Source organism: Puntigrus tetrazona, chromosome 25 (assembly GCF_018831695.1).
Source record: "Puntigrus tetrazona isolate hp1 chromosome 25, ASM1883169v1, whole genome shotgun sequence".
Classification (NCBI taxonomy): Eukaryota; Metazoa; Chordata; class Actinopteri; order Cypriniformes; family Cyprinidae; genus Puntigrus; species Puntigrus tetrazona.
In genome coordinates, this window is record NC_056723.1 from 15,581,889 (window position 1) to 15,870,246 (window position 288,358).

The window sequence follows — 288,358 nt, forward strand, 5'->3', positions numbered from 1 at the left end:
TGAAAGAAATGGTAGAGAGGTAAAATGTTGAAAATTGTTGCTAAATATTTTCATGCTTGTAAGATTTGTTGAACATATCTGGATTACTTACATTATGGCTACTGGCAAAAGTCTTCTCTGTGCATGCCAACATATAACACCACCATGTTTCAGTGCATTACAAAAAATGTTTGTTATGTTTAAGCTAATGATCATTCTGAAATCTCATCATCAGATACGACACACACAATGGTAAGGTGGCTGCATGCACCAGCGATGTGATTGCCGTAAAAGATGACACGAAAAAATAGAAAAAAACATTCAGGAGATAAAACCTGAGGGGGAAGTCACTGAACTTCAGGAGAAACTGAAGAAAATCACTGGAGAAATGAATAAAATTGATGAAACGATGGCACAGAAAAACCAAGAACTTCAGGATTGCATCAGAGAAGCTTCTAGAAAACGTAATCGTCTGGGTTTCTTCACTGCCCTAGTACCATTTGTTGGACCCTTAGTCAATGCGATTTTTAGTTCTAACATTAGCGGTGATCTGGCTGCAAGAATACAGGTGATATCCAATGAGTTGTCTCGACTCTCCAATGAGAAATCAAACCTGAGGAACCAGGAGTGGAAAATGCATGTCAGTTTGACGATTTGCAGCTGAAGCTGGTGAACATGATAATGAAATACGGTGAGATGTTTTCACGTAATAGATCTCCACTCACATACAAATGGTCAGAAGTATAGTTAATGAGCACAACTGATATCTGCTTTGTATTGTTTCTAAAGAGTCGATACCCGACCCTGTCCATCTGAATGATGTCCAAATCTGCCTCAGTCGAATCCAGCAAATTCTGATTCAGATTAGGACTTTCTGGGAAACGTGTGAGTGAAATGCTGGGGGCTCTAAAAAGAGACGTTTGCCAATGAACACTTCGTCGTGGATAGTGACATGAAGGAGTTCTTTCTGACCTCTATCACCGAAGCACAACAGGTAACTTCTTCAGCTACAGCTTTACAGAAGTTCATTTCATCTTGATTGCATTGCGGTTCATTTTTCAACTTGACTCTTTCAGCATTGGAAGGACTTTGGTGAATCCTGCCTGCAGGCCAGGGACATCTTTAGTTTGCAGAAAAAGAATTCGTATTTGTTCCTGGAGATCAGCCCATCTTCACTGTCACCAAATGAATGGCAAAAACGGTATAATGCTGTCATTGAGGAGCTGAACAAAATAAGTCCCGATCCTTTTACTCCCAAAGCCATTACTGGCTAATGTACAAGCTTAAGAAGTCTATACATACCTATACCGTTTCAGCATAACTGCTCTGAATAACACATTTGTTATATCTTATGGGGTTTTAAAAATCTTTATGTGAGCTAAGTCGTTGGGGATTTTCATTTCTCTTATACCATATCTGGTTTTTTTCTGTGATTAAATTGCTTTGGAATTCAAAATTATATATTTTTTTTTTGTTAGCACAAAATATACAACATTTTCTGATACACTGGGTGGAGAGATTCAGTCTACAAAAGAAATGTCAGACTTGCACGACTTGCAATTACAGAACATGAACAACAGAAACATGAGGGCATAAATATACATGACATTTTTTTATGTATATGTCGCTTTCTGTGCACACTGCTGCTTCCAAATGACGTGGACATCTCAAAATGCCTATTTCAATAAAATCTTTATTTTGAGAAAAAAATATGATCTGTGTGTGTCTGTGGACAAACCTAGGCAAACCAATAAACAAGACCAAGGACTCAAAAGTATAGCAGTTTGTTACTTTGCATAGTTTGAAGACATAAATCTCATTAAAATATGAGAATGAGTGAGAATGTGAATTTTAATAATTTAATACAAAAATTAAAAGCTCAACACAAGAAGGCTTTCCACAGAGATAAATACTAATTTAGGCTGTATCAAATTGAGCTTTTACACTATGCTATACATTATGCTATTTATGTTATAATTTCCTTTCAGTCTCGACATCAACTCACAAGTTTCACGATCACGACAGTTGTCGTCACAGCTAATCATTTGGAGATTGAAAATTATTTGATAAGCTATTGAGAACGCTTAAAAACAAAGCAAAACACCTTGTTATTAATGCCTGTTTATTATTTTGCAAGTTACAAGTATACAGCTTTAAGACAGAATTTCCAAAACACAGATGAATCTTTTATAAATCATATATGCAGAATAACTGCATTTGCTTAAAGTACAACACAAGTACTAAATTATTAGCCTTTTGCTAAATGACTACTAAGGAATGGCTATTGATTCTCCCTGTTGTCCGTCGTATTGATGCAGTGGTGGGTTTTAAAAAAATGTCCTGTAAAAAGAGTGACAAATATAATAATTAGATTAATCAGGAATATGTTTTAGAGAGGGTTGGTATTGCACATCCACACAAGCGGGAAAGAAAACAAGGTTGCACACATAGTATGGAAACAAACTTAAATAAATAGGTCGCTGTCTATAAAACCTATATATATATATATATATATATATATATATATATATATATATATATATATATATATATATATATATATATTTAAGAATATGTCACTTTATTGGTTCAGAGAATTTGAAAAAATGCTTGAAAGAATAATTTGTCATCATATTCACTCTCGTATCATTTTAAATCCATAAAACTTTCATTCATCTACAAAACACAAATACTGCTGAACCAATGGCAGTATATTTTAAGAAATCCATACGCAGTCGTGCTACAGACATTTACAGTAACATGCAGTAGCAAAACCAATCAAAGCAGCAATAATCAATGCACATGACATGTAACAGTCCCTTTGAACAACATCAATCAGAACGACTGCACAGCCTTGTCAACAAAGTACTGACTATTGCATAACTGTATCATTAGCCCAGGAACTCCCCAACTCAAAACATCTGGGTGGGTTTCTAGATTGACAAAGAGATTGTCACATGTACATGATGCACACTGCAGAATGGTTTGGATGGCTTTTACCACTGGGCTAAGTGGCGATCAGGTTGAGGGATGGGGGCTCCTCATCTGAAGGACGTAGCCCTGTCTGTACACAGGGGCACTGCCTTGGAAAACCTTTTTGTTTGCAGTGGGTCTGACTGATGCTGCTTTAGGGCTGAAGACATACAGCAGATGACAGGTTCACTACTGAGAGCCATTTACACTACTTCATTGGGCGTTAGGAGACAAGCAGCATAACGCATTGAAAATGAATTGAATTTGGGGGGTACGGGAGCTGTCGTTGTTGTGCGGTCACATATTGTGTGTTATACAATACGTACACTTCATCTTCATATTCCTTCGGTGGAGACACTGCGATGATCAGGTCAATCCAGTCCTGCCAGAGCATGCAGGAAAAACGTCATATGAAGATTTTAATGTTTAATAGGCGCAATGGCTCAATGTTCTCGAAACATTCTGCTGGATCACTGTACATTTGATTACGCTTGCTAAACAAATGAAAATGAACATAATTCTGTAGAATTCGTCCTGTCGAATTCATGGCAATTTCTCTAATTGTGTTACACTGTGCTATTCGTGACACTGTACTCCGAAACGATTCCTTTCTAGGTCAACGCTAATAACAATAATAAGACTCTTGTGCGGCTTTGTTAGTGAAGAGGGTAAAATGCATACTGTTTTATTTATTTATTGTAATGCCGATCATACCCCTCCGCTGTTCCAGGCCTGAGCCAATGAGGTTTGTCCTTCAGCTAAAGTCACATCCGTCAAGATCTTGCCATTCACAGCCATGATCTCATCCCCAGACACAACACCACCTGAGATAACATATACACAAAATAACGGTTACAAACCGTAGCAAAGCAGGTCGTATCTAAAACACTAAATAATACCTCTAACGTATGCAGAAAGCTAAACTATTTTCAGTCTTTCTGGGCTGTTGCTGTGGTTTTGGGGTGAACCAAGCACTAAATCTCTATTATATGTTATTACTCACCATGTTTATCTGCTGCACCTCCCTCATAGATGGATGAGACCACAATTTTTCCCAATGGGGAGTCGATTCCTCCCTCTATGGCCAGATCAAGCTTCCCTTCCTAAAGAATGCGCGTATATATGAATATATAAATATTATTGTCCAATGACATATGTTCTTCACATTTCTGTTCTTCCTAAATTACCTTCTTAATTTTCAAAAGTCTCACATCTCTGCCAGCTATCTGCTCAGCCGTGAACTGTTAAAAGTTTGAGAAAATGTGGTGAAAGAAATTCTCCAGAGGAACGTTTAGCGAATGGAATATATATGCAATACAACATAAAAATGGCAAATGGGTAAAGAGCGAAACTGTTAGTGTGAAGAGTTAGAGTACCATGGAATATGGATCAAAATCATCCACATATTTCTGAAATCCCTGTAAAACAGAAAAGCACAAACAGATAGTGTTGGGTATACTCTGCAAAAAAAGGCAATCTGAGGAGTAAGGACTGAGCTGAAACAAATAAGTGCTCGTTATTTTCAAAGAAAAGACAAATGAACATTATATAATTGTCCTCTAATCCAATCAGTGGCAGCTTTCTTTATAAACTATTCAATGCAAAGTCAGATCTGTGTATAAAAAAAACACACCTTTCTATAAAAAGCATCTGATCATTATAGGTTCATTCAGTTTTTTCCAAAATGTTTATATAAGGCATAAGTGACCAAATTTCTTTGTAAATACAAAACGAAACAATATACTGTATGAAGTCTATAAACAATATAACGTAGCATAATTTTTTCTACACTACTGTACTACATGGTAAACATATTAATACTGAGAAACGTATTTGCTTCGTTGGATCCATTGGTAGCTTTCCAGTTGGTTCTGGATCTGCAGTCATGTTCACGTACAATATAGGCTTTTTCCACATTCACTGCACACTCAAAACCAAAACCACAGGCTTTCATCGAGACAAATAATAAACACAGATTTAACACTCGAAGAACTGAAGTGCATATGAGATTCACTCAAAGGCTGCTTTCAAAGCAAACAAGTTGTATGATTGCAGCAAACAAGTATGATTGCATGAGAAGATATAAAGCGAGACCAGTTCGGAATCATTGAAACATAAAAAAAAAAAAAAAAAAACGAAATATGTACAATATTGCAATCATACACCTATTTCCCTTGAGTATTTAAAGAGAGATATAAAACATAAGAATTGAAGCAGACTTTTACCAGAACAGAACAGAATCAAATCTACACTGTTCGGTTACTAAAGTAATCCATTTTCCCTTTCAATAAAGTTCACTAGACTGCGCCCAGTATTCAGCCATTATCTGCTGTCGGGGCTCTTTTATAATTATCTCTTATTCCTATTCATCTTTGGAACAAGGAGATGATCTTCACACTGATGAACGACTTCACCTCTCACTTTCGGTGGCCTGAAAAGCCGTTTGTTCAATGAACATTCAGTTGAGCTTCAATGTTTCAGATAAAACTGACCCAGTGCGAGTATTGCAATTAAAATGTGTTAGATTGCGGCAAGGACACATTTTTACCAATATTGGGAAATACTGTTAGAAATGTAGTGTAAGCTTCACATGCGCAAGTAAACACTGAGACTTCACTCAAAGGCCAGATTGTTGAGAGAGAGAGAAGAGGATGTAATACTAAGTAATGATGGCGGTTACTTGTTTCTTGCCGGATTTAAAGGATGTGTTGTGCGTGACCATCCGTTTGAGCATCTCTGGGGCTGGAACACAAATAATTACGACGGACTCTTAATAGTAGCACAATAACACGTTTACACACTAAAAGATGCTGACATCTCACTAAACGAGGACATAAACACACGAACAACATCTCAGTCATTTCATGAGCATATTACCGTTTGATTTGAGTAAAACTTGAAAGCGTCGTATCACATATCACATACATAGAACTGGAAAGGTATTCACGGCAACCCGTCAAAATAAAAGTCCGGTTTTATTTGCAGTCATTTTGCCTATTACTATTTTTCAGTAGAGTGTACATATCCCCCACTACTATTACTAGCTTACTAAAATTAAACAGACAGAATTTATTTGAGGAATAATCACGCAACATTTCTTCCATGTTTTAATTTTAGTAGTAATTCGCCTTTGCCAAAAATAGTTAATTTACAATAATTAAAAGATACATGAAATGAATATTCATGCCTTCATTTAAATACACAACATAGAATTTCTAAGGAAAAAAAATCACAAGACTACTTTAATGCAAACTTTAATAAATTAAGTTTTTATGCATTAAAATAGTCGGACGCTGAAAGAATTTTAATGCTAAAACACAGAATTTGGTAACAATAAAAAATACAAATATGGTGATAAAAAATAAAAAAATTAAAACATGTAATTTATGTTAAACCTAATAAATTCATGTAAAAATGTATACGTTTCATGGTTTTAAATAATAAGACATGCTTTTTGATTAATAAACTAATTTCAATGGAACTTGGAAAAAAATAAAATGGAATTTCAGAAATAAATAAAACGGATTTCATAGGGCCCTATATTAATACTACATAAAGGCTGAAGAGACACCTAAAGGCAACAAGGTCTTGTCCTTTCTTGCCCTTCTTGTTACCCCTCTAAAACAACCACATAATTGCCAAGCACTCATTTATTTAATTAACAAGGCACAAGGACAGGGCAAAGCGATTAGCTTCTTTTGTGATGTGATGGAGCAGGACTGGCTTTCTGGAGGAGGAAGGGGACAGCAGGTCTAGGTCTCTCAGGTTGATCAATCAAAGAGATTTTAATGCTGAAAGCGTCATTAAAAAAAATCTCCATTTCACCTCTCGTCCCTTCTGCCCTTCCTAATCAATGCAATCAGTAAAAGCAACATCTATTTTTTCCTCTCGAGTTTGAAAAACTAATTATAATCAGTGAGTCAAACAGCAATCCAAACAATGAGTATCCAATGCATGCATCACCATCATCACACGTACACACACAGGTACTCTTACCATGGTCTGAGAGTGAAGTGTGGGTCTATGTAAGGACTGACTTGGTAGCATGACGGGTTTGGACATGACAGGGTTGATCTGTCTCCGCTGGTTAGGAGGGCTTGGAGCAATTTGCTATGTAGAGGTTAGCAGTAAGGGACACAAACTTAAAGTCAGGGCATGATCTACCTTCAGGAGTGATGCAACCAAACCACACAGCACAAGACTTTCATACCTTTCATACAGCACAAATACTGAATTGCAGCTTTCGTGTGTTCAACAAAAGGTGATTTTAATGCAAAATATCAGTCTTTATCTTTCTAGTAATGATGACTGTTCTGCAAAATGGCTTTTGAAATTCCATTACTTCCCAAGTAAATGCTATGCATATCTATATAACTGTTCTAAGAGTTGGTTGTACAATATGTACAACAGGTAAAAGGTACACATGTATACTTTATTTACCCATAAATGGCGCATATTAGTACCTTAAATGAACATATTAGTACCTGAAGTGCACACATTGGTACTTTATGAAATGGTACCGTGACAGTGCCCTATTTTTGAGAGCTTATAAGACATGGACCAATTAGAAATGCTCTCATTCAATTCAAACTATATTTAATTAGAAATGCACTTCCTGTAAGTTGTGACTCCTAATATAGGTACGGAGAGCACTGGAAAATATTTCCTCTTCAATAATAGGCTAGTTTGCATTAAGCTGACATTACATATGTTACACAAGCATGGCAAGTCTGATTTGTGCTAAAAATGAAGCAGAAGACCCAGAGCGGCATGACTATTTACCTACTGAGGACTCACCAGTGGATTATTAGAGGTGGATATCCTGCTAGCATGAGATGTGTTTCTCATCACCTGTGCCACAAGGATAAAGTATTCAACAGTCTAATAGTCATAGGAATCACTACCACTTCAAAATCATCAAACCAAATGACAGCATGCTTTTTTCCCCAAAAATTATTATCTGTTTCCTGACAAATAACTGGTTAATCTCATCTGCAAAACACCACACTCAAGACATGCATGAATGTATGTACAACATAAGAGGTGGGTAAAAAAAATCAGACAGATTGCAGTGCTACCTTCAGTGACGACAGCAACACTTGTGTGTCATTGAATACATTTTGGAATCGAACTGGATTGAATTGTAATGTTCCTAAAGATTCCCACCCCTATATGATATACATAATCAATTCTCACACTGCCAAACGCATAAGCTATGCTAACCGTCAAGTTGTGGTCAGTTTTCGGGCTGGGCGGGCGTGAAAGATCACTGGGAATGGCGGAGTGGAAGCCTCCTCTCTGGCGGTAACCATTGTCCCCAAACCTGCTTCCCTGTTCGGATAAGCTTGAGGAGCGGGGATAGCTGGGTGACCGTACGTGGTACTTGTCCTCCATGTGCAGGGGTGGAGGTGGTGGTGGAGGGGGAGGCGGTGGTGGTGGAGGGGAGGAGGTGGTGGCGGGGAGGTGGCTGAGATGAGGACAGACCCCTGGAAGAGAATAGCGGGGGAGCAGGAGGTTGTCGGCTACGACCTATTGTGGAGGGGGGTACCCTTGTGGCCGGTGGAGAAGGTGGGCGTTGAGGGCCTGGTCTGGGACTGGGTTGCATTGGGAGCTGTGCTCTTGGAGATGGAGGGCGATGGCTGGATGTGTGGTAAAGACGTGGTGAGGGTGGGAGGAGAGGTAAGGGAGGAGGAGGTTGGTTTGATGTAGGTGGGGTTGGGGCGAGTCTTTTCAAAGGTTGCCTAAGACTCTGGTCTACATCATCTAAGTTGATGTCATCAAGGTCAGTAGTGGCCAAGGTCAAGCCTCCAGGAAACCTCCGATTGGTGGGACCAGTTGACGTAGGGGAACGGGTTGGAGACATCTGAAGGTACATTTTAATCGCTTAGAACTTAAACTGTAGACTGGAATACCAACACACGTCAGGATTTTGGATTGGAACTGGATCGATTTTACCTCTGGGAATCGTTTTCGACAGAGGAGATTTGCTCTAATCTGGTTTGACAGAGCCTCTCCACCCAATGCTGCACTTTCTCAGACTCTTCCAGATCTTCCCTCTCAGTTTCTGACACCTGGTTGAATTAGCAAAGCCACACCCAAACATAAAATTGTTGATATATCAATGAGAACTTGTTGGACTGCCACTGGAAAGGGAACATACAGCCAAAAAAAGGTCAAGTTGCAAGGAGACTGAATCAATTACACACAACTAACAAAGAGCACAACCTGAGTAAAAACCCTACTGTAACCCCACTGAAAAAGTCTGATACCTCTTGTAGAAGTCTGCTGATTTTCATCTGCTTCTCCCGCTCAAGTATCTCTTCCTTCTCCTTTGCAAGTTTCAGCTCAAACTCCATCTCTTTCTTGTTCTTTTTCTCAGCTGGGAGAGTGTCAGTCTTGGACATCTTCTTCTTCTTTTTAGTCTCTTTTCCTTTCTAAATATTCAAAGTCAATCCAACTTACATGCAATCCGTATCTCCAAGATGAATAATATATTCGATAGCTCTAGCAAACCAAACCAGCACAATATGCTTGCACACACAGTGTACCTTTTTGAGTGTAGGCAACTTTCCTTCATAACAGTAGAACCAACCGAACGCTAAGAGAGCAAGAATGATACATTAAGTCCCATGCAAAAACGTAACCATGATGTGGAGTATTCTGCAGATTCATCCATCTAAAAGCTACAAAAGATCCAACCAAACAAAACAAGAAAGAAGTAGTCTACATGCAATGGAAGTGTCTCGAAAAAGGTACGTTTGTCAAAGGAGTCTTCATCTGAATTCTTTACTTACTTCTCCCATCTCTTCTTCATCTGACTCTGCAGCTGATGGAACCAGGAATTGATATACAAGGCACAACAAGAAGGCAAAAGATCAGACAGAGAGAAAGATGACACAAAGAGATGATGCATTCCCAATATAAATGCCCATCTGTTCATGCAGAGGAGAAAGGAGTAACATTAATGCAACGTGCATTATGGGTACCTTTTGGGAAAGGGTAATGTGTTGTTTGTTACTTAAGAGGATAATGTAGTTCTACAGAGGTGCTCAAAGTTCATGCACTGGAGTAGTTTTGTAGGTATTGTCAACTTACTGGAGGTTTTGGGTTTGGGTGAAGGTGCATTACGTGCAGGTGGTGGAGGTGGGGGAAGGGAGGGGGAACGTGATTTGGATTTCTCTTTGGAAGCCCAATCTTCTTCCCACTCTTTGTGGTGCTTTTTTCCGCCGCTTGATTCTGAGACACACAACACATACATTTAAAGGACATCTATCCTGACATGCCTGCTAAACAATTTCTGAGTCAAACGATTTGTAATATTTTTAAAAATGTTTCTTATGTTCATCAAGGCTGTATTTATTTGGTCAAAAATACAGAAAAAAGTAATATTGTGAAATATTTTACGATTTAAAATAATGGGTTTTTAATTTAATAAACTTTTAATATACTTTAAAATATAATTTATTTCTGTGATGCAGAGCTGAATTTCCATCAGTCATTACTCCAGTGTCACACAATGATTTCTGAAGGATCGTGTGAGATTGGAGTAATGATGCTGAAAATTCAGCTTTGCATCACAGGAATAAATAAGATTTTAATGTATATTAAAATAAATCACATTAAATCACATTTCACAATATAAAATTTTTCCTGCACTTTTTTATCAAATAAACACAGCTTTGATGAACATAAGAAACATCTTTAAAAATGTTCTCTTTTGCATTTAACAATAAATTAAAATTGTTGAATTCAATTTTCTCAGTGTCATCCTTATTATACAAATTTTAACACGTTTCCACTGGACAAAAACCAATAGGCTGAGAAACTAGACCTATCTGTCCTTCCATTTCTCACAGCTCTGCTTTCATCAACATCAATTCGCCCACTCTGCCTTCTGAGATCTATTTACTTTGAAGATGTTCTTGCTTGGCAGCATTATACGTTACCTCTCCATCTCTCTGCGATAGCGTTCTTCTTCCTCCGCAGTCTTCTGTGATATCTCCATCTTCCTCCTGCAAAACATAGGAACATAGGAACATTATGAAATGTAAAGATATATTTGATTGGTAATGAAAACTATTATAAGGTGAATATTTATTTTAATTTCACCCACATGAGAACAGTAACCAATACTTATAATATATAATACAATATAATAAAAGGTATATTTTAAGAAAACATGCATCATTGTAGAGTAGGTTTAACAGCTTGTGTATGTTTTTCAGGGCTTTTTTAACCACTGACTGGCGTTCTTTCTCCTGTTGTTCTTTGACGATTTTATTGGTCTCTAATGCCACCCTCTTCTGATGCATTAGCTCTTGTCTTTCAAGCTCACGGCGAGCTTCAACTGCCAGCCGCTCCTCATCCGTCATAAAAAGCTCGCTTCCCTGAAACATACAGTAGACAAATCAATACTTTCATGGAAATACGTGCACAAACGCACCAGCACGATCAATTATATCCTCTACAGATCACATACTTGAAGCAAAACGAGCTTAATTTGTGAGACTCCTACATTATTACCATTTCTAAAGGCAAACACACCAACAAAAATAACAAAGATGTTTCCAATACAATACAAACAACATCTCCGTAATGCATTGCCCTCATCTACAGCTGTCAGTTAAAACAGATTCATATTAAGCAAATGGCTTTCTTTTCCATACAGCCCCTCAAGGAGAGATAAAAGCATTGTGGTGGGTTTTTAAGATGTTCTTGAAGTGAACTTACAGCTCCAGTGAGGACAGTGATGGTTAGACTCCTGCTGCTCTTTAACACCCGCACTGCCTGAAAACACACACATTATCCCACAGTTACCAGTTAACTATGCAGAGAGGTTTACAATTAACTGTCTGACATTTCCAGCAAGATCCTGCTCACTTCTTGATGGCTCAGGTTGGTGAAATCCACCCCATTGACCTCCACAATCTGGTCGCCAACCTACAACCCCACAAACACACGCATTTAAGTGTGTTACTACACTACAAATCAAACAGTAATGGTCTGTTAATGCAGTTCATTCTGGGAATTAAATGAAATGACCTGTAAGCCCACTTCAGATGAGACTGAACCTGGCTTCACATTGCTCACATAGATGCCTGGTTTCTGTGTCGGTCCACTAGATATGCTATAAAAGACATGTTAAGGAAAGCATTCTTAAACGAACCAAAGTAGCGTTTGTAGAAAACAACATTTTTCATATTTTCAATGGAGTTAACCCGTGTGCTGTAGTGCACAACTAATCTCTCTCTTACCTGATTCCCATGCCTTTAGTTCCCACCAAACTAAGAAAAACTTTCTTTTCCTTGATTTCTTTCCTCCAACTGAAGCCAAACCAGCCACGCTGGTCTTTTCTCCTGAGACATAACAATAAAAACAAAATTACTTTTATAGACTAAATCAAATTTTAATAGACTGGCCTAAACAAAAAGGAAACTCTTTTACCCTGATTCAGACACAAACTGATCCACAAACTGCCACTTCAGAGGGTCTTCAGAGGAGCTGATTGGGGCAGATGTATCATTTATCAAATATCATCATCGAAAGAGAGAGCATTAATAAAATCATATCAATACCCATAAAACTAAATTACCTCTTGACAGGAATCATTCCCACGTCTGTGAAGAGAGTGTCACAACAGGAATAATTAAAAAACAGAAGTAAACAATAAATAAATTTATATATTTCGCTAACAGGAAACCCAATAATTAGTTCTCTGAAGGTAGACACAGTTTTCTAATGAACTGCTCAACTGTGAATAAATCACTGCAACTAAGAGCTAAATCAATTGATCAAAGCCCAATGAACTGATTTTGTGCAGCACTGTTGATTAACCAATCAGATTTGATAAACCAGTTTATAGTTTTAGGTGAAGTTTAGGCTTACAGTCAGTGTTTGGTGCCTGTACATCAGTGTCATTCATCTATTATTAAATCTGATTTAGAGAGTACTCATGGCTAAGGTTAAGTTTAGGTGTAGTGATACGGTCAAGACTATATTTCTTGGATTAAAATGTTTCAGGATCAACAAAATATGTCGAATTAGGAACACATCTAAATCATTTTCTGCTGCAATTAATAACTTCAGCTCTGCAAATGACAAGATGAAACTGTAAAATCTTACGGCGGACTTTGAGAGACACAATCTTCTTGGTTTTAATGAGATTGATGACCTCCTCGTGAATGCAGGAGGAGATGGAGTAGCCATTGATACGCACAATCTCATCACCAACCTGAAGAAAACAGCGCATAAAATTAGTAAAATATGTAATTTTGCCTTTTTATTACTACCGGTAACAGTTTAATTATAGCCAGAATAGCCACATTTTGCGCATGGGTTGCATTTGAATTCTTCGACTTTATCTGCAGGACAAACATTAATCGTGAAGATCACAGTAAAGGTTTGAAATCAGATGACAGGAAGAATTTAAGAAGGCTTCCAGAGCCCCCTAGAGGAGAGAAAACGCACTGGTCATTGTTTTTGAGCAGCTCTTGCAAATAACACTACATTTTACATTTTACATTTAGTCATTTTGCAGACGCTTTTATCCAAAGCGACTTACAATTGAGAGTACAACAGCGATTCATTTTTTTAGAGAGACAAACAGACAGTGTAAGTGCTTATAACACCCAGTCACAGGGAGTGTTCAAATTAGTACATGCCAGAAGGAAGGAATAAACAAGGGGGATAAGAAGAGAGACAGAGACAGTGAGAGTGAGAGTATTTTTTTTTTTTTTTTTTTTTTTTTTATGATGAGGTCAGGTATTGCTGAAAGATGTGAGTTTTCAGCAGTTTCTTAAAGATTGACAGAGATCCAGCATTCGGATATGTACGGGAAGATCGTTCCACCAGCCAGGAACAGAGAACGCAGAAAGTTCTGGAGAGTGATTTGAGCCTCTTTGAGATGGTACCATGAGGCGTCGCTCGCTAGCAGATCTCAGACTTCTAGAGGGTGTGTAGATTTGTAATAGTGAGTGGAAGTAGACCGGTGCCGAGTCTGTGGTTGTTCTATATGCAAGCATCAGTGCCTTGAACTTGATGCGAGCTGCAATCGTAGCCAATGTAAGGAGATAAAGAGAGGTGTAACATGGGTTCTCTTGGGCTCATTGAATACCAGCCGTGCCGCTGCATTCTGAATCATTTGTAGAGGTTTTATTGTGTTCGATGGAAGTCCAGCCAGAAGAGCATTGCAGTAGTCCAGTCTAGAAATGACAAGGGCCTGGACAAGTAGCTGTGCGGCTTTCTCTGTTAGAAAGGGCCTGATCTTTCTGATGTTGTGTAGTGCAAACCTGCAGGATCGAGCAGTCTTTGCAATGTGATCTTTGAAGGTAAGTTGGTCATCGAGGATTACACCAAGATTTCTGACTGAGGATGATGGGGTAATTGACGAAGAACCTAGCTGGATGGTGAAGTCATGCTGTGTAGTTGGAGTGGCAGGGAATACAAGCAGCTCAGTCTTTGTCAGGTTGAGCTGTAGATGGTACTCTTGCATCCATGTCGAGATGTCCGCCAGGCAACCCGAGATCCGAGTAGCTACCGTTGGATCGTCTGGATGAAAAGAGAGGTAGAGCTGTGTGTCATCGGCGTAGCAGTGGTAGGAGAAGCCGTGAGCCTGTATGATGGGGCCTAGTGATGTAGTGTAAATGGAGAAGAGGAGGGGACCAAGAACCGATCCCTGAGGAACCCCAGTGACCAGTTGATGTGCTGTGGATACATCTCCTCCCCAGGCCACCCTAAAAAACCTACCAGTGAGATAGGATTCGAACCAACGAAGTGGGATCCCAGAGATGCCCAGTGATGAGAGGGTAGACAGCAGGATCTGATGATTCACAGTGTCAAAAGCAGCGGATAGATCCAGCAGAATGAGAACTGATGATTTGGATTGAGCTCTTGCAGTCCGCAGGGCTTCCGTGACTGAGAGCAGCGCAGTCTCAGTTGAATGGCCGCACCTGAAACCTGATTGGTTATGGTCCAGTTTGTTGTTTTTGCGAAAGAAACAGTGATACCTGGTTGAAAACCACTCTTTCAAGTGTTTTCGCTATGAATGGAAGAAGAGAGACTGGCCTGTAGTTATCAATAAGAGAAGTGTTTAAAGTGGGCTTTTTGAGCAGTGGGGTTACCCGAGCCTGCTTAAATGCTGTGGGAAGGTACCTGTGAGGAGAGATGTGTTGATGATGTGCGTGAGTGCCGGCAAGACAGTGGGGGAGATTGCTTGCAGGAGATGAGAGGGTATGGGGTCTAGCGGACATGTTGTTGGATGGCTGGAGAGGAGAAGTTTGGATACTTCTGTCTCAGTGAGGGAGCAGAAGGAGAAAGTGGAGGAATCGGTGAGTCGATGCGGTTGGTTGAGGGTTGTGCGTTGGGGGCTGAGAACTGGCTGCTGATCGCTTTTGTTTTGTTTGTAAAAATGTGGCAAAATCGTCAGGTGATATTGAGGTGGTGGGAGGTGGTGGAGGGGATAGAGCAGGGAGTTAAATGATCTGAAGAGCTTACGTGTGTCTGAAGTGTTGTTGATCTTGTTTTGGAAATATGATGATTTGGCAGTGCGGATTTCGGCAGAGAAGGAAGAAAGCAAAGTCTGATACCTGCTCAGGTCTGTCAGATCTTTAGATTTGCGCCACTTTCTCTCCGCTGCCCTGAGTTTGACCCGATGCTCACGGAGAACATCAGACAACCAGGGGCTAGAGGTGGCAGTCCGTGCTGGCCTGGAGGAGAGAGGGCAGATGTCGTCTAGACAGGAGGTTAGAGCACTGAACAAGGTATCTGTAGCTGTATTCACATCCAAAGAAGAGAAATGGGTAGGTGAGGGAAGGGAGGAGGACACAGCAGAGGAGAGATGGGAGGGAGAAAGGGAGCGAAGGTTACGTCGGAAAGTAACCGGTATAGGGGTTAGTTGCACAGAGATAGGAAAATGCAGTTGAATCTACTGTCACTAATCTACTGTCACATATTTAATATTAAACAAGGTAGTGTGTACTTTGTGACGACGCTTTCATCAACAGCGAATGTGATGCATGCAACATTATTTGCTGAAACAGATGACACACATGAGTAGATTTTTGTTTACCTGTAGGCCGACATTTCCTGCCTGTCCATCTTTGACTATCTGTGATATGAAGAGGCCGCAGTCGAACTCCAGCCCACCTCGAACGCTCAAACCCAGACCCTCAGGATGTGTGCGATCCAGACGGACTTCCTTCAACTTCCTGCCCACGACAAAATAATTATTTCATTACTTCGTTGACTATAATGACCCAGATGTATGTATATATATATATATATATATATATATATATATATATATATATATATATATATATATATATGTAATACAATATATTTAATTCTTTTTCCTCTTTTCTCTGAGAAAGACCCAACGAGAGGAAACAGAATCCAGTTCGTTGTGGCCCTGTTAGCTCTTTCATTAGACACGGGTGAACAGCGCTCGTCTTTCTGTGCTCACAACGCTGTTTCTTTGCCACGTCTGACTGAGCATGAGAGAAAACAATGACTCTCTTTGGAGATGAGCGCTGTGTTGTCATGCTACCTCCTCTTCTCATTGCTCTGCTATTCATGCACGGAAACATTTCCATACTTCTCAGAAGCATCAAAACCCATTAAGCCCTTATAATCGCCTCATTGCCGTCTGTGCTCCTGGGTTCTTCTCTCACCTGGATCTCTTTGGAGTGAGCTGGTCGTACTGCACCTGGTGCTTCAGAGGAATCAGGGGTCTGATGGCATCGAACAGAGGAAGGCGTTTGGGCTCATTTATCACCAGCTTCAGGTCGCCGACCAGGACAGGAATGTCCATGGATCTATAAAGGCAGAAGACAGTGTTTTAAACAGGAACTGATTGAGCACATGCAAGCAGGGGGCTACATTAAAACAGTTTGTGGATTAAAAGAACTTTTCTTAGACTACACTGATTCGACATGCTTGATACTGAATCTCTGTGATTCAATCACTGTTTTTTATATTCCATGAATATTAAACGTACAGCAATAGTTCATAGAATAAGGTTAGGTTTAATGGGGAAGTGTCTGCATCACCAAGCTGAATTGAAGAAACAATGGCTGTTATCAAACAGGTAAAACTAAATAAAATAAAATAAAATAATTAACAAATAAATAGCTGGATTAACAAACAAAGGAATGAAAAAAAATACATTTAAATAAATAAATAATTTCTTAGGATTTTATATGCTTCAAGAAAAAAACTGGCTTTTCCTTTTGTAATCAAAACTGATCTGATGTTATATTCATCTTATATTTGTCAATTCACACACACACACACACACACATTCTAAAATAAATGGCATCAATGGCTTTTGAAATTATTGTACACATGTGTACAATTTTTGCTGTGATTTTGTAAGACCTTATATTAATTATTTCAAAAAAATACTCAGACGTTACTTGTTGTGGAAAATGACACTTTATACCCACATAAAGTCAGCTTATGAATTTGGAGGCAGTTGCTCTATGAATCATTGATATTTCACTCCTGACTCAGATATCAGGGACAAAGGGACGTGAGAGAATGGCTGCCCTTGAATGCAGCGAGGACAGTGGAAATGATCTGATCCAAGTTACTTTTCCATCGGATTAAGCCTCCTGTTCCAGTGCAGCGGAGCAATGACGTGTAGATTTACACACAAGATCACAAATAAAGAGCGGAGGGAACGCATTCAGCATTTCCTGTTCGACACTGAATACTTTTGAATGTGCCATGCCGTTTTCAATCGATCAACAGATTACCAGGACCACTGATGGAAAATTACATTATTCATCAGCCTCTAAAACCCAGTAAACACTACCGCTACTGAGAGGTTTGAACTACGTTTATATTCTATTCATATATTGCACAAAAATATTCCTTTTAATGAAGAAGTGTGCAATAACTATGAAAAGTTATAGTTTAGTTATTTCCTGGATGTTTTCCTGTTCTACTGGTTTGTAGGTATGTGTTTAAATTGCTATGATGATTTGAAAACCATTAAGCTTTTTGTTTTGGCCTATGCAGATAGATAGATAGATAGATAGATAGATAGATAGATAGATAGATAGATAGATAGATAGATAACAACAATATTAACAATAAAAACTATTATTGTTGTTTGTTAAATATTTTTGGAAAATATGGAATGAATGAACAAACAAAAATGAATGGACGAACAATGCAAACTAATAAAACGGCTTGAAAACAAACAAGCAAATACATTTGATGGACCGAATAAACACACAAAATCAGACGGATTAAACAAAGCGAACAAATAAAACGGCTTGGAAACAAATAAACAAACAAAACAAAAACAAAAGATCAATAAAATGGCTTGAAAACAAAGTGACGAAACAAACAAAGGAATAAATAAATAATATTGACTGAATTGAACTAAAACGAGCGCACGAACGAAACAAACGTGTACTTACTGGTGGTACATGCGGAGAACATCGTACAGATAGTCCTTCTCTGCTTCATTATCAATCAGCAGCTCCACCTGAACAACACAAAACACAAAACCTCTGATCAGAGCACCGTAACGATCAGAAAACCAGTCGCATGCCCACCGTTTACCTGATGACGGCTTATCTGCTGTAGAAATGTTTTGAGGAAGCGTTTTGGCCAGTCAATGATGTAACACATGTCTCTCTCACTGAGCGAGAGACTGAGACAGAAGGTCAAGAGAAGGTGGAGTGAGGAGGAGAGGCTGAGACGGAGGAACCATTGTGTGTCTGTGAGACTCAGATTGGCTGTTGTTTTTAGCTGAATAGGTCAGGCGGATCTTTTCTTGTGTTGTGAGTATCATTAGTTCAGATCTGCTCCGCTGGACCCGTTAATGTCCCTGAGCTCAGATAAAGACGTTTATCATGCTAGCAGTGTCACCTTACAAAAAAGCGTCTGTGTATTATTATCATAAGAATGTTAATGAAGTTCATGTATTGTGAGGTTAGCATGCTAAACTGAAAAACCAAGCTTTCTGACTATAAATAAACGGATCAACAAAACTGAACGATCAAACAAACGTCTGCACGATGAATCGTTTGAATGAACTGAATAAACAATGCTTGGATAAAGAAATGAACACGCAAAAACGAATAAACTAACAAATTGAATAAACTGAAACAAACAAAGAGATGAATAAATAAATGGCTGGATAAACAAGTGAACAAGATAAATAAATGAATCAAATTTAATTCAAATTAAAATGAATGGATGAACGAAGCAAACTTAAAATGACTCGAAAACAAACAGATACATTTAATGGACCGAATGAACACACAAAACCAAACAAACGAACAAATAAAATGGCTTGAAAACAAAAAATGAATAAAACAAAAACAAACTAATTAATACGAAGGCCGGAAAATCCAATAATAAAGTAAATCGGCGAAAAGATAAATAACATGAACAAACGAAAATGAATGAACGAACAACGCAAACAAATAAAATGGCTTTCAAACAAACAAACAAACAAAAATCAACAAATAAATAAATGTAATAGAGAACAGATGGATGAACGAAACAAACAAACAAAAAAGGCCTACAAACAAACAAACAAAGTAAATAAAATGCCCTTTATAAATGAAAGAAATGGTTGAACGGATTAACATACTTTACAACTAAATAACAAGAACAGCGTTTAATTATTCAAATACATTAAACAAGCAAAATGCAAATGCAAGCAAAAAGTTTGTTTTTATTAAAGTAACGCTTTTATTTTTGTATTTGAATTCAACAATAATTACCTATGATGTAAACATTTTACTTATTAAAAAATAACAAATATTCATAATAAACTAAACATTAGGTAACAATGTGGGGAAATAAAAACAGCATTTCCGAATAGCTCCATATCAACTCCAGCGTCAGGCTACATGTAATAAAACAGTGACTGTCAGCTCAAAGGCCATTTAAAGCGTCATAAACATTTTAATAAGCCAAAACGACAGTCCACCTTTGGACTTTAACACCATAAATAAATGCATACGGATGCTGAAAGCAGAAATCAGCTTCATATCCTATTTTAAAGTGATTTAAAAGAGACAAGTGAACAGAAAGGTCATGACAGCACAATGCAGGGGTTAGAGCTAAAATCAAACGCAAACCTTTATCGTTTACAAAGTGGCACAGCTTTCCCACCCCATCTCCGGGCAATAAAAAAACAGGCTGAATAATAAATGGCACAATCATTTCCGCCCGACCACACATCTCTGCCACTTCAGCTAATGCTGTGAAAAACGGTCCATTGTGTAACTCCATGCAGCACACAACAGATGGTGCAACTCTACAGTTACACACACAGGGCTCACACAGTGTCCTAAAATAAGGGTAAGCACCTAAATAGGTACCAGGATTAAAAAAAAACAAATATCAAACATGTAACCGCAGCAAAGTTTTACTTTTAACGTTTAGCGGATAAAAAGTAATCAATACCTATGGTACAACCATTTCATTACACCTGTCACCCGCTCAGCCAATCAGGACGCGTATGTAGCGTGACGTCACGCAGCGTACCTTTCCACCGGTAAATGACACTTTAATAAAGCAAAGGAAAAAAGTATAAATATGTCATTAAGTCGACGTTGTTAAGCTACTAACGCGTTACATACAGCGACAGAAACGTCTAAAAACACCACAGAGCAAAAACTGGCACACGACGCTAGGTGTGGACACATTTTCACTGCAAAACAAACTTAGCCGATCGAATAGCGACGGTTTCTATGGATACGGGAAACCTTTTCGTGTCGAAAGCCGGGCGAATGTTACTTTTTATTGGTATTTTGTATAACCGTTCCTGAGCAGAGAGAGCGAAATAACCTGACTGTTGATAACCAATAACGCAAACAAAACTATTAGCATAGATTACCTTATACAGTAGCAGAAACCCACCTTATGCCGAAATTCCCTCGCCACTTTTCGCTCCATGATGAACGGCGGGTGTTTTCCGGGTGTGTGTGTGTGTGTGTGTGTGTGTCAGTCAGGGAGAGGACGGTGGAGCATCAGCGCCGGTCATAGGTCGAGTCTGTAATACTGCTGTTAGCTTTATTACACGTGCTTCTGGATTCAAGGCGCCACCGATCCTTCACATTGTTTCTTCTGCACTGACTACTTGACATAAGCCTGAACAAGACACAGGCATAACAATATATTGAAACATTTGTATAAAATAATAGTATGTAGTAGTAGTAGTAAAAGCAACTCATGCATGCATTTCAAAAACTACCTATCCATCTCTAAATTATTTAAAATCACAAAATTAAACTCAATTTTCAGTTGACAGCTTTTCTCAGTCGCTTGGTGCATTTCTCAGATCAGAAATGACATTTTCAGGACTGCTTGTTCAGCCTCCACATCATCATACAAGCAGTTTCTCGTTGTTTTGACCATTGCTCGTAATGTCTGTGTGCAATAGTCGTCGGTAAATGCAAAATAATTGATCTTCTTGTCATAAACGTTCTTGTCCTCGTTTCTACACAGTTCTATTAGATGTTTTTGGGCATGCGACTCTTGACTTTCACTAAAAAAGAGTGAAAGCTATAAACCAGTTCTCTGAAATAGTGGGTGCATCTCCTGAATCTCCTGTATATAGCATATAAAATCAAAGGATGACAGTCTTTCAATCTGTACATACAGTAGTGTGTACATTTGTAGTTTTATGGATATATGACATACATAAGTAACTGTCATCCTGCTGTCATACAGCAGTTTACATCAGGCAGCACTAACAGTGTACTATTATAATGATAACATGCTAACATCTTCAAGTCGACAGTATAGCTTGAAATGAAGTGTCCCCAGCTAAACAAGCATGAGACGACGGTGGCAAGGAACCATCTTGGTATAGTTTACATGTAAAGAAAAGAAAAATGTAGTGTACTGTTTAACATGAGCAGTTATGGCTGGACTAGACAAAACAGGACAGCAACTGCTTACAGTTCCTATCAACTCCTCCCAGTAGTGTTTTAATCACACAGTGTGTATTTGTGCGCAATTTTTTACCCTGTGTGTGTTCTACAGCCATGTTTCGAGGGTCTTTGTAATTATCATTATTTATCACCATGACAAAACATTAGGCCCGAGACCACACACGTTATCTGTGTGCTCCTATGTGCCGCCATATTCTTGTGTGTGTGTGTGTGTGGGAGACAGTGCATGTGGGTGTGTACATTAGTGTCCGTGTGTGTGTGTGTGTGTGTGTGAAGTGCTCATTTTCAGGGGAAGCAGTCAGGTTGGCCCCTGCTGGTTCAGCTGTTGGCAGTGTGGTGCTCTTGGGGGGTTCGAGCCCCTGCGCTGACCCAAAGGCTTACAGAGAGGGATTACGGCCTGTAATACTATCTCATCAACCCACCATCAAAACACACGGACGGACAAAACCTTAGAGGGCCACAACAGAATAACTCCTCAGACTGAATTAAGCATATACTGATTTTAAAACACCTTCAGGCACGCGATTTCATTCACTATATTAGAGTTTAGCGTGGGTTGATAAAAGACATTTTTGATGTGAAATCAAAGATACCTAGATTTTTTTCTTTTGCTTTCGAGGGTTAAAACAAATGCTACAAAAATGAGAGATTTGACATTGTATTGTATTTAAAATGAAAATAAAAAAGAAGACATTTTTACATTCGCATCCCATTGTTTCACCGTAATATGTCTGAGTGCATTATTCTGACTAATACTGATGATTTTCGTTTTTGGAATAACCTTGCATTTGTTAAAAGATATGCAATAATACGAAATCGATTTATATAAATTCCCAGATGTCACACAAAACACCAAATCAAATCAAAGCACACTTCATTTGATAACAAGATCAAAACATGCTTCACATTTATTCATGCAAGATGTACTATGATCACTGTCCTCTAGGTGGCAGTATGGGAAAGCAGGTCTTGATGCCCCATTGGCGACAGTCACGCATCAACCCACTCTTACAGTAAGTTATGACACTCATGGATCATAATGCACGCTTACGATGACTGGACGGATTTCTATACGCATGCTCATATTCTACATCAAGCTTTACTCAACCAATTAAATGGATATTTCAAAAATGTAGAACACTCCTACAGTTACCTAGTCATCATTACTGACCAATAACAACATTTTTTAATATGTTTGGAATGGCATGAGGGCGAGTTATTGACAACGTTTCATTTTGATGTGACTCACAGGCTTTTTTTCGGTCGCACTCGTGTTTCAAGCTCACAGGAAGAGTCACGTTGTGAAGGTGTTGAAAGGGAACAGGCAAATGTGTTAGTCTAGCACTTGGGCTAAATGCTCTTGCACCTACAAAAATGTGTGTGTGTGTGTTTGTGTGTGTGTGTGTGTGTGTGTGGTTCAAGCAAGGTGTGTGACACCAAAAACGTGTGGCTGAGCACGATATACCACTAAAGCATCCACAGTGCATTGTGTAAAAACTACAATCTGAATCTTTCTAAAGAAAAGCTAAGCTCTAGAGTAGTGTAAGTGGGGTTTACTACATTGCTGGGGTGTTGTACGCCTAAAGGTTTTGTTGCTTTTTTTTCATCCACCAAATCTGAAGGTTAATTCTCATGCTAAAGTAGCTCAAAAAAGTTATCCGAGTGATTCATCATACTATTTACTTATTTTAAATTAGTACTATTGGATTTCATTACTATAATAATGTATATATTTGAGTGTTATTACATTTTATTATACATACTATTACCCTGTGGGTCCTAAACAGACAAACATATCATCTGCAAACAAAACACAGCATGATTTTAAAACAATTCCTCAGGGTCCTTCAACAAAACAACACACACACACACACAAAAAAAACACACAGTATGATTTTAAAACAATTTTCAAGGTCCTTCAAAAAAACATAACACAACAAAACACAGAATGATTCAGGGACCTTAAAACAAAACAAAACAAAAACCAAAACACAGTATGATTTTAAAACAATTTCCTAAGGGTCCTTCAACAAACAAACAAGCCATATGCCCCAAATAAAACAAAACATTTTAACTCAAAGACAAGATCAAAACATACTTCACGTGTCTAAAAGATTTATCCGTACATTTTATCCTATGCCAGTTTTATTCACATGCCAAATCAGCTCCGCAGTCTATACATAAATATAGCTCTAATATGTTTTCACATGCGGGGTTATATTTAGTTGTTCCGTGAGCTGCAGGTAGTGTGTGAGGGACGCCGGGAGACGCGTGTCCTGGAAACCTGCTGAAGAGAAGTGCGGTACAGTATTCACAGTAACCCGTGGTGGCCTGGATATCGGGTTCCTGTACGTGGCGGTCCAAGCCCACTTCCTCCATCCATCTCGCTGTGGGACAAACTATGAGCTGCCTGCTACCACTGTGCTACTGAACAGCAAAACTCCATGCTTGTGGCGAGCAAATCAAATCTTAGCAAAATCAAATCACTGTAATTTGGGATATTAAAGCAAATCTTTTTATAGACATATCTTTATGTAACAGTTACTCAGCTGCAGTGACTGGGCACCTTAGTGTCTATGTATGTCTCTATTATACTCTGTTTACGTTGTGCAGTACAATATGACATCTTCTTCATTTGCTCATGCCAGGACAATTAAAAATGGATATTCTAGTAGCACCGCAACAAGCGAGATATTTTAAATAAGCCCTTCTTCTTTTATTATTATTATTATTATTTTTATATTTTTTTACCCCATGTCTGGTTTAATCAAAATCTTTTAAAGCCAGCCATACAATTTGCTGACAATAATGTACAATATAAATACGTTTTTTTGTCACCCATGTTGGTATATCTGACAACAACTTCACAAAGAAAGGCCTTTTATTATTTATTATTATTATTTAATGAATAATTCAACATTTTTATAACCAGCCATACATTTGATTGTTTTGTTTTACAAAAAATACATTTTTAATTGTTTGTTTGCTTAACTTATTTTTTTATTATGTACTTTTTACTTGGGGTTAGAGTTATTTAATTTTAGTAAATTATCGTTTATCATCAGAAGAGGTTTTTCTATTTATATATATTTAGCATTTTTGTTATTTTTCAAGCAATCATTTATTTATTTATTTACTTTTTCATTTATTAGTCTGTTCGTTTAAACCTTTAACATATTTGTTGTTGGTTTCTTGTCTTCTAGTTTAGTGTCACCTGTCTTCTGTCACGTGATATTGGGCTTTTGAAGCCGCACATTTTTCATGACCTAACATGATGATGCGGTACGGGCCAAGTCTTTGCAGCATGTTGGATAAATGCGCGTTAAACGAATATCGTGTTACACCTCCTGCGTTATTCCATTGATCTCCGTGATCATCGGCCGTGGTTGGGTCTGAGGGAACAATGGCTGTGTTGATGGGACACGGGCTCCGCAGAGCTCTGGCCGTCCCTCCAGCGGCCGGGGGCTTGCACTAATGGTCGGGCGTACGGGCGGCAGGGCTGCTGGTAAAGGCTTGAGCCCTGCAGCTGTCTGCTGGCACACTCCCACCTCACAGAGAAATGACAGCTTTTGTCAAAGCCTAACGCCTGCTGGGGATGAGAGGGCCTTTAATCGCACACAGACTAAGATGCTGGTCTGAAACATTAAAGGTGACATATCGTGAAAATCTGACTCTTTCTGCGTTCAGTGCGATAATCTGGTCACTGGTGCATCTACCAACATAGAAAACATTGCTCATTTGCATTTAAAGAGACATGCACGAAAGCAGCGCGTTTATGCTACCGCTCAAAATAGACATTTTCAAAAAATATATGAGGGGGACTTTGAGCCGAGACATCACAGATGCATTCTGGGGACAGATTTATAGTGCATCTTGTAAAAATGCGCATAATATTTTGACAAACGAATTCATACTTCCAAAACCATCAGGAAATAGTGGGACATCTATATTAAACACTATTTTCAATGGCTTTTGGGGACACCATTATAAGTGATATAAACGATTATAATTATAAATCTATCAATTATACATATATAAGCTGTGGCTTTTACCTTGTTTCTTGCATATACCGTGAGTAACTTGATTAAGGACGTGCTGAAATTCGAGCAGAATTGCACAGTATAGGATCTAAGTTGCCGTCCGATGTAGAATTTCTCAATTGGTCGAAATGGAAAAATCACACCTCCGTCCCGGGGCCATCAGCGCCTCTTAACAGTCTTAACCTGAGTTCATGTTTCAGTGGGGGTTTGGGGTGTATCTGTTCTTCTTCCAAGAGCTGGATGCTGAGACAGGCCAATTACTGAAGCTAAAAATACGGCCGCATTTGTTTTAGTTAATGGCAAAGTTGCACCCAAGGCCAAACTCCTGCGGCACAGAGCAGATAGAGTTTCGCTGCTGACCGCGCCGGATGCCTGACATACTGGAGTAAGGAGATGGGACGAGGGTCAGAGACGCTGCCCCCTCTGAGGAGCTCAGTTACCTGCGTTTTTAGAGAAAGTCACAAACAGCAAATGCTTTTTTTACAGCGGGATTCACCAGCCATTATTATCAAGTAAATAACGTCGATGGTTTATAACAGCAGAACAGTTGATGTGTGTATATATATATATAAATGGATTAATACGTATTAAAAATGCATATTATATGCATAGAATTTCATTATGATAAAAACATTCAACAAATGTCACTATGACTGTTCAATGAGAATACTGCAAATTAAAAACAATAGCAAAACTACCAATGTAAAAACGCACAAAAGGAAACAATACTGGGATATTATTTGATGGAAGATTCGCAAACAAGTATATATTAGCAACTCCATTGTCATTGTATTTATTGTAATAATGAGAACAAGTTGCTAGTTACATTACCTCAGACTCCAGATTTTCAAATAGTTATATCTCAGCCAAACATTGTCCCGTCACAACAAACCATACGTCAATGGATCCCACCCATTTATTCAGATTTTAAATGATGTATAACTCTCGGTTTTGAAAACCTGACGCTTACCCTGGTCCAGGGTCACATTTATATATTTTAATAATTATTCTGTACGAATGCATTCAAAGCGATTTTTTACTGTTCTTTTAAACTTCCTACTGATCAACAAATACTGAAAAAGTTTCCATCCACAGTTTTCAGCATTGATAATAAGAAATATCATATTAGAATTATTTCTAAAGGATCACGTGACACTGATATCTGGACTAATGAAGCTGAAAATTCAGCTTTTATCACTGACGTAAATGACAGTTTACAATATATTCAAGTTTAAAAATTGTAATATTATTTTATTAGTGATATATTACAATCCAATCAACCAATCAATCACTTACATTATACAATAATACATTTCTATTATATACTTTTTAATATATACTTTAATACACAAACACACTTTATAATATAGACTATATTTAAAAGGTGTACGTTAACAACTTAATTATTTTTGTACTTAATGGAATAAAGAGAACAAGTTGCTAGTTACAGTTTGGCTAGTTACCAGTGTATAATGTGTTAATAAAAGTGTGTGCATACCTTGATTGACTCTGAATGGACTACACACACACACACACACACACACACACGTATTTGAGGAGTGTGCCACCAATACAGCTCCATTACGCCAAACACATTTGCTCCGTGCCTTATTTACTGATCCTCCACGCATTACATCAGCACACGGCACTATCCCGTTTCTCAAAAGTTGAAATATTCATCGCAACATCTGTTTAATTAAAGCCCTGGACATAATCTCCCGTGCCAAAGTTTGTAGATTTAGAGCTCCGCCACAAGTTATGCATTTACGTCCCCTCCTCCTCTTTCTTTTTTTCTTGAATGGGAGTTCTTATCTAACAGTTGTTTTATTATTTATCCTCCCGGCATTAGGCTAACAGTTGCTGCTCCCCGGCCCGTGTCGACACCTGCAGCTGTCACTCCCCACGGCTACCGCGGCCCTCTCGCTGGCACGCTCCACCCCTCCTCCACCGATGGGCCTCTTTGTAGGGCCCCTATCTGAAGAGCCCGAACCCGCTGTGACAGAAGGTCAAACATTCACAGATACTTACACGAGCTGCCCCGAAAGCAGGAATGACAAGCCACTTGTCCAAAACAGAAAAATGTATTCACTTTATTTAAATGAAAACTTTTTTTTTTCTTGCTTTAACACGTACTTTAAACATATAATATAACATGTGACCCTGGAGCACAAAGACCAGTCTTAAGTCACTGGGGTATATTTTTTAGCGATAGCCAAAGATACATTGTGTGGGTCAAAATGGTAGACAAAATCATTATGGTATTAAGTAAATATCATATTCCATTAAGATACTTTGTAAATGCGCTACTGTAAATATATCAAAACTTTAATTTTGATTAGTAATATGCATAAAAATAACTTTAAAGGCTATTTTCTCCCATATATCAATGGATTCCACTCATTTATTCAGTTTTTAGTTGATATATGACTCTCAATTCTCCTTATGAATTTATATTAAAAAGATATTCTCTGGGAATGCATTCAAAAGTGAAATTTTTATGGTAAAAATTCTATTATCACAAATAAATGCTGTTCTAAAGTTAAAACTGCTGTTTTAAACTTTCTTCTGATCAAAACATTTTTATTGTTAAATTATTTAATTATTAGTAATATTTTACCGAATATTTTCATCCAAAAAAATACAGCCTTGATGAGCATTTCTTTAAAAACATACAATCTTCGTGAATCTTTCAAATGGCACATTTGTCTTGTGTTCGTTTATTTATAATAAATGTATCATTAATAATAATTAACATATGTGTAGGTAATACACACAATATAAAATATTACTCTGAACTGTTTTGCCTCACATATATTTCATACAGAATATGTCATTCAGTAATTATATTTTCCTTCATGTTTATACACTGTAAAAAATAGCTTTACATTTGAAAGATTATTGGTCTATTTTTAAAAAAATACCATTTAAATTTTTCTACTTCAAAACTCGACAGTGTACTTTCAGTCATTTTAATTGATCATAAAAAGAAATATATGCTTGATACGCAGTTGTTTGGTTGATAATATTCCGTGTACTTCCGCTATCCGGCTGTATGTGCGTTTACATACAATACAGATACTACAGTGTAAAATATTACTCAGACTTCCATGCTCATTCACAGACATTTTGGCTTCCACAAGCAGTATGAACGGCTGCAGCGCTTTCTGAAGAACATTTGTGGATTAAAGGCTCACTCTCTCTTGGACTGGACTCCAGTACATCCGCAGGTACGGGGCTCTTGTTTCTGCAGCTGCCGCTGGGCCTGAATTCCCTTGTGGAAATCCTTTGCTAGGAAATGTTTGCTTTCGCTGCACTTCTGTGTCTCCATCTGATCTCTGCAGACCCGTCAGCGACGTCTTTAAACGGGGCAGGTCGCAAAATAGAAATATTTTTACTTATTTCTGAAACCTTGAAAGACGAAGTGATGCTTTTGTCGGTCGAACACCTTTGACAGAAATTAACTTCAAACTATTTAACTATTTTAATATTTATCTGTCACCAGTTGGTCATCTCTTGAGATTTATAGTTCTCTTGTAGTTCTGTAGCCAGCACATGAAACCAGATTAGCACATTTAGCAAGCTTAGCTATGTCAAAACAACAACATTAGCTAGTAAGCTGCCCAAAATAATAATGTTGGATGTCAAATAAGCTTTGTTGAGCGGCCTACATGTGTGGCCACTAATAAAGCCTCCCACGTGTCAGTCAGGACACTGTCACTTACCGCGACAATAAAACATCTAGTAAAGTCGACCGTTAGCCTCAACTTGGACCTACAAAGAGACAACAGCAGCTTCTCCCAGATGGTTTTCTACTCATTGAGGTGATTCAGGTTTAACACACGCGTATATAGCCTACACTTGTACAACGCAGTGTGAAGATATACACAAGTTTCATTTACCTTTAAATATAAGGGCTCTGGTGTACAGTTTCACACTGTTCAAGCTGTAGTCTCTTGTAAATGCTAATGCTAATGCAGCAGAATCCAGCACAAACGTTGCCAAAGCAGGGAATTAATTTCATAAGATCACTACAAAGTCTTAACAATCCCATAAAAAAATAGAATCTTTGAAAACAGATTTTTTTTACTTTCAAAATAATTGCTCAAACGTTGTAAACAAAGTCCTTGTGGCCTTGGATTTATAACTACAACTGAAAGTACGTCTTACTCATCAGGCCACATGGGATTTCATGGTCAAATCTGAGGTAAGAACAGACCGCAGAACACATGGAGTCAATCTGTTCACTCCTGCTTTCTGACAAACTGACCTTTGTGCTTTTACAATAGGTAGAAACCGAATTCTTACGGTCTTAGCAATATCTAGAAATGTAAGCCAAATGAGCGTACAGAAGCAATGACATGGTGTCCTGGGGTTCCTGTTGACTGAGTGCTGGATGATGAAATCTGGTTTGGTAAGGCTGTCTTTCTTATATATATATATACATATACAACAAGCAAAAGAAGGTCTATGAGACCAACTCGAAACATTTCACAACATGTGGTGAAACCTTTCCTTAAGTTAAGAAACAGATTGCATGAAATATTTTACGAATAAGGGTTCTTTAGTGGCATCAGTGGTTTAATGAAGAATCATCAACTTTCCAATCCACATAACTTTATAGTGGAAAATGTTCTTTAGATCATTAAAATGTGATTTGCACTACGAAAAAATGGTTCTTTTATAAACTGTTCACTGAAAGGTTCTTTGGGGAACTAATAACTGTTTATCTGTGGCATCACCTTCTTTTGGAACCTTTAGTTTTAAAAAGGTGGTTCTGTTGAAATGGCTGGATTTTGCCCATGAAAATTCCCAGAGCAACAATAAATGTGACCTGATATTTATTGTATTGATATTTACCTGATATTTTTTCCAAAACCCCAAAATGTATTTAACATAGAATTTACTGCAGTTTTCAGCTGAAATGAACATTAGAGGCAGTAAAAACACTACTACTTTAATTCCTGTTGAAACAAGGAAGCAAATCATGATCAAACTGAGATTGTCGAATAATAGATTTATTGTCATGCAGTTTCTTGCACAATACTGGGTTGTTACCTAAAAATTCTCATTATTATAAATGACTCTTCGTGCAGACTGGGGTTGTTCCAGCAGCATTAAAGATTGCTTCTGTTAAACCTAAAAATAAATGCTGCCCGCACTCTTAAAGATAAAGGTGCTTCACAATGCCTTAGAAGAACATTTTTGTCTAAATGGTTCTATAAAGAACCTTTAACATCTGAAGATCCTCTCTGTTTCACAAATTATAAAAAGTTAAGAAAGAGATTCTTCTTTCAAGAACCTTTGACTGGATGGTTCTTCATGGGATCAACAATCTCAGCTAAGGTCAAAACAACAACATTAGCTAGTAATGTTGTAGCTCAGGGTCAGTCTTGGGCTCTTTACATTTTAATATTTATCTGTCAGTTGGTCATCTCTTGAGATTTATATACATTCAAAACGCGATAAGCACCCTGACAATGCTTTTCTTTCTGACTTTACTACTAACATAAAGACATAGACAAGTAATAATTTCCTGTGCCTGAACAGTATCTTCATATTTCTGCTTCTCTGTCTTTGATTCTTAATGGCTCTGTTTTGGAAATCCAGAATAGAGTAAGTAATATTGGAGTTATTTTTAATGCTAATCTGTCATTTAATTCTATTGTTTAGAGTACTGTTGAAGAGCGTTGAGCGCATGAGCTCAAAATCTCAACTGTGGTGAGAACATATTTAAAAACTTTTATACATAATCTTAACTGGGTCCAGGGTATGCAACCATATTACTCTACGTTTAGAATCTTTGCATTGGCTCCTGGTACAAAGTATAAAAACAAACTAAATCAGTTCACGACCCCTTTAAGACTGTATGGCTGACAAGACTTTCTCTTCCTATTGTCCTGGCCAATGGAATTCTCTTCCTCTTGATCATAGGGAAGTTCAGACCCATGACATTTTTAATGTCAATTAGGTTCCCTGTCAAAGATGAGTTTTTACAGCAATCCCTGTTCTAGGTGTATTACCGTAAGGAAAGTCCTCAGTTACTTCCGAGGTCTACCGGGCTCTAAAAACTGTTTTTGTAAATGGTGTTAACATCTAACATATAGTATATAATTACTGTATGTAAATATGCACATGATCTTCTCTTGTGTTCTACGGGAGAAACCAATTCTGATTAAACTAACATGAGAATGAATAAATCACTACAACATGAGAACCGTTTCATTTTTGAGTGCATTCATTCTGCAACATGTCGACTTTGTCAGCCTGATTAGAAACACTGGTGTCTCATAGAGTCAATCTGAAACGGAGCATCGGAGGCAAGGTGGAATCAACTTTGGCATTCACCTGCTGCAGCTGTCGCTAAAGAACCAGGCAGCATTCATCACGCTAACTCATGGCTCGACATCAGTGGAGAGAGAGTAACTGGTAAAGGACCACACGATTGCCACGGCACGCAGATTTCATGTGCGAAGGGAGCAACATGTGCACACAAAAGTCTTTCAGTGCTGCAGAAATCCCTCCGCTCTGCTGCAAGGGCTCGAGTTACCTACACAATTTTCAAGGGGGTTTAACGTCTTCCTGTGGAAATCAATATATTCTCTGTGTTAAAATGATTCGCGTCTATGATAGAAGCAGAGAAAATGTTGAGCCCCATGCCATGCTTGATGCCACCGTTGAAAGGCGGTACTTCAAAGTACTCATCCAAACTCATCCAACCTCTTCTGTCCAGATCTTCCTCATTTAAAAGAAGATCTTGCATATCATACAAAGTGGGGTTCTGTTTTGAGAATTCAGAAGCCATGTGATAGCTTTATGAGGGGAGATGTTATTAAATTAAACGACCAATTAGTATATAACTTAAATTTCATTCAATTTTTACACAATAAAAATAATGATGCTGCATTCCCTCAAAAAAGCTGGAAGCATACTGAGCAAGTCATATAGTTACTAAGTTTAATGGTAGTTATAAATATTTATATAAGAAAATAAAATGAAACAATAGTATTATAATTCCTCTTACATATGAGGTGTCAATGGACCCGTGTGGAATTCAAAGCTAATCTTTAATCAAAAAAAAAGAAATATTAATAAATATAAATATGAATTCATGACCTCAAGTGTCGATCTTTAATCAAAAACAAAAGTTTGTTAAGGCAGGCGTTGAATGTTGAGTTGGCTGCTTTGTTTGGAAGATCAAAAAGTTAAAAGAAATGTTGAATTTTGAAGGTTTTGATTTTTACTGTACTGTAATTTTGTAGATCATTTCAATAGCATTACCCTGATCACCAGGATTTGACTTTTGGGTTATTGCAGAAAATAAGCTATTTGACCAACACGAGTTAAGATTTTTGTTCATCGTGATAATCTTCACTAATAAACATGGCTTTTATGAATTTGAAGCCTATATACAATTGTCAGAAGTATAAAGCTACTTTCAGCTAAGAAGGTTGTTATATAGTTGTATATTTCACCATTGTGTTTACTTTGATCATGAGTTTTTCACTAATTGGCATAAAGCTGTAATTCAAAGTCATTGGCATAAGCGTGTGAAATAAATTCTAGTCAATTTGTGTCATTCTAAAGAATGCAGTGAATTCAAGAGTCAGTTTCATCCCTTTGTCTTTCTGCCTAACTTTCAAAAACCTTCCTTTTTTTGCTTTAATTCAAAGTTTGTAATATTGTGATTCTTTTTGTGTAACTGGTTGATTTGGTTCATTGCATGTAAAAAGAAAAAGGACACTGTTAAAAGAAATTTGTCAAATTTACAGTAAAAAATGGCAGCTAAGCTTGCCAGAATTTGTTCAAAACATTTTAGGTTTTTACGGTTTTAAATTTACAGTTAAATACTGTAATTTTATTAACTGATATCATGTTAATATACGATTAAACTACTGAAATCTGTTTTAAACTTTTTAAATACACTGATAACCACCAAATGCAGGTAGTGATGAGAAAGTCACATGATGAACTAAAGCCCACCACAAGCAGCTTTTAAACAGTAACATATATAGAAGGTGCTCTTTGATATTCATACAATCACTAAACACCAACACGGTAAACTGAAAATACCGAAATATGCAATAAACATTAATTTAACAACATTACATGTAACATACATCCCTAATACATGTAACTGATAAGAAAAAACTAAGAAGAAACATAATTATTTCAAAACAAAAAACATGAAGTTATAATTTTGAAATGCAATGCGGGGAATTCTGGGAATGTCAGTTTACAGGTTTTTCCTGTAAATATTACAGGAATTTACCATTAACCATTGTTTTACTGTTAAAATTACAGTTCACTTCCTGTCTTCCTGTGTGATGCAGCCTATTGAAATTCCAACCCATGAACTGAAGACTACCACATTTCCTATGATATTTAAAGATAAAAAAATCCTTCGGATAAAAAGCTCATAATGTGAGAAAAGACGAAAGTGATGCAATTTCCTGTACCACAGCCGCTCATTATACACAAGCAAAAATCTTATCATGAATGTGCTTTCAAACGACAGGCCAATTAGCCTGTCGAAAACTCTGCTTCTCTGTTTAATGGTCAGTCCGTGACTCATGGCCGACTTCTAAGTCCACGTCAAAAGAAAGTACCGGGGGTGCGTGAGGACTTTTGGTTGTGCAGGGTTAATATGACCCATGGGGGAGCTTGAACCCCCTGCATCCACTCCACACACACTGTACCAGCCTAATCCTCCCAAAGCAAACGGATTAAGTATAATTTGCACCACAGCTGTCCGGCCTGGAAGAAACGAGAAATTGTGCTGCACATGTTCAGCTGCAAGAGCAAATGTCACGGAGCAAGCAAAAAAACAAGATGCCCCATGCAAAAAGCAAAACGAACAGAAAATCCCCCGCAGGGTGTTCGACCCGTCCATCTGAACACGTGTAAGCGGGTGTCATGGTCTTAAAGTCGGGGGTGTTGCTGGCGCATCGTCCCACTTGATGCATTAACTGTGAAGGATTATTGAGGGGCTGTGCGGGTTCGCGATTTCGCGCATAGAAGCTGAGTCGATCCCCCGTGAGACGCATGATTAAACCGCTTTCATAATTACGCCCTTAGTCAAAGACAGCTCATTGCTGGAGCTGCCAGAGGTCGAGGCCGTCTAATGCATGGCTGCTGGCACACACGGCCCACTCGGGCATCATGGGAAATCTGATGCCTGTTTATAAGCAAGAAAACTAAGGCCCGTTCACACCAAGCTAGATAACTGTAAAGATAACGATAAAGAGATAGTTCTAAAAATCGCACCACAGCCGATTGGCTGTCAAAGTTTGCATCGTTCCTGAGCTGGAAAAAACAATACCGTTTATTGGTATATAACAGTAAACGATATTGTTTTTTCCAACTCAGGAACGGGTCTTAAACGAGTAAACGGGTCTTTAGTCTATGTCCAATATCGCATACGTGAAGCGAAAAAGGTCCCACTTTGCATTAGACCCACTGGCATTGGCAAAATCCAACCTCGGCTCTTGGGAAATACGTTCCTCTACCTACATTTCTGCAAAACTTCAAAAACGTAGTTACACATGCATTCGCTGCAGTTTTCAGTTGAAATGAACACTGGAGGGAGTAAACCTCCCACAGCTGCTATCCCTTTTCAAAGTCCACAGTTTTGATTAATAAATCCTAATTATGGTAAAATTACTTGAGGAATATTATGTTTTGAATTCAAACCAATTGTAACATGCTGTGGCGTTTGAAAACCGGTGTATTTGAACGTTAGTGTCACATATCAGCTTCATATGCGTGGGTTTACTAATACAATAAAGAATGTGAGGCTGGCGTCTTGCCGCGTAGAGTTCTGGGAAACTGGTTTGTTTTGACCGTAATGGATCGCGATTGTTTCGATTGTTGAATTCAGGGCAGGATTTAGATTTTCTGTTGTGATTGGGGAAAATCGTCATCGCCATCGTTTGTCACTCGTGCCGCATCGAAAATCGAAAAAGTAACTCCGATCATTGGCATTTGCAGCAGAGGGCGATCCTCTCAAGATGGCGGCGTGACGTCAATTCACATTCTCTTTTGCATTTTGGTGATGAAGAGCTCAGGCGAGTCAATGGATCAACAAAACACCTGAAATCTACAAAAGGAAGTTAAAATAGCACAGCTGAATCAACGAATGCGTTTTTATATGACTGTCAGTAGGTTTAGGGTTGGGTTTGGTGGCCAACACGATAGAGCATTAACTTTTAGTGGCACTTCTTTCAACCACCACAATATGTACCTGAAGCAACATAATATACTTGTACTGTACTGTCGTCAGTGTCACGAAAAGCATACAGTGTGATACGATGTTTTTGAAACAGAAAGAATTGAAGGGAGAGAACACTAGAAGAGTTTTAGTAACATATTGATTGCAATAAAAAAATTAATAAAGAATAAATATCTCTTGTTCTATTCAAATATTATTACGATTTTTGTTACGTCACACAATAGGACAAAATTTTGGTACAGTTCAGTACATAAAAAAAAGAGTTTGTGACCCTTAATTTTATCTGTGTATTTCTTCTTCAAAAATGGTCGTTTCCAAAAAAATAAAGCGTATTGGCTATTTGTATGCCTATATATATATGTCACGTCTCTGGACTGTTTGTTTTTTGTTTTTGTCTCGTGCCACGTGCTATCTGTGCCCTACCTTCCCTTCGTGTTTAGTGTATGATTGTCTTCAGCTGTGTCTCGTTAGTTTAGTCAATTACGTTGTATATTTAAGTCCTGTGTGTTTGTCTTGAGTTTGTCCGATCGTCAGTGTCCTTACCTGAGGTCTATACGTGCCTGCCACAAACGTGACAATATAAAAATAATATAAGATATATTTATTTTTAGTAAGACAGGGAACTATGTTTTTACAGTTTTGTTATTATTACCATTTTTATTTAAATATTTAAATAAATTAAGCAAACAACAAAACTAAAGATTTTTCATAAAGGCGTGCGTTTCCTTCTTTGTGGACGAATGAATGAAAGGCTGTGGTTATTTATTTTGAGAAATACTTTGCGTTTTGATCGTTTTTTTCAATTCATGTTCAGTCAAATGGTTATATTGATAACCTAAATTCTAAAAAAAAGTAAAAAGGTACATTAAATTGTACAGCGAAACAGTGTAGCACAATTTCCTAGAGAGTGCCAGAGCTCTGGACCCCACTGTGTGCTGTCTTTGTTCTTTAGCACCGGGCAGCTGCAGCAGGAGTGCGCTCATCACCCAGACCTGCTGCTGGGTTCGTTCCCTCCTCAGCACGGCTCTAATGCTGAATTTAGCTGCCTGGCATAGGCACAGAGCACTAGAAAGCAAGCAGCCAGCACACTGTGAACATCCAGACCCTCTGAAATTTAACGCCAGGCGAAAAGCATGGAGCCGTAGGTATGGAGCTCGGCGCGGGGCCAAATGCTGGAGCCCTGACAGACCGGAGCCGCTCCACCAGATCGTTTGGGCATAAACTGAGAGTTTGAAAACGCTTACATTGACTGCAGACTCCATATTACAGCTCACTCTAGACATGCATCAGACAGGAAGATTACAGAGCCTGCCAGTGGCATTTACCCTTGAATGCCGGGAATGGCTTTGGTCTCGGTGGGCATTATCAGCTTCTGAGACAGACGTGCCAGCCGACAGCAGGACACAACATCATGCCACGCACAGGCGTGTGTCTGAGGGTTGGTGAACTTTGACCTTTGCTTGATTTAGCACAGGCTTTTAGAATATAAAAACATTTGGGTGGAAGTGAGTGCGTGAATCATTACACCGGTTACTTTCGATGGATTGAATGTCATTAAAGCTCGAGTAAAAACAGCAACTAGATTTCCTTGTAGTAGTTATGTAAAATGGGATTGCAATCATTTTATATTTTTGTTCATGCACTGACATGCATATAGACAATATATAATATCTATTAGATAGGTTCAATACCATCACATTTATGTAATGTGCTTACATAAATTGACATTTGTTCCATATATATATATATATATATATATATATATATATATATATATATATACACATACATACTACATATTTATTTCTTTTATATGTCTATATATATATATAAATATTTATATATATATATATATATATATATATATATATATATATATATATATACCTGTGTGTGTTATGTAAACAAAAACCTTTATTTTGGATGCAATTATTCGCTGTTAATCGTTTGACATAAATAATAATAAATAATAATATATCATGGTTTCCACAAAATATTAAGCCGCACAAGTGTTTTCAACATAATCAGAAATGTTCCTTGAGCATCAAATCAGCATATTACTGTCAAATACTTTTAAAAATGAAAAATTTTGCCCTAAGCACAGGAATAAACAACATTTTCCATTTATATTGACAGAAAACAGTCATTTGAAATTGTAATAATATTTCACAATATCTTTATTGTTTACCGTATGTTTAATCAACTACATGCATAGACATCTAAATTAATCTTAGATCATTTTAAAACTTGTGTTTTTTCAGTGAAGCAAATAATTTCGATTTTAAATAGCTTAAATTATTCAGACCCTTCTGCAAGTAAGGAGTCATTCATAACAAAACGCCCCCTTGTGGTCAGTTCTTTAACTATGACAAAAAAAACTGAGATATATTAACATCAACCCTTGATTTGTCAACTTCTGAACAGCTTCTTATGTACCGACATGTGAAATAAATACATATGCAATATATAAATTAAAAGTAGTCTCTTTAATTAGCTAAAAACTAAATGAATTTTAAGTTCATGTAAATATACTGCACATAAACACCATTTGAATCGAGAATTGTTATTTTAAATTGTAATAATATTTCACACTATTTATGTTTTTACTGTATTTTTGATCAAATAAATAGCAAAAAGGATGTATAGCCCACTCTTTGAGTCTTAATTGCAGAAGTGTGACCCTGGATCACAAATAGCCAAAGATATATCGTAAAATTTTCCACCTTAAATATATTGATACTTAATTTTTGATTAGCAATATGCTTCACCAAGGACTTGATCTGAACAACTTTAAAGGTGATTTTCTCAGTACCTTGCTCCCTCAGACCCTCAGATATTCAGCAAAATATTATCCAATCCTAACAATACATCAACGGTAAGATTATATATTCAACTTTCAGATGCATAAAACTCAATTTAGAAAAACTGACACTTAAGACTGCTCCACGGTCTCCAATGATAATGTTCAAAGGGACTAGAATATTCAGTGAGAGCCAAATTTGATATTGATTTGATAGGATTAGTAGAAGAAGGAGGAGAAAAGGCTGCACGGTGTGAGAAAGCTACTCAAATTTAATATGTCTAATCCCGTCTAAGTCATAGACACAGAGTGCATGGCTGTTGCTTTTCTTTCAGCTTAAAGAGTCTGGTCTCAGAGACACCTCGACATTTCCTCCCAGGCCTCCCACACGTGAATGAAAGCAAAACAAATCAGCCCCCTCGCGTTCATATTCCATTCATAAAGAATAACAAACCAATTAAGATTGATGATCAACTATAAATATCAAACAATTGCTGGCCCCAGATGCACGGGATTATCTGCTTTAAAGTCATTACGTTCACATCCTTCGCCTAATCTCTCAATTCCCTTTGTAATTCCAGCCCAGGATCACTTTTCCATGTTAGACGGCCTGTTTGCCAACAGGATTTATTGATGCTTTTCTTTCGGAGGCTGGAAACGAAGGGCCTCGCCATGAGATAAAAAGCGGCGTGATTTATTCGATTAAAATAATATCGAGAGAACTTCGGAGAACGAACCTCAGGCCCGAACCTCGTCCAAACCGCCTCGGACGAGCAGAAAATCCTCAGACTTTTTCAAAACGTGTGAAACCCGAGCGCTAGTGCTGGGATTAGCACCTTATAGTAGTTTTAATAGCTTTTTGATATCGATTAGATTTGCCTCCAACCGCATTGGTGCGATGGGCGGTCTGGTCCATCTGGTCTGGAGCGTGAAAACGCTAGCCGTCAAACGCTACACTCGTCCTATTAGAGAAGATCTGTCAGATACACACTTAACTATTAAAACGTGAGAAAAAAGTCAACGGGTGCTTGATCATCAAGAACACATACTTTTAGAAGTCGGCTTTACCCTGTTTTACACCTTTTCCCCACATGCTAACAAGCTACATAATGAAGTGTGAATGTGTTGATCGTTGACAATGATGGGTTAATATAGAAGATTAGAAGGCTACTGAGGCTTTTGACAAACTTGTCAAGGTAGTTAGAACAATATACATCTTAAAAGACGCTTTTAGCTGCACTAATCAGCCAACTTGCGTAGATATGCTAATCTGAGTCAGCAAGCTTCAATAAAAAATAAAGAGACAGGACCCAGTTAGCTCACAGAGTTGACAAACATGGAAACGAAATCAGACAAAACCCAAAAAATTAAATTTCAACGACTATTTGCATTGGTGTCAAACATTATGTTTGTTTGTTTGTTTATTTAGATGTAAACAAAATATAGGTTAAACTGTATGTATACCTCGAATTTAAAGGGATAGTTCTGGAATTCTGTCATTAATTACTCTCATGTTGATCCAAACCCAAACCATAAGATCTCCATTCTTCTTCATGACACAAATTATATTTCTGATACATTCTAGGAGCTCTCTGAGCCACCCCACAGACGCCAAGGGTCCTTACACGATCAAGGCTCAGAAACGATGCAAGGACATCATTCAAAACAGTCTGCATGACAGCAGTGGATTAACCGTAATTTTATGAAGCTTTGAGGATACTTTTCGTGCGCAAGAAAAACAAAAATAGCAACTTTATTCAACTACTTATACACTGTGTTCAGTGGATACTCCCCAAAATGGCAGCAGGGTGAAGCGGAGGAGACAAAATGGTTGAACAAACAAGTTATTTTTGTTTTCTTTGCGCACAAAAAGTATTCTCGTAGATTTGTAAAATCACGGTTGAACCACGGATGTCACATGGATTATTTCAGCGATCTCCTTGCTTGTTTCTGGACCTTCATCCTGACAATAACAATGCAGTCAGTTGAAGGGTCTTGGATTTAATAAAAAAAATCCTAATGTGTGTTTCGAAGATGAACGATGCACTTACAGGTTTGGAACAACATGAGGGCGAGTAATTAATTTTTCCATTTCTGGGTGAACTAACTATGATATCATTTTAATTCTCAAAAATTTGAAATCTCAAAATTTGAAATAAAAATTGTTCAATAATTGATTGAAAAACTCCAACATGCGAGCATGAACCTCACGCTAGATATGAGGTTGAAAAAAATAGATATACTTAACAATTACTCTATTCATTCCTCGAAACGCTGATCCATTCATTGCCCCCGTACCGTTAAACAACAGAGGTTCTTCTAAACCGTGAGATGGGCTGAAACGGGAGGTCTGTTGATAAACCAGTGCAATGCTGTCCGTTAATTAACGTGGGCTCTTGAACCCACTCGCTGCTTACGAGCGGTATGCAAACATCTCCACGGCCGGCTCTGATTTCAAAGTCAAGTCCAGAGGACCAGCTGTAGACCATGGGACAATTTCATCAGCTTTTTGAAACAAAAGCTGGGTAGGCCTGTTTGAGCGGCACTGGGCAAGAGAGACAGCGAGAGAAAGAAAAGGAGAGAGAGCGAAATGGGGAAAAAAACAACAGCGATGCCTGAGACATTGCAGATGTCGAGTTGAATCCGCTAGTGGCTGTTGACAGTTTTTTGAGGAAAGACAGCTTGAGGGGTTCAGTGTGTAGTGTGCTTGTACGCACACGTGTTTGTTCGTATATATACTCACATGCACATGCATGCACTCAACACTTGCATGCCGCTAACGCATTGATTTGCGGCTCTTCGACTCTTTAAAGGCTGTGACGCAGTGAAAGATGTTTGCTCGAACGGAGACGTTGCCTCGTTTTTCTCTTCACTTTAACACCTTCGTTTCACGTCAAGAACTAATCAGAGGAAACATTCCTTCGCGATCCTTTAATCCCGTTTCCTGATCAAAACAAGTGTTGTTGATAGTTTCGCTAAGGCCAAATACAACCGCAATTAGCTCTGGCTTTACACCACGCTAACTGAGAGGTGACAGTTTCACCGATTTCAGGCCAGTTGGAACACACAGAAGTCAATTATGTTTGATTCAGGCGTTTTTCGGGAAACGTTAAGTAATAGCATTTGCATGGATTACACTGTTTTCAGATATTTTGCTAGATAAATTGCGAGTTTACATCTTGACTTTTCTCACAATTTCTTACTTCTCAGAAGGGTGAGATAAAAACTGCAATACAAAAAGTTACAATTCTGAGACTAAACGTCAAAAAAAGTAGTTTTTTTACCATCACTTCCTTATTCTTCACTTTCAAACGGATCATCAAATGGAACACTTTGCTTTTTGCTCAATTTTTATCTGCACAGTTGCGGTATGTTGTATACTAGCGCTTTGCAAAGTAATAGGTATTCCATGCATACAGAAATAACAGTACAAATAGCTAATGTTTTGTGATTTCATGACATGAAAGATATCCCAATACTGTTTTATTACTTCACATCAGCAACAAAGTATATACTCTAGTATATAGTAGCCTATTAATAAACACATTACTTAGTCTTCGTTGTCAACAGCCAAGTTATAAAAGTTAGGTAACGACATGCAGTCAAAGGCTAGATATGTTTATTATCCTTCTTATTTAAAATGTTCAAGAACACTTACTGACTTATACATTAAGGATTCCAAATGCACAAATATCATAATAGTCTATAAAGAAGTTGCAAATCTGTATGACTTTAGTATAGAGACCGATTCTCTTTGTTAGCTAGTTGTTTATTAGCATGCCAATTAGTAACATATTGGCTGTTTATTAAAACTAACACACATTTTGGATGATCATATTCTACATCCCTAATCTTACCCAATACCTAAACTTAACCTCCTAACTATCAATAAGCAGAACAATAGTAGTTTATTAAGGTCATAAATAATGGTAAAGTGTGATCAAAGAGTCAGTCGAACTATTTTATTCGTCGTTCATTTTGTCTATTCAGAACAAAACGTTTCTGAATCATGGCCGCCGTAAACACATCTATGACACCGGCCTTCACGTAACAAGAACAAGGATCAGTTTACGAGCTGCTTCTATATTAAGAACACACACACACACACACACGTACGTGCAGGTTATTTTCATGTCCGCCATGACTTCACACAACGTTTTGTGAAGGGATGGTTAATCCTTGAGTGTTTGTCGCTGGAAGAACAGAATGTTAGTATGACTCACTCAGAGACCAAACACAGGCCATTTCTATACAGTCTGCCATGTTCCATTCTCTATTATTATGCCCATTTTTCTATCCTCAGTGAGAATTAAACGAATTAAAGGTACAAAGACACTCCACTACGCGAGTTTAGTAATGGCTGCTTTCTGTAAGCCACCGAAATCCTGTTTTCCTCTCATGTAGTAGTCACGACTCTACTCATACTTCAGGCATAGAGTCATATCTAATGAAAGTGTGGATTACCTCACTCGATTTTGCATGGTGAGCGGAGCAGCACTGGACGGAGTGCATTCTTTCCAGTTTAGTCTTCAGAAGATATTGAGCCCACCATCAAATGGAACATCTATGCCTCAACCTGCTATTATTCGCTTCACGTTGGATTATGTCATTTTTTTCATTGGCTATCCCTTATTCAGGGATACATTTGCTCCATGTAATGAAAAAAAGTGCGAAATTTGCTACAAACATAGTAGAAGTATTTGAATAGGCGCTTAAAAGTGCTAAAACTAATTGAAACAACTAATGAATAACATTTAATTGCCCATTTTGTAATGTAACACAATATTGTGGAAAACATTGTCCTGGATTCACAAAAAAATCAGTCTGACTATTTTTGCCTTGTTTTGGAGTATTTAATAAGGCCTTGTTAATGTTTGACTTTATATAGGTTGATATTAGTTATCTTTCAATGTCACTAATGGGGTAACTTATTTTGAAAAGTAGTGTGTTCCATTACTTTTGTATGTTTGTTTTTTTTGGAAGATGTAAAAGCCATTTTACAATGGAAAATTAATAAACCTAAGGCTATAGGAAAATCTAAATTCACATTTCACAAGTAGCAGCAAAACTTGGGTGAACTGCATTTTGAGCAGAACCCAGGAGAATAGTTCAAGACTACGAACATAAGTATTTATCTACAGTCATTTCTGCTTATGAATTGGATCATCAAAAGTCAGCAGCTTTTAGCCATTGGCGAATACAACGCGATTAAATACATATAGGATATTTATGTTGTTTAACATATTTAACATAAAAAAACTTTCATATGCATTACACAAAGGATAACTGTATTTTTACGTTATATTTATTGATTTATTTTTGTCAGGACAATGAAAGTCAGTTGTTTTAGATCGCATTGGCTTTCATTGTATGGACAAAAACAGTTGAAACACAGCTGTCTGCAGAAGAAATACACTAATAAAGGTTTAAAGCAACATAAATATGAGAACATTTTTCCCTTTTGGGTGAACTATCCCACATTGCTGTTGGCTTATTAATTTTTGTCATATTGTATCACGTTACCATGCATGTTTCATCATGCATTTGAAGCCAGCTATATTGCTATTGCTTTTCTACCAGCTTGCATATTCTACGTGATTCAAACATGTGAAAACATTAGAAAATAACCAAAAAGTATTAAAGTAGTGCTATCAAAATTAATCACAATTTATAAAATAAAAATAAAAATCACAACGGATAAGATTATTTTTTGTTAAAAAGGGAAGATTATTGACAAAGTAATTGCTTTCCACGAGCAACGCAATCAGCGACGTGAAACAGCACCCAATGGCTTTAGACTGTTATTACTATACTATTACATATTAATTACTGTATATCATAATTCAAACAAGTCCGAAAAACAATGAAACGAGCTAAACGAGTGAGAAGCGAGCTAAGAGGTCAGAAGTGGAGACTGTAGCAGATAATTGTGCTCACGCAGAGAACTGTCTGTTTAGACCGGCGATTATTTATGAAAGCCATCCGGCTCCCGGGCCACAGTTGCCACCGGGCTGAAAGGGGATAAAAAGTTGGTCATCAGGTCAAGGGCCAAGGGGAGCATGCAGTGAACAGGTGGGGTGTACATAGGCTTCTGGAACTGACTCAGGACGGTCCACACCTGCCCTGACTGTCAATCAATGGCAGCCCAAAGAAAAGAGACACTGAAGTATACTGTACTCGTACTTGGTGTCCTCTAGAGTTTAGAAAGAACTTCTCTGGAACTTTCTCGACATTTCTGCTGGTAAGTCTGACAGAATGAGAGAACGGATCCTTCTCAGATGTTTTTATGGTTAGCACAGCCTTGTCATGTAATCTCGGAGAAGTATATCTAATAGCTGACATGCAGAAACTTAAAACAAAGTAAGACTTGTGTGATATTGTGTTAAATCTTGGAAGCTGCCAGCATTACAGGCTTGGGAAATGGGAAATTGGAAATGGGCAATCTCTGTGGCTGCAAACTTGATTTTTTTGTTTTTTTTTGGAGATTGCCTTTGAGGAAAAAGCTAGTGGTCAAAGATTATAACATTGTGTTTCGAACAACAACTGCATAAGGGCTAACGAATCTACTAAAAACACCAGAAATGGTTTTGTGAAACTTATTTGAAAAAAAGTTTTGAAAAATAGATTTCCAGTAGGCAAATGTGACCTAAAAGGGCCATTCGGAAATGATTGTTGCGTCAAAAATAAGACATTAGACCAAAAAAAAGTAAAAAGAAACCAATGACGATGTCAAAAGAAACCCTAAAAACGATGTTCAAGTGCCATTTTCACACAAGCGTATCTTAAAAAAACACTTTCAGATCAAATCCCTCTCGGTTCCTTTGGGCTACGAAGAGGTTATCATTTCATTAGTTGAATTTCCTCTCATCTCACTTCCTTCTGCATCCTGTAAATCACTCAAACATCCGTGTATCATCCATCCATCAGTGTGGGACGTCCAGTCCGGGCCACGGTAGCAGTTCCCATTGGTTTCGGACAGCTAATGGCCCTTGTGAAACGGCACCAGCTCTTATAGAGTTGCGCTAGCAGCCGGCCGGACCGTGTGTGCTGGGTGGGCAGCAGGTGCGAGCGTGAAGGACAGCTCAACTGCTGCACACACACACATACTGTACACACAAACACACACGGACTCTCGGTCTAAACCAAACCTTCGAAGAATCTACTTTTACAGCTTCTTGGTGAATTCTGTCGTCTGAGTCACGCGGTTTAAAGCAAAGAACACATCATATGTGTTGTTGTTACACATTTAAAAATATTGAAAGCTAAATCAGATTGGCTGTGGTAACTGACTGTATACTGTTTATTCATTCATACTGTACATGCATACATAATATACATAACAGATCTATATATATATATTACTAATATTTGTATTACATTGATATTTGATATTCCTGTTTTAATGAGTATATACAAATCATGTGCAGTTATTGCAATGATAAATATGAGCATGTACATGTGCATGAATATATATATCACCTAGAAAATAGATAATTGTTAATTAAACATTGCTGTTAATATTACTATTACTATTATATTACTATATATTATTATAACTATTGATATTACTTAAAATATTTATTTTAAATGCAGTTTTAAAATTGAAATATTAGTGGAAAAAGTGAAATATTCATATGCAGTATATTATATTATTTAAAAACTTGCAATATTGTTGTAAAATTGTAATAATAGATCATGTTAATGTAAATACTGTTTAAAATGTTTACATTTTATTATATTTATTATATATATATATATATATATATATATATATATATATATATATATATATATATATATATATATATATATATATATATATATATATATATATATGTATATATATATTTTTATCTTATTAATGTCAATATTATATAAATTTTTGCTAATTATCTACTTTTACAGTAATAAACTATACATGTGCCATGTATGTGTGTGTGCAGTATATAATAACTGAAGGTGTATATATATATATATATAATATGTTACTATATATTATGCTAATTATATATATGTGTGTGTTTATTAAAAGTTGACAAGTTTTAAAACTATTCATGTACACTTGATTCATTTTCTTTAAAAACCTTTTATATGTTGATAAATGAAACATTATTTATGTCTGGAAACAGAAGTTTTGAGGCCTCTCTGAGCATATATATAAGCTACACACCCCTAGAGGGCGCTGTTCCTTATTTGTGTTGGCTGGTTTGAAGTCAGTGTGTGGTTTGGAGGCCATGAGGGACTTTGGGATTCTCCAATTGCAGGCAGGCAGACTGGCTGGCACCCCAAATGTAGCTTCTTCATCCTGGAGACAGCTGTTGTCTCTGTGACGACACTCGCGGCCAATCAGCTTCGGGTCCGATCTGGGGGCGGCGGGCTGAAGAGGAGGCTTATGGGTCTGAACACGATCAACTCACACAATCGGAGGGGGCAGTTGGCCGCGGACAGTAAACACCATTCCACACTGGAGCGCAGCTTCAGCCGACGCAAATATACATCTCCACACTTCCTCCTATGAGAATACACTCTATATTTTATCTATACTCATCTTGTCAGCGGGTGGCCCGGGAAGTTCCTGTCAACTCCTTACACTCTAAAGGCATACTTCGCTATATTTGTCGGTTACTTAGATGGGACTTCACATCGGCTGACTAATAATACCACCGAGGAATGACATTAATACAGAGTTTCCTTTGCGAAAAGGTACATAAGGAATGGCATGCATTTTTATGAATATTTTCAAAATGATGCATGCATGCACTGCACAAAAAAGCTAGTTTATTCTACACAAAGTGGGTAGCCCACTTATGGCAGTGGCCATTTTGAGACCGTATGACCAGACGATGTGTCTTGAGTTTTGGGATTAGTTAGTCATGTTATTCTCAATAACCGATAAAGCATAACGCTAAAACTGCAGCCTATCTGCATTAAATTTGAAACGCTTTTAAAGGGATAGTTCACCCCAAAATGAAAATTCTGTCATTAATTACTTACCCGTGAGACCTTCGTTCATCTTCAGAACACAAATTAAGATATTTCTGATGAAATCAGAGAGTTATCTAGCCTCCACAGACTCCAGCTCCAGAAACGTAGAGATAAAACCGCCCACGTGACAGCAGTGGCTCAACTTCAGTTTGTGGCGCTGCGAGAATCATTCTTTTGAGCAAGGAAAGCTAAAATAAGAGTTCACATAACCGTTCCTCTCCTTCTGAGTTACGTCTTCTGCCGTTTTAGGCAGTATCACAATGCGAAACATACACACGCTTTAATGTATTTGACATAATCAGCCTTTTTACGTTTGGAGAGGACTGTACCAGCATCAGCAAGCATTATGGAAACCATATGCACTATATGACTGCATTCATATATATATATATATATATATATATATATATATATATATATATATATATATATATATATAATAATTTATAATATAAATTGTACATATTCCCAAACTAAATGTAAAATGTGGGAGTATGGACAATGTATATTATGAATTGAAAATAAACTTTTTGTTCCATTTTAAAAAGAGTAGAAAAATGTCTTGGCTTGACTGACATTTAATATGCAATGCATAAAATTGACTCACTGCATAACATGCAATTGATTACGTGAAATTTTTTATCTTTAGCATTACTGTAAGATACAATGCTGGTGTGTTCGACGGTGAAGTGTCAAATATCCTGCGTCAGTGTGCAGAAGTAAATGAACATATTGACACACGCGCCTTTGAAGTCAATTAAACGTATTCAGTAGGATGTAGTGCATGAATGTTTATGTGATTTATGAGGACCCATATATGTATAAAGACATGGGTATTACACTGGTATAACAATATAACCATGTTTTATGAGGATATTTCCTGAACCCTTTATAAAGAGTTATGGGGGTATAAAGTATAAAAGCCATTACGCTTATAGAGTCCTCATGAAACCAATGTGTGTGTGTGTATATTGTCGATTTTTCTATATAGCGCTGTCATAATTTGCCAGTTATATTTTGTTAGTTAAAGACAACTGCGGAGCTTGATCGATGTGTGATCACTCGAGCAGCAGGTGCCTAAACGACGAGGGCAGCTTTCTCCCGCACTCACTGATGCAGTCCACAGACGCTCAGCGCAGTCTGGCCACACAAAAACACCTCGATGGCTGATGATCATCCATGTATATGTTCAATAACAACACAGCATGCAGCAGTTTACTGTAAAACCATCTTTACATATATATAGCATGCGTTTACATACATAATGTCTTTGTTGTAATGATTTATTGGACATCTGTCGTAAGTAAAGGGGGTGTGTGTGTGTGTGTGTGTGACATGGGTATGAATTTGATATTACAAGGCGACTATGTGACTATACGCCTATGGAGGGTGCCCACAATTCACAAAAACAAACGTGTGTGTGTGTGTGTGCGCACGATATATCTCACAAATATTAAGTACATAAAGTTGCCAAAGGATGCTCTCCAACCCAAGGCTGTAAAAATGATGCAAATAATGAGAGAAACTATTAAAGTCCTATACATACAGTTATATACAGTTATTTGGCCATAGTTGTAATTTGAATAAACAAGTGATACTGTGTTCTTGTATATATACATTTGTATATATATTTTGCATATAGTGATCCTATTATTATTATTATTATTATTATTATTATTATTATACCAACAACATCTACAAACAAAATTAAATGAATAATAAAATAATGTATAAAAATAATTAAAAACATACAATTATGTATGGACGCTTATGTGTGTTTGTGTGTATATGTATATGTTACAAATATCAAATATAAAAATTGTATAATAATACCATAATAACTCGAAATCAACAATATATTTGAAAAAACATTATGATATAAAGAAATGGGGGTTTTAACAATAATAACATCATTTTTGACAAAAACATTCACAATTTACAATAACTTTCTTTTTAAATATATATTTTGCTGATCAAGAAATTAGTATTATTATTATTATGCTTAGAAGACTTGTGCTGCTTAATATTTTTATAGAAAAGTCACACGTGTTTCAGGATTCTTTGATACAATGAACGGAACAGCATTTATTGGAAACAAATGCTTTGTAATATTTTGGCAACACTTTACTTTACGGTTACTCCTATTAGTTGCTTATTACTAGAATATTAGCTATTATAAATTAGAAATGTCTTCGCCGTCATTTGTTAAACTAACTAACGGGAATATTCGAACTGCGTAATTAAAAGCCACAGCACATGCATAAACGTTCATGAAGTTTAGTTTGTTGTCCTTGTAGAGCAAACAAGTGAAAAATCCCCAAGTCACAGTATCAGAGGCCGCTTTCACAGACCCTAAAAGTGCGAGATTGGGGTCGTTTCCAGACGGGGGGAGGAGGGCTCAAGCGTGGGAACACATGCTAATGTCAGAATCAGGTGTAGCGGCTGCTTTAATGAGCTGAGCATGGACAGGCCTGCTGCTGTCGGGCCGGAGAAATGGACTGAGCATGTGACAGGAAGGAGAGAGCATGACATCTGTCCCCCCGTACACCTCTGAGGAAGTGACCTGCCACCTCTCACACACCCGCAGGACAAGCTCCTTTTAGTAGAGGTCGTCTTTAACGCACTATTTTGACAGCAGGAGAGGCAATGATGATCTGTGAGGACGGCCGCGGGCTTTTGATCTCCACGAGCTTTGTTCGAAGGCAAGTGGAAATCTGAAGGCTGCTAACCTGCTAGCGGCTATGCTAAAGTGGCATCAAAAAAAGAAAGGTGTGTGAATATAAGACAAAAAAGAAAAACATTCCCAGAACATTATAAGACACGTTTTGTTTTTGGTTAATGAAATACACTGCGCTAAATGTCATACATTACTATACTTTAAAGTTGTTCTGGTCACAACAAACTAATGCAGAAATGTATGCCTTGAGACAAATGTGTTCTAAACTGGCTGAAAATATCAAACATGCTTGATATCCTCCGACTGGATGGAATCAAAGTCTGAAGCTAAAAAGTCTGTGACCATCATACACTAACCGATTTTCTGTGGAATCGGCTTTAGTCCAGTTCAGACTGTAAAATCGGGACAAAAATGGTTTAGTGTAAAGCTACCGTTATGCTGAGCTCGCTTTACTCTGGTACACACAACCTTGTAGCGGATTGCATTAGCAAGCAAAACCTTTAGCTTAGCATGAAACATTCTACTTTCTCACCGAGGTGAACATTTAGTTTCCGATAAAGTTCGATTTGGGATTTGAGAAACCCACACGGCCTAAAATGCTACAAATGTATCCTTTCATCTCGTAGAAACGTATTTGTTGATATTCCAGAGGGCAAATCCCAGATCCATTTGCAGGAGGTTACAGCGTCCTGCTGTATGTGTTTCTGATGATTTGTGCAATTAGCTCACTGTCAGTGTTGACAGGCCTATGACAGACTCTGTCACTATACGCCCCGTACAGGGCTTTACAAGAGCAGAGCGGTACAGGAGCACTTTAGCTGCTCCATCTGGTCCGTCTCCAACATCACAGGGAGCGTTTGCTTAAATTGTTAGTCCATTAAGGCAGCAGAAGAGAGAAATTTGAAACTAATGATGCAGGATGAACAGCACTGCGAAACGCTGGAGGCCACCGGGCAATATTTACAGATAATAAACAGAAATTCATGCATTTGATTAGCTTATTGAGCACGGATTTGCTCCGAGGCAATAATTAATGTCCTTTATAAACATAAAAGTTTTTACAAATCTGTTTTAATGTCATTCTTAGAAATTTACAATTTGTCTTTGTGTTCATCCTGCATTGTATTTATGCTTTATGAATAAAAAAAGTAAAAATGAAGATTGGTGTGACCACACATAAGTACACGTAAGATGCATTGTTAATTTATTAGTATAATATTTGTAGAAAATTGCATGATATTTAAAATGTTACAGAATTACAATAAGCCTTGAAGCATGAATTATATTGTTCTATAATATTTAAAAGATACTGGCAAACAATTTAATGTACAATAATTACATTTTTAATAGGTTTTGTTCTTACTTCAATTTATTTCATCTGATATTTATTTTATTTTTTAGTTAAATGTATTAATATGCATATTATTTTTAGTCTAAATAATATGCAAAAATACTATTTTTAGTAACAGCGGTGGTTTAAAAGTAATTTTTCATGTATTTGCGAAATGAATATAAAGAAAACACAAAGGTCAGCCAAAAGCATAATGAAAATAGTATGAAATTAGTAAAAAAAATAAATACATTTAATTTCGTTACTTAATTTGTACAGTGAATAATTAGTGTGATATTCTTTCTACACCAGTCTAAATCCATCTTTCTCTCTCATGACTGATCTCAGGTCAGTGTAACGGCGTTTGATGCTCAGCACATTTAAGCATGTAATGCATGCATCACACAGAGATGCTAAACAGACTGTAGTGTTGGCTTTGGACCATCTACACCACACTGGATGTGATCTCACCTTAATCGGCATGACAAGATCTGAAGCCCTAAACTAGAACAAAACTCTAGCTTTAATGTATTTCACAGCAGTTTTAAAACTGGCTTTACGGTTACAGTTCACAGTGCTATTCCTAAACATCAAAGAAAATATCAGAGGGTGCGAAGAGAGCATTAACTCAGTCGAAGATTTGTGACGCGATACCTAGATGTACCAGCTATTAAAGACTTTAATTGGAGTTTTAATTTTAGGCAGAGAAAAGTCTTAATAAAATCCACGACAGCTGAAATAATAGCGTCACTGACCGAGATCGGATTCAGATCTAATAGAGTCGACAGATTCTCAGCTTGTTTCTAAGCAAAATGGCTTCTACGGAAAGTGAGGCCTTAAAGGGACCCGAAGATTACAGCTGAGGTCAAAAGATTACAACGTTTAATTATTTTTTGGAAAGTCGGACAAACAGCTCAGGAAAGGTTTTCTTTCTTACAAAACGTTCGAGATGCAATAAATAAAAACAGAATTACATAATTCATCTTTCATACTTTCTTGCAAGTTTAGTACCTGCAGAAATCCCCCAGCTCAGCGTTTCTCCAACTTCCTGGTCCGAGGGTCATTTGTCAGCATTAACATGGATCATGTCAAGAATCAGACATTAGGGTTAGGTCACAGCAGTTGAGTAAATAGTGGCTGGAATCATCACTCCGTATCCATTTCCACACCTAAATCATGGAACGACTAGGTTTACCTAAAGATAAACAGAAAAGCCGAGCAGAAGGGGAATATATGTGCTATAAGCAATCAAAATTTTAAAGCTCTACCAATAGTGATAGTTTGGGGCCGATCTGTTTAGCTGACCAATGGCAGTTAACCAAAAATAGTTTCTTTTTTTGCTATTAAAACAATAATTGCCAGAACCTGAATTAATATTAAATGAGGCATTAGTACCAACAAGTTTCTTTTGTTTTCCTGAACTCAGATCTTTAATGCGAATACACAGTTTTTCTTGATGAAGGCGTTTTCTGTCCTTGGACTAGGAGCTTGTTGATACCAGTGCATTTAGAAGATTAGACTGATTATTAGCTTGATCCGTGTCTGGTTCCTCCCGGACGTCTGACCCTCCAGCCCCGATTCCACCCTCACCGGCTTTCTCAGCTGCTGATATGCCTGTTATGCGAGTATGACTTGACTGTTCTTATTTTGGTACATCACTATCAATCAAACTTCTGGATGGGATGACCAACTCGACCCCGACGCCCTGAGAAACCTGAGGCGAGGAGAACAGGAATCTCCCCGTTTTTTAAAGCCAACCGGACCAATGAGAGTCTTGAAATAAACTGGAACGGACTGGTTGGGAAAGGTTATGCCGAAAATGAACTAGACGCGTCCTGAGGTGTTTCTACACCTGTGTCCGTTTTTGTCCCTGAGGATTAAACTCCTGAAAATAAAGGTTCTTTATTGGCTTTGATGGTTCCACTTGCATTCATGGAACCTTTCAAATGCACAAAAGGTTCTTAAAGGTTCTTGAGATGAAAAAGGTATTCACATGGAGATAAAATTGTTCACTAAAAAGTTATTTGGCGAATCAAAATAAGGTTCTTCTTTGGTATCGCCATTTTTTAATGGAAAGTAACTGCAAGATAAGGGTTAATCCAATGCAGACAATAAATCCAGTGAAGGCTGCGACAAACTAGACGAGACAAACCAGACAGGAATCAAAACACGGATGATAAAATCATTGAAAGCATTTTAATAAAAAATCAACCTCAGGAGCATAAAAGTTCACACTTTTTTTGTAGATTCAGTTTTAATTTCATGGACAATTGCGAGTTTGCCGAAATATTCACAGATGCTTGGGTTTCTGTCCCGCTCTAAGCAAAAGCTGAATCATGTTGCTCGCACATTGGCCCAGATTATCACCATACCAGAATCTCAAGCACAAGCAAGGGCTCCGTCACACCGTAACACACTCATGGGACTATTTATAATGTGTCTTGTGCCACAGAAGGTAGCATTTTTTTCACACTTTCCTTGCAAGTGTTGAAAATGTCCTGCTTAAAATGGAATAGCCAGACGGAGAGTTTAAATGGTGTTTTCATCAGGTTCCACTGCGTTTTCACCTCCCGGTCCTCGCTGTTGATAGCTAAGAGGATCTTTAGCGTTTTTTGTTTGGAGCTAGACTGACTCAGATTGATGTCTTGGAGAAAGTCACTAGTTAATTAGAGAGAAAGCTGTGTAATGTCACGGTTCACGCCGTCCCGAGGGAACGGAGGGAGAGAGGGCTTTAAAGTTGAAGGAAAAACATGGATATGATCATGACTTTGTCACGTTCATGCTTTATAATCCATTTAGACTCCAACTGCTCAAAAAAAGAACATTGAAAGTTCGCATTTAGAATTTTTTTGTCAGTATTTGTCAGATTCATTAATTTGAATATAATTTGATATTTGGATATCCTTTTTGTAAACATTTCATTTGATCCAACTGAGCTTCAACCAAGATCTGAAATAATATGAATATCTCTTTCTGCAAATATGCCTCCGTTCTTTGTTAAAGAGGAATAAAAAGGCGTACAAAAACCTGGAAAAAAATTATAAATGACCCTGCCAAATCCTGGCCAAATCACTAATATTAATACTTGTACTATATTATAGGACCTTGTTTGGCGAAATATTGTAGGTCATTTCTTGTAGGTCATGAGCAATTATCCCATAAAAGTTAGAATATGTTTATAATCTAAAGAGATTTTCATTATTAAAGAAATGTTTCATTTTTCAGTTATTTCGTCCATTGGAAGATTCTTCATGGAATCAACCTTTTTTTACCCTTTTTAAAAGTCTATGATATTTTGGTTGGTGGCAAGGACGCTTCCATGCTATATAGACAAAAACATTGCTTTAAGTGATCTTTTGTGCTCCGCAGAACATCACGCAGGTTTTAAAAAAGACAGAGCCATGCCTTCAAACGCAACCCATCTTTCCTCAATCACGCTAATATCCAAAGGCGTTTTGAAGGAGCACAACAAATGCCCAGCGCAGAAGAAGCCCACCTTAAAGCTCTGGTCCTCAGTCAGGGGCCACGCTCCTGTCTGCAGACTCCTGGTAACTGAAACTACAGCACAGTTGGAAAACACAGCATGATAATTGGAGAATTACAGCTGTTAGTCACACGAAATACACTGCAGTTGTAGGTCGGGGACCTGGAGGTCGAGGCACAGGAAGCTGAAGTGTAATTTAGAGGCGGCCAGTGCCAGTTTCATCCCCTCAACCCCCTCCATCAGCTCCACCTGTTAACTAGAGCCGCGTCAGGCCAAGACTAAACACAATCAACGAATAATTCATAACAATTCATTTTTTTTTTGCTTCGGTGGCTGTCTCTCGTCATTTCTATTGAGATTAATGAGGAAGGCTTGTCTGATGCGCGCTATGAAAGAAACCTTTAACGTGCCGTGATTGCAGCTCTCCGAGCTCCTTAGCCACCGAGAACCCGATCTCGCTCCACATCTGTTTAGAGGATGGCCAGACGCACCCTTGATATCAAAACACATCAGAACGCAGCATGCGTGCCGTATTCTATTCATCTGATGAAAGGAAGATTGTCCTTCCTACAAAGCTCAGAGAATCTGAGGACGACAAAGCTATCGAAGGCTTTCTTTTTTGTTTCGCATCTTTAAAAATGCATTAGAGAAAAATCTGTATGTGTAATATTTGGCTAACACTTAATTTGTTAAGTTAAACACTACAACTAAATATTCCTAAAGCATTTATTAATATTAGTTAATTTCACCACTTCACTCCACTTATATTATTTATTGCACCAACCTGAAGTAACACGTTGCATTTCATTAAATAATGTTAATAAAAAATGTAATGCTTTGTTAGTTAATTTTAGTTGATTAATTAAATTTTTTAATGACTGGAACCTTATTATAAATATTGTCTATCCATAGGCTACATACATATGTGTGTAATTTGTTTATTTTATTGTTTTACTACTATTTTAGATTATTATACATTTATTTTATTGCTAAAATATACAAATTTAATAATAACAGCAACTAAATAATTTTATATTATATAATTATAAGAAATGATTAAATGCATTAATGAATATTTTATTTACTTAATATGAAAATATGAAATACTTTTGCAGCGCTGATAATATGAAATTATAATGTTATTGTGATAATAATAGTTGTCTAAGAGATAAATAGATATAGAGATAATATAGCAAGCATTTCTTTATGGTTAGTTGTATTATAAATATTTATTTTATTATTATTTTACCTCATCATTGTAAAAGATATTATACAAAAAACCTTTGTCTATTAAAATTATATATGAATTATTTTATATTACATTCATTTTATTTTATCTTATTTATTTTATCACAATACTTTCTCTTAACCTCTGGTCCATTTGTCTGTCAATTATTAATAAATAAAGTACATAATATTACTGAATAATATATATATATATAGGATATATATATATATATATATATATATATATATATATATATATATATATATATATGTGTGTGTGTGTGTGTGTGTGTATATATATAGTTAGGTTTTAAATCATTAATAGCACTAAATGAACACATTAAACTGTTCTGCAGTGTTTCTGGTTTGTATGTGTTTTGCAGATGTTCAGTCAGAGTTCAGGCCACCTGTTTGCTTTTCCTGTTTCAGGGTAACCTGTCCAGGAAGGTCATTGTGCTTTCCAGCGAACAACAAAGCACAATAGCGCTCAGGTCAAGGATGAAGACAGGATCTGCAGACTCAGAGCCTGATAGCATCGATATCAACACACCAATCATAAGTCATCTGTGCATTATAACAGCGGCAAAACACACACACGCAGCAAAAACTAACATAAACAGAGCAGCGCTCGGGGAAAATCCCAGCGCTCATATGGAAAGTTCATCTGAAGGCACCTCAGTGAAGAGCCCCTCTAAAGACCCCCTGCAGGGACAGGGCAGGGTGGGGACGGTCCAGTGTGATTAACACCCAGGCGGGAACAACATGCTGGAACACGTCCCTTCCTGGGATCCCTGCCTTTGACCCGAAGCGCTGATCCCGGAGCAGCTTGCGGCCCGTTTGCCGAAGCGCGGGACTCCAGAAGCTGAGCTCCGGTCAGAGAGGAACGGACGGCTGTGACGAGTCGGTGGAAGAAGCTGGAAGCGTCGGTCCCACAGAAACCAACCTGTCGAAGCTACCGAGGGCGCCCTAATTAGGGTCAAAGATTTGTTTGCAGAGGAACGCAATGTGGTGGACTAATTCAGAGCGAACTCATGAGAAAGTCGTGAATCAGGAGCTCCGGGACGACTCGTTTCACAGTTAAATCCACAGACGCTTTAGCTTTTCAATTCAGCTTTTAACTGGTAATAATAATATACTAATAAATGTACTGCAAATAAATGATTCATTTATTTAAATCAAAAACTAAACATAAATATTTAATTTTTTTGTATTTTTTTATTTATAGTCATTTTTTTAGTCATTTATTATACGTTTATTTTTTTAATAGTGCTGTCAAATAATAATCGTGATTAATTGCGTTCAAAATAAAAGTTTTCTGAGAAATATGCTTGTGTGCTGTGTATATTTATTATGTATATATAAATACACAGACATACAGACTATATTTGAAAATATGTATTTACATCTTTATATAATTTTTAAATTGTATATAAATATATTAAATATAGAAATTGAATTTTTAAAAATATATACATGATATATACATGGAAAAATATACGCAGTACGCATGTATTATGGAAACAAACTTCATAAAACACAATTAATAGTTTTATAGCTCTACAAAAAAAAATTAAGAATAATAAATGTAAATGTTCTATTTAATAAAATAATAAGTACAAAATAAAATAATAATAGCAAATAGAAATTTTAAATGTAATATATTTAAATATCTACAGATTAAAAACAAATCATTTAGAAGATCCCAAGAGTCTCTTTTTTTCTACATCCTTGAACTTAACATGCATATGTTTAATTTGTCGCTTGGAAAGGCGTAAATAGTTCTTAAGCTTAATTTTTTTATATTTAAATGTGATCATTCGAATGCCATATGATTTTCTTCTGAAAATGGCAAAAACGGAGAGGAAAAAGTACTGTAATTCTAATGTGTTTAATGAAAATGAAATGGTGTACGGTTTTTGTAGATTGTCAGCTTTCAAAAATTGTGTAACGTATTTATTTGTGCAAGCAGTTTTTGCAATTTTGAGTCAAATTTGCCCCTCCCCCGTAACACTCAAAAGTTGTCACCTCAAGGTCCTATGAGCTAGGTTTTACAGCAGCGATGTTACATTTGAATTCAGTTCAGTTCAACAAATTTGCCAGTGCTCTAAGTTCATCCAAATTTGCCGCTATCTGACGTTTTGGCGTAATTTTAAATCAATTGGCTTTTACATTGTCACCAAGTTTGAACCAATCTTTATCATTCCACCACCTCTCAGTGAATGGGTGCCGTCAGAAAGAGTGTCCAAACAGCTGATAGCCAATCCAAAGTAGCCAAGAACATTATTGCGAGAATCTGAAGAGATGAGCAAATCAAAAGAGAGAAAACTCTGCTAACGATAACGTTTCCCACAGACCTTGGACGTCAGAACATGTCACATCTGGATATTTGGTTGTGATTTTTTTTCAACGGATTACAGCAACACAACTATATCCCAAAGTCCAGACCAACCAATTTACAACCCCGTCTGCCACCCAGACTAAATACACCTGGATGTGGCGCGATTATCCACACTCGCTCACATTCCAGCGTACATGGGGCACAAGCGCTTTACCACGCTCTTTAGGAGCGCCGAGCATACACATATACAGGTTGATATTAAATCTGATACCCGATGGTGTTTATCCTGCCAGACAGGGCAATCCAAAGCTGTAAAACACATTGAGGTTTAACTACACGCCATTGTTATCCAGCATGAGACTGTGAGAAAGGCAAGGTTCAGCCTGTTTAGTCCTGAGCTCGAGGACGGCTTGTGTTTCAGCTTAATTGACTCTCTGTAATGGCCACGATCACAGTAAATCTGGGAAGTAATGAAGCTGACATTAAACTCGCTTCGGGGTTTGGACTTTTGATCTGTAATGCGTATTTTGACAAATTCAAAAAATGACTGATGGAACATTTTGAATACGAAGTTCTTTAATAAATGCAAAAATGTACATTATTCATTTTTAAACACTTCAAATACTTTAGACCACGTATATATATATTGTTATTGTTACGTTCAATAATACTACATTTCAGGTTTCCCGAAACATATGTTGAATACAACAACAGCACATTACATGTTAAACAAAAACGGTCCACAAGACATTCTACACATGGATAGGACCATAGGAATTTTCCCAAGACATACATAGAAATTTATAGCTGTGAGAGATTAAGTAAATTCAGAATGGCACTGAGCTTGCTGCTTCTCTGCCTTTGAGAGCTGACTGTAGGAGCGGACGGGCAGGAGGTGATCGTATGTTAATGGGCCGTGTGAATGCAGCGTGGAGGATGGGATTGGGCATGGCAAGGACCCTTGCAGAACGTCCACTGTCAGCACCTCACAGAGCCTTTCCATGCCACCCCACAAGAGCGCTTAACTCTTTAAGCCACTGAGACGCATTGTGCCAAGCATTGTGGACCAGATCATAGCACCGGTTTCCTTTTAACCTCACACGTTGGGTTTTACACTTTTAAAATAAGTTTTAATGGAACAGAAGTTCAGTGGATATATTGTTCCTCATGCAGAATTTTATTGAAAAGCAATTCAATAAAACATTAGTTAACTAATAATACAATTATTTAATAAAAAATTAAATTAAATAATAACATTTCATTTTAACTAGTGCTGTCAAATGATAGTCAATATTTGCATGTATTTAAATATTGTATATATTTGTAAATGTGTGTGTATATATATATATATATATATATATATATATATATATATATATATATATATATATATATATATATATATATATATATATATATAATTAAATATATACATGCATGTGTGTGTTTATATACATAATAAATATACACTGCACATGCATCTATTATATAAATAAAACTCTTATTTTTAATGCATTTAATCACGATTAATCATTTGACAGCACTAATTATACCTTTTGTTCCAGCATTAAATAAATAATTCTCATTTATGGGTGAACTATTTCTTTAAAGTAGATCCAGCTTTGGGTCTCTGTGTAAACAAATATGAACACAGCCGTATCTCTTCCGCGGCATCAAAGCTTATTTCTTCATGCCCAGCTCTACTGGGACAGGGGTTGGTGGAGGGCCATGACCACAGCCCCTCGACGTCTCTCATCGTTTGGACCCGATCGCCACTTCGTTGACATTCCTCCCTCTCCCGGCTGAACGCCCTCCTATTTTCCGCGCTCGGTGCCAGCGGCGCAGACCCCCCACCCCGAGGCTGGCATGGTGCCCGCATTAAGTGCAGAACAGGCAGGACGGCGCCACCGGCGCTTAAAGAAACATTTAATGTTTCACAAGGCTGTAGGAGTCAGGATTACACTCCGCAGTGCTTTAAAGCCTGCAGTGCGGGAAACAAGCGGAGCGCTGCTTTTTGCCTCGGTACACAAGGGCAAGGTTGAGGAACGGATCCAGATCTGGAGGGCTACACCTGCACCTGGCATGGGCATGAAATGACCAATAAAAACCGTTCCCAGTGCCGCCTGACATTTGATCTAACTGAATGCGGCCCATTGAGTTTACATTTTCAAAACCACTTCAGAAATGGTAATAAAACCTTGTTTGGGAAGGATTGGGGCTTTGAAGGTCTGGATTGGGTCCGAGTGCCCCTTTGAGACAATGATTTGGCATTCAGTGAGAAGCTACAGAATCTTTGGTTAATCTTCAAGACACTAATTTAAACCGTATCCCTTCACGAGACGTGGATTAAAGCGCTCATTTAATTTGTTTGTGATGCTTTTATCAGGTGTTCAAAGGTTCACTGTGCTGCGGTTAAACTCCAACCCTAATTAAACAAAAATGACCCAAAGCAACCAATGTCTTCAGACTCACTAGAACCAGCTCGATTTCACAGCACTTTGTATGTATTTTACGAGGTTGCTAATTCGTACGAATTTGTACGATGTCACTTGTATGCAATTGTTGACAAATCGTGCGTATTTCGCGATTTGTATGAATTTTTACGAATGACCCACTCCTAACCCTGCCCTTATACTTACCGGTCACTGGAGTTTTAGACAAACGGTACATAATCGTTCGAGTGAGGTCGTATGTATTAAACGCATGAAAAAACACACACAGATTGGTCGTGAGACTATGTTGCTAGAATTTGGTTAAAGCTAGAAGTGATACAGCTGCTGCTACTGGGCAAGCACAATCAATACAGCACAATTTTTGTCACGATAAATAAAAAATGACTGTATTTGCATGAAAATACCTATAAAAACAAGACATTAAAGGTGTGCTTTACCCAAATGAAAATTACCCCATGATTTACTACCATACCGTCATCAGTCAGTACATGACTTTCTCTTTTATTCTTTCAGACAAATATGTTAAGAAATGCTTTATAATGGCAGTGAATGGAGGTAAAGATTTCGAAGCCTAAAAAAGCGCATCCATCCGTCACAAAAAAGTGCTCCATACTGCTCTGGGCTGTCAATACAGGCCTTAAGAACTGAATTTGTGTGTTTGTGTTAGGAAAAATGCATTGATTTGCTTCAGAAGGCCTTTATAACCCCCCTAAAGTTGTGCAGAGTACCTTTTCATGATGGATGGATGTACTTACAGTATTTTGGGCTTCACAGCCACACTAAAGCTTAGAAGGTGGCAGGACATTCTTTAACATAACTCAAATCGTATTTGTCTGAAAGAAAAAAGTCACATACAATTAGTGAGAATTTTCTTTTTTGAATATTTCTAGTGCCACCAGACAATCCATCTAGCCGAATGCGGCCCACTGTGTTTACATTTTCAAACTGCTTCAGAAATGATAATAAAACTTCTCTGGGAGCTTTGAAAGTCTGGATTGGATTGGGAAGCCCCTTCGATGAGAAACAATGGAAGCGTTACAGAATCCAAATGGCGCTGTCAGAAGTGCGCTGTAGTTTTGCCGAAGCACTCAAAACCCCCTGAAAAACGACGTCCACTCATTGCATGTTCTACTCAGGACATTAATCACATCATTTCCATTCCCGTTTTGTCTGTGCACTTTTGTTTTGAAAAAGCGAAAAGCTCCTGTTTCACTTCTTGGAACCTTAGTAGTGCCTCCAGAGTTCAGCTCCGCGCTTTAATGGCCAACTCGGTTTCAGACCCTTTTGCTCCGTTTGACCGAGGCCAGTTGGGAGATTTGGCAGAGGGCGCAAGTGCTGATAGGACAAGGTCCATAATGTTGTGCACGCACGCCAAAGTCTTCAGTAATGGCAGCACTGACAAAAAGAGAATTATGAGGGGATGGCGTAGCTGACAGTTTGCCAGAGGGGAACTAGCATTTTGGACATGGAGGATATTAGATCTCAGCATACCAAAGGAACTGAATTCATGCTGCAAATTTATTTAAAGGGACAGTTCATTTATGAATGAAAATTCTGTCTTTGTTTACTTGCGTTCAAGTCGTTCCAAACCCAGGATTTGATTCATTTTTGAAACACAAATTATGATATTTTTAACAAAACTCGAAAGAATATGACCTATGTCATTTGTTAAAACACTAGTTTCCGGTTAATGCTCAATTAACAAAATAAAAGTTTTATATTTGGATATTTGGTAAAACTTTAGAATACGTAACACCTGTTAACTATTAACTAAGACCTTTCCCTCAATAAATTCTTAATTTGCTGCTTATTAATAGTTGATAAGGTAGTTGTTAAGTTTATGTATTGGGTAGGATTAGAGATGTAGAAGAAGGTCATGTAGAATAATGCATTAATATGAGCTTAATTAGCATTGATAGTTGTAATATTCTAGTAATATGCATGCTAATAAGCGAATAATAGGTGTGACCATAAATAGTAAGTAACATTAGTAACTAATACTGCTAACAAATACTCTCCAGAGCTGTGTGGAGTACTTTTTTATGATGAATGGATGCACTTTATTGGACTTAAAAATCACTGCCATTCTAAATCTTAGTTGGCATCATGTAAATGAATGAATGGCCAAAACACAAATATTCAATTTTATTTGAAATCGCTGCCAAGTAAATGCCCCCTTAATTTTGGTTAAAATTTGAGACATGAAGTTGAGTAAATGATGACAGAATTTTCATTTTCAAATTTAACTGCAATGTAAATCTTTAATTTAGGTCTCATTTAAGAGCGTTTATTCTGCAATTTGCACTTTTGTTCCCGTATTATTAATACTTTGTCTTCCAATATTGTCAGGATTCGGGATTATGTCATTCTCTGAATCAACAAACATCATTTCCAAGTGTCATGTATTGTTGAACTGTTTTAACAAAGCGATATGCTTATTTCGTATTTAGCATTTCATATCTGCTGAATACAATGAATTCAAAATATTTTCACACTTTCTGCCGAATCAAATGTAGCAAATATGTAAACGGCCATAAAATCTTGTTGTCACTTTGGAGTTGCAGTTTACAGAATAAAATGCTTGCATGGATACACACTTTACCTTGTGTAGATTTTTAGGCCCTAGGCCCCAAAACCTGAAGACACCCACTGGCTATTGTGAAGTTCACCCTCATGCTTGTGTAACTTAAGATAGCAGTATTACAGGGGTCCCGACACCTCGCATTAGGAGGGGAACTGCATCTCTCTGGCTATAAACACCAAGGTGGACTCATAACTGTCCACACCAAGCACATTCCAGAGCTTTTGTCACAGCCACGCTTCAGATTAGCATTAAATTATTTGAGCAGTAACTAAGTCACATGAACGCTGAGAGACTAATAGCAGGAACTCAGGGAATTAAGACGTAAAAAGTTTATGATTTAGGTGATCGTGAATGGAGAGAAAATTAGCTTTGCAATCTTTATGCACAGTCTGACAAAAATGTATCAGCCGGATGCAATGCGTTTATTATGGATAGTGGAATATTGACAAATTTATTTTATTTTAGATGAGTGCTTTCAAAAGATTAACCGTGATTAATCGGATTCAAAATAAACGTTTTTGTTTACATAATATATAAGTGTGCATATTTATTATGCATGTATAAATACAAACACATGCATGCATATATTTAAGAAAAATATATTTATATAATTTTATAGTGGATATGTGTGTTTTTGAATAATTAATTTTGTTGACGGCACTATTTAAAATATTTACTTATATTGAACTTATGTTTGTATATGATATTATTTACCACCACAAAATGTGATCAATTTTTTATTATTTGAAATTAAATGTCAAGAAGACATACTGGAGCAGTTAGACTCAAAAAACAAAATCAGATGCAACTACAAAAAAAGAACAGAAAAGTAGACTACAAATGTTCAAGAAATGCAAAAGTTGAATGTATTTCACTATTTGAAAAAAAAAAAAAGTTTGAATATCTGAAAGTTTTTTCAATGTGACATTTTGTGTGAATTATTAACACCCCATAGTAATAAATGATTATAATATTGGTAATAATAAATAAATTAATGTATTGCTTAGATTTAAGCATTTAAGTCTGATTTCCTTTCAGAACAAAAGCCCAGAAAAATGTTAAGTTCAAACACTTTGGCGACTGTCTCTTTAAGGACGCACCCAATCTTAACAGGTTGTACCAAATGTTATCGAAGACCTTGATCTCAGGTCTCTCAAACAGTAGGTGACAGGTTTAAGATACTCTCTTCCTTCCATGTGATTAGTGACCGTCAGTAAACAAGCCAGGGGAGGAGAGATATGCCCACCTCACTAATTACTGTAAATTAGAGTAATTAGCAAGAAGCACCTTCTGTTTCACACAATCTCTTCCCAAAGGCATCCATTTAGCATCAGGTTGTTAATACTTAAATTAGCCTTTTAAGGCTAAAGGTGCCAACCATCTTTGAAGAAGATACTTTGCAACTAAAGGATACGTTTGTTGATAGAGAAAGCATTCCTTCGAAATCTATTCTTAAAAAAGAGCAAAAGTTCATTCAAAAATACAGTAAATTCATTCGACACCATTCGTTGCATTCCATTCCACCGACAAACAATTAAGACACTCGAAGGTGTGAATCTTGCTGAGTGAAACTGCCACTGGCAGCAGTACACATTCCTCACATCACCTAAAGCCTACATTTGGGCCACCATGCATCTCAAACCCTTCCACCATTTGCATGTGACAAAAAATGTTGCAAAATGGACCACCAAGACAAAAGCAACAAAGTCATGGAGGTGACAGCAGCTAACTACAACAGAGACGTCACTCTGGGCCATCACCTCCTCATTCTTGGCCTCCAGTAGCTAAATTTGGCAAAAGTCGGTGTGTCTTCAAGCTGGTTTTCACACCTGTCGCCCCGTCGCTGTCCAGGACCCCAAACTCTGAGCTTACGTTTTAATGTCCTGTTGTCGCAGGGCAGAGGCTCTGTGTGTGTTCCCCAGGACTCTCCCCATGGGACGCAAGCTAACACAGGGAGATCAAAGAGAGGACGCTATGAAAATATCGAAGTTCTGTGATCTTGGTCAGACTGTTGAAGGATGGACAGTGGCTCCAGCAGAGGGCCAGAAACATCTTACGAGAGAGTTGAACGAGGGAACGATGATTAAACTCTCCTTTTCCTGCTTTTCACTTACTATAGGTTTTCAGCACAACTGTGTCTTTTAATTAACATAGCATACAATAACATATCTATACGCAATGAGAATGGTATGTTTTTGCTTACTGGTATGTTCGTTTATGTTAGATCTGATTTAAAGAAATGTGTTCGATCAGTGCGCTGCCTTTTCACAACTGCCTGTTTCCTGCCACTCAGAATATCCCATAAAATAGGATATTCTGAAAATGCCTGCCTCACATGGTCCAACGTTCTAATTTTGCCATTTACAGATGTTTTATTCTGATTTCTAATTGAATCTGGGCTTAAATTTGTGTCTAGCGTAATAATGCATTGCATAATGATTACATAGTAAGAATATGTGAAAGTTGGGAAAACAACAAAACGTGAATGTGATGACAAGAATATGTGGTAACACTTTGGAATAGAGAACACTTATTCACTATAAACTACGACTTAATAATAGTTAGTAAGTGCATTTTTAAAAAAGTTTCACTTGTACACAACAACGTTTTCAAAACATGTAACATGCTGTATTACGTATGCCAGGCCAGTCATTGACGCTGACGTGTACTTAGCGTTTGCCTTGGGTATATGATGCATCTCCTCTGTTGGCTGTAATATTGGTGAAGTAAATCCACACTTTGCTGAAAAAAACGTTAGCAGCAGCAATAACAGTACCATAGTTGTGTATGTTTTCCCACGCTTGCCTTTAAAGTGTACACATACTGCATTATGTGTATGATGTCACCATTGTCAAAGATTACCATTTTGTGTGTTTACATGGAAATTACAATGGCGGCATTTTCAAAACCTTCCACCTTGAAACCCATTTTGAAAATGATGCATTTTCAAGTCACCATACTGCCATTTTCATGTAAACGAACAGGCCAGACGGATAAATAGTTTTCAGTTTTTGGATGAAGATGTTGCGTAAACGTCCACTAAGAGCGTTGGACTTTGGCACCATTGAGAGGTGAAAGACCACACAGAAACCACACTCTCTTTCACACGTACCACACTTTGGAATGACCCCATGCCTAACCTGTAATGTATCTATAATGTAAAAATATTCTGGAAAAATTGGAGTGATTATAAGTATATGATGTATATGGAACAACATCCCTCTAGCCTTGTCCACTCGAGTGGTCACGATTGGCGTGGCTGACATAGCTCATTACAGAGAACATCATAACGTTATTTTCTCTTTCCAGTTAAGCGAACCCGAGACTAGACCATTGATGTAATTGATGTATATTGACAATCATGTGATGCACATGACGTTTGTGTCAACCATTTGATCAGGAACAGGGCAACCAAAATAACCCATGAAAGTTCCCAACAGAACTCGTCTCTGGGTGGGCCAAACTGAAGGTGTACCTTGATGACCACTAGTGTTGTTTTTATAGGGCTCCTCTTCAAAGCACATGTTTACAGGGGTGCCAAAAATTGGGCACAGAACACCAGGGATTCTGACACACAGGGGGGGACACACACAGAGACTTATGTAGGGCAGCCATGGACCCCATTCCTAATCCACATTTCTAGCTATTCACATCCCCAAGTATTCAGTTTCATTCCTGTATCTCATAGAGTTGAGTTTCCATTTAAAGTCCTACTGAATTCCCCTTCCCCCACCTTAGTTCAACTCCTCTGCCTGCTGAAAAACAAACATCTACACCATGACACTTCATACACCTTTAATCCATTCATTATCATGTGTCATCCCAGTTGCCAAACTACTTTAGAGTCTAATGGACATAAGAAACAAGTTTTGAGCACTGAATAATTCATATTGCCAAATGGGAATGATTGTTGAAGCATGTTGTACTCTTGTTCAACTGTATGTTGGTTAGAGAATCAATGACTAACTAAAAGCATAATCGCTAACAAATTTCCTAAAGTTTGAAGGGGTCTCAACTTTTAAAAGGCGCGACACATTTTAAGCCTACATGGTAATAGGCAATAGTGAAACTCTTGAGTAGGAAGTTGGCAGCTTAAAGCCCCACAATGCATGTCAATGAAACAGCTATGAGGCCAAGATGACTTTCATATGATACAGGCGTCATCATCACTATTCACAGAATCTCTACTGAAACATGAGCCTGTGTTCGGGGCAGCACTGCCAGAGCTCTACCTTCCCAAACATTCCCCCTTGGCCCGGGCCAACTCTTGCCTTCACAACATTCGGCATGACTCACATTCTACTCAACGTCAGAGAGCTGGAGCCTTCAACCAACTTTACAGCCAAGTGAACAGTGCTGTAGCACTTCTAACACTGAAAACATGGATACCTAACACCTGATTCCTTGGTTATTGAATTTAACTCTTCCATTTGTAGGTACAGTGAGGCATTAACCTAAAGATGCACTTTTGAGTTTACTGAGTTTGAGTTTACAATAGTTTATGACTATTCTGTCATCTAAATGTTATTTTTAATAGTGAGACCTGACAAGGCAAGCATTGGCATTAGAATTGCAAAGGGTTGGGGATTTGAGCAAATCTTTAATACTAGATGTTAAACTCTGGATGCTATAGATTCCAGACATGAATAATACCTCCAATCATGTGGTTTGTTGAGGTGAGATATTCTATTCATTTTCGAAGCATTCAACTGACAAAAAGTCAGTCCAGAATATCATAAGGGGCTTACGTACCGCATAATTTTAGAAACTAGCCATGCTGGTGGTGCGAATGCAACCAGGAAAACCTGAGGGGGAAATTGATTTTCTAGGAACCACCACACTGGCTAGTTCCTAAAATTATAGGTAAAACTCTCAGGTTTCCTGGATGCTGGATTTTTGACACCACATGAACAAGGAAAGGTGGAGATGTAAATGCAGAATTTACGCAACTAAAAGAAAATTTAAATCTGACAAAATCTCATAGGACAACTTGCAGTGTTAAATCATCGAGGCTGAGAAAAGATATTTTTACACGGCTCTTGAAAAATGCCGGATAGCCAACGTTTCGTACACATTCAGCCAATCAGCATACACAAGGTCCTTTAGAACTGTTTTGGACCCTAATCTAAAGTAGAAGCTTATTTAGTTCCCATGAACATTTTCTAGCGAAAGCTCCTATACATACTTGGATCTTGAGGTCGTACAGCAACTTTTTGGACCAAAAACACCTACAACACCCTAAACCAAGTACATCGTAAAAGGGAAAAGATTCTGATGATTCCAAGGGCCCTGTTTATAGAAGGTCCCCAATGCATGACACCCACCAAATCAATATGCTTTTCAGGGGGCCCATAAATTATAACAAGACCACTACTCTAAACTGCCAAAAAAAGTCCTAAAATTGTAGACTTTAGACATACAACAGCTTGTCACTGGGCAAGTTCCATCAAAGGTACATCCTTATACCTTATCTGCCAGAAGGGTGCATGTTGTTATATTAAGGATAGATAAGAGGTGGATAAGATACAGGATAGGTGTCAAGATAACAAGCAAAAGGTTCACTTCTTTCCCAATTAATGACAGTGCATTAATGTGACAGAGACTTTTATATAAAGAGTTAGCTTAGTTGTAACTGATAACGCTGAAAACAAGCAGGCATCTGATGACCTGAGCTCTCCTCACCATTCATCATTTCTTAATTCATGGCACATAACGTGGAGGATTTCATTACACCGAAATGCACTACTCTATATTTGTCTCTTTAATGAGAGTCCAGCATTCCACAGAGCTTTCGGCCTAATCATTGTGTCTAGGACAGCTATGCCTGGACAGCCCCTGACTCGCACCCGTATCATATCCCCATAACGCTCACTGGTCGTCAACAATACGGCATGCATCTGACTCACAGTGCTTTTAACTACACCTTTACCACCGCTACAAACGACAACCACAAGTTGGTTACGCACACTCCCAAACCCCCTTACACAACCGTAAAGGATCCCATAAGAGAGTCTTTCCAACGGGGATGACTTTAGGGACGGTGTCAAATGCCAGCTATGAAAGAACATGCCGACCGAAGGATTAGCTTTCGAGTGTTATGATCCACCATTGTATTTTTCTTTGCCCTTCTTTCCACCCTGTTTAGATGGCAATTAGTGAGCTGCCAGCTCGGGCCGAGTTGTGAGGGTGACGTTAGTGAGTATTGTTTATAGACAGCTGCTGGCCCCGATAAAAGCTAAGGCCCATTGATGTATTCACCAGCTGTGCTTGTAAGCTACAGGCTGCCTCTACTACTCTGTCAAGAGCTGTCCAACCTGAAGGGTGACCCCTCGTATAGCTCGCACTGACAGTTCGTCTGTTCACTTTGAGTACGGAATGGACACAGTGTCAGGGTGAACGTAGGTTGATCAAAAATAGCTTTTTCTCAGTCATTTATGTTAATTAGTGTTGTTTGTTACTTTTAATGTTGATGTTTATTGCATATTTCAGTTTAATGAGTCTAATCATGATGGTGTTTAGTGCTTGTGTGAATGACACTGAACACCTTCTGTATGTTACTGTTTAAAAGCTGCTTGTGATGGGCTTCGGTTCATCATGTCACTTTCTCATAACCACCTGCATTTGTTGCTTATCAGGGTGTTTCAAAGGTACAAAACAGTTTTCGGTATTTTAATAGGTTGGTATATTAACATTATATCGGTTGATGAAATCACAGTATTTAACTGTAAACTTAACTTAAAACTGTTGTTAATTATTTTTTTACGGTTCAATTACATCAACCACAGTTGCCATTTTTTTACCGTAAATATAACTTTTTTTTGTACAGTGTAGGGTACATATAAACAGCTCAAAGTCAGTACCTAAATTATACATATTAATATGTTTTGAAAGGATACCGCTACAGTTACAGGTCTTTACATGTTATGGGTTGTTTCCAAGGAATGCTAGCTAGATACTAGCAGCGCTGATTTTGTTGACAAAATGTCTAATAACAACGTAACAATTTATGATTTTTTTTTCTCACTATATGAATAGATTAAGAAGATGGGACCCGCTGTATATTAAGTGACCTTAAATATATTACATGTATTATATTATTATAAAAATGCTATCCTGTAGTATAATTACCTCTGTAATTCATTTCTAAAGCCACATCTATAATTACGATGCTATCCTGTTTCAATAGCAGCAGAAGTGTTTTGCTATTCAACACGAACAAAATCGGCACGCTGTATCTAACAATTCATTGTGACTTTGTTATTAAATATATTGTATGTAAGGAAACCTAATATAAATCATAAGCGGAAAATTCTTAAATAAAGCCAATAATGCAACAACAAATCTGCATTTCCACACTTCCACATTATGAATGCAGGCCGTAACGAAATAAATCTATAAATACACGTCGCTCTCGAAGTGTTAATGCGTCTTCTCTGTTAAAAACAAGCGCCAAGGCACTGTGATAAATTCCTGAGTCTCCGATGAGTGTGAGTTGCTTCTTATATTTTGAGTCGTGAGATGAGAGACCGGCATTAAAAGCAAAAGGCCACATTCCGATGCTGATGTGGTATGAATTTACACACACACTCCCTGATGTCCAGGATCAACAACCACAAAAATAGCTCCACAAATGAGATGGTAAACTATAAAGGAGCAGACACCCTCATTAATCTGAAATAAAACACTCGGCTGATTTTGTAAGAATGTATTAGAAATATGAGACAATATCCTTTAACAATTTAGACTGTAATTGATAAATGGGGTGGGATTTACATAGCTGGTGTAATGACCCAACTGGGCAGCCCTTCCAGACATCTAAAGAGGAATACTTCGGAAAGGACATCCCGTAATTACTGTGGGAGGATTTGGGAGGGTAGAACGAAGCTAGTTGTATTTTTTGAGCAGGGCTTGGTGCATAACAATATACACTAGCATGTTTGTGCATAAAAGATATATAGGTTTGGAATAATTCTGATCGTTAAGTATTTATAGTTTTAAATCAAGACTCTTATGCTCATCAAGCATGCATTTATTTAATTAGAAATACAATAAAAACAGTAATATTATTGCGATATAAAATAACCGTTTTCTATGTGAATATATGTTAAAATGTAATTTATTTTCTAATACAAAGCTGCATTATTACTCTTCGATGTTGCGTGATCTTCCAGAAATCGTATATGCTGATTTGCCCGCTCAGTTATTAATAAAAGTTATTATTATCATCGAAGGAAATATCTTTAACCATTTTTCAGGATGATGAATAGAAGGTTCATGAATCATTAGCTATTGTAACTTTTGTAATATTATAAATATCTTTACTGCTACTTTTGATAAATGCAATGCATCCTCGCTGAATGAAAATATAATTTTTTAATGATAGTTTATTACTGTTTTCGCAAACAAATGCGTGTATGTATGTATATAGACAGACTGATAAAAATGCAGCGCTTTTATTTCCGCGGTACTGAATGATCAAAACGAGAAAATAATTGAGATCAAAAAGCCTAACATAAGAAGCTTTCAAATAATTCAGCTCCGCAAACATTCATTAAAGGTTGCGTGAATCTTCAGCTCGGGCAGAAAATGATATCCCTTTGGGTTAAACAGCTAAGCCTCTGCTGCGTTTGGGTAACATGAAGGGGGAGATGTCTAGCCAGCGTGAGCCACCCTAGACTATCAATAAGTAAAGACAATACTGCTGCTCTTTAACAAGACCAGACGCTGCAGCTAGAGGCCTGTGCCTTTAAGCCTGCTGAAGTTAGGCAAGACAAACAGCGACTGTGACTGACTCCTGGATGTCATATTCATAAATCTGTTTTTGGGGCTATAATCCCTGTGATTCTGCAACACGGTCAAGCCCACATGTCCAGCAGAAGCCTCTGTCCACTCATTGTCCATTGTGTAATCCATCGGTAATGTAATCTAGCGCTGGGCCTGTCCAAACACAGAGCGAGGGTTGTTGTAAAAATGTCTCGTCAGGGCAGTTCACCGTCTTTACAGCTCGGAGCAGGTGTGGGAGAGCTCGTCCCATCACCAGCATGCATCAGAGCAGCTTTTGTATGCCCACGCAGCTAAATATGTGACGTTTCTATAATAAGCGCTGAGAATACACAGTAAGAGCACACACGAGCAAAACTGTCACAAATGTCACATAAAATATCCATATTACACCTGAAAAGCAAAAGAAAGAAATAATAATAATTAAAAAAATAAAAATAAATAAATAAATATATATATATATATATATATATATATATATATATATATATATATATATATATAATTTCTAAAATAATATATGCATATACCCCAATTATTTCATTTCTGGCATGCATTTTTAAAGAAAAATATTTACAAATAAATGTAGTAACGGTACTTAGTTAGTTAATTACATGAGAAAAAAAATAATAAAGGAAAAAAAATGTGTCACCATTAATTAATATATGAGCATTATGCATTAAGCATTATGGGGTAGAGAATATAAGGAAAATGATCAAATATGAATGAACTGTCATCCAAATAATGTCATGCTAGAAAAACTGAATGGTCCTACAAATAAAATTCCTTCATGGCTTTTTAAGCATTACTTTTATTTAGTAAAGAAACATTAAATTCATCAAAGGAGATAGTAGACATTTATAATCCTAAGACGTCTATTTTGCTGTAACAAATGATAATAAAGTCAAAGAATGATTCAAGATTCAATGATTCCACGTTTTGTTTTTGACTGATATATATATATATATATATATATATATATATATATATATATATATATATATATATATATATATATATATATATATATATATATATATATATATATATATATATATATATATAGTCACAAAAACAAAACGTGGAATCAATCATTGAATCATTGAATATTATATATATATATATATATATATATATATATATATATATATATATATATTATGAGTATTAAGGGCAGTCAAAACAAACAATATTCAAACAATGTTTTCAGATTATTTCAGGTGAGACGGGAAACAAAACCAGGACTTGAATGTTTTTGGACAGCTGCACTAAGAAACTCAGAGACAGAGACAAAACACGGACAAAAGGCAGGTGGCATCCTTGAAGGAGGTCTACAGCAAGCTGCCCAAATGTATGACAGCTCTGCTGCATCGTCCTCTCAGGACACACAACGCAAACGTGCAAGAGCCACAGGCTGTCGCCTACAATGCGGCTCACGCTCACAACCTCGATTCTGAATTCAGACTGAACTTTATCCCGATCCGAGCGTGTGTGTGTGTAATTTGTTACACTTAAGTTCAGCTCAGGTCATCGTGTATGTGTCTGAGAGGTGCAGAGGTCAAGTCAAGAGTGCAGGTCCTGTTGACCCGATGCTGGCCGTACGCTGAGTGTTCCCCTTTCTTCCATCCAGACCCAACAGGCCCCCGGGGATCTCCCAGTCCCTCATGTCAGTCATCCTCACTGAGGAGGGCGCAATGACACGGGCCACTGATGAAACAAGAGACGGGTCCACCGGGGGAGAGGGCAGGAGGACACGGAGAAGACTGGAAAAGGAGCACGTTATCACATATACATGCACGACTCTTTTTGAGACTTCAGTGATTGCGCGAAATATTAAAGAGTGACCCATTATGTATTTCAAGCTAATCGCTTCACATTCAAGTCGGAGAAAACTGCAGTTTGCTCGCTTTAGACGGTTTTGAAGAAAAGAAGAAGAAGAAGAAAGAGGAAACTCTAATGATTGGATAGCCAGCGATTAATGGATAAATGAATAAAGGCTGGTAACTGTTACAGTAACTATGTCGTAATCATCAGTATTGCTGTAAACGAATGAATGACATAATATCATTGGAATCAGAACGATTCTTCATAATGAGCAGATGATTGAAAGAAACATTGACAGCCAATCACAGTCCATCGGATTTTAAAGAGCTTGAGCATTGAAAGCAGCTGGTATATACTTAATAGCAGTTGATTTCACAAACCAGTCAAACCTAATGAAGTGAACATCTGCAGAAACATGAGATGATGCTTTGAATATATTCAGTTTTGAAGAAAATGTGTCATTAAGCGTTATAAATGACTTTTTTTTGGTTACGCTAACTCTACAGTTTGAAAGCTCCATGGAATATTTTTTTGTATTTTGGAAGACACTCATCATTTGAAACTAATACAGTATTTTCTTCTTTTTGTTTTTAGATATTACCAAAACACACAAGGTCAAAGCATGGGTAGTTGGTCATTTGGTTGGTTGTACAAGGGTTTGGGGCGCTTTTGAGCAGCTGAGCTGCAGAGGCTTGGCCAGGCATCGGACACAATCTTAAACCAACTTTGAGAAAAAGAAATTTTTGTACACTTCGTACATAGTATTCTTGTCGCTTCAAAACATTCAGATTGAACCACTGATGGCAGAAGCATTATTCTGACGATGTCTTTCATACTTTTCTAGACCTTGACAGTATATTTCCTTGACAGTCAATGGGACGGTCTCAAGACTCTTGGTTTTCCTCCAAAATATCTTAAATTGTGATCCAAAGACAAACAAAGCTTTTACTGGTTTGTAACGACATGGGAGTAAATGAATAATGACAAAATTTTCATTTTGGTGTGGAGTAACCCTTTAAGTGCAATTATTTCTACTGTCTTTGAAATGTGTTTAAAGTACTAAAACATATATCACATTCCATTGAAAAATATGTATTTAAATATATTTGTAATAACACATTTAGTACATTCCCTTAAAATAAAACCAGTTTAGTCAACACATCAAAATACGCGTAAGCATGCCAAAAGTTTATTGAAACATAATGATTTAGAAAAGTAAAGGCTACATGACTACAAAGGGCGCTTTTAAAAGGCGTACTGAACCAAGCACGCATATTTAAAGAATATTATATTATCCTCAAGAACATTACAATGCAGGCTGCAAGCGCAGCTAAGACCAACAAACGTGTTTAGGCTCTTCAGCAGAGAAACTGCCATGAAATGATAATACTACTGATGGCATAATGATTAGATACAGCCGTTCGAGATGATTTGGTATGATTAGTTTGTTAATATAACAGCAAACGCGAGTTAAAACACGACGTGCCACTTAGGCATCCACCCACTGTAGACCGGATGAACTTGACAGAATGAACGGGAAACGTTTGCAAGTTTCGTCCTCTAACAGCAACCGTCGCCCCTGAATTTTAGCTCGTCGCTATTTCATCACCAGTTCGTTTATTTCTTCAGACGGCGGGAAATGCGACGCGCCGAGCCGCGCGAGGACACGGCGAAACGCGCGAAATCACCGAGACCTGTTCGTTGAAGGCACCGGCGTCCGTTGCCGCGCGAACATGTCGGAACCGAGAGTAAAGCGAATAAAAACGTGCCTTCCCCTCTGTGAAACGCATTTATCTTCCGCTGAGAGTCCGGCGAGGCAAAACTTCCCGACTGTCGTGGAGGAAGGTCTGTGTGGGGTTTCCACTTTGCTTATGGAGGTCTCTTACAGACTGGAAGCGCTGGTAAGAGCTTTACTGTAAAACACCCAAATCATCCCAGCTGATTTATAAAGATTCATATTTATAGGGTTGTATGCCAAACAGCGGTGTTTAGTGGAGTACGTTATGAGTCGTTGTCATCCGTGGTAACCCCCAGCCAGCCTGAGCCAACCAAGATAACCTACATAGAAAATACAGGAGTTTAATACTGTATGCATGCTTTATTAAAACTTCACTGGGTAAGTTAAACGAAGAGAGAGGATGATAAAATGATTCAGCTGAAAAAAGTCCTTTTTTTAAACAAAATATTAATATAACACACAAAATATGAAGTGGGATATTCAAAACCAAAACACTTTGGTTGCATCATACCGGAATGTACAAAAATGTATTACATTTTTTTATTTTATTTTTCAATAACACTGATCTCAACACAGCCAAGGGGGTCTAAAGTTGGTTCTTGTCGCGTGACAACTTTTTGGAAATATTATTAACAATAATAAAGTTTTTTTGCCTCTTTTTTGCCTCTTTTCAGCGTAATTGTAAAAGATTTATTGCTTATTTATAAAGCACATCAAAAAAATAACAAATACTAAACAGAGTGATGTACAATATAACATTATAAGGTAATAATAACAACAGCAATAATAATAAAACCTAGATTAATAATAATATGCCTTTAGAGTAGGCTGATTGATCATGTTTGAAATAAATAGAAACCCAAACAAACCCAAAAAAAAAGTTGTGACCCATTTTCTTCTCTTACAGGAAACCGCGGTTAGCAAAAAAATACTTTTCGACGTGTTCTAAATCAGACGTGTCTTCCGTTGCGTTCCAGGCCGAAACCTTCGAGCGGAGTGATCTGGCTTTACCCAGAGTCTCAGCGTATTTTCATCAGGAATCGGCGAAGGAACTAGAGCGGGCGGAAACCATGCTGCAGTATCTGTCCCAGCGCGGAGGAAAACACTGCAGCAAGAACATCCAGGTAACCCCTTAACCAGCACAGGACCTGGCCAAAGGGCCCTGTATTTTTTCCAGCACCTAGACGTAGAACAAAACAAGGCATCTCTTTCACTTAACCTCAGGTGTGTAATAATCACAAGGCTATTTTTTCTTTTGACTCTCGTCTGTACGGGGCGGCAGCGGCTCTCGAGGGGGATGGAGGGCAGAGAAAACAAGAGCGATGGGGGGAAACCAGCAGAGATCTCCCCTTTAATGCCTGTTAGGGTATACGTTTCCCTTGAGTTCCGGAAAATTGTTGAGATTAATGTGAGGCCGGAAGGACAGTGCATTAATTGTAGTTCCAGATGGATTCCACGGCACTGTCACTTTACACTGCATCTTCTCTTCTGCTTTCTCTTCTTTCTGTTTTTTTTTTTTTTACTTTCCAGTCTTCCCTGATTTTATGACTCGTGTAAAATTGATCCGGACTGGGACCGGCGAGGGTCCATCAGCAGCGATTTTGAACACCTTGTTATCCGTTCATCCTTGCTGGGTGATGTTTGGACGCCCGGGTGCTGTCTTAGTTAATTTTAGCTCTATTCAAATATGACCTACACATGGACTGATCTGGTTGTGATGTTTTTTTAATAAAACTTTGCAGCATAGAATTTATTTACATGATTATTTATTCAAAAATGCATTGGATTTGTTATTTATGCACAATTAGGCTTCATTCATTTGATTAGATGTATAGTAAATGTTGTGAAATATTATTACAACGTACAATAACCGATTCCTATATGAATAGATTGTAAAAATGTAGTTATTTCTGTTAGCAAAGTTGCATTTTCACAATTGTAACTCCGGTGTTTAGTCAAATGATCCTTCAGAAATCATTCTAATTTGCTGATTATGCTGACATTTCTTATCAATATCGATTTTGAAAATTTTTTGTGAAAAATAACAGTTCAAAAGAACAGCTTTCATTTTTTTGTGACATTATACATGTTTTTTACTGTCATTTTGAACAGTTTAATGCATCCTAAAAAGCACTAACCTATTTTTAATTTTTTTTTTGAAACATAGTGCTACAGCTGTTCATTTATATTATGAAGAATAACTCAAATAAAACACTTGAAAGAAGTAGTTTTGCATAATATTTTAGCTAACAAAATAAATGTTGGCCCAAAGAAGTATTAAGCTCACTCACATCCGGAAAATGTTCATTTTATTGATGGTGACACACGCATGACATATATTTATATATATATATATTTTTTTTTTTTTTGGGGTGTCACTGGCCCAAATATGACTTGCAGTGATCAAGTCAAGTCAAGGACCACGGCGCATAACTATGATGAATACATAACCAATTAGACACACAGTTTTGTTTAGAGTTTCGTTTTAATCATGTTTAACTTCAACAGCTCCCAAGGCCAAGCCCCACCAAATGGCACACTTTACACAGACTTCTTGCTTCCCTCACAAGCGTCTGTGAAGTCCAAGCGCTGTTAGACTAGGGTTGTGAAACACCTCGTTCACCAATCAGCATCCAGAACAGAATCAAACTACAATATGTGACATTTGCAGAGGCCGGGCGCTGAAGGTGTGCGTGCTGTCCTTCCTGCTCTGGAGCTCACGCTGGACCAGTGGAAGGAGGAGATGAGCGTCATGCTGGAGCTGAATCAGCTGGCGTGTGAGTACGGAGACCCACACACCGCCAGCGTTATCAAGAGTCGCTTCATTCAGCCCCTCGCCCCGAAGGTCAAACTCGTCGGTGACCTCTTGACCGGCGCTCGCAGAGACGGCACGGGCGGCTTCGGCGAGTACCTCATCGACCGGCTGCAAGACACGCTGACCGCTTAGACTTCCTCTCCGTTAACCGTTTAAGAAGCAGGTTTGCGCCGTAAAAAGTGATTATTCAGAGTAATCAGTTACACAAAGATCACTGAAGGGCCTTTTACAATTACAAAAACGAAATGCAATGCATTTGTGAAATTTACAGGCCTAATAATGTTAATACCTAATATATAGGTATATATTTTTATAGTAAGGTATTTTTTTTTTGTGACTCTTCGGCCCTAAACAAAATACATATTACATATCACATATTGTCTGAAACAGATTACATATTGGTCCAAAAGGGAAAATAAAGTGCATAAATGCACTCAAAATAGTGCCAGGTTTGCATGCAACAAGTCTTTCCAGTTAGATTTTTTAATGTCCTTCCAGTAAAATCAATGTGTTCTTCAGTAAACTTATGCAGTAAGCTGAATAAGAGTTTAAACTCTCTTATTATTATTATTATTATTATTATTATTATTATTATTATTCACTTTGCAGTGCTTCACAGTTATGTATGTAACACTCCATCAACACTATGTGTGAAAAACACATTTCTTTCAAAAAGCCTTCTTTTTAAAAGTAAATCTATACACTTTGTTCATTGAGCGGTATTTCATATTAAAATGGCATTTGTATTTTTGCTAAATTTTTGAATATTTTACCTTAGACTTTTGCTGTATGTTATTCTGCACCGTTTTGAATAAACTTTTTACGAATAAATGTTTTTTTTTCCTTTATATTACAAAAAGATATGGTAGAAAAAATACAGTAAAATGTTTCACACAATCATTTGAACATCTTACAATAGTCTATTATCCAGCTTGCATTCAGGCAAAACATACTAATAGGAGAGACAGGAACTCTCTCTCTCACACACACACACACACACACACACACACACACACACACACACATTCAGTGCTTTTCAAACAGAAAGGTAGTTTTTGACTCTGATCTGACTCTTTAACGCCCCCTATTGCTGGTCTGTTGTGCGTCTAGCAGCTATTGCGAGAAAAGCAAAGTAAAGCTGGCAACATCATAAACAGACCATGAAACAAATTAACTTCACCTTGTAAGTTTTTCTGTAATGAACACATAAATAAGAAAAGCGCGCACTGGAAAAGGCGTTTAATTTGTTGCTCGTGTTTGTTATTTTATGTTTAATAGGCTACATAAGTGCATTAATATATTAGTGTATCAGTGCTCCAGTGTTTCCTTTTTATATAACAACCAAAAATAATTCAGAATAGGTCTAGTTTGTTTTGTTTTGTTTTTTAACAACACTGATAAGCATTCATAACATTCAATATATCTAAGGCTTTACTGCTACTCGCGTATTTCAGTGTATTTAAATGGAAATGCACAATGTTAACAGTTTTTGTATGTTCTGTTCTGTCAGTATATTACTGAATTGTTTGTCAGCTTGTCAAATCCAATAATAGGCTACAAACTTATATATTTATTAAGCAACGAATGAGGGAAGTCTTTCCTCGAATGTTTCCTGGGAAGATTCAGGTAACCGTGAATAATTGTAAGCTAAAATCTGATGACAAATAAACAACTGAAAGGGGTTCCAGCTTAGTAGACACGCCAAACAACGCAGCAATAGCAACTTTTAACATTATTTATAAACGAATTCGTCATTTTAACATTTTTACGGCCCCGTCATAAACTGAAGTGCCAGGCCGCCGAAACCACGCCCTCTTTCTAAACGCGCGTTCATTGGTCAATCCGTCTTCTTCGGGACACGCCCCTTGATCGGCTGGGCTGTATATAAACAGGCCCGGCTCTCTCACCAGCAACAAGTACCTGAGGGGTACGAGCAAAGAAACCTTTCCAGGATCTGCCATTGTTTTCCTCAAAAGGTTGTTTTGCGCAACACGTTATTTCACGACCGGAAGGAATTTGTCTTAATATTCCTAAATCCTCAAACACCCCGGGAAGCGTCCAAGCACATTGGTTTTTGCGCCTTCAAACATAAAGATGGAGTTGTCGGATATCCCCTTCCCCATCCCGTCAGCTGACGACTTCTACGACGACCCTTGCTTCAACACGAACGACATGCACTTCTTCGAAGACCTGGACCCCAGGCTCGTCCACGTCAGCCTGCTCAAGCCCGACGAGCACCACCTCGAGGACGAGCACGTGCGGGCGCCCAGCGGGCACCACCAGGCCGGCAGGTGCCTGCTGTGGGCGTGCAAAGCCTGCAAGAGGAAAACCACCAACGCCGACCGCCGCAAAGCCGCCACGATGAGGGAGAGGAGGAGACTGAGCAAAGTCAACGACGCTTTCGAGACCCTTAAGAGATGCACGTCCACCAACCCCAATCAGAGGCTGCCCAAAGTGGAGATCCTGAGGAACGCCATCAGCTACATCGAGTCTCTGCAGGCGCTGCTCAGGAGCCAAGAGGACAACTACTATCCCGTTCTGGAACATTACAGTGGAGACTCCGATGCCTCCAGCCCGAGATCCAACTGCTCCGATGGCATGGTGAGAATTCATGTTGCATATATATATAATGTGGCTAGAGATATGATTTAATTTAGCCTGTCTGATCGTGTATTCATCAGTAATGGCTTTATGGCTTGCTTTTGACAATTCGTTTACCTACCCGATTATAACTTGGTAGCATGCTATCTTTTGGTGTAATGGTGCGACGCTGAAAATGTTTAAGCTCATTAGCCCTTTTAATGGATTAATAACCATAATTGATTGTTTTCTAGATGGATTTCATGGGTCCCACATGTCAGTCGAGAAGAAGAAACAGTTACGACAGCTCGTACTTCAACGACTCGCCAAACGGTAGGTCGCCAAAAGCGCCGTTGATTGACTCAAAGTTGGGTTTTTGGTAAAATGCACAGCTGAAACTCAAACGCGCCCCGTGTCGTCTGTCCACAGCCGAAGCACGGACCGCTAAGAGCTCGGTGGTGTCCAGTCTGGATTGCCTGTCCAGCATCGTGGAGCGGATCTCCACGGAGACCCCGGCGTGTCCCGCGCTGCCGGTACCGGAGGGGCGCGAAGGGAGCCCGGGCTCTCCGCAGGAGGGGTCAGTCCCCGCGCCGTCCCCGACCGGCTGCCCTCAGCAGCAGCAGCAGGCTCCGGATCCCATCTATCAAGTGCTTTAAAGAGCCGAAACGGAAAGACGATCTGAATCGAAAAAAACATTGAGCAGAATAAGAAACGGAAAAACCGAACTTAACGACAAAAAGAGACTATTTCGATCCACTGCTGGAAATTATAGGAACGAATGATCTTTCTTTTCTTTCTTTCTTTCTTTCTTTCTTTCTTTTCTTTCTTTCTTTCTTTTCTTTTTCTTTGCTGTGGAAAATGAATTCCATTTATGAAAACGGCTCGGCAGATCAGCAGAAGTGAGTTTCTTAACCACGCTTATTTATATTCTTGTATCCACGCGAAAATGTGACCATATTCTCTATTTTCTTCTCTATTTTTTTTTTCTTGTCGCCACCGCCTTTTTATTTCCTAATTATTTGCGAGAGCATCGTAACCCAGATATGAAGAGCAGGACCACTTTTGTACATGTGTAAATAAGATCTGTTTTGTTAAAGCGACGAAAACGAACAAACCTATTATTGTATTTAATGACGCCTGTTTGAAACACTAGCTTGTTGTGTCTTCTTAAACTTTATATTTATACTTCTTAAACGAGTGAATGTCGGATTAATAAAAAAATATAACTATTTATACTCGCATGTCTGGGTGGAGTTTTTTTTATTTTTGTTCTATGGATTAAATTATGACGCAATGGAATATTAATTTAATTTTAGTGGGACAGAAAACGGTGAAAGTGAAGATTGCTGTTAAAATTTCATAACGGCAAAAGCCCTTCAATAGAAAAAGCTCTCACGGCAAATCACCAATTAATATTTTAGAGGTTTTTATTTTGTCTGCTGCCAACGAACTTATAGCTTGATGAAACAAAGTAGTTTTTTTTGTTGTTGTTTTTTTTTCTTTCTCGAAGCTTCTCTAAATGATTTGGTTCTAGTCTAGTGGACCATCTCAGTCAAAATAGCCGTTTAGGAAATGGAGTAAAAAATTCTAATCTATAGACTTTCATTCATGAATAGGTTTACTTTTAGCTAATTATGAATTATGAAAGCTAGAGTAGTGGGCCTACTTTTTCTCAAATAGTCTAATAGATGTATTATTTAACATCGAATGTTTCAGGGATAATCTTTTTTATATTTTTATTTCGTTAATTTTGACATTTTATTTCGCGTGTGCTAAACTTCATACACCATTAATAAACCGTCCCATATTGTAAATGTATATATTTGCGTTATGCTAACGTTTTACTTTTGTATTTCATAAATTCGTGCATAAAGGAGCAGTTATACGGCAAGACTTGGGGCTTCCTGCCATATTTATTAAACAAAAGTGATCGACTGTCGGTTACCACAATTTATTTATTCATAAAATAATAATAATAATAACCATCATTGAAAATATCTATTAAATATTTAATAAAATATACAGATTAATATTTTAAATACATTATGTGAAGTTCAAAATTGCGTTAGAATACTTTTATTAATTCTTGCCTACAAAGAAATAACTAAATAATGTTACTCGAGCTAAGAAATCGGTATTGTTTGCTCTATTATCGAAAGCGGACGAACTTCTGCTTGTGAGTGACAGGTTGCTCGGTATCCTTCCGCCGGTCACTTTAAAGTTCACCAGCGTGACAAGAGTCGAAAATAAAATAAAACTCGCTATAGGCTGTGATAAGACCGCGATTATGTCTCACGAGTTTCTTCACTTACGATGTTTAAATCTGCTAAATACGAAAAGTTGCTGCCAAATTTAGGAAAAACGTTAAGTTAAAAAAAAAAAAAAACGCGAATTTAACGCGCGCAATCAGTCACTTCGACGCGGCTCATTTGATCTTGAGCGCGCGACGCGTTTAACCGCCGTTAAACTTAAAACAAAAACGGTCTTGCATGACAATATCTAAAAACAACTATTTTATTGATGTTTCAATAGGAACAAGTAGCTACTGACAGAGGCTTTAAGTCACACTTTATTTACATGACATAAAAAGGGAGCTAAACAGTCCAAGACGAGGAAGAGTCGGTCGAGTCCGGGTGTAGGTCGTCCGTCTTCGTGGTGGGGGTCTCGGCCTGCACGACGACCCGCTTACTTTCTGCGACGAGCGCCGGCGCCCTTCTTGCTGCTGTGATGGGTTAGGACGACAGGTCAGCAAATTGCGTTTTTATTTAACTCTGCGCGTTTTTACATTTCACGCCACAGCATGCACACACCAGGCTGATCAAAACAAGCCTTGCTTGCTGTCACGGTACCATATCAATGTGCTTTTTTTTTTTGCCAAAGATGAATCCAAAATAACGAAAAAACAAGTTTATCTCTCTGCCAGGATAGACAGCTGCTCAAATCCTATAAGGTTTTTTTTTTTATATTAGTATTGGTCTGCTTAACATTATTGTCTATTTCTACAGTTTCTTTCTTAATAGTTATTCTAATACAAATACATTTTTATTACTTTTATTTTTACTACCTAAACTTTACATTTCTTATTACCGCATGATTCAATCGTAAGTGAAATATACCAAGAATTATTATTAATAAATATACAATTATGAATATTTATTATTGTTAATATTATTACTTCACTTGTAGTAAATAAACCAATTTTTACTGGAGCATGCTTTATAAGAAAATATTATTTCTTTTTATTAAATCTTAAAATTTTAAATTAAACGCCGTATTTATTTCCTTTGACTGTTTTCAGGAAGTGAGTGCAGTGCTGCCTTGTTATCACAGCAAGCCGCCGCATAAGGGCCGTGCACTGCAGGGGGCGCCATGCGTTCAGGAAACGCGCAACTTACAATTTGCCGAGCTCCTCCACTCTCCTGCGGAGCGTAGTAACCTGAAATCAGAGATTCATGAGATACGGATCCAGGTAAGTAAACTTCGTCCTCTCCTCCGGTCTAGTTCACCAATCGTTTTCTCACCTCATACTTCTGCCTCTTCAGCCTCTCCATGTGCTCAAATTTCTCAGCCTCCAGGGTCTTGATCCAGTCGAACAGCTCCTGCGCTTTGTCCCTGAAGGCCACGAGACGTAGGTAAGCAAGGCTGGACGGCCTACACTTCAGCAGTTCGGCGTGTAACTCACCTCAGTTTGTCCTCGTTGAGATGGTCGACGTTGAGCGGCTTGCGTCTATCAGCCAGGATCTTTTTCTTCTTCTCTCTCTCTGTTTGTTTCTTGCCGCCTTTCTTGGCATCGGCCTGAAGGACAACACAATGTCGGGTCTCGGTCGCGGTTGTTTTAATTCATGCTCTTTACTTGATTTCAAGCGTGTGAAGTAAAAGCCGACCTTTTGCAGATGGCTGCTGTAGTTGGAGCCCATACCAGACAGAGCTGACTTCTTCTTGGCGTCTTCGTCTGCCTTCTTCTTGGCATCTTCCTCCTCCTTCCTCCGTCTCTCCTCCTGTAGAAGTGATCGAAGCCAGTGTTTTCAAAGGTTTTTTCATTTTATCAGCTATAGTTTCATCTTAGCCCTCAACCTAAGCTGTTGTTTCCCACCAGTCAGATTTTGGTTGCCAAATAATTTGGAAATTTTACTCATTTACTTATCTAGTTTCTTCATGCATTAGATCGTCGTAAACTGTTGACGTCTGGCAACCCCAAGTACGAAAACGTGTGGAGGTTTTATAAAAATGCCTTTTCTTTTTTTTCGTTGGAGAGAATATAGATTTTGGTCACATTTATTATTTTTAGTCTACACCTTTGTCACAGTCTGTGTGTTTAATGAGTGTTTTTACTGCTTCCTCACCTCACGCCTGGCCTGGCGCTCCTTATCCTTTTCAGCCCGGACCCTCTGCTGCTCTGCCCTCTCAGCTCTGCGCTTCTCCTGTTTGGACACGGAAGACACATTTTTATTTACACCAACTTGCGCCGAAGGAGATCAGGTCAGGCCGTCGTTTTATTTCTAGTCGGACGTTACCATTCTCTCCTTGAGGGCGATCAGTTCCTGCTCCTCCTTCTTCCTTTGCTCGAAGTGAGCATCGATGAGGCCCTGCAGCTCTTGGTTATCCTTGTTGTGGCGCTTCTTCTGAATGTCCTGCGTGGAGACACACGCGAGAAACAGCGTCGTCATCTCATTAACGATTACGTACGAGGCCATTTGCGTTTTACAGATGCATGCACTCTTACATCAAAGTCCACTTTATCACCATCTGGGATCTTGGGTGCTGATGGCCTGCGGTTGGAGAATTAAAATGAGCGTTGCGTCTTTAAAAATACCTTTGCAATAGTTTGCTGTAATGTGCAAAGGCCTACTGGCAACTTACTTGAACTTTGGCTTCTCTTCTGTATTAGGAGCAAGAGGAGACAAGTAAGTGTTATTGTGTTATTAAGAAATCCACACAGTTAAAGATACACCACAATATTCAAACATCGGCATAGCACTGCAACATAATTAGTATTTATGAGAAATGTAATTATTTGATAGATAGAGTTAATAAATGAATATACTCCACTTTATAATAAACATTTCCTCTTTCTTATTGTAAAATTAAATAGTTAAAATGAACTAAATAATGTAAAAAAATATATTAAAATAAAATATAGTGATATTAAAAATTATACAAAACATATTATTCAAAGATTCAAAATTAAATACATTTTATTTAAATGTTTTGATAATTTTTGATGACCATAAAAAGCTTAACAGCTACCGAATACCCCCTCCCCCATCTCTGTTTTGATGTTGGACATTTAAAATAGCAGTTTGTCCTTGAAACGAGTGGTTCGGTTTTCAATACAAGCCATGCAAAGCATACTCAGTCGACAGATCACTGCACGGTTGTTATCGTTTGAAACTCTTTCACCCGTATCATCACTTAGTCTAGTCTAGTCTCATTAGTCTAGTCTGGTTATTGTCCAGATTTGTAGTATGGTTAGCTTGCGTATATTGGATTATAGAAAGTCTTGCTGCCATACGCCACCCTTGACTAGAAGGGACAGTGTTATAGATGTTGTCCACTAGGAGGAGACACAGCCGTCCCTTGAGCGAAATAAAGTAGAATAAATCTGTAATCAACGTACCTTCCCCTTCTATGACAGCAAACATTAAACAAGAACAGAACGGATATTATTAGCAGCTATAATAATAAGGGACCGAATCCACCAATAGCTGTTTTTTTCACAAAAACAACAAAACCAAACACGTTTTTAAAAAGAAATGCCTTATTTATGTTTTATTGGATGGATTTATTGCACATAAATCTATTTGCACATCTATATATCTATACATTTGATGTCTGTAAAACATTTTATATTCCTTATTGTATAATACAATTAGAATCAAATAGAATGTAACAATCAAAGCTCAAAGAGAACAGGATGTTGTATAAATTGTTACTAACAGATGAAATCTGCATTCATGCAATAATTATCATTTTATAACCATTATCATGCATTGCACAATTACTACACTGAATTGATATTGTCTAGACAATATCCCGTCGTGAATGCATACGTCCTTCATTTTCTTAAAATAACAATGACCTTGAACCAATGCAACACCAATATTCATCAGAATTTAAAAACCAAAGCGATTTCACACGAAAATATCGGAAAACCGTACTCACCCTCAAAATGCTCGCTGTGAAAAACAAAGAATAAACGGAAGCCTGATTATGCTCGGGTAGTGTACGTCATGCGAATACAGTCCAAGAAAAGCGCATGCTTAAAAGTTCAGCTGGATTAATATGACAAACTTCATGATACTTACACATCCTCTGTGTCTGACATGGTGATAGTGGACTTTGAGACTGAAAGAAAGTGAAAGGATGAGCGAATCAGAACCTCAAGGCAAGACGGCGAATGAACACATATATTAGCCAATCATAAAACTGTCATGAATCATCTCTTCCCTTTCCCGTTGACCCCTCCATGTTTGAACTAATGGGCTTTTTGCCAAATGAAATAATCAAGACTGTCGGTGATGGCTAAGAATGCAGGGTGCAAATACTTCACTTATGCTGACGTATACAAGAATATGTATTACGTTTTAAGGCACGGACTGAATTGTATTATTAGCTGAACTATGAACGGACTGACACATGATAAATGAGAAGCGCCCTTGCTCGTGCTCACATTTACGTGGACGTTGGTTTTCCTGGAAGATTTGCAGGACATGGAAATGATCATAAACCTTTAGAGCTTAGAAGTTTCTTTAGAACAAAGCGTTGTTTTCGGTTTTATAAGTCATATTTCTTTAAATATTTATTTATAAATATATAAGAATGAATAAAAATACAACAAAATAATGAAAGGGTTGGTAAATTTAAACATCAAAACAATTAACTGTTAACTTCTGAGTAATAGATGTAAGCGATCCCTACAAACATCTCGAGTTAAAAAAAAAAATTACATTGAGAAGACAGCTGCACTTAATAGGCCCTAACATTGTTCAGGATCCAGTTTCCTCGTACCAGCTCAAGTTTTTTTTTTTTTTTATATTTGGACGTAGTAAATTTAGATAATATAGACTGAATAGGTTATGTAATTCACATAATTTAAATGTAAATGTAACTATATATTATACATAGAGAAAGAGAAAATTTAAGGAGTCAATAATTGACCGAGCTTTTGATGCAACTAAATGCATTAGGCTAAACGAACTCCACAAGTTTGTATAAAACCTCATGAGTCACATATTCGTTATCACAAAAGGTCTTAGTATAAACTCGCACACAACTACACAAAATGTTAATTTCCTCACTTGTGCCCTCTTTCACTCTTACCTCAGAAAAGCCGAAAGAAGTGAGCTTCCTGCTGGCAGCGACTGGCTGTAAAGTTCAGCAAACATGCAGGCATGAAAAAGTCTTTCTGTTATAGCGACACTTGATCTATGAAAATCTCCCATTGGTGGAGATTCCGTAGTGGGAAGGGTTAAGAAGGGAAGGTCCAGATCTTGGCCCAGGCACTGAATAAGGAGATGGACGAGGGTTTGAGGAAATGTAACAGAGGTGTAAGTTTGGGAGGAGTGGGCCGAGACGCTGTTGCTATATTTGCTGCGGTACTACGTAAGCACAATGAATACGTTTTCTGAATGGGATGAATGCGAGCGTGATCTGCTTGCCTTTGGTGTTATTTTCAGAATAACGGTGAGATGCTTCAGACAAAGTTTTGGGGTGTTCCCCAGGGCTCGCTACCAAGTCCGCATATGTTGCGTTAGGAACTCCTCTGTGATACGAAACTGTGAAAGCCAGTTACTCCAACTGGTGTGTTTCCTACAGATACGATTTACTTTTTCATCGTAAAGGTCACTAATGTGTCATTTAAGTGCCATTCAATAATTAGTTGTGGCTCAGTAACTCTAAAGTTTATTCTCCATTGTTGATGCACATTCCTTGATGTTCCTATTAGTGATTTTTAGGCTGCCACTAACAATCCATACACAATCTTGAGCATATTTGAAAATGTAAATAACACGTTTACATAAATCAAGGGGTGATGAAAACTTGTACAACGGTTTACATACACCAGATTAGTGAATGCACCAGTTACATTATTAACATGTACCATTATTATGAGTTCTATGCTCTTCTCTTTAATAATGTAAGTACTGTAAATGTCAGCTTCATCATATATGCCTGCAAGATTGATGGTTATACCGTAACACACGAGCTCTCTTTTGTAATCAAATCAGATGTCTTTTTATTCCAACTGTCACTCCTTGTCAGAGGCTTCCATAAATATTTAGTTAGTTTACGGGATTAGGTTTCAACCAAGTTTAATCACACTTAGTGCTCATTTACACAACTATACTCAAACTTCGGATGCAACGCTGGCAATAAAGATGAAATAAGAAAAATCACTTTTAATCACTTTTATTTTGAAGTCCCGTTTGGCACTTCTGAAGAAAAGTTTTAAAAAAACAGTTCACGGTGGACTAGTGTAAAGATCTGGCCTGCAACAGCGCTCTAAAAGAAACTACTGCTGCTTCTTAACTGTAGGGGTGCTGTGCTTATAGATTGCGTAAATGAGGGTGTGCGTCTGGTGTCATGGGGGAAGGGGGCTACTTGGTGATATCTAAGGTGACCTGGATCCCCCCTGCTTCGCTGACGGTTCCCTCTACACCGTCACCACTCTCCGTGCATTCTGAGTAACGGACTCAGGGTTTTATTTTTGGACTGCTATGGAGCCTGTGCCTTCCATTTGAAGGAAGGGGGAATAGTTGAACTCAACATGAGTCTCCCGTTCTGACAGTCCAAGCTGGGACAAGCAGGCAGCCGCGGACACCCTGAACAGCAGACAAACAGGTATAAAACCAGAAAAATGTGCATGAAATTTGATATTTTTTGTGTTCTTGATATTATTAAATTAATGCCTAGTGTGGAAGTGCATGACATGTCTGTACTGCGGGAAAAAGCTTTAGCAGTTTGTTGCAGGATATCTTGACTGGTGGGTGCATAAGGGATTGTAACATAGCAATGTGAAACTAAAATTAATAATACTGATATTGGTTTGCCTGTCACCATGTTTACATCTTTATTAAAATGCAGTTGCTTATATTAAAGGATATGTATAATAAATCATACATGTTTATATTTACAGGGGACCTTGTCTGAAGTGTCTTCAACTGTCTTCTGTTACAGTCATCTCTTGGTAAGTTATCTTTTTTTAAGAACAAGCGTGCATATTACCACAGAGCATGTATCTTTACATGTACAATAATTACTTTTTCACCAGGTGGTTGCTAAGAAGCAATTGTACTGTGCATGATTTTACTGCTCTGCTATTCTTGCCCTTTCCTCTTTTGAACTTGCAACTTGGAAATTTTCCAAACTGCCCAGCCTACCAGGGCCTTAAAAGGACGACCTCCTCTCATATGGTTCTTCATGTCACTCTGGGCATGGGGCTTCTTATACAAACCTTTACAGCTGGCCTACATTTCCACTATTGCAAAAAATATGTTGTACAGACACAAAATAAGTCAATATGTTTAATATTTTCCTTAAAATGTTCTTTAGTCCACGGATTTCATTTATTTTAATTTTGTAGTCAACAGCCCTAAAATAAGATGACAAATTGCTTATGCTATAACTTGTTTTGTGAGAATATATATATCAGATTTTAATAGAATGTTTTTAAACTTGTTTTAAGCAAAAATATAACTAAATTTAATCTTGTATGCTTCTTATATGCAGAGAGAAGTAGATTTATTCTTACAATTATGCTTTCCCCAAAATGCTTATGAACCCACTGATTCATAACCTTTATATATAGTTATTTATGATTTAAATGATTGCATAAATATCATTTATTAATAGTCCAGTCTTAAAGCTAAATATTCTCTTAATGTTTCATAAATAAAAAAGAAGTTTAATAGATATATAAAAAGAGTATGAAAAAATTTAAAGAAGCTCTGTGATATGTTGATTGTCGTCAACAGAAACCACTGAATCTGATTGATAGTAAATGTTCAGTGATTTATTATGTAATTTAATGTAGCTTCTCCACCTATGGCTAAAGCAGTGACTGCTTGGCATTGGTTTACAGTGAGGGTGGAAAGTGGCACCACACTCTGTGACATGGAGCAGGTGACTTGCTCATTTGCTTTCACCCTAAAATTAGGCCAAGGAGCTATCCTAGATGTGTTGTGGAAGTTTACTGCATGGGAACATGTCATTAACTGAGACATTGTATCAAGTGAAAACTGTTCTGATATTTCCATTTTACACTGAGAGTAAGCAGCCAAAAGCCAAATTAAGAATCATACAAAATATCAAATTTATTGAAAATAAAAGCTGCAATTGCCTATAAATGACATTCTCATTTTAACCATTCTTAACACCATTGGGTAGCAAAATGCTCATACCTAAACAAACATGTTTATTTTAGTATTATAAATATGATAAATGGAGTAATTCCAGTGTTTTCATGAAAACAAAAAGTGTAGTCAATTATGCTTTATGCAAAACTATGAATAACAAGAGCTGAGAGGTAGTAAATCGGTGTCATATTTGTAATAAAATATGACAGTAAAACATTGGTTGTGGCTTAAAATGAATAAGAATAAGCTGCAGGAATGTTGAAATATGTTTTTGGATTATTCTACAGTTCATCTATTCAAGTCTATATAAATCAAACAATGTGCCATAGTATAAAAATAGCATAGATAATCAATATAAAAACAGTTAACAAAAGTCATGACTTTGTTCTATTTGACATTCACATTCAGTTTATACTCATACTTTAGAAGTACATTAGAAGAAGTTAAAAGTGGGCATAATATCAGCACAAATACTGCAGGCGATACTGCGGAAGACTAAAAGAGACTAAAACTTTATATTCTGTTGCAATCAGTCAGATTTCTGAGAATGATACATGTGTATATATATATGTGTGTGTGTGTGTGACAAATAGATTGTAGAAAAACATATCAAAGCCATGCCATTAGAACAGTCAAAAATGGAACCATCATAAAAAAAACAACACAAACAATGTCATTCTAATTGTTACTTCCATATGTTTTGAAAAGTTGATAGAAATATTGTACTACATATATGTCAATTAATGTGTTCTTGGTGAATCAGGAAAGAAATTCCTCACAAGTGATCGCTGGAAAAATCACCTGAAAAAAATAGAGAAAACAACAGTATTAATGAGCAAATCTTTTTGCTAATTTATTTTTTGATGCCTATTTTTGGAATGGTTTGCAGCTTTTTATAAGCGAGAACATTCATTGTACACAATAACTGTTATTTCTTCGTTTCAGGGGGCTGAAGATTTAATGGCTGTCAATATTGGCAATGCTGCCCAGGCAGGCCTGCTTTCCCAGCAGTACCCCCCACCTTTGTTTCCCAAACCTGGGAAAGAAAATGTCCGGCTCCAGAAACTACTCAAGAAGACAGCGAAGAAAAAAGCTGCAGCCCAGGCCTCACAACCTTCGGTCCCCTTCCGCTCAAGCCTCTCTCCAGTAAATGAAGCAAGCCCTGACCTGGAGCACAGTGATCACTCAACTCCTCCTAAGACTCCAGAGACACCTTACTACATTGGCACGGTACACCCACGCTTCAATGTCCGACCACTGTATCAGCATGTGTCGTCTCCTTATCCTCATCACAAAGGATTCACTTACGGCAAGACGGCAAGGTTTTCACCACAACCATATGCGGCTCCCCAACACCTATCTCCAGCATTTCCATACACAGCCTCACCAGTACCAGGACTTGACACACATGCAACTGTTCCAGTCACTATTCTACAAACTTCACAAAGAGTTGAGGTTAGCTCAAATATTACTACTCATGTAACCTCTAAATCTCCAGGCCCTCAGCCAGTGACTGTAAATGTTTCTAGAACAGCAAAATCACTGTTTGAAGTTCCTCAAATTACCAATTACACAGCAAGGTCAGTAGGTGTGAGAACACCTCATGCATCACCAACAAGGAGTAAAACACCAACTGCAGAGTTACTGAGAGGCCCAACGCCAACATTTGAGGTTAGAAGGATAGTGACACCAACATCTGAAATAAGAAGAGACAGAACACCAACCAGAGAGATCAGAAGGGTTACAACACCAACAGTTGAAGTCAAGAGGATTACAACCCCAACTTCAGAAATAAAGAAAAGTCAAACTCCAAATTCTGAGGTCAAGAAAGAGACAATTCCATCTTCTGAAATGAAAAAGATCAGTGCTCCTGCTTCAGAGACGAAACAGGGTACAACTCCAACTCTTGATGTAAAGGGGGCTGCAACACTAACAAGAGTAAAGACACCAACATTTGACTTTATCTCAACAAAAACACCTTCAGGGCGTTCCAAGACACCTTCAGATCATGTGTCACGTGTTAGAGCACCTGTGATTGAGATTTCTAGACCAAATCCACTTTTATTTGCTGTGTCTCCTGTGCACATGGAGGGCAGAAGATCCAGAACACCAACCTCAAGTTTGACCGGTCCACATGATGAAATGCATAAAATATCAAATCAAGTGAATAACACCAGTCACTCAGAAATTTTACAAAATGGGGACATAGTTGTCAAATCAACTGAACCCTTACAAGAAAAGCTGGATAAGGCTACTGAAAACCTGTCAAAACTTGAGTCATCAAAACCAAAGACCCAAATACAGGAAAGCCCAAATGAGCAGTCAAAGCCTAAAACCCCAACAACACCCAAGATTGAACCTGCAGAGCCTGTTTTATCCTCAGTTGTGCATCAAAAACATTATCTAGAGTCTCTCCATTTGCAGGTCAAAGACCCAAAACACCAACAGCACCTAAATCCAAACCAACATACTATGGATTGACTCCTCTGAATATGTTGCCCATGGAGGAATAAAGAGTTACACACCAAGTTTTAGCATTTCTACAGCAGCTGCACAACCAAGTGCAGAGGCAACTCATCTTCAATGCAGGAACTAATAGTACCTCAACCTGATGCAAATGTGACCATGATGAATGACAAGACTGAGGTAAAGCCTAAAGAACAAGTTGAAGTTCAGCCACCTCAGGCTGGTGTTGTTAAAGAAGAAACTGCTGTGGTGGCTCCACCTCCAGAGGTTTCAAAGTTAGCATCTGAGCCAGAAGCAAACTCTGTAGGGAACATTCCCAAGTCAACTGTGCCAGAATTAAAAGCAGAAATTCTTGATGTTAAAATTCCAACTATTGTGGTATCTGTCGCTGACACACCACCATCAGAAGCGAAAGCTGAGCCAATAAGTACTGTGACTCCAAGAGTCAGAACTCCAACCTATGGATCTCCCAGACTTTCCCAAATGACACCAACCCCTCCAACTGTGAAGGTAACTCCGAAATTGGAAAGTAAGGCTGCGCCACTATCTGACCAAGATGTGGGAAAGCCAGCCCTTCCAACGGTGTCAGAAAGTAAAGTTAATGCTGAAAAAACCAAAGTAACAGAGAAGCCAACAGAGGCAAAAATGTCTTTGTTAGAGAGAATTAAGAAGCAGAAGCTGGAAGCTGCTTCTTCTGAAAAACCTTCTGAAAAAGAAGAGGTTAAAGAGGTGGTTCAGCCACTGGCTAAACCAAAAGAAGACCAAAAGGACCTTGAAACAAAGGACACTGAACCTGAAAAGGTTAACAAAGTGGAGACAAAGGCTAGTCCCCAACAGGAGATCAGCTCTGCCATGGAAAAGAAGGAGGAGGGTGAGGAAGGCTCCTCCTCAACGGCAGAGCCTGTCTTGAAGGTGATGCAGAAACCAAAAGGCATGAAGTCAAAACTCAGTGGCTGGTCTCGCCTTAAGAAACATATGGTGGTTGAAGCAGAGGAGCCCAAGTTTCCAGAGGCAGATGCGGAGCCTGCATCAAAGAAAGATGTCCCTGCCAGTGCTGATCAAAATGTAAGTGAAATGCAAAATTCTGAGGCCGAAGCAAAGCCTACTGACAGCCAGGACAATAGAGACTCCCCAAGGGCAGTAAAAATGTGGGATGCTGTCCTCTTCCAAATGTTCTCCACCAAAGAGAGTATAATGCAACAAATTGAAGCCAATAAAACCGAGGAGCAAAAGAAGATGGAGGCAGAAGAGAAAACGCCAAAAGAGATTCCCACATTTGCGCATCGTTTGCCAGTTCTTCTGTACAGCCCACGGTTTGATGCCAGACGACTAAGAGAGGCAGCTTGCGACCAGCAACAAAGATTGCAACAGTTTTTGAAATGGGACTCATAGGCGCAAAAAATAAAGAAGAAGAACCAAAAGACTTTAATAGAACAGCTAAAGGCTTCAGTACGTCTTAAAGCACTGACGTCTAACTGGATAACATATAAATAATGGGCAAGAATGTTGTTAGCTTTCATTGCGATGATAGAGTTCTGTTTATTATCCAGTCCAATTCTTTATATGCTTTTATAACTTTACAACAGGTCAATTGGCAAGTAAACAAAAAAAATCATCTGTCAGATGCACGGTAACTTATTTGCAGTAAGTTATTGCCCACTTGTCAACTGGCATCAACCATTTAAGCTAATTAGAATATTGAATAAAGACATTATTTTGAATCTTTTAAATTAAAGAGTTTATTGCTTAAGACTTTCAAAGCTTATCTCAGCCTTTTTTAAGAGCATGTTAAATATTGTTAAATATCATCCCTGAAACCTTCATAAAGTAAATAAATAAAATAATAATTTAGCTGATTTAATAATAGAAAAATATATCACTCCAACCTTCCACAAGAAACAAAACCAGCAAAAATCAAGAGAGTGTTTTGGGGTATGAACATATAATATATATTGCAGGGTTTAGGCATCAAAAATTTTTAGTTAACCTACGATATTTTTTTTTTTTGCATTACAATGAAATATGCCACACCTTTTTCTCAGCAATATTTTCCTACAGACAGTTTTCTATGGTGCTTAATGGGGCGTAAAAAAGGGACAAATTGCTATTGTATGTTTTTTTTATATGTAGGGACAATTGAGAGTGAGTTTTAGGTGGGAGGGCAAGTGGAACCATTTAACTCCGGAAGAAGGAATTAAGAGATAGTATAAGAAAGAGATGTATACAGTAAGTATGCTAAGTTTTGGAAATTTGTTCTAAGCCTTAGTAGTACAGAAAGCAAGGCATGGCGCACTCTGCTCTGCTGCTTTACTTGTTTAGTGTTGACAAAGAGCTTTCATTGATGGAGCCTCAAAAAGGCTTTCCAAACCTTAATATAAATGCTCTCATTGCTTAAATGTGATTAAACGAATAACAGTGAATGCTGATTGTCAACTCCGACTCATGCATGTTCTTATTTCAGGCTTAGTTCATGTTAGGTTTGTAGGCTTGGCCTTTTCTGCATGCTTGTCTTTTGATGCAGAAACCGTCAGACTGAGAATACTCTCTCTTTACTGATGCCGATGTGTATAATGCTTTGCATTCTAAGGTGCACTGTACTAGATTTAATGTTATTTTATATATTTTTTTAATAAAATACCTGTTTTGAGAGAGGATATTTTGTATCACTACTTTCATGGCACTAGCCATTGAATGAAACCATTTGCATTGTGTTAGAAGCTTGCTGTGATTTGTTTGAGCCTATATTATCAATATATTATGTGTATGAAAAATCTGTGAGATTTCAAGATGTGAAGTATTTTCAGGTGTTGTAAGATATAGTCTATTTCGAGTTCTCAAACCTTTTGAGATATTTGAGATAGCATCTTAACTTTTTATATGATATTCAAGAATGTTTTAAATTAGAACAATGACATGATTGATATATTATTTTAGTTAAATAATTGAGTCGCTCTGGGGTTTTTTTTCTTTTCAAAGCTTTCTAAAAGCTTATTTTATGCCCTAATGTTACAACAGACAGTATTTTAAAAGAAATCTTAGCTAGCATGCTACGTAGCTACTAAGGTACTGGCCTGGCAGCTAGTTAATATTAGATTACATTACTTAGCATGCCTCTGTTGGCCTGCAAAAAGGCACTGTTCTCTTTTTTGGGCATTTTTTATTTAAGGAAACAGCATTTTTAACATTTGTTTAAGTTATTTTGTACATTAGCTCATTAAGCAAGCTAATATACATGTGAACTGCTTTGTTAGCTTTAAATGATGTAAAATAGAAGAAAGCGCCTTACTTGTTTTTCCATTCGGGTAGACACTGTAATAATCACCCTCAGTGGAAATCTTCTCGTATTTTCCGTGGCCTGTCACAACAAACTTGTACCGTTTACTTGAAGAGGAGCCCTGAAAGGTATGTAGAAGAAATTGTGAGAGTGACATTATGTGGGTTTATTTGTACAAGATTAATTCATTTTAATATATATATATATATATATATATATATATATATATATATATATTATTTTTTTTTTTATCTGAATATTTACCTTTCCTCCCAGTCCTGACCTCTCTCCTGTAGAACATTCTCCAATAATTTCCCACATGTTCTTCTTTTTTCTGCAGAACATCTCCAGGTTTAACATCCTGAAATGAACATTAGAACGCATTAAGATTGACTCCCAATATCCTTTTATGGAATAGCTGAAGTCATTATTCATCATTGCGTTAAACTCAAGCTCCAGATTAACCTGTTTCTTTAAAGTCATTAAGGTTCTTATCGTGAACCAGATTAAAATTTAACTCATTGCATTTATTGAAATTATTTTTTCGTCCTTTTAGAAACTCAAAGCTTTAATCCCCATTCGTTGCATAAAATTAATCATGTAGCCTTTATTCTGGTTTTCTGATCTAGATGTAATGATCTGAAGGGTTTTTTTATACATGATGATTAATTAACTAGATTTGGGGAACCTAAGTGAACTTGCAGTAGCTCATTCTACCACAAGGCGGAAACATAAATACCTTTTGTTTACTGTATATATTATTTTTTACTGTAACATTAATAAAATATGGCAATGAAATTATTAGTTATTTTTTCCATTCCGCCATATTACAAATACATGTATCTCCCCCCAGCACATTGGTTACTGTCTAAAGATTTTCAATGCTCATTAACAGACTTACAGATGGTGTGGAAGGAGTGTCTGTTCCCGCCTTCAGGACTTCCTTTCACCCATTGGTTAATCAGGTTCGATACACCCACTTTCACGCAGTCTGTCTCCTAAAATATATAACCGTTACAGTTACTGAGTTACAAATAATCTAAAGGATTTTCCTTTTTGTATGTTTTAGTTTTGCCCTCATATGTTTATGGAGTGGTGAAGCACAATTCATAAGGTTATGATTGACTTGGCAAACATTTCCCAAGAATTGATACACAAGAGCTTCACATTGATGGTTGTTCATGTGCGTCAGACTCTGGCAAGCCGATAGCGTGGGTGTGAATGTGAGAGTGTAAAGAGCAGATGTTGTTCCACGCTACATGACTACATGACCTATTTCACGCTGAAACACTAGGGCCACCTCTTGACCTTCAAACTTGCACAATCTGAAACTCATTCAAAGCAATAATAGAAGTGCCCTGACATCACTGTTTTTCTTCATAATATTTAAAGGGCTGATATGAAACAGCTGATTTCTTATTAGTTTGACATTTTCCTGAATGCTTCCTCCACTAGTACTCTCAAGTACAGAACACGGAGCATTTTTATGATTTTATCATGCTTTAAAGGTTTTGCGTCCTTTGTAAGAACGACCAGTACAATCTTAAAGTTTGTTTTTTCCAACCAGGTCTCATAAAAATATGTACTGTGCCTTGCTGCACATTTAACCACAGTTTCAAAGAAAACAATTCCACTGAGTGGCAGTAAAACACAGGTTCAATATGTGAACCCTGGCACATTTTTATTACGTTGACATAGGTAACTATTGCTGTTTTTATTACATTGCTTCAGTTACATATTGCAATGGTTCAAAATTCAAATATCCGTGGACTGTTTCTAAAAGTTAATGCTTTTTCACGTTGACCCTACACCAAATCCAACCCTAAACCTACCCGACAGTGATAACAAATGCAAAACTAATATCAAAAGGAATTTGTTGTGCGAAAATTAAGCTTTATTAATCAAAACTCTGTACATTTGTGTGAAAAGGAATAAAAGGTGTCAGAGTTTTACTGCCTCTAGTGGTCATTTCTTTTGGAAACTGCAGTGATAGGTACGAGTTGGTATGTATTTCGCGTCTCGCTAAAAAAGTGCACCAAGGTATGTTTATGTCATGAGACCAGGTAGGTTTTTATTGGAAACAACGTGAAGGTAAGTGAGTGATCATAAAGTTTTCTTTATAGGTGCAAGTCAGTGAATGAAATGATTTCTGACCTTCAGAGGCGATCCTTTCGGGCTGCTTTGACTCCAGGCCTCTCCTGCTTCAAACAGGTTTTTCTTAGAGGCCACCGGAGCAGAGAAACCGGGCACGTCCACTGTCGCAGACTTAGTCAATTTTGCGTCTTTAGAAGAGATCTGCAAGACATTAATACAGTTAGGCTCAGTGAGTCAGAGCGATAAATTCGAGACAAATGTTGCAAATGTAGCAATAGACTGTCTCGGGAGGAGGTACATAAAGAGATCCCAATCAATCATTCTAAATATAAACCATCTGATCCATTTGTTTAAATGCTGCCAGAGACAGGCCTGATTTCTCTAAATAATGGTTTGATAATAAAATAAGAATTTACTGTCAAACACTTTGACATATATCAATACATAAAAACATAACAGCAAGATATAAGACTGTAAATTGAACCTCAATTGCATGAGTGTATTGTTCCAGTTTGTCATCAATCTTGGGCAGAAGAACAGGTCTCTGGGTCTTCTTGAAACTGTTACTGTTTTCGAAACAGAGTACTTCATTAAAAACGCTATCATAATTATCTATCGTTATAAGCATAATCATAATAAAACTGAGATAAAAGTAAAGCATATTGTGTTTATGAGTATATATAAAAAATGACTAAATCACATCATAAAATGAATCAAATTTGAAAAAATTCAATAAACTGAAAATGTAAAAACAAATGCTAAATAAATAATATAATAGTAATAATACTAAAATTAACAGGTAAAATGCATTGAAATGTGTTTGATAAGTTTGTGAGGCTACATATATCATAACAACACACATAATACATATTTACATATTTAAAAACATGACATACACCAAAAAATTATTTATTTCACATAGTGCCCTGAATGTTTTATGTGTATAGATAGCTCTAATTTTGATCTACCACAATATCTTCACACATCAGGAAAAGTGTACACATCTGGTAAAAGTTAGCAGTCCCATAAATCATTGCTGACAAGGCGACGGATTAACAAAGTATTACAGTGACCTATGCCACCTATGTCAATATTTACTTTTACGCAACAGCCATTTTGCCAACATACTTGTAAGTTTGTGTCAAGAATCTGCCATTTATAGTAAACTCACTGAGGCCAAGAATGTCAAGTAGATTTCTCCATTGAGTCGTTTTACTAATTTTATATTGTGAATGAACTCACCTCTTCTTTAAAGATCGATTCAAGGATTCAGTTCTCTCTGTGATCTGGAATTAAAAGATAGTAAAATTGTAAAAAAAAAAAAGTTACAAGCCGTCTTTGAAAAAAAACGAACCGTCATTATATTGACAAGTCCTCTGTAAAAACCTTTTAAAATATCTACTGTAATTTGTAACAACCAGAGAAATCCATACTGTAGTTCCGTTCGGTCTTTTCTCACTTCCTCAGATGAACATTGTACATGTTAACAAGCTCCTGTTTCAGACTAACAAAAGGATCCCTTGTGTTGCTGTTGGGCCCGCTGGCTTTTTAACCTCTGCTCACTGAGAATGTACTTTCAACTGTCAATCACTTCTGTTTCTTACGTAAATACAAAGACCGGCACGGGAAAACTCAGGGTCCCCAAAACACAGACTCCAAATCTCTACACAATAGTCAATAAGCTAAACCTTACCTTTGTGGTATCGTTTATTTCAGATTTATTATAAGTCTCATGGCGTTAATACAACACGCAATGATTCGTGCGCGTGTGTTTTTGCTAGCATATTGTTGTATGAAGCCATTATCAGAGTCGATTTCATATTTTGCGTAGATAAAATGCTATATCATAGCAGTGGATAAACACAAGGAATAGATACAATAACAGAAACACCTAACTTTATACTAGTATAATAAACTTAATAGCAGACACTGGGGCTTCATTTGTAGTTTTTGCACTCTTGAGGGGAATTGCGCAACTCAAGAAGAAAACACCTCCTGTTGTTTGCAAGTTTAGGATGTGGACATCTGCTTTGTCCTCAACAACTTTCCATAAAGGTTTAAGATGATCAGATAGGCTCACATCAGATCTCATAACGTAGGATTTTAGGAAAAACCTCAGCGCCGTAATGCTGCTTAGTTAGCTGCCAGTTGCGAAGGTGTTTTGGTCGGTTACTCTGTGATTACCCATTCAGTTCATTAATGAATATGTCTATGCAGAAGCTCTAAATATAATTTAAATAAATGTAAATGTAAATAAATATTTACAAGATATACAATAATGAAAGTTTTATATAAAGTTCATATATAAAACCACAGATCCTTTTACACACTGCAAAGCAAGTGCAGCAAATAAACAAATTAAACTCATCAAGCAGTTTTGGTAGTTAAACAACATAAACAAAAACATGCACTAAAAATAAATTAAACCAATTTAAAAGAATATTCCAAGTTGCAAAGTGAGGTTCTAATGACAATTTAATAACCAAGTTATTATCATTATTATTCGTTTGTTTGTTTTTACTAAATTACAGGTCATAATTATTTTACGTTATACTCAAAAACATGTTAATGTTTTGAACCTGGAATATTCCTGTAATCCTTATCTGGAAATACATATGCATGCTGTTACTTGACTCAAAATACGTGTTCAACGTTTAATGCACTCCAAACATGTGGGTATGTTCACAGCACAACAAGCACAAGCAACTTACAAAATAAAATGGAGCTTTTATTCTGTAAAAAAAAAGAACAGAATTATTTAGAAATGCTCATTTGTTGTGATTCATAGTGATCCAATAGAAGAATCATTAAACCTTCAAATAACCTTCTTTTAGCACTTCTCAGAAGAGATTTATTTTCCTTGCACTAAAGGTAACTTGTTGATATTGATGGTTTCATGAAGAAATTTTAATTTTGTACAAAACCTTCCACTGCACAAATGTTATTTATAGTGGAAAGGGTTCATTAGATTTTTAAAATGTTCTTTTAAGAACTGTTCGCTGAAAAGTGGTTTGCAGAACCAAAAATGGTTGTACTATGGGAGCGTAGGTTGAAACACATTTTGGGAGTGTAGTGTAATGGACATTTAATTCATCAAAAGGACCTTTTGGAAAGTTTCCATGGATGTTAAAGGTGATGCTAGTATAAAGAACCTTTATTTTCAAAAGTGTGCCATTAAGGAGCTCAGTTCTAGGAACTAGCCAGCAGTCATTCCTAGAGAATTAATTTCTCCTTCAGGCTGTTTTACTGGTTGCAGGCGTCCACCCGTGACGTCTTTATTTGTGCCGTTTACAAACATCAACAACCGGTGAATTCTAGAAGCTGTGTTCGGAGCTGTGTGCCGTGGGTTTCGTGGAAAACGGAGATGGAATGTAAACACGCAATTGAAAGAGCGTGAAAATCTGACTAAATCGCTTATGACAACTTGAGTTCCTATAGTGCTGTTTTAAACCCTACTCTAAAGTAGAAGCTAAATTAGTTCCTCTGAATGGAGGAGGAACATGCTTCTAGTCCCTGCGGAGCAAACATGCCAATAGTTCTATGAACTAAAAAAAGGTTCCTGAGGTGTGAAAGTAACTATAATTACCCTTATAGTTGGGAACCTTGGAGTACAATAAAAAAAAAAACAAATGCATGGTGATCAGTCAGTACCATGGTGTTTGTCATAGTTCAAGGGCGTTAAATACTGATACCATCACTATACTGCCATAGCAGGTGTTTGTAAGAAGAGGTTCAGAATGTTTATGCAGATATGTATAGTTACCTTGAAAGTTGGACTTATGGGGTTTAGAGGGTTAAATGGATCATCGCCATCTGTAGGTGTGATGTTGAGATTCTTCATTCTCTTCTCAGCTGCTTCCATCCTCCTCCTCTCAATGTCCTCCTTCATCTGTCTCTTGTCCTCCTGTAATTAATACAAAGCAAACTATGTTGAATGCCAATAAATACTGTTCTGCTGGAAGAAACCTAAATAGTTTATATAGATATTTTATAGTTCTATCATGACAACTCTTGGAGGGATTGGAATTGTGATGTACGACAATGTTAATGTGTTTGGTCTTTTGGGACTCGTCAGACAGTTTTTAATACCAGAACAAACCTCTTTCTTGGCAAGTTTCTGCTGTTCCTCTTCCTCTCTCTTCCGATCCTCCTCTTCACGAGCCTTGCGTCGTTCTTCTCTCTTCTTCTTCAGCTCCTCCAGCTCCAGCTCAGCCTCGGCCTGACGCTGCCGTAGGTGCTCCATTTCCTGGCTCTCCTTCTCCTGGTGGCTACGTCTGATCTTCTCAAGCTTCAGCTCGGTCTCCAGACCAGCCTGCATATCCTTCTTAGTCTCAGGGATCTGATCTGCATCTACAGTCCTGCTGGAAAAGAGGGGAGAACAGGAAAACTGGTTTAGTCTCAGGTGGCATGTTGGTCATTTCTATGAAACAATTAGTAATTATTACTATTGGATCAGCAAATATTCTGATTACATTACTTTATTGTTTTTCCACACGGTCTGTTATGTATGTCTCAGCTAAACTAAAATGGCACATATAAATACAAACAAATTGGTTGGTCAGACTTTGTGAAGTGGACAGTTCTTGGCCAGAATAAGCAGTAAAATGGGCCAGAAATGATGGTTTTATTTAAAGGTCTGGCTGTACAAGACTAGATATTAACTAACTCCCTTAACAGCATTTTAAAAAGTTCCTGGCACACATTTTTTTGGCAGCAAAAATATTAGGTCACGTCTATAACACATCTGACATAAGCGTCTAATTTTAACAAGATCGAACTCTGTGCTTATTTAACCCCTAAAGTCAGCTTAAAATGTTAGTCCTTTCTCACACCATTATTAAACAAAATATTAAACAACTATTTTGTCAATATATTATTTTTCCTTTGACTTTATTACAAAAGTTTAATTAATTTTTACTGTATTTTTGATCAAATAAACGATAAATGCAGTCTTGTAGAACAAAAGATATACCTTTGTTGACAAACACACACAAAGTTTACTACTGTATATAAAACATTTAGGTCCTAAAAACCTAAAAAAAGAGTTATAAACTTTTTTGATTCACTTTAAATGTTGACTACTGTATGTATGTGTGTGTGTGTGTGTGTGTGTGTGTACACATATATATATATATATATATATATATATATATATATATATATATATATATATATATATATATACACAACATACATCATACATTTACATAGAACATTGTAATGACTTAATTTTGATTAATTTAGTTTGATTTTCTTTGGGGAAAACGTGACCTAAGCATATCTTCATAAGATTTCCCCACAAACCTACAGATGCAGAAAGTGCATGGAAACAAGTTACCTGGGTGATCTTTTGGTTCTGACCAGATGTGATGTCATTTCCTCTGCAGCTGCCTCTCCATTGCCATTGGGCATTCTGTCTTGCTGTAGGAAGACTTTCGACATGTATGACACCTTCACCTCCTTCCTCTCCTCTTTAATCTGTGAGTGATAGTATTGATTTAGACATAGTAACGCACATGACAGGATGTTCAGTACTTACGATATTGTAATGTACTAATTTTCGTGGCACCTTGTTCTCCATCTGTGGTTTTATTTCCTGTTGTTTATTTCCTGTTCTTTTGCTGTCGTCATGCCATTCCTCTGGTTTCGGGCTGCTCACCCTCTCACTGATCTCCATTCGTCTTTCAGCGCTCCTCCTCATCTCTGGTCTTTTCTCCTCGTCCTCTCTGTCCTGTATTTGCTGATACTGTATGGAAGTGTTGAAGCTTTTGTCGTTTTGCCTAGATCTCTCTCTCACGTCTTTCTCCTCCTGTTGTAACTGTTCTCCACTGCCGTTTTCAGCCATTCTAGACCTTGTTCTCCGTTCCAGCTTCTGGGTCCAGTCACTAAAACCTTCATCCTCATCCACAGCAGTCGGACTGCTAGGTTTGAAGTCCCTTTCATAGCTGAAAAAAACATCACATTATATACTTTAATACATAAGTAAATACAATCTTATATGAGCCATTGCTTAGCAGGTAGAACATGTGCTGTGGTGCTCAAATAAAGATTTGAATCTTGCTTGAAAACTTAAAGGTATAGTTCACCTAAATTAAAATTACCCCATAATTTACTTATAGCCATCGTAGCCAAATAATTGCCGCTATGCACCAGCATTACCAAGCTTGGAAGAGCCAGGATAAATGTAAAAAAAACCTCTGCCTGTGTACATCTGAAAGAAGAAAGTAAAAAAAAAAACTGCCTGTGTACATCTGAAAGACAGCTTGGTAGTGAGTAAATTATGGAGTAATTTAAACTATTCCGTTAATTCACTTAAGAATAAATAAGGTAGCAACATTTTTGCAGGTTTAAATATTCCATCCTCACTTTTGAGATCTATGGAAAATGTACAATATATTTTTATATATGATGCAGACTCCATTACTTTGGAGTGAGACAGGAACGAGAAGCAGAACTATATCATCACATTCATAGGAATCTGGGCAAGTCAGGCATGAACGGCTTCAGCCCACCTGTGCTGGTGGTACTTCGACGAGAGAAACTATGCGCTGAAGTCACCGTGCCAGCCTATTAACACCAGAGCCCGACTTCAAACACGCTCCTTGCAAAACAGATGTGAACAGAGGTGCGTGTCACCATCTGACAGGTGCTGATTTGTTGTTGTTTTCCCTATGTTTGCCAAGGGCAGCCGGAGGATTTTGATGAAATGCCACGAAAGGTTATTGCATAATGGTGACTATTACGTGTGTGTGTATGTATATATACTTTTTGGTAGGTTTACGATTGGTGGGTTGATCGTGTTTGATTTGGCCGAGGAAAATTTCAAATGGTAAAATATCCGTTGACCGTATTGTCATTGTATGTTTGAAATGCAAACGAACTGTATTGTTGTTTAAATTAGATGAACATCACTTGCTTGGAAACTGGAAACTGACTATTGTTACAAGAGTAAATTTGTTTAAGGGATTACTTGTTTAAGAGTTCACAAAAGGTTTAAACACATACACCTGGACTCAAGCTCATGAAGTGATAACAGAGACCGTTTTTACTGACACCAACTGCCCCTCTCATCCTGTTCATTGCAAAGTCTTGAATTAAAATCTATTTCATCTGCCCAGGAGCTGCCGGAAAGGAATGCAAAACACATTCCACGAGATTATTAAGCAGATTTTCGGCAAAGCATGACGACTGAACATCAGCAATCAGTCAATACAATTCAACTGCGCAGTCATAAATCTCAATGCTTATTTACTACACCCAAGCTTATTGTACGAGCCCCGTTTGAAAACTTTTGCACGGCAATCCTTAAAACCTCTTTCCGTGTTGAACCGATCTAAAATGTTTTCGAAATGATTAATGTGTCTCTAAGCCAAGAGCGAGCCTTTAAATCTTCTCTGATCAAGGATAATTACAAAGTGGCCCTAGATGACCTATTTTCCGCTTTAAACAGGTTGACTCAGAAAGCTGTGTTTAACTTCACACATATAAAATATGTGGGATGTGAGGTCCGTAACGTTTCTCTGATTAAAAGCAAGGCGCTGTGGTGTGGGACATGACATTAACCCTGCTCCAAAGGCATGCTTGCTGAAAATTCTTCAGAGATTAGGTAATGTTGAGAGAACAGCTGTGCCACTGTATGTATGCACATGTAGGTTTAGCTGCGAGAAAAGGAGAGAGAAAGAAAACTAAACCAACCTTAAAAGCATAATCCTGACATGTAATAGGGTTAATCACATGATATTAATCATTTGTTTTCATCATGTGTCCAAAAATACATTAAAATTGCAACGTACAATTGTTTGTGTATTTATATATTTTAGCACGTTTTTAAGTTATGATTTAATTTGTAATTTAAAAAATTGCCAAAAAGATCTTTAAAGAAGAAATGAGTTCTTAATATTTATTTTTTTAAATAATAATAAAGCAGTGAAATATTAGTATCTGCAAAACATTTTCTGCCAAACAATGCAGAAACATGCAAAGAAACTATTCAAAACTAAAAACAAGAAACTGTACAATAAAGAGAACTAATGAATTAGTATAAAAAATATCAGATAATATGACATTTTTATAACAAGCAAAAGTTTGTTAAGATTGTAAAATCGTGTTGTAACTCCCAAAAAATGTTACTTTACTTTTTTTCACACTTGCTCATTTCATGTCATTTCCAAGTTTTTCTCATTTGTTGGATAAAAGCGTCCGCTGAAGGACTAAACGTAAATGTACTTGTCTCGAGAATGAAACCAACGTGACAACAAAGTACATTTCGCAGAACTTTGCGCATGTATTGAAACCAGATTTTTCCTTTATCGTGGACACTCTTATATTTGACCTTAAACCTAAACAAACTGTGGTTAGTTGTTTTGCATGTCGATCAAACGGTCTCCTTCTGTCGAAGTGGATGGCCAGAAAAATGAGAACCAGACATGTTGCAAGTCTGTATTTCCATATTTCACATGGAAATCTGCCAGGCAACAAATCATGCCTAACAAAACCCAGGTGAAGTGCGAGGAATAGAATGGCGTTCACACTTACAGGCCGGTCTCAGGTGGGTTTACACTGTCCTGAGGGGAACTGGCGGATCCAGACAGGCTTTGTTGATTGCGGAAGGCCTCCCGGGCTCGGCGTCGCCTTTTCTCTCGATCTCCTCGGCATCTTCGATACTTCGCTGAGCCGTCACTCTGCAGGAAGAGAAGCAAAACAAGTTACACCAGAAGACAGTCGTTTTTCTTTCTTGACCCATGTGAGAGCCGTGGTTGAATGATGAATGAGCCCAGAAGAGTGCTGTTGACTATGATACATGGATCTCTTCAAGAAATCTCTAACAATAGTTTGTTTAGTCCCTTGCTTGAGATTCAGAGCCAGTTGAACATCTGTTCTGGCATTCGACACCACCAATGCTTGACTGACAGAGACCTTGCAAACTCACACTCTAGAAGCTGAAGCATCTCTGGGTTTAGCTTGAAAACACACAGATATGCTCTTCATGCTCTCCATCTGGAAAAAGTAGGCCAAGCAACTAAATTTTTTTCAACTATAATGCTAGGACTTGCTAATTGTTTATGGTAGCACGCATTCATTTTGGTGTATGTTCAACTGAAAATCTTTTATTCACATTACAAACTCGTCTGGCTTTCTCTCTTCTGTAAGCCACACTAGAAGATATTTTGTCCATATTCTGGAAGTCAATGGGCTCCAGTGTTATTTGTTTTTCAAGATATTTTATGCTCTGTAGAAGCAAGACAGGCTTGGAAGGACAAGAGGGTGAGTCATGATTTTTGGGACTTAAGGATTAAAAGTGAACAATGAACAAAGTCAGTGACCCTCAGAAGAATTTCAGGCCAGGTTACAGCTGAGGTCACAGCTTGCTTCAATGACTTTACAGCTACCCATAAAAGTGTGTTGACAGATCAGTACTAATTCATCAACATTAAAAGTTCCAGTTATAAACGAAAAGGGTCTTCAGACTGATGCCATAGGTAAAACCTCCAAAACATTTTTGGAGTTCTTTTTTAATGATGGTGGTGAAACCGCCATGAAGAATCTATGTATAATGTAACCAAAAACATTTTAAATTGATAAAGAAGATAGCAACAGAAGAAACTACAAACTCCACAAAACTCCTTCATATGAACTCCGTTTCAAACGTGATTCTTGATTCAAAATGTATATGAGTTTGTTTCTTCATCAGAACAGATTTGGAGAAATGTTTGCTTCCAACTAAAATATGAGTCCACTATTCTTAATACTGCTTTCTACAGTTAAAAATAAATAAATGAATAAACAAAAAAAAAGTTGTGTTGTCAAAATCATGAGAAATGTGCACAGATCTACTACTGTTTACAGGCAAAAACCATTCTGGATGTAGAACAACTGTTGAATAAAGTTATAATTGTTGTCTTTGAGCAAAAATGATTCGTCGCTATGGAAAATTATTTTACATAACTATTTTACAGATGTCCTTGCTACATTTTTGTGCGTTAATCGCGATAATATGCTTGCTGTTTATGTAGAGTCACAATGTTCTCCAATTTCATCAAAAATATCTTAATTTGTGTTCCTAAGGTGAATCAAGGTGTTTGGAGCGACCTGTGGATGAATAATTACTGACAGATTTTTTGGATGAACCAACCCTTTAACTTGGGTATCTTGGGAATGTTTTCACTATTAAAAACTATGCAATTAAGAATTGTTCTGTTATTTTACAGTGAGCCACTGAAGAAAAGTGCTATCATCTTTGTGATCTAGATGATCATCACAGCTGCAGTTACCAATAGTAATAGTGGTGTTTTTTTACAAACCAGTTTCTACTCATAGCCCAACTACAATTAAAAAAAAAAACATCTGAAACCAGCCATACAACTCCACAAAGGGCTTATGGCAAGATCTGATGTGTCACACACAGTTCCCGTGCCTCTGATTATTATAGGCTGTTAATCGCCCAGACAGGATTACTTCATTTTTTTGGCAGAAGCCACGTGAATGATGTCAATCCTGCCAGTGATGTCATTCAATATCTGATTTATTTACCACTATCAGCCCGATTATGTAGCCTGCTTTCTTTTTCCTTCATGTCTGGAAATACCGTTTTCCAAGAGTTATGGAAGTGAAAACACATTTTCAGTCATGGTGAGCATATTGTCAAACGCAGACTGACAAAATGTTTCTCAGGCCCATTTCTGAATTAAATGGAAACAATAAAGAGAGAGAGAGGGAATGGGGAAAGAAAACAAGAGCCTGGCTTATATTCAGCATGTATCACCTCCTGACAATGTGTTGACTAAACTTCCACAGCCTGGTGCCCTGAGGCTGAAAGGATTTGGAGGGCTTGACGGATTGGGAAATGTTTTTCGCCATTGTTGCCTGCCATAATTTGCCACAGCCAAGTCTGGTCTTGCAGAGCACCGACTGAGCTAGATTGGTCAGTCTCAAATGGGTCACATAGAAGCTGACCTCCGACCTGAGTTTCCCTTTCCAGCTCTTAACCTTAATTATTAAAGTAAAACTGCTCAGTAAATGTCAGTTGTTTGATATATGATCTCCAGACTGTTATTGCTGGTGGAAGGCTAAAATTAATGGCTCACCCAAAAATGCTAATTCTTTTATTATTTACTGTCATCATGTTCCAAACCTATGGCTTGAATTTTTTGCAAAACAGAAATTGAGATATTTTGAATAAATATTTGTAATATATGTCAATATTTTTATGTTCCACAGAAAAAAAAATTGCATACTGGTTTGAAACAACAGGAAGGTGAGTAAATGATGATGATCTTTTTTTTTGTACTACTTTTAAACCCTGTTTACACCAGCAACATTCATAAAGTTGTCATTGTAATGTGACCTACCGACACACTTATGTGTTACACACTTTAAACTCCTCTCACCTGGCCTCGTAAACTGTCCTTGTACACTCCAGAATTGTTTTCACCTGTATAGTGCATATGATATTGGGATGGAGCCAAAGATTTCATTATTTTGGTGAACTGTCCCTTTAAGTCCTGTTTACACTGACAGCGACAAAACAACTAGAAGGCAGAAGCACATGGTAAGTCTTGTGTTAAATGTAGACAATGGACGTTTCAAAAAGAGGTAAAAGTTACTGAAGAAATCGTTTATTACCGAATTCAAACGATCGCGGCGTTTTGGCGCTCGTTTATTTGCCGCTCTTTAACTCGCGCCTCGAGTTTAAATGGCAGAGCGAAGTGAACGATCGTCTCTAACAGTTTACTGCTGGTTGCGAATGAAACCTTGGATGTGAAGAAAGGTTGGTCTGAAGGGTATGTTACAATCTACTGAAATGTATCGACGTTTTACCTGCTGAAAGACGTAAATACAACGTGGAGCATAAACGTAATGAACGTTACTTCAACGAAGTCATTCAGTTTTGTTAATAAGCTCGAAACAAAGAACGCTGCATATACATATACACTACTACCACATCCCAAAATTCACTATTAAATAGTTACATGTACAAAATAGGGTTTGGGTATTTTAGAGGAAATTTCAACCACAGCATTCAGAGGGTTGAAAAACACCTACAGTTTATATGACCAGTGCCAGCTGTAATTGCAAAAACACTCACGTCCATATTAACGTGTTCAGTTTTTCCATCTCAGACTAAAGTGAAGGGTAAAAAAGTAACTGTTGTAGGACCGTTTTCTTAACTTCACTCTTCACCGATCCCCTTTGCAAGAAAGAGCAAATCATTTCTCTTAATTGAAACCATCTAAAAGTTCCTTTTGTTCTCGTTTAAGTCCTTGTTTTGTCTTTGCTTTTGATGGATGCTGTTATTTGCTCCTCTCTCATTTTGCATCTGCATTGAAGGGCAGCTGTGAGGTTTATTGACTCTGCGAGTCGGATGATGTCATCTTAGGGACAGATTTAAAGAGCAAAGGAGATTTATTTTCCCAGGCACGTTAGCATCTTCCTACTGTCAGTGTGTGGTCGCGTCACTGAGGACCTGACATATGTTTCCCAGTGTTCCCTGATCGGCTGACGGCATTTCAAGCGCTGATCCAAGCCGTGGAAAGTTTGGCGTTATGAATCACGAGAACTGAAATATCTATAATTATGTCGTTTAACGGGAGAGCTCAAAAGATGGTTTACTTCCTAGCACACTTCAAAGAGAGAGGACAGGCTCATATGCGTTTTGAAGATGAAATATTTGATTCTGTGCATTTCAGTAGACCATGGGTAGACACTTTTTTATTATTTCGGTTAATTGATTTATATACTAACCCTAATTTTCATTCTGTCCCATTTACCATTGCCTATAGAGAATATCCTCAGGTGGCACATCTTACCCCCACCCCCTATATACTCCTCTAAATACTCTTGTAATGCTTAACTAAACATAACACGGTGACCTTAGTGTTTATTTAACTCTGCTGCCTAAAACCTTCGGAAAAGCACACTTCCACAGGGATGGTAAAGTTTATTCCCCCTTTCAGTCAAACGGCTAAACCCCCTGCATTCCAGCAGCTCTTATCAGAGTATCGTAAATAGAAGAGCGGCTCACGTTAAAGTCCATGGATCAGGGGGTCATGGCTTAGACAACAATTAGAGAAATTTTTCGAGCAAGTAAAAAACAATGGTGCGAAATGTGTGTGTTACAGAATCAACACCTAAAAACTAAAAACTGACAGCTTGCCAAAGCAGCAGTGGCAGAAAAATGGAACAGAACTCAGTAATCGATATTACGGAAGTTTTTTTATAAAAACGAATAATTTTTTTCATTACAACTGCAAATGGCATGTCTTACAATTTTTACCTTTTTTCTCAGAATTGTGTGAGTTATAACTTTTCCAAGTTTGCATCTCCACTCTTTTTAGGGCAGTAGCGAATTTCCATTTTCCAGTTCTGACTTTATTCTTAAAAATTGCTTTATTCTTAAGACTATTTTCCTTCGGAAATGCAGTTTATATCCGCAGTAAACTCACGTTTAAATTTTACGGCTGTTATTCATTTATAAGTTTTCTATTTTGTATCTTGAGCAGCACAGCAGTTCGTACATTTTTTACGAGGTGGCTAATTCGTACATTTGTGCTCCATCGCAATTCGCGTGAATTTGTACAAATGAAATAAGCTTAACCCCGCCCCAAAACCAACCCGTCACTGGGGTTTTCGACAAACCGTACAAAATAGTATGCGTGACGTCGTATGAATTCGTACGAATTAGCCACCTCTTGTCTTTTTTTATTTTTTCTTCAAATTTAGACTTTCTTCTCAGATTCGTGAGTTTACATAATAGTGAAGTTTTATTATCATTGTTTTATTTACAACTTTTTTTCTTTTTTTTGCTGGATTTCCAGCAGCTGGTGTCAGTTTGCCATACCGTGTGTACTCTACAATCTGCAGGAGTTGTAATGGTTTTCAAAATGCTGCTACAAGTGTATACAAAATATTGTATAAGCAGCGTCGTAATTGACGTATCCGGTGTGCGTCTCAGCAAACCACACGATGGCTCTGATGAATGTAGGCCGTTAATAGAAAGCAGCTTGCTGAGTGTGAGAAAAGGCTGTTTTTGGCAGCTCTGAAAAGCTTTGGGGAAATAAATCCCGTCTGCCATTAATGCAACCTGTTTGCGCACCTGATCCATCTCAAATCCTCTCCGTACACAGCGTACACTTCCACGGAGGTTACATTTAGTCTTTTGCTGTACGTGTGTATGCTATTAAAAATGAAACCTCTGTCATCATTTACTCATTAAACCACTTATTTTGTGTTCCACCGGAGAAAGGTAGTTATAGGGGTTTGACTTGGTGGGTAAACAATCATTTTTAGCTGAACTAAGCCGTTTTTTTGGACAGTCCGACGTGTTTGTGTTTGTGTAAAAACACAGTCGGCTAGTTTTAGGCATTTGAATTGGTTTATTGCTTCAACGTTTACAGTAAACTAACTACAGTTTTCTACCTAAATTATAGTTGGTTTGCAGCACCTTTACAGATAGCCGGTCATATTGCTGTGTGTCACAATAAATGTCAACGGGTCACGTGTTTAATTAAGGGGCCTGGGTGCCCTCAACCCTCCCTTCCTCCCCCGTCCTGTCCCATCATCCATCCACAATCCCGCAGCACCTCTGGAAGAAACAATAAACTCTCTTCTGGAAACCTAACAACATTCCAGTTTATAAAAGTCTCTATAAAGAAGATGTAATAAAATGTGCATTGAGCTATATATCTATATATATATATATATATATATATATATATATATATATTGTTTATATATATTGTTTCGTTCAGTTTCTTTGCTTCAAAGTCCATTTTTTTCTAGTTTATACCCTGCATTATCATTTCACAGTTTTGTCCTCTTTCCCTCAGAATTTAGACTTTTTTCATACATCTCAATTCTGACTTCTTTCCCTAATTGCGAGAAATAAATTCTGAATTGCGACAGAAATAGTCGCAATTACAATTTATCATTTTCACCCTGTGGCAGGAACAAGCTTTCATATTCATAACTTATTCCATCTTATAATTGATCGATTGATTTATTGTAACGTTTACTAGTGAATTGTGGGGATATCCCTACAGTGTAATTTACATATTCATATTATTTCTCCACAAACCTGTTTTAGACGAATAAAAGCAAAAATGCAATTACATTTTAAAATCAATAATTTTGCTAAAAAAAATGTCTTTCAGGAAACTTAATGTTACCTTCGTGTATAAAAGTGAAACTATTTAAAGTTCATTACTCAAATGCAAAAAAACGTCTGGTCTCCCCATAAGAAAGGATGACAGGTCCTTAAAGAACATAACATGGCATTGAAATACAGGCTGTGGTGACATATAGTGCATTAAATATTAACATGAATCCCTTCCAATTCAAACAAGAATAAAAAACGTTCATTACCTTCATTAAACTGACAAGAACAAAGGAAACAAAGCGCACGTCCATCCTAACACCTGAGGTCTCATCTGCAAGCTTTAAGTGATTCGATGAGAAAGTTCTCACCTCAGAAGGTTCTGCAAGCCTTGCTTGCTGGAGCTTCGTCTCGTGATTGCACTTGACATTGTTCTTTCTTCTCCGAGCTTGGAATTCTTGGAGGGTTTTGTATTCCGTGGAATCTGATTCACAAACGCTGACGTTCTCTTTCCTCAGACACTCAAGCTTTTGAGGAGAGATCCACGCGGCACTCGGTCTGCTTTCAGACACTGGCTTTAGTCACACTCTTGTCCCCTCCTCCTCTCCTCCCTCTTGTTTTTTTTTTTTTTTTCCTCCCTTTCCTGCATGTGGTTCTCATTGAGAGCGCTCAGACCATAACCTAACATCTTTTCCCCCTCCTTTTCCCTCTTTTCCAGGGTCATGTGGCCATCCCAGGGGAAAATGTAAGTTGATACCCCCACCCCATGCTATGAATCCAGCCCCCCACAAGACCCCCGTCCTGAACCCAGAACTCAATCTCTCTTTACCGGTGTTTACATTGCTAACAAAGCCTTCAGACATGCTTACTAACAAACTCCAGCAAGCATTTTCATACTTGCCATTGTTTGTCTCCTATACCTGCAGTATTAATCTTACTGGATGACAATTACACTACTGTTTAACAAGGTTAGTGAGAGTCGTACTTTTTAAAGAAACATTTTTTATATGTTTGTTCATCAAGGATGGATTTAGTTTATTAAAAGTCATAGTAAAGATGTTTATAATGTTTTAATAAATGTAAAATAAATTCTGTTCTTTTATGTTACACATGTAATTATTTTACTCTTGACTTCAGGATAAAATATGCAATAATGCTTTTTAGCAAGACGAAGCATGAGAAGCTTTATTCAGACATGTTTAAAACGTAATGTCTTATGACTACCACTGCAGAATACTATTAAACAGAAAATAATAGCCACCTCACCTCATAAAATACATACAAATTGGTTGTGTCCATTTTTTACAATTGACTATTTTTATAATTAAGACCAATCACAGGGCATAAATAACGTTCTTCATTCTTCTTTTTAAACTGTACAAAATACTGCTTGAAGCTTAAATATAATTCAAGTTGAAGTGTGCTGTATTAGTCAATATACACACTACACTAATGAAGACGTTGAAAGTCTTCATGCGTGCTTTTATGGGTCCCTCAGGCAAACAGCATAGACGCTGTTTACACTTTTCAGGAAATCAACCTACGAATTGCTTATTTATAGTTTTCTCTGCATGTTAAACTGAAAAATACACGAATCGCTTTTAACGCTCAACCTCGCCAACCGAAGCTAATCAGCTTGTTTCTCATTCGCCGTAAGCAGATTTCCGTATCAACATGTTTACACCGTCTTTGCTCTCATTTTTCGCCACACACGGGCACATTCACACTCATAAACACACGGCTTTCTCAATGCGCCGAACAGCCGCCTCGTTAACCCGGTTACTATGGTAACGGCGGCACAGCGCTGAGGCCTGTAGACGGTTTGGGTCTCTCTCCAGACAATACCAGCACTCAGCGCCGCGGCCCTCGGCTCTTTACTGAGCCTTGTTTAACAAGTCCGGCCCTCACTTGAACACTGGCCCACCGGCCCACACAGAGAAAGACATCAGGAAGAACTCAGTTACAGATGAACTTTCTGTCTGACTTTCAGTTGCCGTGTTGAAATGTGTAAAGGAACAGTTTGGAATAGTTCAGGTTGAAATAATGTTAATAGTATTATTGGTAGCAAATATAAGGTCCTTTCGCAGCGCTTAAGTTCCAGAGCTAAAAATACAGTACTGAAGTACTGGGACGATTTGACGCAAACTATTATATGAACACAGTGTTTTAAATCGTGGAAAGTGGGGGAAATTTTTACAATTTCAGCCAATCAGCGTACATTTACATCATTGATAGTTCCTACCGTACCACTCTGAATTAGGAGCTCATTTAGTTCCTCCAAATGATTCCTGGTTCCTGCGACAAAAAAGTGGATAGTTCCACAATTAGTTGTAGTACTACAAAACGGTTCCTGTAATACATATAGAATTAAAGTACCAGAGTAATTTTAGTTTTATATTACATATTTGCTATTTTAGAATGTGTAAATGTTCTGGATTCACTTATTTTTGGATTTTTCAGTTTTATCTTTAATATTTTTGTTTAAGTTTTAGATTAGATTAACTTGTATTTCTATTTTTCTATTAATACTTGTTAATATTCTTATCAAGTTTTTTAACTTAAAAAATTCATTTTTAATAAAATGTTTACTTTATTTTAGAAATAGTTTTAATAGTTTACTTTTGTCATTTTTATTAGCGTTTATACTATTTTTATTTTTGTTTTATTATTGTTTATATTTACATAATACATGTGCGTGTGCTGTCTACGTTTATTATGTATATATAAATACAAACATACAGTATATATTATTATCTTTTTTTTTAGATTTACAGTACATGTATATGTTTATATTATATACAAATATATGCAATATATAAACAGCATATTTGTCATTCACATATATGCATGTGTGCTCATTTATATATAAAATAGATAGTTCACACACATATTTAGATGCATTTATATTTACATTTTTCTATAGATAAAATTTCAGCTTTAGTTAACAACACTAAAAGGGACATTTCTAGTTTGGTGCTGCATGAAGCAGTTTTGGCGATTTTTATCTGTTGGGGTCGTGTCAGTACACATGACAAAACTGGCTGGGAAACTCTGTAGTCTAGACCATGACAGTTTCAGCGGGTGAATCATCTGATAGTGAACATGATTGCAAATAAGTCAACGCTTAAGGAAGAACTCACAGATCTCCATTAGTGCTCAAACAAGTCGTGCTTTCCAATGAATGCCTTTCTTTCTCTATTGCGAGATTGATATCTCTTCATTGAAGAGATGAAATGATCTTGGAGATAAAGTAGAACAAATTGAGACTTTTGCTTAATTTTCTTTTTTTTTTGGTATTGGTTTTCATGTCAGTATTAAAACCGGTGTTTGCCTATGTACGGTATGTAGTGGCATCAACAGAAATCAACACATATAATGGCACGCAAGTCAGGATGCGTTCTAGGATGTTGGCCAAGATCTTGTCAAACATGTCAATACTGTCTCACCCCGGCACAGGTGTGCTAATGACAGTTCAGCTCGCAGACTCATCGTAAATGTGAGTCATGTTATGTGAAACGTGAAATCACTCTTTGACGAAAGAAGCTCAGAGGACAGTAGTGAAGTTGAGGGGGAGAAATCAAGTCATTTGCATGAAGTTGGTATGAGTGAGACATCTGAATCATCAATCAACTCATTTATCCAGGAATGTGAAACACCGTAGTGAGTTGCAGATATTCAGATTTTTCCTTGTTTTGTTACTATTTTTGTTCAGCAATTGAAAAGAAACTAGCGCTACTTCATCTCAATATTAATTTATTGATGTTTATTGTGTTCTATAAGAGCTTTTAGAATTTGTGGATACAGGGATATCTCAAAGGCATAGAATATTAAAGTAATACTTCACCCCGAAATAAAAACTCGCTGAAAAATATATTCACCCTCAGGTCACCCGAGATGTAAATGGATTTGATTCCCTGCAACAGATTTGGAGAAATACGTGAGTACTTCACTTGCTCGCCAGTGGATTCCTTGCAGTGAATGGGTGCCGTCAGAACAACAAAAAACATTGCAATAATCCACACAACCCCAGTCCATCGGTTAACATCTCGCCAAGTGGAAAGCTGCAAGTTTGTAAGAAACAAATCCTTTTTAACCATTACTTCATATACGAGTTCATAACTGATATTAATTCTTCCTCCGATAGAAAAAATTATCCCCTGTTCTTTCACATCCAAATCCACCCACATACATATTTAGTACTTTTTTGAACCGTTATCAGTGGTGCTGGATATTTGCTAAATTCTCTCTTAATTCATTTTTTTTTTAAAGAATGCACTATTATGATAGAAGACGGTCTTTATCCGAAAGAAATGGTTTGATGGTTCTGACGGCACCCATTCACTGCAAAACACATTGGCGAGCGAGTGATGTAACGTTACATTTCTTCAGAATCAAACAAATTTACATCCTGAGCATATTAAGGGTGAGTAGATTATCAGAAAATGTTCATTTTAAGGTGAACTATTCCTTTAATTCCATGAAGGCAACAACTTAGACATGTTTCTTACCACCCATACTCAGCACGATGTCTGGTTTTAGTGAGGTCGAAGCACACCCGCAGGCGTCTGACATTAATAAAGTGCTGCGTTGAAACCTTTGCATCTCATAATCCTCACAGGGTATGTTAGAGACTTCAGCACCTGCAGCCATCTGCCTCCCTCTCCAAGATACAACTCCGCAGAGAGAAATATTCAGAGAACTTAGTCTAGATTCTACACCACAAACCATCCCTGAGAGAGCATTCACTGTAGAGCACTAATATTTCTCAGGACACTTATTTCAGTTATGTCTGCCTGGTAGCGAGAGCACTGCATGTGTGGTATTCAAAACAAAAACTCTACATGCATACCGCCTTTGAAGAATTGTACCTGGAGGATCGTACACATTTTGAGCTACTGGTGCTGAGCTGACTGGGTGTTTCTCGCGCGACCTTTCAGTTTTTGCTCCCAGATAAAAAGAAAATGCTAATGATCACAGGAAATAGACCCTGTCATTTCGCTGGACTATGCGCTGACCTATGACTCACCATGGGAATGCAGAGTCCTGCACTCCCTCACACACACTCACACACAGCAAGAGCTTCAAGACACTACCCACATTCCTGTCGTCTCCCACTTACACAGTCCTGCCCGCTCAAATACACAAAAACACACATAAACTAGGCTTTTGCATAGATTAATAAGTGACTTCCTAGCATCCTCTCAGAACAGCCCTAGCAATACCCTAACAACCATATTAAACATTTTAGCGCCACAGCAACACACTGGCTGTCACAAGGAATGCCCTTGTGACTATACAGGCTTAAAAGGGAAAACAAACCACAAATATATATATATATACTGTATGACACCCATTAAGCCTTTTGTGCGTACGATCACACCGGTGTGTTTAGACATTCAGCGCGTCACATCATAAACTGCTGAATTTAAATCTGCTTTTGCGTTTTTACTGGCACGGATCCAGATTGTACGCTTAAACGCTTGTCATATTATCACAAATATTCAGTGTTCTCGACCATATAGCGCTTATTTTAAGTTTGATACATTTAAATACACTTAAGTGCTAGCAAAGCCATGCAGAAATAGTTTGTAAAATACACGCTGATGTCTATAAATGGCAATAATGACTTTTGCGAATATAATCTGACATTGTTTTATTAATAGCATCACCCAGTATAAAGGTGTTTAAACTACCAAATACATTTACTTGCGCATATTACTTGCGTACAATAAAATATTTCATAATACCGCGAGTATGTTTGTGAATAATAAAGGACTGTTTGTTTCTTGTTTTTGTCTCGTGCCACGTGCTATCTGTGCCCTACCTTCCCTCCGTGTTTAGTGTATGATTGTCTTCAGCTGTGTCTCGTTAGTTTAGTCAATTACGTTGTATATTTAAGTCCTGTGTGTTTGTCTTCAGTTTGTCCGATCGTCGAGGTTACTTGGTTTATGTCCTGTCTGCGTGCCTGTAATTATTATTATTTTGCCCGTTCGGAATTAAATCTGTTTAAGTTTATCTTACGTGCCATGTGCTCAATCTCGCGAACCCACGAATGTGACACATACAGCACTATTGTGACTGGCTAATTGTACCCCGCTTAACTTGGCTGTGATTGTCCAGATATTAAGCTTGCATTTAGATATGGAGAAAGCCATGGGTGAACCTTCAAGATGAACAACCTTCTCAGCTGGACGTTACCTATCAGCTCTTTATGGCAGAGTGGCTGGATAGACATTACTAACGAAAGGCTAATGACAAACCCCCTGGGGTTTGACAAATGGCTTTTAAAGGAGCCTGGGAGCAAGAGGAAAACATTCTCTGCCCTGATGAGACAAGAATTAAGGTCTTCAGGGTAAGAGATGACTCAGAACATTATATTACTCTTTCCATTGCTCACAGGTCCTAGTCCTGCCGTAAATTCTAAGGTTAGAGAGATTTGTGGCACTGCCCTGTGAAGTGTCCCATCTCGTCAACGCTCTTTGACTAGCAACAACGGTTTATTTTTTGCTGATACAGTTATGCCCATGTTTAATATATATTTTTAACATAAAAATGTTTGATATGTGAATTCATTTGTTTTTGTGACAATCGATATACCTTGACTTCTTAATTTAATTTACCTTGACTATTTGGTTTTCAACAGGCCAGTATGCTTATGATATCAGCCAAATCTGCTAATGAAAGACTGAATCACCGAATCAAGATTATAGGCCAAAAGAGATATAGTGTATAACGTTAGTACAACATGGCTCTATAGCAATCACATGCTTGGGGGTTCAACCGCCAGAAAATGCATGATAAAATGTATACCTTTTAATTCAGTTTTAAAAAAAACGTTTTCTCTGTATAAATAAGTTCTTCATCTGGTTTTGTTTTAGGATTCTGGCAACATTATTTTCAAAAGTCCACATTCAAACACCAACAGAACACAATGTCAAAGTACCAAGATTGAAGATCTGCACGCTGATGCACAAGAAAACCTAAATAACCTTTTATGTTCAGTCATTATTATGACAAAAGACTTCAAATGCTTTTTAACAAATATCATTTTGATTCACGGTACATAGTTTTACCATAGAAGGGAAAGCGTTGCAAATCGCAAAACAGGCCTCAGTAGTTATCTATTTATCATAACCCTTGATAAAGCACAATAAAAGCAGACGGTTTTGATCCCAGTCATTTATTGATGAGATTGCAAACGTCACGAGCATGTTTTGAACACTAGGAGATGAAGATTCACTGATAGCCGAAGTGACCTTTTATATATTTTTATTACAGGGACAATTAGTCTGGGGTTAGTTGTCTTGCTCAAGGCTGGACTGCTGCTAATAGATGAAGCGAGGATTGAACCAACACGCACAACCTGATTTTACTGAGTTCTACGTGCTCCTAGGTCAACATCTTTGGGGACTCTGGAACAACACTGTGATTAGCCAAATTAGATTTGAAAAAACATTTTATAGGTTTTGTGAAGGTTAGGTCTACAATCAGTGTTTGGTGCTTGTACATCAGTTTCATTCATCTATCATTAAAACTGATTTTAGGTATTACTCATGGGCAAGGTTAGGTTTAGGTGTAGAGATGTGGTCAAGACGACATTTTTGGATGAAAATGTTGTTCCAGGGTCAACAAAACCTGTTTACCAAGGACTTCACCATCACACCTAGCTAAAATGCATCATGGACTTTATGTTCAGATTTTATGGGCCAATATCATGACAAATTTCACTTAGCTGCTCTTAATTTTTCCATAAATTCCAGCTTGTTTGGACAAAGCTGCAGGACTATTTTATAGCCTTTTATAATGGAGTGAAAACCAGAGGCCGTGCCATCACGTTAAGCTGCAATCTCATTAGAGACTCCAAGCGTAACACAACTTTGTGTCGAAGCCATTCTCTCAACATGAAGAATAAAAAAAGAAGAGAAATAATCTAAATGATGAATCATTCCTTTGATTCAATGAATAAAAAACACATTTCACGCAAAACGTAACTGCTGGTTTTTTAGCTGAAGCTAAAGTTCAAATTGCTCAAATAAACAGGATAATAAATAAAAAGAGGGATGAGCTTAAACAAACCCTCAAACTGTGCTGCGATTGCATGAAGAGTAAGATGCAGGAGAAGAAAGTTAAATGAATGTAATTGCAACTTTGTCTTGCAATCTTGTTTTTCTTTCCTCACAATTCTGAGAATTATAGCATATATAGATATATAAATATATAAACTCACCATTATTAAAAAAGTTGAATAAATGATCCACAGAGATGTTTTAACAGAAACAGTAACATACTGTAGTCTGAACAGTAGAGTTTGGATTATGCTAAATGTAAATACTTGCATGATTTTATGATATCTGCAGATGAGGATTTAAAATGTAAATTGTATGCGCTGTAGGAAAACATCTCTCATATGCATCAAACGGCACGCGCGTGGCGTGAAACATGAACGTACCTTGGTGCACTTTTTAGTGAAATGCAGTTTCCGTTACTTGAAGAATGTCACGTTATTTGAAAACTGAGGCTTTTGAGCCCTGAAGCTGTGGATTTACGTGCAAACAACCCGACTAATCGATAATGAATTATGTAGTCGATCATAATCTTAACCGGATATGATTCAGTTATCGATAATTAGCCACATTCAGGGTTACTGTAATTAGTTGTTGACTTATCAGCGTCTCTGTTTCTAGCGCTGCCTCAATGTAAAGCTTTAAAGCACAAAGGCAAAGCATCATGTCCTGACAGACTAATGCCCCACTAATCTGTCCCCACTATGAGGAATTGAGTTTCCAGAGGTTGTTAACCCTGCTGTGTTTTGGGAATAGGAACAGCATGCAGCGCATACCAACAGACTGAGATAACAGCTCAGAGGTGATGCTTTTTTCTAATAGGGCAATCACGTGTGGTTCACTTCTTAACGGTGGGCGACTGGGTGCAAATGGCGTTGACGTCAGTGGATGTTTACAGCAGCGTTTGCTTGCTGATCAAGGCCAAGTGAAACCCGTGTAAAAAAAATTGGCGATTTAAACAGGCAGAATTTCGGTGGAAGAATAAAACAACCGTATTTGGCCCGATGCAGGCAGTTTTAAGAGAAAAAGAGCATGTTAGGTCACGAGGCTGGTATAGTCATTACCAGATCCAGGAGGTTTGATGAGGAACATACATGTTGTTGTAGTTGTGGGCGTATATAGCAAGGTGGCAAGCATGGTGGTTTTAATTAGGTTTTTGTTCTAATATACCTCAAAAGTGACCTTCGGTAAAAAAAAAATAAACTCATAAAAAAGTATTATTTTTCATGTTTGCTCTTGCAGTTGGAAACACGCTATATGTTTGGCTACGAAGTGTTGAATAATGACTTGGATTCCCATCAGCTTGGATAAAATAAGTTTTAAAGATCTCCCATGACATCTCAGTCCCGTCATTCTTTCTCAGACCCTCTCTGAATGCCCTCGAGTGTTTCTCATTCCTTGATACCCCAGTTTAAACAATATATTATATTTATAGTCTGAGACTTAGTCCGAGGAAACAAATGTATTTGTTTTCCTATCTATAAAAATGTGAAGCAAAAAAAATGTAACCATTAGCTTTTAGTTTAAAGGTGCTGTATGTAGATTTTGACTCTGCTAAAGCATAAAAACATCATAATATGTTTGCAGATATTTAAGAAACATACTTGTTTATCTGAAAAATAATGCTGCAGTCTGTTATTCTCCTTTGAAAATGTGCATTCAGGCCCGGAATGTGGGCCTCTGTTTTGGTTTGTGAAACCCGCCCACTGCCAGTTTAACCAATCGTGTTTCAGATACGCCGGGTTGCCAGTTGACTGAAAATAAAGTGTATTTTATTTCAGTCATTGAAGCTGTCAAACAAAATGGATGTGAGCGGGAATCTGGCAACTTACATGTGCGTCAAATCAGAGTAGGAGGAGCCGATAAAAAAAAAAAACATTTCCAATATTTTGACTTTGGACCAGTTCAACCACTCTGTGACAATCATACATACAGCACCTCTAATTAATATTTCATAATTCGTGTTACGTCACAGACATGCCAAAAGTCACCTGTAACCTACCTACCAGAATAAAGAAATAAATTAAAAACATATAATTGGTAGAATAATTCTATCATTGCGTTAATAATGAAGAAATGTAGTTGATATTGTTGCCAGTCTCCTTTCTGTCATTTGTACTAATCTTGTGTGGTAAAGAAAACACACAAATATATGACTTAATCTGCCCTCTAATGGTCAGATACACAAACACCAGACGAGACCCAGGCACATTCCTGTAGAGTTGATGTAATCACAGCCCCTCTTTTCATGGGAACACCAGTGCAATATCCACAAGCACCACACAAGGTGACGTTCTCATGGTCCGGTGGATGGCACAGAAATCTTCTGGGTTTAGAGCATTCGGGTTTAGTACTGACATATTTGCCTCTGACACTGGATTTCCAGCAAATGGCCAGATGGTGGTAGAGTTGACCAGCAGTCCGGTAGAAAGATGAGACCTACAGCCGTCAACACTGCTGCTCGTTGGCAAGTCTGTTCACTCTCTTGAAAACTAGGATTATCAAATTCCAAGGTCAATTCAAACGTAAACGTTCAAAAGTTGAGCTACGATGGTTAAATTAAGACAGAAGTCATGTCAATGACAAAAGTTTCAATTATGAGATGAAAAGTCATACCAAGGACATTATTAAATACGATTAATTATTAATATAATATTACTACAAATGATTAAATACTCATAATTAGTCATAATGATGAGATGAAAAAATGGAGAATTTAAGGTAAAAGTCAAAATCCCAGAACATGACATCTATGAGATAAAAAGTCAATTATCAAACTCAAAAGTCAATTTGGGCATAAAATTATGATTTCAACTTTGTATTGAAAATGTAGAGATAATAATTCGTGTTTATGACGAAAAGTAAAGTGCAAGATGAAAAGTCATAAATATGATGAACATTTAAAATGATACAATACTGAGTCGTGATAAGACTTTTTATGACATACTAAATCTGTTATGAGATAATAAAAGCCACAATTATGAGATAACGATTAAGTCAATATGAAATTAAAGACTTTTTTTGGCGACCTTTCATTTTCAAATGTTGCCTTTTCTTCTCATCTGACAGAAATAGGCTTCCGTACCCGTCTTCATCACTATACTGTAGTAGTAGTGTCTTACTGAGTGATTATTGAAGCTCTACCACTGTCATCCTTGCTGGGAATGGATCTTAACAACCTGCGGCAGTAGCTGTGATAGTCCTGTGTTATACATGCCAGTTAAAAGCAGCTGTTTCACATTAGTTTGTGTGCCGGAGCAAGGCCAGAGACCACAGATGGGTCGTGACTTTACCGACATCCCAATGTGTCTCAGCAGAGCTCCATTAGCATTAAAACTCTTACCATCCGTGCCATTTGCATTCGATTCTAATGCAGCGGGTTAAAACAAATAAATGACGTCGACGCTAGATGTTTTTAACCTGAAATTCGATCTCCTAAATGAACCCAAAGGACACCAGATCCCACAGGGGCAGTTTTCCAAATGTTATAACCCTTGTTTTAGGTTTCAGGTTGTGCCTGTGGAAATTATGTGCCCTCAACATAGTTTGGCGTCTTCTTGCATTTGGCGCAGCTGGGTCAGGAGATATACTTAGCAAGTCAGCTCCTCGCAGTTCAACACTTGAGCTCCTCAGAGAAATCTAAGAGGATCCCTGGACATGGCCGGACCACACAAGCTATTAAATCCAGGCCGGCCTGACCTTACATGGAGGCGATGAGAGCCCTGCGTCCAGAAAGAGGAGCTGACGGCTGGGCTGGGTGTAAAAAAGTGCAAGCCTGAAATGGTTCAGGGTCCCGTCGTGAAAGTGTTGGGGGTTCCTGTGCTGTCTTTGTGAAAAATCTAATGGTTAAGCCCAGTATATTGTTAGTAGGAACAGCTGGGATGATTGAGATGGATAGTTTGTTTTATAAAATCGAAATATTTACTGGAAGCTCTCATTCAAATGTGTGGTTTTACCAAGAGATCCTGTGAATATTCATAATAACATACTCACTAATCATAATAAAACTTACTTTGTATTGCATCAGTTACAAAGTCATGAGCTATTTAGGAATTAAAGGATAGTTATGACAGTAAGTACATTTTTGTATAATTATTAACGTCATAATAGTAGTTCTAAAAAGATCTATTATTAAAATCAACGTTAATTCAGACATAAACTTTCAAAATTTGAGATACAAAGTTGAAATTAAGAGACATTAACAAACATGACAGAAAGTTATCATGAGGATAAAAGTCCTAATTATGGCGAAATTATCTAATATCCAGTCATAATGATGAGATTATAAACTTTACATTTTGAGATAGTCAAGTTAAAAAATTTTAAAGTCACTTTGGACAGATGCAAAGTCGAATTGTTAATACGTCGTGTTTCAAACAAAATAGTTTCAATTATGAGATGAGAGTGAAAATATATAATCAAACCCATAAAAAAATGTCATGGTTTACCATCCGCTGCTATTACAGTACTATGGTAGCAAAGTACTTTTTTAAGAATGATATTTTCCTGTTAATAACTCAGCCACTGATGTTTTCAGACATGTTTACAAAAGTGGAATGAACCGAGAAAAAATATGTACCATGTAATTAGCATGTTTAATTGGTAATTGCACACGCTACTGTGGTATCACCATGATAAATATAACACTTAAATTAAATGGGACATGGTACTGGAATCATTTAGTAGCATTTAATTTAAATAAATACCCAGTTTTTTTTCATATGATACTATTACTGTAGTAATATTACTTTATTACAAGTTAAAATAATTTTAAATAGATTTAAATCTTCTGTTACGCCTTTGAAGATCAAAAATGCTATATTAGATCTGTTTTATGTACCATTTACGTTCAATACTTTTCTGAATGTGTTAAACTGATTCAAATTGACAGTGAAGATTCATGTTTCTATTTTAACTCCTTTCAGCACTGAAAATAATCACAAATATTTTATTGAGCATGAAATCATCAAATTAGAATGATTTCTGAAGGATCACGTGACACTGAAGACTGGAGTAATGATGCTGAAAAAGTCAGCTTTGATCACAGGAATGAATTATAATTTAATATATATCAAAATAGAAAACTGTTGTTCAAAATTCAAATAATATTTCACAAAATTACAGTTTTTACTGTATATTTAATCAAATAAATCCAGCCTTTGTGAACAAAAGACTTTCAAAAATATATATATATTATTAAAACTTAATTATTAGTTGTTCAGCGGCGCTGCAAACTCTGAGCAAAAACACAAAGGCAAAGACATATGTATACACTAATCTTTAATGCCATGCCATTCAACACTGGAACAATGTACAATGTGCAAAACAGTCCAGGAAAAATATTTTTATTGGAACAGGAGGTTCACAGGATAAAAAGATGTTAACCAGAGAATTTTTAAGACATATGGGAGAATAAACGCTATACATCTTAAGCCTCGGACTCAAACATCTTCTTCCTGCCGTCCATACCAGCCTTATCCTCGATGTTCTTACGCCAGTCGCCGACTTGTTCTGCAGACTGTGGAAACATTGAACATGAGATCTTGGAGACCTTCACACGAACACGGCCAGTCAAAGAAAGAAACTGAGTCTGAACCCACCTCCTCTTTGACCTCCTTCTTGACCTGTTTGAGGTTGGCTCTCAGGTCCATGGAGACCTTGTGTTTGGAGCCCAGCAGAGCCTGAAGCATAGCGTCGGCAGACATGCGCACCTTCTTCAGCGCAGGTTTCTTGAACTTGCCCTGCAGGTCCACCACCTTGATCTTCAGATCCTCGATCTGTACGCACATTCAACAGGAGCTCAGAGAAACGAACACCAAACAGTATCAAACAGATGGATGAATCGCTGGACAAACCTCCTTGTTTGACTTGGCAACCTTTGCCTCCAAGTCATATCTCTCCTCATCAACCTTGTCGATCTGTTGATGAAGCTTTTTGCACAGCTCCTGGAAGAAAAAAAACAACAACAATATGAAATATGGTAGTGATTATCGGAGAGGGGTATCGGTTTGTGTACAGTTGCATTTATATTGATAAAATAATCATTTAAAATCCCTAAAAGAATTACAATCAGGGAATTAATATTAAATGCTAAAATTAAAATTGCTTCACCTACTAAATTAACTGAAGCTGAAATAAATATTAAGAAAAACTACAAATGCCAAAAACACAACATATGTCATTTTAATGTTCAAAATTAACAGAAAAGATTCAAAATTAACAGAAGTATGGTATTTCACTGATATATATATATATATATATATATATATATATAATTATATATAAAAGATATATAAAATCATATATATATATATTGGTAAGATAACAAATACATACAATATTATTGGTAAGAATACAATACTTATATAATTTAATAGTATTATTATTGCTGCTTCATTGTCACCTGCAGCTCTTGTGTGGATCCAGGCATATCGAGAGCAGGGCAGTTTTCACTCATATGAGCCTCTTTATTAACAACCAGCTGCTTGGCTTCAGCTTCCATTAGACCGAAGGCAATGGAGAGCACCAGGCTCTGATGACAGTCACACAAACAACACATTCAGTGCATCATATTTACATTTCAAATCTGTGTTTTATTCAATTACGGCAAAAAAAACCCCCCAAGGCTTACCTTCAGGTGATGCCTGCGGCTGGAGGTCATCTTTTTTCTGTTCGTGAAAACAGTTCATCGTGAGACACTGGATCGCTCAATAAAGAACAAATCACAATCCGACGTGAACCGTAATACTTACTCTGACATCTCGGCGGTTTAGTGCGTTCTCACCCTGGATTGGACAGAAATCAGTTATTAGATGTTAATCGGGTAATCCAGGTTAAAGAAATCTAAGTCTAAGTTTAGTCCATCAGTCTGGAGACGTCCTCACGAACACGACACCAGAGATCGGCGGCTGTATTCCATTCATATTCACATTAAGATTATGCAATTATGCATATTTGTGTTTGCAAGCATTACTGAGCAGATTATGCAATAAAAGCAAAAAAACGTGATTTATAAACAACAGGCCGTCGTATCAATTAGAGCAGATGCAAATATTTTAAATAATATTAAATTGAACATTCATACTCAAGAAACAAAGTATCGCTCCTTTTCAATATATGCGTTAAAAATCCACAGTATTCGTTTAAAAATGATAAAAGTACAGACATTTAAAATTGATGCGTTAATTCATAACTCTTATTCTAACAGCTCATGAATATTTAAAAAAACATAATATGCGACTAGACACATATTGGACGGAGTTGCTATGTAGCAACCGTTTGTCCTTTACACACAGATCTAGAGAGAGTTCTGGATTGACGCTCACCTAAGAGAGAAGAAGAGGGCACTACACACTTGGAAGAAGAACTGGAAAGACTGGTGAGCCCCAGAGAGAAAAAAAAATAAATAGGATATATATGTTGTGGTGTGATGGCTCAGCAGATCCTGGGAGTCCTGTTTATGGAAGTGGATTCCTCCTCAGACCAATAGGCCGCTGAGCTCCTGAAATATCCCCAGCCCATCCTCGGAAAGACTCGTAAATTCTCCTTCCTTCAAGACGTGTGTGTGTGTGTGTGTGTGCTGTAAACGGAAGCAATGCTTAACACTCCAAGATAAAACATAAACCACAACAAGAGGGCTACAAACGAAAATAACAAGAAATATTTCAGCAATACATTGTTAAATGTAGTTTAAGGTACTTACCGTACAGCATAAATATGATCTGAAATGCCATCTGTATTTCTTGTGGATGTTATGTACAAATTAAATTAAATTAAATTAAATTAAATTTAAAATGTAATTAAATTTTTTATTAAAATTCAATTAAATATTCAATAAAATTTTTAATTTAAATTAAATAAAAAATCAATTAAAAATGTAATTAAATTCAATAAAAATTTATTTAATTAACAGCGTTCACATTAAAGGAAAAGAGACAAAAGAAAAGACCGCTGTAATAGCAACACTGCAGTATAGTCATAAGAAACCACTAATAATAGACTGTAAAAGAACGGAAGGCCAAAAACACGAGTAATAAAAGAAACGTGAAAAAAGATTTTCCTCAGAAGCATTCGTTTAATGGCAGTGGCTCTGCGACGATACACAGTTCCCTTTCAGGACGTACATAGTGAGTAACAAATGCTCATTTGAGGCGCTGAAAGCAGGAAAGACACAACTATGGCAAAAAGATACATGACCGCGCAGCTCTGACAGATCCCTGTGATAATGAAACAAAGAGGTGTTTGGGAATTTATGCCTCGCCCTCGAACATCTTCTTCCTGCCGTCCATACCGGCCTTGTCTTCAATGTTCTTACGCCAGTCGCCGACGTCTGCAGCCTGCATCATGAGAGAGACACTGAGTGTGAAGGCAAGCCGCAAGATACGGTTATATATACACACACACGCATGCAGCATGTTACTTTCTGTCGGGGTTTATGCAGATTTCACGAAGGTCCATTTAAGAGATTAGGACAAAGCAAAGAACATGGATGGAGGACAGCTATATGGATCTTCATTACTTTCATTTCTATGGAAGCCCACTGAGTACTTTTTATCTCACAATTATGACTTTTTCTCAGAATTCTCATATGAACTCGCAATTATGAGTAATAAAGTCAGAATTGCGAGATGTAAACTTGCACTGACGATTTATAAAGTTTGAGTTTTCGAGATATAAACTCACAATTATGACTTTTTTCCTCAGAAATGCGAGTTGTAAAGTCAGAATTGCGAGATGTAAACTTGCAATTGCGAGTTATAAAGTTTTATATCTCAATATTCTGACTTTATAACTCACAATTACGTGATATGTATGATATATTGTGACTTTTTTTCATAAATTGTGAGATATAAAGGCTGATAAAGGGGAAAAAAGAAATGGGTTTCCATAAATTCCATTACACACACACACACACACACACACACACACACACACACACAAACTAAAAATAGCATATGCCGTGAATAGCTCTGCTTCAAACACTACAATATGGAGACAGCTTTACTGAACCGTCTTAAATCAAGATACGTTTACTAGAGAAGCACAATCAGTAGATTATTAGTCTTGATTTGTGAGAAACGGATGAAAATAAAGCGAGCTCGTGGTTAAAACAAGAACAAGTTCTTGAAAATCAACTTAATTCAAAGGCAAACCGAGTTTCCCATTTTCAGACTCTTGTTCTTGTTTTAAGCATAAGTTCAGTTGCGTTCAGTTTTTTTCACTCGGAAACGATCACTATTGTATAAAGTGCTATATAAAAATTGTGACTTGACTTGATAGAAAGCGTCATTTGCACAAAAACACATTATAAACCAACTAATCATCCATATCTTTAAAATATGTAGGAGTAAACCGTGAGACAGTTTTCATCAGACTTCACAGCCGTAACTATTCATATCTGTTGTCTGCAGAGAAATAATGTCACGATAGCATCTTTCACCCACCTCCTCTTTGACCTCCTTCTTGACCTGTTTGAGGTTGGCTCTCAGGTCCAGAGACACCTTGTGTTTGGAGCCCAGCAGAGCCTGAAGCATCTGATCGGCAGACATGCGCACCTTCTTCAGCGCAGGTTTCTTGAACTTGCCCTGCAGGTCCACCACCTTGATCTTCAGATCCTCGATCTGTACGCACATTCAACAGGAGCTCAGAGAACCCGGTACAGACTCGGTCCCGCTCGTAATAAGGTATGTTTGAGCATCGGAGGTTACCTCTTTGTTGGCCTTGCCCACTTTGGCCTCCAGGTCATATCTCTCCTCATCAACTTTGTCGATTTGCTGGTGAAGTTTCTTGCACAGCTCCTAAATGGAGATATGTATCTGAATATTCAGATTCTGTTTTTGAACCATCTTAGTTTTAAGAACGACATATAGCGTGCAATACAGCTTCAATCAGCTCCAAGTTTACATACGCCTCAAGAGCAAACATATACATATATATATATATATATACATATATACAGCTGCTCAAACGTTTGGGATCAGTAAGATTAAAGATTAATGTTTTTTTTTTTTTTTTTTAAATATCATGGAATGCATATTCCTATTATTATGCACTTTAAAAGATTATTTCTCTGATCAAAGCTGGATTTTCAGCATCATTACTCCAGTTTTTAGTTTTTATATGATCCTTTAGAAATCTAATATGCTGATTTATTATCAGATTTTTTGGGGTTTCTCTGATTATTAAAAAAACATTTTATGTTACAATATATGCAATAAACGCTATTCATGCTAGTCATAGTAAAGGCTTATATTTTAGAGAAAATCTATATTTTTAAGAAATGCTGCTCTTTTTAAATTTAAATTTAAGTAAGTATTCATCAAAGAAAAAACTAGCACATTCGAAAACAGTTTTTGTACGGAACAAATAAAAAATGATTACATATATTTCTAAATATATATGAATGAATATCTAAGTGAGGACTTTTAATTGCTGTAGTCTCCTGAAGGGCTGGTGAATGAGGAAACAGACCTGCAGGTCCTGTGTAGATCCAGGCAGGGACAGAGGAGGGCAGTTTTCTGTCAGGTAATTCTCCTTGTCTACTTTAATCTGAACTTCTTCCTTCTCCAGAATGCCCTTCGCAATGCTGAGCACCAAACTCTGTGGACAAAAACATCACCGAGACCCTGAATCTCATAAAACAGCATTACAGTGTTGCTTCCAGCTTTAAACACATACTGCCTCATATAATCTCTAAGCTTATTAGTTATGTAAAAAGCCAGGTGATATTAACGAGAGGTTCATTCTCCTCCTGCGGAGCATTTGATTGGACAAAGTCATATTTTTTGCACTATTTTTGTAAAGCTCAAAATTAAAATTTAAATGTATGTATGTTTTTAATTATCATTTAGGAGCTAATAGGTCAAATACTGCAAACAGAAAACAACTAAAAGCCACAAACGTCAATTATTCTGATGTGGTTATTAATAATAGGATTGTTATATTGTATTAAATATTTAAAATCCACATGTCAAAAATCTGAAGCAGGATTGCAGCTATTAATAATAACTCATTTATTCATAAAGACAGTCCCTTGATTCATTCCTGGATGAATCAGCTGTTTAAACCAATAAATTAAATGAATGATTCAGTGATTTGCCGCCACCTTCTGGCGGGTTTAATTTAATTATTAACGTATGATTGCAGTTATTTAAATCCTTCAATATTTTTCATATCTCAACATGAATTGATGGTAACTTCTTTGATGTATTCTACTTTTTTTATGACATTTCTTTAATTAGAAAATGTAAAAAGCTTACATTTTTGAATTTGACATAGATAACATTTTATCTTCACAACTTTTAGTTAAAATATAAATAAATAAAATGACAAAAATGCTATTATACAGTTAAAAGGAAATGACCCTGTAAATCACTTTAAGGAATAAAAATATGGTATTAGGAAAGCAATTTTTTTTTTAATCAGAATTTGATGATTGATCAGAAGGTGCTAAAAATAATAATAAAATAATAATAATAATAATAATAAAATAAGATTATACAGTTTAAGTACTTTAATTTGTATATTCTTGTGTTTATTTTTAATTAATTTATTTGTTCTTATTTGATTTATTTTTATAATTTAAAATAATAGTTGGCTCGCCTGGAAAAAACATTTACAAATAAAAAAAAAAAAAAAGAGAAAAGATCATGATTTTTCCGAAAAAATTTAATTCTCAAAATTCTTAACATTTCTTAGAATTAAGCCACAGAAATGACTTGAGTTATAATATTTTGAAAGCCTATATATAATATAATAATATAATACACTATGAATGTGAATTCAAAAGGCCACGAAGTCAAATTATAATATAATATAATATGATATATATTATATTAAAGACGTCTGTGCATTATTTACTCCACCTTGAGATTGTGCCTGCGGCTCGATGTCATCTTTTTCCTGCCGTGAGAATATGAAGGAATTACAATTTAGCAAAACAAGAACCGATTCCCATTTGCTTGATCTTAAATGTAAATATTCATATACTCACTCAGACATCTTGGCCACCTGTTTTCTTCACCCCTGCACAGAGAGTCAAGAAACAGCTTTCATTTACTGACTTGACGATGGTATGCATTACTTAGAGGTCTTTATGTAATATATGCACGTAGAGAGAGAATCGCGGCGGGCATCAGTATTCATTTGCATCACAGAGAGCGGGCCAGTGCATTCCTAATTTGAATCCTATCCCCCTCTGATATCCAGTATCCCAATCTCCCGATTTCCCTGCTTCTGGAAAAATCTATGCAGATGCCAACAATAGATCCAATCTGAAACCCTGTCTGCAGACAGCTGCATGAATCACAGCGATCGGATTCTGCTGTATTCACAATTCTTACATAGATATGAGAGAGATCAGGAATCTGATTCCTTTAAAACACTTCAAGAGATATCTAGGAGGGCTTTTGCCTAAATGCTGGGTGTTACTGGCATACGCATGAATGCTATGATCAGAATGCGTTAGAAATACAATTCTGTCGCCATCCGATTGGCATTTCAACCAACACATCATGCATTTAAAATACGTCGCTTTCGTGCCAGGCTCATTTTGGCATGCATTGCAAGCTATTCACCTGCCATAATAACATTTAGGTTTAAATATGCGCCTAAAATCACATATATTTATTTACTTTGAGAACTTAAAATCTATTCTATAGTTTTTAATAGCTTACGTAAATATGTTTGGCATCCAAAAAAAAACCCCAAACCCTAAACATTCCATCGTTTCCAATTACTTCAAAAAGGCAGGCAGCGAGAAAAGAGGGACAAAATGTAATCGAACGCTACGAAGGCAGACGTTCTCCTCACCTAAATGAGAAAGTTAGGCAGCCGTGCAAGACCTGGAAGAAGAACGTCTGGAGGAAGCGGAGCACTAGCGGCAGAACTGCGCTCAAGAATCGTATATAAGGCTGGCATCATCATACGGCTCCCCTCTTTATGGTAAGGTACTAAACACAGTTTGTTTGCCAGGCCCTTGAAATATCCGCTTCTAATGTCTGCCAATCAGACTCCTTAAAATAGGCCAATGAGAAAGACAAAATTTCCAGATGTCTGTAAGATTAAACGAAGAAGTGGGTCGTGGAGGATGTTGGATGTGATCTGATACGCTCCTCTGCCGGATTAATTGATTAACGTTCAGGGAGTTGGAGGACGACGCTTGTGTTGAGTGTCGTTTGCTGTTACGTCTTTGGTTAAAACCTTGGGTTAAATTATTGGACAAGGCACTGAACTTCTGCTTTGCGCTGATCAAGTTATTGATGTGTTTCATTCATAGAAACCGCTTATTTGTTGTGTTTCAAAGAGGTGCTGGCCCTACTTCGACTTAATATGATCCTGCATGGTCAGCAGGGCTGACTAATAAGCGTAAGATCATTTACAAATACTTACACAGTTGTTAAGTTGGTGGAGTACTATTTTCAGACACTCCTCAGAGTGCACAACAGGATACGATATATATTACCCAGTGTTTTACGCTCTTATTTTTGGTCAAATTACAATTGCGGGTTTTTTCAAACTCGGTCTGTTAATATGGACGACACTAGCATGCTCAGCTGGATTTAAAGCCTATATTTTTCTGCAGAGGTCTAGCTTGACTAAACATCTGGAACGATTCATTAAGTAAAAACAGTAATATTATGAAGTAACTCTTTTGTATTTGAATATATTGCGTAATCTATTGCATTTTTCGGTGTCATCCGATCCTTCAGAAATCATTTTAGTATGCTGATGTGATTCTCAATAAGCAACTGGCATCATTTTAGTAGCTTCTGGAGTTAGATTTTAGTCATTTAAGAAAGGTTGGTTGCTTTAAGTCAACATTTGCAAACCGTTTTTCTTCTACAATGTGATGTATTTTCCTTTGAAATTGGATATGTAATGAGAACAAATATATAGAATGGGAAACGTATGTGTTACATTAATAAAACAAAGAAACTAAATGGACAGTGTGTGGCATAATTGCATGCAGAATGTTATATTTATAGTCATCATACATTGAGCAATAGATTTAGAGAAAAAGCTGAACACTAAACTAATTTGATGTTAAATTTTCTTCATTAATTGCCATTTGCTCTAAACACATTTCAGTTCACAGACAAACAGCAGTAAACTTACCATCGGCTTCAAGGCGCCTTACAGGACCTCAGATTTAAGAAAAGAGGAAACATGGTTTCTTTCGACTGTTTCCACTGATGAAATCATCTTCCTCTTCTCATTCGCCCGTCCATCATCGGTTCTGTAAAAGTAATGATGATTGAATCAAGGCAGCAGCTGAGGCATCCAGAAAGCACTCGACTATCTGCTCCCTAAGGAGGGAACACGCAGTGCCTCCAGAAAGTATTCACAGCGCTTCACTTTTCCACATTTCGTTATGCTATTACTAAGGTTATGTTATCCCTTATTGCAAAATGAATTAAAGTCATTATTTTCAATTTATTAAAAAAAATACAAAGAGTACATAAGTACTCACACCCTTTGCCGTGACATCAAAATTCAGCTCAAGTCCATCCTGTTTCCTCTGATCATCCTTGAGACGTTTCTACAGCTTGATTGGAGTCCACTTGTGGTACATTTAGTTGATTGGACATGATTTGGAAAGGTGCAGACCTGTCTGTTTAAGGTCCTACAGTTAACGGTGCACGTCAGAGCACAAACCATGAAGTCAAGCAAACTGTAGATCTCTGAGACAGGATTGTGTCAAGATCTAGGGAAAATTTGTGCAGCATTGAAGGTCCAGTGGTGGCCTTCATCATCCGTAAATAGAAGACTGGAACCAGACAGGACCTGAATACCTGGACCTGAGACTGGGCCAAGGGGTCATCTTCCAGCAGCCCACAGTCAAGATAACAAAAGAGTGGCCAGAGAACTGAACATCTCTGGAGACATCTGAATGCTGGGAGAAATTGCCCACAAATAGGTGTACTCAGGGTTGCCAGGATTTCACAAACATAACCCCCACCCAATTGCAACCCAAAACTAGTCCAAAACTAGCTTAATTGTTTTCCGAGGGGGTTGGCTAACACTTTTTTTTAATTCACATTATAGGGGCTAAACATCATGTTATTGGGGTCCCTTAAACCCACGGACACCAAAATTAACCGGCTCCAACAGTGTTAAAGTAGCCCGCGGGAAAACCTTGGACTTGGCAACACTGATCGCACTCAAGTTTCTGTCTCCACTTCCGAAGAAACAGTAGTTTTGCATATTTATTCACAGTGGGTGAAAACTCAAGTCACTTCAGGAGCTGTTTATTGTACTTAGTGGCAGGTCGCCCCCTCATGGTCACATGACCTCACAAACACTACTTGATTCCCGCTTACAGACGCTTTTTGTTGCAGAATAAATTAATGAAAATATTAATTAAAAAAAACAAAAACTTGAGTTAGGTTTGATTTTGATTCTATTATAACTCGAAACCGCATCCACTTCAGATGCCAACGTAAAGTGTGATATCACTGTCGAATCGAAATAGAATAATTAACGCACCGGACTTCTATATAACGTCAGACTGACGTTGGACATGACGTCAGACACGTTGCATTTCGGTTTAAAATGAAAATCGGGTTGACGTCACGTTGACTTGACGTTTGCTTTAGTTACACAACCTAAAAACAAATAATATCAACGTCAGCTGACGTCTGTATTGGACGTCAGTTTAACGTTGACATTAGACGTTGAGTTTACGTTTAATTTTATTCACCTGACGTGTGACGTCGCACCCCAAACGTAACCAAATATCAACGTCATACGACTGCTGGGAAGTAAAACTTTTTTATTTATTTTTTTTATTTCAATAATTCATTACAAACTATTATTCGTCGTTGTTTTTAATCAGCTGTCTAAAACCTATTTAGACTTAATAACGACCATCGGATGATTTTCGCTCACGCTTTATCACACTGGCTATGATGGGAATAGCAAACATTCAATATTTAATGCTCGACATAATATGAACATATACTGAGCCAGCTATGCACATTTTCAGTAGTCATGCGCGTCTTTGAATGAAAAAAAAAACATACTTGACTAATAACAAGAATACTAATACTAAAACTGAACTAGTATCATTGCGTGCATACTGCATGGCGCTCAAAGCAAACATATCGGATATACTGTTCTATCAAATTCAGTTATGTATCATGCATAAAATATGTATGTTTAGCGCATGAATTATTACCTGCAGCTCCAACCATGACCAGCAGATATCGCCAGAGACTTCAATAACTCTCCATCCATCTCTCTTCTTCGTTTTTAGTCCCTGAAGAGAAGCATGGTACCGGAGGTTAAACACACAAGCTACGCTCCAAGCGTAAGGTGAGTGATTAAGTCACATTTCACTCGACAGATGCTTTCAAGACAGCTCACCAAACACTTGTCCAGTTATTTGACAAACACGAGCCCCGCCTTCAACTGACGCAGACTGCCAAGCGGTCTGATTGGTTAATACAATACTTGTTAAGCCGGTAAAGGGTTTTGATTACACGTATATGTGACCCTGAACCAGCAAAACAGTCATGAGGGTCCATTTTTATTAAATTGAGATTGTATGCAGCATCTGAAAGCTGAATAATTTCCGTGGATGTATGGTTTGTTAGGACTGGACAATATGTGGCCGGTATTTACAACTATATGAAAATCTGGAAATTGAAAAAAGTTGTCCAGATGCTGTCCTCAGCAGTGCATATTACTCATCAAAAAAGTTTGGATATGTTTACATAAAACATCTTCATGGAACATGATCTTTACTTAAACATCCTAATGGTTTTTGGCATTAAAGAAAAAGTTACATTTTGTACTGTTGGCTATTGCCACAAATATACCTGAGCTACTTAAGACTGGTTTTGTGATCCGGTGTCACAGATATCATTATGAATACACATTGTTTCCTTGCATAAATGCATTTGAAGAGTTCATTTGAAATGCAAAGAACCTATTCATTGCTATTAAAGTGACGTTAGAACCTACACATACACATTATCATTTTAGAAAAACGTTTCAAGCCGATCTCGGTAGGCTTTGCGTTTACACGCTTCATTTGCACGTGTTTAGGGCTTGATAAATTAATTTCCATGACAGATTTGATGATGGTGATGACTACCGCGGGTAGTCTTTCTTTCTTTTAGTAACAATTTGGTGAAATTTGGCATGGGTCGTAAAATGAGGTGCACTTTTCATGGTGTAGCCTATAAATCAGGGCCATATATCTACTTCAGCCTCTTTGATATGTTTGTCTTGGATTTGTTTCGACCCCATGACTTGTTAGCAGTGCTGCCATTTGAAACTGATCTTGACATAATCATTGCTTTGACCTCAACTTTTGGTTTCTTAAGCATTCTTGATATCGCCGTTACCTTTAAAATAGTTTTTTCGGTAAAATACTGATAGAAACTAAACTGCATAAACCTCAGTAATGACAAAACTAAAGGATACGATTAAAAAAAGCCAGAATACAGATAAAAAAACAAAACGGCGTCAGTTTCATACTTAAATATTTTAAAATAACTGCCTAGTTTAGTCATACATGCCTTGGACAAATGCATCTTTTTCACTTATATTATAGCACTCATATTACCCCTCTTAACTTGTTAGAAAATTTATGCTTGCATACATAAATTTTGAGCAAATGCAAGCCAAGTGAAATCATAGCCCAGATAAGCTCCTCGCAGTAGGATTCGGTTTCTAAGTGTCAAATCATCACTTCATAAGTCATCGAGCAACATGCGAGCCGTACCGAACAGGACCACATTTATTCTATATAATGTAAATGAGAGATCAGTTTATTGCATTCATAATTCAGCTATTAAAAATGGTGTTACGTATTAAAGTAGCTTTCACAATGACATGTTAAGCAATGCCACTAAGCTGTATCCGATCGCTTCAAATCCAAACACAATTGCAGTGCGCACATTTTCATGACATTTACAATTGCAATAATAAAGGACTTTTATTATTGCGGAATTAGTATTTGCGTCGTCACAGGCCTAACCGCTGCTGCGGCAAACAATTTGACGCTTTATAAATAAACTTGCTCACATTCTCAATAGCGTTAAATAGATTAATAGTGGAATTACAGGTTTAATCCGGAAAGCAGGTGTTCGAAGGTAGATCCAGTAAAGAAAGAGTGCGTTAAATCCTTCGGGTCCAAGGTAAGATCGAAGGGGAGTCAACCGAGAGGGGCTCACCAGCTATAGAAGAGCCGGCGAGCAAGATTCACATGCTGTTGACAGGCAATGAGGGTTTTTAATGGCATTCTTTGATGGCTCAGCAAAACCTCGGATATCTCTTTAAGGAACACTGCTGTGTTGCTAAGACCAGTGGATCAGAGCACACAGATGAAATTCACACCACAAATACTTTCCATGTTCCCTTCTTAAAAATAACTTAACCTTTCAAGACGTCTTTCTTATTATTTGCTTATTTAATTAATTGGTGTTTTTAAAGAGATTCTAGTTGAAGTGCCTACTTAGAGTTGTGAAACTTAAAGGAGAAACATAATAGAGTTTGAGATGAAGGAATGCACCAGCAAATGCACACCAGGGCGATGTTGTGGGTCTTGGTTCTACTCACCCAATGATCCGTCAAGACGACTTCGTTCTGCAAGAATTAGAAAATATTCTAATTATATTTGAAGCGCATGCTGAACACTAATCTTGTAAAGACACAAAAAAGAGGAATCTTACCTTGAAGAGGAAAACGGGCACTTGATTTAGATTTGAAGTTACACTGAATTATGGAATTTGCGTGTGAAGTCATTTCATAACAGTGGCGAATTTCAAAGTGAAATGGGATATTCAATGTGGAAAAAAAAATGTTGGGCGGGTAAGTGAGATATAAAAAGTCGTATCAGGTGGTTTGAGCGACTGAAAAAATAGGCGCCAAGCGAGAAAGTCATTTAACGCCAACAAATTGATCAGAGTAAGACCAAGAATGTCTATTAAGAACGTAAATAAAGTTGATGTTTATTCCTTGTTCACTTTAAGCAATTCAAATTCATAAATATGTTTTATATGATTTTGATGTACCATTTCTATGGTAATGCAACGCAGAATTTCTTATGTTTTCTAAAGCATGATAGGGAATAAGGCAACAAAGAAGGCTTTTTGTGACAAAGGTCTGAACTCTTGTTATAATGTAGATTTTTTTTAGGTGAACTCTTGTTATAAATTAATCTGTTACATTTCCTAGTTATTTTCTTTTACAGAAAAGTAAAAAAAATTCAATTTGGGAGTCTTTCCAGCGATATAGAGTTTGTAATGATTAGATTCAACATAGTGAAGCAAACTTAGGTCTCAGATGACAGTTAAGGTTTTATGTTTTAAAAAAGCAGGAAGCAACAATTAATACAGTTGGGTTATTTATTTAGAAAAAACATAATTTTGACAAGCTGTATAGAATTACAAATTAAACACTTCGTTGTTCAAGAGAACAATTCAATTATTGACTGGCATTTTTATGGATTATAAACTGAAACCTTTAAGTTGTACATTTTATCCAGATCCAAGCCAATAAAAAGATCATGGTGGGATACTCATCATCATCATCATCATCATCATCAAGCTTCAGATTCAAACATCTTCTTCCTGCCGCCCATACCAGCCTTATCCTCAATGTTCTTACGCCAGTCACCAACATCACGCAGTTCTTTATCCTGTGAATGAAGGCGAGATTTTCAGCTTTTGCATCCTAGAAGATCTTGAACTTGGCATGTACAAAATTTGGTCATCTCACCTCCTCTTTGACCTCCTTCTTGACTTGTTTCAGGTTGGCTCTCAGGTCCATGGAGACCTTGTGCTTGGATCCCAACAGAGCTTGGAGCATGGCGTCAGCCGACATGCGCACTTTCTTTAAAGGTGGCTTCTTGAACTTGCCCTTCAGGTCGACAATCTTGATGTTTAGGTCTTTAACCTAAATAGCACAAAAAGAGTCTAAAGAGCACCTTTTTCCTGGACTACATAGAAGGAGATGTGAAACATATTACCTCATTGACAACCATGATGGCTTTATGCTCTAAAACGTATCTCTCCTCATCGATAACTTCGATTTTTTCATGTAACTCTTTGCAGAGCTCCTGATGAAAGAATTGCATACTTTAGCATTGAATTTCCAAACCTTTCCAACTTCTTGTTGTAGTAATAACTGAATCTGACCTGTAGTTCTTGTTTGGAGCTCGGGTATGACAACATAGGGCAATGTTCCTCCATGTATCTCTTCCTTTCCTCTTTCTTCTCAATGTCCTCTGCTTCTAGTAGATCTTTTGCAACCTGGAGCATCATGCTCTACAAGAAAACGTGATTCATTAAGTACTTTCTTAATAAGTATCACTGTTTGATGTTGGATTGGTTCAATAAGGTACAAGCTCTTACCTTCAGGCTGTGTTTTTTACTGCTAGACATTCGTTTTCTAAACAAGAAGAGAGATAAAGAGATTAGGATATTTCTCTGTTGTGCTAACATGTTTAGATTATACTTTATTAGGACTGATGTACAAAGGCAGCACATCACTGATACTTCTCAAGCATTCTAGTTAATATTTCTTTTCAACGTGAAACCAAAGTCTTTCTTGCATCCATTTTACTATATAGTCATCCCTACAGTGGTATTCTGTGTGTTGATTATTATACATGGTGTCATGTAAAAAGGATCGCACAAAGTGATGAAATGGCATACTTACTCAGACATTTCCAAGAGTTTATTTGCACCTTTTTGAGAAAGAGAAAAAAAAGAAAACTACATCAGAGCTTTGACACAGTGGGTTATGCATGGTTTCAAAATATATCAGCGCCCTCTACACTATTGTACAGCAGAGTTTAGACACCGAATTAAATCAGTAAAGCTGAAAAAATTAAATAAACAATAGATGATCTAGAGGACCATCCATTTTGGGTGAAAAGCAGTATGCATGTGAACAAATGATTCTATATTTCGAAACTACGTTATTCTTGTCACAAACATAACATAGTTTTAAAATATTTCAGAACGCAATTGAATGCGTAATGCATTCTCAGCATTGCCACAAGGGGCACTATAATACGCATTATCAAAAATTGTCTTTTACGGTCATATTTTACCATCCAGTGGTGGTAGAGTTTGGATCTACAGCATCCCGCCGCTCAGCTCAGCGGCATGTGCTTGAGTTGTATTGTAAACAGTGACATCGTCTATATTAGTTATCAGTTTGAGCCCGAATCAGTTTGAGCAAGCATGGCTATGGTATTTAATGGTTATTAATGGTATTTTTTTGGTTGTTGATGTCTCATACTTTTAGATACTGTTTCTGGTAGGTTTAATGAAACAGCAGCATTATACACTAACTAACACTAAAAAAGTGAAATTGCTATCAACCACCCCTTTAATGGTACATATTAATACCTAAAGGGTGCATGTTATAACTAAATTCTTTTGCACCAGAGAGTTTATAGGAGCTCTGTTATAGGAATTAGCCATCAGGGAGGTCCAATGAGAGCAACATTTTTCCATAGGACCATTTATGACATTTGCACAACCAAATTGATGTGTATTTGTAAGGGCTGTTTGATGCATTTTAATATGGATAGATATTTTTGATTACTTTTGGACCCGCCCGTGTTATACCGCTTGAAAGAGCCAGTACCATTTTTGATATAGCTTTGCATGGATTCGTCGGAAAGAAAAAATCATACACCTAGAATTTTTCGAGGGTGAGTAAAACATGGACTAATTTAAAATTTTGAGTGAACTAACCCTTTAATTCAAGTGATGAATTTTGAATTTGGCAGTAATTATTGTTGAGGACTTCTAACATTTGTTATAAAAATAGATAAATGTAAATGTTACATTTTCAAACTAACTTTCCCAACACTGAGGATAGAGCATGACAATAAAAAGTGCCTGGACTTCGGCATTAGTAGTTCCTATTGTGCTGAGTATAGTAGCTAATTTAGTCCCTGAACAAAGTGTTCCTACAGCTAAAATTACTCCCGGTTTCTGTGGTGTGAACACGCCAAAAAGCAGGTACTTCCACAAAAAGTTATAGGAGCTATGAAAACCTCTGTACCTTTTTTCTGGGAGTGTAACCATTGCATGTGGACGCAATCCAATGGCACCAAATTCATAGACTTTCTGATCGCGTGACCTTTTTGCATCGCCCTTAATATCAAGAGTTATGTAAACTAAAGTCGACCACATGGTTCCCAAGCGTCTTTAACTCATCCGAGAGGATTTTCTCCAGGAGGTCGATGCAATATGATCTCAAGGCCAGTACATCAGCTGTAGACACAGCCCCATACTCAAGCGCATCTCTGAGATGTCAAAGATATGACAACACAGCTCTCCTTTATTCCCTGCTAAACAACCGTCTCAAATGTCTTTCTTAATATACTCCCACTCTGAGAGACAGACTGGACTAACTGGCTAACTGATGACAAACTGATTGACTAATTCAGTACACTTAAATGGACTCTTAATGCCTCAATGACATACTTAGAAAGCTGTGAAGACAACAGTCAGGTCACATTAGGCTATTTGAAGGAGGACTATTCTAAGTAGCCACGGAAGAAGATTGAAGACATGTTCAGCAGAAAACACATGGCAGAATAGATCAAGTAATACAATGGTCTTCTTTGTGTAAAAGTTTGGTAAAAGAACAACTTAGGAACTCTTAAAAGTCAAGACCAATCAGGTCTCAGAAGAAACATATGCACATTCCAGATGTTCCCAAAGGTTTAGCCATTTCAGATCATTACATATATAGAAGATTTTTGTGAATATACAATGTTGTCTTTTAGGTTAAAAAGTATCGCAAATCAGTTTATAAAAGACCATATTTTAAATCAGTAGTTAACAAGAAGATTGTAAAAAGGTGCTGACAGGTCGAGTAAGACATAAGGATTAGTTTCAAATTTATGCTTGTGTTGGTGTTCACTTACCAGTGGTCACTTCAACAGTCAGTATATCAAACCTGACATCAACCTTTAGGTGACCAATCAAAGTGGTTTCTTAGCATTTTATCATGTTGTTTCCAAAATAGAAGACTGATCAGTCCAAAAAACTACTTTTCATTAGTCAGAATCACCACCAATGACCATGCATTATTGTTTAGAGTACCTGAAGCTATTTATACAAATCATTAACAAATCAACTTGGTATAACTGCCTTCAAGACTAGTACAAGAATCTATACATTTATGTTCTCAATAGGTGGGTTTTTGCCATAGTGACTAACAGTAACAACCACCTCCTATAAAAACATTCTCCATCACCTTCATCGTCAATCTAACAAACTACATTTTACAACTTCTAACAAGAATCTACCAAAAATATTAGACACTGAAACAAGGAAACTGCTCTCACCTTTCTAGTAGAACAGGAACGTCGTCTAGAAACAGACGGATGTCAAAACGAGACACGAGCTACGATCGTGTTAACTAGGTATATATTGCATTCTCTGATCTCTCTGTAAATCCATGGTTTCTCTTTATGGAAGCGGATTATCCACCACACCAATGAGCTGACAAGGTCATGAAATACGGCACTATCCCTCCTTCGCTCCACTATCAGTATAAATAACCTGTCCTTCAAGATAGCCATTCTTTTATTTTGAGGATGACTTTCCCACAAAGGTCTTTTGCTTCACAAGCATCTATCTATCCATCTATTAATCTATGGAAGATTGTGTAGATCGTACCTTCAGGATTCTGTGCTCAGCATTCTCCAGTTTCTGGTCAGTTTCTTTCAGGTGCCAGGAAAGCATCACTGTTACCTGTATTTAATCACTAAAAAATAGGTTATCAGCTTTTTTCAGTCATAAACCAAACGGATAATACAACTGACAATAAATACTTACTTTTTCCACAGACTGGTGAAGAAATAATATAAAATAAAAAACTAATGAAACAAAGTGGTTTATGCAACTAAATGAACACAGGACTTCATTCTTGCTTAACCAATTTAATAATAGCGTAAGACTTTGAGACATGGATTGCAAATACACATTTCAATACCAGTGTTGAACGGAAAACTAAGTGATCGTATTTACTTTTGATTGCTTTCTCACATTATTGAATGCGAATGAGCGTGTTTGAAGTACATAAAGAGTTTATCACATCATTTTAGGCCAATTCTAATTCAGCAGCATATTGAACTTAAAAAAATAAACTACAAATTTAAGCCTCGGCTTCAAACATCTTCTTCCTGCCATCCATGCCAGCTTTGTCTTCAACATTCTTACGCCAGTCACCAACATCACGCAGTTCCTTATCCTTTGAAGAGTAAATGAAAGGCATTTGGTCAGTCAGCCAGAAGATGAAGAGTCTTTCCTGTATTTTCCTGTACCTCAAGGAAACGTCATTAGAACAGTGCCATTTATCACCCACCTCCTCTTTGACCTCCTTCTTGACTTGTTTGAGGTTGGCTCTCAGATCCAGAGACACCTTGTGTTTGGAGCCCAGCAGAGCCTGAAGCATGGCGTCAGCCGACATGCGCACCTTCCTCAGAGTCGGCTTCTTAAACTTGCCCTTCAGGTCAATTACTTTGATATTCAGGTCCTCGATCTGGACTCAGAGTGTGAAGGCCATCAGTATAGAAACTAAACACTAATTGGATTGAAATGAAATTTAGATGATATCTTACCTCCTTTGCACTCTTGTTAACTTTCATTTCCAGATCGTATCTCTCCTCATCAATGACGTCAATTTTGTGATGAAGCTCCCTGCAGAGTTCCTATAAATATTATATGTATCTTATTTAACTTAGCTATGCATTTACAATGTTTTCGTTTTGTAGAAGGTGAATGGATTGTTGTTTACCTGTAGTGCCTGTGAGCCTGAAGGTAGAGACAGAGGCTGGCAGGTCTCTGCCATGTATCTCTGCCTCTCCACCTCACTGTCCTTAGCTTCCTGTTCCAGTATACCTTTAGCGATGGAAAGCATCAAGCTCTGCGACACATAAAAGCTGGGTTTTATTGTTGCTAATGAATATCAAAAAAATAGTACTCATTTTAAATTATATAGTACCTTCAGATGATGCTTGCGACTCGACGACATCTTTTTTCTGAGGTGTTTTGGAATCATTAAAATATAGTGTGTTATAGCAGTAACTAATCACCACAAGACACCGCACTTTTTATTTTTGTTACGTCCAATATACAAAAATACACAATTTATGAGAGTTGGGGGATATGCTGCAGAACTTGATTTTGCTTGAGTTGCTGTGTTCCTAGGTCAACAACTTTGATGAATAACCAATCAAATTTGAAGAACCGATTTATAGTTTTGTAAAGTTTTTTTAGTCTGTGTTTGGTGCTTGTACGTCCGTATCATTTATCTATTAATAATTCTGATTTTATGCATAACTCTTGGTTAAGGTTAGGTTTAGGTGTAGCGATACGGTCAAGAATTGTTGGAAACACTTCAAACTCTGCAAAATCAGGTCAAGCGGAAGATGATAATCTATAAAGGGGAAATCAAAATATTTACTCACTCCGACATCTTGGCTGATTTTTGTTTTTGCCCCTGTGGAATAAATTGGACACTTTACAACAGTGATTGACACAGATATGCATAGCTTACTCTTTATTCTTGTATGCTTTAATTTAAAAGAATCTGTATATCTATCTATATATATAGTGCATAGATAGATAATGTACATACTGTATATGCAACAAAACCAATTGTTATCATGTAAATATTTTATAAACTTCTTTTTGTGCACTGGATAACGTTAGTGATAAACACTAGGATGCCTGCAAAATGACAAATAACCAAACTTACCACCAATCATAACTAGTTCAAATAAGTCCATAAGTCCTCTGGTTTAAAGTGAATCATATGCTATTTTTGCGCAGAAAATCTCAAGAGATGCACTGTGCTAAGCCTGTTTTTGGGTGACAATCAAGATCACGACTCCACCTCTATTCCTTTCCTCCCAATCATCTGAAACTGATCTAACATAATGACTCAGATCATGACATTAACTTTTTTTTAATGCAAACCCCTTTCTTGTGAGGTTTGGTTTCCATTAGTTTAAAGGCTGAGCCTAACTTGACTATATGACCAAATTATCAAAATGAACAACAAGGCCCAATGAAACCCAATGAAGTTCAACAATTTACTGATTTATTATATAACATCATTTTAATTACATATTCATATTATATGTGATAAGTTTAAAATTGTATATATTTTTAATATTAATTAAATATTTTAATTTACTTTAAATTCAATTGTATAACATGAATTTTCCTTCTGGGATAAAAACTATTACAATAAATTACAATAGCTGAAAACTAATCAGTTATCGACTCTCTAATTTACTTTGTATCTCAGGATTACTTTCCGAATGTAAATTACAATGCCGGGTCTGAGGTTTGACAATGAGCATCATTGTGATAATGTGAGTAAATATGTAGCAAAGGCCTTTACATTTGAACTATGCTAACCCCACATATTTAAGTCATAGCATCATTGTCTAAATCGCCAAAGAGATCCCTGTGCGTCATTTTAGACCTGTCATCTGAAGCCTAATATTTATTTAAAGATTAAATCTTGACAGCAAGATAAACACTGCCATATCACCTTCCGATCCTAAAAGCCGAATCGGATAGCGTTTCCAAAAAAACAAATCAACGCATTACATTTCATCCACCAAGTGTGCTTTTCAAAATAGCAAAGTGATTTTTCAATAGAAGTTTTCTGCATTCCCAGTAAGGATGCAAAATTGACATGACAAATAAAATTAAACATGATAATTGATTTCTCAACATATCAGTTCAAGTCTGAACTAACAATTTGCAAAGCCTTTCAACGTTTCTGTCACCAACAAATTATATGTACAAAGAAAAAAATAACTAAACAAAACCCAGTTAAAATCTGAGATTCCACAAAGAACAATTGAGTGTTTTTTTCATGCAGCTAGCAATACCAACATAAACAATAGGATAAGCAAAGTGAAAAGAGAGAAAACCGCATCTTACCTCTGAGCTGAGGCAGACACAGCCAGAAGAATGGAGGAAGAATAAGGTCTCTGTGGGCAGCGGGCATCATAAGTTTATATTGTATTCCCCTATGACCAAGGAAATCCCATCTCTCTGTTTATGGTAGTAGATGCATTCAGAGAACCAATAGGCTCTCAAACACCTGAAACACAATATCAAATCCCTCATCTCCACCCCGGACCCCCTGCGTATAAATAACCCCTCTTTAGATTGTGTATATTTTTAATCAAAGTGAAGCCCACACATGAACCTGAGATAATGAATATCAAGACACCAGCAAGCGAAAAAGCTGGGCATTTTTTGAGCTCCACATATACAGTAAAAATGGAAATGTTACATCAAAGCGTTTTTGTGGGTTAGCTGGGTGAATATTATTTTTGCATTGTGAATAATAATAATAATCTAATTATGTGGTTAGGATTCTCCATTGGGCAAATGTCACATACAAAATTAATAATCACATTCCATAATTCAAGTTTGAATATTCACATTCCGTATTAAAATTCCAACCGTCATGACTAGGAATGGAAATGAAAAGAAACTTAGATTCTCTTTAATTTAATTTGAGGAATAAATACTTGGGAAAAAGTAATTCATTCTTATTGTTAACCACAGATTAATTGCTATTCTATGTACCCATAAGAAAGTGCCAGATGTAACACATGGAAAAATAGTCAGACGATATCACTCCAGTATCACCAATAAGTCTATAATAAACAAAAAGACCCATATTGCAAATTTTCCAAAACCTAAATCATAGCAGCATCTTTACCTTCCATTTTCATCTCAGCAAATTAACTGGAAGGAATATCAACTGCAATTTGATCTCTACAAAGCAAAGCCAGGCAGGTCTAAAGAGACGGGAAACACTAATGCTCATTGAGTATGTGAATACATACAGAGCAGCATTTCCAACTGTTCTATTTTTGTTTCCCAACGGCTGGTCTGGTGCTGATGGCTACCTGGGACTCTCAGACCCCAGGCATTCAAATATAGTGGTGTAATTGGTACAGCTGTCAAACAGAGAGCCGGATGAGTCTCTGAAATGTGGCAAATAAGGACCATAATGAGTTTCAGTCAATTTTTAGAATTCGTATGTGGGAATGTTGGGGGGGCGGGTCTCTTCCATTTTTTTTTTTTTTTTTAAAGAATGTCTTGAATTAGTAATGTGTCGAACTCTACCATTACCAATACAATTCATTTAGTCGATTTTAATAACTTAATCCTAATATAAAGGAACAAGTTTTTTATTTTTTGGCTCATTCTTCAAAAACGCCTCTGGCTTGCTTGGTTGGGGACACTTAACTTCTAGTGACTATCGTTGAATTGACTACAGAGACCGTCTCTGCATTTAATAAGAAATTGGTCACTCTCGTCATTATACATCCCTGTCATTATACTGTACAGTGCTTTGATGCAACCTGTGTTGTTAAAAGCGCTATATAAATAAAAATGATTGATTGATTGATTCTCCAACTCCTTCAGTTAATAAGTTGAGTTTTACCATTTTTGAATCCATTCAGCCATTCTCCGGGTCTGGCGATAGGATGTTTAGCATTGCTTAGCATGGATCATTGAATCCAATTAGATCAGTAGCATCGCATTCAAAAATGACCAAAGAGTTTTGATATTTTTCCTATTTAAAATTTGACTCTTCTGTAGTTATATTGTGTACTAAAATGAAAAGTTGCGATATGATTAGGAACTGTATTCCCATTCTAGCTTAATAATCAAGGAAGTTTGGCCACAGCAAGCACAGTGTTAACACACCCCGCCTGTGGAAAATTGTTCCTATTGGCCTAGGTCTTAGTACACAATATGTCTTGTGGTATTGATACACAAAAATGGACTTTGGCGTTTGTTTGGAGTGCATCTGATGCAAAATGTGTTCCTGTGCATATGATATGCATCTACCCCAAAACCTTAATCCAATTTCACGTTTAGCAAATTGCTAGTCCATTTTTGTGCGTAAAAGCAAAGTTTTAAAAGTTTTCTCTCATGAGATCGGGTAGTTTTTTCGGCCTACCCTACCTCTTTGAACTGTAGTACACACACAAAGACATAATTACACATTACCAAAAAAAAAAAGACTGGCCTCACTAAATAAGACACTTATTTCTTGGCTGGAATCATGTAGATCATTTACACGGCACGTTTTGTATTGAAACAAATCATACATGACAAGAAAGTCAGTGCATCAGATTCTCTTTAATATGAACATGTACAAATGCATTTTCTTCAAAAACGTGATACAGAAAATACATTGCCTCACATTATTCTGGTTTCTAACGCATTGAGAATGTTTTCTAGGCCAATAAAGTTAACCTGAGAGTTCATGTTGTTAGACCTTTTACAGGGCAAGATCAACCATCCAAAAATATAGATTTAAATAGGCTAATGAAGAAGAATAAAGCAACAGTAAATGTTCCGTTTGAATCCAAATACAGTTTTGCTAATGTCAGAAGCTAATTGCAGGCCCGTAGAAGAAGGTAATGATCACACTGATTGACGTCACCATCACACTGATTGAAGTACAGGCACTGTTCACTGTGAGCACTGCTATGAAACCTTTACAACGGCGTATTCAGATGAAACTGATCTCTGCCATACATCACAAAATTACACCAACATGGAGCATTTCCTGAACATGTCAAAGCATAAGGACGACATTTTGTCTATACCTGATGAGTGCATACAGTGTGCGCGTGTGAATGTCACAATAATCACACTGGACGAGTTCAAACAAAAGGCACCAAAACTCAGGAGGGTCTTTCTTCACCAAACTGCGCACTAAATATCAAAATAGAAGAATCAATGCTGACAAGCATAAGCCATGTCAAATATAGTTCCCCTTAACACATGTACGTCACCGGGACACATTATATTTGTGTGCAGACATCAGAAAAACAGTAGAATACTACAAACATTCAAATCTATACTAGAAGCAAGCAAAGTGTTGCAATGCGACAAAACTAGACTGATGATATTATAATCAACAACACATTCATTGATTATAATGACAGCCGTCTATGGTCAATGGTCGCTTTCATTGCAAACTAGGTATATACCTCGAAGGGAATATGTTAAAAACTGGAAACTAGCAAATGCTCTTAAATGAAAATGCACGCATTCAAGATGTCTCAGTGACGTACATTTGCTGTCAGGGTTGTTACATTTTTCTAAATGGCTAAAACTAAATACAATAGAAACCATGGAACAACAATCATTATAGATAAGCATAAACATTATCGTAATAAAAATATTTTGATCTATATTCACTGCGCAACATTAAAATCAAACTAAGCCACGTTTCAGCAAAACTTGTGCATTTCCTTGTGGTTAGTGCAATATCAAGCCTTTGCAATTGAGCATTGCTCCACAACTCTGTTTATTCATTTTCCAAATACCAACACTCCATAAAAAGGTATAAAGTGGGCCGGTTTCAATGCTTTACACGATCACAAAATTCACATTGTTTCCAAGCACTGAATTATCTGATCAAACATGTTGAATACATTTAATAAAAGACACTTAGCCTAGTAAATGAAATGTCTCCTCATAGAGGACTACTCTTTCTGTGTAGCTTTCGAACCTGGTTAAACACAGAGAAATATCAACCAACTGTCAAATGAATAAGGAGGCCAACAAAGGTTGTGCTATGTACTGCCAGATTCAATGATTAATCATGATTAGTCCTCAATTTGTCCTCAGCGTGTTTGAGATGTTTAGTTGATATAGTACTCCATTTTGACGTTTCAGCCTCAGTAGTGTTGTTTTCAGCCATAAGACATTGTTTCATCTCCTGAGAGCTCCCACTAACTTCTTCCTCAACATAAACCTGCACAGCATGGCTATGTACCCATGTGAAGAAGAATAAACAGGAGATATATTCCCAGTCAAATCTCATTGTTTAGCAGCTGCACAAAGCATGTTTGTTCTTGTTTCGTTTAGCCAGAAGCAAGACGAATGACTCAAATTCCCAGGCTTTGCTTTGCTAAAATGGCCACAGAACAGCTTAAAGTAAATTTTCACAGTTAGTGCTCATACCATGACATCCAGCTAAGTTAAAACACAAAAAAGCTGCCTTTCACTGTTAACAGAGGAAACAAATGTTCAAAATAAAAGCACAAACTACAAAAAAAAAAAAGAAGTTCCCCAAGGTTCGCTATCAGGTCCAAGCCACTTTCCGGGAGATGGCCTGTTTAAAGCACTCCGGGTCCGTGTTCCCACCTGGTCTCAGAGCTCTTTCGAGACTTACAAGAACGTTCTGATGGGACTCTCGAATGTTGACCGGGTGTTTGGCTCTGAGCAACTCGTACGCAGCAATAAGCCTCATATTTTGTTTGACCATGAGGTACTGAATAATGCAAGTGGGGGCGAGGGAAAAACCATCACGACAATGCACCAGCACTCGCTTCCTCTTCTCCGTGGAGGCATCAATACACTCATTGATGTCATCGAAACAGCGGTGCTTGAGTGCCAGCCCTTCTTGGACCGTGTCTGGAAGGTCACTTATGTCCACTTTGAGCCGAGACCAACTATGCTTGACGCCCCTTGAACAAGTGCAAGGAATGACTCTCAAACAAGTCTCTCCGGGCAGGCTGCTCATGTCGATGATACTGTCGATATTATTGCGGCACAATGTACGTCCGTTATAAGCCGCATTTAGGTTTCCCACATAAATGTAGTCTGTAACCTTCGATATGACAGGTTCTGAGTACTGAAAGTGCTCAGGGACGCTCTGCTTGGGTTCTGGAGTCTCTGGTCCTGTTTTGGCACTGCCGGGACCAGCTCTGCGACTGTAGTTGCGCATTTTCTTAGATCCGGAGCGGGAAGGTGGATTGGAGTCGGACTCAGAGCTGCTGTTCCAAGGTGGGGAGAAGAGTGAAAAGCGACTTGAGGACTTGCTCTTGGTGAGGTGCTCCACCGGGCTGGAGAGACCAGAGCTGGAGGTGGTGGTGGAGCCAGAAGCGCAAAAGAGAGATGCTCTTTCCAGGGAACCCGTGCTGCTAGCTGCTCCAGCACTATGGGCCTGCTCCATCTGATGGACAAAATCTCACGTTAAGACGGGTAACTCAAACTAAAACAAGTAACGAGCAGTTGACTTGAAAGCACTTTCACCTACCTGAGCCTTAAGGTTGTTCTTCCATTCCTGGGTCTCCAGAGCTTTGAAGCGTCCATTGCTGTCAGAGGACACTGAAAGACAAAGGGGCCGATGGGTCCTGGGGGGTAGCTGGGGTGTTAGGGCCATGGCAAGCGGCCGGGTGTCAGGCTGCTCGTTCCTACTCATCAGATCTGGACAAGAACCTTAGATACAGATCAGAGTGGTTGAGGTCAGAACAAGAACAAAAGCAAAAGAATGCGCTTAAAGACAGTTTACTTAGTTTAATAACCTTCGTGTTTGATTTAAAGAGGTCTGTAAGGATGCATTTAAATATGCATCAACAACTGGGTTGTGAGAAAGCAAGACGATTGGATAGATAGAAAGCCAATAAAAATTCAGGATCTTCTAAAACCTGTCCAACAATGCAAAAGTCACTAATCTAGACACTTCTCAGATCACAGAGTAATTATTTTAAAATCAAGTCATTTCAATCATTATTTATCGGTGCACATAATTTAAATGAGTATCGTTTCCCATTATTTCTGCACAGTGAAAATGTACAAAAGCCGTGAGGTTTAAGATGTTCTGTTGACATTCTGGTGATTGTGGGCATTACGAAATCTCCCAATGAAGAACAAGAGCTCCACTTCAGCTGTTCTTAAGTGCTCAACCGGCTGATAGGAAGCTGCCCTTAAGTTTCTCCCTATAAGGCACCTGTCTGTCAGCGAGTGTGTGTGATTCAATGAGGATGCTCATTAATGGAGCTGAGAGTTTGTTTGATCCAGGAAAACACGACTCGGGCATTAATACACCCACATATCTCACTTCAGACAGCCATTCCATCGTTTTATTGTTCCGCCGATTGACTATGTGCATGTTTGTTAACACGACACAGCGCTAAACAGCAAAAATGACTAAATCTGCCCGAGGATTCGTTCAGCTGCAACTAAATTTAAAGTATCTGCATATTAGTGAAAATAAACCACCACCGTCAACAATGCTAAAAGACTCTCATGCAATATTGTCAGTTAATTACATTAATAACATTTCCATACAATGAGTTATTTTAAAGGAATTTGCATATACAAGCACGTACATACAGACACTCTTCAATATGATGGTTTTTTTTGGTAAAGATTTAATTAATTGTAAAAACACTTTCGTTCAATTTACACTTAATCATTTTGCCAAAGGTTTGAACACTAAAAAGTAAAAAACTTGTTAAAAAGTGATATAAACACAGCATATTAATGACATAAAAAAATATTACATAAATTTACATAAACACAGTGCTTACCAGTGGCACATGCTGAACGAGAAATTGGCTGGAGCTGCAAACGATTGCGAATCTTGAGAGAGTTGAGCAGATTTTTTGCAATCATGCCTGAATAAAATAGACCACAAGAAAAAAAAAAGGTTGCCTGAAACAAAATCAAAACCAGCAATAAATAAAGAAAACACAAAAATGGAGGTGGTTTATAGATTATGTCTGCAACAATCATCCAATTAATTCAAATAGGTTCTATAAAATACTGGTTCAAAGGTGTGGCTATTTTTAATTGTATTATTTATAAAAATAAATAAATCAAATTTACAAAAGATGAAAATGCAAATTAAAAAACCCAATAATAATAAAAATGTGTTATTTTACTATAAAAATTTAGAAAGTAGAAAGAAATGATTATAATGAATAAATAATAAATAATAACTAATAATAAAAAAGAATAATTTTCTGTGAAAATCTATAAATGAACAAGACAGTCTGTGTACGTGACACATACTAAATATTAAAACATTTGAAATCACCCATAACATTTCCCATAACTCCCCAGAGACCCATGTGATGCATCGCACTTAATTATTTCATTGAAATACTTGCATTTGTCCTTAATTTGTAAACGGTTACATACATTGGGGTGTCTTGCATGACATTTAATTGTTAATGTTTGCCATTATTTCAGCATTACACATGCTATCTAGACGGTTTGTGGCTGTAATGCATCACTATTGTACTTTTTGTTAACAATTAGTGATTATCAACACACTTTAAGCTGAACTTATTGCCTAAAACTTTGCAGATGTTTACATTTTTACAGTGCTTGCTTTTGTGTTACATTGACACAGATTTAACAACATTAAAAGACATTTCAAAACCGCAGTCCCTTGTTTCCAAAAAGCCAGGTTTGAGGCAAATCTCACCATTTTGTTTGGACTGCTCTTTCTTATCCAGCTGATGAGGTGCCATGATGTCTCTGCTCCATTTTTCCAGCGTTTCCATCTTCCACCCCCTGCAAACAAGCCCAATAACATTTCCATTGCCATTTAACGTTATTTCTCTCCCTGAGTGTTGTTTGCGGTGTGAGGCATGCATATGCTGGTCAGATGTGTGACTGCAGTAAAGGGACAGACGGACACCCCCGCACTCGAGCGTTCCAGGACTTCAGTCTGTTACACAAATGCATGGCGTGATTTCACGATCTAATGCTGCTTTTACGCCGCCGAGCGCAGGCACGGTTATATAAACGCACAGTGAACGGCTCGGGGGGGAAATCATCGTTTACGTCTCATCGGATGTGTTCGTGCAGCTCCATCCGGACCGCGCGCGCGGCAGCCCTGCGTGCACGCGACCCGAAACACCAGCGAGCAACGGACGGGAGACGCGCATGCAAGACATTCAAAACATTGGTGAGCGGACAACACATTAAACATAAGATCGCTTCAACAAACCCCAGCCATTCATCTTTGCAGCGCTCAGCTGAATGAAGCTCACGTGGACAACTGACGTCACGGAAGCGACGAGCTGTGCTTCATGGGAAATGTAGTTGTTTCGACTGAAGCGGGAAGTTGACGAATCGCACCTTGAGGGGAATTTGTCTTGCATTTATATTAAAGTATGAAGGTAAGTGTACGTTTAGTTGCTGATAATGCACCACTATGATGATTGATGAGCGCGAAGCTCGTGTCGAGGTAAATTAACTGGACGAACAAACACGTTTTCGCTTTTTACGTTAATATTGACACGTGTATACATACTCAATATTAGCCCCTTGGGTAATATGAGCTCATAAAAAACTGCAAAAAATGTAACAGCGTAATTATAAACTACATTAGACAGCATATTTATCTAATTTCTAATTTTAGCAACGTGATTCTAGCCTACATTTGATTGTTTAAATGGAGAAATGTGAAAATGTAAATTCTTACAAGAACAAATTTCTGATTAATAAGTTAAAAATGGCAGTTTAAAATGAATATTTTTAGTAAATTATTTATTTGTATTGTTGTATATGTTAATTATTATTATTTGTGCTTCTTAAATGTTGATCTTTTTCACTTTTGATTAAATCTTAATGCTTACAACGTAAATCCTGTACAGATATAAAGTACAATTTTTTTTTAACCTAATATGTTAACGTGAGTCTATAAAATATGTGCAAAATATGAAAACATGATAAATGGTTAAAAATTAAAAGCAGTTTGCTATTCTGTGATTTGTGTGTGTGTTTCTTCATTTCTTTTGACTGTTTAAAAACAGCCTAGGAATAAACTTAGAAATCTAAATGAATATTTACTGTCGTAAAATGTATTTTCCCTTATCACACGATACTGAATGATTATCATATATGACCCTGGACCACAAAAAATCGTAAGTAGCACAGGTATATTTGTAGCAATAGCCAAAAGTACAAAATATGGGCAATAATGATGCATTGCAATCATCAATTTGCAAAAATCAATAGGATATTCAGTGTAGATCATGTTTCATGAAGATGTTTGAGATAAGAAATTTCCTACTGTAAATATATTTTAAACATCATTTTTGATTAGGAATATGCATTGATTCCATTTAGAATTTTCTTAATATTTGCTACACACATATATGTATATGTAGTACGTTTTATATATTTAGTAAACAAAGCACATTGCAAAATAAAGAAACTCTGTCGAATAACCCAAACCTCTTACCTTGTTTTGCTGCTGCTGATGATGCTGGAGATGCTGACTGAAAGCTCTTGTTATCTGTGCTCAGGATAATCACAGACAGCTTCAGGCAGCTTCAAGTCTCCAGGAAACCCCTCCGGATCCTGACGTCACACGCTGCTCTCTAGTAACAGAACTCCACCGGTAACTCCATTCACGATTTCACAGCAAGGCTCCTCGTGCAGAATTGGAAAGCTGCAAAATAACTGTTCAAAACAGAAATGACCCAGCAGCCTTATTATAATTTGAGAGCTAGACGCCAACAAATGCGATCAATAAGTGCATTGATGACGGACGAGGATTTTTCAGGGGCCGCCGATGCGTTTCATGGCCAACAAACGTTATAATAATGAGACCGCTTGGTAACGGACCCTCATAAACGCTGGATAAAATGCGGCCGGTGGGTGGTACAAGGCTTGATTTACATAACAAAGGCTCGGCCTGTGCTCCTTCGCCATTCAGTTGCATATAATCTCTGAATTACTTATGACCTGGTTCTCTCATCTGCCCGTTTTTTCCCCACCTGCTTCAGAGGTGTGGTCTCCTGCCCACAAAGAAATGGAGATGCGAGACTTGCAAATGAGAAGATGTGTTTTATAAAGGTGCTTAAGACCAAATCGGTGGTATCTGGATTACCTTGTATGGTTGTAGCTGAAGTGTACCGTACACGCAAACAATTCTGAGCAATTCGTTCGTTGGATTTCAAGATATATTAGAATGATTCCTGAACGATCGTCATGTGACACTGTAGACTGGAGTAACGATGTTCTGCATCACAGAATATATATATTCAAATATAAGCACATTTTTTAAATTGTAATAATATTATTTCACAATATTACTGTATTTTTGAACGCAGCGTGGCTGTATCCTGCACAGCATGGAAAGCTATATTCCTTTGATCGGAGATCAAAGCTGATCTCTAGTAGTAGAGGAGACTCTAAAGGTCATGTCGACGGTGTTTACTTTCTCTGCTGATCACAGACCTGCTGTGTGCTTGCTTTTGTGATGGTTAAGAGAAATGGGTAATGGAGAGCCCAGCAGAATCAGCTGGAAGTGCTCTATAGTGTTCTTTTCGATGCCATTTTTGCGTAAATGCATGCATAAAATAATCCTTGGTAACACTTTAGAACACTTTCTTAATTACTGCAGAACTAATAAGGAATTATCGGCTACTAACAGGTAAAAAAATGACACTTAACTCACTACTGTTAACTACTAACGAAGACGTTTTAACTAATTAATATGTAATACAATTTTATGCTTGTGTTAAGTAACAGTTAGCTAATCAGTTAGTTCTTCAGTCATTTCTTATTAGTTTTGCAAAGTAAGAAACAGTATTCTAAAGTGCTTCCAAGTTAAGTAACTATGTATATATTTATAATACATTTTAAAAACATTTTTGATCTGCATAACAACTCACTAACTCAGAACACCTTAGTTAACGCACACCAGTTTAACCATTCTGGTATCATGGTAGAAAGTTTTAAATAAGTGCAAAAAAACCCCATTTATTTGTGTAATGTTAATTTTGAAATGCTTAGGTTTCATTGATTTCGTACAAAGAGAACAGATATCGATCGAAGGAATTAAAGAAGGCACGTAAAGTGCTCGACCGTTTTCCGGCGTGCTTGTTGAAAATAATGAATTCTGAGTTACACATTTCAAAAAGTACCTGAGTGTTTAAAACATGACTGTGCAAAAGCGACTAATGAGTTCTCCAGCCTTTAGCTTTCTGTAAACCTGCTCAATAGAAGAAACCTCATTAAAACGCTGTAATTGGCCCACATGTGTGCTGACAGCCTGATATTCACACCCTTATCTAGCGCTTACTGTAATCACAAGAGAAATCAACGTGAGCCTGTGTGTGTGTGTGTGTGTGTGTGTGTGTGTGTGTGTGTGTGTGAACTCGTCAAACCCGATACGACTGTCTCGCGCCTGCATTTTTAACACCTCAGCACTAAAACGTATCACCATTTTATCCCAGGCTTCAAAACATAAGAAGGTTTAGCACGTGCATCTCTATATTTGCTTTTGAAGTTTTCCTTTCTCTTTGGAGTGCTACAAGCTGTTAGTTGCATAGATAGCATCCCTAAAGATAGAGCTGGAGATATTCTTTATAAAAGTTATGGCTTGACTTGAAATACTCAGATGTGTGTTCAGAGCATTTTACGGGGAACTGCTTCCTGAACCTGGAGAGCAGTCTATGCTGGCTGCGTACAGAGGCTATAAAGTGGAGCGATTCGAACGTAGGATTTTTAGTAAGCATGTTTTATCATATGCAGAATCTGCTTACTATTCAAACGTGAGTTTTGATCCGTGTAGAGGAATGTTAGTTGTTTGTCGATTCTCTGATCACAAATGCATATGTGTTACACAGAATATGGGACACGGTGTAAAGATTTCCGTCACGCGCTTGAGGTAATCGGCCAATCACAACGCACTGGATAGCTGGCGGGGCTAAGAGGAGAAACAATAATGTACAGTATGTGGAAAACAATGTGTTTTGAAACTTAAACCGCATAAACACTTTGCATTACAGCAAATGCACCAGATTATGTTCTTTTTAGCAACATCGTACAAGCCCTTTAGGAAAAACGTTATATTTTCTATGTTAAATATAATATGAACGTATACATTTATAAATGTAAATATATATTTTAAGTATATGTGTGTACTGTGTATATACACAAAAAATGAATTGGGATTAATCGCGATCAATCGTCTGACAGCGTTATTACAAATAAAGGAAAAAGGTTGGCCGTGGTCCACAGTATTGAAATTCTTGTGAATATTGTTACGAAGGCCCAGGAATGCCGGTTTTTCAGAAGGTTTTGTTTGTGAACGGGATCTTCAGCGTGTGTTTCAAGGCCAGCGTTGTGTCCACCTGCTCAGAGGAGAGTAAAGTGTGCCACTGAGCCACAGGCTTGCGCGGGTTGGACAGCATGTCCGCCCAGTGACGCAGCTGGTTTCCTGTAGCATCACAGCCCAGATAGATCTTGCCGATCGCATCGTTTCTGCTCATTTTGTCATGATCCCACACAGAGATGACCAGCTGGACTTTCTGTTTGAGGGATAAACCGTTAATAAGAACATAAGTTACTTGACGTGGTGGAAATCACAATGTGAAATGATATTATGATATTTCAATGATTAATCACATTTCTTTCACATAATTCGAGTGTCTACAGTTTTAATTTATATCTAAATACAAACACATGCATGTATATATTAAAGAAAAATATTATGTTTATATTTTAAAGAAATTTATATATAATAAAAAATCTAAGAATATATATATATATATATATATATATATAATGTAATACATAATAAACACAGTACACACTCATTGGATTAATAGTTTGACAGCACTTAATAGATGCTTTTTGTATGTTTCTTTCAGACATAAGTCAAATCGACGATAAAGAAATTGAGAAAAAGCTCACATACTTTTTTTTAGGACAGTCATCACAACGAGTCAAGAAGTGCTCAGTTTCTAGGCTTCACTCACCTGAATCTGTTCAAATGACACTTCAAAAGTGAAAGATTCATTGAAGTACGGATTCAGTGTCTGCTTTTTCACTGATGTTTTCTTCTTCTTCCACTTTTTCTTATCCAGGATCAACTGAACTTTCACGTAAGGGTCTACAGAACAAAAGCAGAACGATCAACCCGTTTCTAAGCTAAACGTACTCTCTGTAGCTGAAGTAATGCATAATTAAAAAAAAACAACAGAAGCTCATTTTTTTTTAACTCAAGTTTACTGCCTGTAGCAATATTTCTGCGAAATTATATATAACATTGCTTCTCAGGCTTTGAACGCCTCCAAAACAAAATGTTCAGTAGGTGGCGCTAAAAGCACATTTTCTTTTATCTGAAACAAATAACGGGTGGCATGTTTTTCTGCTTTAGCTTGCTTTTACAAGTCTGTGAACTCTTTTATCACGACTCTCTTACTTCAGCTTTTCATCGCAAATGCAGAGCTGTACCAGATGAGCTACTGAGCAAGTTTACTATATGAGAAAAGCAATTTAAGGTGTTTTACTGCCAATTGTTGTTCGTTTCATTGTTGGTATGTTTCACAAACATTATTTTTCTGTGAGGACATTTTGTTTCTGTCAGTACTGACTGCACACTAGACTTTTGAGGATACTTCAGTATGTCACCTGAAGAGCCGCCTTGGTCCATCCTCTTCAGGTTCTTGGCTTCCAGTATGATCACAGTGAATTTACTACTAGCTGGGACATAACGAAGAGAAAAGCAGATCTCTCCCAGATGTTCTTGCTGCAATACGGGCACAACATGTAAGACGGGATTACACTTGCTGCATTGAACAGTTGCATTATGGGGAGCTCTCTTATGCCTGTTGTATCTCGTTGAGGCTGTCTTGATTTTCATTGGTGACTTGCATGGGGTCATAATGTAAATTGTCAAGAACCGAGTGCTTGCGTATGGAGCCCTGCACATGAGATGCAAAAAAAATGTGCACATAATATACATATTTGGTCCTTTGGTTTACTAGATTGTGCGCCACAATTTACTAATTTAATAAACTGCGCTCTCAGTATAATTGTTTGTGTACGCTCTCGAAAAATCCTGCACACAAAATAATCAGTACTTGTAGTCTACTTCCTGTCTGCGTATGCATTCTCATGTTGCTGCTCATTATCATGAGTCACGTCATGTACTCTGACGTTACGAAGACGCATGATTATATTGAGTGCATGATTTACTTAAAATAAGAGAAGGAATTAGTAAATCTTGTGCACAATCTAGAAAATCAAGGGAACTATTTAATATATTTTGTGCAAAATGTATATATAGATTTATTTGCATGTCGTGTGCAGGGCAAAGATGGCAGATTTGAGTTTGTCACCATTGTGCTATTCACTGTAGGACATATAAGGTTGCTCCAGGAGCACTCACTTTTAATTTTACATGATGTTCTCTATGGTCACGTGATGGAAACAAAATAATTTTGTAGGAGCATCATCCATAATGCAGTAACATAAAGAGTACCTCTGAGGACCTCTGATTTCATTTAAATAAATATCATTTATGTGAGCTAACTGCACTGAGAACGTATTTGGCGAACCGAACCTCATGTTTGGACGCTTGGCTCAGATCTCTCCACTCCTCTATCACATGATTCCAGTCCACGGTGGACAGATCGAGTCTGATCTCACCGATGATGTCGTGTTTGGAGAACCTGTTGAAGTCATACACTTGCATCACCAGTATCGACTCGGTCAGCTCCTTCTGAGGGATCTACGAGCGATGAAAAGGTGTTTAGTCATTTTAAATAGGCCGTACGTTTAACAGCTCCAGTTTAATGAACTCATCAGGTCATTGAAAACAGACTTTTCCTAGTTTAATCCACGCCCATATGACAAAGCATGATTTTATATGCTGCGTGGTTTACCTGATATTTGAAGTTCTCGTTGAACACTGGGTTAAGGGTTTTCCTGAAGACTTTCGTCTCAAATGTTTTGGACTTGTTGGGAAGAATGTAGACCTTCACGTAAGGGTCAGATGTTCCTCCTGAGTCCATCGCTTTCAAGGCGGCGGCTTCTTTTATCCCTACAGTCAGCTGATGAGAAATATGGTAGAGTACATATATGATTACAAGTGTTTTAGGACGGTTTTTAACTACACACATACGGTATTTTTGAAATATTTACATGTAATTACACATATATAATTTTCTGAAATATATACTTGTGTGTATATTTTTATATACATAATATATACACAGAACACACATAATGTTAAAAACTTTTTTTTTAATTGTGATCAATTGTTTGACAGCACTACAGGATATATGCATTTTGGAACGAACAGATGTATGAAGCAGGTGAATGAATGTAAGAATGATATAATTACCTCTGATCTGGATGCGTTGAACTCCAGTGAGTACTGCAGTTTTCCTCTGTGCTGGTCAGCTGAGCCGTACTCCACGTCTTCTGTCTCAGGCTGGACCTGTCAACACATCCAGTGTCCTGTTACTGAACGGACTTTGCCTTTTTTTTAGAAACGTAAAGGAATGGTTCGCCCAAAAATGAAAATTTGAGAATTTGTTCACTCTATTTACACTTGAAAGTTTATTTGTTGATCAGAACAGATTTGGAGAGATGTAGCATTGCATCACTCTCACCACTGGATGCTGTTGAGTAAATGGGTGCCGTCAGAATGAGAATCCAAAAAGCTTCACAATAATTCACAAGTAATTGATACCGGTACATCAGTTAACATCTTGTTTCTTATAAACACCCAGATTTTCACTGAAGCGCTGGAGGGATGTGGATTAGACTCACTGACGGCACCCATTCACTGCAGAGGATCCATTATTGAGCAAGTGAAGTAATATTATATATCTCTTTAAATATGTTATAGTAAAGAAACTCATCTGCATCTGGGTGAGTAAATGTTTAGCAAATGATCATTTTTGGGTGAGCTATTCTTTTAAATTAATTATTTAATTATTTAAATTTAATTAATTAATTAATTAATTGAAGTTTTTAATGATGCTTAAGACTTTGGTTTCTTGGAAAAGTAATCTTATTGCCAACTAGGAGAACAATTTAATCAGCATTTACGAGCACGGACGAGCATCTCTCACCAGTGCTGCTGTTGTAGTTCCTGACATCCCTTTCATACTGATCTTCTCGTCCGGCTTCTTCTTCCTCTTCTTTTTCCCTTTGCAGCAGCATTTCGCGCAGCAGCATATCACGCAGATAAGAACGAGCAGGACGACGGCAGCAAATATTGCGTAGATGGCCCATCTTGGCACTGTTGTGGCAAAAACAATATTCCATCACACCAGATACAGGAGCAAAGCAGCCGTCCAGTATAGCACCATGACACGCATCTGAAGGATGAGGCCAGACCATGGCCAGGAGACGCGAGGCAAGTTAAACTCGTAACAAGTGAAAATTGAGCAGCAAGAAATGTGCGCAAGTGGCAGAATCAGATCGGGGCCGTGAAGCAGGTGCTGAAATGAGGATTCATATGATATACTCACAAGGAATCCTGTCCAGTAAAGAGGGCAGGAAGCCTGGAGCAGCTGTTGTGGTGTTGGTGTGAAGTGTTTTAGTTGCTTTTAATGTCGGTCTTGGTGTCATGGTGGAATGGATGGGGCCAGTGAGTCACTGGAAATATACATATGAGAGATTGTTAGCGGCTGGCAAGTTATGGTTGAGTTAGTGAGCTTGTTTTGTGACGCCCCCTACTGGTTAGAATGAACGAATGGAACCGTTTTCTCCTAATTAAAGCAATAGTTCACCTCAAAAAAGGGAAATTCAGAATATAAAACTGCACCTAATGTTTACATTTAGTTCTGGAATTGCTTTGCTGAACATCTGTTGTGTTGCACTGAAAAACTGAGGATGAACAAAAAACGATGGCCAGGTTTTACATTTTGAGTGAGCTATTCCTATTGAAAATCATTCATTTCCATTTAATAAGTTAGTTGCGACTTTTTATCCCAATTCAGATATTTAGAGACAAATCCAAACGAGATTAAGTAAATACATTTGCAATTGAAAAACATTAGAAGTTACAAGTCTTCCACGAGGTTATAGCTAGTAAACTCTCTTTAAACTTTGTGTTGCTTGACAAAAGGAGCGTGTCGTCGCCACCAAAGTTAAACATGCTAGTGTTGACAGCCACCTGCAGTCCATTAAACTGGGTGTGCTTAAAGTGTACAGATAACATTCTTTTTCAGCAAAACATTGTAATAAAAATGAAATAGCGCTGCCTTGAGAATACAATAATAAGATTCTGCCATACTTCAACGAGACTGTTGCAATCCTGCAGTAAAGTACTGAAATAGACCGGGTCTCGGTTTCGAGGGAGGAAAAAGAAAGTGTGTAAATAGTGCAGAATACATTATAATGTCCGATAATGATTTTAACAAAAGTAACGGAATGGAGCTATTATCAAAAACACAAAATAGCCGAGCGTAACATTTACGGTACATGGATTTAAAAACGGCTTACTTGTTCAGTTTGGATATGGGTTCCACGGTTGCTGTTTAAAACATGAAGAATAATATTCTGAAAAATATGAACACATTCCTAAACCGTTACGGCTACAGAGAGGGGAAGGAAGTCACTGCCCACTGCAGAAGCCGAATCAGCTCAGGAAAGAGCCATTATGTGCCGTTCACTGATCAAACGGAGCAACTACTGAGGCTTTTATTGAAAACAGTAGAATTGGTTCACTCTGATATTGACTGTATTTAAGATATATCAGATTATATTTCCAAAACATGCTTTAAGGTTATGGGGAGTACAGGCCATAGACAGGGAAACACACTTGATGGCTGGTCGGCATATCACAGAACACTTTCTCTCTCACACACACACACACAGGCTTTTATGAGTTATAGGGACGCTCCATAGGCATAATATTTCTTTATACTATACAAACTGTACTTTCTGTCTCAAACCTCTTCCTAAGCCTACCCCTCACACTAAACGTTCTGTCATTTTAGATTTTCAATCAATTAATCAATATCTGTACAATTTATAAGCTTTAGGGGTGTCACGATATACCGCTATTGACCACAATAACCGCGGTGTGGAAAATCGAATATCGTGACACCCCTAATAAGCTTGTTTCCTAAATAATGTCCCTTCAAGGTCAAAGAAGGCCATTGGTGAATTTAAAAAAAAATATTTTGTTTTTTTTTCTCACAAGATAACATAGAATTACTAGATTTTGAGATAAAAAAAACAAACAAGAAATAAAAATAAAAAAATTAACCAAACAGGCAAACAAATAGAGAATTCTGAGGAAAGAGTTCTGAGCTAAAAACGTGAGATTCAAACTTGGAATGGCGAGAAAAAAGAATTTATATCCCACAATTCTGATTTTATATAAAAAGTCTCATAATTGTTTCATAATTGATCCCTTCCATAAAGTAAAGTAAAATTTAGAGACAAATCAAAATGACATTAAGCAAATACATCTGTAACTGAAATAAGAATAATATTAGAAGTTCCAAGTCTTCCCGCAAAGGTTTTAACTTATACCTAGTAGCTCTTTAAACTTTGTGTTGCTTGACAAAAGGAGATTTACTGCTAGTTTGTTCCCCATAATGCAGGGAATACCACACACACACATTTACAGATTATTCATTGTCTCCAACTCACCGTATTATTAAAAGTAAATGCACAGCAAGACAGGGAGAACACGCGAACAGAAAAGACTTCTCAAAGTTTCTCACACAGCAGTCAAACCCATAATATTATACGTCCCCTTTTTCCGGCACCCCGTTATCATGTTCCCATATATTTTGCTAAATGTCATCCAGTATAACAAATACTCCCAGCATGTCCTTTTTATTTACAGAGTTAGGCCTGAACTTGACCAGAACGTGTTGAATCCAGCTGAATCCTGTCTAGAAATGACACTGAAATACACAATAACTCAACTTGCCTTTTTCACCCTCCACTCCCTGGTCCAGTTGTTGTCTCGTCCGGCGGTATTCAACAATTAAGTCATTGTCTTGTGCTGGAATTCAAAAGTAGTTAGACGGCCGCTTAAGACGGCTCTCATCGACGGCGTTTCTTCAGTATAGAAAGAAATGGTGGGTATCTGCCACACCTCAATAATACACAAAAACTGCCTTCGCATGTTCTCTTACAGGACTCGGTTAACACCTCGTGTGAAGTTCAACCGCTGTGGAGGAAGAAACACAAACAGCCAAGTATAAGATATATTCAAACACACTCTTAGGGAAGAGCCGAATATCATAATGCGTGAACAGCTGAAATAAGTTGTGCTGCGATGAGCAGTGAGAACATACAAACATGACTGGAAATTGCAGCAGGAACCAGTCTTGCCTCTTGCTACTGTTTAAATATTAACCTGATCCTGCGGGAAGTCGTCTCGAAGCCAATGTATGTATTTTTATTCCAAGGCCATTTATCTCTTTAAACCCATGTGAGACATTTTATAGCTACGAGTTGTGAATTACTAAATGATGTTCGTTGACTCCCTGTTTATTGATTCATATTCCTCACAATAATAAATAGCCCACCCCAAATGGGTCGTTCCAAACCAAAGTGCGCAAAAATTGGAGCATTTGGAACGAAGGATTGACGGACACTTCGCTCCTTTCAGCTTTCAAATTTTTTTACTTTTTTAGGAATTCGAACAATAAATGTAGTGTTGTGGCAGATCGCTGTAGAGCCTCAAGAGCACTTCAGACAATTTTCATATTTCCTTAAAGTGCGGAATAAACGTGAATGAACATCAGAATGCGTTTCTATTTAGCCATAGAAAGATATCGCTTCAGTACACACCGGTTTCAAGGTAACTCTGTCGATGTGTTTGTAAAACAGCTTGCTACATTCAGTGTTTTGATTGGCGAGATCGCCTGCCAATCAAGCTCTTTGCAAAGGGCCAATGGACCAATCAATAACACTTTCTAATAATATATTCATAATAATCTACAAAATGACCAGTATTTTACCAGAGTTGCAAGAAATGTTTATACTGATATCAATCAATCATTTTTATTTATATAGCGCTTTTAACACGGGTTGCATCAAAGCACTGTACAGTATAAAGGGATGTATAATGACGAGATTGAACAATTTGTTATTAAATGCAGAGACGGTCTCTGTAATCAATTCGTCGATAATCACTAGAAGTTAAGTGTCCCCAACAAAGCAAGCCAGAGGCGACAGCGGCAAGGAACCAAAACCCCATCCATACAGAAGGATGGAAAAAAAACCTTGGGAGAAACCAGACTCAGTTGGGGCCAGTTCTCCTCTGACCGGACGCCCAGCACTTCACTTCCAGTTCAATATATAGATGTAATATAAATGACTCCTATGGGCCTGTTCGTTTTAGTGACTCAAAACCATGCTGGACAATAAAGTGACTTTACCCACTTAAAAATCGGATTTTGTTGAACCCCTCAAAGGGCTCACATAGTTTTATTTCTCGGTTAATGCGAATACACCAAAATGAGTGAATCTGAATCTGAAATGAGTTACAGTTCATAAACTACCGACTGCTTCTTTAACAATTTTTAAAAAAATTTTAATAAACCCCAAACCCATCCAGAAATATCCGATCTGAGGGGTTTGCTGTAGTTCCGCTCCGGAACACAAGGGGGAGGATTACAATGGAAGTGAACGGTGACGGCTGCAGGCGGGAAGCATATAGGTAGTCATATTTCGGCTTTTATTGCACCATGTGTATCCATATCGTGTAAAAAATACGCGCGGGTTTGTTGCGCGTTCCTTGAAGTGACCGCTCGCCACGTTTTCAACTCTCCCGCGTCCGTCTACGCAGGCTTTGAAGAGAATGGAAGATGAAAAGGTAAAGCCAAAAGTTGCTACGCCGTCTCCTAGCGAACGACTCCTGCAACTCGGTAAAGTTCAGGAACGCGTCTCGTTTGTTTACGCAGAATCGCACGGGTCCTCTCATGATCGCGTTGCAGTATAACGACCTGTTTGACTTGGACTCGATCTCGGCGTCCAGAGACACAGACGCGCTTCCCAAAGGCAGAGCGTTCGCTTTCGTTAAGGTAGGACTGGCCAAGTTAACGGGTGTTTCTGCACGGCCCATTTGAGGAAGGTTTCTTGTTTTAAGTGCTCGCTGTGGACGCAGGCCGTGCAAGCAGTGAATGAGAGGCTCGTGGAGAGGAGCCGGACCGAGAGCTTGCTTTTTGAAGTGGTCCTCATCGCGAAGGAGTGTTCTGAGGAAATCAAAATGAAGATAGTTGAGAGCGCGAAGCATCATGGTAAGCTGGTTTTGGCAGTGGCATTTTAATACAGCACTTGCGTAGTTATCCAAGTTGTCAGTGCTCCTAAGTTGTATTTTAAATGTGAAATATAAGAAAAAATGTTATGAAATTAGACACCGTCTATACAGACTGGATTCTGTGCTTTTCTATAATTTGCTTTGCTTTATTGCACCGCTAGGTCTAGAAATTGGCAAATTCTTCTTTTGCAAAAAGGAAGAACTCATGAACACTCTTCGGACAAACAAAGTTAAGCTGTTCCTCTCTGCAGAAGGGGAGGACGTCTGTGAAGCTCTGCAGTCAGGTAAATCGCTTCACGAGTCGTTTTTAAATATTTGCATTATTTGCATTTGCATTAACCCTCATTATTTAGTGTTTGCCTGTTTTGTTGAGTTTAGGAATTCCAGCCGCTTCGCTGTATGACGGGGCTGATGATGATCACGTCCTCGGTCGGCTAAAGGTCATTTTTTCAGGTGATGTTATCGGTTTCTCAGAGGATTCACTTGATAGCCTTTCGGATTTTGGATTCAGCGAAACCCAAATAAAGACCTTCAAAGCAGCAAAGGTACATTTTGTGATTATTTTCAGCACTGTTTTTTTTTTTTTTTTTTTTTTCAAGTCGTATTAACCTAGTTTCGTGTTACCAGATCTGCATGAAGGAGTTTGCCGTCCTGATTGGTCAGATGAGGAGGAGGTTTGGGCAAGAGAACAGCCCTCTCTGTACCTGTGTCTTAACCTCGTGGGGCTCTAGAAATGTCTGTGCATCCGCCCTGAAAACTCTTCGGGAATGGGGTGTGGATGTGGACGAGGCGTTCTGTCTGGCTGGAGCTCCTTGCGGTCCCATACTGGCTGTAGTTAAACCCCACGTACTGTGGGACGGTGGCCTTAACAACATGAGGGACTTGTCTGCCCAGAGGTAGTAGCATTAATCGGGTCAATTTTGTTCTCTTTGCATATTATGTTGTAAAATAAGAAGCATATATTTAGGGTGATTAGGGTTTAATAGTAATTCACAGTATTGTATATAGACTTTTTTTTAGGTTCGTTAGAAGCTTTTCTTTGTTTATAAAAATTATAGTACATGCAAAAACAAGGTTAAACACCCCCAAATCTACTGAGACGCAAAGTCTGAGCATAAAACATCATGATATATTTAATATAATCTAATTCACAGAGTCGGCATGCTTGCACCATCGTTAAAGTTGATCCTAACATGGCTTGGGTTGAATTTCAGAAAGGCACTACTTTAAGCTAAACAGCTGTGATTCAATATATTGAAACAAATCATATATAACATTAAAGATACAGATCACCCAAAATGTAAATTCCTTAATGACACCGAAATGTTTTAATGAACATTTTCATTTTGGGTGAACTATTCCTTTAAAAGTAAAAGTACATTTTCAAGCGGTATCGGTTACATTTTACGCATATTTCAACAATAATAACATTGGCGAAATGAAAGCAAGGAATACAATATTTTGCGGTCATGCAGTAACATATTGCAAGTAAAATATGTGATTGTCTTTGGCTCAACAATAAAACACTTTGATAATTCAACCATAGTATGAATTGTAAAAAAAAAACTAAATATCACAGGTCAGATTGATCTCCACTAACAGTAAACACAAATGTGAAAGTTCATACAAATGTTTGCAAAGTCTAAAATAAGAATACAAAAATATAGTTATGCTTCCAAAGTAATTCCTCCTTCATCTACGGGTTTTTGCGACAAGGTTACAGATATCACTTTCTAACATTGATTAGACGCTACAATGTTACTGTACATACGAAAATCGGCATAATTGCAAACTGTATTTGAAATATTATGCAGCTCTTTGTGATCAAGATCAAGTATTATGATAGGGAACTGAAACCTGCTTAAAGAGTTAGTTCACCCCCAAACGGAAAGTTCTGTCATTAAATACTCAAGACCTTCCTTCATCCTCGAAAAACAAATTAAGATATTTTTGATGAAAATCGGAAGCTAAACAAAATTGACAATTTAGCATGCTTCTCCCCTCCTCCCTTCTATTCTCTTCTTGTAACTCGGGAGAGAAGAATGTTTGACTAAATAATTTTGTTTTCTTTGCACAAAAAAGTATTCTTGTAGTTGCAAAAGGTAGGTTGCGCCACATGTTTTAGTGATGTCTTTACTAACATCGTGTTTCTGGAACTGGATCATTTCAGTTGTGTTGCTGACAGATAGCTCTCTGATTTCATCAAAAATATCTTGTGTTTCGATGAATGAAGGTCTTGGAACCACATGAGGGTGAGTAATTAATGACAGAATTTTCATTTTGGGGTGAACTAACCCTTTAAGAGGCGTTTATGATACCACTGAAGGTCTCCTTCATGCTGAGCAAATCGACTCTCGGTTTTGCTTGAAGTTGCGTCAAATAAAATGTGTTCTGTCTCAAACATATATGGAGAAAATGGGAAAAAAAACTTCTACCAAGTAGTCCTTAAACATAGATGCCCTCAGGATTTAAACCTGAGGAGATCGGACTATGGAGTCCACGGATGCTGCCAACCACTGGATGAGATAGACTCGGCCGTTTTAATGAACCGGTTAATGCAGCAAAGTCTGAGGAAAGAAAGAAAAGAATTTAATTTTAGAAGTTAATATCTCATTGTAAACTATATGCCAAGATAAAACTTAAGAATACAAACAAAATTAGTGTGGCTTTGACCAAATATTTCCAACGATCTTTGCTCCATTCCAGTAACCGTTGCTTGTTTGGAATATCGTACCACCATACTACTATTCCTATATGTAATGACAATTTTCTGAATGTGTAGATTAAGCAAATGCAGCAGAGCGCAGTGTTTTATCCACAATGCAGTGAAGTTTACTTATCTCTATTGTGACAAATGAGCTGGGAATAATCTGAGACTCATTATTTGATCTGAATTAGCCACGCCTTTGGATATTGCAAACTGTTTGGCCATCAACACGCACAATACCAACTCTAACCGCAAGGTGGCGCTTTGGATTAGTAATATATACAGTGATAGAAAAAGCAATTTGAAGTCAGTGACATCTACAAACGGAAGGCTTGCAACTGCACTGTTATTCTTCATCCAGGCTTGACGTCAGTAAAGTCAGAAAGAAATAACAGATTTTTGTACTCGACAGAGTTAATGACAGGCAAGAGCGCCGAGTCAATCGTTGCAACTATAATCCGTCACGGCACTGATGAAGCAGAAGCACGCAAGAACAGTGCTTCTGAATCACCCTCAGTCTCGCACATTTTATAGGAAAACACTTTTAACCGTGTCCTACGTGGGCCTGCAGTTTTTTGCTAGATGTGCAAGTGAAAAGTTACTTGGCACTGCAGTAAATTAAAACCAGATGCGGTCTGGCCCTTAATGACACTTGTAAAACTTATTACTCATTATGGTTGAGGTCTTATTTTCATTCATGCTGAGTCCTAACAGAATCCACACTGTATGAAGCATATCCCTGGGGCTTTAGATATATCGGCAGTAAAAACGATACCTTTATCATCTGTTGTGTTGCTGGAGTCATCATCGCCAGGCTCCACGGGCAGAACCGTGACTTTGGTGCCTGTTTGTTGTATGAACTGCTGGAGGTTTACCTGCCTCAACTCTTTGGTAAGCTGCTCCAGTTCATACTGACTCTCCTGGTGGAAAGAGGGTGGAGAAGGTGCTAATGAAATGTTTGTGTAGTATTGGAACTGGCATTCGGCCTGCAGCAATGCAGTAACAACTGGCTATAAACAGTAACAACGTTCCAATGTACTTCCACAGAATCAGCTCGAGATAATAAACAGATGTGTTGTTTTTGCATTTGCAGCAATCGCAAGAAGTGAGAAATGTTTTAAACGTAACTCTTCTGAAAAGAGTGGCATGAATTTCTTTGTTTGTGAGGGCTGGTTTGAAACTTGTCTAGTTAAGTGTAATTCAACCAGCAATGTTGAGGCTCGTCGAGTTAGTCCCTGCTGGTAGATTCAGATATTTTTGGATGGCTCATAAAAGTGTGAAATGGAAATGCTCCCTGCCGCCTTCTGAAATCACAGCTAAGGCTAGTCGCTAATGAAGGACTAACGTTTGCACATTCTTGTGGTGCCATCAGCCAGTCGCCATTGTCAACATGTCATGACGTCAAACTACACGTTTGTTTTTTTTTAAATCTGAGATTAGATTTGAATCAGTAGGCATCATTCATATGCCAACTCTGTAAATGATTACAAGAAAAAATGTACAAAAAAAGGCCCCAAAAACTCAAAGATCACTCCATCCTAAAAATGACTGCAAACTTTTTTTTTGTAGTTCATTTTAGTACGTCTGGGACATCTTGCACTACTCCAAAAAGCTGGTATTGAGATTAACATAAATAGTTTTATCCAGGCATTGTAGACTTTGCAGCCGACACAACATATGCTAGTGAAAAACAAAGCTTTTTAATATTAATCTCTGGCACAAAACCGCTGACTACCACGGCAATCTTCAATTTCAGAATTTCACATGGATCACTTTTAAGTTTTTGTTTGTCAAACTTGACATACCTGCAGTCTCTTGCACGACTCGGTCAGTGAGCGCTCCACCGCTCTTGAGCTGTTTTCAAGCTGGGCCGTGTGTTGAGCTTGAGCCTTGAGTTCTGCTTTCACTCTCTGAAGTCTAGCCTTCACTTCCCCCTCACTGGCCTGCTGGCTCTCTCTGATCTCCTTATGTTGCTTTTGAGCCTCTATGCCTGCCTCTACACCCTGCAGAGACATCAGCCGCTGTTCTAGATCGCCTCACAGCCGCGCAGCCGACTGCTCAACTCCTGGAGGCGCTCCTGCAGCTGCCTCTCGCTCTCCCGCTCGATCTCGAGCTCGGTTGCCCAGAATTCCTCTTCCTCGATCTCCACCTTGTTCCTTCGCGCCTGCTTTTCCAACCTTGAAACTTCCTCTGTCATCTTCACATACAGTTCGTCGTCCGCTAGTCCAACTCTTTTCTCAGTCAGCATTCGAAGCTCTGCCTCGTACGCCTCTATCCTGCTGTCTAGAACCGAAAGAGTCTCCCTCTGTAGTCTCACCAGTTGGGTAAGATCCTCCACGCGATGGCCCGATAACCGAGGGGACATTGACGGTGAATTGTGAGCACTTCTCACTAAAACCTCTCGTTGTTTGGTACTACTGTCACTAAGCCTTCCTCCACTAAGAATGTCCCTCAGACTGCGTGGCACACCGGTGAAGGTCAGAGACTTGCGCCGTGGCTCACGTCGACGGAGGGAACGGTCACCTGGAGCTCGGAGCTTGGCCATCAACGGAAGGCTCTGCCGATGCAAGCCACGCTCTGGGCCCCGAGGATTCAGACCTTCAGTTGAGGGGTACTCATTGAGAGACGGACCTGTGCGGTGTAGGATAAATTGCACATCACCGGCATACTGCCCCCAAGTGTTCAGAGAGGCCACCGGACTCTCGTGAGGAACTAGGTGTCGCTCGGTGTCCCTCCATTTTTCGATCAGCGTATACCGTCCCGTGCGACCTATGAAAAAGAAACAAGGATTACAGTGCTGAACAAGACCACCAATAAGCCATAGATATTAAAGGGATAATTCAACATGAAAGTTCAGAAAGACAACAAAAGTGACTTTATTCAACAATCTCTTCACTTCAGTCTCTTTCTTCGACATGCTGCTAATGCGCTGTGCCTTGTTTAAAAGCAGAAGATGCACATAAAATGTGGCATATTTCACAGCCTTAATTTGTTTTCTGTAGTTGAACGAAGGTGTTGCGTGTTTGAAATTTTAGGGCTGGGCAATATATTCATGTGCATCTCGTAATACACAGAGCAGTAGATTACTGACAAGCTACGAAATATCCCGTTAAGTCTCACAAATTAATCGCCTGTGAAACTAAATGCAATACTAATTAATAACAGAATTTGTAATTTTTAGGTAAAACTACCCTTTAAATTTACTGTTGTTGTTGACTAATGTTGTAAAATTGACCTCATGTTTGGCATCATTTCATGATTTGTCAATGAAAACAGTATGATTTTAAAATCTTATGTTTGTGTACATCATTATAAACATACTTTCCCAAAGTAGTTTTCCTTTTTTTTTTTCTGTCAAACCTTTTCAATGGGGAAAAAACACTGTGCAATTCTTGTTTAAATCTGTCATGTTATGACACATAGCATTGTTATGTGAATGCAGAAATATATTGGGGATGTTTTTCCTAATTCCATTCCACCCTCTTCCGCCCATCATTTCCTGTTCTTCTCCACTACCATATATAGTTTGCTTAAGGGCAAAATGGCAGAATAACTTCTTCATCGTAAAATTCTAAAGATACATATTTGAAACGAGAAATAATTTTTTAATACTTCTTCCCCCAATAAAAACACAGATTACTTTCAAAACTGTCAAAAGAGGACTGAGGTGTTCTTAAGAGGTTTTTTCTTTCAGTAGAATGAGTCAGATTTTCCATGTCAGCGGGCACTTTGGTTGCGCCAGCACATTTCTCACTATTACGAGAGGGGGCCCTTAGACTGTACCAGTCTGAGTGCATCTGAAATAGAATAAAACGGTGACATAAACGAAGACCGGTCTGAATCAAAAACAAATGGATTTGAGTCTCACTGGTGATGTAATTAAGTGAAATCAGCTTTGTAGACTGTTTGCACCCTCTCCTTGAAACTCCTTAAAATATGCCTGATGTCTTTAGACAAGTTGTTAAACCAGTCTCAAGCTGTTGGAAAGCCAAAACAAACTCTCCGATACTTAATCTTCTTTTTAATTATGAAATGGATGATGATTACTCCATCAACCTCGATGCCAGATGGTTTCAGCATTACTCTAAATTTATGGCATCTGTGTTAGCAGCTATATGATTTAAGTCTTCCATACTGCTGGGGAGTAACCAACTGAAAATAGAAGCACGGCTTTTTGGTATTAGAAGTTATTTTCCAGTAAAAAGAATTTTTTCAACCCACAGCATGACATGATTGTTTATCAGTGTTATATTGTGTTACTCCTTGATGACTAAATCATTTTGGTGAATAAGTTTTGTTTAAATGATTCATTTCATAGAAAGACTAAGGAAATAATGCAAAGACACAGAAACCGAACGATAAAGATGGCTCTGAAGACAACAAAATTAGTTATTAGAGTAATCTTTATCGTTTTGGTTTCAGCGTAGATCTGCATTCGCCTGAATTTTTGTTTCTCAGTTTTCTTACATGCATCAAGTCACTGTAAGAAGACCTTTATTAACCCTCTGGATCCGTGCTGCCTACCAATTGCTTGAGCCAGAGCGATGACCACTTCCTGGCAGGTGGTGGCCTCTGTGACCCCGCAGACCACACGCTGAACTCCATCAACCCACACCTTCAGCTCCATCCTGGGTCAATCTCTGGAGGACCTGGGGCTGCTGGTCTGTGACGTCATACCGTCACCCCCCTCGCGGCAATTTGTGCGGGAACTCTGCAGCAACAATAACACGGGTTAGGAAACACCTGGTAATGATATACACTTCTCTCTGCCTTTTGCAGATATTTTCATACTAAAAAGTGTGGGCATCTGAAATGAGTTTAGGTGTTTCGTTTAGCAAGTATGTTCTGATGCTATTTTAAGGCACCAGAAGACTTGAAATATAGCACACGTGGGTCACTTATGGCTTTATTTTTTTAACAGCAGAAGACGGCTAATTCGATTCGGAATGACAAATCATCTTCTGTAAATGCGAACTTATTCCCACAGGATTTTTTGTCTCTTTGTTCTCAGCTGAATGTTTACTTTTAATTGGGTTACAAAGTGGCATTTGTGGTTAGCAAGCCACACAAAATTCGAACATTTTTTTAACTTTAACAAATAACCATTAACTTTTACAATAATCTGAAATGCATCTGTCTAAGGAACAAAGATAAGTGTTATAATGAGAGCCTTCCCTAATCAGGAGAGCTTTGTAAAAGGAAATGACTGTGCTATTAGCTGGAGACCTCTACGCTTCCAGATGGACACGTTTCCTTCCTCAGATCTCTGACTAGTTGAACAATCAGCTCTTCTTCTGTATTTAACAAAGAAAGAAGATACTGCCGTCTAAAAAAATGATTCAGCCTCTTTAAAACAACAACTCGCACATGGTCCCAAAATAGCATATTTTCCAAGAAACGAACTGGCTATGAATCTGTGCTTTTTGTGGAGGTGTGCCGAGGGTGTGAAGAGGAGGAGGATGACATGAAAAACAGTTGGCTGCTGAGTGGACGTCCTGCTGGATACAGTGAGACCAGCTGGACCTGACATTATGTTCCTCCCACTTCTGCGAACAGGTACAATTTTAGGACGAAGGGCTGGCAACCACGCATGCCTGAGCAAATCTTCAGCTTCGCAAAGAAAATTCACGAGATCTCAGTTTATTCTCTCGGCAAAGAAAATATTACACAAACTGTGACGTAAAAGAGTCCAATGGTGCGCGCACGCCGAAAGTGAATGCAAAGATGCGACTACAAGCTAATTTAATATTTGCGATATTCTGTGCAAGTGGGAAAGTTTTAGCTGCTAGCAAAAAAAATACATGATGTGTGGTCATGCAAACCAATAAGCAAAGCTTACTGACATGTTTTTTTTTTTTTTTTTATTGCATGCAAAACATCCTGTGAGTAACGTAGAGCAAGTAATGTGATGCAAATATTCGCTTTGCTTTTGGTTTGAACACTTGACATCCGCTTGCAAACTTACTGAAGGTGCAATAATAAATGGTTCACAATCATAGAATGACAAAATAGGTTTGAGGCCAGGAACTAGAGTTTTTAATATACTGATAAACACAAATTTCTAAATATGAATCGCAGCCAGGTTCTATTGGGTGGTGCAGAAATTACACTTGTTTTTGTACCAATTTTCTTTTTGACTAAACAGCTGCTATTTAGTTGTTTAATTGGTATTCAACAAAAACGTTGTGTTAACGTTTAAAATGACAAGATTATGCGTAGGGTCTTTTAATGTTTATTACATTACAGACGATTTTATTCAGTCCGCTCTCTGTATTTCTTTGAAGAAGTTCTAATATCAAAACAAATGTGTTCTTTTCATCTCTTCATTATGTTTATAGAGCTTTGAGTTTGGCTCCAGCTGAGGGACAGGGACGATTTACTGACTGTATGGGGCACTGCGCTGGAAAAGTAAAGCACTGCAGCAGCCAAAGACCACAGCATCAAGACAGAGCTCCTCTCTGAATGAAATACTACACCCGTCCTAGGCTAATAAAATCTGCAAGCGCACAAAATTATGCATTACTCATAAAAAACGATGTGCAGTGCTCAAAGGACAACTCTCTTTGGAACTAAAAACCAGGTTGTTAAAACATAAAGCTTAACAAGTTTTTTTTTTCCAGTAGAAGTCTTTAGTTCAACATCCTTCATAATTAATATATATATATTAGTAAAACTGTCCTGGATATCTCCTGGTAATAAACTGAAACTGCATTAATTTATAGCAGCTGTTTTTATCATTATATATTTTATCAGAACCGTTCTACCATTTGTTCAACAGTGACCCAATTATTTGTGTGCATGATATAATAAGACATTGCACTAAACAATTAAGCCATTATTTCTAAGAACTGCAAAAAAAAAAAAAAAAAAAAAATTCAATAGCTTTTTTTCAACCCTGTAAGAGGGAGTACACTGAATCTCTGGTTTAGTGCGGAGACATATGGTGCGGTGGGACCCCTATCAGAGCTCTTCTGTCTGAGCCAAAATGGAAAAACGAGAGCTTATTACAAAAAACCCAAATAGCTACTGCAGTCAGTGTGGAGTTTCTGCCAAATTTAAATTATTTGATTTATACATGGTTTGGAACCGTTCAGAAACCAGGCTGCCAATACAAGGACATTCGGATCAAATTTTAAATTGGCCCATAAATTTGTGCAAAAAAAATTTCCCCACTTGAAATTGTCGCTCACTTCATCTCTGTTTAGGTGAGCGACTCCAAGTAAACGTTAAAAATGTGATGTTGCACGGTGCGTATAATTTTTCCCTCCATTTTGCCCTTCTGTAAGCAGATAAGTGTTTTGTCCTTCATTTTTACTACCCTTTAGCGTCTATGACAACAGATGGAGTCCTGTAGCCAATAGTCAGATGCATAGTCGGGCCATTTTATGTGTCCTTTTCTGACTAACGCAAAAGTGGCCTGCAGCCGGCTCCGTTCTGACATTTTTCCAAGAGCGATCACTGAAGCAAGGAAGCCCAGTTAACGGATGACTTCACGTCTGCTGCATATACGTTTGACTGAATTAACCAAAAACGCAAGGGAACCAAGGTTGCCGGATCAGACTTAGTACAAGACGTAATATCAAAGAGCATGCAATTTAAAGTTTGACCTTCTAACAATCAGATCACAAGTCCATAGCATTTGTTGTCTTACTCAAGAGTACAATAAGATGCCAAGAACCTGAAACGCGGTGACTGGTGAGACTAAAAGATCCACGGAAGCTCAATTTCACTTCAAAATGGTGGCAAAGTGACACATTATAATTATTTGTAACACAACCATGAGCCTGCAGTCTTTGTGAAAGCGCGAAGTACTGGATCTACATTGGCCATTTGAAGTGTTTTGTTCAGGCCAGCGGTCTTAATCAGGAAGAGACTGTGTTGAATCTGATTGCCGCCCCACCATGAGCACTCCATTCAATCATCTGCGCTGAGCACAAGTGACCACTTAGTCTAAAACGAGCACCGCAGAACTGAATCAAGCCCCATTTGTGGAAGTCGCAATGAAGCATTGGGAAACCGACTGTCCATTTGCTAGAGCCATCTCTGACTTCATGATGACGTCGTTCCGCATGAAAACTACGGGCCAGATTTACTAAATCCTGTTTTGGCATTAAAAAAACTATTACTTGGAATTACTAAAGACAAGCAGTGACACATTAGCGATGAAAAGCACGGACGGAGTTGTTTTTGCGGATGATCTTATTACATATGCATAGCAGCTTCCATTTCAGACACGAAATAAATCACGCAAGGTGATTTACTAAAGTTTGTCGATTTACTGGTTATTTACAGCAAAATATTTAACGTCTCCAAAAAGCGTGTCTTAATTAGTTTTGTGCTTGAGTCAGTAGATTATTTTTACCGGCTCTGTTTGTTGGCGGCTCTACGCTAATTTGCGCTGCTCTTGGTAGATTACATTGTTCATTATGGAAATACACTGGCTGTGTCTGAGTTCTTTCAAAAACAGAGCGAATGTCTCTTCTCAGGAGGACCTGATGTCTATAAACCACTCATTTCTATATCTTTCATCTATATTCTATTAGTCTTCAGACCGTTAGTGTGACGTGATGGAAACTCTTGCACTGTGAAATGTGACTTTGGCTGTTGTTTGCAGACAGAAAGCTAGAAAAAGGTATTAATTCCACCAGTGTTGATTTTGTCTGTCTTATAAGGCTAACCATTTCAATGAACTCAACTGAGCTGAGTAATATCCTCTTACCATTACTCATACTTCTGATTTAGGCATCTGAATATTCCCCCGGGAATCGACGAAGTAAGGTACCCAATGTTTTCCCGCCAATTCCACTGTACTCGCTTGTCCAACTTTATGCGTAAATATAAACAACATATTTCATTTCAACCTGCTTATTAAAAACATTTGGCAAACACATCTTCCTTATGCTTTGTCCGTGACCAAGAGAATCATTTGCGGTGATTGCTAAGACAAAAAAAACGTATTATTGCTCAAACTTAATGTTGAACAAACCGCTTACCCCAAGTAAAACCATGGATGGCATTTCTAGTTATTGTACAGGTACTCACATGTTCTTGCATGAAAAACTGCATGAAAGCAATATATATATATATATGCTAACATAGCATCTGTCTAACAAACCTTGCCTTTGAATTTTAAGAATCAACTGAGCTAAATCCTAAAGTCTGTAAGGAAAGGAAACAAGTTAAAAACAAAGGATACAAGATTCAAGGCCTATCCAGAGCAAGAGAGAATGAGCTAATTTCTCGTGGAAAGATGGTGTGCCTTTACTATCGCTGAGCTATTTTGGATTAACCTTTTATTCTGCTTGTGCTTGCGCTAGCTGCCATGCTACATGTAATTACTAGCAATTTATGCGCTCTCCCATAATTAGTTGCAGGCCACGGCTGAACCGCTCCAAACGTAAAAACACTCCAAGAAACAAAGATAGATAGATAGATAGATAGATAGATAGATCTTTGACGTAAAACTTTCAAGATCCACAAATACTTGATATAAAAATACTTGACAGTTATGCAATTACTTTTATTATGAACAGACCGAGACGTATTTTGTCAAACCTCGCTACACGTGACCAAATGGGAGGCTTAGGTATGAGTTCGATCAACTTTTTGTTTCTAAATTGCGATCTGTTGTTCAAAAACATCGGCAAGTGAACATCTAGTTTCATGCTACCATTTGTTTCTTATTGTAACTTGGAAGATTTGGCTCCTATTGGCTTTCGTAATATGAACAAAAACAGCTGAAACATTGTTCAAATGATCTTCTATGTTCCACAGACAAATGAAAGTCCTACAGGTTTGGAAAGATGTCAGGGCGAGTAAAAGGTGAGTTGAAGGTTTTTGGGTCCACCGTATAACACTGAAGTTACTGAAAAGATTAGCCGGTGACTAAGGCATTGTTGAGGCTTGAAGGCATGCAGGTGGTTATCCAAAGACTTGGGCCTTGATTTTACACCATGGAAACTGATAACATTGAGGTTACACATTCCACACAGCTGGGCACTGAACGCTGAAGGAGATAAGACGTTTCTAGCCCCCCTCTATTTAATCTCTATTTAAAGACTTTTCATTTGTTGCCAACGATCATGCGTTAAATGGCTAAGAAATGTTATTTATACCACGGCAGGTTTAAGTTTAAATCGTTTTTTCTGAAGAACTGTTTCTTCCTGGTATTCTCTTATATGAGCTACGGCAGTATTGGAATATATTTTTATACCTCATGTTTTAAATCCCGTTCCTTCCCTGGGGAAAATTAAGGTGCAAATCAAAACACTAAGTAAACAAACAACACCACTACACAATCAAACCGAACCACGAAAGACCTCCCTTCTGCCAAACACAGAGGAGAACTGTGTCCTCACCAAATCTCCCATCTGGGACGACAGAGGAAGGAAAACAAACCTTCTTTCCCCACCCCAGTAAAACAATAACCTGAGGTTTTGGAAGAAAGCGGGTGAATTCGCAGCGAAATCTCCAAATCTTGCTCCTAAATCCCCCGGGTGTCCTAAAATGTACTTTGCTACGCTCGATTCTTTGGCACATTTAGCCTGCAAGAGTAAAAAACAATGAGGAGCTTTCATGGAAGGTAACAGGAAAACAAAGCTTTCCTCAAAACTATGAAGGGAATAAAACCGTGCCAGGTTTTCAACAAAGTCCTTCTCTAAGGACGTTAGATGGCAAGAACAGTCTACCTACTGTGGTGTTTAACTACGAACCGGCGAGAGCCGCCTTCGCTCTTGTAAATCTCAGAGTTTGTTGAGTCTCGAGTCTCAGCCGAGGTGCTTTAATAAACTTGAGAATAAACGTCGGCCCCCCAGAATCCCACCTCCACGCCCCAAGGCTAGGACGAAGACTGGCAGAATCGTTAACATCTGGATGGCACGTTTAGCTGGATATAATACTGCCTTTGTTCTTTTGCCATGGTTGTGATCAGCAAGCTGGCTTTGAAGGGCCAGCCAAAAACTGAATTACGAGGTTACTGGATGAAGTGTCAACGTGACTAAGTGGTTTATTAATAATCTCTCATCTTACCACTTTCGATAAAGCAGTTACGCATTCCCACTGTGAAGCGCTTGCATACTTTTGTGGCAATGCAAAAATGCACTAAAGACACTTTGTTGGATTAAATGACTATTATGCAGCAAATAGCCTCCATATGATATGATAAAAAACAATCTTTGTTAGAGTCACCAAAGCCAACTTTCCTGCATTGCATGACAACATGGATTCTACATGACATGCTAATTATTTATACATGTACTTAACAGTGCATTAAATGTTTTAATAGCTAGATAATAACAGGGTTTGGTAGTAACCGCACATTGCAGCAAATGGACACGATCCATCAATTATCTGAATACAATAAAAAAGTAGAGAATTTACTTAACTAAATAACAATTGTATGCGATCTTTATTATATGTATACTGGTTAACAATTCATTGCATCCACCTATAGAGGAGGGGGAAAAGTAGCAGTGAAAAACGACTGTTTGCTGTTATTGCATGCGTTTTTCCAAAGTATGCAAAGAAAATCTAATGGTGTGCTTTGCTTTCGATTAATAAACTCTTTGTGTTGATGTCAACTGATGTGGTGTGACTATAGGTAATACTAAAACGTGCTATTTTAGTAGTTTTGTTTTTTTTCCCAAGTTAAATGACAAAAAAAGTACAACACACGACACGATCACATTGATTTTTGTTATTGCATTAAAACGTTATATGTCAAATTAATACTAATTCATGCACCTACATATTTCAGATGCTAAAGGCGTATAAAAATATAACGGTTATTTTTAAGTTGCATTTATTAAGTAACCTTATTACATTTTTTTCCGCATGCAAAATCTGTACACTCTTACCTTTATGTCTAAACGTAGGAAAACATTTATCCACTTTTTGTCCAAGCCGATGTTACAGCGACCAAAGTTTGTACAATAAAATTAAAAGGACACTGTAACGTTCGGGGTTTTTTTTTCTGTGTTAAGGCTTACTATACCGCTACGTTTGTTAAATATAAACGAAATGCGCTTGCATTTTGTGTTTTTTTTACAAAGCAAAAGCGGATTTTGTCGGTAGGGATCGCCGCCCCACGGGAAAAAGTTTTCACGCTGCGCTGCAGTCAGTCCGTCCGAGATAAAAATGTGGAAAATACGACCATCTGATCTTACTCGCTGCATTCCGTCAAGTCCCGCCCTGGGTCGCGTCGTTGTGTGCTGTCATTGGTAAAGCTTGTGACGTGCCTCTACACTGTCCAATCAGAGGCCGCTTTTGAGAGGCTCCTATTGGCCCATCTAGTCGCAGAAGGCGGGACATGTGTGAATTTCGGCTCAGAAAGAGCTGCGTTATTTTATATATATATATATATATATATATATATATATATATATATATATATATATATATATATATATATATATATATATATTTATAACAATGAGAAGTGTGATTTAAATTATTTAATTTAGTAAAAAACAGCAATAATAATACAAAGTAATATATATATATATATATATATATATATATATATATATATATATATATATATATATATATATATATATAGCCCCCACAAACTCTGACTGATTTGCGTATTTCTTTATATAACAAAAGGTTTTGATTTGGTCATCATGCCAGCTCTGTGAAAATTAATACACACCACAATTAAAAACATCAGAGTTTCATAATCGGTTTACAACTGAATAACTGCACTTAAAAATAAAAACCATAAAAAAAGACAATGCATTTGAATACAGGTTTGACGTGGTTATTTAAATAAAGACTGGCTTGAAAAACCATGGAAATACTGACCCCTTGTGTCTTTAGCTTTTTTTTTATTTTATTGCATCTTGTAAAATCTAAATATAAATTACTATTATTCCAAGGATTAAATGATTGATAATATATGTAAGAATATGTGTGTAGCCTAACATATGTTTTACATAAAATAATACACCGTCGTAAAGTCGTAAATCTCTCTTTGTGTTGCTAAATATTTTGTAATTATTACTTCCGTTATAATAAATTATATAAATAATAATAAAAAGTAAAGTCAAAATGGAAACTCACCACAAGGTTTGTGTAGGGCGAATTTCAAGTATAATGTATTCGATATAAATTATTTTTAGTAGATATTTTTGGAAGTCGAGCTAGGTATTCCAAAAATAATCCACCCATGGTAATAATGCCTTTATTGTTTATAACGCTTTAGTGAATTTTATTTACAAGATTTTTTTTTTTACCACTATATATTAATTATGATAAAAGCTAAAACATCTCTTTAGAAACTGTAAATACACAAATCCGAAAATTCCAATAGTTTTTTTATAATAAAATTTTTTTACATTTTAAAAACTTTTATTTTATTATTATTTTGTATGCTTTTTCACAATTACGTGTATCTGTTAACTACATTTGCATTAAATGGCAAAGAAAAAAAAACGTATAAGTAAAGCGTCAAGTCAAACAATAAACATCTAGGTCGAGTAATTTGTATTATTCCGTCGATAGCCGTAGACGATTGGCTCCTCGCGCACCGTATGCAAACCCCTTAACGCTGACTGACAGGTGAAGCAGCCAATAAGATTCCACGTACGCGATGACGTGCGCACGTACACGTTCCGGTTATATTTAGGGCCTATTTAAGCAGCAAGCCAGTCTATACCAATACTGCCTGTAGCGCTTGTCAAAAGCCGGTCTTTGCCCAGTATCGATATGCCGCAGCACGTTCTCGTGCGCTTCTACACTGTAAAATAAAGTGCATTTATTATCCGGCGTACCATATTTAGCCTGTGATTACCAGTGGCGGTTATCGGCCAGTTATTGATCAAGCACCTCTCATTGAAAGGACACCGATCGGGATTGTATGCACCTACAGATGTTTCGTCTATTATAATGCAAGATGCATGCTGATGCTCGGAAGGGGCTGCTCGACTGCGTATCGCTCGTCCTTTTAACCTCTTCCACCTACTGAAAATAACCGCGAACAGCCGAAAACCGTTGATATTTTGGGGTAAGTGATCATTTAGCAGGACACAACAGTGTGTCCGCCCATATTTATGTAAAGCGCAGCCTCCGAGCGCAGGCCATGTAGCACGGAGCGACTAAATTAATCGCTATTCCGTCTGAAATGGTCGGTTTTCGTTTAGGGGAGCCCTTTAAAGACCCTCGCAGGATTGTCAGCGGATGTATGAGCTTTATAAGCGCCGTTTAAACGGATAATAACGTTATGGCAAGGTCACGATAGACGCTCGAGTCGTTAGAGGCTTTTTCAGACGCGGAACTTGCAACAAACCCTGAGGTAAAACCCATATAAAAGCCGTTTTAACGTGTGTGTTCGCGGCTGCTAACAGTCAAATAAAGATACAGCTAGGAATTGCTTATATGTGAGCTTTCGTTTGTGTGTGTGTGAGTCTGTATATTGTTCCTGTGTGTTATTGTCATCGCACGCCCAAGCGAGCTCGGGCCCTGTGATACAATGGCGCTTAGCTCCACTTATTCGCGATTAACTTTATTTTAACTCGAGTTAAAAGCTCGATCGCGCTTTATTGCATCACGCGCGGATCATTTCAAACTCGAGAAATGCACACACCGTGTCAAATCGTGTTATTACGCTTCGGTCTTGTAAATAAGTCAATGTAAAAAGGTTTTACAGAGGACTGGGATATAGACAGGCGGCCTGAAACTGTTAAATGTGTCCATTGCCGAATTGTTTGCTGTAGATTAATCGATTTTGTTGAGTTATAGTGACGAAAAGTGATATGATTTATACACCAGGTGTATAGTAGCATTGTGTCAGATCATAGTATTTGATTATATACCTTTTTAAAAATCTTATTACACCATAACCGCAACCCAACATTACAGGTGAGTAAGGATATAGGCTTGTAAATGTAAGATATCGACAAAATGTTACTTATATAGTCTTATATGCGTGTACATGTGCATTCGGTTCTATGATTATTTCTGTAAATCTATTTAAAACAGGTTAGTTTTTGGTTTTATGTAGTTATTTTTGGGTCATTCCTGTAAGCGTCGACGTGACTTGGTTCAACATCTGGGCTGGAAGGTAAGAAGTTAAAACCGTTAAAGGCTTTATTATCGAACGATTAACGTTTCGCCCGTGAGCAACACAGTTAGTCTAACCCCGGGTTACTCCAGCGCACTGAACCTGTAATTAGCCAACTGTAAGTCGCTTTGGATAATGGGATAAGTCGATCGTCAATTATTTGAAGTCTGGTAAGTACGTCAAAGCTGGAGGAGAAAAGGTTTAACTGCTTTTCTTTTCTGTCGCAGGTGAAGAATGACCGAATATAAGCTTGTGGTCGTGGGGGCTGGAGGCGTGGGCAAGAGCGCTCTCACCATCCAACTCATCCAGAACCACTTTGTGGACGAATACGACCCGACCATAGAGGTGAGGCGAGCCTGCCCCTGCTTTCTAACGCCGCACCGAGCTGAGAAACTCACCCGTATGGGAATATGCAAAGAATCTACTGTTAAAGATTCTACCGCGCCGTCCGGTTATTCTGGTTTAAGAGGTGGATTCCACTTTGAAGGCCATTGTGTCTCTTGCCTTGCGCTTTTCTGGCTTGGCACCCTGCTAGGTTGCATGTTTGCATAATGCCAAATAAGTTTGTGTTTGCTTTATCTTTGGTGCTCTTCGTGTGCGCGTTGGGGGGCTAAAAAGTGTAGTTGTTTTTGATAATTGTTTATTTTTAACACACACCCATATGTGTATTTGTTTTTGTAGTTATTAGTTTTGTTTAAAGTTTTTAGATTTTTTTTTGGGGAGGGGTTTGTAGATGTTTTTGGATGATTTTATAATAATAATAATATTATATTATTTTTCTTTTTGTAGTTCAATGTATTGTATTATAGTTTCTTTTTATTATTTATTTTATTGTTTTTAGGTGTTTTGTAGTTTTAATAGATCAGAGACTAATTGTCTTTTGTCTTAATAATGTGGGGTGATGCTTTGAAAAGTGCTTTTAGTTTTAATTTAATGTCGATTTGTAGACCATTTTGCTAGACTTTATCTACACCCAAGCGAGCGATTTTTAAAACTTTAGCCTACAAGTACAATTTATCAGGTTTTTTTGTCAAATTTGAGATGTTTTCGCTTAATTATTGTAATAAATAGATCGTTTGGGGTTCATATACTGATCTCCATGCTCAAAATATCTTCTCTTGATCAGGACTCCTACAGGAAGCAGGTGGTGATCGACGGAGAGACGTGTCTCCTGGACATCTTGGACACTGCAGGTCAGGAGGAGTACAGCGCCATGAGGGACCAGTACATGAGGACAGGAGAGGGCTTCCTCTGTGTCTTTGCCATCAATAACACCAAGTCCTTTGAGGACATTCACCACTACAGGTATACGCCGCATGCTTTGAGCTCGCGAGACCTGCCGAATCGGGTCCGTAAAGGGTTGAAGCGCCTCACCGAGTCAAATTATAGACGTGCAACGTTCTGTGTGCTTTGACAGAGAGCAGATAAAGCGAGTAAAGGACTCGGAGGACGTCCCCATGGTCCTGGTGGGGAACAAGTGCGATCTTCCATCCCGCAGCGTGGACACAAAGCAGGCTCAGGATTTAGCGCGTAGCTACGGCATCCCCTTCATAGAGACCTCAGCAAAGACGAGACAGGTAGGGAAGACACGGGTGGTGTTTCGAGGAAATCAAAACGAAAGCGAAAGGCTTTAAATGATTCAAAGACGGCATGAAATCAAACGATCAGCTGTTTTTTTATATAATTATCCTTGTGCACTGTTCATTTGTTATTAAAAAAACCTTTTGTTTTACGTAAACGTATAGACATATATCATATATCAACTATAGTATCAGTCTAAATTAGGATTCTGTCAAATTCTGATGCATAAAGTTACCAAAAAAAAAAAAAATTAACATCGTTTTGCTCAGAAATGCATTATGGATAAATATAAATGAGTTTCATGTTGTCTTTAGAGTCATGTTGATGCACATGTGGTTTTAAAATCTCTAATAAAAGTGACTATAACCAGATTAGATTAAGGGTGAGTTGTAAAGCGTTTCAAGAACGTGTCTGGGTCACATTTCACCCCAAAATCAAAAGAAACTAGAATTTCTTTTTTATCATTATTACTATAGAAATTGATGATATATAATTCTAGTGTCATCATTTCCCTGTGCGCTGGGGACCAGGACCAAGTCTAATCTACTCAAGTCCACCCCTGATGTAATGCCAAAATATAACATTGGTAACACTTTATTTTACAGTTAAGCTTTTTTTAAATCTCCATTTAGACTTTAAATAAAGTATTGTATAAAGAGATCAATATTGTCTGTTGAACAGTGTATCATTACACCCCCTAATTGCTATTCATTACATTAAAAAAAAAAACCTAAACATTAAATTTTTTTTCTAGGAGGTAACTGTGACTTGGACATAGTTTTTGTTACGTTGGCGCGCTGCCTCAAGGCAGCCGAAATGTGTAGAATTGTAAATGAGCTGGTCATTGTGTCCTTCTGCTTTTACACTGGGTTTATGCATGAGTTCATTCTGACGGGCTTTATGAATAATCAATCAGGTCATATCGCGCAACACGACTGATCTGCCTCTGGGTTCGTGCCTGGTCTCTCCTGCGCGTTCGTTATGATTTGTCTGTGTTTGATTTCATCAATTAATCTCTTAATGGCAAAGAGTGCTGTTTGGATTGATTTGATCGGGGGTTTAATCACTATAAATCAGTTGGGGATATCGAACTGCTCTATCTGTCACGTTAAATATCAGGGCAAGCGCTCTCCCTCCCTCCGCAGTGCTCGAATCACAACTCCTTGTGGTGCTGGGGTGTAATAAAACCTCCTCAATTCATTTCTTTTCTCTCTGTTTCGAGCCTCACATGCTACCCGCCGACACCATGGGGCCGTCTCCAGTACCCACAGTTCCCTCTCCGGCTGCTAGCGGAAGTGGTTTTGTGTGTATTGCTCTAATAGCGGATTCACTTTCTAATCCTCTTACGTTCATGTGTGTATGTATTGATGTATATATGTATCTTCAGGCACGTTGCTAATTGAGAAATGTTTGGAAACGCTGCAAAAAAGGACACCCCGTAGAATAACCTGGCTTTTAATACCCATAAATAATCAAAAGAAATGCTAATGATAATTGTGGAAAAACTTGCCGCTTGCTTCCCGAAATCCAATCGGGACTGTTTCCTTAACACTGAAGGGAGTTGTGTTTTGCACTGCAGAGAGTGGAAGATGCCTTTTATACTCTGGTACGGGAGATCAGGCAATACCGGCTGAGAAAACTCAGTAAAGAAGAAAAGACGACACAATGCATCAAGCTTAAAAAATGTGTTTTGATGTGAGAGGGGTAAGTTTGAAGCGCTGCCCGTCTGCGGCCCAGCTGTGGCGTGCGACATCTGTATAGCGCTTAACGCCCGCTCTTGGGCGGATCTCGCAGTCTGTCATTAAAATATGCAGGTCATATTTCAGCTCAAAATTACGTTTCGTGGAAAAGGAGCCTATTTTTAGGACCTGAAAAGAGATTTGGCGTGTATGTTTCATAATCGCACCTGCCGCAGTTGTCGGTAGAATAGGAATAAAACCTTATTTTTAAAATGCAGACAAATTAAGGGCACTACCAGACTTTTTTTTTCTCTCTCTTTGAAGAGGTCCCATCTGTTTACCAAGCCTGTGTTTATTTAATCCAAAATGCAGCCAAAACGGTAACACTGAAATTAATTATAATAATATTTCAGATAAAGGCTGTTCTTTCAATTTATCAGAGGAGCCTGAAAATGTGTACTCAACTGTTTTAAATATTGATTCTACTATTAATAATAATGTTTTGTGAACAGTAAATCAGCATATTACAATGATTTCTGAAGGATCACGTGACACTGGAGTAATGATGCTAAATATTTAACTATTTTTCACACCGATAAAAATATTTTAAAATTGAACTAGAAAGCAGTTATTTTAAAGCAGTACTTCAGGTGAAATAAATGCAGGCCTGGTGATCAGAAGAGAATTCTTTTTTAGATGCATGTATGAGTGTGTATATGTTTTACTTAACCTCTTAAGACCCTGTGTCCTCATGAGAACATTAATATTTTAGTGAATTTCCATACAGTTTTACTGTACAGAGCATGTTCAGGGCTTTTCAGAGACACCAAATGATTGGACGTTTCACCCGGTCCACCCCCTCCCCTTGGTCTGCAAAAATGTCTGAAATTAATTTAATGACGCTCTTAGGGAAATATGGTAATATTTTGTAATTATCAATTAAAGCTGTCTAATTTCGGAGTCGTGTGTCATAAATCAACGTCTCGGGAAAATGTTTTAGGTTTCAAACTGATTTCATGTCCTTGTATGAGGACACTGCGACTAAAAGCGTGTTTATTATGTATTTTGGGAGACATAGCAAATGAATAGGGAAATCAAGTAGATAGTTATGGTGTTCGATGCTTGAGATAATCACCTACGGTTCTTGTTTTCCCTTTATTTTGAAGGGCGTGGACGACGCGTTTTATACTCTAGTCCGAGAAATCCGGAAACACAAGGAGAAGATGAGCAAGGAGGGCAAGAAGAAAAAGAAGAAATCCAAAACAAAATGCGTATTAATGTGATCAAGCCTTTCCTGTCATTATAGACTCCAAAAAAAAAAAAAAAAAAAAGAGTTCCACAACTGCATTTTGTACATTACACTAAATTATTAGCCTCCTCAAAATACAGAATGGATTCTTATTCTACTTGCTTTCTTAAAAGAAATAAGCTTTACTCGTTCGGTGCCAGTTGCCCCAAAGTGTTGGTCACCTTTATGGCTTATTTTATCGGGTGGGCTGTCAGAACTGGTGTTATTTTGCAGTTGGTTTAGAGTAGTTCAGCAGATTTATAAAGAAAGGTGTGGACGTGAAAATAAGGCTTTGGTGTGCCGTATGAGAGAGAACTAGCCGTGTAGCTGTTTAGCCGTGAAATTTGCATGTGAGTCACTTGATTTTTACAGGAACTGAAACATTGAGGAATTACTTTATTTTTTTTTTTATTATTATTATTATTTTTTTTAGGACCAACACTTTCAAGGGGTGTTTTGATACATTATCACTGTGTATGACCCTGCCTTTGGATGTCCCAGACTTCCAAAAAAAAACAACCTGCATGTGAACTTCCATTGTAGTCGGATTAACGCGCCCTTTCTCGAAAGCCATGTTAATGTATATATGGTGAAATCCTAACCACGTTAACCTTATTTCCCCGTTTGCATGCTGTGTTCTGTTCTTTAAACTTCCAGGAAACGGTAATGCGTTGAATACTGTATAATAGCCACTGTTGCGTAGAAAGGATTTTCTCAGTTGGTCCAAACAGGCGCTATTGTTTCAACAAGGCCATTGTGATATTTTCAGTTCAATTCGTGAAGGTTTATATAGAAGTCAAAATCTGCTGAGAGCAAACCTCAAATTTGATTTAATTAATGGGACTGGCACGATGCTGAGCTTAGTTTAGAACATAGGTGGCGCTGCATGCTTTAGAAACACAGTACTCTGCTTGTTTCCAGATCTTTACACGCATGAACCTAAAATAATCATCCATAAAGTTAAAGCGAACCGAGATGTTCACAGTGATGTTCACGTTAATCTAGCTTCGTAAACGCATTCTGATCTTCAAAAACTAGATTGAAGCGCCATCTGCTGTTAAAATCTAAGCTCAGAATCGATTCTGCATCAATGTATCGTCACAGCCCTATTAATAAAACCACAAAATGAAATGAGAAACAACTGAGAAAATGGTGATCTGCATTTTATAAGTCACCTGTCAGTTTCAGGGATTGAATAATAAATTTATATTCATGCGGTAATGTATCAGGCATGTTACATTTTTGACAGCGTTTTTAAGGCACTGGGGCTGCTTTTTTTTTTTTTTTTTTGTGGTCGGTTAAGTCAAAACGGTTGTTTATGCATTTGTTTTTTAGGAAATATGTGCACTCCCCGAATCTCGGTTGGCTTCTCGTAAATGCAACCGAACATTGTGCACATTATTAGAATTTTTTTTTGACAGACAAAAGTTACATTCAGCTGTCGCGAATTCATCGAAATTTATTGCGCATTTCGTCTCTTAAACCCACGAAAATGCAAGATCCTGTTGTAAGTGTTAATGAAAAATCAGCAGATTTTGACCAAAAATATAAAGCTGCAGTTGACCAATCAGAATCAAGTATTCCAGGGAGCGTGTAAAAATTCGATTCTCTTTTCTGTAAGGGTCTACACTAGCGAACGCCTCACTTCGGCGCTCAGAGGAGGACTTTTATGACGTATGAATATTTACCCTCTTGTGCCCAGCCAAACAGCGCCTTAGAAGTCCGAGTAACTGCGTCGAATTGTTTTTGCTAAATTTTGATTAGTGAATATAACCTACTGTACCACTAGTTGTTGTGATGCAAATATACGTAACAAAAATGGAAGGAAACAAATGCCTTGTTTGTTTATGCTGCCATCGAGACATTCTGGTCCTAGGAGCCCGATTCTAGTGGAATCGAAGCCGAACGCCTAAATCCCCAGGAGTCGGTCGTGATCCGGTATACTACGGTAAAATGTGGCTAGCTTAGTTCTGGAGGGCAAATTTTCAGCCATCACTCAAACCAAAGAGAGTGATATAAAGATTTATTTTGTGTGGCAATACTTGCGATGTCATAAGATGATGTCATTTATAGGAGATTTACAATATACGAGCAGAATGTTGCTTTAAAACCTTCGGTGAGCTGTTTTACCACGCGTCCTTAACCATTACTAGTCTGTTTTTCTAATAATTGTTTCTATATCACGGTTTGACTAATACAGAGAGATCTAAACGGGAAATAAATCAGGATGTCCGCTCTTATGCAAAGTGTTTCGGGTGATTTCTGTTCCCTTTAAAATCATTTACTAGCCGTCTGTAACGCGAGTAGCGAAGTCTTTGGATATTTTTGGAATCGTTTCTGAAATGTTCTCCGTCTGTTTGTGTGCCAATTGCAAATGTTGATAAAATGGTTCACGTATACATGGACCTCGTTTTAACAGCCTTTGTACGGTTGTGATAAGAAAGATGACTATTTTGTAAATTGTGCTTTTTTTTTTTTTTTTTTTTTGGTTTAATGAATTGAATGACCCTTAATTGTAATTAAGGGTCATGTGTTAAGTTCTATGAGAAAGTGCCGGTCTGAGGTTGTCTTTCGCATCCGTCATGTTTTGGTGAACGTGATTATTAGGATGAGGAAAGCCGTTCTCAGATCGGCACGGTTTTATAAATGCAACCCAATCCTGTTTTTTCCCCATTAATCTCATCAGTCTTATTTAATGTGTAATTAAAAGAAATACTTAAAACCCACAGGAGAGACTCCGTGTCTGTTTGTTGGTTAAGAATGCACGCTTTGTAAGAATTTTACCAAAAATCTGTATAATTTGAAATTAATTCGACTTTAATTCTTTTCAGAATCTCGTGACGCCTCGGGAAGAACATTTTTATCCCCAAAATCTAATTTGGTATGAATAGCAGTTTTAAATGGTCAGGGATTTTATTTGATCAAAATACAACAAAAGTGTGGAATATTATTACGCTATAAAATAAGTGTTTTCTTCTTGAATGTTTTAAAACCAAATTTATTCCCGTGGTCGACGATGCATTTTCAGCATCGTAATTCCAGCCACATGGTCTTTCAGAAATCGTTCTAATTTGCTGATTTTATTACATTTATTTGTTTTTAACTGCAATACATTTGTTTTTTTGACTATTTAATTCGGAGTTTATAAATGAATATACAATTTATTTGTAATAGAAGTTTTTAATCTATTTAATTTATATATACACAAACACACACACACACACACACATATATATTTTTATATATATATATATATGAATTTAAACTCCTTTTCATGACATTGACTCTTATACTTACTTACTATGCTGCATGCATGTCCCTTATGTTCCACAAAGTGGCAGTATTCTCTCATGCCACGATACAATAGTTTCTCAGCTGGTCTTCTGTAATGTCATCCTAACAGAATTAAAATTACAGGCACTCTCAATAACTCTGATTTAATCCGGGGGCACGGTATCATTTCTTCTACGTAATTACATTCACCACGTGAAATTAAATATCGAGCTTGCTGTGGATTTGAAACCTACCTTTGTCTCTGGTGCCAAGATGAATAGGTTGTTCCATATTAGTTTAGCTGCGGGCGAAAAGGACACGTTTCATAGGATAAGGCATTTGCCATTAATAATGCAGTTTTTAAATGTGATTGCAGCGCTCGGGTGTCCTCTCTGGTGTCTTGAATACCATTTTACAAGGAATACAAAAATATACATGTACATTGGTTTAATTTAGCTGTGTAGAAAGCCTACGGAAACCTTAAAAGTGCTGGGTCCAATGCTGTATTTTCACCCTATTAATCCTCTCAAAGTGATTAAGGTCAGTGTAAGCATTTTGAAAGATTTTATACATTTTTTTCTCTAACTTTTCACCGTTAATTCGTGATTACTAGATTTCATTTGTATTTTACGTACTAATGTTTTGAAATAATAATTACATAATTATGACTTAAAATGTCAGTTTTGACTTTGTATCTTACAATTATAGCTGTTTCTCATAATTTACCAAACGATTAACCAAGTTTTAGTTTTTTTTTATATAATATGTGGAAGAAATATGATATTTTATAATCATATTTTGTACCACACACAACTAATGAAACATTTTATATTTTATTTAGTGCTGGGCAATGATTAATTAACGATTAATTGGATCCAAAAGGTTTTATTTATATAATATGTCTGAATTCTGTGTGTATTAATTTTATATATATATATATATATATATATATATATATATATATATATATATATATATATATATATATATATACACATAAATATAAAGATGCACTCATACAGTATATATGTAGAAAATATTTGCATGTATTTATATTCATATTTTTATATGTACTGTATATGATGTATAAATATTTTTAATATACAAATCTTAAATCTTTTTTAAATACATACGTGCATGTGAGTGTGCATTTATATAAACGTAACACATACACAGTACACGCATATATTATGTACAGAAAATGTCTTATTTTGGATCGCGGTTAAACGTTCAACGGAACTAATTACAATATTAAAAATGATATCTCGTTCATTCACGAAGAGCAAACCTCTTAAAGCAAAATGCTAGATTTGTGGTGGCTCAAACTGTAGTCACTAAAACTAAAGACAGAATGGGATGGTGCATTATTTCTTGTCAAACTATTCAAAATGCTTTGGGGCCAGAATGGCAGAGCCCAAGTATATGTTTCAGTCCACAGCTACATTTCGATCGTCTCTTCCCTTCAGCTCTGAACTAATTGTGTCTTAACTCTTGAAAAATGTGTCTGTGACCACGTCCTTGTCTCGTCATGGACAAGCAGGTGACCTTAATACTCAATCACTGTCTTCTGGTTCTCAAACGGTCTAGATTAGGGGTCTCACAAACGATTTTGGACCAAGGACCACTTCTTTTTCGTTCTTTTTTCCGAAGCCCCGTCCAAAACCCAATTTACGGTAAGAAAAAAACCCACACATGAAACCCGAAATGCCACATAAACAATGAGATAGACTCTCAAATCCTCTTGTTAACCTTTGAAAATACAAATAAGAGTGGTTCCACCGCTCCGAGAGAAATTGGGAGACTCCGTTAAATTATGCAGACTATTTCTTGACTGTATCGTAGACCCGAGCCCTGACAGGAGAGAATGGAGAGGAAAATACAAGCTGGAGCAGTCACTGTAAATCCTCCTCTTGATTCTCCTGGGTGCACCTTAGGCCAGACCCTGTCAGTCAAACCTCCTCCACAGCTGTAATCTCTGGACAACAATGAGGGGCCTGCATGTCTGATAAAACTGCTGAAACTGAGCAATCCGCAACCCTCAACCGCAGAACCTCCGGTGGGCCGAGAGGACAGTGGGATGGTGGGTGTTCAGGAGTTGACGGACTCACAACTCTCTCAAACACGCCTGTGAAATCCCTCGCAAACCGGGACAAAGATATTTGTCAACGTTGCGAAATGTTCCTGGATACAAGGTGAATTTCTCTTCAAAAGTCCTTACCTTCTTGCATTGTTGAGTAGACAGTAATGAGGCCAGTAAGGAGACGGTTTGACTGCAAAATAAAGCTCACAAAACTACAGTAATATTGCGAATTAAATTCAACGGTTTTCTGTTTTCATGGCAATTTTTTATCACGTTTTACTTCTGTTTTTTCAGCATCGCATGTGCTGATTGGATATTTCTTGTTATTATCAGTGATGAAATATGAATATTTTGTGTTAACCAAGACACCAGGATTGTTTCTTCATTATGATAAACGAAGCGTGTACGTGTTTTCACTGTCAGGTTTAATAAATACTTGCTGAAAAAAATACTAGTTAGTTAGACCACTGGTTTGTATGTAAGTCCAAAAATATGTAGCCTGAATAGAGACCTAACCTTGTATTTATTGTGAAGATTTCCCAGAGGCTAAATAAAAACAGGGTTGTTTTTGATATTGTCATGGGAAATGGCAGGACAAAAATATACTTAGTAGCAGCTCAGCTATTAAATAACTAAAGCTCAGAAAAGAAGTATATAGTGGATGAGGGAGGAACTTATTTTCCTTTTATTGTACTGCATAAAGCAGCAGGACAGGGCAGTCATCATAATAGGATCCCAACAAAAACACCATGAATTTTTAAACACCTAGAGGCAACAACTGTGTGACAGCGATAAAGAGAGATTTGCTGAGGGTCACAGCTGAGAGAAAGAAGATCTCAGTCTTGTCAAGATTAAGACTGAGTATGTTTGATATGTCAGTCAGGGATTCAGAGATTGCAGACATGGAGAGAGAAGGGGACATGTACAGCTGAGTGTCATCGGCGCGCCGGCGATAAGAGAAGCCATGCAATTAAATGACAATTCAGAGCTATCTATAAATGTCTGAGTGCAGACAGGTAAGAGTAACGGTCCCAGCAGCGAGCCCTGTGGAACTCCCACGGTGGGGCTTTTCCAGCCGACTTGGTGTGGTGGAAGTGCCTGTTCTTGTTTAGAAAACCTTAGACCATTCTGAATTTAACGAGATGAAAACGAGGCTGTGAGGGATAGTCGTCCAATCTTTACAATGGAATGAGATGAATAAATGTCCTAGATTGCACGTACTAAGTGTTTGCCTGATGACAGTTCTTTCAAAAGACACGTCGCTGTCTTTACAATCCATTTAATAAAAACTACACATATGTCCTGTACCTATCCTTGTTGTACGTACACACTGTACATATAGCCTTGTCTTCATTCCTATCAAAAATGATCACTTGATGTTCCGAAAGCATATTCTGGCAAGATAATTTAATCAACGATGCTAAATTAGTACAAAAAAGGTAATAAATAGACTTATTTTTTGTTGCTGTTGTGTAAATGTGTATTTTTCATTACATTTCCCGTGTTGTTTGCATATTATACACTACAATTCATGTATTTTCTGCGTAAATATAATTAAGTTTTGTGGTCTGTGCTTAAAAATAAAATAGACATAAAATTAAATTAAATTAAAATACTTTATGCGACACGATTCCGTCATTGCCTCGCGCGCTTCCCGCCACTCGTTGCTCCCGAAAGCGCGAGGCGGCCGCGAGACAAGAAATCGAGAGTACGGACGAGTTCGCAACGGCTTTAATGAAGCTTTAAACAATAAATGTTACGGCGAATGAATGCTCGTGACATTCGAGCAGTTGTACGACAAGAAAAAGTCCCGTTTTGGTAAGTTGAAAAGCGCAAAAGCAAAACGTGCTAACTGGCCGCCATTACAGGCGCTGAAGTACTAACTAAATCGATTGATCTCTCTATCTCGGTATCTCTAGGCTGTAGTTCAGTCCTGACAGTTTACAATATGCTGATTTTGACAATTAAACTGTAGATGAAACGGCATCATTATTACTTTTTTTGCCATTTCATCCCCGAAAGGATGAAAATACAGTGTCAGTAAAACGAGTATTTCTGTAAATGTTGCCTGGTAAGATCCTGAATTGAGCAGGCCCTGTCTTATAAATGCAGGTCAGGTTTTACGGCAATCCCATCCATTCTGAGAGGAAGAGTTATTCAGTTCACGGATGTTTTATTGATGTCGAGCCACCCATCTAAGCCTGAAGATACTTCACATAGGCAGAAGAAGATTCATCGCTTTGCAAAAACAGAGCAGGATCTCAAGACCTGTGCTGAGGTAAGTCTGCATCATCCACGCACCACACAACATTTACAGCTGCTCAAGTGCGTCTGAACTCTCTGGTTTGTCTTGACAGATACGAAGCTCTTGAGAAAAGATTGCAAAGCCTTGAGTTTTTTTTTATTTTATTTCTTATTTTGCGAGGCGTGAGAGATGAGAGACAGATGACCGGTAGTTTTTGAAGTTGATGGATTTCTTGGAGCGACGCAGCTTTCGCTGACCGTATTAATACATTTTGCCATTTTAGTATATTGTACTGCGTGTTATCACAATGCCGTGTTTTTTTTCCTCATTGTTGCGGAGGACAGTGAACTTCAAAGAGCCGTACAGTGGCCCACAGCAAAGCAAACGGACGGTGGTCAAGTCAATCTGATAAAAATGACAAATTAGCCAGAAGCTGAAAAGGGCCACTGACAAACATTTGTATGCACATATATAATATGTATAAATTTAATAATCTTCCTCGGTGCAGATGTGGATTGACTTTAAGAACAGTAGGGGAGACCGGTGTTGGTTTGGCGCAGGGTTCATTTCAAGTTTTTAATTGGGTGCTGTCACGAAACGGTGACTTTTGCCCTCTCGATCTTCACTCTGTGATTCTATCAATACATTAGAAAATTAAAACCTGTCAAGCTGAAGACAGTTTGTCACATTTGCTGTGTCACAACAGAAATGAACTCCGTGCGCCTAAAAATATTAGATAATGTGAGATTTAAAATATGGCAGTGTCCGTTAGAGATTGAAACGGGCGATAAATGTTTCTGACGTTCACATTAGCGCAGTATTTGCTCGCGCAATTTATTTATTCATTTTTTTCTTTAGATATTATTTCTGGTCCACTCCAGACCATAATGTATTTAATTAAGAAATTCAACTTATCTGACGTCTCCCTCTTTTTGGCTTTTTAAGTGAAAAAAGGTATAGTATTGTATAGCAACGCATAGTTTTGCAGAACTTAGACACGACTCTTTATACAATGAAACTGAATGTTGGCAGGGGCTGCCATGCTTTAACAATGGCAAAGAAAGTCTGTTCGAATTAGTAGTTATTGTGACTTGTGTGGTACATTCCTCTCTGAAATCAGATGCAGTATTTACTAAACTACAATATTCATTTATATGTAGAATTTTTTTTGAGCTTTTTTTATTGTTTTTATTCCTTGATGATTACATCTGCCACAATTCTCGTATCTCATTCACATATATTCATTTCTAACATATCAAGACGTGTCAAACCAGGCTTTACATCGGTGACTCAGAACTTGACTGAACCGGACGAGACTCATAACCGGTTAAAATTGAAATATAAGCACATTTAAATCCCATTTGAGAGTTCAGAGAAAGGAGATCTAGTTATTCACGTGAAGCTGTTGTGCTTGAAGTCACATGGTCCACGTTTATCCCGCTTTTTTTCGAGTTATTCGCCATTCACTCTAATTGTACCTAAAAGTTCACCGTTAACGTACCAGCTAACGTTTTCCTTTTGTGTTGCACAGAAGAGAGAGAATGGCACGCACGAGAGAGAATAAACGGCGACAGAATTTTCATTTCGGCTGAACTATTTCTTTGCGTCTCTTCGTTTGTGGGGTTATCGTAATATTTGTTCCTCCGGAGGGGAAAGAAAATTGAAAATGTTTACCGGTCCTCGATCAGGACAAAACATTTTAAAAAAATGCTAACGCAGCTCTGTGAGTCCCGTCACCATCATTTCGCTCAGACCAGAATGACGATGGTCTCTTTGTTGGCGTCTTCTCTTTTGAAGCGGGTTGTTTTGTGCAACAGTTCTGCTTTGCGGGAGTCATGGCTGTCGGGGCCGGGGGTTTTTGTGTGTGTGTTTCGTCGTATATATACGCGTGCCCGAGGGGGGGCAGGGCCGGCCTCTGCATCTTTCTCTCGCTCCGTACGGCCTCAGATGGGTGATTCATACTGGTTCCTCGCCGGTAACGGGAGGGACATCCAGCTCTTTATTACCCTCATCCGTCACCATCAGTTCATCAATCCAAAGACCGGCGGCTCCGACCGGTGGCTGCTCTTCCCGAGTCCCTCGTCGCCTCTTTCTGCGATGAATGGGAAATTTACGCTGTCTCAGATGCGCACGAACACGGAGGCGGCGGGCCGTCAGCCTCGAGACGGTGTCAGGGATGAAGTCCCTCGAGATTTGAGTGCGAAGATGCTGCTCGTTTTCATTGTCCCCGCTTCCTCTAACGTCAGGTTTTTTTACTGCTGGGTTTAGTTAGAAATGTCACCGTTGCCAAATATTGCGAAACTCAGTTATGTTGGGCATGTTTACCGTACGCTACTGTTCAAATGTTTGGGATTGGTAAGATTTCTTTTAAAGACTTTATAAAGTATATTTATAATGTTACGAAAGATTTCTATCTCAGTTAAAAGTGCAGGATGTAATATTGCCAGCTAGTGGTTGAAACGGCTACTGCAATTGCAGACCTGAATCTGCTCTGAAATGCGTATTTCACAGTAGAATTACTGGCTATAACATTATTTTTTTTTAGCGAAACAGTTATATAAGCATAACATGTTTCCTAAATGTCTACAAACATGTTATTTTTTTGCCTTTAGAAGAGTCAAAACTTGCAAAACTGGCATTCATCAGAATATACAAAAAAATGTATGGTTTCCACAAAAAGGTAGCAGAACTGTTTTCAGCATGTGTAATAATAATAATAATAATAATAATAATAATAATAATAATAATGTTTCCTAAGCAGAAATCAGCATAATAGAATGATTTCTGAAGGATTAGGTGACACTGAAGACTGAACTAATGGTGCTGAAAATTCAACTTTGCGTCACATTATATTTGAAAGTATACTCAAGTAGAAAACAGCAATTTTATATTGTTTATATTTTACAGTAATTCCTTTTTGTTTGATTTAATTACTTTTTATTTATTAAATTAATGCAGCCTTGGTGAGACACTCTTTAAAAACCGAATGTAAGCTTTTAAGCAGTGGTGTTTTTGAAAATGTGCTTGTAATATACCAGAGTGAAGGCTGATGGCTGTTTGCTAATGCTGTGTTGTGCTGGATGGTTGCCAGAATGTTGTTTTTCAGTTGCTAATATGTTCTAGGTAGTTTCGAGCATGTTGCTAGGAGATTGCAGGGTATTCTCGGTAGGTGCTAGATGGTTGATTACATTCGCAAATTAAAAGAGTCTACCAAAAGTCTCTATGAAGGTCTGTATGACTTTGGTCCCTCCTTTAATGTAACTTTAGTTCATATGTAAGTCATATTTCACCTTAGCAAGCTGCATGATTTCAAATGTTATAATGTCTGTGGAGCAAACGATGCCCAACAGTAAAATTGCTTATTTTATTTAGGGATGCACAGGATATTGGAACCATAAGGGCTGATATTACAGATTTATTTATTTATTGGTTGATTTTAGACTTTTAATGCCTGTTTGGCCTGTTTTTACTTTACATTTATTTTTCCTCTGCTGTCATCTAAGCCTGGCCATTCAGTAGACCATTTTCAAATCTTCTAAAACAATTTTAAAACCAGGGGAGACCACAGACATAAAGCCTTTTAACAAAAATAATGTCTTCATTCAACAATTTGTCTCCTTTGTGTCACTGCAGCATCATTTCGGAGAGTATCCTATCCCATCCTATCCACGGCACTCAAACAGATCAAAGCGTAATGTCACATGAATTATTTTACCGATCTCTTCGCTACTTTTCTGGATGTTGATCATGTGCTTGGGATGCACAATATTATCAGACTGATATCAGAATTGGCTTATGTATTATCGGCATCGGATCGATGGGTTCTAGAAGTAAAATAGCCTACACAAATAACATTTAGACTGTGTTCCTGATTAAACAAAGTAATTGATGTCTTAAAATAAGTGTTTTGAAGCTATAGCTTACATGAACAAAAATTACAAACTAGACACTTGTAAATTAAATAATTTTATACTGATTTATTAATTAATGTGTAATGTTTTAGTTTTTAAACGAATCCATAAGATGTAAAATATTTCAGAATTTCAGCTCTTACTTTAGACCATCTGCAAATATTATATATTATATAAAATATTATTATATATAATATAAATATCTTAAAATAAAATGTTAGGTTAAAATCTTAAGGGGAAAAAATGCAGCGATTGACGTTTATTTAGGCTATAGTTATTTTCAGAGCTTCAGTGTACTCTTTATACAATAATAATAATTATTATAATTATTTTATATCTAATTCTAACAAATAAGTTTTTGTTAAAAACTAACCAAATTATCACTGTAACAATAACTATAACACCCTGATAAAAAAGATTTAAACACAAAAACTAACCAAAATGAAAAATATTTAGCTTACAGTTTCTGCGCCCGAGACACTTGGTGTTGTTTCCAAACATAAGGAAATAAATCGGTATCTGCCAAAATATGAAAAAACTTTGGCATATGGGATATCAGCAAAAATCCAATATCGTTCATCACTATCGTGTTCATTATATTGCTGTCTATTGGAGAGAGCTCTCAGTATACATTAAAAATGACAGGCTTTTACAGGTTTGGACTGAAATGAGAATGAAAAATTAATGACAATTTTCATTTTGGGGTGGAATAAAGCCTAATATTATAAATGTTTTTGTGCATGTGTTTTTAAAATTTGGTCTTAAAAACCGAAATAATTATTAACACTGGTTTAAGAAAGCTGAAACAATTCTTTTTATACTGTGATTTATAATGTTAGAATGGCTTCATTCGGTACTAGTATTTAACATACTCGGTTTCAGTTTTTATTATTTCATTTATTTATTTTTGGACTCTGTTAGACTAGACAGTAGGCCTATCGGATTTTAGTATCAGCCTTTTATCTGTCACTGGTTCTAACATGAAAAATAATTACTGGCTTAGTGTAACTTAGTCGAAATTATAATATCAATGCATCCCTATTTCCTTGATTTTGAGAAGTTTTGATCCGTAAATCCCTCCCTCATGCCTCATATGAGAGGATTGTGCAACCTCACGGGAACGCCTGTCAATACTGATCTAGTGTCAATAAGCCACACAAATACTGTACTTCATGATATCAGATACATTTTCATCAGCCAGTTTCTGAAATCACTGATGCAACTAATTATGCATTTGGTAAGACAAGAGCTAATAAGATGAATCAGCTGCAGTCACTGAGGTAAATACCTGAAGGACACCAAATCCTTGAGGATAAATTAGTTCTTTACAAACATTTCCATCATCTTGTGACATTCTTGTGACCTGAGCGAAGCGACTGGAATAATAATGCAAATATTGTTTTCATAAAACCTGTTCTGTGTTACAGAATCCTACACGCTGCTCTTGCTCTTTTATTTTTTTATTCATCCAGGTCAGTTTTTCGAGGGAGCACGGAGGTGCTGGTTTTCTCAACTGTGCGCACATCATTATAAATTGCGTATCCACAATGCTACGTTTTTGCAATGCTAAATTTTTCTCAATGCAGAATATGGTAATGGATTCCCACTACAGTTTCAGTCCCAAAAAGGTGATCGGAAATATAAACATTTATCTAAGCTGCTGCCGACTACTGCATAAATTGTCACCTACGACGTAGCGAGGACTTGGCAAACAGGTCCGAATTTGAGCGTTGAGCCAGCGGCACCAGATAAAGCAAAAGAAAAGGAAATCATGAAAACAATAAGCAATTAAGCAGATTTAGTTTTTCGGTTCACTTCGAAACTTTCTCTTGCTCGCTGTCCGTTAAATGCCAACAGGCAACTTTAAATTCACAAAGATGATTCATTCGTTGCTATTGATCTCAAATGAAGTAAACACAAATTAAGTGTCCGCAAATTACGAGGCCTAAAGTTTCAATCAGCGGCTTCTGAATTTGTAATTCATAAGCTGGTATAAATGGATGGATCTCACTTTTCTGCCACGGTTTTGCCACTAATGGCTCATAAGGGGATCTATCCATGGAGACCACCGTGTAGCAGTGCACTAGACTGAATGTATAAATTAGTAGCTGCATCATGTTTACTCAACTGAAAGGCTAGTGGGGGCAGAGCCAGAGCGTGTATCCGCCAATGTTCCCTCATGAGGAAAAATTATGCTTTTAATGCAAGTGACAGAGAGTGGAGAGTGAATTTGTGGGTACGGGTGGTTACCTTAGCGACAACACAGTCTGCAAACACGTATAGACTATTGCTCAACAGCGGTCTGAAAGGTTGTGTGGGGAAGAGCTATCGATTTAATGTTAATTCAGTGCTATTAATTCTCTATTAAAACGCAGGATAAATGAACGCATTTAACCATGAGCTTACCAAAAAGGCACACCTGCCGAAATCTGGCAGCACTTATTGAGTGATTTTTGTTTTTTACATTCACAGACAGCTGGATGGAACCTAACAAAATCTCAACAGAATAGGTGGACATTTGTTTATCGTAAAAATAAAAGGTTTAAGAGTCCGGTCTGCTTATAATTCATAATTTGATGAGAAATTTAATATTAAATCAGGAAAATACAGGCACAAAATTTATATATATATATATATATATATATATATATATATATATATATATATATATATATATATATATATATATATATATATATATATATATGAAAAAAGGTATGTGCGAATTATATATATATATAAAATGTATTTGTAGGGACCTAAACCGTGTAGATTTGTGTATACATTTGATTACTAAAATGTAATTTCATAATATATAAATAAAAGCTGAATTTGGGATTATATATAGTTTTGTAAAGAGTATATTTGTGTTAAATTTAACTTTTTAAATTAAATGTAAAAGTAGTTACATTATTTTCTTCATTTATTTATATAAATAGTTGTAGCTTTATTTATATATATAGATATGTCAAACTCAGTATGTGCCAATATATATATATGTATATTGTGTGCGAGATGATTTCAAATATGTATATCTGTATATATATATATATATAAGTAAAACTAAATTAAAACATTCAATTTCAGGAAAAAAAGTCCTTTAAAAATTAAAACATTTTTAATTTGAGCGGAAAACATCTACGCCGCGGCCAATTTCAGAAAACTTGGAGCAAATGCATTTCTAAAGCGATAGAAGAGGACCTAAAGATTAAAGATAAAAAGACCTAAAGATAAAGGCAACAGTCTGCAATTTGTCATTTTTAATGCCGGAACTGTCTGATTTGATTGACGAAAATGCCGCGGCATTGGCGATACTCGGGCTCAAGTGTCGGCATTACTAAAATTATTTAAAATGGATAAATATCATTATTTATAATATGGTCTGTTCAAAAAAGCTGAATAGGTTGGCCTTGATGGTCTTGCAAAGATTTAGTTACAATTTTGTAAAGATATAGACTGATATTTTTTCAGTTTTTGTTTTATTATTTTTTAAACCTGTTCTTTTAATTAAATGTAAAAGTCAATTGTAATACATGAGGATTTAATACAGCAGTTTATTTATTAAAGATAATAAAAACAAATAAATTAATAAAAAAAAAAATTGGTCTGGTTCGACAATGCTTTAATTTTGCTCTGAATAGTTTGCTATAGCTTATTTTCTGCTGCACTATTTAAATACCAAAGCCACTCATCTATGTAATGCCGAATTTCTTTTTCATTTGGGGACGTTTCTTATCAAACATTAATTCACATGTTTTCTTTGTGATTAATTAGTACATTAATATCTAAATCAATTCTCATTTTTACGGAATGATATTGATTCTTAAATCCCAAGAATCTATTAGTTTAGCAATCATTCGCGAGCTTGAATTGAATCTTGAAATTTGTCTCAAAACCTAGCCCTATTAATCAACACATGTAATTAACAGTTCTTGTGTTGGTGTATTATCGTCTTGCTTGCTTGTAAAAGGAAAAAAAAAAGCACAACTGGTTTTTCGCCATGCCCATCATATTTTGCGATCCAGCTCAGAATTACAGCACATGTCTTTTGGCATGCAGTGCAGCCTCATTCCTAATGCAAGAAAATGGTAATGGATTTCATTTCTCGAGTGTATTCCCCCAGACTTCCCTCAACAAGTGTGCAGAGGTACTACGGCCAATTTATTTTATTTCACGTACGCGTGGTCTTTGTGTGTTCGTACCCGTGTTCGCGCACAGCAATCTCTTCCTCATTCAAGTCATGTCACAGACTAGACACTCCATTGTCAAAAGAAGCTTTCATCTATTGGCTTCAAATATGGCTGTCATCCAGTCCAATTATACACAGAGAAATAGGTACCGTTACGCCTAAAGGATTGATTGAAGGCAGAATAGAAAGGGAAGAAAGGAATGCCGACTTTGATTCAAGGACACACACGGCGACGGAAAATCAAGTGCTCTACAAAAATCCTAATTTGTTTGGGAATTTAGGGCATATCTACATTTCAGATGGTGGCTGATATGATGATCAATTGAAAGACTTTACCGTGGCACATATTTTTAGACCTTTAACGCTACAAATGCACAGACGCTACAGATGACATTATGTACTTGTCTAACTACTTCTTAGGGATCATTATAGCATGCTGCCTACAGTTTTTCAAAGCAAATAGTCTGAATAGTGCACTTGATCTCCCTAACAAAATGTACCTAGCGTTGCATGTACCATAGTATATCGTGCGTACTGTATATTACAATTTAAATTACGTTACATTAAAAACGTTGCATTCAGTCATTTAGCAGATGCTTTTATCTAAAGTAGGACATTAGAGGCAATCAGAACCAACAAAAGAGCAATAATATGCAAGAGCTATGACCGAATGCAGTACATGTAGCAATGTGTTTTTTTTATATAATATATAAAAAGAAAACAAGTGGGCAGAATAGTAAAAGAGAAAATTAATAGAGACTTCATGTGTTAGAGGTCCTTTTTTTAAGTGGCCCTATTATGGTTAATGAAAGGTTTATATTTTGGTTTTGGGAATCCCAGACAACAGTCTGACATGCATGCAAGGTCAAAAAACACTTTCATTGTCTTATAATATGCATTTATTATTACCTTAGTAATTCTCTCAATGATTAATTTTTCCAAACCCCTCCTTTGCGTGATGCTAATCTGAATTGAATTGGATCTTGAATCTGATTTATATTGTTCCTGTAATGTCTGATAAAGCCTGAGAAAATGTCTGAGGAAACGGACATTTTTCTGCTCCAAAAGTGGCACCTAGTGGTGAAGAATGAATTTGCGGTTTCATTCAGACCAACCATAAAAGACCAACAAGCGGGCGCACAATATGCTAATGTTTCATGTTGATGTCAACATTCGTTTTAAAAACGACTCAAAGTCGAATCTTTCTTTCGAGAGACATTAGCTTTATACACAGTGCACTTTCAGATTTGAGCTGCGTTAAACACCAAATAAAGTCATGTTCAATCCATAATAGGCCACTTTAAAAAAAGAGAACAAATAGATGAAATAGGACTCAACTGTTCAAATGCTTAAATCCAACTTTATTATTTCTCTTAACAGCTAAAACATTCACACACAATGTTATTCTGCACTGCACACAATACTGTATCCTGTGCTCTATTTTTAGATGTTTTTTAATTGTAATGTTACAGGGTAGTAGAGGATTTTTTTTCCTTTTTAAATTTTTGTGGAATGTTCAAAACGGTTGACGCATAAATTCTAAAGAATTCAATGGCTACTGAACACTCCAACGTTCTTCAATTAAATTCTTTTATGTTCAACAGAAGAAAGAAACTGTTGTTACAGGTTTGCAACAATTTGAGGGCCAATAATTGTGCACCACTTGCTCAACCTTATTTGACTTTATTGTAGCATATCACTTATTGATACATTTGATGCATAATACAGTAGCCAACGTTTAAAGGGGATCAGAAAAGAACGCTTTTAGGTTTTAGGACAGCTTGAAAAGGTTGAAAGGTTTTCTAGTGGTGAAATGTTGACTAGTGTTCATTGTTTCAAATTCTATTTTTAAAACGTTAAACGCAATAGTTACAATAGATGTGTTCACACTGTAAAATGTATTAAGGAGCCGGTGTGCAGACAAGTCCCTGCAGATATTTAAAAAACTTTTACAAACATCCTTATCTATTTAAGAGGTCTTAAATTTGGAGCAAGGATTGTGATTCACTTCATTTATTTAAAGAAATAATGGCCCCTTGAAGTAAATAAAGTGTCTATTTTGCATTTCATTAAACTTTTAGCTTTTGTCAGTGCTGCCCGACACATTGAGGAATTACTTATTTATACATATTATACATTTTACTAGTATCAGCACAACAATGTGTTTACAACAGTTTTTCTAATGCATTGTTTTTGCTTGTATCTCCTTGTATCCCTTTATTAAGAAGGCTTTTGCTCAAATGTTCCTTTTTATTTAACGTATATAAGTAAATATAGTGTTTTTTATTTTACTGTGACGATGTTGTTACATATCACCTGATGACTCCAGCGGATGCACTACACTCATCACTTTCGTTCATTTATAATCGTCGCAGACATGCCACTCGCTGGATTTAGTGTGTAATTGGCATGAAACAAACCCATTTGAGCTGATTTACTGCCGTGGCGCGAAAGAACAAATCCATTCATAAAGTCTCGATCAAACCCCGGCGATTTTCATCCCTGACATCATTAGACCGTCTTGTTTGTCTTGCAGTGATTGAGTACTTCCATCTACCACCCACTAGTGTGGACAGCAGACACTTTAGGGTAGATGATAAGTGTGCAGTTTCTGCTGAGATCTACATTGAGTTGTAGATGTGTGGAAGGGGAAAGCATGCTTCTTCTCTTCTTTTTTTTATTTATTTTTTTATCAGGGTTGGAGTGATTTCACAGTTTGGGATCAGTAAGACAGTAATTCAGAAGATTATTGATAAACCAGTCTGATTTGGCAGAAAAAGCGTCGCTAGCAAGCTAGGTTTTACTCTATAATCTATTTTCCAGCACACTCATCTAAAGTAATGTATAACAAGAGCTTGAGCCATCGTCAGTCTTTTACAGCTCTGTTTGCTTTCAGAGTTTAGTGGACACAAATGACTTAAGCAACATTAATGCATTTTGGTTGCAAGTCATTAATGAACAATAAAGGTATAGTACTTTATTTAAGCCTGCTAACAAATTCAATAAAGTGGTTATATTATTGTTATTATTCTGTTACTTTCCATTAAACTTTAGGTGACAAAATGACATGCAATTTTCTGTGTTTGGTAGTATTTTCCAGCTATTTTCGTGCTGAGGGGACAATCTTTGACATTTTGTTAAAAGGCCTTGTTTCAGCATCTTTGTGCCCGATGGCTGCTGTAATGATGCACTATATGTCCTATAATAAGCAATATATGTCCTGGTTTGGAAAACAGGCTTTGCTCCATTGTAACATACAGCAGGTGTTTGGAAACCTACAGAAATTTTTTCTTTAACTTTTTGTCTTTTGTCCAAAACCTGCAGACAGCCCTGCCAATAGAAGATGCACATTTTCAATTGTACAAATTACTTTTGGTTCAGTAGTTGACTGGGCGCATCATTTGTGACAATTGAATTATATGAAGTTTATTGGCATGAAGAGTTGGGTAATAACTTTTTACATGTACTCTGGATTAGGTAATGAGTAAAAAAAAATAAATACTTGTTATTAGACTAAATAACATTTTAAAAATCCTAATCAGGATTTTTTTTTTTTTGATTACATGATTACGAATTATTTATACAATAGCAATTCATTCATAACTGATTCTTCCTAATATTTATTTATTTATTTTTTTAGATATTATTCATTATTCAGGTGGCTACGCAACATTTTAGGCTTTACAATTTTTAACTTAAATTTACGGTTAAATGCCATAATTTCATTAACTGATGTAATGTTAATATGCTAACCTATTGAAGTACTGAAATCTGTTTTGTACCTTTGTAATACGCTTAATACATTGAGAGTCACATGGTGAACATTTTTACAGTCTTTTACCGTTAAATTCACAGTAATTTTTAATGGTTTTCTGACATTGCATGGTAAAACACATGCATGTAAACACATTTTATTTTGAGTAGCTTTGCATTTTTTTAAATGATGTTTTAATTACTAGCTTTTCATGAGATTTAACTTCATTAAACAATTCCTTCACAAACCCAGTTCGTGAAACCCTGACAATGTTTAATGCTCTTCATGATGTTAAAAGTCCCATATTGTACTCCTTTTTGGAGTTTTATTTTAGGTGTTATACAAATAAATATATATTTGTGGTATAAGTAACAAAAAATGCTTTCTGTAAGAAACCGCTCTATTTTGGCCGGTCTAATTAATATTCATGAGCCTCTCCTGTTTTTTCTGAGTGACGCCCGGGCCAGGCCAATCAAATCTAACAGTGTCACAATTCTATCACAGCACTAGCTGGATGCAAAACAAAGAGGAGACTAGAGGTGGACCTTTATAAACGGCACAGATTCGGCTGCTTGGGGGCCAGAATCAACGTAATACAGCCTCAAATTAGAAATATGATCACATACCTGATGTTACTGCCAGACCAAAAAAAAGACAGCTGTGGTAAAACACTATAAAACAAGCAGACTGGAGAGAAAGAGAGAGTTTGCAGACTCTTATCAGAAAAGGTTATATAATGTATTGTCTTTAGTTGTTAGGGGCACGTCTAAAGTTTTTTGCATCTCACAACTATGTCGTTTATGAAATAATGTTGCTGCCGATTTATATACAAACATGTGTAATTGTATATGCAGTGTTGTGATTAATTGCAGCTGGGATAATAACGTAGCTGCTGAAACAGACGCGGTGAGTTTGTCTTTACTGTAACTTAACCGTTAGACGTGATTCACCTCATAGTAACAATCCTGTCAGATCGTCTATCCTTGGAGTGATCTACAGGTCGGCCAACCTGGATTCGTCTGTTAAAGTGAACCTTTTCTACGTGTTTCAGTGTTGTTGTTGTTGTCAGTAATATCATGGACGGTGGGCCGTTCTCGTGTGATGACTGATAACTGTGGATTGATCATTTTGAAACTTAGACCTAGACCTCACTTATCATTCAGTTTTGACGATACCTTTTAAAACCTTTAATATCAGCAAATAGGATATTTTTTCTTACTCTTTGTAGACTATTTTTATATCAAATTGGATTTTTATATTTATATCAATATGGTACAGCAATTTGTTTGTGTCTTAATTTAAATTAACGTGAAAAATGAGATGGGTCAAATCCATCCAAATCTGTTACTATTACATTGGCCGCTTTCTAAATATTGTCACTGGCATCAACCAGTTAAGTTGGGAAGTCGGCAACAAAGACTTTCCCATTTCTGAATTCATATCATGTGGCTATATTTCTCAGAACGATTTCTTTATAATTGGATTTCAGATGTAAAATGAGCCCGGGTTTTTATTTATTTTTTAACTTTAAATTGCTAAGCATTTCGCTCAGAAGAACAATTCACCTCAGCTCTTTATGGCACAGCACATTAATAATGAATTGAGTTTTACCCCCAGGCTTCACACTTTTCAGCTGATCTTTTTGTGAGAACAATTTAAGAGCTCATCATTAGACCTTCTTGTTTGACTGAGGTGATCGAGCACTTCCATCTACCACCCACCGGTCTGAGCAGCGCATAATAGGCTTGCAGCTTCCACCGAGAGAGGAAGCTGAAGCTGCGTCGTGTGCGTTACTTTACACTGTATTAACGCTCTACAGATCAAATTTCAATTGAGTGGTAGACGGCGTTTAAAAAAAAACAAAACGTCGACGTCCGTCTTTTATCAGTCAGGTGGTAATTATGCAGATTTTACAGGGTGATTTAATTACGCCCGAAGATGGAAAATAATAGTAACAGCCTGTTAATGAACACCGTTTACGGTAATTAACACCAGCGTACCCTCCTTGCTGTGAAACGTCTATCCACGGAAACGCATGGTGCACATGCTTATACAAAAGGAGGGAAAAGTGTCACTATGGAAACAAGAGAAGGAATTCTGAATGCAAGTCTCCTGAGAAACTGAAGTGGAGATATAAAAAAAAAAAAAAAAAAAAAAAAAAAAAAAACGGGCCAAGCTTAGTTGTGTCTGCCACACTGGCAGGGTAATTTACAATGTCATCTTCATTTCTGCCTCTGTCTGTGACATAAACAAGCAAAAAAAACACACCTAACCGGCTGTCATCCTTCCCTCCGTTTACTTCCTCTCAGGGAATACTGATGCATCCATATGTTTATAGCGCGCACGTCCATATTTACAGTATACAAACTCGCATATGCGGCTCTCGGCGCAACCCGCATTACGGCGCTTTAGCAGAGGCAATCTATTTTAATAACAGCTGCCACGGTCTTACCTTACAATGATAAATGAAAAACTAAATGACTCGGGACGGGAAAATTCCAGCGGGAGGGAGAGGTGATAGAGATATGCGTGCGTGTGCTTGCGCATTGGCGAACGTGGCTCTGTCTCCCGCTCGCCGGTCTCTAATAACCCTTCGGACGGCGCGTGTAACCCCCCTCGCACTTTTGAGTCCCCGAACCTGTGGCTGCGGGGGAACATGCTAATGCGACTGGATGCCGTGTCAGGAGACTTTGAATGTAAAGCAGGTTTGAGATGCGAACGGCCAAAGCGGGCGACCGCGCTTCTTATTTTCTGTAACCAGTGTATTTCTTTTTACGAGGAAGGGCTCGGTGATGACACAAGTGGGGGTGGGGGGGAAACCGAGAGATAGAGGAAAAAGAGAGAGAGAGAGAGAGAGTACGGGAGGGGTAAACCTGCGCTCTTGTAAGGATGATGTCAGTTTCTGCAGCTGAGCCCCAATCTGTACCTCACTGAGCCGGAGACTCACCAACTCATTCCTCGTCTCAGAGAGAGAGAGAGAGAGAAGGAGAAAGAGAGAGAGGATGAAAGACAGAGGGAAGACACAGAGGGAAGGCGAGTGGTGATGGTGGATGGCACAGGTGTGTATCAGAGGTCCCTTTTTTCTTCTCAATGAGTTCACGCTGTTGTGTTGTGTGTGTGTGTGTGTGTGTGTCAGTGACTAGTTTTAGTGTTCGGTCTTTCCTCAATCGTTTTGCGTCAGCAGTTGGTGGAAGTCGTTTATGTTAAAACAGCAACAGATTGTTTAATGGGGAAATCACAGATGCTGCTCAATGTACTGTAGATGTGTGTGTTGTCCTGTTGAGTGAGTAGTGTATCCGTGTATGCGTGAAACTGTCGGTGATGTTACGGATTTAGTAAGTTGCTTGCTGGTTTTGATCTTGTTAATAGTAATAGAGTGACTGCATCTGATGCTAGTGCTTAAACAAAAAGGCCTTTTAAGGTTTTAAAAGGCAAGATGTTTTATTCTACAACCTTTGTTTTTAATTTATGTGTGTGTGTGTGTGTGTGTGTGTGTGTGTGTGTATTTGGTTGTCCAGCAATGTGTTTGTGAATTCTGTGCACTCCAGTTTTCTCACTGGAGTATAGAGAGACACAAACAATGAATGTAAATCATTTGTAACTCTGACATGTTTCAATATTTTAGATAGTCAGTGACTAGACCCAGCACGCTAACAGGTACTCCTGTATTTAAATTTAAAATTAGATTTGAAAAAATTTCTCTCTCTATATCTCTATATATATATATATATATATATATATATATATATATATATATATATATATATATATATATATATATATATATATATATATATATATACTTTTATACAGTATAATATTTTATTTTTATACTTTTACAATAAATTTGAAATATTTTATTGTATATATATTAAATATCTTGATATATATATATATATATCAATTTAAATTTGATATATATATATCAATTTTTTAGGTAAATATATATTTCTTTGAAGTCTAGAAAAAGTAAAAAGATTGACGTGAACCACAGACAGATGTTTTTTTTTCCTCCCAGTTCTGGACTGTTTATCCAGCATGTCGAATTTGCCTCTAATCCGAGCCGGCGGTGTTTGTTCATCAATAGCTGCTCGTTCACTCTAACGCTCTCAATTTTGTAATTGATGTAATTAAACGTCAGCCCGTCCTCAGTAATTTGACGTCTACCCTGAATCACATTTCTAATCTGAGTGAGTCACAACCAGCGCTGGGATTTACCATCAAATAGGACACCGCCACGGCCCGTGTCACTTCTGAGCCGCCTGACAGTTGCATTCCCTGACATTTTAAGTTGTCTGTTAGCGGGCTGTACCCTTGTCAATTGCGATCTCTCTCTCTCTCTGTGTCTCTCTCTCTCTCTCTGTCTCTCTCTCTCTCTCTCTCTCTCTCTCTCTCTCTCTCTCTCTCTCTCTCTCTCTGTGTCTCTCTCTCTCTCTCTCTCTCTCTCTCTCTCTCTCTCTCTCTCTCTCTGTGTCTCTCTCTCTCTCTCTCTCTCTCTGTGTCTCTGTCTCTCTTTCTTTCTCACACACACACACACTCACTCTCTCACGCTCAGACACATGCAATGCTAGTGCAAACCGCGATTCGCACTGGGGGGAAAACGCCTTAGGGGTATGACGGTTAAGGAGAGGATGTAGCAGTGGTGAAATATGAATAGTTGCACTGTTTCAGGCTATGTCTATTAAGAATTAATGAAGTATGACATATTACCTCTGGGAGAAGAATAAACCGCACTGCTAACAAGCCAGAAATGTCTGATGGCCCTAAACGGCCGTTTCTCCGATTCCGAATTAATCTTACACCGTTATTACTCTCGCAAACCTTTAAAATTGAGTTCTTAATTGTATTCCCAATCACAGAGAACCCAAGCAGAGGTATTATTTTAGCTTTGAGGTGTTTAGCATTTCCCTTCGAGTCTTATCCTGCGCTTTATGACACACCGCATTAATAATTAATTGAGTTTTACCCCCAGGCTTAAGACTTGTTTTCCACTGAACTTTTTTTTTTGCGCGAACAATTCGAGAGCTCATCAGCGCGTACCTCGGCCAATCTAAATGCACAACCGATGCTAGATGATGGTGTCAGGGGCGGCAACTCATTACTCGCTGTCTACTTTGCGCTCACCCCAATCTCAGAGGTCACGCGGCCTGATATCCACCTGGTTTGTTTGGGGGGCAGCCGCAATCATTTTAAAATCTGTGTAGAGCATTAAACCGAGACCTCGCGTGAACCGTCTGCCACTTACATGGTCTCTTCAACCGCATGTTTTGAAATGACTGACATGCACTCGAGCTCTGTTTCAAGGAGATCAAGGACTCTTTTGCTTTGCTTTGCTGCAGCGAGTGCTGACAGCAGGTGGCATCTAATGCGACCTGCGAGACTGCTCGACATTTCAAAAGAACGTCATTGTAGTTCAGATGTGCCTTTCAAAAGCCCTGTGATGCATACACAGCTTCTCAAAGCTGTGAGTAAACAGCGAGGAACAGTTTGAGTGCGCAGGCTGTTGAGGGACTATCACTTGTTTCGTCTTTACCACACTCTTACTTTTCGTCTCTTTAAAGCATTTTCCTCTTATTGCTGACAGGCGAGTCTTAAACTCACAAAGCAAGGAGGATCAGATAGGCTTGGGATGTGTGGCGTGGAGCTTTGAAAATAGTCTTTCTGTGAGGACTGAATACATTTTAAACATATTCTCAAGTTACCTGTGCTAAAAAAAAAAATATGTAACTTTAGTTTTGTGTTAGTGGTCGTGTTTATACAGCACCATTCACACATTTAAATTCAGGTGATTTCACAGGACGGAATAGAAGAAAGTTCAGAAAAAATTACAGTAATACATTTTAAAAAAATTAAAATTTAAATGCAGTGACTGAAAATAATTAAAATCTATTTATATAGGTGGTTTAGGTGCTTTTTAGAAAAAAATAATGCTTGGAGCTCATGAAATTTTAATTTGTAAAAAGGTCCAAAAATTAGTTTTGATCATCTGTATGTATGTATGTATATGTATCCCACCATTAATGTTCATACAATACAGTCAATAAAAGACAAAACATTAAATAACATAACATTTACCAAATAACAGCAAATATAGCATAAAGCACCCTGTACATTGCTGATTATTAGAAGAAATAAAATGTAGTGTAAAATATATAGAATATGTGATGTTATCCTGGGACGTCTGGAAATGTCCCTTTACTGTTTTTCACTGCAAACTATTTGTTAATTTATAATGTTTGTTTTATATACTAAAACTATATATGTGAAGAAAAGTTATTGAATTTTAAGATTTTTTTTTATATATTTAGCATCGCATTAGTATTACATTTAAGCATCATCATGAATGCCATCATTAAATATTAGACATTAGGGATGCACAATATTGGATTTTTGCAGATATCAGATATGCTGATATTTTTCAACTTATTTTGGTCGATACCTATGCCAATAACAATGTATTTCCTTTTAAGGCTTTCCTGTGAAGAACTTTTTTTGTGCAGCATTTTTTTAAATTAGATTTTAACAAGAACTTAATTTTTGTAAATAATTTTACCCAATTAAGAAGGTTTTTTTGACAGTACTTTGAAGCTTTAAAAATAACAATAAATAAACTATAAAATAACTTTTTTTTTTTTAATGTAAGCTGTAGCTTCTGACTTTTAAATCAAAACTTCAGCTTATGACTTCAGTTACTGCACTATTTAATCAGAAACACAGCCTAAATTCAGACAAAACTACAAGAACATAATCTAATCACTAGCACCACGAGCACATGACTTAACATATTAGACATATTGGCATACAATTTGTAATTGGTAATTTTTTGTTTTAATTTAAAGCCCATATCGGCTGATTCTGATATCAGTCTAATAATATTATGTATTGTAAATTAAGAATTTAGAATAGGTACCGATTTGTTTGCTGTTATGATGAAGTGCTGGTGGATTGCGCTACTGGCTTTTCATTCATGCCTTGATACTGACAAAACATATACATAACTCATACTGGTTTACACATGGGCATCCTCCATCAGAGGCATTACCTGTTTCCTGTTTTCCGGCACTGGGAAGCCTGGGGAAGCTTCTCATCAAATCATCTTTACCTGTTGCTCATGTAAATGGATGACAGCCTGGTATTATCCCCCAAATGAGTCCTAAATTAACAGCCAAATGACTTTTTTCTATTAATCATTGTGTTGTGGCACAGGGAGCCGAAAGCTCTCCCCGAACCAAATAGAGTCACATTTATCACTTTTTCTCCCGCTGTCGCTCTCCATCTCCGACATCGGGGCAATGTGATGGAATTCCCAGTAATTTTCCATCAGTGACAAAAGCTGTGAGTGGCACTATACGCTGCTGAATGGGGACTGGGGGTTGCTGGGATTGAAAGGTGAGATTGAAGATGGCCTCTGTTCCCTTTAGACTCCATGTCATTACCGCTGACCAGTCGCCCATTTCTATCTGGCCCTGATCTTCAGCCCTCTGTGAGTGGCAGTATGGCGAAACTGATGCTATTTTCAGGGCCAGCCACAGTGATAATGTCACTCCACTTCAAAGAGCAAAGCTGTCCTGTCTCCCGGGAGATTTTGCTCCGAGATGAAATGATCAGAACAGCCCCGACAAGAAGCCGAACAATTATTACTTGGCACCAACAAACAGCACTGAGAGAAAACGCTATGAAAAGTTAGCTTTTTTGGGAGTGATTGACAGTCGATAATGCAAATCTGCCGCCCTGACCATTTACCACACTTTTTATTTTTCCTGCATATGAATTCTTTCATTAGCATTTGGTTACTGTAGTTTAATGAGCACCTTGCATTGTGGTAAAATTTGTTCTGAATAATTGAACTAATCACTGTTTGCATAATTAAATTAACATTTAATCATGAGATTCACGGCATATTTGGTTAAAACCAAAAGAGTAATGAGTGGCAATTACATGATTCACGACTACAGAAGCTTTTTTTGTGTGTGTGTGTAGCGTGTAGTATGACATTTGTATTGATTGATTAATGCATTAGACCTCACAGAAATGTAGCTGTCTTGGAAATGCCTCGCTCTTGACGCCTACTGTGACACATTATGATAGCTGAGATCATAATATCAATTTCACACTATAATATCTGTCTTTCTGCCTGCTTAGCTCCGTCATCTCCTTTCTAAAGTTATCAATCTTTTTCCTTCCTTTTTCTTCTACCAGGTGCCTCCAATGTGGGCCCCTTACATCTCTGTCGAAAGCCAGGGACTTCCCTCACTGCCGTGCTCTTACACTGCTGTTGTGTCTTATGGCTTTTTATTCCTATGTGAAGATGAATAAGGCTCATGTAGGGATACAAGCCACTAAACACACAGTGACGAATCTGCTTGAAATGACTGCGTTTTGTTAGTCCTTTACTGAGCATCAAATAAGTAACGGTAATCAAACAGCCAAACTTTATTTCCTGTTGTTTGCAACGTGCATTTGCATAACCAGTAGAAGCTCTCATTTAAGTAATTGTTGTGCTATTGTGTATGAATGATTATGGAATGATGTGCCATTGTTTTTGAGCAGAGGCGTTACTCTTTACAAAAAAAAAGTAATTTGTGACTAAATTATCATTAGAGCATAGTTTGGCATTACTGTTGGGAAAAAAAAAATTAATAGCTTTAGGATGTGAAAGTTTTGTATAAATGCGTTCAAACGTTGAAGACCATACTGAAAAATTTGTACATTTTAGTAATTAGTAAAAAATTCAAATTTAAAGTGAAACAAACTTTACATTTAATAAAGAAATAAGTTAAAACTATGATTCGAATTTTAGAACTGTTATGGCATTTAAAAAAAATTGGACTCTACTGTATGTTTATATTTGTTACCATTTTTTGGAAGACTGCATGTCTTGTTTCTGACCAAAACTGTCATTCTCTCTGCTAAAACTCTCTCTCGTCAACTCTTGATGGCTCTATGATCTTCACTTTTTCGTTTTGATGTCAGTTTAAATTGATCATTAAATGTGAATTCACACAGTGCAGTTCTTACCTGATTAAAACAAAGCTGTACTCTCTATTTCTTATCACCCGCTGCACACAGTTCATTCTTTCACATTGTATTTTGAGAAATTTCTCCCAGGATTAAACACTGTAAGCAATTATAAGCACATATTTCATGCTGTGGAGCTGTCAAATTGGAACAAAGGAAACCATCAGAGAAGACAAAGACACAAAAGACTTAATGCAAATATTTTTTTTAATAACCAAGTTTATATGATGCACTTTGTGATCCACTCATAAGCCTTCAGTAGGCTTTGTATTTTCTTTTCCTTTTTCTCTTCATCTTTTGCACATTATTAAAATAGAACTTTGACATTATGCATTGCACTGGAAAAGATCAACCTACAATATTATACAATATAAGATACATATAAACATAAGCACCTTTTGTTCTAGTAAATAGTAATAATTAAAGACCTGGGGGACATTATAGATGATCATGTGTGGGGTTTGTGTATTGTAACATCAGTGCATGGGAAGAATTCCTAAGGGTTTCATGCGCAATAATAGCACCTGAGTTCATATTATAGATGAAAGTGAATTCAGTTTTGGAAAAGGCTTTTTCCTTGCCCTCCTCTGAACACATCAAATTAAGACACAAATGAACCCTTTAGTTTTGATTGATCTTACACAGTATTTTTGTATCATTTACTCTAAAACTGTTGAGTACCAGCAATGATGTGTGTAATTGCTACATGTTCCCTTCAGTTATAAGACATTGTGTTCACATTACACAAATAATAATAATAATAATAAAATAGCACCAATTAGTGATGATACAAAAGCTAATACTAATGAGTGTCTTCGCAATACAGTAAAGTAAAAGAGTATGAAGGAGTAATTCTCTGAAGCATATACAATAGGCACATTGACATGGTCCAGACTTAGGATGTCTTTTGGTCCTGTTGCTAGGAAAACATCTAAGAACATGTAATGTAAAAGTGTCATGCATTATTTGGAACTCAAATATTCTCAGTTCATTTTCAAGTAAACTCTTTTTTTTTTGAAAACCTTTCTTTGGTGCTGATGAAATACACTCTCTTAGAGATAATGCTCCGCTATAAAATAGAGAAAATAAACTCATTTGTAACCAACAAATTCATCCTATATTCATACATTTTGCTGTTGGTCTTCACATATATGTAAATACACATTTACAAGAGGAATGCAATAAAGTGACTAAAAAAGGAGTTAAATGATTTCACAGAGGAGGGCCATACAATCCTAGTCTCATGAATAAACTGCCTTAATAACATGCCTAGTGGATCACTTAATTACCTCCTTGTTAATAGCATCCATTTAATCCTTAATTAATAGATTCAGAAGTGTCCTTCCTTAAAGGAATTTTAAAACCAGTTACTCTTTGGCCAAACAGCTGGCTGAGGAGGTTGTTTTGTGACTCTGCAGTACGATATGAGTGAGACTCTATGGATCTGACCCCTGGCTTGGACCTCGATTTATTAAACGAATTGTTCAGGGTGGGGACCCTGGAAGAAGGGGAATGAATGGGTCTCCTAGGAATGCTCTTTTTCCCTTTGCAATCTCCATTGAAGTGGCGTACAATCTCAACCTTTTTAGGTGAGAACTCTACAGGAGCTTTCTTTAGCTGAAGGCCCAGATTGGAAGATCCTATTTTATGCTTGGAGATTATTTTGTTGCTGACTGTGTCATCTTTTACTGATGTAAGCACTGGATAGTCATTGGGAAAATCGTTTTTCCTTTGCCCATCAATATTTTCACACCTGTTAGGTCTGAACTTCTTTTTGACTCTTGGGTCAATGCCAAGATTTTCCCTTGCAGTTGGAGACGGTGTTCTCTGAGAGCTATGAGGTGTCTTAAGTTCTTTCCTCTTCTTTTGTTGTTTGGTTGAGTCTTTATCTTCACATGTATTGGAGCTATTGGTATGACGTGCAGAATCAGTGGTACTAAGGCACCTTGGGGTATTTTCAAGACTTTGTTTCAAAGTCGTTTCCTCAGATTTAACCATAGTTATGTGCTTAGCCTGGCCAGTAGTCAGCTGTTCAATGTCACGAGTGTGAGCATCTTGTTTATTCTCATTTCTGTCGCTGGAGAATAAAGTCTCGATTGTTTGATCCTGCTTCAAGTAGCTTGTCTCATTTGAAGACTGCTTCACAGATGAGAGTTCAAAGTCATTGCAAGATGAGAGTCCTTGCATGTCTTGCTTTGGTAAACTTATATCTGTTTGACTGCATACTTGAATGGTGGATACTCTTGAGTCAGTTGTTTCTGCTTGTTCACTTGCATTTTCAAGGCTTTCTGAGAGGTTCGTCTCCACCTCATGTTCATTTTGCCTGGAAATGCTTGCAACGTTAACCTCTGACTCTAACAATGTTGTTGGAATTGTGCAACAGTCATCTTCTATTTTAACGTCACAAATCTCTGTCAGAGCTTCTTTGTCAGTTGCACTGACTTCCCTGGGCTCATCTGCCTGGATTTCGTGACATGGAGAAGAGCTTTCATCCTCTTCCTTCAGCTCTGTTGAAAGACTCTGTTCTGCTGTATCAGTTTGCACGGTGCACTCTATAATATCCTTGGTAGATTCAAGGAAGTCCTCAGCTTCATCTTCAATTTTCACACTGGCATTGTTTGTTTCAGTAGAATGGTCCTCTGTACTAATCTGTACAGTATCATCTATGATTGACAACACTGACTTGATACTTTGCATGTGTGATGCTATGATGTCCAAGTTGTTCTCCATCGCTCTCCTTTTCTTGCTTGGTGGCATGTCAGATATATCATCTTTTGAATTAAAAGGTTTGCAAGGTCTCATTACTCCCCTGAATTTAAAGATCTTGTTCCCTCCGGCAAGGTGCTTTTCCATGTGACGATCATACTGTTCCTTTTTGGAAAACGTGTAGTTGCAGGTACTGCAGATGAAGGACTTCTTAATTACATGCATGACATCGGCACAGAGTTCACAAGTATAAAGTGTGGTATGCTTTGAGTCTGGCTCGTCTGTCTCCTCATGTTCGTTTTTAAGGTGGTCTTTAAGCTCTTTTGACTCTTGGTAGGACACTGGACATTTGTGACAAAGAAAAATCTTTTGCAAGCTGTGAACAACTAAGTGACGCTGGAGCTTAAAGGGCTTTGGAAACTGTTTGCCACAGTGGTGACAATCCCTCGAAGGGTCTTTGCAATTAGGATGCATCTCAGCATTCTTTGAAGGAGTCTCTGCTTTAGGTAGAACCTCAAGAGTTGTCAGTGCACAGTGTTTACTTCCCCCAATACTTGTTTTAGTCTTCAGACTTATGGAATCAAACTCCTCTGGAACCTTCATCTCTTGTCCATTAACATCTAAAGATGTTCTTCTCTCTTCCTTAGATGATGATTTAAGATTGTCACCTTTTGTAGCCCTGCTGGGTCGATGCTGCATTATTGATGATATGAAGTTCTTCACAGCATTTTCCTGCATAAAACACCCAGGCATGTCCAAGAGGGAGCTCTGAGACTGGCCTCTCCGTGCAAACTGTGTGGCATGCTCACGCAGGTGTTCATTGTACATCCAGACATCTGAAATTTCTTTCAAACACATGCCACAAGTCCAAACACCTGCTTTGTTTTTGGCGTGTTTCTCCCTGAGATGGTCCCTAAGTTGTTCTCTTGAGCTAAACTTGCGCTGGACACACATATAGCAAGTTGGGGGAGGTGATGGATTGTGAGAGAGCTTGTGGAAGTCAAGCTCACCTAAGGTGAGAAACCATGTGAAGCACACTTTGCATTTGTACTGCTTGTCTTTAGGTTTAAGTCCAGGTTCAATGCGTTTTCTACACTTCCGCTCCACAGGCTTTTTCCAAGGTTTTTCAGGGTCTTTCAGTTCTATGCTTGCAATTGTTTCAACCAAAGGCATGTCTCTCTCCGGCTCAAAAAATGGTACAGGAATGTGAATTGTAGTGTTATGGTTAGGTATCTCAGTGCTTGGCGAACAAGAGGTGTTATCTTGAACACAGACCATTTGGAGAGGGCAGGCTGTAGCAGGACCCTCTGGTTTACAGTCTTCTTGAGAAACTGTGTTCTCAGATACAATGCAATCATGCAAATCATCCTGATGCTCTAAGGGTTGTCTTATTGTGCCCTCTTTTTCACACAAGAATTCTTTAATGCCAGTTTCTACATTTTCCTTATAACCAGCCTGGTTATTCATTAGGTCATCTTTTGAATGACACGTGTTCTCCATAGAACTATTGACTAAGCTTTTGGGGGACATCTCCATGGTTTCATATTCATTCATGTCACTGGTAAACTTGTGCCCCACCTTGTTTTCTTTAGACTCCTCATACTTATCAATAAAGGCACCAGTAGGAGGGCAGTCTAAAATTAAACAGGACAGTTGTTTTTGCTTTTTGTTGCTTTTGCCATAGACCCTTGCGCATTTCTTTCTTTTTCTGTCATCATTTCTTGGGAATAATTGAGAAAAAGTGCTTTCGTCATCAAAGAAAGCTTTGAGATCAGGTGCTATTCCTAAAGTTTCAGTAAGTGCATGACTGTTTTCTGTGGGAGAACAGGTGCCCTCACGCTTGATATCCACAGAAGAATCCCCAAGTGGATTGTGGATGTCTTCTGTCTGAACATAATTTGGCTTAATAGCGCAATACTTTGTCACAACATTGTCAGTGTCATATGTGTCTCTTTCCTTATGCAATATAGAATGCCCTATGGAAGTAGTTTCTTTCACTTGCTCTTCACTGCTGTTGGATACTATTATGCTGTTCTGTTCCTCCCTAACACTGACTTCATGATAGCGGTGACTGCTATTTGGGACCTGTTTTTCAGGTGACTTAGAGTTTTGTTGTACCATTGAGGGGAAATCAGGAGAGAGAGCCTGCAATATATCTGTTTTAAGAGTACTGAGTATTTCATCTGAAAAGGTGTCTTGCTTTACTAGTTTTGGAGCAAACATTTCAGTGCTTGTGTCTTTTACATTTACAGAAGTCATCTGATCAATATCGCAACTTCCTGGGATTTTTGACACATCTGAATCACTTGCAATCTCTTGAAAGATCAAATGTGAATCTGCTTGCTGTTCTTGTCCATCTGAGATTGTGCTTCTGTTTGTATGTGAAATAACTGCTGTACTTAAAACATCCATGCTACCTTTCAGTGCTTTTTCCGTTGGGTGTGGCATTAAAATGGGAATGAACATTTGATTGTTAATATTTAGATTTTCGATGGGAGAAATTCCTTCAGTCTTTACTACATGCTTCATGGCTTTATGTCTTTTAAGTCCAGGTTGTGTACGAAAGAACATTGCACATATTTCACACTGAAATTTTCCTTGAACTGCATTCTGTGTACCACCCTTTTTCGTTGATGGTTTTGTCTCATTTGACTTTAAACTTGGTCCTTCATTTTGCACAGATGTGAATGTAAGGTCCATGGATGCCACTTTTGAACATTGTTTCAAAGGTTTAGGTATCTCCTTAATATCTGGCATTGTTGACCTTTGCATTGCATCATGATCCCTGGCGATCATCTGGGGGTCCAGCTTTTCAGAATCTGCTTTCTTGTGAAATTTAAGGTGCAGATCTATGTAATCAACAGTTTGAGGTGGAAAGTGACTAACATCCATGTCAAGTTTTGACACATGTACAGAGTCAATAGCACTGTCTTCCTCAACATAATTAGTGCAGGATGCTGATATACTTGAATATTTTATATTATTTTGGTTGTTATTTAAAGAAGTTTCAGGTATATCAAGTCCAGTCAGATGGCCCTGAATATCTGGCTCTTGTTCAGTCGTTTTATATGTTGGGCTGGTTGATAATGGTTTGTCAAGAGAGAAGGCACAGGCATTGAGAATATAACTGTCTGTAGAGTTAGATTTTACATCAGGCTGGTCATTTCCTTTGTTTGAACATTTAGAGGTGAAACCGTATTCATTAAAACATGTTTCACTGTAATTTAGGGGGCTGAGTTTCAAATCATAGATTGCACCTGGATCGTGAGAGTTATCCAGGGCCCCAGAATGCTCAGAAAAAGGTTGTTTTGAAATTTTATCGACAGCCAACAGTGTTCGAGGGATAGAAATTTTACTCCCTGTAATTTCTTCTAAATCCAGATGGGAATTAAATGGATCATCTAATTCCGTTGTTGCTGGATCAAAAGTATCTGACTTGCCAATATTTATGGGATCCGAGTTATTGTCTTCCAAGGCCGGTCTGCTTTCACTTACTGCAGAGGTAATTGTGCTTGGTAGTAAACCATTATCTCTCAGCTCACAAGGACTTGGGATAGAGTTGTAAGAAAACTCCTGCGTCAAAATAAGACGTTGAGTTCTCTGCTCGGTATCCTTTTGTTGATTCTCTTCACATTCTGATTGCACAGAAAACAGCGTCATGTCAGGCATGGCTCTCTCCACTTTGTCTATACAATTATGTCCATCTTGAATTACAGTAAGATGTTTGGGAGAAACCACCTGCTGTGTATGATTAAATTGTGAATGGGTTGACAAGTGGTCTTCACAATGAGGAGGTGTGATGTTTGATATGGGTTGTTGGAGGTCTGCATCACACGGACAGTCTGATGTTCCACCTGTTACTTGCCCATTGTCTTCAGAAGTTAATTCTGCCTTTACAATTAGAGCTGAATCTTCATCACATTTCTGTATTTCTTCTACACCCATGGCATCTTTTAGTATGGTAGTAGCTGAGAAGTGGAATATTTTAGAGAAGTCTGAAGTTTGCATAGTATAATTTGAGTCCTTAATATCAAACTGTCTAGGACACTTGGCATACTCAGTTTGGCTGACAGAAGACTCACACTTGGCTTCATATGTTGAGCCTGAAGACTTCTGTGAATCGATTTCACTTGAGTTCACAAATGTGGTTGGTGGACTCTCAAAGGAACTCTCTGCAAGCTGTTGTTCAGTAGCTACTAATTCATCATGAACAGAGTCATTACTGGTCTCATTTATGCAGACCTTTGTTCTGTTATCTGACTCTGAAACGTCACTACTTGTCTCTTCTAGCGTAGATGTGTTTGTGTTAAATGTCGCAACTGAGAACTTTGTTAGTTCTGCTTTTGTGTTTCTAGATTCTATATTCTCAAACTCATTTTGTTCAGAGTATTCGTTGTCTTGTTTTTCATGTTCTTCAGGAACCATACTCTCTTGATTAGGAGATGACTGAGGTGATGTAAACCCTGAAGACAAAGAATCTGAAATCACTTCCAAGCTTTTCATCAGATTTTCTGTGTAAATTTCATGCTCAAGCATCTCCTCTGACTTTTCTAAACAGTCATTCTTCTCGTTTTTTTCCTCTGGGTGCATAGGTGAACCATTTTCTGTGTTCAAAACAGTGAGACCCATGCTTTCCTTCATATCCAAATGGTCATGTTCTGAATCAGTTGGTGTGTTGATAGTAGAGGAATGAGTTGGTGTATGAAGACCTTGCTGCCCACACATCAATCCAAATGAGATCGGACTAGACCATGGCAGGTCAGGTTCTGGGAACAGTGCTGATTGTGAGTCTACTGGTCTGGCAATTTGCAAGTTCTCTGAGGGACAGTTCATCTCCAAGCTACTGTCATCATCTTCGCTGTCAGGATCAAGTCTCAGGGGAGAGAATTTGCTCATGGTTAACTGTTTTGGAAGCTCACTTTCTAATGGTGGAGGGCTGCTGAGTTTGGCTGTTTGCAGCTGACTCTCGAGCTCTGTAACTATCCTTTTTATTTCCAGATCATCAACTGACACTCCACTGTTGAGATTAGGATTGTAGTCCATTAATTTCTCTGGCAAAGCAAATGGGACACTGTCAAAATTGGTCTTATTCTCATTTGAGTCAGAGTCCTCTTTGTACTGAGAAATCTCATCTGGCAGCACAGGAGTAACATCAACCATCAGATTCCAGTCTCTCTGTTCTAAGAATGGTGAGAATGACGACTCAAAAAGTTCCTTCTTATCTGTTGTGGTTTCCAGAGGACTAAAGCTCTCTTTGGCAAGCTGAATATCTGAATAAAGATTGCTCTCAAAACCTCCCACTGAAAGGTCACCAAACATTGACGTTGTGTCAAAAGAAAGGGGCGATTTTATGAGACTCTGATCATGCTCTGAAGGATAAGGAATGAGACATTGCCCATTTTTTTGTGCTGTAGCATCATGGACTTTTGAAGGTGATAAACAGACTTTGTCCACAAGTGAACTACAGAGAGGTGGGGGGTCAGGGAATAGATCATTTGAGCTTCTGCTGGCTTCTTCACTTGATATGCTGTCATTGCTGGCTTTCTCAAAAATGGGTGCTGACAATTCAGAACTAGTTGTTCTTTTCTTGTGGGATTTACCCTTTGATGTGACAGCATCTTTTTTGAGTTTAAGAACATGGCTAGAATCTCTATTGTTGGTGGTTTCCATTGGATTTGGTGTTATACCAGAGGCTCTTGGTGATGTGACATTTTTTGGGTAATCTTTTTTGAATGGCTCATCTGTGGTTGCAAGAATTCCTGCCTCAAAACCAAAGTGGTCCCCTTTTTCCTCTATTTCCACTCTGGTGGTTTTGAATCTGGCAAGGCTGACAGTACTTTTAGTCATTGTATGCTCTGATGCAGTCTCTTCAGTCTTACAGATAATGCTTGAACATTTTGAAGTAGTGAACCGATCCTTGTGCTCAGTGAGTAGTATCTTGTCAGTGCTGTACCTTTTTGTATTTTTCGTAAAGGTCAAAGCCAGTGATGTGCTAGACTCTTTCCGTATCCTTGCTGGTGATTCTTCGTATGCATTTTGTTCAAGAGAGTCTTGATCTTTCCTTTGTACTTCTATTCGTTTCTCAGAGTCAGAATCCGTATGCTCAGTACTTTTCGGGCTTCCGATGCTATCGCTGCAAATACTTATCGATGTGCTCAGTTCACTGCTTGTGGAAGACCTACTGCTCCGTCTTCTGAGCCTTTGGTGACCAGGGTTGTCTTTCATCAAGGATGGAGAAACATCCAAAGCTTTCTTGGGATCAAAGCATTCATTTTTGTTTTGTTTCCATGAACTTTCCCGGCTCTTGTCAGCTCGAATCCTCCCCTTGCACTCCTTAGTGTATGTGTACTTGCAACGAATGCTCTGGCTGAGACGTCCCTGACTGGCTATCTTAACAGGCTCACAATCATCGTCTGAGTCAGAAACATAATCGTACTCCCTAAAAGTCGGGTTCTGCACTGCAGGAGTAACTCTTTCCATTACAAGTGAAAACTGCATGTTTTTGGTGCCCTTTACATGGAGTTTATGCAACTTGTTCTTTTGTTGAACAATTTTGTGAATAAGCTCTTTACTCCAGCTTCCACCACCTGTCCTCTTCCTTTTTCCTTCAGTTGGTATTGGTTTCTGAGCTGTTGGACTTTTACTGGCACAGGTGGATGTTGTTTTCACTAATGCTGTACTACTCTGCAAGCTTTTAAGTCCACATCTCGCAGAAAACTTGCTTGATAGTAGAAACTTTGAACCATAATCATTTTCCTCTTCTCTTTGCTCTGACTTTCTTGTTTCCCATTCGATTTGTGTGCAGTTCGACTCCTGTGACTGGGACTCTGTTGGAGAAGTTTCTGCTTTGAGGCCTTCCTTTTGTATCAACTCATGTTGGCTTTCTTTGAAAGGGCTGTCTGCGAGTTTGCTGTCTGAACTAAGGCTGTCCAAATCAGAGTCAAAAGGATATTTGCTGTGAGCTTGAGATGTCTCGCTGGATGTTGATTCACTGTTTGTTCTACCTTCATATGTTGTGGAGTCTTTGGTAGTCAAAGTCTGTCTTGTTGATGTGCATTTAGTAGTGGTGAGATCATCATCAACAAATGCATCAATAAAGCTGCTATCAATCTCTGCATTGTCTGACTGATAGCCTAGTCCGTTCAAAGCCTCTGTGATAAGGCTATCCAATTTGGGATCTTCCACTTCTAAATCCGGCAGGGGTGCAGATGGTAGCATCAGTTTCATTGGATCATCTTTTATATCTCCTTTGCTTTCATTATCTGGCACTATTTCCCCATTCTTGTTTAGTCCAAGCAGAGACAGATGCAAATCTGAAGAACTCCTCAAAATTGTGTAACTGGATCCAGATGACATGGCTTTTGTGTGGTCCGTCTGAAACTTCCTTATGTCTTCCACTTTTGGCACATCTTTAAATTCATTTTGTGCAAATGTATGCTGTACACAGTATTGCTTATGGTCAAGAAATGAGACGAGGTTATTGAAATTATGATCACATTGCTTGCATGTTAAAAGCACATCCAATTGGTCAAGGTTTGCTGAGACTAATGATGTGGCAAGTTGGTGGGCAGAATACGGAGGTGGGGGATGGTTTTCTGTTCTGTAGGTCTCCAGACAACCTTTCCCGTTGTCCATGTTGGACTTTGAATGCCTGCTATGTGACATGAAGCTTGCAATGTTCTCTTTGGTTTTTTCTTGTTTATAGTGCAAGCCTCTGGATGCTTCAGAATGGTAGTGATGCTGGTTGGCGTTCATGCTACTAGAAGAAATCAGTGCCTTGTCCTGTTGTTGCTGATAAAACTGAGGGGACAGAACCTTTGAAATTTGGCTGTCATCAGAGTTACTGGTGACAGAGTTTGTGGAGGCTGGGGAGAGTGATGAACATGTACTGCTGGATGCTGGATTTTGAGTAGGCGAATGTGAAGGAGACTCATATGGTGACACCATCTTCAGTCCTAAGGGTGCTACATGCAATGGAGGGTAGCTACAGTTTCTTGATGATGTAACCGGCACTGAGGGGTTAATACCAAAGTATAATGACTTATTCTTGGTATCGCCCACCTGGCCTTGATTTGTATCTACCTTATTTGTAAAATGGCATGGTGGAATTGTGTTGCAACCTTGCTTGACACTGTCCTGCCTTTGGTTTGAGAAGCCCTCATTTGTCTTTTTGTTTACAAAGTTATTAGAGTCTTTCTGGTTGCTGTTTTTGTGGGACTTACTGTCATCTTGCCAGTCTGATGGGCCTATCAAAAAAGTAAGCTGCTGATTGCTCAGTTGCCTGGATAAATCGATCCTGTTTTGGTTTGGCATGGCAGATGTGAAGCGTATCTGCTGCCAAGGCATACGGCCATTAATGCTGTTTTGTCTCTGTTCTGGTGCTGTTTGGTACTGAAACGGGTAAGGTGTAGAGTTCTGGTCTATGAGTGGTGGTGGGAAGGCTTTGTTTGGCCCTTCCCATGGGTGTGATACCCTGACATGGTGTTTACTTGCACTTTTGTCAACTGGCCCTGGGCTGATGTGAATACTATTATGTGGAGGGCTAATAACATGTATTTGGGAACTGGAACCTTGTGCAATATTCCTAATATGATGAACACTGCCTTGAATAAGAACTCTCTGGCTGGTGGTGCCATTTTTAAGATGGCAGCCTCTCTTGCCCACTACCGCAAAGCCTGTGTCCCGGTTGTCTAATGGACTAAAAGAATTAGATTTCTCTGAAACACTTTTACTCTGCTCTGTTTGGCAAGTGCTTGATACTGAGCTCTCATCATTGGTGGGAACCGATGACTGCACACCATGTTGTGTCTGCATGTACTGGGGTGGTTTAGGATGTACCTGGTATGACTGCCTGTCCTCTACCTGCTCATTACCAAACTGTGCATTACTTTGCATGGCCTCATGTCCCTCTGCAGAGGGTGAAAAGGAAAATGAATTATGAGAAACCTGGTTAGGGGTAAGAGAAATGTCAATGTAATCTTGAGACTGTATGTTTCGATCACAGGAAAAGGAATCTGAGGCTGACTCCTCTAACAATGGGTATCCGTACTGAAATGGCATTGGCATAAAAGGACCATTGGTCTTGTTCAAATCCACAAGGTTATTTGGCTTTTGTGAAGTAAGTCCAAAACTAGTGCCTCTGAAAGTCCTGTCTGGAGACTGCCATGTGTCCGTTTCGCTCATTTGAAAGTCGGGGAATAAAGTTTCATTGGCAGGTTGTGTGCTGTTGCTCTCGATTGGGCTGGGCTTCTGTTGCGGTTGTGGTGGATTCTGGTGAGTAGCTCCTCCAGAGGGGGCGACGACAGTCTGTGAGGTATAGCTTTGGGAAGTAAGGTTAGACGAGCTCTCCTGGAAGCATCTGAACTGTAGTTCTTCTTGCTGCAGTTCAGCCTCTCGCTCTGGAATACTTGGCACATGGAAGCGGTAGCTGCCTGAGACCGGACCCCTGCTGGACTCAATCTTCTTTGGAGGCGAGACTTTCTGCTGGGGATAGGCTATCCCAATTGTGGGATTTGAGCGTGGGTTTGTAATACTCAGTCTGTACAACTGCTGTGGGTTGCCACGCTCTCCTTTTCCTGACTTTTTACTCTTGTCTCTATTGCGACTCTTCCCACTAGGCGACTGAGGGTTGTCCTTGCCGTTGGGCCACGTCCGGTTGCTGTTGAATGAATGATTCTGCAGTGACTTAAAATCAATCTTTCCAGCCTGCTGTGGCCGAATCACAGCCTCACGTTGCTGTGTGTTGTCTCTCTCTTTTTCTGCAAACTTAGCAAGATTGTTCACAGCCTGTGGCTCCAGACTCGCATTGTGAAAGTGCTCTGGGGACTTTTTAAGCTTTTATGCTCCACAGCCCCCTTATCCTGTTTTTTGGACTCATTATTCAGCTCTTTGGCAGCCAAGGGCTGTTTAGTCTCTTCAGTCATGATGCCGGTGTGGCTAGTTTAGCACGCTGGTCCTTATCTGCGCAGGCTGCGACATGGACACATGGTGTTCCAGTCAGAATCAATAGGCCTGCAGTAACAGAAGCTCAAAGCACAGGATTAATTTTCTGTCTTTATCTCTTCATTTCCCTGATGACGGAATGTTCATCTGTCATCTTGATGATCTGAAAATGGAAGAGAGAGGACAAAAAAATAAATAAATCAGTTTTCACTTTAAAATAAACATTTCACATTAAAAATATCAAAATATGCTACACTACTCTAACATAACAAATAAATCATAATTACAAACAAAAGCTATGACTTGGGTGATAAAATATTTATTTTGTAGAACTGCAAAATAGACTGAGATCAAGCAATTCCACTGCTCGCCTAAAGAGGGCAGGATTGCATCAGTTTTGGCACACAGTATGCCTAATCCTCATTCACATAAATCAACAAAGATTTGCAAATTAAAGTATGAAACTGTACACAAAATATACAGCATTCGGTACGATGACATACAAATCTCAGTGAAGAGACAAGTAATTGTGTATGACCTTCTTTGGGCGCTCCAGACTTTGCTTATATTCAGGTTTACTTTGGCTAAGAGTGTTTTGGCTGTGGCCAGACTATAAGCAGCTGAGAGTTTGGCAGTAAAGTGTTATTTTTCTGCTTGGAAAATCTATGTATACAGTGCCTTTCAAGTGCGTGCTTTGAGCAGCTGACCCTAGGAAAAAAAAAAGTTATATGTCCAAAGAGACTATTAGTGCTTTTTGCTTTGAGGCCATTTGGGGATGGAGGGATAGACAATCACAGGTCAATACTTGCCTCTCATTCTCTCACTTGCACATCCACAAGAGTAAAAGCAGTGGGGGAAAAATTTACAGATGTGACCTATGAACATTGTGCAAAAACTTTTTTTTTTTTTTTTTGCAGATTACTTTTTATTGTTTTCTCCTAGAGCCAACAAATTCTGGACCAAAACCCACAACCTTATCACATAATTTATTCTTCCCTGTGGCACACATGACCAAGCATCCATAATGGTATGGTACAGGAGCAAAATTAAAGAGCACTAACAATACATCTGCGTCATATGGCGAGAAAATGGGGAATGTCGGTCAAGCTACTTTTCCCTCCCTCCCTCACTTTCACTTATCACCCTAACCTAACCTTTCATCTCATTTATACCTCCCACAAATAAGTGCACTGCTGTATATAATTCAGAAATGGGTTGTACTGCAACTTGTGTAAGACAAAAGACTGTGTAATCCATCTCGACAGCTATTTACTTCCATCTTAGATGCCAATACATTACCTTTGCCCTCTCACAGATTTCTTCCACAGTCACTGTTTTTCCTGTCAAAATTAATATGCTTTGTATATGCAGCGCAATCAACTTGTTTCCTTGACAAGGCCACGGGCTACAGCGCTGGTCTCATCTTTTGATAAAGTAGTAAGGTATGAGAGCCATGCTATGACTCGTTTTAAAACATGTGAGCTACGCATTTGATTTCTTTTGAAGCAAATGGGGCATTTTGACAGACGGGCAATTCATAACATTGAGTGTACAGCGAGTATTTCACTCTTAAAGTATGACAGCGTGACTGACAAGGGTGTGGCTAAACATACCTGCCCTAAGAACAAATCCCTGAAGCACTTTGTTAAAAATGAAAAAATAAAACAAACACATTGACTCCTAAGAGCCACTGATCTTCCTATTGGCAGAGAAGCCTGGAAATAATAGACCATGTAAATCAGTCTATCTCCAATGTTTCACCCCTGAGAAAGGACCTTTAGAGATGGTTGCTCTTGCCCAAGCATATCACTCTTTGCCAATTCATAAATAATAAGCCCATTTAAGCAGAGTAAAAGATTGAAACTTTCATATTAGAGGCAGCTGCAAATAAAAACTATAGCTGTGACGATTTTGCCTGCTTTAGGACCGTTTTGCCTCCAGCTACAGAAGACCTGAGGCCTAATAGCTTAGAATTAACATACCTTTTCATTTTTGTTGCTGAAGAAAGGATTAACATCCATCTTAATATTTCAAGCAATAACATAATTGAACCTAAGCTTAATTTCAGAAGGAATGCACTTTAAAAGACTCTAAATTCTTCCCTTACAAGCCCTATCTGATCTTATCAAAACGTTTAAAAAGAAAAAATCTTGTGGCAAAAACACTCCTATGAACTGCTCCTTTTCAAAGGTGCTGTTAAACTGAATGGATACTTTTTTTTTTTTTTTTTTTTTGTCAATGACTTTCTGTGTCATTCTTCTCAAAGGCTATCTTATCTATCCCGTCGTCCACCTGGCTCTGGTATTTAGCAGGTTGGTCTGGAGTCCGAGCTCTACCTGGGTTTGGATCTGACTGTGAAAAGTCACATCCCCCCTCCAGCTCCTGTCATAGTCAAAGCTGGAGTGTCTGTTCATTTCCCTGCAACTCGAAGGATGACTCAACTCCACTCGACTGCTGGGAGCACCCTGCAGAGGAGAAGCTTGATCTGGCCGGGAGCCATACATCACGTCTCCCTCTGTGTTTGCCCAGGCCGGCCAGCCCCCTGGAATGGCCACAGAGGGGAACACAAGCTGACTGTGACAACAAAGAACGCAGTTGCAGGACTCGCAGGGGCCTACTAGAAGTATCACCAAAGCCAGAGCTGTCAGCATACAAAGAACGAGGGGTCATTTATATCCTCACAACTGTCAGTCTGACTTCTCCGCCCTATCTCTACTCTTCCTGCAACCAGTCCTTGCCACACACAGACCATGAATTAATGCCCTTATCCATCCATATGCTATTTAAAGTGCATATTTGGTGAAACGTTAGCTCTCTGGTAAGCCAACTTTATTTTTTTTCACTCATGAAAGATTAAAGTTTATGAGAACTTGGCCAGGAAATAAAGAATGCCCGTTGCACATTGAGTTGCAAAGTATGACTTGATATCGAATCCCGTGAGAGTAGTCTGGAAATGGCTCCATAAAACAGCATTTTAGGCAGTTTTATAAGTCAATTAAGGCAAGCTTGTGTGTTCCACAGCCCGGGTGTCAAATCAGCCTGCCCACACACTACCAAAAACTCCATATGGTTGTACCACACATGTACCCACTCGAAGGCGGAGAAAAAGTTTGTTTGCACGTCAAATCGTATACATAAACATCTAAATGCTAATTATCTAGTGCATCTCAGACATTTATCCTGCTGTTTTCCTCAGAGTAAAGCTAAACCGTTAAATGTCTTTAAGAAAACCTTAATTTCCTGAGATAGATTTCACGCAGGATGTACTGTATGTGGTCTGAATCACAATGAAAACACACCATTTAACACCTCTGAGAAAATATCCTTTCAGATATCATCTCCAATTAAACCTCCATTAGTCCTCTTCTGTCTCTTTCCCTTGGCAATCCTTCTATTTATTACAGCGCGTGGAACCCAAGCAATTACCTGTCCATTACTTGGGCGTAAATGAATTATAAATCGTCTTTATGACCTTGAGGTGTGAACTCTCGGGGTCTGAAATGATTTGTTTGTTACTAATGGTATTGCTTTTACTCCTGTGTGTAACTTAGACTAAATTCTGATAAATGTACACATGATTCACGCCTGACACAGTGCACCCTGATTTCCCAGCCAGCAGTTAAGAACAATATGTTACAGGAAAGCCAAAACTATCATTTCTTTTCCACAAAGAAGGAAAACACTGGCATTAGCCAAAGCCTTACACAAAATACAGAGGAGCTGACACGTTAAACAAGAAACCTATAGTGACAGTGTCCATCTTTTATACTATCACACTGTAATTTATTTCTATGCACAAGTACCTTCACGCATAGGCTCTGTTCCAGAAGCCAGTGCACTGCCTACATAGAACCGTTGACTAATCTGAAATGCACTACAAAGATACCAAAACTGTGCGTCATACTCGGCATAAATCACATGAATTCACATGAAACATGACTTGACAATCTAATGTTGATTTAAGTTGCCTAATCCATTTCAGGATTGAGTGAATCAACATTTCATTGTCACAGTGCATTCTGCAATGTATTATGGGATGCCTTTTTATGGGAATTTGGCCTCTAGAGTGGCCTATGATGAATTAAAACGCTGCCTGTGTAGGTAGCTCCTTTATTTTGGATGAGAGTCGTAACTCTTATAAATATGTCTTTGCCGTTTACAGGATGCTCCACAGGGGTTTAGCTGGCATTTGTAGGAATGACAAAGACAAAGCTCCAAAAACAAAAAAGGGTCCATCTGGGATAGCATTGCTCAAGACGGCACATCCTCCAGAATCCTGCACCTTTAAACACAAAGGCTCCTTGTATCTTTCTGTAAGCCAATAAGGAGTGTTGGGTGGCCTCCCTGACACTGTCGGCTTTTTCCAGATGCTCACTGTGGCAAAAGATCTCCTCAAAGTAAAGAGAAGGGGAGAGACAAAGACAACAAAAAGAGAATCTGAAAGGCTGGGAGGATCATGACAGACCCTCATGGGATGATGGGACTGCCTCTCTTCGCACAGGTAGCAGCTAAATCGCTTTAAGTCTGCACTGCTCGCGCCAAAAACGCAACTGGCTAAAGGATTGTCAGCGTTCACGCCCACACACCTGGTGCTCTGCCAAAGGTGGCGACTATTAGCCAGACCTACCTTCAAAAGAATCAGCTCTCTTTGTATTGTTTTTTTTTTAAAACATCCATTATTTAAGCAATTTGCCTGAGTTTTTACACGCAGACTTAAGTAAACAATGATCGGCAGCACTTTTCAGTATCCTGCGAGCATTCTAGTGTGAATTAGCCAGCATAATTCTTCATGACACTTAAAAATAACTCTCATTTAGTCAAATTGATGTGTTTGATATGCAGATAATAAAGAACTTTAATAGTAGCTTGGAAAACAAACACAGCTGCAGTAGCTCGCAAAACCATTTATTTTTAGCTTTTGCCATGCATGATAGCTAACGGGTACCAGAAAGACGTATATTTTTTTTAATAAAGGTTATAATTAAAGGTTACTGATAGTTGCACTAGACGGTTACCTCATAACAGTCCTTTTCAGAAATGTGCTGAGCAGTGTGGGGAAGAATTTTAGATAGAGGTAGGAAGCATTCATGCGTTTGTTTTGTGGGGGTAGACCAGAGTGTAATACCAGAAGCTCCCCTTTTATCCCCCTTCAAACTTTCCCTTTCCAACCCCAGACCAGACCATTTTTACTATGTAATTTCTGACCCAGTCTGTTTCCATATTGCTAACCACAGCATTCCATAAACATGATGGAATCTTTGTTTCAGGCAGTTTAAAAAGAGATTTTCCCCATTTTTGACACAATTTCCCGAAGGCCTACAAGGATATGGAACATTACTCATGAGTCGCGCAGCGAGCGAGTGAGAAAATGTCTTGTGTTAACAATAGATGGTTAAACTAATGGGACATTAATAAGTTGAGAAGAGGGTCAGGCTCCTAGTCTCGTTATGAACCTGTTGACCTTGATCATTATTAGCACTAATTAAGCCCTTCAAAATATCAGCCTCCACTGATCTTTCCTCTTCCAGGCTGGAGGATTTTGTCACTGTTCTGAATCAGCTTTATTTTATTAACCGTAAAATGAACTTCATCAAGGACGAAAGGAGAAAGTGATACATGATCGCCGCTAATGACCAAAATGTCCCCAAACGCTCTGAACTGGATACAATAACTTCAGTCACTTTGCAAAGGTACTGTACAAAGATTTCCATTTGCGCCTGGCATGAGATTATATTTATTCATTAATCTGTTACAGCTATTTCATTCATATGTGTACATTCTCCACCTCTTCAACTCCACTTCTTAATAGACCTCTGAGGAAATTCTCTTAATAGTTGATCATTTATTACGCTGAAATCCTTTTCAAATAAAGCTAAAATCAGACTTATCTATTGTGATCCTTGGCTTTCAGCCTAAAATCTTGCTTAAAGAGAGAGACAGAGAGAGACTGAGGTAAAAGACATGATTCTAGAAGCCTGGCTCAAGCCAAAGATAAGTGAGCTCTAGAAGTTTGGCAACGAGTGCAGTTTACTTCCACTTTTCTTTCATATCCTCTCAGCAGCTCTCAAAGACAGAGGACAGCCCAGCACCACATGAGCTAAACTCCCTTATTCTTCGGCTCAATGCCTGTATCAACTAAAACGCTGTATGTTCAACTGATGTTGAGGTTCAGTTAGGGCCAAACAGAGGGAGAGTGGCAGGGCAAATCACTCAGCGCCTAAAAGGGGAATTACCAATTTTGTTATTATAATCAGTCACATTACATCACTTTAAATGTTTTTTTACGTAATGTATTCTCTTTATATGGGCTTTTCCATCTTTATTTGATAGAAGACATTAGGCAAACATAAAGGAAGGGTTTGGGATATGTCAGAGGACAGGGTTTATAAACCTGGATCTTCAACATGAATACCACAGATCAACACTTTTCAAGAGAACATTTAGTCTTATAACCATGAATAAAATGAAGGACGTGCTGTTACTTTGTGGTTGCTGAGGTTGTGATGAGTTAGGTTTTGTTTACTTAATGGGCTTTAACATCGCTATGAGTTAAAGATGTTCAAAAAGAGTTCACTCAAAAGAAAATTCTGTCATTAATTACTCAATCTCATGACGTTCCAAACCCTGTAAGACCTTCGTACATCTATCCCATGTGACATCAGTGGCTCAGCTGTAATTTGCTTTGTGCACAAAGAGAACCAAAATAACAACCTCATTAAACAAGATTTTTTTTCCCATTAGTTGGAAATTTTTGTGAATGTATGAAATCACAGATGTACACATTCATGGTTGTGTCTCTCAGGTGCGGATCTGGGTGGGGTCTTATGATCAATACAAGATAAGGGACTGCAGTGAAGAATGCAAAAGTTTGGCTCTCTGCCCACAGGCTAATGAACTCCGACCTCAAATTTTGGGATTTCTGTTTTTAACAATCCACAAGACATGACTCGGCAAGATGTCTAATATATAAATATCTCTAGTCTGTATGTGTCCCTGATTTTCACTATCTTCTCAATCTCAACAGCCTCAGAGCATGAGGTCTTTGCTCACATGCGTTTAGATTATAGGCTAAGTTATCTTGACATGGCTTATTTTAATATGCTGTTTTGTTTAATGTAGACCTAAATTAAACAACGCATCTTAAAGTAATTCAGCACGTTACAATGCACAAAACAAAACTTAAAGCAACACTTATAGTACGCACACATGCAAAAAAGTTGTGTGTAATCCATTCAGATTCTATGCATTTACTGCAGAATTGAAAGGATTGATGAACAGGAAGTCAGACATTTCCTATAAAGTCAGCACCATCAACTCTGATTAATGATGTAGGAGGCGGCAACAGGTAGTAAAAAAGTCTCTCAATAATCATATACACAATATTTCCAATTCTTCAGGTCAGCTGTTGACTTGACTCAACTGAACCTAATTACTGAACAGTGACCATATTGGATGATATTTTACAAGCATAAAGAAGGCGAAACATTTTATTAGCTCAGCAGTGGGTTACTATTAAAGTGTCATACTTATTCATCTAAAAGCGGTAATTCCTATCCCAGGCGAGTACACAGAATAATTTTGTTTTGTTAATAACAATAAATAGACCTGATCATGATTAAATCTTTTTAAGGCAAGAAAATAAAATGCATGTTTTACAACTGCCTGGATAACAGTTTTGGCACCATTTCCATGGAATGTTTTTGTCCGAAGTCCAATATTTTAGGTCAAACAATAGTAATGCTAATCAATATTCAGATAAATTGAAATCATAGAAACACATGTCTGTTTTGTGTTATTGTGGGGGTTTGAGCACTACTGATGAGGCTGAGGTTGGGAAATACTGATCTAAGGGGGAAAATGTTTAAAACCACATGTCTGTTCTGTGTGGATTGGCTACTCATGTGTTTACCTTCAAATTAAGGATTGCACCTTTCAGGGCCTTTTGATTTAATTAAAAATTTTCCCAGACTTGCTAGATGTTACAGAAGGGATTCCTTCCAGTCTGTGAGAGTTATGACTGTAAGGTTGGTCCTGAGTTGACAGGTCTTGCGAGGGGTGTTTGTGGCTTGAGGCGAGTCAGGTCATTTTTTCCACACAGGAAAGTACGAAATCAGGGTCAAAACAATGGCGTGCAAAGTAATTTCTCTTGGTGTTAAAGGTTAAATGGCGCTGGAAGGGAGTGACATTTAGGGCGAGTAAAAAAGTAAAAGGTGAACGTTTGAGAAAATCGACAGAAGAGGGATTTAGAAAGAAAGGATGAATCAGGAGAACGTACAGAAAAGAACAGAAAGACGAATTAGAAAGCAAGGAGGTCCACTTACAGCCATGGATAAAATTCCAGGCCTGCCACTGAAGCAGCCTCTGACTCCTTAAAATAAAGGATGGGCGTCAGTGTGACGAGAGCCTCATTCAGCCACTTGTCATTATTCCATTTATTTGTCACATTCTATTTAAATTGTCCCTGCAGGCCAAAAAACACTAGTCGGCTAGCCAACAGTAGAAGGGAATTCCAGGCAATGAACGGGTGAGACAGTTCATACCCACATTTTCCTAAAGCATGCCTCCTTTAAATAGTCCAAGGAAATGTCCAAATGACCTAATTACAACTCAGCCTTTTTTAAGTATACCAGTCAGTGTGATGCTTTATTGGAAGGAGATGACAAAAAAAAAAGTTGAGAAAGTGCCATGCAGCCACCTAATACAATTTATTCCAGTTAATTTTGGAACAACGGATCACTGGAAGATTTTATGAGTGCTTTTCTGTCTGGGGAGTGTCTTATAATAGTGAAAGCTTTGATGGTCTTTGAACTTTGAGAGCTACTGAACTGAATAATGTGGCTATGCACACACAAACTCCCATGAACATATGCGATAGGAAACAGAACCACAAGGCACCTCAGACGAATGCTTCTGGAAACAATAATATGCTTTTAAACACTCAGTCATACCGGACCTACCGAAGTCATGTCTGCCCACATTTTATACACAAGTCTTTAAAAACAACATCGTTCTATTGAACTTTGCATTAAAAGACAAGGTAGTAGTCAAGTTCAGGAGAAATGATCGAAAACTGCTTTATTTTACTATATGGAGTTTATCAATGTTGAGCTGGTGACCACTGCATGCAGCATTTTTATGCTGCACAGACGCTATATAAATACAAACAGGAAATAGAGAAACACACAGTTATGACACTTTCAACCCTATACGTCCGGTTTGAGTCAAAGACAGACATTCAGCAAGTGACAGAATATGTAATTTCTTTCTCAAAAAACGGTAGTTAAGCTGTATACTTTGGTGACTAAGATTGCCAGCTCCACCGCTGAATGGCTCTCTCTCTCTCATATGTTGAGTCTTTGAGGCTGGCGGTGGGGTGCTGGTGCATGCTGGGATGTCCCTGGTGTGAGCTGCTGTTTATGTGGCCTGAGGACTGCCTGATGTGTCACTGCAATGGAGTGAGAGACCGCTGTTGAAAAGAGTCTCTGTGCAGCGCTGCAAGATCACCTTACACAGCCACTTCCTGCTTCCGCCCCCTTTCCTCACAAGCAGCCCAGTGTACCCACTTGGCCAGTGAGAAAAAAAAGTCAAAACAGAGGGGTTCAGTACGCCCGGCAGTGAAGCACAGGACCCCATTCATCTTCCTTTGCTGTTCCAGGATGACTTTATTTTTCAAATTCACAAATATTTCCCTGTGAAAGCCCCTGAGATTCAGGAGAGAGCCTATGCTTGGCTTTCCCCCGTGTCTCCGATCTGAGGCACTGTGTGTGTGTTATAAAAATCCTGTCATGTGGGTGAAGTGCAGTGTCAGTCACTGCAAGGGGTCTTAAAGGGTCCATCAACATGTCTAGGGCAAGTCCGGGAGGTAACTCTTCCCGAAAACGAACAGGACTCTTGAATCAAGTCACTCCAGTCCTGGTGGTCTTTTATAGTGGGTGGCTCACAAAAAAGGGAGTTGGTAGGATAGGTATGGAAATGGAATTGGGTAGAAAGGTATTAAGGTGCTATTCCTGGAATTACAGAGCGCCATCTGGGCCTGACCACAGCTTAAGAGACAAGATTGTGATAGTGGGACACACCGTATTTGTGCAGAGGCCCTTGTCCAGGTGGAACAGGGAGTCGGGGGTGTTTAAGATTCCTGGGGAAATGGCAAAGTGGGTGAATGACTGGGAACACAAACAAACCCAGGGGCATTAATGGAGAGGCCACAAGGGCCTGGATGTTTTTCCTCCTCTATTTTGCTCATCTAATGAGAGAAAGTGGGGGTGTTGAGAGAGAACCATTTTTTCTCTCCCTCACTACAGTTGCCGCACTCCCAGTCAATGAACACAGCTTAGATTTCTTTAAGCTTAAGACACATTTACACAAAACAGCACCCGATACGTCTACTCCTGACAGGGGGGATAGGAAAATATTCACCCAGCGCTGCTGGCTTCCTCCCTGGGTTACCCCTTGGATGTCAGCCCCACATCACAGAGAGAAGAATGACGCTCTGTACAGTGGCTGCATGGGGCCATTCATAGCTGTGAGTCTGGCCACAGACAGCATGTACGACCAACTGAGATCTTCTGGAACAGAACTGGTACTGATCCACTCTCTGTAGCACAGAACTGGTATTGACGGTCCACTCAAAACAGACAGACCCAGCAGTCATTCTCACAGGCTGGTCTAGGGTCAGCAGGATCTAGGTTTGTTGGCAGAGACCTCATTCAGGTGGGCTGTGCTGGGTTCAGTAATAAATGGACCTGTTTATTGACAGAGTAACTTGGATTGATCAGATCCCATTAAATCTCTCATCGTTCTCAGTTCCTTGTTTGGCTTAACCAAATATTTTCCTCCGTTATGCTAATAGCACAAAGTACTAAGAATGTGAAAATACTCGCGTGTGGAAAAGTCCAAGGTAGAAATGCTTTTCCATTTGTAGTGGTTCAAAAATTGCACAAACGAATGGTTCAAAACACACAAATGCTAATCACCTCAACCACAACTCAGGGATCAGGGATAAGCAGCACTGATCCACTTTCCTGCAGAGTTTAGTTCCATCCCTAATCAAACGCACCTGTCTGTAATTTACAGGTAATCCTGAAGACTTTTAGGTCATATTTTTCAGTTTTGTTTAATTATGAGTAAAGCTACATGATAGTGGCCCTTTGTAACCAGAGTAAGCACATCCCTAGGATAGACGAAGTGCGTTAGACTTTTTCAAAAGATTTTCAAAATGTCAGATACCACAAACATGAGGACACAAAGGTCCTAGGTTTCACTGTTTTGCTTCTATAGTGTGTGGTGTGCCGCAATGTGACAAAGACAACACACCACACAGATTTTTATCTAGAGTACTGAGTGTGAACACATGAAATCTTGCATCCTGAGACTAGAGAATAAATATGTTTATCGGGATACGTTTTATAAACACTTGCCACAAATAGGAATCTCTGCTGTTCCAATCCTTCTGTGCTGTGCGTTTGTTGTTATGCTTCGGTCTTTTGTCAGCTCAGATAATAACGAAGATAATCTTTAGAACCACCAAGATAATCAGGACATTACCTATGATTGTCAGATTACTCAGCCTTAGTTTAGCATGGAGGTTAATGTTGAAGTCTGGACAGTGGAAGGTTTCACCACGTGCCCTTGATCAAGGATAAATCTGCACAGTTTAGCTCCAACCCTGATCAAACACACCTACGCAAACTAATCAAGCTCATTAGGAAGTCACAGGTATGTAAGCTTGATCAGGGTTTGAGCTAAACTCAATGGTTGTCCAGGCTGATCTCGACACTTCCAAGCGTAGATGCCCAGAGGTGAGCCACTGTCTGTGCCCCCCTCCTGCGTTGAGCAGCTTTGGCTCATTTTGGGTACAGTGAGTATGAACCTGATGCCCGGCTGCAACAAGTGTTCTCTGTCTATTAGTGTACTTTTAGTGGTTCAAGTGAAGCGGCCAAACCAAAGCAAGACCTGGAGGTAGATTGAGCATAGATAGAGTGTGACTAACTAATTCATAGTCTTCATACTGTGCATGCCACAAATAGCATATAATCTCAAGCATCACTCAACTCTTTCATTTTGTGGTATGGTCCAGTGGTCGGGGCTGGTAACACAAGGTGCCATCCACGAAATGTGTCAGTGGCAAAATTTTTTATCTCAGGTTGTTACAGGAGAATTGTCCCTGTAATACGTTTACTGTACATTACTTTGTATACATTTGTTTATTAGTACAATTTGTTCTACCAAGTTTGGTTGCTGCTTAAATACCCATGAACTTGCATTGCAGAAAACAATGAACAAAGAACAGAAGAATAATCACAAAAAGATTAACACTGTAACCAATTGATTATTGCAGCTGCAACGATAAAGCCTACTTATTTTAAAGGCTGGAACTAACATTTACTTTCCATGCCAGTCCGAGAACTAGCTCAGCCTGATAAGGACTCTAGGGCCTCAGGTGAGAGTCAAGAGACCCTTCTTACAACAGAAAGATCTGCGCAGCAGGTTGTAATCCTGTTCCACAGCACATTATTCATACATTCCCTTTCTTTTTATGCCTGTTTTTATAGCTGGACACTACACTAATCTCTTCAAGCCCTTGACTCCAGTGGATATCAAGGGAAGGTTTCATAACTTCTCATTTTTTCCCTCCTAGTTTAGACCAGCTGCCCATAATGACACAAAGCTATTCCTATTTACAGATGGTTACATGCATCTATTGGGGAAATTGGGAAAAACAATTTTCTACTACTTGAAAAAAAAAAAAAAGTCAAGATATTTATAACCAGGACTGCCAAGCTTCTACCCCTACTCTTAACCAGCATATCTATCTTTTATATCAATTTAAAGACTAATTTAATTAGATGAAAAAGAAACGTTAATTATGTGTGTGTGTGTGTGTGTGTGTGTGTGTGTGTGTGAATCAGTATGTGACATAGGCAGAAGTATCCTCTGTTTCTGTCTCTATATATGTAGCACTGCAACAAAACAAAAGGAGGACATAAAAAAGACTGAGCATGTTAGAGATGTTATCCAGCTCAAAGGAGGAGAGGTCAGAACGAGGTTGTAAGGTTAAAGGGCCGCCTTAAAAAACAAACGTACAACCCAGAAAAAAATCTTGTAAACATCACAAAGACATGGATCTCAGCAAATTTTTAGGATTCTATTTACTGACTGTATCATCAGTTAAAAGGTAACTTTGTGCAATGCTCTTGCAGTTCACATAGATGTTATGTTAGGGTTTACATGCACAAATCTTCAGAAAGACAGTCCAATCAAAAGTGAGAAGTGAGGAATGCAGGGTGTAATTTATGTATCACCTCTCCGTGTGAGCAGAGCATGCAGTGGTCACACCCTGGAGTGCCGTTGATGAATAAACCATTTGCCTTTGGGGCCGCTGAGGAAACGCTGTCACAGGCCATTACAGGGTTCGCCAGCAAGGACAAACTAGGGTCTGTGATTCCACTGTTCTCTTCCTCTCATCATGTGTGCCCCTACCTCTCCATCCAGGTCAGGAAGTTTCTGAGCAGTGCCTCTCTTTTCTTTCCTACCAGCGTTCTCCTGTTCCCTAAGTTATAGCACGTCTGTCTATAGCTTTGGCAGCATCAGAATCCCACGGCAATAAAGTTGTATACCAACTACAGTTAATTGGTTGAGGGTTGGGCCAGTGCTGGGCCAGCTAAGGGCCAGCAGTCAGGCCCAAATCCAAAATAGATCCTTTCATGTCTCTGCCCTTTAAATTTTCTACATTTTTCCTTACCTCAGTTGGACAAACAGCTTGAAACTTCACACGAAAGTCTGGGTACAGTAAGAAGTACACTACTTATTTTAAGCTCGGAAACATGAAAATGTGCAAAACAGTCCGTTGTCCATTTTTGTACTTATTTTAGAAAGGAAGTAATATGAGAAAGAAGGTTGTAAAGAATCTCATTTCTAGGGGAGTGACCCAGCCGAAAACTCTTCTCTATCAGGCAGTCTGACTCCAAATGGGAAGGTGATTAAAATGATATACTAACTCGTAAAAGTTTCTGAAATGTTAAAAGTGTCCAGCCACCCTGCAGTAAGAATAAAAGGAGTATCTTCCCAAAGGCTCTTAAAAAAGGACAGAAAAACTGCTTCATAAGACACTGGTATGAGCTTTTATCTCTGCCGTGGGGATAGGGTGGTTTGCAGGGGGTTGTTTATATACATGTAAAAAAAAGTACTTCACTTTGGTTTGATAAATGTTACTACAGATCGTTTTTTGGAAAGCTGGGCCTGGATCTGTCCTCTGCGTCTTCATCAAGGAATTTGGGAAACCGCGTCTGAGCAAGTCATTCATTGCCAGTCGGCTCCGTAATTCCTCCCCACCTGTGATGCGGTTGCTCCGTTCGGCTAGTATTCCGTTCTGAAAAGCCCAGATTCTTAACCCGGGCGGGAAGAATTACGCTCTACCTTTATGAAAATGCCATCTATGACCTGAATGTCTGGAAGACGAGGATTGTTAGCATAGCACACGTACTTTACGCTAATGCCATTAAACACATTTATCAGCTAAGCAATGCTATGTTAGGCTAAGTCAGGCTATGCATGGTAATTGCATCCTCTGTAATCGAGTCCTTGGCAGGCGATGCACTGCTCTTTAAGTCTAAGCAGACGTCTGAGGCCAGTGTAATTGCTGGCAATTGCAACACCACACAGAGGACGGTGAGGAGGGGGAAGAGAGAGAGAGAGAGAGAGAGAGAGAGAGAGAGGGAGCGAGTGAGGAAATGAGGAGTCCTCACCTCAGCAGCTCCTGTTGTTGCTGGAATGTTGGGCTCGGTGCAAGAGGGGCTGCCAGCAATGCTATGCAGGTCAGCGGGAAGAAGAGGGAGGGAGAAACCTGGGTAGATCCAGTGTTCCTTCTCTCAAAATTTCTTTCCACTCTCTGCCTTTTTCTGTGTCCCTTTTAAAGTAGAGTCAACACAGCTTTATTGCTATGCGTGTATTAAGCGAATATGAAGCCAAGCCTCTCAGGAAAAAGTACAAATCTATGACATAATTAAGTGAAACAGTTAAATGATGGGGATTTTGCACAAATAAAGTTTGTATATATTAGCGAACTGCATCTAAAACAATACATCTTTTCATTTTTGCAGTTTTGCATAAAAAACACAAACAAACCCTGTTTTGTGCTTGACCACAAATAGTTTTTTGATTGCTTAGTCTGTACTTGGTCAAAATGTGTCTTGTCCTGGTATTTCCAGTTGTAATGAGATACTTTGCCAATTAATCTTTTCATTTTAGGCTCCAGCAGAACTTGAAATTGCTTTGGTTTAAACTGCTTTGGTTTCACTTCCCAGTGGTCCATGTGCTTCTAGTTACTTCAATTATCTGGTTGATATTTGTCCCTGCAATTCATCTGTAGTTCTAGTCAGAGTTGTTCTCCTTTATGCTTTTAACTGTTGATGATTGTTGGGCCTCTAAGCTTTTTGAATGTTTTGAAATTTAATATATAGGTCTATATAGAAAAAGGAAATAAATCACACATTTACGCAAATATGTTTTTTCTTGTGGTGGTAATTTGTTTCTGGGTGTTGTAAGGCACTATTTTTATTGTAAAGTTGTTTTGGAAATATTTTTTATTTTAATTTAGGATGCTACTAAATATCTTTCACTGGTTCCTGCTCATTTTTTATTACATTTTGAGTAGATGACTCCTTCAGAGGTCAGGGAAATGGACAGATTTCAAAACCCAAATTAATCAGCATCCAAGCTGTGCTATTTTTAAGCATATAATTTTTGATGTCATTGGGGCCATTGGCTTTTTAAGAATTTAAAGATGTTTTGTGACAGCTCTTGATGGGTAATGGGAAATTGACTGGGTTCTGGCTGCTCTTACAGAGTATTCTCAGCAGCTGTAGTTTTTGTTTGATGTGGTTATGGTTAGAATTTAGGTCTTTCGTGGGATCTGTTTAAAATGGTTTTCAAATTGCCTTTTTAAGATACGATCATTTTGTATCACAAGTCTTGTGGTGCGTTTATTACCCAACATAGCTTTTCTAACTAGCGTTACCAGCAGGGTTTCTGTAGTCAACAAGCTTCATAATAAAGACTGATCATGGCAACTAGCCTAAATCAGCATGGCAAAAGGCATCTCTCTTTTAATTTACAGCTGATGGGTGAAGGTCTTCTCCTTTTCACTCTCCACTTCCTTTCAGTGTGACCATCTGTTCTTAGAGGTTCTGGTTTACTTCTAGAACTTTTTTTCAGGACTTCTCTGAGAAGTTTGTTGACAGAGTTGGTTTCTCTCTATAATAAGGTTGCACGGTATACTGACACTAAGTAAGGACTGTACTTGCACCAACTTGTTGGCATTGATCCAACCCTACTCTAAATCTTTGAGCTACTGGACAGGAGTGGAGGTGGTGAGAAGTTTAGTCTTGGGGAAGAAGATCAAGTTACCTTTCATTCTTTCCCCATTTATGTATATAGTGTGCAAACAGAATATCTGGATATGCTATTACATATTCTTTATTCCTACTTACTCTTACTGGAAACTCATATTCCTGGAATTATGCTTAGTCCATGGTCTCAACGGCAAATTGCTCATTTCACAAGAGAATTTTTAATGCATATTTATAAATAAAACTAGGCCCAACTAACCTCCATAACATATGGATGTTTTCTGTTTGTAGATGTTGATGGTATCTACTCGTCATGTTCTAACTGGTTGGTCTCATAACATATTTGTGATCTTAAATCAAAATGTAATTTTACTGTTCTGTTAACATTACTTGGGCATTATTTTGACACTAATCCAATAGTTTCCTGTCCTAAATATTTTCTTGTTAAAATTCATATTCTAACACATCAAGTTGCTGGAATTAAAATTACGCAAACTGAAATCACATTGACCTTCTGACTAATTAGTCAACTAGTCATTTAGGCAACACACTGATGAGTTAATTTTAAGTTTGAAGTCTATTATAGTTTACTTTAATAAGCTACAATCAAGGTAGCACTTCATCTCACTTTACAGTCAAAATGTCTTGCAGATCTTGCCGTCTGCTATTTTCCTCTCTCCTGTATCTATCTTCGCCTGTCTCTGTTTCTCTTTCTATCTGTCTTTATCTTCCTCCAGAGACTTTAGCCAAGGGCTGGCCATGTTTATGTCTGTATGGGGTCTTGAGCTTTTCAGAAATGGACTTAGTGCTTAACCAAAGGGCAGAAACAATGTGACACAGACTCCAAAGGCGTTCCTTTAAAATAAATAAATACAAAAAAGTTGGTGGGGAGTGAAAAAGAGTAAACGAGAAGAGAAAGAAAAGAGAGACATGACTTGTAGTAAATAAAGCAGACAGAAGAGGAAACCAAGTGGACTAAGATTCACAGCTACTTAGGGAGGTAAGAAATGGGAGGTTGAGGGAGATAGCGAGAAAAACAGCTATGCCATTGGGTCTAATAAAACTCTGTCTGTTATTGCAGGTTTCTAAGCGCTAGGTACTTTTACAAGAGAATGAAGACTCACAAAAATCAGGTCAAAAAGTAGTATCATGGTGACTGATATTGTTATTGTTTACCATCCATACAGCTTTGACCTTATGCTGCTCAAAATTCATTAAATGACTGCAGATGACATTGGGAACAAGATATTAGAACAGTACCGCAGTGCCACCAATAAAAACAGAAATCCGTGACCAATCAATCAATATTATTTTGTATAATCCTCAGAAATTAAACAAAGAAGTCTGCATAGGGACAAGAACAAGAGACAGATTTGTTCAGACTGAAGTTTGTTTTGTGCGGTAAAATAATACAGTACGTTGGAGAAAGTAGCCTGGCACTACAAAAGCGACACTGTTTTGAAAACAGCTGATTCACTCTCATGCTAAAGAAAGAAATGGTAGTTATGTTAATAGCGTAACTACTTTTAGTTAGTTTCTCCCCAGCACTGGCACACACACACTACACACACACTCAATCAAAGAGAACAGACTTTAATAGGCATGCCCAGTGGGCAGCTGGCACAGCGCAGGACGGCTATTTTTAGACTGAATACAGATTAAAAGTGGTATTTACTTCTTCATCCTTGTAAAGTGAGTCTTCTCTTTCTGTTTCTGACTTTGTGATCAGGGCCTCTGAGGTGGTTCTCACGTTTCCCTTTCTCCCTCTCTCGCTCTGTCTCTCATCCACTTTCTTTTTCCATATTTTCCACACATTCCTCTTTTCCTCCCTCTCTCTCCTTACTCAGCCCCTTTAAATCTGATGTAATGCTTACCCCCAGATACCCTCATACTTCGCTCGGAGCGAACCAGCTGCCAAGACCCCTGCTTGCATCTGCTGAGTGAGCCGTATCCCTTCTTCGTCGCTCATATCACGAATGACACAGAAAATAATCTGTCAGCTGGTCGGAATACGCATAACTAGGTTTTGACGTCTTCTGAGGAAATTGTCTGAACCGTGCTATTCTATTGTGGATTCCATTTCAGAAATATAATTATAATTGTACATTGAATGCTTTGTATTTGTGTGAGCTGAGAATGTAATTAGGCCTGCTCGTACGCTTAAAACAGAAAGTGATGACGAGCAGCATACACACACACACACACACACACACGCATCACTGCTGCCATCATCTCACAAAACTCCTGTCCCAGGTGCTGCAATGGGGGAAACACGCTCCTTTGCCTTTTACAGGGCTCTTTCGCCTTGACCCGTGCCGCTTTATTGGGATACAGACTGCAGCTACTGTAGCAGTGCTTACTGGTTCAGACCAGAGCCCGAGCGAGCCGACCCTATGATTCACAACCGCCAACGATAACCTGCCAATCACAATCAACCTCTGCAGGAAAAGTAGGGGTCGAAACTCAATGCAAATAATTGAAAGCACATGTTGTCATTTTTTTTTTTTTTTTTTTACCGCTGCAATTATTTGGGAATGAGCCGCAATATTTTGCTGAGTGCAACACACAGAGCGCCTGCTCCCCGGGAGAGAGTGGAAAACTGCGCCTCAGCAGTACCGGTGAATATCTCTTATAATGATAGGGGCAGGATAACGTAGATGACTGCTGGCATGTTATTTAATAATCAAAGGGAGGATAGAGTCAGAGGCGTAACAGCCATTATAAAAGTCCCCCCGCATTTTGAGAGATAATCATTACAGTTACTTTTGCTTTGTTGCAGTGCAAATAATAAACTAGGTGGCCACTTAAATTGACACCTTTAGGTCCTTGCACACAGAGTCGGAAATTTTTATCATGCTTTTTTTTTTTCATATTCAACATTGTATATTTTAGACTCAACAGAAGCCCTTGCCAACTTTTTGCAACAACAATTGATTGAATAAACATCAGTAACCTAAATCTAAATAATATTAATGTGACATACTAAGAATTCTTAATATGGCTTCCTAAAGCATGTTCTGAAGGAACTGCCAAGCAGCACTAAAGCAACCTAATAGGACATTTTTTTGTGACTCTCATCTTTTAGTCTGTCATATAGACTGAGAATTGAATTAGATTTGGGGATTCAGAGTAATGGAGGGCAAAAGAGATGTCTGTGAGACATCAAACATACTTGTGTAAAAGTATATGTGTGAGTGTTAAAGAAAACCATCATCATGGGAGCTGTCACAACACTAAACCTTTTAAGTATGCTTAAGCATTCCTATTAGAGGCACAGCATACAGAGTCGAAAGCAAACAAAACAATTCCATTGTTGAGGGAAATAGGATGAAATAGGAGTTTCACGTTTCTAGCTGTTTGAAAGCACTTATGTAGTTAGCATACCTGGAGCTCTGTTTCACACATATGCAACCCTCAAGAAATGATGATGATGATGTTTTACAAGCAGTCGTTTTCTACAGCAAAGGTCAACAGTGCACATTAAAAATGTATAGGATGTAACTGTAAAATATCCTAATTTCTTGCCCTTTAGAGGTCGACAACTCTATGCTAATGATGTTCAACTTAAATTACTTTATAGACATTATACATATTCTATTGCTAAGGCCCCTTTAAAAGGCCCAAAATGGCAAATCCATAAATGGTCATCTTGACAATGTGTCTTTGGGATCTTAATGTCCCGTCTCTAGGAACAGCCACAGGCAAACACACTCCACGCACATGGACACCCACATACACAGCATTGTGGGACAACCGCAATCGTCATCTCGTCACTTTGGATTGTCAAAAGACCAAAGCGTAGATTGATGTCAAATCCGATGTTGAGGGTTCACAAATTAAAGTGTTTATTCTGTGGCAGAAGCCTCTCGTACCATGTTTCATACCAACATCACGTGACGGGGAAGTTTTGATGCCCATGTGTGTCCGTATGCATCCCGGGCTTTTATCCTGAGCCATCTGTGTTGAGAAATCACAGATGGTTTGTATAACGAAGGCTTTTCCCCTCATATCCTTGGTTATTCAGAGCCACACATTTGAAAGGAAATCAGATCTACAGGGATTGTATGGAGATTGGACATTAAAAGGTCTGGGGTCTATTCAGCTTAGCCAAGAGCCAATTTGAAATCAGATACAGTTTTTTTTTTTTGCTCGTAGTAATGAAGATGGAGATGAATGTCAAAGATTTTCATTACAGATCACAAGACAGCCTTAATATGTTATGTACAATACCAGGCGTGAAAACCAGCTGACCATAGAGGAAGAGTTCAAGCTACTGTCCACAATATCGCTCCTTGCATCAAAGCTGAAAATGTGCAATAATTGTATTTGCATAGATATGTTTTGAACACAAAATGCTAGAATGGACTTCAGAGGGTGCCTGTTTATATTGCAGCCGAAGAAAGACAAAGAGAATGTGTGGTCTAATGGTCAAAGTTTGCTTTGAGTCTCAAAAAAAAGTGACTACCTTTTATCAGGAAAACCGTAAGTGAGTCCAGAATTACCATCTTTTGTAATTCACATCAGAAAACAGCAACTGGCTCATAAAAAAAGAATAAATGCATGAAAGCCAACTACTGTAGATAAAATTAGCGTGAAATGAAGTTTTGTTTGTGATGTGTATATGCCAGTGAAACAACTTCTCGAGCGAGAAAACAAAAATGTAGGGTGGGTCTTGATTTTGTCCAGCAGGAATTGATTGGAATGTTGGCTCTTTCTTTGTTTACTAATTATTGTGATTTTCATGTGAGTGACAGGTTGCTGGAGGGAAGGGATTATTGTTCCACCTTCACATGCTGCACACGTTCTCAGAGTCAGAGATATAATATATACAAATATATATATAATGATTGAAGATTACAGGGGCACATGAATTGAGAAAAAATGTGCAAGGATAAAATAATCAGTAAAATTGATCACTTTATTATTTCATTGTGACTTTAAAGATCCTGCACACAGAGTTAGACATTTTTGTATGCGTTTTTCTGTATTTGTCATTGTAAAAATGTCATGCACAGAAACCTTGCACACGTGATTAATGATTGACTGTAACTCCAAAGTCTACAGACAGTGAGAACAATTTTGTTGTCTTCTCTCTTCTTGAAAAGAGAAATAGGAAATATTGGGTCTATTCAATCCTGAGATTGCGTAGAGAGGAAGGAGAGTTCCACCTCCTTATCAAGATTATACCGAATGATTCAGAGTTTACTTCAGGCATTCAGAGATAGATTAAAAAAAGAAATCCACCAACTGATCCTGAACGTTTTTTTTTATGCAGTGTGTAAACGTGAAATTTTCTGCCGAGAATTTTAGACTGTTGCGCTGTGGGTGTTTTGACACGGAGACCTTTCCCTATCTCACCCCCCATCTCTCTCCCACCTCACTTCCTGTCAGTTATCTGTCCTATCGTAATAAAAAGCAAAAATGCCAGAAATAAATCTTAAAAGAGACTTAGCAAGTCAAAGAGGAGTGAAGAATCACACTCTATGACCTCATGACCTGGCCAGCTCACACACGGGATACTTTACGCAGGTTTTTTTCAAGAAAGAATCTGTTAGCACCTGTCATAAAAGCATCTATGTGTTCTCCAAATGCTTGCATGCCCTTTATGGCAGAAGGTGGAAGGTAAGTGTGCATAACACACATTAGCCTTAGGGTAAAGGAGAAAGTGACCCATGAGGCCAACACTCCCTCCCCTCTGCTGTTAACCTTCACTTTTACAATTTCACCCCTCCCTCCCTTGGTATTCTGCTCTTCAGACCTGTCAGCTTTGTCCCTCTCCTGCTTTTTGTCCCACCACCTGTTCCTCCTTTTCTACACCTGCAGTGTCATAAAAACAGCTATGTAAACTCGTTTTCGTTCCATGCCTTTTTCTTCTAGCTTGCACACAGCTGGAGTGTCTCCAGTCGCATCTTCATGTCATTAATGTCCTTAACACGTTCCAGATCCCGTATCTGTTCCACCCATTGGGCGGCAAATGTTGACGGCCAGCAACAATTCCTCAAGTCGGTCCTTGGTGGTTTACTAATCCAAATCCCCCATCGAGCCCCCATTCAGATTTCAGGATGTTTTGTACTAATTGAACACATTTGTTTTCTAGAAATGTAATAGTTTAAATATGTCAATATGTCAAGTAACTCACATGGTAAGAAATTAAGCTTCTAGCCATTGAATTGAAAATATGCAATGAAGCCTGAGCATGCAATTTCTGCACCACTAGAGGGCCGAACTGATAATCCAACTTTAATCAAACAACAACGTCCATTAATTGAAACTAGTCACAACTTTCAAGAAGAGAATCTAGCTTTCTAATAAACCTGGCATTGTTTATTACGCTCCTGGTTTTTAAGCATCTCAAACACTAAACGCACACACAGGGCAGACAGATGGAAGCATAAATAACAGTAGTGATGGACAGATGAAACGGCATTGAGATGGAGGTGCAAAAACAGAGTTTAAAGGAAAAGGAAGTCCAAGATTGAGTCTTTCCTGCAAAATCACTGCTGCTGGTATAGGAAGCATGCTACACTAACACTCCAAATCTACCACCTAAGTCATAGACATATAATTCACCGCAGCCAGGAATCTGCATTTATGAATGATTGAATTGTGTACGACTGTCGGAATGTACCTCTGTGTAAGTATTTCAAAACCCTCTCATAGTCCAATCTGAAGAGAGCAAAGTCTTGTATATTCAGATTTGAAACATTCAGCATTAAGTAAGGTCCACACCACTGTTTATTCTAGACAAGAAGAACCTGCTTACACAGGAAGAGAAAGTGATTATCACTGTTTATTTCCACAGTATTTCCACTGAGAATTGGCAATTCCTCAAACAAGCAAGCAAAAAGCTGAATATTACAGTTATGCTCAAACACTTAATTGATTTGCTACTGAACATCTCATATTACATATTTGGATAAAACTAGTGTCAAAATTTGTTGCGTAACCAAATCATGTGGCTCGGTGCTTGTTTTTATTTGTGCCAGTAAAGACCACCACTGAATACCCTATTTGACTACCTACAATACCAACAACGGCATCTTTTTTCTTTCAAAAATAAAGTCAAATTTTAATTACTCTATAGTTACCAACTCTATACAATACCTCACATCTATAAATGTCATTGGCTGTATAATCTCTTTTCCAGCCTTTGATTCCTTGTGGGAACAGAATCAAAGTAGTGGTTTTGCTATGCATCAATGGAGATTTTCAAAGATTTTGTCCACACACACACACACACACCCCGCTTCCTCACGAACTGTGTGAATGTTTATGAATGAGAGCTGCTCAGGGTGTGTTCAGGATTTGCCAAAATGGCTATGTGGTGCACATTTATCTCATTTGGTGTGCGCCGGTGTTTACATAGTCTCATAAACAAAGACGGCCAGCCGGAAGCGCTCAGCATAGATGAGTCTGACCTCTTTCACCAGCTGACTTAGCCGTGTGTTATCTTTAGCCTTACTGGTGCCAATGTGTGTGGCATTAATGCTGAGGAGATGGTGGTAAATCCAAAGAAAAGCACAGAATCTCTGTCACAGCCAGCTGTCTGATACATATCAGCGCCGGCAACTTCAAGACGACCACATACATAGTGCGCATCAGATAAACCAACCGTGTTTATCTAAACTAGATGCACTCCATTTGTTTTTGACAAACAATATACACAAATGTATTACAGTCCTTAAGCACACAGAGAAAAACTGATGACACAGCACTATTATAATACTGTGAAAGACTTTTTAAAGTCAGGAACATGATGTGGGCTTCTGGATCACAGACAACAATACAGTTTTTTTACTGGACAACTACCTAAATTGCCTTAAATGAACGTTATTAATCTGTTCATACTGTGCCATTTCGAATGGATCAGTCCTGAATCAGCCGTTTGAACCGGTGATGCTTACTTTGACCCCGCAAACATGCATGTTTGAGGCACAAACACTGCAGCGTCTGGACGTACCCATGGGGAATGTGACATCGGGGCCTGACTATAGCAGCTGGGCTCCAAGCAGCAATGACAGGTTAAAACAGTGCCACAGTGGTTTCCCCAGACTTCGAAGAATTGCCCTGGTGGCAAAGACAAGGCCAGATTCAGGTCACTGAACTAGACAGAGGTACTCTCTACAATGGATGCAACTGTGGATACATGCACTTTCTTCTAGCATAACTAAAAACCGCAAAAGATTGACAGTTGAGATTAATAGGGTTATTGCTGAATAAACCTGTTCAGTAATAATAGAAAATGGCTGCATAATCCATTGTAGGGTTGATAAGCTAACAAGGAAAGCACAAATGGTACAGCATGCCAATACTGTGTGAAACAATTGATTTTTAAACGACTATTTTCTATTATTATTGAATAAGGTTATTCTGTAATAGCCCTATTCAGTAGCTATTAAAATCAGCTGTCAGTCTTTTGTGGTTTTTAGTTATTCCAAAAGAAAGAAAGAAATGGAGCCCCAATCAAAAAGCTACTAGCAAAATCTACATACGTCATTTTGAAACCCTTTCTTAAACCCTTAGTTACAAATCCTATAACTATACAATATTACTCACATTTTCTTCATAGGATGCAACCTGAAATAAGTAATGGTTATTTTGATATGACAAAAAAACTAAGAATTCATAATGCATTCTCGGGTGCCTTATTTAATAAGAACGCATGCTATTCTGGCCAAAATCAGCATTACAAGACTAAAATAAGTGAGAGAGAGATAAAAGTAGCACAAAGTATGAGTTTTTTTTTTTAGACTAAATACAAATATAGCCTTATATACAATCTAACAAACAAGTGTTCTCCAAGAAATATGAAGGAATGTGCAAACAAATCATTGAATACTGAATTAAGTATTTGCACAGTCTGTACAAACACACACACACACACACACAAACACACACACATCCATTCAGACTATACCACATTCCTCTGCAGTGTGAGGACATGCAGCATGATGCATTAATGTTCACTTATTCATTAAAAATACAATTACTGATGTTACAATCCTCCTGAAATAACCAGATGGTAGATGTCTTTCTCAAAGGCAGAAGAGGTTTAACCTTCTAGATACCAGTTCAGACCCATGTCACATATTCATTTCAGCCCATTCATCAGATCTTTTCATCAACCATTTCCACAGGTCTGTTGGTCTTCAAAAGAAAATCTTTTTTTCCCCCCAGGAAAGACATGACTGTGAGTCGTCTAAAGAGCCTGTGGTGGTTTTCTCCTTTAAATAGAGCATGACATCAGCTTTGGGCAGGTCAGCTGTCTGCCTGAGCAAAACAAATGTGTCTAAACAATGCCACATCTGGAGATGGAGAAGGGTGATTGAGAGAGAGGGAGAGGGAGAGTGAGTGAAGAAAGAGTATGGAAAAGAAAAACAGGGGGAGGGAGAGAAAGTAGAGGAAGAATGTGGCGGAAGAGAGTGGAAATGAAAAAAGGGGAAGCAGCCAGCTGTTTTGGACAAGTGCCAGAGTGTCTGGGGATGTGCGACGCTCTAATTTACGGGAGATTCCCTCAAATGGGCCTTTCTAACGTTTAAACCCCCAGCCATGTGCCTGGGAGAAAGAAATAGCATCTTGTCTACCTCACTCCCTTAGTCACCATTAAAAAACTGCAAACACTGACGCACATACACGCACGCGCACACAACTAAATGACCTCAAATGGATCTGATTTTGACATCCCACTCTCCTGGTACTTTACTTCAAAACTACACCCGTCTACCTGCACTTCATTTGTCTGTCTAAAGAAATAATTTAATCCGAACCTAATCTTCAAGACATTCAAATCTGTTTTCAAATGAAACAAAACAGACTTTTTGAAGCATAACCTGACATCTAGTAACTAGCAGGTTTTGCGTAGATGTTCGGTCATTGCTAGATGAACGCAAGGGTTTACTTACTGGCCCAAAAGAGTTCAACTTCAAGCCTAGATATGGCTCAACTCCATTTTCACTCTATATTAATGGGATCCTTTTAAGTATTTCATTGGCTGCCAGGTAAGTCTGAAAGCTTAGAAAAAGTGGAATGCTCTTTTTAACAAGTCTGTAGCACAAACATGCTATAAGTTCGAGGCTTACTCAAATTTTTAGCTCTAAATATAAATAGTAATGACTCAGCAAACACTAGTGATTCATCACTTTATTAACCTGACACATTTTTCAAAACAGCTTTGTGTTTTTATTTCGTCCTACAGTTTATATGCGCTAGCTTTATATGCGCTAGTTTCTGTATGTGTGTGTGAGAAAGACAGAGATCTTTGTCCTTTTATGTGTGCTTTCCCTTATGTGCGTGTATAATTGCCGGTAAGTGTTGTACCAAACATAAATGATCTGCAAACGTACCAGGAATCTTTGGCATAATTGAGCGAAACTAAGTAGTACCTCAACTTTCACACTTCCACACACAAACTCAGTTAGCGAAAGGCCAAATCCCAAAACTGTCATTTCATCATGCGCACACTAAACACACGTCCCTGATTACAATGCCCTGTTAAACATTTGGAAAGCAGATTTTTCCCTAGTGCTTTTCTGCAATGTAGCCATGCTCTGCCATATATCCCCTGTCACAACAAATATCACTGCCAAAATCATCTACAAAACAAAACACTTCATAGGCCTATATCAGGGTTCAGTTAAAATTGCACCGTATCTATTACAGTAGTCCATACTTAAGGTTCTGAAGAAGCAGCCCAACCTTAAGAATATTCATTCATTTTGTCCACTTTATCAGCTATCAACACAACGATTCCAGGTATCATTCAAAAGGTTCTACTAACTTAATACTTATGAGTAAGAGCAATCACAATGACAATGCCTGCCTTCAAGACACAAAACAAATCAGCAAATTGTTTCTTAGTAAGGTTTGCTAATCACTTTAAATCAAGGTTTTATAGGGCTTACCACTTGAGTTAATAGAGGATAAAATACTATTAGAGCCCAACGTTTTCCAAATTCTAATAGGGAGCATGCTATTTTTATGTGTTTTAAGGGAATGATGCATTGGTAACTGCTGATCTCCTGAGCAGTTAAAGTTAAGAGCTCTGCTGCTGATTCCATTACAGCTCCAAGTTTGCATGCGTGCGAATGTGTTTGTATGTGTTTGCACGTGCGCACATACGATGGCTTCAGGAATCCCTGCTGGAGAGGGTTAGAGTTACACACCATCAGGCATTGGTCAAAAGGTCAGACTGGATAGTTACGCCCCCCCCCCAACCCGACCATAGACCCCCGGTAACAGTGTTAACAAGGAATGTGTGAAACAAACAAATCACATGCACCGGGAATACAGGCTGCTGCACACGGGACCCCTTATTGTTTTGTTTGGGACAGCAGATTTCGACAATACAGAGCCTGAGGTGGTAAAATGGGAATGGGAGCTCTGTTGGATGTAGCCCAAGATAGACTGCTTGGCATTTTGCAGTTAAGATATCGTAAATCCCTTATAAGCCTATGCAAGACGTTGGACCATGTCTGGACAGGCTGGATTGACTCTGGGATATTCTGCACTTCAGTGCCTGATGGTGTGGATGGGCGGACTGACTCCAGAAAGATTTTACTATGGTTTTTACTGGTATCTAGGGGAGCTTAGTAACCAAATACCACTTCCTGCACTGCGCCGTCCAGGACAGGAACGTCTTGACGAAGACATATTACCCAGAAAGCTCTGAGCTGCTGTCAGTAAGACAGTTAGACAGGCGACGCTGAGAGACAGGAAGAACCAGCTATGCATTCATTCTGCATCCACTGGTTCTTACTTCCCTCTAAACGCAGTCCTCCTTTCACCGCTTATCATCTACTGTATGTCCTTGTCCATATGTCCTTGTGTCCTTTAAGTCAGACTACCAAAACACAACAGCCAAACATTACCATGAAACTCTCCCTGTCTCTTTCTCTCTCTCTCCACCTCCACTGCCAGCTCTGGAAAGTTCATTTGTGACAGTAGGTCCGTCTCCTTCGCTCAGCACGTGTTTTTTCAATTAGCCGAGGCTCCCGTACACTATTCAGAAGAACATTTGGGAAACCATAATTCTCATGGCCCTGCTCAAAAACTAATGGAAACTCACTTAAGATTTTTTCCGGGGGAGGTTTCAAAAAGAGCCATTACCCCAAGAGGGGAGCGAGGGGTTTGTTGTATTCATCTCAGGGCTGAAGGGATGAATTTGCCAGAAGATTAGACAGACGAACGGATGGGTGGAGAGATGGACAGATGGAGATGACAGAAAGGTCAAACTTTCCTTTCTCATGCAAAAAGAAGAGGATGGACATGCGGACGAGAAGATAGGTGAGCGGAGGGGGTGAACGAGTGCACGGATGGAGAGATTTTCCTCAGAATGCGGATGAAAGCTGGCCGGTCCGGATCTGGAGCGGGCCGCAGGGAGAAGGGACATGTCCAGAGGACTCAGATCAAAGGAGAGAGGAGGCTGAGAGACAGATGACGGACTGTCCCCTCCCCTCCATCCCTGAGTCTCTATTTACACAGATGAGTTTGAAAAGCCTGCAGCAAGATTCTGGCCATCAGCACAGCAAATAAACACACACACACTCATATAAACATGCCAAAGCGAATTCATTCACACACACCTGATGGCCTATCTATGCTCACAAATGTTTACATGTGCACACGTGTGTATACTCACAGACAGTCAGACTAATATATAATCGCACACCCTATGTACCAAGCACATACCTAAAATACATACACCACGTAAACATTTGCGTAGCGTAGACTTCAAATGAGCTAAAACTTCAAAAAATACTTAACCAAGTATAAGCTCCTCTAGGCTTATAACAATCAGCAAAGTCAATATAGTGTGGCTATTTTTACAGAACTTAACATATAACAGACAAACTGACATTAAGAGAGCTTAAAAGTGCATGTCTATGTGTGTATTGTGTGTCAGTGTGTCAGGACACAGACCCCCCATGCTGACAGACAGACGGCCAGACAGCCAGACAGACAAATGCCTACTTTCAATAACATTAACATTGGCATTACAATGACAGCCAGTGGCTCTTACCTAAATGCTTGTGAAGTCTGGGGAAGTGAGAGGTTCATATCTGCCGCTGCAGTTCCTGTGCTGCGCGTTTAGACCCAGAGGAGAGAGAGAGAGATAGAGAGAGAGAGAGAGAAAGAAAGAGAGAGAGTGCAACGGAGCAGCGCAGCCCCCAGTCCCGGCACTCCAATTCTACGTTCTGAGGATGAAAAGAGAAGTCTTCATTACCAGCTGGAGACCACGCCTCCACCTCTCCCCTCTTCCCTCCCCGCCGCTTCCCTCTCCCTCCCAGCCAGTAGCAGGACGCAAAGTTTGTCCCGGCCAAGAGAAGGCCAGTGATCTGCCAAAGCAAACCTTCAACCGCAAGCAACTGCCAGTACAGTGAGAGAGAATAAGGCTATGACAGATCTAGTCGAAGGGAGCACAATAAAGGGGCTCCATGCACTTTTTGATCAGTGTTGCTGAACTCGTTTTAATTAAGGCTTGCTGTAGGAAACGGCACATCAAACGGACTGTCGGTTTATGGGAAGGCATGGCTCGGAGCGCATGAGCATTTGCCAACGTCCAAAAAAGAGGATATTTTGCATTACTTATGAGTCAACTTTGAGTTTCCCCTCTCCCTCTTGTCATCTGTCTCTCGCTTTGCGCCGCTGCCAAAGCGAATGTTATCCATGGCAGTCGAGAAAATCACTCTTTTTAGGAGAGCTGCATGCCGTCTGTAATTATAAGTGGGGTTGGGCATGAAGTCTGCCTACAATCCCGGCTCCGATGCCACAACACACACACACACACACACACACACACATATATATATATACACGCCCTAATGGGAGCGTGAGCCAAACCAGGACAGTGCTCACACTCCTCCACTCTGAGGCACAGCATGACAGTTCAGACTATATTTTTAGCATATCCAAAACCTTTTTTATTCACGCTACAATTTTCATGGGAGAAATTATGTTTGCCTTGAAGAAAAAAAAAAAGAAAAAGAAAGAAAAACACAATGAATGACAGCATTCATAGCAAACTGGAAGAAAAAAAAAAAAAAAAACAGCAGACGCTCCTTTTCCCACTTATTTCTGCATGCGTGTATTACAGAGCTATTTAAAAGTAGGTGTTTAAACTTTTAGGATTATCCTAATTAAGTTACCGTTATGTAAATGAAGTCTGTGGCTGAAACTGCTACCGTGCTGCGGCTGTGCCTGCAAAATGTTCTTCTCATCCCAAACGCATGCAACTGTTTGTTTGCATCGCTGTCATGGAAACCAAATCAAATCGTATAACTTTTACGAACAAAAGCGAGACATTAATTCAGAGCCAACGTGAATGGAGAGATATAATTATGATTTATGTTGTGTTTTATTATCTGAAAGATTTATCAGTGTTTTGTTTATAGCCGTGGCTGTGAAACACATACAGTGAAATTTAAATGAGAAGAAAAAGGGGCCGAGTAGCAGGCAACTGCAAATTTAAACTTAATTTAATTTTAAGTTAAATATGAAAATAAGAAATGTGGGGAGGATGAAAGGGAAAATTAACTAAGCTTTACAATAATAATATTTCCTGAAAAACGAGGTTTAAGGTGGAATACTATCTCATGACTGCTTCAAGCAAGAATACCGCACGCAATTCCTCTTCCCACCACAAGAGGACCCCTTGAGCAGCGAGTGCATTTATAATCCTGCAGAAAAGTCTCTCAGGCAAACGGTTTGCATTGCAAGTTACAGAACTGGCAGTGAAAGATAAAACAAATCAAATAAACAGTATTAAAGACGTGACTACTAAACAGTCTCCCCCCTTTTGAACTCTCTATATAACTATTTTATTGAAAACCCCTGTAGACATTTACGTAACTTCATAATGTCTTAAATGTAAGTAATTCAGCACTGCAAAACAATGCTTCCGAGGCTCAAATGAATGGCATTGATTTTAGTGGAATCTACCTTCTTGAGTATGATAACTCATGAGAGCTGGAGTGATGGTAAGTTTTTCTCAAACGGACAAATGCAGACAGTAACTCCAGTGGTTGATTTATGCAGTTATAAACTGTGATTGAGGAGAATTGTGACATTTTCTCTCCAACGCCACTGACATTTAGGAGAATGATGATTTGACCATGTGTGCTGCATGACTCACGCCAGGTCACTGGCAGTGTGCATGTGTGTACGGAGTGTAATAAAAAAAAACAAAAAACAAGCAAGCCTTACGTGTGACCAATATCTAATCATTTGGAGACACTACAAATTGAAGCTGTTTTATCTGCATTTAGCCATGTGACTGATTTCCTGTGTGTTATTCGGGAAGGGGTGTCTGTAAAAATGCACATAAACAGATAAGAGTTATTGATGGTTCTGGGGGCATTTAGAGGTTAGACTGTTACCATAGTCTGTTTGGATGAGCTATGCCCTGAGGAAAGCCATAACAAAGCTGTCGATTTGAAGGGTTTCACAGTCAAGAAGGCCATCGGCCAAGTAGAGAAGAAATGGCCGGTTTCACAGAGTAATCGCATTTCTGAACTCTGAGGGGATGTGTACTTTTGTAAGGATGCTCGACAAGTGCGATAAGGCAAGATAAGTAGGTAACAAAACCAACAGATTAAAATTGTCATTGACACTTTTATACATGCAACCAAGTTCAGTCACTGTAGAGCAAGCTGGAGTTAGGGTGGACTTATAAACATGCATTTACCAGCCATGAGCGTTAACCGCTAGCCTTTACCAAGACCAGTTATTAGCTTAAAATAAGTAAGGGATCAAGAGCTGCACTTATTTGACCTGTTCTTGACTGTAGTGAACTCTAACCGCAACTTGACTTGCAACTAAATATAGCGAAAATTGCTGTGCATCACATCACAGAGAACCAGCAAAGCTGCGTCACCAACGCTGAATCCTAAGGACCAAAGGGGCGAAAGTGTTACAGATACTCAAGTCAGGCACACAATGTACATTTTTTACAGTTCTCTTCCACTGCTGCTTGTAAGACTGTTTGATATAATTCTAGTGAGACCTCTGGTAAAAGTCGTGGCACATCATGGGTCAGACTGTACGATACACAAAGGTCTTAAAATGAATGGGTTACTCCACTCCAAAAGAAAAATTTGGTCATTAATAATTTTCCCCAATATTGTTCCAGACCAGTAAAGCTTTGTTCATCTTAGAAACACGATTTTAGTTATTTTGGATGAAAACAGGGAGGCTTGTAACGGTTGCGTTGACTGCCAAACAATGAACGCTGTCAAGGACCAGGAAAGTATGAAAGACATTGTCAGAATAGTCCTTCTGCCATCAGTGGTTCAATCTGACTGTTATGAAGCTATGAGCCTAATTTTTGCTGAGTAAACAAACTCATGCAAATAAAATTGTGGTGGGGAGTATATGTATGTGTCAGTTCCACTTGGCAGGTAAAAAGTTTACGAATTATAACAATATACTGAGAGCAAAAGGAGATTCACCATTTCTGATGCAAGCGAAAAACAAGACCCTTTTCCGATATACTGTATATCTGTGACATATCTGTGCTTATGCTGGAACAGAAACATGATGAGTAAACGTCAGAATGATTCTCAGTGTTTTAGTGAGAACAGTGCCTTTCACTGTTTAGTTATCGTAGTTGTAATTACTTTTCTCACATCACCATTGTGTAAACACTATACATATACTTTGTTCTTAAATTTTGCCTTTTAACAAGACCCTGAAAATTTGATCCCTAAAATGCTTTTTGGTCAGCAACACTGTAGCCAAAAAACAACAGTCTGAACCTGGTTTTTGCGAGGTGAGCTTGCATACCAAAACCACTGTTAAAGGTGTCGCCAGGCTTCTTAAAAGAATGCAGCGCATTAAAAGAATGCAACTTGATTATTCCTTAGTTTTCTAGTTTTGAGAAAGTAAATAAAAGGGTTGGAGATCCCAAAGCAAACCCACGATTATTGTTAGTAGTACTTCTGCCTTTCAAGTCAATGAAATGTGGCTCTGATATTTGCCCTCTAAACAAATCTGATCTGTGTTGTCAGTAGCCTCAAATCAATGCAAGTTGTAACCAGTACGTCAGGAGAAAAGAATCTCTCTCAGCAAGCCATTAATCACTGCACAGATGACTCTAACTGGACAATCATGACATCATCATAGACACCCTGATGTGAAAGAAAGATTACGAGTACGAGAGAATCAAGAACTTTTGCAGATACAACTCTGGAGTCTCAGATACACAGCAAGACTTTGCTGGCAGGTATTCTATGAAATTCCTATATAATCTACAGTTCGTAATTAATTTGACAAGTATAAGAACCGGTGAGCCTATCTTGAGAGTATTACACTGGCTGCTTTAAAAGTGTGTATAAACGACACTATAATGGCCTTATGTCACAACATCCATCTCTCAAAACTCTATTGTCCATAACATCATCTACGGCAAGTTCCAAGTACAAATTTTGGAAGACAAACAATTTGAAACAAAATTCAGAATTCCAATGTGCAGAACTCAGACACACTCTTAAAATTTAAGCCAAAATGGATAACTTTTCATGCATTTGGTTAATGTGACTCTTACACAACCGTAATTACTCTCTGCGCTCAGAGAAGAACAGCTGTTTTGGTATCCAAAGGAACAAACTGTCTGCCCGACCCTTACTCAACTCTTTTAAACATGTTATGGTTGGTTGCCATGGTCTCAGGGAGTTGCCCCCTGCCTCAAATGCTTGCCGGCCTGACATAATTAGGTCTGCTGGAGTTGTCCTGGTGCACGGCTGGAGACCCAAACTAATTAATTGTCTTGCAGTGTAATTACCTAAACATCTCACCACATCTCCTCCCATGCCTCTGGGGAACTTACCCTTGAGGTCCATCCAACCTCACACAGCTGCCTGCGCCAGTAACATCAAGTGTGTTTGAGTTTACGTTTTGATGCCAGCACCCCACACATGGACTTGCTAGCTGGATCACTCGATACTCCCTTCATCTCCAGCTACCAAACCCCAAGCAAATAGAGTGAGCAGCAAATGGCCCGACGAAGTTATTCATACAATGAACTCTAAATAAACCCCAAATCCAATAATTTCATCACTGATTACTTTTCTTCTTAAACTAGCTATAATAAAAAAAACTCACTTTTTTTGAGTTATAACTTTATCACATATATCACAAACTAGCTTGCTTGACCAACCATTAAAGTGCACACTTTATTTCCTTTTGTAAAGCTGAATGACAATCTCTGAAATCTACAAGAAAAAGCTGCAAGATTAGTGTTTTTTTTTCCTAAGATTTTTAAGAATACAGTACCTTCACAATAAATTATACACACATGCCCCATTTAATCCAAATGAATGAACACAGAAAAGTAAAGCCAATTCATTATTGACATTCTAGAGGCCCATGTGTGGGGGCGTGTTGAAATAATTAGCAAGGAAAAGAGAATGATCTTGTGCATATAGATACTACCACTCAAATTCCACCTTAATCTCAAGATTAAGTTTTCATGCATCATAATTATACAATAACCTGGACCTTCTTCTGAAACATTGAAAGTTTTTGATGAAAACATACAAAGAAATGCAGAGCTGACACGGTTATGCAGCTGAATTGTAGGTGCAATAATTCTGCACAATTTATTGAAAGCAGTTGACCACATTTTATTTTCTCACATTAATAGAACTCTGACACTTCAGTTTAATGTCACTTTTGCTCAAAGGTAACACATTCGAGTGGAAAACCAGGACCTCTAATACACAGTAATGATTTGGTTTGTCCAGTGCCAAAAATGCCCAGCTTGTTTTGGCAAGAGCTGATGCAAACCAAATGCATTCTCACATTATTGGTGCAGTCCAAAAATCAGTATTAAAGTTAATAAGCCATGCATTTTGCTTTATTAGAGAGATTACTCTGGATTTTCATTTATTACTGTATGAGAGGGTATAAAACCACCGGACTTCTTGACATGCATCATTTAAATTTCACCAGGGCATTTCCATTAATAACAGTACAGTGTTTCCCGGGGTCATTTACATGTTAGCATATTGTACAGAGTTGGTGAGATTGAGAGAGAGAGAAAGAGCTAGGGAAGGGTGTTGAGTCAACATGACCCCCTCTAAAAGAGCCCATTCATGACAGAACATCTTGCATTCTGCTGCTATTTACAACAGTCCAGGGTTTCTTTTAACTCCTGTCTTCACTGGCGTTTTCACAGTAACCTCACCCCACAGCAAACTCGCTCCAGAGAGCTCCACACATACACACGGCACTATTTCCATACAGGATCAGTTTAGTCTCAGCAGTGTGGATATTAGACTTAACCAAACCATAATGTCAATAATGCTGAGAGGAGACAGACCCACTCTCTTCACTACCCATAATTCCATCACATTATTGGAAAATTTTCACTCATGCTTGACTCGAATAAGAGCAGATTTTGAACACTGCGGTCTGTTATAATACTTATCTATTTGAATACAGTATTGGAGATTGTAATTCATTTTTCATACAAATAGTTGATTGCAGCTTGGAACCGTGATTTGCTAATGGAAATGCTAATCAGCGGCCTGGCCTATCAGGGATATTGGCATTCTAGGAGAGCATTTTTTCATTGCACAAGTCAGAAATTGACATACAAATCAATGCATGTTAAAAAATAACTTTGACCTCACGTTGTGCCAATCACATTTCACAATCACAAAAAGCAGAAAACCTGGATGGATGGATCTCAATACACATGAAGAGAAGTTACCAAAGCTTAATGCATTAGTCCAAAGTTCTCCTTGCAACATATAGAAAACTGGATCTAATTTATTAACGCAATTCTCAAAGCCATTTCATGTTTCCAATTTCCAAAAAGGAATCAAGGTACAGCAATAGCAACAGAGTCGCACTGCATGCATGTCGAGCTCTATAAAAACGGCATTCACAGTTAAACATTTCAACCTTTAACCAACTTCCATGTTTTGCTTCAAACTTTAAGCAGTAAATTATGCCAATTTGAATTTTTGGGATGAACTATTCCTTACTAAGTGCACTGGATCATCAGTGACAGGTGATTGTCGGTCTGTAACATTATTGCATTGCTAGATGGGAATCTGTTTGGACGTGCACAAGCACAAAGCACAACCATACATTTTTTCTCTTTAGAAACTATCTGTGACAATAAATGCGATCAGCGGTGCATTTTTAAACTCAGCCTCGTTTAATGGAGTCTAGGCTGCGTCATCAGTATAAAACTATTACTACTTGAGATTTCAGGATAATTTGACATAGTTGGGTTCTTATTTTGGGCTTGTAACAGCTGCTAATCTTAGCTCTGTAAACTGCAGATGTGTGCTTGTGGCCTAAACATGCAAAGAGAAAGAAAGGGATTTGGGAGCAAACAAGCCAGAAGCGTGTTAACCGTTGGATCCGTTTCAAGACTTTCTGGATTTATTAGAGCCCACGGAAATAATAGACACACAGTAGGTCTTTGAGTACCACCACACCCACTGCAGTCAAATCAAGAGTGCCTTCACAAGAAAAAAATTCTGTATGACAGACAAGTACATATACACACCCAAATATATATATGCTCAAAAAATGCATCGAGGCAGCTGGCATCACAAGTCAGCGGGTTGAAAAGAAATGGGATCGAGATAATAGACAAGACTGATATGCATTAAGAATACATATGTTCTCGATTTAGTTAATAATATGATTTTTTTGTGACCGTGTGGTCGATGTATACACTGTGACATCACGCCCGGTGAGTGACAGATTTCGTGTGACATCATTACGCCTCCCAAAAGCTACACAAACCATATAGATGTGAACTCCCAAACTCATACAGGATGTGTATGAACTCACACACACCGCCTCCAGTAGGTCTGTGTGTGGGTATGTGGTAACAATGGTCTGTGGGTTACTGCCGGCAGCTTTACCTCGTCATCCACATAAACCTTTAATATGAGACCTTTAAGCTGCAATCCGGCATCTGAAGTCACTGCACCCTGTAATTGACCTTAAAAATACTTTCTGAAGAGGTCGGAGGCAATGTCATTGGCCAAAGGCCCATGCGGTGGCTACCCTGCCAAAGCCCAGAGGAGCCTGGGAAGGCATCGGAGAGTATATTTAGTGCCCCGTCTTTTGAACGGGAACAAGAGAGGTACAAATAATGCCAGTTTGTGCATAAAACCGCCCGTGTTCTCTCTGAATTGTCCCGTATGGAGACACGCTCTTGTTTCTCCCAGGGGGCACCACGTCTGTAGAGTGAAATTCATCAAACGTGGCCATGAGTTATCATAAGTCAAGTCTTCGTTTCAATAGACGACTGTTCATTTCTCACGGGCACTGGAGGCAAAGGAAAGGTCAGTTCAAGGCTCATATCTCTTTCGTGGCATGTGTGAACGCGACACCTCATATTTGCGAAAGACAAAAAGGTCTTTAACTTTCCGTCAAGCAAGAAAGGCCTTAAACCACACCTTAAATTCCACAGCTTTTCTGTCAAGCCGTTATATTATTCTCCATTACATAATTTGTGGAGCAGCTTATAAATTTAAAATTGGAAGCGCGGTGTAAAAGTAGGATTTAATAACCGAGTGAATCTCATGAAATCTGTCAAGAAAGCAGACCTGGGTCAAATTTCACCTTCAAATTAAATAACTGCAGAAATCACATCAATATATATATACAGAAATACAAGACAAATTTGTATTTATTACATTATAAAAGTCAATACATCGTTATAGGCCATTTTCTCAAAATGTGCTGAGCAAGAAATCCTCATTTCAGTAGCACTTAAAACTTTAGTTTTATTCCTATCTATACTTTGAATTATATATATATATATATATATATATATATATATATATATATATATATATATATATATATATATGTAATGCAATTGTTTCCTTTAATACATATTTTATTATTATTGCCTTTATTTAACCAGGAAAAGACTTAAAATCACTTAGATTAAAATCTCTTTTCCAGGAGTGTCCTGGCCAAGATAGGCAGCCAAGTTTGATAAGACATATGTGAATAAATGCCATTATAGTCCTTCCTTTGATTTATGGTAATTTAATAAACAAAGCACTAATGTGCTGCATTAATTCATTGATTTTTTTTAATACAGCAATGTAAATGGATGAATGAATGAATGAATGGATGATTTTGGAATGAAATATAGATTTTTTTGGTGTGATTCACTCAACCACACTTTCAGATGACATACTAAATAACTGACATCTTGTGTAATTGCTTAGTTCACTCCTAACAACGTTGCCCTCATTTGACTGGGTTATAATTCTGCCTCTAGCGGGACAACAGGAAGAGTGATGGCAGATATGATTTACTTGTACCAAACTTTCTGAAATCATCTGGAAAATGCCCAAGTAACACTACCCTTAAGGCCACGTGAAACAACAACAACAAAAACTTTATCTACTTTGACTTTGATCCTTTCCAAAAAGGGGGGGGGTTCCAGAACATCCCAAAGCAGTACTGCAGGTTTTCCACGCTCTCTGGCGACAGTTTCAGCAGACTGGCACATCCTTGCCCAGATGGACTGAATACGGCTGTCTGCCTGTCCTTAAAGGACACAGAGTTCAAACTCTATAATTTGGTTCAGATGAGGTAAAGCAATATTTCTAGATTAATACAAGCCATATTCCTGAAGAAACTATTCCCCCTTTTTTCTCCCCTCTTCCCTGTTTTTTTCCTCTTATCCCCCTTCATCTTACATGTCCAAAGACTTTCTTTGGCTCGGGATGAAAGGGTGGAGAACGATTGCGACCAAAAGAGAGAGAAAGAGATGAACACTGGTCTTTTTGAGGGTTACACAACACATCCTGTTCACCACCATTACGGGTCTCTTCAAAATACTCGAACCGTGATTATGCTAAAATCTCAGCTGACAGCTCGCATCATGACATCATGCATCAACGTTAAGCCGCTTAAACGCAATCATGTTTTACACCTTATCACTTCGCAATGCATCCTTGTGCGGTTATCACACGAGGAACCCATTAACTGCTCTAACATGTTCTGTTAGGAGACTCGTATGGCCTTTTCTTGGCTTAAAATACATATGTATAGCTCCCCAAAAAGTTAAATTCAGCCGTTACTTAAAGTAATAATGACTGTTCCAAACCCATATACCATTCTTTCTAGAGTGGAACACAAAAGAAGACTGTGATCGGCAAGCTTCATAAAAAGACTGATTCATTTAGGCTGGATTTGTCAACAACAGATTCATTGTACCATTCATGAGTTGTCTCAAAAGAATCAGCTTGTTAAAAAAGTACTACTTCAGATTTCCTGAAAATTAAAACTGATGTAACCGATTAATACTCATGTAGAGAATTAAAACCGATGTAACTTTTCATTATTATTGATTATTCGTACACATCCAGCAATGGTAACTGCTTCCTGAGGGTCACTCATCCTCACATTGTAACTTGCGGTTAACTTGTTTACAGTTGTATTTAGAGGCAGATACCATTGCTGTACTTCAGAAAGAACTATTTGTTGTTGTTTCTCTTACATTGGCCCGTAATGAAAGCACGAATGCGAGCAGTGTTGAGACTCAATTGGCTGAAGTGAAGTTAATAATTGAATCCACTGCTTAGCCTAATCCATCCTGACTGATACAGACTGTGTTTTTGAATAAATCTGATGAGGTATTGAAAAGACAAAATATGCCACATCAATCATTTTTGAGAATTTATTGGCCCAACTATTCTAAAGAGTCCTCTGATCCCCATCGTCCCTTCAAAAATTCATCTTTTGTTTTCAACAGCAAAAAAATAACAGAAGTCGAGTTTGGAAAAACTTCAGGGTGAGGAAATAAAAAAAGATGTCGTTTTTGGGGCAATTTACCCCTAAAAGGTGGTTTAGGTTCATTTTGTACCTGTGAGAACAAAAATTTGTTTTTTGGGGGTTTTTTGCTCGCCGAAATCACTCTATGTTCCACGTTAAATAGCCCCAAAATAGGCACTTTGAAATGCACCACGTTGAGCAAACTGGCGAGAGCATCATTTCTTCTGCCCCGTCAGCACGGTTTCAGGCCAGACCCCGAGCTGTCCATCCATCTGCCCGTGATAAACGAATATAACAAGAATTTTCCAATTGCTCTCCGTATTTTCACTGGTGCTCCATCAACTCGTACCGTATTTTTTCTGGATCCGTCCTCCGTTCACGGACCCCATAGCAGGGCCGTGACGTCAGGTTTGGGTCTCTCGTTGGATTAGGTCTCTCACCCACAACTCTAACTGCAACCAACAGAACTTTGTCTTTTAAACGGGAACATGAAATTAGAGGTGAATCAGCGCTGGCAACCATGTTATTATATACTTTTCTTCCCCCTTTTCACCAAAATGATTTCAATTGATCTACATTTCCATGAAATCAAACCAAAGTCTGGAATATATGGCCCCACATCTTAAAGACAGGATATCTAACTTACCATCTAACAAAATTTGAGGCCTCAGGTTTTTTTTTCCCCCAGTCTGTCTCTCTTTGGTGGTAAAGCTGTAATTTTTCAGATGCACATCCCACAAAATTGCATGGAGAGATGTTCCCATTTTTTGGTCCGTTGGAGAGACATATTAAGCATTAGACTTCTAAAAACATCTTCTAAAGATATTCGCGCTGACTCGTGTGTTAGATGTGACCTAGAAGATGTTGCATTTGTCCACTCAGGCTTATATCAGCTGAGGTTTGAAAACAATAAAGCATTTGTTCATGCTAAATTTGCAGAGTCCTGTCATTCTGTGGATAATATTTTACAGATGGCCCCGCAGACTTGTTCAACTATCTATTCATCAGTATCTCACCCTCTGCCAAAACAACAATTTGGTTTCTGACTTAAACGTTCGTAAGCGATCAAAATCATTTGAAAATATTTAGAGTTGGAGAATGTGATTTGTTGTCAACGGCTTTCAATTCGGCTCTCTGTTACTGTGAACAAAACATTGTTTTATAGTTCATTTCAGTTGAATCCTCAATAGACCTTGACTAAGTCCAGAGAGAGAGAGAAAAATCTTGGAGACTTTGGGTATTAATGGTTTGAAACCTCAATGGCAGTTTCTGGGTTGACGCACTTTAAAATCTTTAATATTATATTAGAAGTTTTTGAGCCAATTACATTAACTGTAAATGTCACTTCGATCACCAATTACTCTAAATTTGTTGCAAAAACTGTAAAATATTTTTCTTTAAATTATATTTTTCCTATAAAAAACTGTGCTACACTTACATTTGTGACCACTTTGTTACTGAATAAAATGTACATAACTATAAAGAATCGTGTACAAATTATAGAACTTATTGTGAGGTTAGACTTGAAAATCATCATGTTGAAAATCTTTACCATGGCAAATGTACAATAATTTAAATGATCCATACCATGAATGAACACCTGATTGGAAGACATTAAAAGCGCATGAAGGTTTTAGAATATCTTCAAAGAGCTGTAATCAATCAGATCCGTTCAGAGATAAAGGCAGTGTCACTGGCAGGAAAGAAGACTCAGGTTAACATTTGTGCTGTTGACTCAGAGCAATGCTTTCACATAATCCTTGTTTAAACTGCATAATCATTGCTTGATCTCACTGGGAATCAAACCCAAATCTGCTTGAGCTACGAATGTCTGCAATTAATTCAACCATTTAAGTTTATTTAATCTTTGGTTTTGTAATAACATTTGCCCCATGTACTAACCAGCAGAGCAGAAAGACAATTTCAAAAATAACTAAATCCCTCATTCAAGAGTTGATTTAATTCAGGACTCCATTCAAAGGTCTAACATGCCCAGGTATCTATTACCTTCATTTCTAAACTACTAGAGATGCCAGAAAAGTCTTGAAAACTGGTAGCAGTGTTATTTTAGTATTTAAGTATACCATTATGTTATTGTAGCTTACCATTATATTTTTAATTAGCTTTTATTTTTTACAATATTAGTTTAACTTTTAGGTTAATTTCAAGTTTGGTGTTTCACCTTAAACTTACTTCATTCTTTTTTTAATAGTTTGTTTATTTTATCACTGCTTTATTATGACTTAATAATTACATTGTTACCTATCAATCATTGACTTTCAAGAGAGTTGTTCACAACCACAGCACCACTAAAGTACTAATGACTGCTTTCTTGGAACCATCTCCAAAAAAAAAAGGAATAACAGACGTTTCTAAAAGAGTAGTAACTAACCAGGTGCACCCAAACAAAATATTTCCTTAAACTTTCCCCTAGTCTCCCATTGGTTGGACAAACAGTCCCATCTCAAATGCTTATAATGGTCTACATTATAAACTATAAGAAAACACTTCCCAACATTTCCCTCAACAGATTCTTAATTTGCTACTTATTAATAGTTAGTAAGGTAGTTGTTAAGTTTAATATTAGGGAAGTAGAATAAGGTCATGCAGATTAAGACGTTAATATGTGCTTAATTAGCACTAATATGCATGCATATTGAATATTAGCTAGTAAGCAACTAATAGGAGTAACTGTAAAAAAAATATATATTTGAAAAACATTTTTTGCTGCCTCGTAAGCGCTGGTATTTCCCTCAGGAAAAATGTTGCTATCTTGGAATTGAAAAGGTGTGGGTTTGGTTGCAGTGTGTGGAACACGGCCAGTGTGTCTATTTCAAACTAACCGATTACAATCACCAACACAGATCTGTCTTAAGATACAAGCTATTCATGGAGCAGTTTTACTGATAGCGATCTACAATGCAAAAGAAATTGGAAACCAGAGCAGAACAAAGCCGAGGTGTGATTTGTGGCCTGCACGGCAGCAGACGTTTCATACATATGTGCGCACATGCTCGCAGGAATCCGCTGGCACGCTGTCATTATGGCTGGATATGTGTGTAAACATGTGGCAGCGGGGAGAGCGTCAGTACCGGCAGGAACATCAGAGATGTCAGCAGAGGCTCCCGATCACTGAGAGCCAGATAGAGAGAGAAACAAAACAGCTGGCATTATTACGCCATTGTCAAAACAGAAGTGCTGGCGGGAGGAGTGCCAGCAGCCGTCAGTGCGCTACAGGAAAACCCAAATCATGCGCACACTCCCGCTGGAGGAAAGGGTGGCGACCTCTGTGACCCCTGGGCCGTGTGTGTGTGTGTGTGGGGGTGGGTGGGGGCTTCAGCTGTGTACAGTGTGGTGGAGCTGCAGGGGGTTATGGGATACAGCTCCAGAACGCTGTCTGGAGATCGCTGGGTAGGGGGTGGAGCTAGAGGGGGCCTAAAAAAAAAAATTGGAGTTTTAATTTGGACCAAAAATGGTTTGACAACTTGTTCACTGAAGAACAGTTTTTTTATTTTCTGGAGGAACTGCAATATACTGGAGCTTTAAGGAAACCAGAGATGGTGAGTAATGTTTGATGTAAAGCATAAAAAATGGCAAATTAATAAACAAACACACAAAGATGATTAATTTTTGCAATTCTATTCTATATTCATCGGTATCACATGATCCTTTAGAAATCATTCTAATATTACAATTTTCTGCTCAAACAAACTGATGTCAAAAATATTCAACTGTTCAACTGTCAAAGATGTTTTTCAGTGTTCTTTTCACACGAGCGAAACACTGGAGTCATATATGTCATGATATAAATCCAAACAGACGACTTCAGTCCTAATCTAATTAGCCGCTTTCCAATGCTGCGAGTCGAAAGTGTAAAGCAGCCTTGCGCCGAGGTATCCTCGCACGTTTACACCAGCGGAATGTGACCTTGCATTGCTGAGCGCATCTGAGATTTATGGAGCTGCTGCAGGGGTTTGCATGTGGCAAACAGATGGGGGCATCTTTCTCACACGCTCTCTCTCCTGATTCTGAGCCACCAGCTCCCTTCAAACACGTCACTCAGCCACAGCATCAACACACACTTGATCCAGCGAACTCCTCACTCAACCCTCCTTTTGTCTATTAAACGCCATCTTCCATCAGCGCTGGCCTCGGTGAACTCTTTAAACAATCCCTGTCACCTTCTCGCTCTCCTGTGGCTCATCCAAGCACGCCACACACTGTGTAACCTTTCAGTCAACCTCTCAGCACCTCCCAGAAGTCGCAGATTTCCCGTTTTCTCGCCGTTTCAAACAAACGCCAGAACTCATCTCTGATCTGGAGGCAACTGCCTAAATTTGACGGCGACTGTCTAAAAGGCTTCCTTGCCGCGCGTGTATTCTGTAATTGGTCGTGAGCGGGTTTGACATCTGTTTAACGACACAAAGCCAGACGGGTCGTTCGCGGTCGTGCGAAGCAGACGGTTCAGGCTTCGCTGCTTACGGTTGCTTAAATATCTGTTATCTTTACAGTGAGTCTAAGCGCTGAAGATGGACAGACCCACCCAAACGCATCCAGAGTGCCTTCTGATTCCAATTTAGCGCCGCTCTTTTCCCATTAGACACGGCGACCTAAAGGCTAAGACGTCCGGCACGCACTCATCCTCGTATGAGCACGCACACACACTATATTAAACCAACCAAAACATTTACATTCCTTTTATTAGTTCAGCCGTTTCTCAAACAGGTTTTTTTCTGTACCTCAATTAGGGTTGCACGCCAACACAATGGAGCTTAGTGCGACCATCAAACTGCAAAAGCTGCCATTTAATTAATCTAAATAATGAATTGTTTGGGTGATGTCCTACAATGTGTTTGAGTGCTGTCTTCCGAAAGCAAATAAACAAACAAAAAAAAAAAGGCTGAAATTGTAATTGAAATGGTAAACAGTTTACTTTATTGTTGTTGTATTTTTTTTTTTTTAAAATTAAATATTAAAATAATAATATTTATTAGTTAAACAAAAATTTTTTACTTTTTCCCACACTAAATTGAGCAATTTATTCCCTTACAGACCTCATACATATTTCTTAGTTTAAATTTGATTTTTATAAGTAATATTTCTTGTTATATTTTAGCTTGATATTTTAATAATGTGTAATATTTTACTACTTTTATTATGTATATAGAAATAAAAACACATACATTAAATTAAGAATGCTGATTAAAAAAATGCTGTTTATATATGACTTATATATTTATATAATTTATACAAATATAAATATATACATGTCATATTTTCATATTATTATTTAATGTATGTGTGTGTATTTATATATACATAAATATATACAAAAAGAGCACATTATATAAAAAAGCCTCACAATTCACAAATTCAAAATCACAATAAATAACATGCCCAACAATCACAATAATATTTTTTCATTAAAGCCCTAACCTTACATTTTGTATTAAAAGGGCAAGAGCATTTTATTGCCTCTAGTGGCACCAAACAGAACTGCAAAAAAAATATTGTATCAAGCGCAAGGTTATAAAATGGCCAGAAAGAAAAATGATTTAATTAAAAAAATGTATTAAAGAAGAAACCCAGGTTAAATCTAGAGGCCAGAACATCATAGCCTTTTTTTCGGTGTGTGTAATGAGCAGCCACGCAGAACACCTCAGTGCTCAGGTTTCTTTAGAAAAGATAAAGATCTGGTTTGCTATTACTAAAAACGCAAACACACATATTTAAACTCACAACCGAGAACTCTCAGACACATATACACAACTGTTTTGAAAAACGTCAGGCTGAAGACAGACAAAACAGAGCCCAATCTCTCCATCTGCGCACCAAGCATCACAGGATTACAGAGGGTCACTCGGGCCAGACCCAAATGGAAACAAGAGCGCTACAGGCTGGAAAACATTACATTAGTCGTTCTCCATGACGACCGCGCTCAGCCGAGTGAAGCTGTCTGTCCATCAGAGGGATCACGGTACAGTACGTCTAAACCTGACAGATGCTTGACATGTCATGTTTAGATGCGTGCACATTCAATCTGGACTGAATTCAGATAAAAACACACGGACAGCTCATCCCAGAAGAAACCATGAGCCATTTCCATCTTCTCTCCTCACAGAATAAGTGTCGGAAGGGTTAGTGTGTAACATCAAAATAACTTGAGGAAAGTTCATTCGGTGGCTGCTGCTTTGAGCAGTACAACCCTTGTCTTATTGAACGGGAAAAAACTACAAGTTTTCAGAAATCATCAATAAATATTGACATGAACGTTAATCTTGTGCTCAAATAACTCTTAAACAGTATATTTAGCTTGATCCATTTAACTTTGATTGCAACACCAACTGTTTATAAGAATTGAGAAAAACTTTCATTAAGACCAAGCTGACTGGTGATTGGCCGTTTTATTTGGAAGGCAGGGTTATTATAAAATTAAAACTATATCTATCCCCCTAAACCTAGCCCTCACAGGGGTATGTAATTTCTTTACATTTTTCATGGGAACCTACAAAATGTCCCCACAAGGATAGTAATACCAGTCGATTTTGGCCTTGTGGAAACATTTGGTCCCCATAACATGATAAATACTAGGCACACACACAAATTTATTGCATGGAGACTCATTTGCACAATTAAGTACTGGATGCATGAAAATAACCTTCATTATCATTATCGGCATCTGAAATATAAGATGGATGTGTGTGTTCAGCCATGGGGAATCACCTTGAGATGATGGAGGAACAGACCTGATCTGTGTAGATACACCACATGAACACAGAGGCATTTACGGCTGTTCGCAGGACCATCACCGCCAAGCCTCTGCAGCATGACATCTCATTTTCCATACTGTAATGCCTTCATTTAACAGACCTGAAATGTGTTTTGCATTTTCTATTCAAATGGATTTAAAAATGGGAAAACTAGACCTTGATCACCTCATAAGGGCAAGCATATGCTTATTACCCATGATAGCGAGAGCGGGTGAATCGAACTGTTTGGCTGGCCATTTCAGAGCTCTGGATGAAACCCAGATTATTCGTTCAGATTAAAGCCTCTAAAAGTGAGTCATTAATCATTATTTTGGATGTATTATTAGCGGTACTTGCTAAGTCAAGCATCATTATTATTATTTCTCATGCTCAGGGTTAAGAGGTTTCATTCTAAATGATCGGAATTGGTTGGAAATGCTTTGGCTTACAGGACTCGAAATTAAAGTTAAATTTTTTTTGTTCGTTTGGGCTGATCGTTTCAGATTTTTCATTCTAGAGTTCTCTTTTTTTATTTTTAGTTAATAGAAATACAAACATGCTGGACTGCATACAGCTATGCATGCCTTGTGTAAGGCATACAATCCAAAAAATCATTGGTTTGTTGCTTCCAAGACTATCACAAGTCATTTTTGCATAATTAAAGACCATTATCTTGGTTACAAAGGGACAAAAATTCGCGAAAGCAATGTAGAATACCTCTCAGAAAACCAAACGTCAAAGTCTGCTAATAATGTACAAGGTCAGTGAATTTTTTATGACCGTACAGAGCTAGCCAATAACTGTCCCGGCTGAAAACTCTCACAATGGCTTTGCTCCAGCGGGTCATCCTTACTGTGTGTCCACATCATTGGCGTTCTGCAATTTCCACCTACAAGAACTGCATTGGTAATGCATAACCGCCTAAAATAGTAACCCACCTCAAAAGGATGATTTAGTCAACTCTACTACTCATTTTTGGGGATTCATGAAAGAGCTTAACATAACTACAAGCTTCGGATTTCTGCTTTCAATTCATTCGGCCCATTTACTTCCTAAGCTTCCATTACGAGTGTATTTACTGTAAACACGACGCACCTACCGAGAGCAATCAACAGCACGCCGCAGATACGCAACATACACATTGGGTCGATAAAACCCTGGGATATTTCTTTAGCGACTTTACGATTTTGGACCGAAAAAAGGATTTCGCAACAATAAAAGGCACCAGATTGACATTATTTCTCTGAGAGGTCTGTGATTTCTCAATTATAACAAAATACACTCTACATTTGGGTCTAGAGAGTGTATGATTGTGTGCGCTACGGTGAACGAATTTGCACTTTTTCACATTACCTCCACTGCGCCTTATGATCTTGGCAGGAGGGCGTCTAATTTGGGTGAGGATGCAGTCTGGAGCCAATCTAGCAGCTCTCTCTCTCTCCTTCTTTCTCCTTCCTCTCGCTCCCCTCAGAGCTGGGCGGGGCTCGTATAGTTTTACTGCTATCATAATAAACATACAATTGATACAGGAGGTGGGCCGGACGGGGTTTGATGCTGTAAAGTCGAGTGCCTACAGCAAGCAACAACCGTAGCAATCACAAAACCCCCAACATCCTCTTCTTCCCTTGTATAGACTGTAGTCTGAGTGTATAGACAAGCCAGACATGAGCTTTGCGTTTATCACCCTTCCCCTGGAGCGAATGGCGCAAAAAGGCGATTAAACATTTCCTTTATCAGCCAGGCGTGGCCAACAAACCTACATGCAAACATGTCTGTAAACGTATATCTCTAGGCAACACGGATCCAAATACACTTAAAGGGCGCCATTTAGTGAACGTGCACAGAACGTGCAAAATTGTTTAAACTACATTTTCGTAAACCTAAATATTGCTTGTGCTTTATAACTGAGACGCAAAAACATCTTTGTTTGCATACCAAGTTCAGAAAGTAAGCATATAGTTGGCGTTAAAAATACTTTATTAAATAGTATTTATAATAAATAAGCAAATAACGTGTGGCTATTTAGGTTGGAGAGTTTGCATACTGTTCGTACTGAAACACATTTCTACATGAATTGGCGTATTTGTATGTCAATTTAAATACTAGTATTTTTGTAAGAAATGCATTTATTTATTGCCAAGACAACTAAGTTTGAATATTTTACATGTACGATAAGGATGCATTGCATTGCAGTACAGATATAAATAGTATGTTATAAATAAATAAAAAAAAATGTGTAATTTATATAAAATGGTTTTACAGGCTATTCACACAAAAGTTTCTTCTGCTTGCCCTTCATTAATGATCTCTACATATAAAATACAAAATCCTCTTTTTATATAACTCAGAGTTAATAATAAAGTCTACCATCTGGACATCTGTCCTGTATTTGGGACTCACATATAATCTAATCCATATCGCGTAGTACAGACAGTATTCAGGATTCAGACTGTTTCTGATGAAACATTATATACTGCATGATTCTACAATGCCTGATGAAACCAACAGGAAGCTACAAAAAAACCAAAAAGAACTGACATTTTGGTGAACACTCGTAGACAATACATGAAGACTGAACTAAAAATGTGAGTATAATGGTTCATTCAGCTCCGTTAGAGCAATAAATCTAGACTTACAGGAGACAAACTCCAACTGAGTGTGCATGTGCTTACTGGTGACCTTCAAAACTAACAACATCCAAAAATAAAGTCTGCATATAGTCCATACAACTCAACCACTTAAAAGAGCTCTCACAGACTGACTGTCTAGGAGATTGTTTAAGAAGACAGCGCAAAGCAAGCATATAAAATGCCATTTACCATATTAAAAGAATATATGAAAGCCCTTCCAATATTGCTCTGTTATTTATAAGGCTTTGTTACCCAAAAAAGCTCTTGACAAACGCTGAACTCTTGACATCATCTGTGTGCTAATTGACATGGGAAACTCATCTGCGTACAATTTAAGGGGTTTACGATGTTTGGTTGTTGGTGCACAATTGCAATCTGCGCACCTGATGACTATTTCAGATTCCCTTGAAATTACTCAATTGTGTTCGGAGCAATCAATTAGTCTAATTGCTGTGTTTGTCACTGAGGGTAAAAAAAGACGCAAATAATCAGTGGCTCTGGTCTAGAAGCTCATGAAGCGTCCCTTGTTGAGCCAAGCAATCAGCTTCAGATGACCCCAAACTACTGATGAAATCTCTCCAAAATGCATTTTTTTCGTGACAGGGTGCATGGGAATTAGTGAGGTCAGAATTAGTCCTGAGGGCAGAATTAAAGTTTATTGGCCAATGCTAATTTCATTATTATGCATTGCCCTAATCTTCCATAAATAACATGTGACAAAAAGTACACAGCGCTTTCTGAGTTCAGTAATGTTCAAAAATAACGGAAAAAGGAGCAAATATATACATATCCCTAGTAAAAAAACCAAAAACATAGCCAAATGAGGTGATAGCAGCATGTGCTAACTTTTGGAGGGGATTGAAGTTTGAATAGCAAGCACCGTCTCTGCATGTCACACACCTCATTTATTTTGTTGGTACCTAAAGGTCTAGTGGATTATCCTAGCTACATGTTCTGACATCATGTGGATGGGCTATCAGCCATTTGTTTGACACAAAAATTAGCATGGAAGCTTGATTTTGCCTTGAGCCTAGCTTTAGTCGTAGGCGCGCTGATGGAAACTTCGCCTCCCTAAAATGCATCGTGCCAGGTTAAACACCAGTTGAGGTGTCTTGTGATTGATTGCAACACATTTGAAGGTTCTGAGTTAAATATTAGACATACTGTATAAAAATGATGTTTGAAAGGCAGAATAAATGGCTATATGAATTCACATGAAGCTACAGCACTATATGGCTTTAAAGGTTCCTCCTAGGGATAGTTCACCCAAAAATGAAAATAACCATCCAAAGCTAGAGATTGCAGTTTATACGTTTTTAAATAAGGATATTTTTCTTACACAAATGCTTTGATTTAGTTCAGGATGCCTTTATTAAACCCCTGGAGCTACGTGGAGCACTTTTGATTATGGATGGATAGACTTTTTTGGGTTTCAAAATCTCAGCACCCATTCACTTTTCGGGAAGAGCCATGACATTTTTTTAGTCACATACCCAAGATGGCTTAAGGGGTGAGTAGATCATGGTTAATTATATTTTATTTTTCATTTTTGGGTGAACTACCCCTTTAAATGTGTGTCCATGGGATTTGTTTCACATTTTATTGCGTGCTGGAAAAATACAGCATGAATACTACACCAAACCATTGCGACACTTTCCCAGTGGACGATAAATGTGCATCAAACACCCAAGCCATATCTATTGTTCTCATTCTTTTAATTTGAGCCAGTAACTTCACAGCGTACGGTAAAATGTTGCGACAAATCCCATTAATGTATATGTAGAAGCCAGGATCAGTTATGCAAAGTTTAATACTTAATGCAAGCACAGCCAACTTGTGCGTTTAAGAATTCTGGAAGTTTGTTTCCAGTGTTACATCATTTTGTGTGTTTGTGAAAAGAAAGAGAGTTTAAAGGGACAGCAGTGGAGACAGAAAGGAAGCAAGCCAAGTTTGAGAGGGCAGGTGACACGCTGTGATGAGTTCAGTCCAGGGCCGTTATTAGAGTAATGAGAACTACACAGGGAAAATATTGGCGCGGGCTCGGACAGCTGAGAGAGTGAGAGAGAAAGAGAGAGAGAGAAAGAGAGAGAGAGGGGAGTGCTGAGGTGAGAGGTTACATAAGGAAACAGGATTGTCTGGACACAGATTTCATTCCATACACTATTTAAAGGGCCATCTGGTGGCCACAATCTCAACCTCTTCTTCATATCTGCACTTTATTCGCTACCCTCATTCCTTCATCCTTTCCTTTGTCTTTTGTTCCTACAGAATATTCTCTCTAAACACTCCATGTAGCAGCAATCCAATCTTGCAAAATCCCACCAAGTCCATCCTCACTGCACTTTCCTCAACAGCACATAATTAGTTAACTTCTGCCTCTTATTTGACACTTCCAATTTTTATCCCATATTGCAGATATTATTATAGGATGTGCTCCAAGACTCTTCTCCATGTGGATTTGTTTAGTGATGCCTATTTTTTCCCCTTTATTTGAAGCTTATTTGGTCACTTTACATGGCTCAGAGAATTTGTTTATCTAAATCTGTTTACATATGCATAACTATTATTGACAAGGCACACATGCTGGCCTAAATACATGCTTTAAGAGATTCAGTATAATGTCACCAGTATAATGTGTAACTGCAGTCCAAAGAGAAAGGAAAGGCATAAATGCATACATAAATAGTGATCTAAATAGTCCAGATGTCAGATGGCTTTAAACATGGGAAAACATACAGACAAACTACAAGCGCTCTTTTAGGTTTGGAATTGGTGGCCTTGATGCTGAAAATTTATTGCTTATAAATTTCAGCAATTAACTGCCTTCTATTTATGCAATTATGGATTACAGCAAGAAGTGTAATTATACACTACTGTACTACTTCTACAGCCACAAAATTCATGTATGTTTTGCAGGGGGTTTCAATATGCACCATCTGGTTTGAGAAAAAAAAAAAAAAAAAAAAAACAATCGCTGCCTGAGAAAATATACTGCAATAACACTTACTATGATAAATCTAATAGAAATATTCACCGCCTGCTTTTTTTTTTTTTTTTTTTTTTTTTAAGGCTGGGCGTCGCATAGAGGAAGTTATAAAACTTCTTAAATATTAAATCAAGAATATTCCACATGATTCATGCAGAGAACTAACAGAGATGCCTAGATATAGGCTGCACACACTGTTAAAAATTCGCTCAAGGCTGGTAAACAGTAGCTTTCTCCCGAAAAGTTTGATACAAGCAAGCAAACTGTGGGTATGGCTTTAACCTGGCACTGCCAACTGTTTACTTTCCTGCAATATCCACACTAGCGTTCAGTGACAGGACTGAGCACGCATCCATGGAAAGTGCCACAGGGGAGAGAAGAGGAAAAGACGGAAGGGGTGGACGCAGGTTGCCAATGACGAATATCTGAGATTCCAGTACCTGGCCTGACCTCTGCGAGTGACCTCCCAGTGTGACTTACCTGGGAGGCTTCCTTTATGAGCAACCGGGGGACAGTAAATCTATGAATAAAAGCTGAAAACTGGCTCAGTGTCATGTACAGGAATTCTAGCCCCTGACTACTTTATAGCTTCAGAGCCAGCATGATATAGATCCTGAATATATCCTCAGTGCATGTATAGACTCATTCCCTCTATTTACATTTGTATGAAGAGTGACTATATGTGTGTGCGCAACAAAATGTAAATAAATATACATACACACACATACAGACACATAGAAACACTAAAATAACAATAAAAGATGATCATAAATGTAAAAATCATTTTAATTAAATATGACATAGTCATTTCGTTTTTTTTAACAACGTAAAATATTTTTTAAAACAACTATACTATATACTCTAACTTGTGGCTTTATCCCAGTACCACACTTGTACATCATGCAAACATAAGGAAACTTGCATATACAAGAGAATACACACCAAATATCATTTATCACACTTCTCTCTGATAACAAATGTCAGCACTTTAATGACAGTGAAGTATGCATGGATACGAGTGCTAACATCACAGAAAAATCAAGTAAAAACATCTTCAGACACAACTGTCAGCTGTGTGTGTATAGTGTGATTAAGTACAGCAGCCACGTCCACAATAATTCATGCACAGAAGCATCAAGTGGATAGATTGGACCCTCACCTTGCAAGCAGCGCTGAAACTCCCAGCAGCTCAGTGTGTGTGTGTGTGTTCCTGTCCCGCTCCTCTCACTCTTACAAACTGACGCCTCTCATCCACAACTCACCGCATGGCTCTCATTACACTCAAATGCAAGGAGAGGGCGAAAGAGAGAAGAGAACAGAGTGAGGAGAGAGAGAACTTAGCCCAGCCCAGAATGATAAGTGAAGCTGGCAGGACTGTCCCAAGCTTGAGAAACCTTTTTTTAGGGTTGTTCGTTTCTACCTTCATTTCAGACTCTGCTACAAATTCCATTAATTCATTTTTTCTCCAAAGCCTCGGAACATATAGTGCTTCCACCTCTTAATCTATCAG

General features: G+C 38.1%; 17 protein-coding genes, 1 long non-coding RNA gene and 1 pseudogene across 36 annotated transcripts in view; 6 read left to right on the forward strand and 13 right to left on the reverse strand.

The window, feature by feature from the left end:
• Nucleotides 1–324: 324 nt before the first annotated feature.
• LOC122330911 lies at nucleotides 325–1,679 on the forward strand. Its single transcript, XR_006248097.1, has 3 exons — nucleotides 325–670; nucleotides 769–973; nucleotides 1,056–1,679. It is a non-coding gene; the product is annotated as an uncharacterized LOC122330911 (long non-coding RNA).
• A 983-nt stretch (nucleotides 1,680–2,662) lies between these two features.
• On the reverse strand, nucleotides 2,663–20,956 carry ush1c (Usher syndrome 1C). Its single transcript, XM_043228277.1, is given in 22 exon segments — nucleotides 2,663–3,112; nucleotides 3,279–3,334; nucleotides 3,667–3,776; nucleotides 3,956–4,055; nucleotides 4,140–4,193; nucleotides 4,329–4,370; nucleotides 9,747–9,778; nucleotides 10,048–10,188; nucleotides 10,894–10,964; nucleotides 11,197–11,339; nucleotides 11,683–11,739; nucleotides 11,833–11,892; nucleotides 11,995–12,079; nucleotides 12,207–12,267; nucleotides 12,270–12,305; nucleotides 12,389–12,453; nucleotides 12,545–12,569; nucleotides 13,075–13,183; nucleotides 16,019–16,157; nucleotides 16,623–16,766; nucleotides 18,381–18,448; nucleotides 20,842–20,956. Coding segments are annotated over 22 exon segments (1,749 nt in total). The 5' UTR covers nucleotides 20,878–20,956; the 3' UTR covers nucleotides 2,663–2,997.
• On the reverse strand, nucleotides 7,633–8,904 carry LOC122330908 (extensin-like). The gene has a single exon (XM_043228276.1). The coding sequence runs from the start codon at nucleotides 8,825–8,827 to the stop codon at nucleotides 8,219–8,221; it is 609 nt and encodes a 202-aa protein (XP_043084211.1). The 5' UTR covers nucleotides 8,828–8,904; the 3' UTR covers nucleotides 7,633–8,218.
• A 54,877-nt stretch (nucleotides 20,957–75,833) lies between the features above and the next one.
• Nucleotides 75,834–80,013, forward strand: zgc:172145 (Ferritin light chain, oocyte isoform-like). 2 transcript variants are annotated; one of them, XM_043228663.1, is made up of 3 exons: nucleotides 75,834–76,530; nucleotides 77,345–77,491; nucleotides 77,650–78,425. In XM_043228663.1, exons 1-3 carry the CDS (start codon nucleotides 76,363–76,365, stop codon nucleotides 77,905–77,907), a joined length of 573 nt encoding a protein of 190 aa, XP_043084598.1. In that variant the 5' UTR covers nucleotides 75,834–76,362; the 3' UTR covers nucleotides 77,908–78,425. The 2 variants fall into 2 exon arrangements, with proteins under 2 accessions (XP_043084598.1, XP_043084595.1); XM_043228660.1 differs by lacking the exon at nucleotides 77,650–78,425 and adding an exon at nucleotides 79,039–80,013 and having other exon boundaries at nucleotides 75,867–76,530.
• Nucleotides 80,014–80,953: 940 nt separating this feature from the next.
• Nucleotides 80,954–82,997, forward strand: myod1 (myogenic differentiation 1). Its single transcript, XM_043228659.1, has 3 exons — nucleotides 80,954–81,783; nucleotides 82,017–82,095; nucleotides 82,192–82,997. Exons 1-3 carry the CDS (start codon nucleotides 81,277–81,279, stop codon nucleotides 82,416–82,418), a joined length of 813 nt encoding a protein of 270 aa, XP_043084594.1. The 5' UTR covers nucleotides 80,954–81,276; the 3' UTR covers nucleotides 82,419–82,997.
• Nucleotides 82,998–84,260: 1,263 nt separating this feature from the next.
• Nucleotides 84,261–89,206, reverse strand: tnnt3a (troponin T type 3a (skeletal, fast)). 3 transcript variants are annotated; one of them, XM_043227303.1, is made up of 13 exons: nucleotides 89,083–89,206; nucleotides 88,068–88,107; nucleotides 87,925–87,938; nucleotides 87,380–87,388; nucleotides 86,623–86,641; nucleotides 86,486–86,531; nucleotides 86,277–86,393; nucleotides 86,106–86,183; nucleotides 85,647–85,760; nucleotides 85,445–85,557; nucleotides 85,284–85,374; nucleotides 85,158–85,198; nucleotides 84,261–84,484 (listed from the first exon to the last, which is right to left on the reverse strand). In XM_043227303.1, exons 2-13 carry the CDS (start codon nucleotides 88,085–88,087, stop codon nucleotides 84,448–84,450), a joined length of 699 nt encoding a protein of 232 aa, XP_043083238.1. In that variant the 5' UTR covers nucleotides 88,088–88,107; nucleotides 89,083–89,206; the 3' UTR covers nucleotides 84,261–84,447. The 3 variants fall into 3 exon arrangements, with proteins under 3 accessions (XP_043083238.1, XP_043083239.1, XP_043083240.1); XM_043227304.1 differs by lacking the exon at nucleotides 87,380–87,388; XM_043227305.1 differs by lacking the exons at nucleotides 87,380–87,388; nucleotides 89,083–89,206 and having other exon boundaries at nucleotides 88,068–88,113.
• Nucleotides 89,207–90,573: 1,367 nt separating this feature from the next.
• prr33 (proline rich 33) lies at nucleotides 90,574–96,335 on the forward strand. Its single transcript, XM_043228359.1, has 3 exons — nucleotides 90,574–90,603; nucleotides 90,899–90,949; nucleotides 93,063–96,335. Exon 3 carries the CDS (start codon nucleotides 93,078–93,080, stop codon nucleotides 94,596–94,598), a length of 1,521 nt encoding a protein of 506 aa, XP_043084294.1. The 5' UTR covers nucleotides 90,574–90,603; nucleotides 90,899–90,949; nucleotides 93,063–93,077; the 3' UTR covers nucleotides 94,599–96,335.
• lsp1a (lymphocyte specific protein 1 a) lies at nucleotides 92,296–115,615 on the reverse strand. Its single transcript, XM_043228361.1, is given in 14 exon segments — nucleotides 92,296–92,918; nucleotides 97,870–97,978; nucleotides 98,122–98,202; nucleotides 98,751–98,855; nucleotides 100,012–100,152; nucleotides 100,436–100,517; nucleotides 101,194–101,237; nucleotides 103,715–103,855; nucleotides 104,051–104,312; nucleotides 105,290–105,429; nucleotides 105,521–105,896; nucleotides 108,487–108,586; nucleotides 108,589–108,632; nucleotides 115,414–115,615. Coding segments are annotated over 14 exon segments (1,710 nt in total). The 5' UTR covers nucleotides 115,473–115,615; the 3' UTR covers nucleotides 92,296–92,892.
• Nucleotides 94,948–95,973, reverse strand: LOC122330968 (annotated as a pseudogene).
• A 12,753-nt stretch (nucleotides 115,616–128,368) lies between the features above and the next one.
• On the reverse strand, nucleotides 128,369–130,559 carry LOC122330555 (troponin I, fast skeletal muscle-like). Its single transcript, XM_043227678.1, has 7 exons — nucleotides 130,431–130,559; nucleotides 129,858–129,890; nucleotides 129,737–129,773; nucleotides 129,509–129,637; nucleotides 128,961–129,050; nucleotides 128,706–128,882; nucleotides 128,369–128,623 (listed from the first exon to the last, which is right to left on the reverse strand). Exons 2-7 carry the CDS (start codon nucleotides 129,863–129,865, stop codon nucleotides 128,534–128,536), a joined length of 531 nt encoding a protein of 176 aa, XP_043083613.1. The 5' UTR covers nucleotides 129,866–129,890; nucleotides 130,431–130,559; the 3' UTR covers nucleotides 128,369–128,533.
• Nucleotides 130,560–131,159: 600 nt separating this feature from the next.
• Nucleotides 131,160–135,988, reverse strand: LOC122330556 (troponin I, fast skeletal muscle-like). The gene is made up of 7 exons (XM_043227679.1): nucleotides 135,916–135,988; nucleotides 135,098–135,129; nucleotides 134,970–135,006; nucleotides 133,576–133,704; nucleotides 132,813–132,902; nucleotides 132,549–132,725; nucleotides 131,160–131,441 (listed from the first exon to the last, which is right to left on the reverse strand). Exons 2-7 carry the CDS (start codon nucleotides 135,103–135,105, stop codon nucleotides 131,355–131,357), a joined length of 528 nt encoding a protein of 175 aa, XP_043083614.1. The 5' UTR covers nucleotides 135,106–135,129; nucleotides 135,916–135,988; the 3' UTR covers nucleotides 131,160–131,354.
• On the reverse strand, nucleotides 135,097–146,574 carry tnni2a.2 (troponin I type 2a (skeletal, fast), tandem duplicate 2). Of its 5 annotated transcripts, none has more exons than XM_043227677.1 (11): nucleotides 146,432–146,574; nucleotides 143,776–143,803; nucleotides 143,469–143,505; nucleotides 143,253–143,381; nucleotides 143,084–143,173; nucleotides 142,834–143,010; nucleotides 141,673–142,753; nucleotides 141,177–141,322; nucleotides 139,283–139,363; nucleotides 135,916–137,341; nucleotides 135,097–135,129 (listed from the first exon to the last, which is right to left on the reverse strand). In XM_043227677.1, the coding sequence occupies exons 2-7, from the start codon at nucleotides 143,781–143,783 to the stop codon at nucleotides 142,658–142,660; spliced, it is 537 nt and encodes a 178-aa protein (XP_043083612.1). In that variant the 5' UTR covers nucleotides 143,784–143,803; nucleotides 146,432–146,574; the 3' UTR covers nucleotides 135,097–135,129; nucleotides 135,916–137,341; nucleotides 139,283–139,363; nucleotides 141,177–141,322; nucleotides 141,673–142,657. The 5 variants fall into 5 exon arrangements, with proteins under 5 accessions (XP_043083612.1, XP_043083610.1, XP_043083609.1 ...); XM_043227675.1 differs by having other exon boundaries at nucleotides 135,916–137,716; XM_043227674.1 differs by having other exon boundaries at nucleotides 137,576–139,363.
• Nucleotides 146,575–147,012: 438 nt separating this feature from the next.
• On the reverse strand, nucleotides 147,013–150,134 carry tnni2a.1 (troponin I type 2a (skeletal, fast), tandem duplicate 1). Of its 2 annotated transcripts, XM_043227672.1 has the most exons (7): nucleotides 150,051–150,134; nucleotides 148,559–148,590; nucleotides 148,093–148,129; nucleotides 147,886–148,014; nucleotides 147,710–147,799; nucleotides 147,454–147,630; nucleotides 147,013–147,339 (listed from the first exon to the last, which is right to left on the reverse strand). In XM_043227672.1, the coding sequence occupies exons 2-7, from the start codon at nucleotides 148,564–148,566 to the stop codon at nucleotides 147,244–147,246; spliced, it is 537 nt and encodes a 178-aa protein (XP_043083607.1). In that variant the 5' UTR covers nucleotides 148,567–148,590; nucleotides 150,051–150,134; the 3' UTR covers nucleotides 147,013–147,243. The 2 variants fall into 2 exon arrangements, with proteins under 2 accessions (XP_043083607.1, XP_043083606.1); XM_043227671.1 differs by lacking the exons at nucleotides 148,559–148,590; nucleotides 150,051–150,134 and having other exon boundaries at nucleotides 148,093–148,149.
• Nucleotides 150,135–152,259: 2,125 nt separating this feature from the next.
• LOC122330550 lies at nucleotides 152,260–157,966 on the reverse strand. Of its 2 annotated transcripts, XM_043227665.1 has the most exons (5): nucleotides 157,903–157,966; nucleotides 157,375–157,463; nucleotides 156,473–156,559; nucleotides 155,197–155,378; nucleotides 152,260–155,112 (listed from the first exon to the last, which is right to left on the reverse strand). In XM_043227665.1, the coding sequence occupies exons 2-5, from the start codon at nucleotides 157,451–157,453 to the stop codon at nucleotides 154,240–154,242; spliced, it is 1,221 nt and encodes a 406-aa protein (XP_043083600.1). In that variant the 5' UTR covers nucleotides 157,454–157,463; nucleotides 157,903–157,966; the 3' UTR covers nucleotides 152,260–154,239. The 2 variants fall into 2 exon arrangements, with proteins under 2 accessions (XP_043083600.1, XP_043083599.1); XM_043227664.1 differs by having other exon boundaries at nucleotides 157,375–157,904.
• Nucleotides 157,967–160,640: 2,674 nt separating this feature from the next.
• Nucleotides 160,641–169,692, reverse strand: syt8 (synaptotagmin VIII). 5 transcript variants are annotated; one of them, XM_043227669.1, is made up of 11 exons: nucleotides 168,971–168,986; nucleotides 168,769–168,843; nucleotides 168,601–168,675; nucleotides 166,181–166,307; nucleotides 165,779–165,948; nucleotides 165,043–165,138; nucleotides 164,582–164,749; nucleotides 164,260–164,427; nucleotides 163,326–163,443; nucleotides 162,671–162,804; nucleotides 160,641–162,220 (listed from the first exon to the last, which is right to left on the reverse strand). In XM_043227669.1, exons 4-11 carry the CDS (start codon nucleotides 166,278–166,280, stop codon nucleotides 161,981–161,983), a joined length of 1,194 nt encoding a protein of 397 aa, XP_043083604.1. In that variant the 5' UTR covers nucleotides 166,281–166,307; nucleotides 168,601–168,675; nucleotides 168,769–168,843; nucleotides 168,971–168,986; the 3' UTR covers nucleotides 160,641–161,980. The 5 variants fall into 5 exon arrangements, with proteins under 5 accessions (XP_043083604.1, XP_043083601.1, XP_043083603.1 ...); XM_043227666.1 differs by having other exon boundaries at nucleotides 168,769–169,692; XM_043227668.1 differs by having other exon boundaries at nucleotides 167,157–168,675; nucleotides 168,769–169,692.
• Nucleotides 169,693–169,958: 266 nt separating this feature from the next.
• On the forward strand, nucleotides 169,959–182,639 carry LOC122330599 (cytosolic 5'-nucleotidase 1B). 3 transcript variants are annotated; one of them, XM_043227754.1, is made up of 7 exons: nucleotides 169,959–170,496; nucleotides 170,585–170,704; nucleotides 170,770–170,920; nucleotides 171,102–171,224; nucleotides 171,319–171,485; nucleotides 171,568–171,836; nucleotides 178,106–178,240. In XM_043227754.1, the coding sequence occupies exons 1-7, from the start codon at nucleotides 170,482–170,484 to the stop codon at nucleotides 178,131–178,133; spliced, it is 873 nt and encodes a 290-aa protein (XP_043083689.1). In that variant the 5' UTR covers nucleotides 169,959–170,481; the 3' UTR covers nucleotides 178,134–178,240. The 3 variants fall into 3 exon arrangements, with proteins under 3 accessions (XP_043083689.1, XP_043083688.1, XP_043083690.1); XM_043227753.1 differs by lacking the exon at nucleotides 178,106–178,240 and adding an exon at nucleotides 179,986–182,590 and having other exon boundaries at nucleotides 169,962–170,496; nucleotides 170,788–170,920; XM_043227755.1 differs by lacking the exon at nucleotides 178,106–178,240 and adding an exon at nucleotides 179,986–182,639 and having other exon boundaries at nucleotides 170,437–170,496.
• On the reverse strand, nucleotides 171,903–185,795 carry LOC122330598 (ras association domain-containing protein 8). Its single transcript, XM_043227752.1, is given in 6 exon segments — nucleotides 171,903–173,507; nucleotides 174,423–174,567; nucleotides 175,453–175,682; nucleotides 175,685–176,416; nucleotides 178,172–178,358; nucleotides 185,503–185,795. Coding segments are annotated over 5 exon segments (1,332 nt in total). The 5' UTR covers nucleotides 178,275–178,358; nucleotides 185,503–185,795; the 3' UTR covers nucleotides 171,903–173,385.
• Nucleotides 185,796–187,293: 1,498 nt separating this feature from the next.
• On the forward strand, nucleotides 187,294–195,984 carry kras (v-Ki-ras2 Kirsten rat sarcoma viral oncogene homolog). Of its 3 annotated transcripts, none has more exons than XM_043227718.1 (6): nucleotides 187,294–187,652; nucleotides 188,936–189,053; nucleotides 189,835–190,013; nucleotides 190,126–190,285; nucleotides 191,869–191,993; nucleotides 193,135–193,352. In XM_043227718.1, exons 2-5 carry the CDS (start codon nucleotides 188,943–188,945, stop codon nucleotides 191,986–191,988), a joined length of 570 nt encoding a protein of 189 aa, XP_043083653.1. In that variant the 5' UTR covers nucleotides 187,294–187,652; nucleotides 188,936–188,942; the 3' UTR covers nucleotides 191,989–191,993; nucleotides 193,135–193,352. The 3 variants fall into 3 exon arrangements, with proteins under 3 accessions (XP_043083653.1, XP_043083655.1, XP_043083654.1); XM_043227719.1 differs by lacking the exon at nucleotides 187,294–187,652 and adding an exon at nucleotides 187,679–187,940; XM_043227720.1 differs by lacking the exon at nucleotides 191,869–191,993 and having other exon boundaries at nucleotides 187,296–187,652; nucleotides 193,135–195,984.
• Nucleotides 195,985–221,915: 25,931 nt separating this feature from the next.
• Nucleotides 221,916–288,358, reverse strand: part of LOC122331076 — a 205,327-nt gene continuing 138,884 nt past the window's right edge. Inside the window, exons 1-3 of one of the 2 annotated variants that reach the window (XM_043228527.1) lie at nucleotides 288,008–288,118; nucleotides 263,739–263,913; nucleotides 221,916–234,537 (exon numbers count right to left, since the gene is read on the reverse strand). In XM_043228527.1, coding sequence (XP_043084462.1) covers nucleotides 223,044–233,615 — 10,572 coding nt within the window. In that variant the 5' untranslated portion in view covers nucleotides 233,616–234,537; nucleotides 263,739–263,913; nucleotides 288,008–288,118 and the 3' untranslated portion in view covers nucleotides 221,916–223,043. Of the gene's footprint in view, nucleotides 234,538–263,738; nucleotides 263,914–288,007; nucleotides 288,119–288,358 lie in introns of those variants that run through there. The other variant, XM_043228526.1, reaches the window with a different exon arrangement.

Coding starts and splice junctions, on each gene's coding strand:
- kras (XM_043227718.1), top strand. CDS start 188,943: ATGACCGAATATAAGCTTGTGGTCGTGGGGGCTGGAGGCGTGGGCAAG. Junction 190,014..190,125: donor GAGGACATTCACCACTACAG/GTATACGCCGCA, acceptor GTGCTTTGACAG/AGAGCAGATAAAGCGAGTAA. Junction 190,286..191,868: donor CCTCAGCAAAGACGAGACAG/GTAGGGAAGACA, acceptor TTTGCACTGCAG/AGAGTGGAAGATGCCTTTTA.
- syt8 (XM_043227666.1), bottom strand. CDS start 166,280: ATGACACCAAGACCGACATTAAAAGCAACTAAAACACTTCACACCAAC. Junction 165,139..165,778: donor GAACTACAACAGCAGCACTG/GTGAGAGATGCT, acceptor ATGTGTTGACAG/GTCCAGCCTGAGACAGAAGA. Junction 162,805..163,325: donor GGACCAAGGCGGCTCTTCAG/GTGACATACTGA, acceptor TTTGTTCTGTAG/ACCCTTACGTGAAAGTTCAG.
- LOC122330908 (XM_043228276.1), bottom strand. CDS start 8,827: ATGTACCTTCAGATGTCTCCAACCCGTTCCCCTACGTCAACTGGTCCC.
- tnni2a.1 (XM_043227671.1), bottom strand. CDS start 148,149: ATGATTCCAAAACACCTCAGAAAAAAGATGTCGTCGAGTCGCAAGCAT. Junction 148,015..148,092: donor GTCGCAAGCATCATCTGAAG/GTACTATATAAT, acceptor TATGTGTCGCAG/AGCTTGATGCTTTCCATCGC. Junction 147,631..147,709: donor TTAACAAGAGTGCAAAGGAG/GTAAGATATCAT, acceptor CTCTGAGTCCAG/ATCGAGGACCTGAATATCAA.
- tnni2a.2 (XM_043227676.1), bottom strand. Junction 143,382..143,468: donor GTAAAAAACACAGCCTGAAG/GTAAGAGCTTGT, acceptor GTTTTCTTGTAG/AGCATGATGCTCCAGGTTGC. Junction 143,174..143,252: donor GCTCCAAACAAGAACTACAG/GTCAGATTCAGT, acceptor TTCTTTCATCAG/GAGCTCTGCAAAGAGTTACA.
- zgc:172145 (XM_043228660.1), top strand. CDS start 76,363: ATGTCGGAACCGAGAGTAAAGCGAATAAAAACGTGCCTTCCCCTCTGT. Junction 76,531..77,344: donor CTTACAGACTGGAAGCGCTG/GTAAGAGCTTTA, acceptor GTTGCGTTCCAG/GCCGAAACCTTCGAGCGGAG. Junction 77,492..79,038: donor ACTGCAGCAAGAACATCCAG/GTAACCCCTTAA, acceptor TGACATTTGCAG/AGGCCGGGCGCTGAAGGTGT.
- LOC122330599 (XM_043227755.1), top strand. Junction 170,921..171,101: donor TGAGAGCGCGAAGCATCATG/GTAAGCTGGTTT, acceptor TTGCACCGCTAG/GTCTAGAAATTGGCAAATTC. Junction 171,486..171,567: donor AGACCTTCAAAGCAGCAAAG/GTACATTTTGTG, acceptor TCGTGTTACCAG/ATCTGCATGAAGGAGTTTGC.
- myod1 (XM_043228659.1), top strand. CDS start 81,277: ATGGAGTTGTCGGATATCCCCTTCCCCATCCCGTCAGCTGACGACTTC. Junction 81,784..82,016: donor CCAACTGCTCCGATGGCATG/GTGAGAATTCAT, acceptor ATTGTTTTCTAG/ATGGATTTCATGGGTCCCAC. Junction 82,096..82,191: donor CTTCAACGACTCGCCAAACG/GTAGGTCGCCAA, acceptor GTCTGTCCACAG/CCGAAGCACGGACCGCTAAG.
- LOC122330550 (XM_043227664.1), bottom strand. CDS start 157,546: ATGCATGCCTCACACCGCAAACAACACTCAGGGAGAGAAATAACGTTA. Junction 156,560..157,374: donor AGAGCAGTCCAAACAAAATG/GTGAGATTTGCC, acceptor TATTTTATTCAG/GCATGATTGCAAAAAATCTG. Junction 155,379..156,472: donor TCGTTCAGCATGTGCCACTG/GTAAGCACTGTG, acceptor TCTGTATCTAAG/GTTCTTGTCCAGATCTGATG.
- LOC122330556 (XM_043227679.1), bottom strand. Junction 133,705..134,969: donor GCCGCAGGCACAATCTCAAG/GTGGAGTAAATA, acceptor TTTTGTCCACAG/AGTTTGGTGCTCAGCATTGC. Junction 132,726..132,812: donor TGGGCAAGGCCAACAAAGAG/GTAACCTCCGAT, acceptor ATGTGCGTACAG/ATCGAGGATCTGAAGATCAA.
- tnnt3a (XM_043227303.1), bottom strand. CDS start 88,087: ATGTCAGACACAGAGGATGT. Junction 86,394..86,485: donor GTGATAAAGTGGACTTTGAT/GTAAGAGTGCAT, acceptor GTCTCCACGCAG/GACATTCAGAAGAAGCGCCA. Junction 85,375..85,444: donor CTCAACGAGGACAAACTGAG/GTGAGTTACACG, acceptor CGTGGCCTTCAG/GGACAAAGCGCAGGAGCTGT.
- prr33 (XM_043228359.1), top strand. CDS start 93,078: ATGGCTGTCAATATTGGCAATGCTGCCCAGGCAGGCCTGCTTTCCCAG.
- LOC122330555 (XM_043227678.1), bottom strand. Junction 129,051..129,508: donor GATCCACACAAGAGCTGCAG/GTGACAATGAAG, acceptor TTTTTCTTCCAG/GAGCTGTGCAAAAAGCTTCA. Junction 128,883..128,960: donor TTGCCAAGTCAAACAAGGAG/GTTTGTCCAGCG, acceptor ATGTGCGTACAG/ATCGAGGATCTGAAGATCAA.